General features: G+C 37.6%; 4 protein-coding genes across 4 annotated transcripts; 2 read left to right on the forward strand and 2 right to left on the reverse strand.

The window, feature by feature from the left end:
- Positions 1–245: 245 nt before the first annotated feature.
- LOC140230852 (uncharacterized) lies at positions 246–7,172 on the reverse strand. Its single transcript, XM_072310999.1, has 3 exons — positions 6,180–7,172; positions 2,787–2,966; positions 246–1,171 (listed from the first exon to the last, which is right to left on the reverse strand). The coding sequence occupies exons 1-3, from the start codon at positions 7,167–7,169 to the stop codon at positions 959–961; spliced, it is 1,383 nt and encodes a 460-aa protein (XP_072167100.1). The 5' UTR covers positions 7,170–7,172; the 3' UTR covers positions 246–958.
- A 10,673-nt stretch (positions 7,173–17,845) lies between these two features.
- LOC140230867 (alpha-methylacyl-CoA racemase-like) lies at positions 17,846–26,646 on the forward strand. Its single transcript, XM_072311011.1, has 5 exons — positions 17,846–18,099; positions 18,663–18,806; positions 20,692–20,852; positions 25,317–25,503; positions 26,234–26,646. Exons 1-5 carry the CDS (start codon positions 17,853–17,855, stop codon positions 26,644–26,646), a joined length of 1,152 nt encoding a protein of 383 aa, XP_072167112.1. The 5' UTR covers positions 17,846–17,852.
- A 13,137-nt stretch (positions 26,647–39,783) lies between these two features.
- On the reverse strand, positions 39,784–217,547 carry LOC140230830 (heterogeneous nuclear ribonucleoprotein K-like). The gene is made up of 17 exons (XM_072310973.1): positions 217,498–217,547; positions 215,023–215,078; positions 158,146–158,188; positions 141,706–141,773; positions 87,001–87,348; positions 62,794–62,897; positions 54,757–54,813; positions 53,693–53,736; positions 52,163–52,235; positions 48,587–48,691; positions 47,897–48,025; positions 46,914–47,242; positions 46,032–46,050; positions 44,113–44,143; positions 43,555–43,592; positions 43,011–43,180; positions 39,784–41,923 (listed from the first exon to the last, which is right to left on the reverse strand). The coding sequence occupies exons 5-17, from the start codon at positions 87,056–87,058 to the stop codon at positions 41,893–41,895; spliced, it is 1,188 nt and encodes a 395-aa protein (XP_072167074.1). The 5' UTR covers positions 87,059–87,348; positions 141,706–141,773; positions 158,146–158,188; positions 215,023–215,078; positions 217,498–217,547; the 3' UTR covers positions 39,784–41,892.
- Positions 217,548–232,759: 15,212 nt separating this feature from the next.
- LOC140231331 (arrestin domain-containing protein 4-like) lies at positions 232,760–258,656 on the forward strand. Its single transcript, XM_072311486.1, has 7 exons — positions 232,760–232,886; positions 244,719–244,835; positions 252,097–252,320; positions 254,482–254,664; positions 255,207–255,401; positions 257,231–257,372; positions 257,974–258,656. The coding sequence occupies exons 1-7, from the start codon at positions 232,760–232,762 to the stop codon at positions 258,654–258,656; spliced, it is 1,671 nt and encodes a 556-aa protein (XP_072167587.1).
- The last annotated feature ends 29,702 nt before the right edge of the window (positions 258,657–288,358 follow it).

Here is a 288,358-nt window from a genome sequence, read left to right on the forward strand (position 1 = left end):
TCTGATTACATAAAACACGGCCAGTGAGAGATGTATTCACAGATTTCTGGGATTTGAATATGCATATTTTGCAAAACTTAAAAGAAAATATAACACTATGTCAGTTAATAATGACAGCGTCATCTTGCGCCCCCACTAGACACACAGACAAAACACTTAGACAAGCCAGTATCATTATCATCATTCATATGCTATTCAGTCACATGAAACAATAACAGAAACAGACAATACAAAATATGGCACTTTATCCTATGGTATGGCACTAGTTTGAAGCAACTACTGTAAAAGTGGTTTCTTTCGCGTACAGATACTTTCGCGGTTTCCATCGGTGCCGACTTTTTCGCGTGTGTTTAAATTCGCAGTCGGCAAAATCTGTGAATTCACAATCGGCAGAAAGTTTTATTTTGCACATGAAAACCCAAACTATAATCCAATTATTCTTTTATTTATTAAACAGAAATTAAAATTAAATGCAGGCTTACCTGAAATCCTGTCTCTCGAGTACTTTATAACATGCTTGTACCTACATTGCGCGGTATCGCTGTGTGTGTGTTGACCATCAATACACTCACTGCGCGGAATCTTTGTGTGTGCATGTGCGCAATAGCGTTGTAACAAGTGGCGTGGTTAATTTTGCGTGATGTTAAATTCGCGGTTCAACCTCAAAGTGCGAAAATACGACCATCGCGAAAGAAACCACTTTTACAGTACCAAGTGTTACTTTCTCATTATTTTGTAGCCATATAAACTGTCAGCTGTTCCTGTGGTTTGTCTGAATGTCTCACCTTTATTCACTTTTCTTTCTTTCTCTTTAAAATCCTGTGGTAATAATTACATTACTTTTATCTTTGCTCCCCTCTTTATTCACAGACTTCTCATTTCATGATCTCATAACAAATAGAACACTTCTTACGCTAATATGTTCCACTAGCTGTGTCAATCATTCAGATGGTTGTTGTCAGGTATATCCACTTGTGATGCCCCTTGGAGTGTGCTTCTCCCTGGCAACAGTAGACACTTTGGCTTTGCCCCCTTCTGAGTTGTGACCATACTTAGTCCTTGTTGAGTCTCTCTGCCTACCATCCATGCCTAGTGTAGGGAGTCTGTTCGGGGGAGACATCGCTCTGCTTCGCACATCGTCTGAACGAGATGTCAGTGCTCCAGCCGGCAGCTAGTAAGTAAAATCATGTGAATATCAATGTGGCTGAATTTATTGTATTATGACTTTCCCTTCTCACAATACAGTGTATTTAAAGTTAATATCAAAATGAGAAAAAGCCTAGTGCACAAGTCTTCTTCAGATTTTCAGTCACTGCACAACTGTACTACAGAAGCATTCCTCATTTTGATGCATCTACTTTGACAAAACTGTTTTGCAAATTTCAAACACTATGCAATTAACTATGGTGTACGTTGTCAACAACTGAATGACAGTTATTTATATGAATACCTGTTTGGGAATCCAAGTATTGAATTCACATTTTGTGGCATTACATCTGTGAAGGGGGATGGGGGAATAATGCATATTAAATTGAGTAAGAACAGTAGTAATTAGTGTCAATATGTGATGAGCCACCTCCTGTCAGTTAGATGCTCAAGACATGGGTATAATCAACAATGCCATTTTACAGAGTAGTAGAAGTATCATAATATTATCATGTAGTAGTGATGACATCAGAATGGACACTACATATTCTTGGTTGCAGAAGAATGTCTTTGAAATCTCCAAAACTTTAGTTATGTTCAGATGGTGATCCCTAACCTCAAGGATAGCTATCTTCGAGGATAGACTTGTAGTTAGGCATCGTGTAGACATACTCATAGATAGCTATCTTGAAGTTAACTCGAAGATAGCTATCCACAAGATATATCAGGCTTAGCACTCTATCAACAAGCCGCAGGGGGTCCCCACTGGTAGGTAGTTAAGCATCATGTGGACAGAACCTGTACAATTGTACATGTAGATAAGGGTGGTTATGGGGAGCAGTGAGCCTATCCTCAAGGACAGCTACCTTCAAGGATACACTTCGTCATGTGAACATGGGTCGTAGTTAGGGGGCCAGAGCTTATCCTCGAAGATACTGTAAAACATGATATATTAGCAGCACAAAATGTTCGCGAATTGGAGCCGACGGCCTTTTTCGTGGCATGAAATTTTCGCGAACTGGCGCTCAATGCATACAGTGTAGATAAAAAATTTTGAGAATCTTGGCGCTCGCGAAATTCGCAAAATCAAAATGCATGCAAACATTCCTCATTTTACAGTAGCTAACCTTGAGGTTAAGGATCACCATCTGAACGTAACTATAGCAAAAGTTCATTCAATAGTTCACAATCATAGCCATGATTCACATTCTTCTCACGGACAAATGCATGAAGGACACAATTTGCAAGTAATGCATGCCATGGATCAAGTGGCACTAATATTTAGTTCTGGACTTTCTGGATTAACAAAGTGCAAGTGAATAAAACCTATTCTGCCTCTAATTTGAATGAATCTCACTGGGGGTAAAGCACCACTGAGATCAAATGAAATGAAAAAAAAAAATGTGAATATCATGTACACCAAAATGCAGCAACATAAATGTAAACTTAAAAACTAATACAGTATTGTCAGTCTTCCCCTGCCTTTTCATATTAAAAAATGCCTGTGTTACAGTAATTTGATTTAATATTAAATTTGCTTTTGAAGTAGTTTTCTTACACTAACTAGTGATTAAGTTTTTCTCTCTCTCTATCTAGATAGTTTCCCTGTTTTGGGTCTCATGACTTCAGTTTCTTCTTACCTTCATAGGGATGTCTGTTCTTTGCCTTGTTGGGGCAAGGTTTGGTCCTGTTGCCATGCCACCCAGCCTGATGGGATTGGACTCTGCAAACATTCGGTTGAAATTCCCTTCTCGGTTACTTAGCTCCATTCGGTACCATCGAATCTCTCTCTTCAACCTCTCTACTTCTTCATAGGCATCCTAGCATTGTTAACACAAGAACAAACCAGAAAGTGTTAAATGCTGATAGTGAGTCATGCAAGAGCCAAATCACAAACAACATGAATTCTGAAATAAAAACACGAACATGTTTGCAGAAATTTTTTATTTTCGTATATGCTAATCTGTGAGCAGTGCAATTAATGAAAAACAGGTACATTGCACATTGTATTATTAATGACCCGATCTGAAAGAAAGCTTACACTAGCAATTGCAAACATCTACTTAAAACATTCTTCAGTTGAATAAGCTGATACACTACAAAGGAAGCTTGTTCATTTTTTTCTTTTCAATATGATATTTTATCATGATGGATTGACTGAATAAGTCAAAAGAAAAAATAGACTACAGTTTATACTAGTCTTTTTGAATGAACATAGCTTGCATGCATCAAGGCTTATCGGAGATACCATACCGGTACCTTAAAATTGTATGTCTAAGTTCCATGTTGACAATGATTAAGAAAGATATGCGCATGTACATTGGACACAAGCACATGTACACAATGTGTAATGTGTATGCACAGATTAATCTGTTATCTTGTTGCCAGCAAACAACACCATGTTGACACTGTTTGCTACTAGGTACAAACCCTGTACACTGGTTCTAGAATGGATCTACGTACTACTTTGATAATTAGTTTGCTGATGTTGTTCATGTGTCAACTCTTGCACTGACAAGGTATGCTCATTGGTAGCCTTGTTGTCTATGTTGTTTGGTCATTTGATACCAACCAGATATGCAGGTGTTTCTTTTTATCCTGAAAAGATCTTCGAACGTGCAGCTCTTTCGTAGATTAGGACTAGTAAACCCTTACGATTCAAACAATTTGGTATGCTAAATTGAGAGAGTAACAATGGATGATTGAAGAATATGACGAGAATATTGATGGGATTAATTGAATATTGTCTTTCAGCATTTTTAACTGGTTAACTTGGGTTTGACAGTAACTCCATAAATTTGTCTCGGTAATCAGCTTCAAATGGTTCTCATTAATAGTTCAACTCCAGCTTAACTTTTCTGAAAGAGAATATGATCATGATTTGCTTTGATGGCTTATAACATGTGTACACTGTACATTTTACTATTGTACACTAGCACTTGAAATAAATGGGTATGATTGCCAATAACTATCAAATATCTAGTAAGTGGTATGGGAACTAATTATGTAAACTTACATTTTCAAAGAAGATATCTGTCACTGTTACTATTCATAACATTAGATATATATATATATATATATATATATATATATATATATATATATATATACATATATATATATATATATTATACATATATATATATATATTTTTTTTTTGTTTTTTTTTTGAGCAAGTTAAAACTAAACATCTCACATTTCTCACATATAATGTTTGATAAAATAAAAATACTAAAAAGTTAAAGAAGAGAGAAAAATGAATAAGGTATTTTCCTTGAAATAGTAATGTTTTTCTGAAATTAAAAAAAAGTTTTTAGTTTGTATATATACTTTTTTTTTTGTGGTGGAAAAGTTCTCCGAGACAAAGTTTAAGTGGCAATCAAAGGATTCAATTTGTAGATATCCATACTCAAGTCATGTTGTTGTGGTTGCACTGGAATTGCACTAGATGTTTATCTACACAACTGTTTTGTAGTAGCATACCGGTAGGCCTACTAGTAACAGCCTGAAGATACACTGTACATACACCGTAGTTCAGTTTCTATAGTTCAATTTTGGGAAGAAATGCTGTTGCCTGCTTCTCCAAAAAGTAACCCCTCTTTAGCCTAATCTCACAAGTCTCCTCTTATCTCTGAGGTTAGCCATTTTCTCCTCACTGTGGTCCTGTTACTGACAACCAAACCAGTGTTTAGCTTTTTGTAGCATTGTTCCCATGGCAACCGTGATTGACAGGCAGTTTGGGCCAATCACAACCCTTATTACCCATGTGCTTCATCCTTAAGATGGCCCAGTTTTGGGGTCACTTTCCAAAGTGAGGAGGAGTTCAAGTCTGCCATTCGCTTGTAACCCGTTCCGTTAACCCGTTCTGGAATACCAGGTTCCCATGGGAGCAACTAATATATGGGAACCTAGTATCCACCAGGTTCCAAAGAAGAAGATAAGAGTGCCTACTTTCGTGGCCTAAATTCATGTTTCTTTGTGTTGTAGTGCCCAGAAAAATGGGTTTGATAAGATAAGAGTTCATTCTATCACATATGTTCCCATTCTGCTGGAAAAATGTGTAAATCACAGCATTATTACCTTTTTTTCTGATTTAGTTTGCGCCTGCTTTGCTATAAAACTCGCATGAACATGTTCATAGCGACTGAAGCCGAGCTCGAGTAGATTTATGTGTTCGCTGACACCAGTCATCCCATCCAAGTGCCCGGTTTTGTGTAGAACAAAAGAGTCTGTGTGCCCATCAGCACACGCTCTATTCATACCTTGCACTCGATCCATATTTTCATTGATCGATGGCACATGTAGTTGACCGTGGAAAGGGGATACATGTCCTACTCGACTGCTTTTGCACAGGTGGATTACCAACCCGTCCGTTCTCTATGTTGATGGGCAAAGAAGAATCTCGTTTGGGGGCATTTAAGACACTCAAAGAATTGCAGAAGGAACGGGTTAACTCTGTCATATTCAAGCGCATACAGTTATCACTATTGGCATTACGCTATTAATCATCTGTATGCTGGAATTGAAGACCGAGTTTGGAACTCAATTATAATAAATATGCTGTATAAAATCCTGGATTCCTATTTTGACTTCTTCATTCATCCACTTATCATTTACCCCGTGTAGCAGCAAAGTTACAGAACACTACCTATGAGTCATATACTAAACAGATTGTAATACATTAAAAAAAAAGTAGTAAAAGTTTATGTAAAAGTGGAAATTTTTACAGTGTTGGAATTTTTGTGCATTTCGAGCAGCCAGAAACTATAGCGCGAAAATAAAAGCACGTGAATACTTTTTGCTTGCCATTATATGCTTGCGATATGTTCCAGTAGTTGATATCTTGATTCCGTGGAATTTAAAACGCACTCCTCTTACAAAACTCCTCTTACCCATCTGAGCACAAAAAATTAGTTGTGCGAAAATATCCACTTTTACAGTATGTGCCCACAATAAATTTCCTTTCTATCTTAAATAACTGGTGCATGGGGGCGTGTACCCAATGAAGATTCCATCTGTTCAAACAGACTTACGCTGCCAACTTCAGATGGAGCTTTTGATGACCTTGGCGTCTTGACATCATTACTTCTTCGCTTAGTCTCATTTCCTGCATCTCTCTTGCGTTCTAGAGATTTTTTCAAGCTTTTCAGGTCTGTTTCCAATGTCTTGTTTTTCTGCTGTGCTTTTTCCTTGGCTTTATTTGCTAGGGTCACATCTTCTATAAGTTGGCTAATTCTGACCTTCAGTTCACTCTCTGACTTCTCAAGATCCTTCTTTAATTGTACAAGTGCTGCATCATTATCCCTCTGAGTTTGGACATGCATAGCCACCATATGCTTCAGGTTTTCTGTTTCAATCTCTTTAACTTTAAGGTCTTCCTTTAGTTGATTTATGTGAGCAATGTCTGCAGTTCCATCAAGTCTAGGAGAAACACTCCCTTTATTCGCCATGACAGAGGGACTGGAGTCCAGCAATTGAGATCTGCTATCTTGTTTGTCGTCTTCGTAAGACGAATGGTCTGCAGTTTGTCTTTTTGAGGAGAAATGCGTCTTCAAAGCTTGGTCTTTAGTCCTTTTCACCTCCTCTTCCAGCTTGACAATGGTGCCTTTCAACTCACCGATTTCAGCCACTAACTTGCCGTTCTTATCCCTGACCTCCAACAAAAGCTTGTCAGATTCTTTCTTTTGTTCTTGGAGCTTCTTGTCGTAGTCACTCATTGCTCTTGCGTGGTCCGCCTCTGCCTGCTTCTTCTCGTTGGCCAAGCACTGCTCGAGACCTTCAATCCGTTTCTTGGCGTCCGCTACCACGTTCGAAACCTCTTGCTCGTAAGCTTCTTTAGTGGCTTCAAGCTCAACTTCTCTCTCATGGTTACGTGAAAACAGCATGTGCACAACCTGTGTAAGCTCCGCAACTTTCTTTGACATCTTATATTCGAAAGATTTCTTGTTACAAAGTCGGGAGGACGACGTACCCAGCCCTCCGTCCGCCATGGCTGGGCTGGGTTGTTTGGCAACCATAAACATCTGATTGGCGCACCGCAGCGGCCTGTATGTACCTGTACCTAGTAATACACCTGTCCTGTCGATGATGCGCTGCTACGAATACATAGCTCGTGTATGGTGTCCTTAGAGAGAAAATGCTAATCGATTATAATTGATTGCGCAGGTTACTCATGGTTTACTTATGTACATGTATTTTATCGGTATTATACGAGATATATATATTATACGTCCACCACTTTCAAAATGTGTACAATCATAGTGTTTTATGGTGTGTTGCAAGAAATTCGAGTTGCAGTCAATTTCAAATATCTATTTAATAGCAAACTTTCTTCCTCTTCCTCTTTTGTTTATTCTGCCTTCTTCAACAGACCTACCAAGTCTCAGTCTACGCCGCCCGCGTCCCGCCCAGTAATGCATTTTATTAATTACGGCTCTCAGAGAGAAAGAAAGAAAAAAGAATCATTATTAATTTTATCACTGACCAGATCAGTAATAATAGTAATAATAATAATAATGATGATGATGATGATGATAATAATAATAATAATAATAATAATAATAATAATAATAATAATAATAATAATGATAATAATGGATGAGAAGACCGCTTATATACTGAACTGAGTAAGGTAAACTTTTTCCTTATTCATTTTCTTATAGCTAGAGGATACGTATACATGACTCTAACTCATATTTTTCTTTATATTTTTATAAATAAATAATCCAAAGCGGTCCCTAAAAATTCGGCCATCTACTAAGTTATGTCAGTCATACATTCTGTAGACTCATTTACCCTTGAACTAAATTTGGGCAAAAAAAAAAATAATGCTCAAAATGACATCTTGCAGGACCATCTTCCACAACGAATAGATGGGAATTATGCAAGTACAATTTATTGCATTAAGTGTGCGCCAAAGTGCACAATTTCTAATTCCAAAATGAAAAAGCTGAATGCCGGGGGCTGGGGGTGGGAATCTACTTTATCCCGACCCCTCCTCCGACTGTTTCACCAAATCGCATTCTCATTCCCAGACACTTAAGAATCTTGACATCTCTGCTTCAATCCTGAAGATTCTTGCAGATTTACATGTGTGTATGCATATCACAAGGACACCCGAGTGTGCAAGTGCCGGATGCTGGCGGGTGCATAATATGAAGAGTTTATTGTAAAAACGCTAAGTGCCATTTCTGAATATTACTAAAGGATAAGTCCATCATCAGATAGAGCAAAATTAAACCTTCCAGTAATACCTCACTTGTGACAAAATAAGGAATATTCTATAGAAGTTATGATTAAAAATATCCTCTATTTTCTTATCATTTTCTTAGTTTTTCAGCAGCTTTAATCACAAATATCTCAAATCAGCAAGAATTGATTTAGCTCGTTTTGCGATAAAATCGTTCATGGACCCTCCATGTATATGGTGCAAGTCAAATCCTGTTGCTCGATCTACTCCACATCTTTCGTCAGGCGATGACGGAAGACCTCTGCAGTCCGAGTGTCAGGAAGAGGTCTTGGGGCAGGCTAGTCCACTGTCATACTGTGCGAGGAAAGAAGGACTGTGTATGTTGTCCTGTCCTAGAGATGGAGACCAGATAGCCAATTTGCAATAGATAGATCAGTAGCAACTTGCAGTCAATCGCAAATTTTCGTTGCAAGAAGGGAGCTTGTTAATGGCAAGTTCTTTTTTTTTTTTTTTAGGTTCAAACACAAATGCATTCAGATCATATCAATCGCAAGGATAACAACCGGCAGTCAGGAAAACTCTCGATTTCACTGATTGACCGGTATAATCAATACGATAGATATACAGAGTTGCAATTCATAGCAAATTTACAATCAATTGCAGGATTTTATTAATTTTGGAGAGTTGCAATACATTGATTGGAACTTTCTTGCAACACCCCCTTAGGCCTATAGATACAAAGTCTACTCATGTATCCGCACAAAAAATCTCGATGGTAAGAAAGAAACATAAACCAGTCCGGAAACCAGTCATATACCATTCAGCGTATTAAGTTCAGGCATATAAGGCATCATTAGATACTGACATGGAATGCAACACATTATGATGCGACGGAAAAGTGGAAATCAATGATTTGAATGTAGATAGTACTATGATGTAGGCCCTATATTTGCATACTATATCATAAAAACATTAGTCGGAGTCCAAGAGTCCTCACAGCAGGGACGCGGCCCGCCCGGGGATGTCATCTTTGGTCTCGATCCTTGAACTTCCACCTGTGATGTTGAAGGTATAAGACCAGTATGCCTCTCTATCACTTTTTGCAAATTCAAAAGTGGTTGGGTTTTTTTTTTTTTTCTTTTCAGTGATGACGACGTCTTTGGTATACCTTTTACATTAGTGTATAGGCATGGGTAGATGGGATGGTTGAAAGTAAAGATGACAGAGACCTATGCTATGATGTCATATATTTCAAGTAAAAGATCTGGATGTGTTCCCTCGATAATCAAGATAATGATAAATCGATAATGACAGTTTGACAAAGAAGCAGGAGTCTATATTTTTTTTTTTTTTACATGAGTGCACTAGAGTAAACTACAATGTACATTGGTATCGAATACTGAGCATGTCCGCCCTGTTTTGTCTATGGTGAGAGCTATAAAAATGAATTCAAAACAAAACGTGGATGAGGCAGAACAATTCAAACTTCATGCTTTCTTTGAAGAATGATGACAGTCCATCTCTCTTCCTTGTTTAACCCAGTGAGGTGTCTCCCTGTTAAATCAGATAAGTTGCTATTATTTCGTCTGTGCGAACGCGGCTATAAAATAATAGTGAAATGTCGCAAAGTACAGACATCAAGCGCTGCTTCGTATGATCATTTTGTTGTTGTTGTTGAGTTTTGGGGGCTTCGGTCAAACATGAGCCACTTTGTACTGCTTGTTTGTTCTGTTTGGCCTGGGTTTTCGTTGTTGTTGTTTGTTTTCTTTTCTTTATTTAGCTTTTGTACACTGACTGGGCTGAGCGGGTAAAGGTTGGCTTGTCGAGTCCGGTTCATGTGTGTCATTTTGTCACCATGCTGGTTGGTGTCGTTTGATGGCGCTCTTTCGGATTCCTCGCGTAGTCTCTATGTCGGTGTCCATGTCCCCGCTCTCCCCGTCTAGTGATTTTCTGCGCTGTAGATGACTTTTAGTGGTTGGTTGGAGCGATTTGGCGTCAACCCATCACAGATTTTGGTTTGGAAGCTTACAAACCGGGCACAACTCTAATCTAGATTAAAGTACTATCTTAATTACACTGTATAACTCTAATTTAAATTGCATATTGAACAAATGAGGAAACCTGCCAACACAAAATATATATTATCATGCACCTTATATACACGTACGATAAACAATAATAATACATACCAAATTTACATTTTATCATTATACATACTATTTAATAAACAATTGAAACTAAAATATCAATATGAAAACTGTAATGTCCAATACTTACCAGTGCATTTAACGAAACAAATGGTCTACTTATGTTGATAATGATTTATTATTATTTTACACTAAGGTTATTACTCCAAGATAATTGTGTAACTGATTTTTGTATTCTTTGTAACTCGGACATTCTAAAAGAAAATGTTGCACTCTTCCTGATGTACCGCACTGAGAGTATTTACCATCAACATGTTTGCATAATTCGAACAGTTTCATTCAGTAAATAACTTCCTACTCTTAATCTGTGAAGTATATTCTCATCATGCCTGCAATACAGATTACTTTTACATGTAGGCTTTATGTTTGGCTTATTTTAAATAAAAATCGACCTCTGTGAGAGTTTTCCTATTGTGTTTGTCACTCTTTCATATAGACCTATAGTGGTTGAATATGAACATTATTTTTTTCTTCAGAATCTTCAGAATGTTGACCAGACATCGCTGTCATCAGCATCACGTCCAGACATAACTAAGTGTCAGTGTGGTGTGGACACAGATTAATTTGCTTCCGAGGAGGATTGATTTTTTTTTGTTGGGAAGATGACATATTTTTGGTTTCAATATAGGCAAGGTGTTCCAGTCTTTGATGGTTCGGGCCAGAAACTATGAAGGTATGCTTGGGTTCTTCACTGTAAAGGTGTAAATCTGATGTTGTCGTCTCCTCTTGAGCGGTTTGCTTTTATGATGTAGGGATAGCATATCTACCACACTTTCCCCATGCAATGTTTATAGAGAGTAGGGTAGGGTAGGGTAAGTCGAAAATGACGTCTTCTCAGCTCAAACGGAGTCAACTGTAGATCTTGGAGCATGGTTGTGATACTGTCCGGTGGTAATCATTCCTAATAAATCTAACACATCTTCGTTTGACCATTTCTGAAGATGCATATTCCAACTTTAGTCTACTTGTAACTAGGGCGAGATATGCTATTTTCTTTACAGATTGATCAAACCTGGCGAGATTACGTCTGATAACTCCGAGTGTCCGGTTGGTATCATTGGACATTTTATCAATATGATTATTCCACTGAGGGTGTTGGTGATGTGAATGCCGAGGTAACGCCAAGGACATTGTTTAACCGTTTTCAGATCTGTTCCCATAAGGTTGTAAGTAAAGGTCTTTGGTGTCCTGCTTTGGTTATAATTATGTAAACATTCACATTTAGCAGGGTTGAAATTGTGGGACTCCGGAAGTAACTGGAATAGATGAGGATGATTCCCCATAAGATTACTTTTTCAGTTCGGTTTGAGATCCAGCTATTATTATATGACCTGTCAAGTGTCATTCCTTTTATCCCAAAATGATCCAGCTTCATCAGGAGTTTCCTGTCAGTGTGGGCTACAAGGTCGATGGCCTTACAAAAATCTAAAACAAGGATATCAATTTGCCCCCCCCCCCATAACTTGGTCAAGATGGTGCATCATTTCACTGAGGTGTTGATTAGTTGAGATTCACAAGAGTGATGCTTAAAAAAAAAACCGCGTTGATAAGGATTCAGAATCTTGTGTGCATCTAAAGCTCCCTATTGGTCTGTAGTTGATGGGGAGTGATCTACTAGTATTTCGTTTTTTGAAAACTTGACAGACATTTTCATTTTGTGAAAAAAAAGTAATTATGACATCACTAAAGCCGCCGTCACACTTACAAGCAAACGATTGCGAAGTTTGTTCGTCCGGCATGTTGGTGAACAGCAGCCTCCATGCAATCCCCGCTGTTGAAGCCCGCGCGGGTATATTCCCCACCTGCACCGCACCGCACCGCACCACTCGCGTGTACAGTAGTCAAAATACTGTATACACAGTATACTGCAGTAGTACACGTGTAAAATATGTATGCGTATGTACTATATGTATGTATAAGAACACTCAGACCGACAGGATTTGACTCCGCCTTCTCATTGCCGTCTGCTACAAACTACTAGTAGGACCTACTACTGTTTGCAGCCGTCCAAATGAGGTTCTTTGCAGCACAACAGAGCACATAATGGTTGAGAATTCCCAGGCTGACACTACGTAGTAATTTGGCTTCTACTGTTCTAGTTTTCACAGCGTTAACCCAGCAAGCTGAAACAGGTCGCTCGCCGCTGGCTAGACAAGATCCCCCTCTTTCATTCAGGCATCAACTCACTGGTTTCCCCGCTCAACACACGTACACGCTGGTAGCAGGTTAACCCCGTCGCGGGGCGCTGTACCCTTTACGGTACGTATTTGTCCGTATGGGGTCGCTGCTGCGGTTAGTAGCAGGTAGGCCTAAATGACAGTCTCTACTACATCATCATCGCCGTGTAATTCGCACACAGTTTCCCATAGAGTGGGGACTATATCACGACCATAATAGACGGAGATACACGGAGATAATAGAGAGTGTGAAGACCAAAGACTGCGTGAGCTTCTCGACAGAACTCCCGTGCGCGTTGAGGTGTCCAATCAAGACGAGAGCAGACAAGCGCAACATACTAACACAGGGAGATTTTATACATGTAACATGTACAGCTAGTTGTGTGCAAGGGGAATTCTATTAGTCCCCACCGGTGACGTTACACCCGAGGTGGGGACTATATCACGATTATGCCAGTAAATTTATGTCTTTACTGTTCCATAGCTTCATTGTTAACAAAACTTGACTAATCCTGTCCAATGTACATCAATGAGCTACAAAAGCCAGTACATGCATTGACCGAAAGATCGGTCTGTATCTGTCCCTCGGGGAATGTTCCGCCCCCTCCGTATACAGACCGAAGTCAATGATCCCAGCTCCTGTGTGGAGCAGTCGCGCACAGATCAAACGTTACGATAAACCAAATTTCAGACAGCTTTTTTACATTCAAACAAGTTTGACATGACATGACACATTATGCAGCAATATTTGGGATAAATTTCTCACATTGTGCAATCGAAATACTCACATAAACTCGGTTATAGCGCAGAAATTTTATCGATATCGCAACATCGCCGTTCGCAAGCTGTAAGTCGCCATTTTGAATCTGTAAGCCAATCACATGCGAGGTACATGTTTTAGTAAAACAAACACGTAGAAACTACCTCGCATGTGATTGGCTAATAGATTCATGGTGTATGTTTCTGCAGTTTGAACGTGACGACGCGACAGGCTGTGTTTTACGTTGAAAATTCTATTAAAATGTTGGATTACTCATTAATCTGGTGAGTGTAATGTATTCTTAAAAAGCTAATTTCACTATACAAGCTTAAATTTGCCGACCTAGGGCCGTGAATAAGACGCAATCGAGAATGGTGAGGTACCTCACCCAATTTTCCATAGAGACAGTGGTTAAGAACATCCACACAGCAATGGGTACTGCAACCTTCCGTCTGTCTACGGAGGACAGCGTAAATGACAAAATATAAAAAGAGTCCTCCGGACAGACGGATCTTTCTGTCTAGTACATGCATAGACTCCACCATATGCCGGAATTGCCCTAAAGTAAGAGTGTGAAATGTCAAGACAATAGTACATATCTAGGATCTGTACCTCTGTAAGTAATAACCAGGCAATTTAAGTGTGATTCATTGACATTGTAGAGAGTAGTAGTACAGTGCTCACCTGATTTAGGAACCGCTTTGACCAGTGGGAACTTGGCGTAAGTGCAACAAAATTCATATTATATGTCGTTTTTATTTTCACCATTAATATTGGGAACATTTAAAACCACTTCATTAGGACACATTTTGGCTGAAACACTTCCATTGTCCATCACATACTTTCTCCTGTTGGACTGTTAGTGTCCATGTCTCTGCTTCATACAGCCGCACCGACTCAACTTTTGCTTACAACAAAAAGCCACCGCTTTAAAAATGTATGTCATCCTGGGACTTCTCCACTTTCTTCTTACTATGCAAGGGAAAGGTGTTCCACATCTGATCCCGATCCAATTCTGTCGAGGCAGTCCACGAGCCCAGATACTTGAAGTTGTTCTTCATCTCGAGTGCAGCACCATCTGAGGTTGTGGAAGTGGCGTCTTTTGCCATCACTTGTGTCTTCTTGGCATTGAGGTGTAGACCAGTCTTCTTGTCTTTTTTTCTACTTTTTTAATGTCTTTTTCTACTACCAGGAGCAGCTCCCATGCCTCCTCAATTGTTTGCAAAGCTAAGGCTAGTCATCATTGCAACTTGGATTGGATTGTTGGACTTTTAGCAAGATGAATTTCCCCTCAATAAATGATATAAAAATCACACTTCGCTAAAATGGTTTTCCTCAATAAACATAAATCAGACCAACCACCAACATTCCAGCAGCCAATGTTTAACTGACAATAGCCATCACTATCCTTCACTATCTCCTTGGTGGCTCCTTCCTCTTCCGCTTGGGGGCCAGCATTTGGATTCTTGTATTTCACTCCATCGATGAAAAGCTTGCAGTGCTGGAAGAACGTTTTCTTTCCTGCTTTGAAGGCCTCTGATGCTACAGACTTCAGTTGCTGCTTTGCTTTACGATCAGACAAAGTCTCGTGCATCATTGCATGTATGATATAGAACATGGTGGCTTTGATGGGGCACCAGTGTAAACTCAATTTTCTCCTCCTTGCCATTGATGGCAAACCTCAAAGCATGGTGAAGGGCTTCAATGAACAGAAAAGGGTTTAAATGTGTCTCCTCATTTAGTGTTTTAAAGTGGACCATAGCATGCATCTTGATGTAAGTGGCACCGATAGTGTGAATTAGTCCGTCAGAAATACCATAAGCATGAAGAAACTCAAGAAACTGTCCTGGGTGGATGCTATCATCACCCTGCTTGAAATCCATGAATGTGATCAACTCTCCTATCTCACACTTCTTCAAGTATTCTGCTTTAAGAGCCAGGATTTGTCCTGCTGTTGATTGTTCCTGTTAGAAGCCATTCTGAGAGTCCCTTGCCTTCTACATTTATGTAGGGCCAGATACGGTTCAAGATTATTTGTGACCGTGCATCACAAAACGAACAAAAATCGCACTCCTTGATTTTATGCAAGGACTCAAAAAAAGATGAAACGGGTCAACCAAGTCAATATTGGGTTTTTCATATTTTCTGAAAGAGCTACCCTTCTACATTTCTCTGAAGTTTGGGATCATAAAGTGAATGGGAATGTGCATTTTCCGCAGTTTTTCTACAACCATTAAAAAAAAAAGATAGAATAGTGATATTAGGTATGTCCTAGAAGCCACTTTTCATTTCTTTATAACCCTTTGCACACTCTTCACTTTCAAGTCTAGTAACTTTTGGAGAGATAATGCTACTGCTTTGAAAGTTGGCATTAATCATAGACAAAATGTGTTAATAGAGCATCTTTAATTCAAGCCTAATCTGGTAATCTCTTCTTTGTTGTTGCTCCAGTGATTTACATCCTGTTTTTTGTTCCATTCATTCACAGCTAGCACGGTTTGGTAAAGATTATATTAAAGTGCTTGAATAGGCCTGTACTTCAGAGCCTCTTTTCTTGGTTCACGCTTTTCCAGAGTGTGTGCTTTGTTTCCAACATTTAGATAGGTTAGGAGAGTCCATTTCAGTTGAGCTATACATCATTTTAAAGCTTAGAGTCTGCTCTTTCCGAATCTACCCTTAACTAAAAATCCATGACTGGCTACTTTTTGTTGGTTTTGTGCTGCTAGGTCACATTTCATTTAGTATCATGTCTTACTGAGGTTAGACAAATTTCACTGGAAATATTGAGTATGATATGGTAAATCCAGTCACATATTTCCACTGTTTAAGCACTTTTTGTGTATGTTATATTTTCAACAATATTAAAGTATTTACAGTCTCTTATTCACACATTATCAGAGATTCTTGCAGTGGTTATATATTGTAGAGCAGTATACAAACTGAAAATATTGTTATAGTGCCTGAAAGGGTTCTGATCTCTGTTACAATCTGACTGCTTATCACAAATATATTGTCAATTTTTAAGTACAATGTATTTCTGTGTGAGATTAGTTCAATAAAATCTGAACGTAAACTCCATGGAGCACACAGTTTATGATAGAATAGTCAGCAATCTGGGACAAAGGCTAATGTATATTGTATGTATTGTAACTCGTCCATGTAAGGTGGGGGTGTTATGAATTGTATCGTTTGTATCAATTCTCTACTGATTGTTTTTATCATTGTAACATGAACAACCAAGTAACAATGACTTTGTAATATGCCAGGACTAATGTCTTGCAAGTTTCTCACTGTCTTTTAGCCTCCTATTTCTCTGGTATATTCACATGGATAATAATGATTTACCCATGGATGTTACTTTGTATTGTATTTTTATATTAGTTTATGATTTATTGTATAAACTAAACTGAATGTAACTTGTCCCTATTTATCATACTTGCTCTCTATGAGTGTAGTTGACCTTGAGGAGTGACAATTGTTCAATGAAGCTCACATGTTTTATGACTTCCCATTGTTTTAATGAATGTTGCGCACTATATAGTGCTCTTTTGGAACAAAAAGAAATATTGATGTTTATTCAATGTACATTCTTATTCAAAGTGAGCATATTAAAGATATTGATTGGTAAAAAACTCATAAAATTCAAGGATCAAAGCCTGAATAAATTATCCCATCTATATTACTGTTTCATGTACAACAATACAGTGTGTTAGATATGGCAGTATATCAAAGTGCATATGTAGCAAATAGAAAAGCTGATAAGGAAAGATAATATCTCAATTCAAACAACAGATATGTACATCTATCTGGATACCTTTTTCAATGATAAAGGTCAATTGTTGGTTTGTGGTCAAGATCACTGAGCTGCATATAATTGTAAATGAAGGGCCATACATGTGTATGTCTGGCAGTTATACACTGTTGATTGCATGAGCAGCAGAGGCATCATAGTTGATTGTTTGTAGCACTTGAATTTCAGCAGTGTCTATGTCCGCCCCCCCCCCCCCCCGATTTTTGTAGGGAAACAACAACATCAGGTAGTTTAATCTGCTACAATTAACTTGTGCTTTTCTAACGTTTGATTTAACAATATGAACACTGCGTCTTCTTAATCTTGATTTCTCATAATTCTGTTTAGTACCGCAGTGCATGTTTTGCTTCTTTATCCTAGTATAACGACTAAAGTAGGTGAAATGAAATTGGAGCCATACTGTAAGTGCTGGTCTTTCCCCATCTCTCGTGTCATCTTTATAAATTCTTTCACTATATAAGATTTAGATTGAATTCATAAAAAAAAAGGAAAAAAGATGTCATACTGATACAGGTATGTTTGTCATTTTATTCTTAGAACTGCTTTGTACAGACAGACAGACATGGCCCTGAAAGGAGTCAAGGTGATAGAGATCGCTGGTCTGGCCCCAGCCCCTCATGCTGGAATGATCCTAGCAGACTTTGGGGCAAAGGTCATCCGTGTTGACCGTGTCCAGCAGATGTTGGCCAGTGACCGTCTTGCCCGTGGCAAATTGTCGGTGGCCCTAGACCTCAAGATGCCGGAAGGATTGGAGGCTTTCAAGAGAGTCAGCAAAGATGCAGATGTCCTCATTGAACCTTTCAGACCAGGTACCAATGCCTTCAGGTGGCACCTTTTTCCCTGCTGTACACTACAGACTATACGTAGACCATCTCTCTATTCCGTAGCGATCCATTGAAAGATTTGATACTAGAGTGTACGATGCAATATCCTTGTATTGAATATGTTTTTAGTAATACCTCACAACACACTGTTTACATCTGACATCAAGTGTTCCTTTTCTGATTCTGTTTTTCTTCTCCCTGTGACTGTAACAATTTTTCGTAGTAAAATAACAAGATAAAGAGACTTACATGCTAACTTCTCTAAAATGTTTTTCGCTTGATAATCAGGAATTATCCTGTGTATAGCATAATTTTTTTGAAAGATTTGGCCAATTGAAGAAACCGAAAATGTGAATGATGAAATTGATAACAGTGTGAAGAAGCCTGTAGCATTGTTGATTAAAGCCTCACTAAGGTAAAAATCTGCTGATTGTGAATGATAAGATTGTTGACATTGGTACTGTCCTGTGATCTTGATCTGTCTCAGTAATGATCTGAATCCACAATGGACCAGATTTGAATTTGCTCATTTCTTGCTCTGCTCTCAGGTGTAATGGAAAGGATGGGTCTGGGGCCAGCTATCATGATGAAGGAAAACCCAAGGCTGATCTATGCCAGGCTGAGCGGCTTTGGGCAAGATGGTCCCTGGAATAAAATGGCAGGACATGACATCAACTATGTGTCCATGTCAGGTACTTATTGTATTGATACTTAATCCTACACTGTTTGTGACAAGAGGATTATTACAGGAGAAGCTTACATGCACTCTGGGAATTCAGGAGGGTTACTGGTAGGTGACATGGATCAACCTTGTCAATCTTTCATTTTCATATGGGAGTAGTATTTCTTGTGTATAATTTTCAAGTTTAGGATCATAAGACAAACTAGAAATTGTCTGATTTGCACTTTTTCTGAAATGCTCTTTTTTCCAGTTTGGGTGATTATGTATTATATTTTTGACCCTTTTCATTTTCAACTTTAATAACTTTTGAAAGGATGATATTATTGCCATGTATCTAATGGACGTGCAAAAGTTCAGCTTAATTGAATATTACTATTTGAAGTAAATGTTATGGAGATTTGTTTTCTCTGTTCATCCCATTCATTGCACAAATCACCACTGGGTGAGGTTAAGCACTTGAATAGACCCTAAACTTCAAAGCCTCTTTTCTCAGTTAACACCTTTCAAAAGGATGTACCATTACTTTCTTTCCATTCTTTGGATGAGATACGGAAGTCCATTGATGTGGACTTACATGTATGAGTCATATTAAAGCTAAAAGAGTCTGCTCTTTCAGAAACTTTCAATAACTAAATATCTTTGTCTAAAGACTTTTTGGAGGATTTGTGATGTAGGGTCACATATTGAAAATATGATGGGAATTAAGCAAAAATATATTCCTTATGAAAAATTGACATTTCTTCATTTTGCAATATTCTTCAACAAATTCCTCAACATTATAAATAATGATATACTCCTCATGTATACTAGTGATCATAATGGAATTCCAATCTTGCAAAGATTATGTGGCATCACAGCTAGATATTATGTGACATCACTCTTAGTTAATGTCATAGATTAACTTTATTTGTTACCTCCGCCAAGGGAGGAGGTTATATTTTCATTGGCGTTTGTTTGTTTGTTTGTTTATCCGTGCGCCAAATAACTCAAAAAGTTGTAAAGGGATTTGGATGAAACTTACAGGAAAAGTTAAGAATGACACAAGGAACATATGATTTAATTTTGGTAGTGATCTGAGAATTTTTATGGATTTTATGAAGGATTTTCAATATTTAGGCAGGTAGGGTTAATGAACTTGGGAGTTCAAGCTGCACATATTTTGAGGTTTGCATACACACACTAAAGTGCATGCTCTAGTTTCTGCTAGGGCAAGGCACGCCGCGCAGCTGGAAGTTGATGATGTAACTACTATTGGAAAATTGGGTGACTTTCAGCATGCATGGGATGGGTGGAAATCAATGATCTCTATGGAAGAACAAGATAGATCAGTGGTGGAAATGAGCTGCTTGGTGGAGATCTGTACTCTCAGAGTGCTTCTCTAGTTTTGATTTGGTTTTCTTAAATAGTGCCCCCCCAAAAAAAATTTTACAAAAAAAAAAAAAAAAGAGATCAAAATTTCTGTACTATCAAATATACCCTATCACCGACAACCAGTAGTGTCTGAGGACTAGGTTACGTAGCAGAGGATACTTGGGTTTCATCCTTACGAACAGCTTCTCGCATGATAATGAACTGGGGTTGTCAAGTTGACTTGTGTGCTTTCCTGCATATTTAGGTAGTTCAAATCATAGCAGGGGTGATTTGTCTAAAGTGAATATACACACTATGTACATGTAGATAATGTATGTATTAATTAATATTCAAATGATATTTTGTGTATAATTATAGTATAGCTATACAGTTTGCACAGGAGAGACTTTGTAGAAATTGAATGTATGATAGGAGGCCAGCATTTAAAAGAACTCCACCAGTTCAGCGCATATACATGCTGTGTATGTATCTTTTTGTTTCCAGGATTTTAAATCACATTGTTTTGTCTTGTGTTTTCTCTTCAGGAGTTCTGTCACTGTTGGGAAGAAAGGGGGAAAACCCAGCCCCACCACTGAACCTCATTGCAGACTTTGCTGGAGGTGGTCTCATGTGTGCCATGGGTATCCTTATGGCTCTCTTTGAGAGGACAAAGTCAGGACTAGGACAGGTCATTGATGCTAATTTGGTATGTCATACACCAATATGTACAAAAAGTGTCTGGCCTTGACCAATCACAAGGTCTTAGTTTGTTCAGTGATACACCTGTAATCGTTGGTTGTCTTAGCTCTGCTCATTCATTGTTGCATGATAGATAATATTAACACTTATAGATGATTTAGATGTACAGTCAAACTCGGATACCTCGACGTCGGATAAGCCGAATATCACTTACCTCGGGGGCAAAATGAAAGTCCCGATTGTTCCTATGGAGTTTCCGTGTATTAAAATTCGCGTAGCTCGAAAAAGATAACTCGAAGTTCGGTTACCTCGAAGGGAAATCCAATGTCCCGATCTTAATTAACTTATTGTTTTTCCCAGCATGTTGCTCGAATCGAAATTGCAAACATCACTCGGCATCTCCGATTAAGCGCGCGTGGACAGCGAAGACATGGTCACAAATGTTTTCACACTCGATTGTAAATATTCTGAGACCAGAACAATCGCGCGCCCAAGAAGAAATACCCGATACACAGCTGACAAGGAAAATCCCCAACACCTACCAACACACGTACATGGTATGCACATAGCACCCGTGCCAATGGAGTGCTTTACGATAGCACTACGCGCTGCCCCATCATTTGCTTTTCTTTAACCACTGTGTTTTGATTTTTGATCGAGACAGTCATACCGTGCGCGTAGATTTCTCAACCGTCGGGGCGCACCTGCTTACGTTGACAGTTATATCTTTGCCATTAATCACGCTCCACTGTCTAAACATCAATCTCCCTCGTAGTGCCTTTTTTTAAACTATTTTTTTTTTGCCTTTCACGAAGTTTACTTCCCCGAGAACGCAAGCACTGAAACCTTTTTTTTTTTTTCCCCAGCAATGCGATTATGAAAATCTGGAAGTAAAGGCCGATCACAATGAAGAATAGAATACACAGGGCTCCGCACTTATAAGTTTTATCGGGCCACCAATATCATTGATTTTTATTTTCTGGTGGTCGAAAGTAAAATCTGGTAACAAAAAAAAAAAAAAAAAAAATCAGGAAAAACATTATAAAAATTAAATCGGTCCTACTAAACAGAGACAAATTAATATTAAGCATTATTGAAGTGATACAGATGCCCATGTCTAAAACAAATGAATAGAAAATTCAATCATCTTACTCTGTGTGTAAAGATTTGACAAATAGGCGTAGAGATTATTTAAAAAGTTGATGCCCATTATATTGAGGTCAAAACTTACGTTTGAAATGAGAAAATGGGAGCATTTGCTGACATTTGTTAGCATCCGACATTTGTTTTAGCATTGTAAAAAGCCGAAAGTTACCGTTATTCATTTTTAAATGTAAAAGCAAACAACCGACATTCATTTTAAAATCTTACGGAGCTGAATACTATCCTAATCCATTTCCAAACGTGAAAGCAAACATCCGCTATTTGTTTTAGCATCTAACTGAGCGGATTAATACCATTAATCATTTCCAAATGTTAAATTTATTCTTGCATCGTACGGAGCAGAATATTATCGTTATTCATTTCAAACATCCGACATATATTTCATTATCGAACGGAGCCGAATGTTACTGCTGTCCACTTCCGAAAGTGAAATGAATCATCTGACAATTATTTTATCATCGCATGGAGCCGAATGTTACTGTTTTTCATTTTTGAACGTAAAGGCAGACATCAGACATTTTGGACCATGAAACGTACAGCTGAATGTTACTGATATTTATTTCGAAATGTACCGTAGCAAATATCCAATATTTTTTTATCATCGTATGGGGCAGAATGTTACTGCTGTTCACTTCCAAACATGCCAAACGTAAAAGCAATCATTCGACATGATTAGCATCTTCCGGAGCTGAATGCTATTGACATTTACTTTTGAACGTAAAAGCACACATCCGGCATTTATTTTATCAGCGTACGGAGTTGAATATTATTGTTATTCACTTCAGAACATCAACGCAAACATTCGACATTTATTTTAGCATCTTCCGGAGCTAAATGTTATTGCAATTTACTTTCGAACGTAAAAGCAAACATCCAGCATTTATTTCATCATTGTCAGGAGTTGAATATTATTGTTACTCTTTTCCGAACGTCAAAGCAAACATCAAACATTAATTTTACCATTAAACGCAGCTGAATGTTACTGTTATTCATTTCGAAATTTAAAAGCAAACATCAGACAGTTATTTTAGCATCATATGGACATGATGGAGCAGAATATTACTGCTATTTTCTTCCGAACATAAAAACGATCATCTGACATCTATCTTAGCATCTTCCGGAGCCGAATGCTATTGCTATTTACTTTCGAAAGTATAAGGAAACATCCGACATTTATTTAACCATCGTACGGAGTTGAATGTTATTGTTTTTCATTTCCGAACGTCATAGCAAAAATTCGACATTTATTTCAGCGTCTTCCGGAGCCGAATGTTATCCTTATTCATTTCCGAACGCAAAATCAAATAATTATCTAACATTAGTTTTAGCACCATACGGGGCTGAGTCTTATCGTTATTCATTTCCAAAAGTATGAGCAAACATCCGACATTTATTTTAGTATCATACCGAGTCGAATATTGCCGTCATTCATTTCCACAATTAAACGCAAACCCCTGACATTTATTTTAGCATCTTACGTAGCGGATTGTTACCGCTGTTCATTTTCAAAAGTAAAGGCGAACATCCGATTTTTTTTTTTTTTTTTTTGCTGGCGCGATCGGGCCACCAAAATCTTTATTTCTGAAATTTTGATTTCATTTCCGATTTTCACTCAATTCATTCATATAAAAGTTGATTCAATTCAAATTGACAAGCATGCAAACAATCAGTAGGCACTATAACAGACACCATGTGGAACATCGATAAACGTCGAACATCGATAAACATCGGATAAGTCGAAGAAAATTCGACGTACGCGTACCTCGAAATTCGCGTACGTCGAACCATTTTCTTCAGTCCCGACGAATTCGAGGTATCCGAGTTTGACTGTAGTATGTATTTCTTGATCACTGTCACTGGGGCGACAAGACGTCGTATCTGCAAAATGTCTAATTTTCAGGAGGGCAAAAACACATGGCAGCCAAAGCACTGTATCAAATGGAAGAGCCTTTCCTTTAACATGCCTTGGTGGCTTCACTTTGGAGGTTAGACAGCTAGGATTTGGACAAGACATCACTTACCTGATTATCTGACCATTAATCCAAAAATGTCATTTTCACCAAAATTTCAGATGTGTTGTCGCCCCAACGACGTTGTACTATTGGAAGTGACTGTAATATTTATAATTTCGGGTGATTGCATATATCTGATCATAGTTCTTAGAGTGATCCTAACAATATCTTGTTAGGATGAATGGTTGAGATGATGGAAGGAGATGATAGAAGGAGCTGAATGACAATGTTCACATGGCATGTTTTTGTTTTTTGTTTTTGTTTTTTGAATAGGCAAATACACATATGCTTTGACATTAAACCTACTTGATGTCTGTTGATTTATTTTCTTTATAACTAATCTCTGAAAACAAGGCTATCCTTGCAATCCATTTGAGTTCAGGATCAAAGGTTGATACTGTGTGTTCATGACTCCCAGTTCATTGTGCTGCATAGTGTATGACTGAGAAGATGAGTACTCTAGAGGGATAGGCTGCCCTATTAGCATGTACTGAGATGATCTACTGTAAATGAATGGTATACTGAGTTGAAGCACCCTAAGCCCAAACATGAATATTGACATTTGTGTTGTTACTAAGGAGAATTATGTAATTCCAACAAGCTGATTTACTAGTGATTCAAATTCACAGATATTATATATATATATATATTTTTTTTTTTTTAAATCTTGTAACAAACTCTTTCACCCATTCAAACTTATTTAAATTTTATGTACTACGTGGAATCCAGTTTTTAAGCATTAGATCAACTATACAATAATTTTGGCAACTGCAGGCAAGCCTTGGGTTGTTTGTTGTTATGAGCAACATATGTTAAGATGGTATCAGTGAATTGAAATATGTCAGTAAAATATCATCTTTGCATTAAATGTTTTCAAAGCAGAAGTACAGATACCTTGTATGTTTATTCTTGGGAAGAAATGACAAGGATTACAGTGGATGAGTGGATATATACTTACAAACAGTAATTTTTTAATATACTGTAAAAGTGGATATTTTCGCGCGACTAATTTTTCGAGCTTGGCCGTGTCAGAAGACCTTCGCGTGTTTTTAATTCCGCTGAATCAAGACATCAAATACTGGAACATATGGCACGCAAAAATATTCGCGTGCTTTTATTTTTGCGCTAGCTTCTCGTTGTGCGAAATGTGCGAAAATTTCAACACCGCGAAAATTTCCACTTTTACAGTACTGCATTTTCTGAGAAGTACCAATTTGTACACAAATTCATAGATGGCTGTACTGCTGAACATGTATTTACAAACTGTACCTGTTGACTCCATCCTTTGTGTACAGGTGAGTGGTACAGCATATGTCAGCTCCTGGTTGTGGATGGGGCGTGACCTTGGTGTGTGTGGAGAGGACAGAGGTTCAAATCTCCTTGATACAGGGGCCCCATTCTATGAAACCTACCGTACTCTGGATGGCAAATTCATGGCAGTTGGTGCCCTAGAGCCACAGTTTTATATGCAGTTCTTACAAGGTACATTTTCCTGAGTTTGACAGAAGAAGCAATAAAGTTTGGAAATATTTCAGTAGTAACTGATTCAAGGATTTCTATTCTTGCAGTTTTATGTATTATAGCTAGAGTGAATCATTCACTACACTTTGACTCCTGTGGATTTTTGCAATGGCATGGAAGCATACTGAAATTGCTAAATCCTAGGTATAGTTTTGGAAAATCACTTTATGTCATGGGAAAAATTTAAGACTTTAAATTTTGTGCAATTTCAGAGCAGACAATATTATCACTTCATAATGACAGATTTTACAAAACAACTTTAGCAGTCATGCCATACATCCAAAACCAGTCGGTAATTCGATTCTTGTACATGTATGTATACATGGTCTGTGATAAGCTGGTGTCATATTACAATTTCACTAGAGCAAGAAAACATGAATTTACACTGTCAACTATGTGGCATAGGTTATTTCTTTTTATATCTTCAGCACCGAATATATGATTAAACCTTCATGGCTTTATATTATGGTGTTGAATTTACTTTCTGCTTGTATGACTCTGTTGTCATGAAATATAATATATCTTCATTAAGATAATGGTTTACTTGTTTACATTGTATATTCAAAAGTGGAAAGTGACATTTTCCAAAGCGAGCCATTGTACGTTGTAACCAGTTTTGACAGTTTACTGTTGACTACAAGGATTTCCTTTTTGTTTCTCCTGTTGTCTTTTCCCATTTGAATGCCCTTAGGTCTTGGACTGTCAGAGGATAATGACCTGCCATTCCAGATGAGTAAGGAGGATTGGCCTCACATGAAACAGACCTTTGCTCGTATTTTTGTCACCAAGACCCAGGCAGAGTGGACTCGCATCTTTAGCAACACGGATGCCTGTGTTACTCCGGTCCTGACACGGGATGAGGCAGCTGAGCACCCACAGAATAAGGTCATGGGAAACTTCCTCAAGAACACTAAAGGGGCACATGAGCCGACCCCTGCTCCCATACTCAGCCGCACCCCTGCTATGCCCACTTCCATGGCACAGCCAGAGATCGGCCAAGACACCCAGACTGTGCTGGCTGAGGTGGGTTATAGCCAGGAGGACATCGAGAAGTTGATTGCTAGTGGGGCAGCAGAGATAGGTCAGGTCTCCTCCAAATTATGATGACAAAATCAGGACGCAGCTTTTGATGTCTTTCTATGATTCTATGCAAACATAGTTACTCTGTATGACTTGTACCAAGTAATGAGGTAGATCACCATGGCAATGCAGATGATGATGGATCTGATGGTGTCTGATGCCACATTACTGATGACGGGATGATGCTGTTTGCAGTAAGGACAGGGTAGATTTGGATGATGAGGATATTAGAGTGATGATAGATGACTGATTAAATCAGACATTCTATGAATGGCAGTAATTATCATCCTCTGAGGATGATAATAGTGCTTTTAGTGCATAAACATGTAACTTATGTGATTCACTTAGTGTTTGACTTTACAGACAAGATAAGTTAATTCACCTTAGATTTGTGATGATTATAATTAAGTCGTATGCGAACTAGTGTTAAATTAACAACTCACAAAGATTCCTTTACAGATAAAAATCAGTATCATGACAAGTCTCATAGATGTATTAATGACATTACATGCAAATCACATTTGGACTCATTACAGTAAAGGCAGTTATTTTGTAATGAATATTTCTTTGATTTTTAGTACTTTTTATTGAATGAATTCAGGTTGTACACTTGTACCTGGAATATCTCGATAAGTTAAGCATGCAGAGGTCTCCTAAATGTTGTGTTTCTCACTTACCTATATTGTAGCTTACAATTATGGAAAAATGAAGTCCAAAAAACATAAAATTTTGTCAGGTCTATGAGTATGACCTGGTCAAAATGGCAGGCTGACAGGAAGTTCAGTCAACTTTGCCAGATCTCAAACATCTTGAGGTCATCATTCAGATCAACTCCATTAACTGAATAGATTATAAATTGTATCATGTTTCATTGCGTCTAGGAAATTGTTAATAGACAACCTCATCTAATTTTCTGGGTAACTAGATAAAATCCAGTATGTCATCAGACAGTTTGTTATGTTGGTGATGGGTTCACTACTTTATGTTAGTCGACAGCACATTTTAGGGCGAGGCAAGAAATGATACACTCATACAGACTTCTCCATTTTGCTCAAGACACATATATTATCGCAAGTGGGTAGGCGCAGCTTACACAGTTAGCATTGTGTGTACTGAGTACATCACACAGTCATATTGAGTAAAGTACTTATACATTGCAGATGCAATCTATGATATCATCTCATAGTCTTGACATGGTCTCACACACAATCACACAATTTCACTGCAGTTCTCCAGGAACTTTAGTATGTGAATTAACTCATGGGTGGAACCAACAAAGCACCACATAACACAAGAGAGCGACATTACCAATGGCATGATTTCTCTTGTTTTTTTCCCTTTTTTTCTTGTTTCTCCCACACTGAATTATAAATCACATACAACTTAACTGAATTGCTTTAGTGCAAGTCATCATACAACAGTTATCCTAGAGGATAAGCAACCTTACTAAAACTCTCTTATTTAACTGATATGTTGAGAATTGTGCCAAATGTGTGACACAGGAGATGTATATAAGTAGATTAATAATACCGTGGTTACGACTTTGTTATACTAGTTAAATGACACCTCTAAGCTATCACAGGGCAATGATTAGCTACCTGACCTAGCATGAGCTCGAGCATTATGACTTTCTGTTGGGCAGTTTGTCTATGTGGCGCAGGGGATGTCTGAGCCTTCATCATGTAACCAACTGAGTGGGTTCTATGTCTTTTTCTCCCATTTAATACTATCACCAAGGAAGGGAGAGAAGTTCAGGTATACAACAAATTTTGACACCAGCTTTCGAAAGAGGTTATTGTTTTTACTTTAGTGAGACACCGCTGTCTAGGTGCCTTTGGAGGCGACACCATAGTGTATGCATGGGACCGCTAGAGTAGAAACTGCAGTAAAACTCCGTACAAAAAAAAAAACCATGCCTAACGAAACAATCACACAATTTCACTGTAGTTCTCCAGGAACTTTAGTACCGGGTACATGAAGTAACTCTCGGGCGGAACCAACATACTGCCTCATTAAGAGGGCGACATAACCAATGGCATTAGACATTGAATTTAACAGCTTGTATCCAAAAATTAAACATATCAGAGTGTTTTAACACTGTATTAAAGCAATGTCTTCTTACTGAGAGCGCCATGATTGTCTATTGTTACTGCACACTTGTTTTGTGTAGGTCAGCCTACAATGAATTAACTTGATTAGACTTGCCACGATGTATTGTAAGCAACGCTGCACCAGTCCACCTTTTAGCTTGCCTGACTCTGCTTTCTGGTAAGAAAAGAGAAGTTTGAAGAATGATTGTAGTTCTTGTATCTTGACTGAATTTGTGATTTAGAAAGCACCATACCTGTCTACTGCCTTCAACAAATACTGCTTAACAAGCATTTCTTCATTAGATGAACTTTCAAATAGGAACTGCTCAAGGGAACTGCTATGGGAAAACATGGCATGCACTCTTTGTAGGTGGTCTAAATAGGCAAGTTTGATGCAGGAGCCATTCTGACAGACATTGTCAAGGTTCTGGATACATGTGAAACCTATGCATTGACGATCATAGCCTCATTTACCTCATGTAAAGATATGTATAAGTATGTTCAAAGTATTTTTCTACCACATAACCTCCATGCTTCGTTCAACATAGATATCAGTGTTGAATAGTTATGCACAAACTAACTGTTTATATCATTTGCTATTATATTTTCAACCTTGTTTTTGCCTTCTAATGGAAACAAAAGTAGTGGTAACTGGTTGAGTTAGGTAGATGGTTCTTTACTTCATGATTTCTGTGCAGGGGATGGAAACGTTTTTGCTAGGGACATGTGGTTGTGTTAGCTGACCAGTACTAAAGCCCTGTTTTAAAGGACCTTACCATAGCAATGTCATAACATCTAAAGAACAACATTTCTCTAAAATTCCAATAAAACCCCAGGAGAGAGTGAGGGGAACTGTTTTAACAGACACACATCGAAAATCTTACCTGGGTAGGTTTCTACAAAGGGGTGTTGCCACTGATGCCACTACCATGCTTATTGGCCAACACCGCCTATTCTAGACTGTGCACATACAAAACACTGATCTCAACTACATAGAGATCAGTGGTTACAATCCATGCATGTGATTGGCTTACATTGTATGGCATGTCAATCATTCTTTGTCTGCAATGTTGTGCATGTGGGTTGAGTGTATTAAAGGAATGTTACCTCAGCTGTATTGTAATAGGAGAGTTGCCAGGGTAGTGTCGTAGTAACGTCGGGGTAATGTTGTGGCAGATATCCTAGCTAGCTAGGGTAGAATTTGGCAGAAGTTACCATGGCAACCTCTGAGCAACATTTTGCAGGAACTGTTTTAACAGGCAGAGTGCAAAAAGATTACCCTGATGTTACCCATATGCTGCGGCGGTAACTCTAGTTTGAAAGGCTCTGTTTAAACAGGGCTCTACGCAGGTTTTACTGTACATACTGTTTCTTCAACTGTGCTCACTTTTGCCTGACCGTAGTGTTGGATTTAAGGTGAAGGGAAAAAGTGGGATTTAACTGGATGGTTGGATATACAAGTGTAATTGTTGTATAGCTGGTGATGTGGTAAAACCTAAAGTGGAGTGGACACATGCTTCCATAAAGTCATGTCCACATGAAAAAAATGTTTTCTCATTCTGGGGTATCTACAGTTAAAGTTTGTAAAGCAGTCAGTCATCTGATGTACTGTAAAAGTGGTTTCTGTCGCGTACAGATACTTTCGCGGTTTCCATCGGTGCCGACTTTTTCGCGTGTCTTTAAATTTGCGGTTGGCAAAATCTGTGAATTCACAGTCGGCAAATACTGTTTTATTTTGCATATGAAAACCCAAACTATAATCCAATTATTCTTTTATTTATCAAATAGAAATTGAAATTAAGTGCAGGCTTACCTGAAATCCCGTCTCTCGAGTACTTTATAACATGCTTGTAAAGTTGTAACATCCATGATAAATTTTCTTTGATATTATCCAATCTTGTGTAAAATACGGCAAGAAGTACTCCTGAGTAAAGTCCGATGTGGAATGTACATTAACTGTTCTCACTGTTAATATTTTGCTCAACAATTCCAAGTCAAAACAAACAAATTTAACATATTTACAGGAAATGTTCAGCTATGAGAGCTGTGTTTTTCTACTCCCACTCCCCTTCCGCGTCGCTGTCCTCGTTGTCAGGCACCGGCGCCATCCTCGCCTCAGCAACGGCCTTTGAAATCCCTGTCATCTCGAATCCCTTCCTGATGATTTCCTTGTTTGATGACACGATGCTGTGCGTGCGTACGAGCCACCTCGCGTGGTGTGGTTTGATTGCTGTTGTCCGCAAGTCAATTGACTTCGCAATGGCACTCATGTCTTTCCCATCTTCGATACCCTGGGCCACGAGGCTCGAATACCAGGTGTTGAATTGTGCATTGATTTCCTTTTTGTACGCACTGTTTACCGTGGCATCTAGTGGCTGCAATGCATCGGTACACGTGGCAGGGACATACACAAACGCTGCTCCCAAGTCTTCCGCAATCTTCGCTCTGACGTCATCCATACGATGCGCGCGAAAACGTCAAAAATCAAGATGGGCTTTACACTCGCATCAAGCCCCAGAGGAGCACGTGTTTTGTCAACGTATGGCTTGATCACGTTGTTTAGGTAACAAAGCATGGTATCGCTGGTCGACCAGTGACTTTCAGAGTGCCATATGTCCCAATCATCTGGAAATGGTGCATTGCGGGAATGGCACTGCTCAGTTTTCCCTTAATATAATATCTGGGGTGGTAGTAAATCTCCTGACAGGGTGCATGCCAACAAAACCGTATATTGGCGCTTGTCGTCAATCCCTTTGATCGGAATTTGCTTCTCTCTGCGCACATGCATAGTCCAATTGTTCGCTGGCACTACATCGACTCCTGTTTGGGGCCAATTTATGATAAGTTCATTGGGCGTATTATACTTGTGAACTCAGACGTCCAATACGGCGGAAAAACTTCCCACTCACTTCGGCAAGATCATCGGGATGCTTCTTGACTCCCTTTGTCCCTTTCCTCTTTGTGAAGCCCATGTGATCCATGATCGAGTGATCCCATGCCTTGTCAAGTTGCACATCCGCTCCGTGCTCTACTAGAACAGGCGGTTTTTTTGTTTTTAGTAGATCGCGTGTTCAGGCAAGAACATATTTGTGTTGATAAAACCACCACTTGCACGGATAGCTTTGATGTAGGCCTTAACATCATCGTTGTATTTCCCAAGTATCAAAGGGCATCCTTGTTTAGCTTTGGGCAGCTCTTTAATTTGCACACTAGGATCAGCACTTTTGCATTTCAAATAGGCAGACTTCATTCCCCGAACTGTGCTTTCGTTTAATGTCTTTCCAAACTCCTTGGAGTACTTGCGTCCGGCTTAAGCCACTCCATACTCGGCAGCATAGCGTCCAATCTTGGCCCTGAGCTCCGGAGGGTAGACCCCATAGGAGCCCCGCTTACGAGTTGTTGATGTTGTAGTACTCGTAGCTGGGATGTCCAATTGAGAGTCCCCGGCCCCTCCGAGCTCATCACCAAGAGCACTAACTTCTTCGTTTGCAGCACGAACCGACTGAGCATCTAATCCATTCTTATCATCCCCAGGATTCAGCAATCCCAAACTCTTTTTAGCGTTACAGTTGAACCTCTCGTATCCGGACAAGTCGGGACCGGGGCTCATCCGGATAAGGGATTTGGCCGGATACGGGAGACTCAATGCTTTATACATGTACAAATACATACACATGTACTGATGTAGCCCATTGTAGTACCACATGTAGTAATGTGTATACCGCAACCTTTTCATTGTTACATTTGGGGATGTTTGGGGATGTTGAAATGTCTGAAGGTAAGCAATTTGGAAGGAAATTTGATGCAATTTATGTTAATCATATTGGAAATAATATGTAATTCATGTGTGTTTGGGTAGGAGTTCTCAAGGAGTTGGGAATCCCCTTTCTTCCCGTAATTATAAAAAAAAAAAAATCACGGCGAGATTGCGTCCGGATAATAGAGAGATCCGGATAAAGGGAGGCCGGATAATAGAGGTTCAACTGTAATTAGTTTGAAAAACCAATGCATAATGAAGGAATTGAAACACTAGTACTAGTAGACAACGCGCGAGAGAACGTGACGTGAATGAGATTAACAGTGTTTGTATGCATTCTTATAATGCGCACTGCTGTACATGAATGAATTCTTCTGTTTTAACACACTCCCAATTACTAGTAATTAACCGTACAATGACTGCACGCGTGGGGCACGCGCACAGGAGTTGACCTACATTGCGTGGTATCGCTGTGTGTGTGTTGACCATCAATCTTTGCGGAATCTTTGTGTGTGCATGTGCGCAATAGCGTTGTAACAAGCGGCGAGTTCAAAACATTTCCTTGCATGGTTAATTTCGTGCGACTTTTCAAAACATTTTTGCGTGATGTAAATTTCGCGGTTCAACCTCAAAGCGCAAATATAAAACCACCGCGAAAGAAACCACTTTTACAGTAGATAGTACTAGGAATATGACAGTTTTGTTGGTTTTTGTATTCTCAGTTCAATATTTATACAAGATATGTGCAATTCATCTGGGTTTGTTAAGAAGCCTGTGTGTGCATGTTTGTAGCACATAAGCCAAATTTCTTATCAGTTTTAGAGAGACATTTCATCTGTTTCAGTTCCTTTGTTACAAGCCCACTTTATGTATGTTTATAGCACATAAGACGAAATTCATGTCAATTTTTAAGGACATTTCATCTGTTGCAGTTCCTTTGTAACAGGCCCACTCTGTGTAACTTAGCAAAGTCTGTATTTGATGACAGCTGTTGTGAGTTCAATATTGACTAGAGGTACACAGTCATTGGCTGGGGGCCATGATAGAGAGGTGACCACTATACACAGGGTCTGTTACACACTCTATCTGAAGACAGCCAACAACTAAGACAGATGAGATTGTATTGTAATCAATGAGCTTGTCTGTGTTTATAATCCTTGAACATATTTGCCTGACAAAGTGTTTCTGTTGTACACTATTGCTTAAAGAGACATAATTTATATATGTCATCTTCGAAACGATTAATTTCATCAATAGTTCCTAGTCAACTTTCTTTTCCTCTGTATAATACCAAAACTTTCCTTTGAATTAACTTCATTTTTAATTTGGCAGGAATCATTAATGGGGGAGGGGATCATAGTTTGTACAAATGGTGATGGTGCCCCAAGGGAAGCCATAGGACTGCCTACAAGCTTTCAGGTTTCCTGTAATAATAATTTAAAGGTCCAGTTTACCTTTGGGAGCAGTGATTTCAAAAATGTTCAAGATATCACATTTGATGCATATGTGTAGGTCTGTTGTATCACAAAACATCCTACCATATAAAATTTTCGCAATAAAGCCTAAAATATGAGGAGATATCAGCATTTTTCTCAATAAACCATAACTGTATACGGTTTAGTCTGAAAGCATTCTTATTATAACTATTGTTCACATTTTGTGTATTTAACAATACTTAACATCGATTATACGGATTCAAATTTTTACAGTGGTTGTTTCTATCCCTAACTCTCATTTTAGAACTATTTTAAAGCACTAATGTTGGGTTTTTGTTTCATCTGCAAATGGTAAATTATGCCTTTAAAATGTAAAACCATGTCTATAGATTTTGGGATTTTATGAAGGATGCATTCTTTCCATAAACTATTTTAAAAATCTTATATCACTCACTTGTTTCATGTCACATTAAAGGGACATTCCAGACAATTATGTAATTTCACATCATGGAGTACATAAATCGACAGTGAAATGTATAGATTTGTGGAATTTATTGTGATCTGTAAGCAAATAAACCAATATACTGTATGTACTCTGAAAAACCCAAACCATAATACACTGAACAATGATGATGGCATAGGCTCACTATATTCCAGTGACACAGCAGTGCAATTCCATTACAATACTACTTGCTAAACAACTTTCACATGTGCAGAATTTATGTCTGCTTTCTTCTTTTGATCTTCTTCCAAGAGCATCCAATCATCCATTCCTATGGTAAAGCTGCCATGTCATCATCCTTTTTCATTGTGAGTTGTTATGAATTTTGACAATGTTCTTATTCCTTTTCCAAATCACTGTAAATTCTGAAACTCTGTACCCAGTTGACCAATTTAAAGATGTTCAAATGAAGAAGTGTGAAAATCATCTCAAAGTCTCCTTTAATTATGACTGTGTTGTTGGGAGTTTTATGTCAAAGAAAAATGTAGAGTGTGTTAACATATTACAACAATGGGCTATTCTCTTAACTCTGTGTGCTGTGGTGTAAACCTCCTTTGTGCCACACTATTCAGAGATCTTAAGAGTGCTTTTGGAAAACATTCTATTTTTCAAAGCCATATAACTTTTAATGTAAGACATCCAGTGAGTAAAGTTGTAAAGAAAATTCCAAGCTTTGCTGTGATGTAAGGCTTATGACAAAGCTATGGTTATTTTTCTTGTGATTGGCCAGTAGCTAAACATTACTGTCCAGGTCTGGAAGGAATGACTTGCAGACACAATCACAACAGAAAATGAGAATTTACTTGAAAAAACCAAACAAAAACATTTGAACACCCCTATTCAATCACCACGTAACACAAGCTACGTGTATCTGAGTGAGGAATAGAATCATGTGTGAAGCTTTGATTGTACCATGGCATTTGGCAATTTATTGATTGGTTTGGGAGAGTTTGTCAGTTTGAGCAAAATATTTGAAGTTGGCAAACCACAATCTGAGTTTGGCATGCGAGTGTGGCACATAAAGAGTAAATAACCCACTCTTTATACTTGTCTAACAGTGCAACTATATTCATAGAAGCGCTGTTTATTAATGACTTGATATCCATGGGTGTCTAGATTACATAACCTCTTGCCTGATGTCTATAGGTTTTTTGGCTTTCTTTTGTTTTGTTAATGATATTTAATGACAATTCTGAAAATGCCCAGAATAGCCATCCTCCATCCATTCATATTTTACAGTCCCAAAGGTACATATTCTTTAGTAATGGTTTAATCCTTTGGAATAATCTGACAAATTTAATTGATGGCAGTAAAACTTTAAATAAATTCAAGACTTTATCAAAAAGAATCACTCGATAAACTTGAAGGCTCATTGTAATTCATGAGATTCATAGGCCAAATTTCCTCCTCCTTTTTATCCTGTGTCCTTCATGTTTTGTATCTTGTAGACTAGTCTCAAGTATACTCGGGCAGGTGTCTGTTGAAGACATGTGTTATAGGTAAGTCTACCCTATCTCAAGGGGTTAAACATATTTTGGATTGATGATGCTTCTTCTTTAAATCAAACTTTTGTTACTTAATCCTTGGGATTACTATCAACAAGCCTCTATGATGTACTTTTTGTGATTCCACTGATTAGGTTTGTATATTTGTGATTTGTATGACCAATATTGTCTTTATGCCTTATGAAAAATAAATGACATAATTACACGAGTTTCGGATTTGTCCAAAGTTGTTTACTTTTGTATTGACACTGGTAGGAAAAAGGGCAGGCAATGTTTTTTTCTTCTTTTAAGTCAAAGATTCAGTCTGTTTGCTGTTGTGTTTTTTGTTTTTGTTTTTGTCTGTTTGTTGAGGCTTTTTAAAGATTTTACTTGGGAGGAAGGAAGACAAAAAAGCCAGAAAAGAAATATACACACTGTATGTAGGTTTGATTTGAAAATTTAATGAATATGGGTTTAGTGAATCTCTGTGCATTACAGTATACATGCATTTGGATTTTAGAAAGGTTTGGAGCCGATGGCAAATGAAAAATGAACTGACTTTAGAATTCAGACAACGTTGATATCAGTGAAAATTGGGACAGTGTAAGTTAGTATTGCATTAGCAAAATTGGGACCTCATGAAATATCATTAGGCCAGCAGCTTTCTCATTTTTGTACCTGTTGGTTCCCACAGTGCTAGCCAACTTCACTTCCATTGGAGCTGACATTATGTATTCAGTATTTTTTTCTTTTCACTGACATGCCAAGAGCCTTGTTACTATTTTCTCTTCATGCAATTTTGTTACATGTATTTGTACAATTATGTTCTCATGATCCAGAATGTGTGTTTTTAGGTGTGAGAGTGATGGGGCTTAGAGTGCCAAATTGTGCATCTGAAATTAATCATTTTGGTACACAAAATGTGTCAATTTAAGATTGAAATTGTCCAGGGTAGTGATTTAATACAGTGATGGAATACACAAAGTGCTTCAATTTATGATGGCTATTGCCCTGCAGAGTGTCACATACAAATGATAACATGGCACTAACAACATAATTACTGGAGTGTGCTTTAAAAATGCATATTAATGGGATTCTCAATTTCACTTAATGAGTTGACAGGGATTCTTTTTCTACTATTCCATGTGTTAAAATGTAAGTGACTGCTACAAGTAGTAATAATTCTGTATGGCTAATGTTTTGAGTTAAAAGGCTACGCTGACTGAGGCAAAATGAGATTATCGGCCACCGTTGACCACTGAGAAGCTCTCATAAAGGCAGTGGTGTGATACTGTGAGCTGCTGCTGTGTCCATGTACTGTGTGCTTCTCTCACCATCTCTACATCAAGTTGTCTTCTGCATTTTCCACATGTATCGATCTCTTTCTTTCCATCTTTCTCCTTGTAATTGAGTCCCAAGGGTGTCCCGTTCCTCTGCCTCCGTCCCATAATGGTGTGGCCAAGACGTGTCACACATTAAATTAGGAGCACAAACACGTCTATCCCGCGCCCAGCAATCAAATTAGAGAGATACTAATTCTGGTAATGCGAGCACTATTTACCCTGTCTTGTCACGGTTTATTGCAAGAAATTCAAACTCGGCATATTTGAAGGCACGCGTGTGCTGCGGTGAGGCCGTCGTATAGGAGTCGTCTTGTCATTCAATTGTTATACACAAGGGATTGACAGAAGAGGAAGAACCGTTGAGGGACTCGGGGAATGTCATGTTTGGATGAACGTGTGATTGAATGCTGAGGGACATTGGGAGATGAATACATGTATCTCTAGTGCAGAAATATCACCAAGGTACTCTGTGTATGTGTGTATCAACTGCTCCAGAACATGTGTTTACTTCCGTAAATTTGGCGGATCTCGCGAGATTTAGTACACGATGGAAGGATCTGACGCCATCTTTGAGGCAAATAAAGATTTTCTTGTGATGCAGTGACCTGATTCTTGGGAAAAATGCATTTTTCAAGAGTTGTTTTTAGCACAATTTCATGAAACCATCCAGCTTGCATGCTGTGAGAGCTTGTTGTATGGCTACACTGTGCAGTGATGTCAGAAACATACACTACACACTGTGATGACAATTGACACCAACAATATTATTTCAGATGTGTTTCTACATTTTTATATATTTGTCTGTCAAATATAATAGTGTGTGTGTGTGTGTGTTTAATTTTCAGTACTCTATAAAATATGCCTGTCCTAACTCCCCCTAGACACATGAACCAAGATTCTCCCTGGATATAGCTATTGTTTGATATGAAGAGACACTTCTGTCTGTCTTCCTATTCCTAAAAGTATCTTGCTGCTGGACACAAAGCTAATCCGCCATTTTACCTGATTGGTAACAGTGTGTACATAGATGCTGAGGGATGAATGGTACATACGTAAGTTGTTAATTTTTATCTAGCTTCTCTGAGGTGTGAGACTCTCCTAGTTTTTCATGGCATATATCCTGAACAGAGAGGTCAAGTTTGTGTAGTTTACTTTCTTGTTTCATATCAAGTTTAATTACTACAATGTGAAGTGTGTTTGTTTGTGATCATTAAAGGGCAAGTTCACCTTCATAGACATGTGGATTGAGTGAATGCAGCAATATTAGTAGAACATATCAGTGAGAGTTTGGGGGAAATCAGACAAACCGTTCACAAGTTATGAATTTTTAAAGTGTCTGCACAGTCACGGCTGGATGAGAAGACTAACAGCTGATGATGTCACATGCGTACAACAGTATAAGGAAAATATAAAGAGAATTTCACAAAATGTTACTTTTTGAAAAAAGTGCACATTTCCTTGACTTGTCACTGATGTATGTCAAGGGTAATATTATTCCCCCTGCCTTCTGAAAGAGGGAAGTCAAGCATTCTCGTATTATGCGAGAAAAGTGAAAATATGTTGAATTTTTTTTTAATTTTCTTTATATCGTTGTACGCATGTGACATCATCAGCTGTAGTAGTCTTCTCATCCAGCAGTGACTGTGCAGAAACTTCAAAATCTCATAACTTTTCAACGGATTGTCCAATATTGCTGCATTTACTCAATCCACGTCTATGAAGGTGAACTTGTCCTTTAATATGCCACAAACAGAAAGCAAGCCTATGTAAAAAAAAAAATAAATAAATAAAAAATCTAGTGTTTTATGGCCATCATCTCGTAGAATGACCCACCTCTTCGTAGTGTTTTTACATGTTTTCAAGTCACTATTATCTAGATCAAATATAACCTCGTACCTATCTTCATGTAGTGTTTGTCTACCTATATCTTGGTGTATGTTTTGGCTATAACTACAGTGTATTTGGCAAATCCTTCTTCAACCAAGTGCCATCTTGCTATCAAGCAGACTGATACATGGGTAATACATCATGTACATTTAAACATTGAACATTGTTATCTAGACCTTAGCCAACACTTGATATAACCACGCAGATGGCACCATGCCATAATTGTTAATGTCAATGTCTGCTGTTCTCTGCAACTACCACTATTCACAGTCATAAACACTATCATTCATCATCATCATCATCATAATCATCATCACCATTATCATTATCATCATCATTTCTTTCATCAGCATCATCATCATAATCATCATCACCACCATCAAGATTATCATCATCACCATCATTATCTCCTCATTTCGTACAACACCTCATTTTTATTAGATCCACCTTTCTCCTCTGTTACCTTCAGAGTGCTCATTAGTTCTATGTTATTCAGCATCAGTCACTTCATTGGAACTTTTGAAGTCAATTTTTGATATCTTGTAGAGGGCATGAAACCCCAAATTATCCAGCTTTTCATATATCTTCCTCTAGAATCTAGGCAACTAATGTAATTGTATATGACTATCACAAAGAAAAACACAAAACTCAATATTTGCTGTTCAATAATACAAAGATAGTAAAAACTTTATTACGAAGGTAGGCTGACATACAAAATGCTTCAACTGCCATCTACTGATAAGAAATCAAAATTGATAGTTTTGACCTAAAATCGTACATAAACCTTTGCTTTTCAAATTCTTTCGAACATTTCATTCCTAGTACTCAGAATTATTACTTTTTTTTTTTACATGTCTTAAAATCTGGAAGACATTATATCTATACATTACAAATTGCTCTCATTCTTTATTACTAATTGCAAATTTTTCTCAACTGTCATTCATTTTGGTGTACATAATTTGAAAGTGCTTTTGAACAGGTTTTTCTTGTTGTTTTTCATGACTTTATTCTGACAACACATTGATCATAGTTAAGAGGCAATATTAATTTTCACTGACCACTAATACAGCTGTATCTGAAGCATTGTTTACAGCTGAAATACACTTTGCACACAAGGCAATATGGAATGACAACAGCTGTACCATTACTTTTCACGATTGACTTGTTTTTTCTTCAGGTCATCAATGTATGTAACTTGTAGCAAGCTCTATGTACAGCAGTAAAGTAAGTACAAATGGCATTAACAGCCATGACCTATGACCTATGAATCATTTGTTTGAGTAATCAACATCCTCTGTTACACTTCTGTTCAGCAAACATCATATCATGAGCCAAGAAATCAATCTTCCCTTACACTCAGACAAAAAATAGGTCATGAATCAAATAAAAATGAATAAACAAAGATGACATTTGTTGCCTCTTTGGGCTGAAAAATGGGAAACATTTCAATTCACAATCTTGTCACTACCAATAGAAGTTAATCTTCAGACCTTTGAGGCTAGAGATGGCAAATATCTTATGTGATTCAAACACATAATACATTTCATTTACAATGCAATATGATTTGTAGATATTCTCAACTTGAATTTCATTATTTTAAATGGAAATTTCATTCAGTGAATCACATTAATCATAAGCAAGGAATTCTCTCACACAAATTTTATATGCTGTGTCAGGCAAGCCAAAGGCAAGTTAAGTTCATCAAAGACCCTTCCTTTCACATGTATGTCTAAAATGATTAGGATAAAGTGCCTTGCCTGGGGGTACACCTGTTGCAGACAGAGGAAATGAACCAGTAATCTCAGGATTTATCCACTGAGCTAAAACTGCTCCTTCTGCAATACAATGATTTAAAACAGTGCTTCTCAACCGGTGGACTGCGATTTCAGCCAAATATGAAAGAAAAAAGATTCATATTTCAGCTAACTATAGGCTTTAAAAAAAAAAAAAATGTAGGAGCCAAAGTGGGCCTCAGGTTGAAAAAAGTTGAGAAGCACAGGTTAAAAAGGACTGCATTAAAATTTGTGTGGTTAATTTCACTCTTTATTAATGGATATTACAGTAGTAAAATAAAATCCTTAACACCTCTACACAATACTAATTCTAGCAGTAAATCATTTTGCAAAGATCTGAACATTTCAGACAATTTCACATCATACATCGTGTATCATTTCACACACATATTTTGTGTGAAATGTAATGTTGTTACAAAAATAATGCAGTCTGGGAAAATTGTTACTTTTTGGCAAAATGATCTAAAAATCTTAAATGATGCACTTCAACTAAAATGACAAAAATGCTAGTCCTCTTTCAGGTACATGAAATACTTCCATTAATCTTTTTTTCCCCCCATCTGTACAAAAGACAAAAAAGATTTCAGCAAACAAATGACAAGATTGATCCTAGATTGCAGTCAAGCGTCATGATGATGACAGGAAATTACTAGACTTCCTTGAAATTCTTCAAATACAGCCAATACCTTGAATGAATCATTGAACTCACCATGATCATATGACCTACAAGCTTTGGGGGATTTTGAAAAGTACATGAGATAGCTAGAACAGCTTGCATCACACATGAAGGCATTTCTTTGTCTACTACAGCTGCTTTGACATTTGTTCTGTGTGCCTTGTACATCTAGCAATGAGAATGGAGAGACTGTGAGTACACTTTATACATCCTGCCTTAGTCTCAAACATAATGAGATGAAATATGTTGACCGAGACGAGTCTTTTTGACACATGTTTCACTGATCCAGCTGCTTTCAGTCCCTAGTACTTCAGCCCAGAGAACTGCCTCACACTGTATGGGTGAGAGTCAGAAAAGAAAGAACAAATATTTTGAGTCAGCAGACATTCTGTTTAAACCATGTTTTTTTTTTCTGACAGTCACTTAAATTGCTTCCTTATCTTACTTTATCTTCCCTGTAGGACAGATTATTTGTCACATTAGAGCACATGAAACTTATATTAAGTATTCTTAAAAGGTTGCAACTAGAATGCGTCTTGTGTTGACACAAGACAAAACCACTAAGATGAACATATACATCAAATGGGTCAAAATGATGAAATTCCAGCCTCATATTAAATTGACTTTGGTAATGCTCTCAATGATAATCACATCTTTTACAGTTGACAGTAATGATGAACTGAATTACTTCATTAAAGAAAACAAGGTATAAATGTTCAGTTGCACTTTTTGAATAATTCACAACCTTGCTTCAAGAAATCTTAATCAAGTTTTCACTGTGAATCACACCATCAGTTTTGTAAGAAATGAATTTGTGTTTTTAAAATGACACTCTTAATACCAATGTAAAATGTATCATTTAGATGTGAAATGTCTCTGTCAGTACAATCATGTATGTCAGAAGAGATATTACTAATGATGGTGCTACTGAAGCAGCCACTCATGTCATGGTCACTGTCATTGATCACATCAGTAGGAAATCCTTTAAGTACCCTCCTAGGATGCCTTTGAGACCAGTTCGTTGAGGGATGACTGGATGAGTGTGCCCTCCTCCCCAGTGGCCGACAGTGATTTTTTGTTTGCTCACAGAGATTCACAACAACAAAATCACTAGTCTTCCATGGGGCGAAAGGCAGGACTGATTCCATCTCTAGTCTGTCTGTCTCTCTCTTCTAGACAGACAGCTATTAGAGAGTAGATGTAGGGTGAAACTAGATGGTGGCAAGGACCAGTAGCAGTAGGAGTACCATGCACATTCAGTGGAATTAGAAAGTCACCTAGCAACACCTAGCAGAAGCTGGCGTAAGCTGGACTGGGAGAAGTAGTCTCAAAATGTTTGCTGATAGATGTCAAATTTCTACATTTAAGTTGTCAATGTTATATTTTGAAAACATTCAATGTGTGAGATGATCAAATGTACCTTTCTTGAAGCAAGTATTGGGCATAGTTGATCTGGTCGTCTGTGCCAGTAATGGTGATGATGCGATCGATGGAGTCAGGCTTGGCGTCCTCTATCTTGATGGTTGCACAGCTGCGTGTTCGAATGGCCCGGATCCTGGACCCTTGAGACCCAATGATGGCACCAGCTAACTACAAGTACAAAGAAAGACATCACAGCACTGACTGATTGCAAACATCAAACCTGACATCACTTGAACTCTACACAGAATACAAGATTCTAGTGGTGATCAAAACTGGAAAATATTCTTGGGAGACTTTTGAGTCTCCTTTGCACAATGCTTCAAAAGTAAGAGAGTGATCATTTTGAAGTACTTTGAAGAACAAGAAAATCCTTGTTTATTTAGTGACCTATCCTTTGTTTTTAAGATCATTGCATTTACTCTATTTACTCCCCAGCCTATTTGCCTGATTGTAGTTCACAACAGTGGCGAAAGGCACTTTGACAACCATTATCTCTTTCATCTGTGTAAAACATTTATGTTGAAGGAATAAAAATTACTCACATCTTTGGGGATTGTGACCTGTATTGTCCTCTCTGTGTCTGAAAGGAGAGAAATGAAATAGAAAGATGTCAAACTAAAAAGGAGCATAGAAGTCATTGAGCATGAAGCTAAACATCCAGGTTTGCTTCACTCATGGAATATAAAAAGGTTCTCATCTGGCATTCATCATTCTACAAGTACATTTTTTATTCTAGATATCATCTGCATTTTGCATATATTATGTCACCTGTTCACTGAGCTAGAGAGTAGAACAGTTAACAAGTGAAATGAGAGGAAGAACCAAGTCAAGATAGGTAAGCTTCCAATGTCAGTCTCAATAAGATGTTGCCTCAGAAATCTAATTTTCAACATTTATTTATGCTACCTTAGTTAGATATTAGACACAATACCCTCATTTTTTTTTTGTCCAGTATCTAACTGTGATGTAAGGATTGCCATTGAAATTGAATGAAATGAACAGTAAACACTAACAATTCTTTCACAGCCTACTTCTGCTTTCGTATAAAGGGAAATCCCTTTGTCTAATGGTTGATAGAAGAAAGGAGACATCATACTCACTCTCTAAGCTTTCAAATCCATCACGTCCACTCTGTAGAGAGAGAAAAGAAAAACAGAAGATATGAGGAAAATTGTCCTAGTATCAGGTAGCACACCATGCCATTGAATGCCACAACCAATTAAACATCATATGAAGAAATAGGATACTCCTTGAGAACAAGGTAGAAGTGAATAGATATGAGGATAGAACAATGAGAGAAAAAAACTATGAAGTACAAGCTGTTCGGAGGAAAAAAAAACCTTCATTGTGGAAGAAGAAAAGAAAATGACATGCTCTTCAATGGAAAATTTAAAAATTTGCATAAATTCACTAATTCCCAATATTCTTGATTTTCATAAAATTAGAATTTAAAATGAAAATCAAAGTCAGCCCACTGCATCAGATATGAATATCCAGAATAACTTGGAGCCTTGATACAATTGGACACTGCAAAGCAGAATGAAGAATAGGAAGGAACAGAGACGGAGTGAGAGAGATATACAGGGATTCAATTGTCTGTCTAGATGAGAAGCAGCCCGTTTGCAGGATGAACACAGCTGTGATAACAACTCACATTGACCACAAACCTTCAAACACACCACTTGGAAGAAGACAGTACTCCTACACCAGGAGTAGAAGTACAAACACCCTAGGGCTTCCTGTCAATCTAGCTTTATTTGAAGACTCAATTCATCCCTCTCTCTCTTTCTCTCTCTCTCTCTACTCTTCCTCACACTTACTTTCACTCAATATCCTAAAGCATTCCTGGATAACTATACTCAGAGGCTTCATCTGCCTGATATGGGGCTATGGCACTACATTACATATGCTCTTTAAAGGAACAAAGAAAGGGACAGACAAAAACTGTGAAAAGAGTAAACAACCCATGAATATGCTTCGATGATTATTAAAGCAATATAATTTCATTCTATTTGTAAATACAATATTCTATTCATGGATACAATAACTTTGTAGATATGAAGTGTGACAACCAATGGTGCACTTGTAATTGTTCCAATTTGTCAGGTATGGAAAACAGGTTGAAGTTCATTTTTTGTCTACCTTCTTCCCACTGGATAGTTCTATCTATTGATTTCCAAGGGGCTTTACCACCAGGTTTCTCATCTCTCCCCTACCTTTCCTATTTCACACAAGACTCAACACACATCAGTATTACAAGAGGTAAAAGAGAGAGATGTAGAAGGATGGAAGGAATGAGGGAAAGAGAAGATTGAGAAAGTAAGAAAGATAAAATTGGAGATGAAGACTTGGTTAATCAGCATACTAATGAGGTTGCAAAATCCCCTGAGATTCTGACAAAATCTCTCCAGCGCTCGGAGGGGATTATTCAATGTCTCTAAGTCATCTCTTGCTGTGGACTTGAGCTCATTTCATAATACCTCATGGAATTGATGAATATTTTGATATTTCTATCAACTTCTTTGGTCTCTTTCCACTTGCCTGGTATGAGTGTGAGGAGAGCTCTGATAGCAAGCAGGCCAAGACACGTTCATTCCTCGTTAGCAAGCTGATCCCCTTCTCTACATTGCCCATAATCAGCATAACCAGGGCACTCCGGCATTTCTCTATAAGCCTCCTCCATCGTACCTTGTATATCTGAATAGCTGATTTTTTTTTGATTTTTTTTTTTGTGGGTGCAAGGACTGCATGCATGCATTACTAGGCAGATATTTCTGCCATTACTTTGACAACAAATTATAAAGGCAGAAAATCACAACCGTCGCACAGATCACACTTGAGGTTTTTTAATCACACAGATCTTACATGATGTACTTTAAATAAGATAAAGTATGATATCTTCTGCTCTTTGCTTAATATCTAATGCCTGAAAAAATGGTGAAGATATGACATCTATTCGATAGCTATAAGAAGTCAAACCAATCCACTAGAAATATAGCATTACAAGCTATATACTTACATTGTAGAATGCAGGATCCCTGTAGTTAAAAAAAAAGAAAGAAAGAAAGGGGAAAATTCTCAATTTAATGTTAAGGATCACAAGATGATTTAAATTATGAGAACAATAACATAAAAACAAGCAAGATACACGCTTGAAAATAAGCTTACATGTACGCAATACAAGAGGAAGCCATTAATTTTGTTTTCACTTGCCACAACATCAACATGTATTCTTGATACACAGCTCTACTCTAATTGATACACTGGTATATCAATGAGATACTAGTAATATCCATGGACACCTGACTGACATGGCAGAATCTCCTGAGTAACTCCACCATTTCACTGTCAAATACTCTGAATTAGGATTTATGCAGTTTACACTCATGTCTGATTTCAAAAATAAGATATAAAAAGACAACACTCTGTCTTTTTGTATCAATATGGTGTGTTGTTTTAGGTACCCAAAATAGCACCATTTTGATCAGTTTTTAAAATGTATAAGACCTCACACTATAATATGCAATTTGATAATATTTGACATTTCCTTCATACACAGTAGACATATTTGGACCAAGTGGAAAGTACAGAGGATAGAATGGCCATATGGAAAGGTAATAACAAAGAGACAACAATGTGGAAAAACAGATGGTCTGGTGAAACTAGAACAAATAAAAAAGTAGATCTGGGGAAAGACAACAGGTACATGTCTGGAATGAGATGAAGCCAACAAGAAAAACGAGACAGGAATTGCTTTAATCTAAAAAAAAAAAAAAAATGGTTATCAGTATTCTATAGAAGACAAAACACTCCAGACAGAATAGAAGGGACAAGATAAACTATACAGACACATAGAAAGAGAAAAGACTAGACAATGCTAAGACAAGATTTGATGACTCACAATGGTTCTGGGAGCCGACTTCCTCCTCCTCCTCCTCTTCCTCCTCTGTTTCCACTCATTCCTCCCACAGGATTCATAAACAGCCCTCGTCCACCATACCCTCTCCCTCGCCCTCCTCTACCCCCACCTCCCATGTAGTCAAATCCTCCCATGGGGCGACCTCCGCCCCCATACTGGCCTCCTCCACGACCCATACTATGTCCCCCCATCCTTCCCCCACCACCTCCTTTTTTGCTGTCTGTGGAGCCCGTGTAGCCTCCGTAAGTGAGAGCATAGAAAGGATCGAAGCAGTAGGGGTCGTAGGGCTGGGAAGGGCCTTTTATTGGAGTCTGTAAGGAAGGAGAAATCACAAATCAAATTAAACACACACCTGACCCTCGATGATCGATACAGGCATTGTGGTGCATGGAGCTATGACTGATTTGTTTATAGGCACGGACAGATTGAAATACAAACATTAGCAGGAAATTTCTGACTCACGAAGTAAAGTGCAACATTAGGAAATATGTCTGTATACGAATGAAACAGCATAAATCTCATTATATTTGTATATACACTGCTTTGTATGTATGATATTCATTCATCTACAATTAACATCTGAGAAAAAAAAACACATATTCTCAATCGGTTTCCATTCTAATTTGTCAAAATATCATGCATTATTTGAATGCCTTTAAATCTGTGATGATAAACTAATTGGTTTACTAGCTAAACACATCTCGTTAAGACCTGTTGGCTACAGAGCAGCTTGGTTCTCAATTTCTCAGTTTTCTTGTTTTACAAAACATATATTCAGTGTCATTAAAATTTCTATTAGCCTTTTATTAATTGTCCTGCTTGGCAAGGGGTGTTTAGATTGAGACTACTACAAAGGGCTGGAATAAGACTAACTCTATACTCACACCTATGCTATTATTTGTAAACAGTATGAATATAACCACAGCCTATGACAGTATTCAGAGTACATACACTGAGATACTTACAGCACTGATCAGATTCTGTAGCTCTCGCAAAGCATCAATGATCTTGTCAGTGACCCCGCCCACTTGGATGATGCGATCCGTGGAGTTGGGGCAGACATCAGAGAACACCTTGATGTTGGCTCCACTTTGCTGTGGAAGGACCAGGAGCAAGAGGGACAATCTTCAATCAATCTTACATCACACTCATACCAGTAGGATAAAAAGGCTCAGTATCTGGGACATGTTACATCATCATTTCACTGATGATGGAACCCATTCTAAACTCACTGGGTTATCAGTAACAGGGAGGATCTATAATATCTTCTCACATAAACCTAACAAACAAACAGGAATATTATTTTCATAAAGAGAAAATAAAACCTTTGGCAAACTTCAAGACAGCACAAGAATAGAGCAGAAGAATGAGAGACACATTATAAAACATTAACAGAGAAGCAAGAAATGAAATAACATGCAAACCACATCACACAAGTATGAATGGAACACACAGAGTGAAAACCAAACATCAAAATGGCAAGACCAGGAATAAGAGTGATGGAAAAGACAAGAGAAAAGAGATACAAGTACAGTTTGACAATCTAATGCCTACGCATACATTATATATACATTGTGTTAGACAATGTTTGAACATGAAGAGGTGTGGAGTCACAAACAAGGGATATATTGAACTGAGACATGAGATATACTAACCTCACGGATTTCTTTGATTTTGCATCCTTCCTTTCCAATGATGGCTCCAGCTAAACTTTGATGGACCAACAATCTGACCATGAAACTCTCAGGTTTCTGCTCACTCTGTAGGAATAGAAAAAAAAAGTGAAAAAAAAAAAGAAAAACCAGCACAAATGTAAGTAAGCTCATGGGAAATATTCCAATCGATCTGTACAAATAAGTGGAAAATTACATTGGTACTGATAAAACATAGTTAGGACTTTTCCTTTTCTTTTTATATTACATGAATGACTATAAAAGTATTGGTCAACGTCAACATGACAATCCCACCTCACTGTAAAGCATGTTTAGAAAAAAGATTTTCATTCAAAGAAAAAGACAAAACAAGAACAATGATATCCAAAGTCATATCTTCATAAACTATGGAAGTTATTGCATTGTGTAAGAACTATAGAAAAATATTTTACTCTGTTATTAATATATGTTTCATGACGTACAGCTACCAAGCTTTGTTTGGAATAATGATAGCTGACGTCTGGCTGCTATCCTGATTCCAGGTCTGTAAATTTGTAGAATTCACAGCCACTGTTCAATCTCAAGCAATAATCAAAATGGGCAAGTTAATACTCAACAATTTGAACGTTATTTGTATAACTTACTGCCACAGTTCAATCTCATACAAAAAATGAAATGTGCAAGTTAATACTCAATAATTTGAAAGAAAACTGCCTCTTCGAATGATTAGCTTTTGTAAGAATTCTTGTATTCATTTTTTTTTAGTGGTAGGAATAACTTTCAGAATCATATTGATTTCAGATGAAAACTACAGCTTGCTTAAAAGTAACTCATACATTACATCCAATGTGCACTGTATATTGTATGCATTGTACAACACATCTTAAACAGCCATGCAACTTAAATATCAAAGGTTAGTAGAGAATGATGAGCAATTGGATTGAATGCAGGCTTTTAAAATCTCTCTGCAGCTGCCAATGCGCTGTATAATGGATTGTAATTTATCACCTTCCTGCTTAGAAATTGATAGCAGGTGGATGAAAGAGAGAAGAGGAAAGAAAAGGAGAAGGAGAGTGTAGAGGAAGGAGAAGAGACAAGAAGAGAAGAGGAGAGTAAAGAGAAGGAAAGAAAAGAGAAGAAAAAGTAAAGAAAGGAGAAGAAAAAAGAAGAATAAAGAAGAAAAGAGAAGAGAAGAGATGACTATAGAAGGGAAAAGAAGAGAGGAAAAAAAAAACACAAGTAGAAAAATGGGATGAGAAGAGAGGAGATGAGAGTAAGACGAGATTTCACATGAAATGAATTCAGGTGTAGAAATCAGAGGCTTTTCATATGAAATAATTTTCCCTTCTCAATTCAATAAAGACGAGAAGAGAGATTTCTGACCTGAACAAGAATGACATGAAATTGTGTAATAAATGCAAGCATTTCACAGATGAGTGCTAGAAGCAAGCAAGGCTGTATACTCTGCCCACATCACAGAGAAGCAGTGATGCAGATAATCACTGAAATGACATCGTCATGCTACAACACACTCCCCCTGTCAGCAGGGGTCTACAACTATCATCGACAGATAGGGTCACATCAGAAACAGGTAGCTCTGAGCAGGAAGGGGGAGGGGCTCCGAGCGAAAAGGGGAGGGGCTCTGAGCAGAATGAGAGAGGGGGCCCTGAACAGAAAGGGGAGGGGCTCTCAGCAGAGTGAGGGAGGGGCTCTAAGCAGAAAGGGGTTGGGGCTCTGATCAAATGGACAACAGAGCAGAAAGAAAGCAAGGATTCAAACATCTGAAATGATAAGTTATAGCAAAGTAGAATGTTACACAGCCATTGTGCGGTAACAAGAATTGTAACTCTAGCCTAATACTTCTGCACTTTGCTCTCAAAACAACTGCAACCAATGTTGCATTGGCATCCATTATTGTAAGAATTCTTTGCATTTATCTGACACAAATATCTTTGATGCTTCTCATGATGTCACATTCTGCCCATTTTTTTAAGACTCTGCTCTGGTGGGTGTTTTTGCAGTACCTTAAAAAAAATCTGTTGAATTCTAATACTTCTCTCATACATCATTATCTCCAAGATTCCACATCTAGAATGAAATGCTTGCTAAGCATCTAGCCTACTCCATTTCTTTGCAGTGTGCCATCTATCCACCTAGATTAAGGCAGCTTTTCACCTCCAGCACAGTGCTGAGAGGAGCTTGAAACTCTAACAGGGAGGAGAGTCAGAGGATGGCGAGATACGGGCCAACACTGCTGCATCATCTAACATGTTATGGTGTGAAGAAAGGTGGGGTGGGGTCAGGTGGGGTGCTGGTGATGGATGACAGTTCAGCTTACAGGTGGGTGAGAAGCCATCTTTCAGCTGGTCTATCTTGACACTTTACTGGGAGATGAACTGTTAATGTTACCAGTTGATCTCATGTCAGACCTTGTGCAAGGCTTGCCCAATCAAACACACTTGTATTAGTCACCTCAACAAACATTCACATTGTTTGTATGGGGCTACTGACAAACAGGACATTACAATGAGATTTTTCTTGTTTTCCTCTGATGTGGAATGTCAGAGCCAAACTGAGTAAACACACCATTTCTCCTCTCTTTGGATCATGGGGATTCTAGTTTTAGCTATTCTAGCTATTTACATAATTTTTGCCCACTCAGTTTTAGAATCTGGATTTATTTTGATAGTTTGGGATTGCTACACATTCTCTCCCAACCTGTGTACTTATCATTCCTGAGGATGAGGAAAAGTAGTAAACAGGTGTTACGCATAACATGTTGTAGGATTTGTATTAGTTGTTACGGTATTGTCCAAACACTGTCAAGATGAGAATGGAACAAACATGTCTCCTTGCCTTGCCATCTGAATTATTCTCAGAACCTCTCTCTGATTGCTAGTCACACTAAGGAGGTACATCTTGCATTTTGGAGCAGGGCTGTAATTCCATCCCACCTCGCTTTCGCACAAGCCGGTCTCACGAGGGCGGTGTGTAGGCACCATCCCGTCACACACTTCTACCGCAGCTCAACTCCTGAACCTACAGGATTCCTTTCCCTCATTAGCATATCTGGAATCATACTAGCCGACCCTCGTCCTATCTCGCTTTCTATCTTAGCATCTCCGGCTTGTTGCTGACACTAAGTCTCCACCAGCCATCCAGTGTACAAATCAGTCTTATAACCCCCTAGGGCTTCTTTGTTCTTGGAGTTTGATTTTAATTCAAATCAGCATTAATATTTTCAGCATTCTTATCCAAATTCATGAAATGTAACAGACATACACTCACATAGTCTACCACATATTCCTAAAATGTCATACTTATGAATAGAAAAATAACTACACGTTGAAGGACTTATCTATGCTTTGTCAAGTAAAAAGTTAACAGGTCTTATGCATTATACACTGTATGTTCAGCTAGATGATTTATAACACAGTACAGTTTTTAACTATCCCCAAATAACGTGAGCAGGCAAAGTAACATGTTACTCTGGCTGTTCAGGGATGACAAGAATGAAACTGTTTCAAATTGAGCGACTGGCTGAAGATTTCTGAATTGAGAGAATGAACTATCTCTTACCGCGTCCAATATGGGTATGATCTCTTGGATGCACTCCAGGGCAGCCTCCAGGTCTGTCACGATGGTGAGGATACTGTGAAAGAGGCCAGAGGGGCAGAAGAAGAAGAACACCAGCAGTAAATCTTCTTGCCAGTTTTGAAACCTAGTGTTAGATACACATCCTCTAACAGCCTACATGGGGGCTTCATGGCAGTAGCTTCACTGCTGCTACTCAGATCTTTAGACGAATTTCAATCAAGCCAATGCATCAGTAATTTACTTTGAGCAAAAAGCTTGCAAAATCTTAAAGAAATACTGTTTTTGTTCCATGATCCTTTTCTTGAAAATAGGAAAAAACAAATCAAAACAGGTTTCCCTTTCTGAATACTAGTACTTGTTTTCGTTTGTTGTTGTTGTTGTTGTTGTTGTTGTTGTTGTTGTTTTTTGGGGAGGAGTGTGGTAGGGGTGAGGTACTTCAGAACATACTTGGGACTGGATGAGACGGAGTAAGGAAAATTCTCAATGGGTCTCACATTTGGATGAAAACAAGCCTGAAGTGCAATTGACATATTTGCATGAAATAAAAGGTTAAGACAAAATGTACATGATAACAACACATTTTGTCATGGAGTATGGTTGAAACCATGCTTGCATACTGGGCATGCAGATTGGGGGAGAAAAATAAAAATGGATTTTTCATCACAAACATGTTCCCATATCCCACTTTTGCCTTTGAAAGTGATGCCAGATTATCAAAACAGAAATAGCTTTAACATGATCAATAAATGTTTTGACATGTTATACATCATTTGCTTTGAGCGAATCAAAAACCAAAACAGCCCTGGGTTGCCATTTCTTGTTCATAAACAATGTGAATGTTAGCTTATTCTAATGACTAAAAAAAAAAGAAAAAAATGTGTAAGAATAAAGACACCTAATGATGCATCATAATGGATGCCTGTAGTTGGCTTTAAATGTCCTCTCTCAAAAAAAGGTCAACTTCTGTGCATATTATTATTACTCAACTGAAATATTTGATGCACTATTAAAGCCAGAGGTGTGATTATCACTACTGTAGGTTTGAAACTAGCTCTCAGAGGGTAGAATGAAAATCTAAGTAGCGAAAAACTTCTTGCATTAATCAAAGTTTTCTTGTGCCTCAGGAAGATTGCTAAAAAAAGACATGGATAGATGCAGTCAACTTTAACAGTAAGAGAACTTGACAGAAAAATAATACAAATACACAAACATACACATAACGTACATAAATACCAACATTCACAAACACACATACAATCATACACACATACAAATATACTGTACATGTTTGAAATGAAATGCAATGCAACTAACAAACCATACAGCTGGCATGCTAGATTACTGTCAAACCACTCTACTTGGATTTTACCCACAACTTGATAGATAAGAAACAATAGGTAAGCTCTTGTGGTTAAGATTGTAATGAAGCTTAAAATCTTGATAAATCAAACAAAATCATGACAATAGGCGGGAGATGTGTACTGGTGAAGCTAGCAAGCAGTGGGGACGTACCGCTCCGGCCCACTGCAATCAGGCACTGTAACGGTGGCATTGAACTGATGGGATGGACGGGCCGACCACGGATCGGTGGTGGTTGGATTGGAGTGATATCACACCGTGCGGACCAGGTCAGGAGGATGGGCCGGGTCAGGAGGTTGGGCCGGGGTCAGGTCAAATGATGGAAGGGAGAGATGGGCCAAGTGCAGATCCGAAGAGTGGAGAGGGTGGTTTTCAAGTTTGAGGCCAGAGGCAGAGAATCGCCATGATGGGAGGCAATGGGAAGCCACATTTGATCCACGTTCAGATCATATTTTGAATTGGTATTGGTCAATTTGGTGGCCGGGAGTACCATGGGGCAATCCAGTCAGTTTGGAGGTCAAGGGATCACATTTGTAGGCACCCATGGATCGATACAGGTGTGAGGAGGAGCCGGGGTAGGGCCAGAGCCAGGGCGGGGCCAGAGTCAGGGCAGGGCCAGAGCCAGGGCAGGGCCAGAGCCAGGGTGGGGCCGGACCCAGAGTTCGGTGGCACATTGCGGTTCGGATCAGAGGTGGGGCGGATGGAGAAGACATCAGAGGGCCGGGGCCAGCGTGGAGGGGGGATAGAAGAGAGAATGGCTGTAAGCCTCTAGGACTGGGACATTTCAATCACTAGTCTGCTTCAATGGCTGAACCAATGGGTCTCTTTTGGTATGGGCCTAAGAACTTAAAGTTCCTTAGATGAATTTATATGACATGATTCCATGCTATGAAAACACAACTTGCGTGTCAGTCTCCCTATCCACCCATGTTCATGTTTTCATGAGACAAGTGATGGTTCATCAATACCAGTGAATAAAAAAAGTGAAAACTTACTAAAACAACATTTAATCAATACAAGCTATTTCATTGGTAAAAACTTTTGTCCCCCTACTTTGTTTGATTGTTTTTTTTATCACAGTAACTTGCCAACACAGTGTAATTGCCTATGAATCAACTGATATTGAATCCCCAAAGACTGTTATTTTCTGGTAAATTAGACACCATTTCTGCATCAGTCTACCTCCTCATCCTCCAGACAGGAAGCCAGATACCTACCTTGCCTCTCAACTGTTTGATGTTTGCACCAGCTTTGCCAATGATTCCACCAGCACTCTGTATGAAGAGAGAAGTGGAAAAATCACACCTTACTCACAGCATTGGATGAATGCAAACTTTCATTCTTTTTGCAATGCTGCATGAGAAGGACTGCTATACAAGATTTCACATTAATAAATCGATGCTTCTAGTAATATTGAGATGAGGCTCTATGTACTACAATACAAGACAGGATTCACTGAAATTTGGGTATAGACTACTAATACCATGGCACAAAGAAGGCAAATATTATACGGTACTTGAGGCTTTTCAAAATGATGACTTGAGCAAGAACATCTCAACATTATATTCAGATATTCAAAGTCTTTCAGTGAGAAAAGAGAGAAAGACAGAGAGAGAGAAAAAAACAAACAAACATGTTGGTATGTTTCAATATTCTACTTTGTGCATCCCATGTTGCAATAACCAGAAAATAGAGAAAAGAAAATTAAGATATGCTGTTTGTGAAGTCAGAATCTAGTTTGAAACATGCTCTGTATCATAAAAAGCAGAGAAAAGAAGATCACAGATGATGCATGTTTCACTCTGAGGAGTTGAGGAGCTCACATCACACACATATTCTGAAAAGATGGAGACAAACAGAAACACATACAATCCTTATGAATGATCTTTCACTAACTACATTGTTTCTGGTCATCAACAAATATTCAAGACTCAGGTCAGCTGCTCTACAGCAAGTATGGACAAGTCAAGAGGATTTGTTCAGCTATCTTCTTCATACAAACTCTTCTTCATTCCAATTCCTGGCTAATTTGTAAAAGGAGGATTATCTTGACAAAGGAAGCTGAGAGCTGATTGGTAGAACTATCTCTTCAGTGTCATCCACCTGTCTTCCAATCCACAAATCTCCAGAGGATTGATTTTTTCCCCTCAAAGATTATCTTCTCTTTGTCTTCATTGACAGAGTGTCTGATAACAATGACCAAGCATCTCCAAACCCACACGACTGGGTCTTTTGTTTACCAAGGACGAAAAGCTCTGTGGCACGCGCCATCAGAAGGGTCGTGTTGGTCGCAATCATTCTTATGAAACAAAGACATAGTTTTAAAACTAATAAAGGAGTTGAAGATGGAGAGACAAGAAAAGTGGAAGAGAGCAGAAAATGAGAGAGAGAGATAGAAGAAAGAGAAAGAGAAAGATATGTAGGAGAGACTGAGAGAGAGATGTGAGAGAAAGAGAAAGATATGTAGGAGAGACTGAGAGAGAGAGATGTGAGAGAAAGAGAAAGATATGTAGGAGAGACTGAGAGAGAGAGATGTGAGAGAAAGAGAAAGATATGTAGGAGGGACTGAGAGAGAGAGATGTGAGAGAAAGAGAAAGATATGTAGGAGAGACTGAGAGAGAGAGATGTGAGAGAAAGAGAAAGATATGTAGGAGGGACTGAGAGAGAGATGTGAGAGAAAGAGAAAGATATGTAGGAGAGACTGAGAGAGAGAGATGTGAGAGAAAGAATGAAATGAGGGAAAGAAGAATGAAGAAGAAAAAGAAATGAAGAAAAAGAAGAAATTGGAGGAAGAAAAAGGTGTAAAATAGTGATGATAAAAGAACTTGAGAATGAGTCAAGATGACGTAAGGTGTTGCAAAAGTGAGTGAGAAGTAGAAAACTTCTTGTTCCTTGTTCTAGTCTAGTCTACATGTAATGGTGTGAAAAACAGGAGCAGCGCCACTGACTGCATGCAGAATCTGCCTTTCACACTTTTAGGATCCGCCACCTCTCACCTCTCGAACTCACACCAAGCCTTGCAATGGGGTCGTGGGGGGATACGTGCCGCCCTCCTTTGTTGACGAGAGGCACGTGGCGGTTCCAATGGCTAAACAAATACTTGACGACAAAGGGATACCCTGAATGGGTTGTGAGAATAGGGGGGCATAACGACAGATTGTGTGCGCAGAGGGGTACCCCAGCCGCCAACAAAGCAGAGCGTAGTGAGAGGGAGTCGGGAAAGGGTCGTGGCAGCCGCGTGCTACTGTAGCCAGATGCCTGGCTTTGATGGATGTGGGGAGACCAGAACCTAGCATGGCAGCTGGACTTATTATTGATGAGTGTACAGGCCTTTTTGTGTGTGTGTGTGTGTGTGTGTGTGTGCGTGCGTGCGTGAGGGTGAAGAATGCAATGTGCTTGTACAGACAGAATACAGAACACTAATTAACACTCTCTACATAGACTATCGATGCAGAATGCTCAAACCATGTAAAAAAATCTTGGCCGAGAGATGAAACTGCATCACAAACCGAATGAACAGATACATTTGCCTATCTTCAGCAATGTAGCATCCAGTCATATTACTCTATACACAGCTGCACTTTAAAAATACAAGAAGACAGTGAAAACATCACGTTGGTTTATTGGTCTTCTTAAATAATCTTCACTTTAGAGGAACTACAGCATACACAAAAGATTACAGACAACATCCATTTACAGATCTCTGCAGGTTATGCAACTCTTGCAAACTATATGAAACATGACTTGGTGTCAATGAAGCAACCAGACTAGTGAAGCTATGAAAGCAGAATTCTTTGAGATGTAGAATTCACAGGCCATTGTGTGACTTCAAACACTCACTCCACCTGTGAGATACAGGAAGCCACCAGAAAAGACATCAGAAATCTTATTTTAATTCAGATGAAACAGACTAAAGCAACTTACCAGCATATGGCACTGTATAGTTCACAGTACATCCAGTAAAATCTTCAACCAATGGAAGAGTGAGTCACAGGCAGCGAGGCTCCTAACTAGCTCTATGTATCAGGATGGATGAGTGATACTATGCCGCTCCATACAACCATTCCTGGCTGGTCTTATCTCCCACAATGTCATCTCTTCCTCTTCCATTCTTACTCCTTGTTTCTTCCCTCTCTGGTCCTCCCAAAACTAAGACTTCTCCAAGAGACCTGAATCACCGGTGATGACCCCTCCATGGTATCCTCTCTGGTTCCTTGACAACCTCTCATCTCATCTCTTCTCTGAGAGAGACTCAACTCTTCTCCCTCTCACAGCCTGTGTGATTCTGATTGACCCATTGTAAGTCAGCCTGCTTTTATTCTCCCTCTTCCCCTCTCTCCTTCTTTGTCTCTCTCCCTCTCCCTTAAGTCATTCTCTCTCTCTTTCTCATTTTCTCGTTCCCTGTGAGGCTGCACTCAATTCATTAGCAAGTAAGACTGGACTGTGAGTGGCCAGTAAGTCTAGGAGTCAACAATGGCCAGTGAGCGGTGTGCGTGTGCCACTAGGACAAGCTTCATTGAACACTGCGACCATCATCTGTGGAAATAATTTTTTCCCCCCTCTCTCTCAAACATCGGCTTGGGCATTATGCAAATGAGCATAATAATGAACTGACTATTCTTTCATTTACTAGGCTCTCTTTCAATAATTACTGTAGTTATTGTCCTTTTTTTAATTAGTTCAGTTCTTTTTTTCTTCTCCCCTGTTACTATGTGAGAAAGGTAAAATGACCTCACTGAAAAAGACTAATTAAAAGCCCTACAGAGCTGTCTACCTCTCAACGCAGGGCTGAAAAAGAATTTTGTGTTTGACTTGACTCATATATCTCTGTGGAGCATGGCTTGAAACGTTGCCAAGATAATCAAAATGTAAACATGTCTAATTCAGTCTAAAATAAATCCACATTTTCTAATGGTGCATCTTCCTGTGTGATAATTGTATTTGTGATCCATTAACCCCTAAGCTACTCCTCTTGCTAAGCTAATACCACTACTACTATGTTCTGCCCCATCCTTGTGTTAATTAGCAGCTATGGGATCACTTAAACAATCACCAGACATGGTACGTATGGATGACTGCTTTAAATGAATTAAATGTCGGTATGAGTCTCACTGTATCTTCTTCCGCTTAGGTATCCTCTGCAGCACGCAAAATCCACAATGAAGCAACCTGCCAGGTAAGACTCAGTTATAGTTCATGTTCCTAGAAGTACTCATGGAATCAAAGTCCTAAACTGTCAGTAGGAACAGCAACTAGCTGATAGAATATGACTATTTTCTTATTTCCCTAAATGCAATGGTATCTCCCATAGAGACATTTTAGAATTAGCACTCAATATGATTGACTTTTCTATAGCACAAGACTGGCCCTGTCCTGGTTAACTAGTGAAACTGAAATATTCAGTAGTTATAATAAATGACTAGCTGAAAACACAAAACAATGTCTTTGATTTCTGATGCACATTTGCTAATACATCAGATTATCTGTACACATCCTTGTCTACAACTATCAAATTGGTCTTTTAATTTTATATTGTTTTAGTTTCTATTTGTTTCTTTGTTTGCTTGGTCTCACTGCTGCCCACATACCTGTAAATTGTATCTGAGGAAACAAGGAGTCTCAGAATCTCAGATTTTTCCATTACTTGTTCACATACCTGAATACAAGTCGGATGATTAGACCATATTGGTAATTATTTCATTGCTCCTCCTTCTCTATTCACTCTCCTTATTCAAGAAAGGATCCCTCTTTATGTACAGAACATACATGACCATAAAACATCATTATATCACATATCGTCTGTTGAGAATGAGAAGGGCGTTAAGTGGTCGTGAACACTACGGGTTTTGTGGCAACTTAATGCCCTTATCATTCTCAACCGACGATATATGCAGCTTATCACCACGCTATAGTGACTTGATTATCCATTCATTTTGTCATATCATACAATGTGTATTTCTGAGGCCATTATCCTCATCAAGCATCTGCTTATAATGGTTTCCTGCATTTCTATTACACATGTTTCATATAAAAAGATTTGCATAATCTGTCTCTTGAACTACAGGTTCATAAAATATTACGATTTGAAAATGCATACAGCAACACATGCTTGTTTCATTTTGTGTTGTGATGTATTGTATTACATTGCTGCAAATTCAAGTCAATCATTTACCTGTTTCTGATTATTTCCACTGTTAATTCAAAATATCCCTCAATAAGTTTATTTAACTGGCTTTGTATTATAATCATTTATGAAAAGGAATGCAAGGTCAAATACAAAGGTACAATTTAGCGTCAGGTCCAGAAATATAACAAATTTCAATACTTGAGTGTCATGTGAAAATGAAAATGAACACTTATAGGAGTAGGATCAAATGTATAGCAATATACAAATTTTAATAAAACAAAAATCAGATTTTCATAAAGAAATTTTTTTGTAGATGTTTTACAAGACAGGAATTGGCTTCTGTGCCATTTCAGGTTGCATAAATGTGCATGTTTTTCTCTGCTATCCGATGAAAAGGGGAAAATGAAAAAGAATAAAACAGAGGCTGAATTTGAAAGCAACAGTTGCATGGTGGAAGAAGAAAGAATCGTGCGTAGTGTGTAATCCCATGACTGAGTGAGCAAGGAGAAAGGCTTCCAAATGTTGCTGCCTTTACTTTGTTCCCTTCTCTCAGCCTGCCTCCAGGATGGGAGCTGGTTGCTGATGTTACACTAATTCCCTCCTTTCCTCAGCAAGCCACCTGCCTTCAAGGCTTGCTTCAGCCATTGTTTGAAATCACACCACAGAATTCCCCACCCTACAAACTTTCCTATCAACCAGAAATGAGAAAATATCAAAGACCCTAGCCATTCCCACTTCTCTTCCCTCTCTCCCCCTCTCTCTCTCATTGGCCTTGTTTCACAGTGAGACAAAGAAACCAATAACCTGACATCAATGACATGTCATCTATTCTCATATTCCTCACTAGCCCAACAGAATAGAGCTCATTAATACTTCCCTACATTCATTTTGTTTAATTGTCTGCAATTCTCCAAGGCTTGGGGATGATTATCAAAAAGTAATCTCCCTCTTGCATCAAACCACTAGGGGTAATTGGTAACTTTCTTCCCTCAGGAATCATTGGCTTGACCCTGGGTACTGGAGAGGTTGGCGGCACCCCTTTCTAAGTGACGATTCCCCTGGAGTGCAAATTGTCTCTGTGCTTGATACCTCTAATTCTCTCCATTTCTTCATCTAGTAAAGACAAGATCCTTCTAAAAAGCCTGTTGTGATGAGAGAACAAACACTTTCCACAGCAGGCATAGTTTCTGCACCATGTAATGAGTCACAAATTGCATCAATTTTCCATCTAATTAGCCCCTGATAGCTTTTATGCCTGCAATAGCTTTAATGAGATCATTGTAGGCAACATTATCCGAGTCACTACTATGCTTGTCATCAAAATTTGAAGCATTGCTACAGGAGGCAATATTTCATCGCACTAATGGGAAGAAAATTTCCCATAATGCATCTAACCCACTTTAGAGCAAAGTGTGTGCATATTTTGTTGAAAAATAATTTTTGTGCCATAGACTTTAAACTACTTGAGGAAGCTTCTCTACAAGTGTGAATGGTCCTACCAGGCAGCATGAAATGAGCTGAAACAATCACCTTTGTTACAAATCTGCCTAGTGGCATGGAAGACTGCATCCATGGCTAACTCTATGAGCACAAATTAGGCCTGTATTGAAGCTTGCCCCTGGTGTGGCGCAACCCAGTGTCATTGTCTTCAGGGTGCTAGCACTCTGGGCTAATTAGAGCAAATCTCCAGTGCATGGCCAAACCCACATCAACCAATGTGTCATTGTTTGCTGCTGTATGCTTGGCCATGGCTAGCCATAAATCTCATTTGGCCAGCTGCAAGCAACCACTGGCTACTTCTCTTTCCCATGAAACCCTGGACCTGCTAATTCTGTGTCACACAAAATAATGATGAAAACCAAACAAATGCCATTCTACAACACAAGAAGTCACTATATATTATATCCCTTTAAACTAATCCTGCAGCCATGTTTAGATTCCATATTATCAGTGCATCCTGCTAGAAAAGTTACCACTTGTTTTTCACGGGTGAATCCAATAGTGTGTATCCAATGGTTACGGCAGAGGAGAACACACACAAGAAATGCATCATTTCTTCCACCAAATTATACCAAAGGAGTGGCTTGACCACACATACACATACACACAAACACACACACACACACACACACACACACACACACACACACACACATCATTCTGATCACTACATCATGAGAAAAACTCATATCCACTGTGCTAAGAGGTGAGATGTAAAGGTAGGAACACATGCATGAATTGCAGCAGTAGGATATATTTGTACTGCATAAGCTATGTGGAACCAGTGAAGACTCAGTGTACATGCAAAATAGCATAGCTAGAAGCTTGCTGCTGTACACCCTTACATGTTTAAAAATGCATCAGGCCAAGGAGGGGGAGAAAGTGAGGGAGAGGGATAGGAATATAGAAAGGGGATCCGAGAGAGAGGGAGAAACCATCTAGAAACCAGGCACAATGTGCCCCCCTCCCTACAGAATTGTGGGCCATTATCATTCGGCCATCACACTGACGAAGATGTAACTGACATTTGATACTGCTGCCGAACTATTCTGTGTAGGCTATGGGGAAAAATGTCTCATCTGTCATGGCCGTCTCTTGAAGAGAGCTAGCAGAACAGGAAACATCACGACTGTGCCACACACTGCAAAGGCCATTGTGACATGCATCAACGAATATAATGGAACATTTCTGCTAGAAGCTTTCTCCAAGCTGGTGTTATGATACCACATGTGCTATCTACATTCTTCAGAGATATAAAAAACACAAATTTTGTCTTCCACTCAAACAGTGCTAGGGAAGGTGTATCATTCTAGAACAATTTTCACAGATTGTACCGCAGACATGTAATTCTATGAAAGTCATACTTTTCTTATTGACTGATCTCATTGAAACCCACTCAAAAGAATAGCAAAGTCACATGGACCAATAAAGCTCAGTGGAGGATGGTTTAGAATGTTATGCTGTGATGTTGGTTGTCTCGATCTGGTTAACTTGAAGAAAATGTCTGCATCCTATACCCAGAACACAAGTGCATCAAAGAGGAGAAACAAAGCATAGATGAGAAAAAAAGTAGAGAAAGAAGACAAACAAAACAGAGGTTGGGGAAAGGAATTGAACTAGTACTTACGATACTGGGAATGAGAAACCTGAAGGTCACTTTCTGGCCATCACCACGAGGGCGCTTGTTATTCTCGCTGGCCGTCACATTTTCTTCTGCCGATCGCTTCCCACCTGATAATATCAAAACAGATGAGAAAAAAACAAAAGATATGACAATTCTACCATCATAAAGATGACTTTATGAAAGAATCAGGAAGGATCGAATCGACACACTACCGTCTGTTTGAATTGGATGAGACATTCATATTGGTGAGTTTAGTGAGGTGTGGGGAGGAGAGGAGGATTGAACATTCATTTGTTTGCATGCTACCATGACAAACACCATACACCTCCCCATTGCTTCATGTTTGCCCACAAGGTAAAGAAAGAGGAGGCTTCTGCCATTATTCACACACACACACCAAAATCATAAAAGTCAACAGAGCATTGATGGTAGGAGGCAAATGAAAAGTCACACGTCCAATTAGAGATGATAGTAATAGATCCTAGTTTAGGGGATAAAAAAGAGAGAAAGGGATATTGGGTAGAGAAGGAGGGTGAGGGAGAGAAAGCTTGAGCATTTATTAAAGAGTCATGCTTTATGAAGTCATGCTTTGAGCTCTGATGGGCAAACATTGGTTCAAGCACAGAGTCAACAAACTCTTCATCATCCAGCCACACTTCTACCATCTTTCAGCAAACGTTCATAACTTGCCATCTTCCCTCCTCCAAATCTAATCATTCATGGCAGCCAGGGCTATGATTTGACAGCAATTACCGAGTCAGTCTTTCATACTAGGTAAACATTGTTTTGCCTAAACCTGATTTTACCTCAGTGTCTTCTGCTGTTTGCATGGAATGAAGCAGGACTGGCAGCTCGGCATGGAGGTATTTATTTGTCTCATGATTGATACATGGCAGTGACTGAATGCTTGTAATTGTGAATTGTTCAATGTACACAGAAATGGTTTGATGTGATAGAGTAAAGTGAAGACAAATGAAAGAATGGTGTGTTAAGGGCTATTAAAAGAGAAGCAAGGGGTTAAGGAGAGATTTAGGCAGGCTGAGATGAGAGGTAACCATGGAAACCAAGACCCAGGAGACTAGCAAGGACCAGGGACAAATGATGAGGTCAAACCGCCCTGAAATCATACATGATCTGGTATTGCAATGCCAATGAAGATATCCACACTCAGCCACTGGACTTAGTTACTGATGGAATTGACTCTTTTTCAAATATTCTCCATATTTTTTTTTTCATGAAAACTTGAAATGATCCACATACACTTTTGGAAAGTATGCTCTTTTTGTTCATCCCTCCTACATCACCAAGCCACAGTGCCTTGAAGATAGTATTACGGATCTCCCTTAGAGTGTTTCAACCTAGCTGAATGAGCCGTTGTTAGCCAATATCATGGCAGGTGGTTTGATAATTTTAAGCTGCAGAGAGAAAGGTGATTCATTTTCCCCATAAATCAAGACTGATGAAAATAATGAGGAAGAGGAGTGAGGAAACAGCTGTATTCTGGGTTCTTAATGCTGCTGGTCATCACATCAATGGCTGTCTCATTTGTCTTGGTTTGTAATAAGCACAGAGTAAAAATTCAGTTACAATCATCTTCTCTTCTCCTGTATCATGGTAGCTTGTGGTTTACCTTATACAATGTATGTATCAAGCTTTTGTTTTTGGATAAATCAATGGCTGCTTCACAATGAAGCAAATTCTGCATATTTTGTGATGTCTTCCCCTCATCTAGGAATGAATCACTGGAGGGTTTTCAGAATGCTTTTTTACAGCTTCATCATAAATATGCAGCAAGGTAAGGCATGTGGAAAACAAGATAAAAGTATGGTTGAAAAGCTCTGATGCTCCATGGCATTCATTAGGGGTAACCATGACAACAAAGAAGCCAGGCAAGAGAGATGACATCAGGGAAAATATTTTTGAGATACATGTACAGCAGCCATATCATTATATGACCAGTGTCATGTTTTTTTCTCTTTTGCTCTTTTTTTTTTTTTTAACAAAAGACAGATTATCAGTCACTTCAGCCCCTAGCCATATTTTGATGAAGTCTTTTTGTCTTGGACTTAGATCACTATTGCTGATAAAGCTTGTGAAAGTTCAATGTTCAATTTCCTTGTGATGTTTTCTGACTTACAGCCAAGTCTCGAAAACATTTCTTCCCTTTTAAATATGTTGCAGATGAAGAGGAAATGCAAACTGTATTGTGTTGGTGTTCTGCTTTTTCTCACAATGTCCTCATAATGCGCAATGAGTTTTACTCCTTTTCTGCTGCATTCTCTTGGACTATTACGCTACAAATGCTAAAAATCTGATGTCTTTGGCATTAAATCTGTGTAAAGACTGTATGTTCTATCAAATAAACCTTGTGCCACAACTGAAGGCTAATGTACTTTACTACAGAACCACTCAAATCAAAGTTAAATGCATCCCTCTCAAAAGATGACCATTACAAAGTAAACCAAGAATATCTCTTGTTGGTGTACTTTCCTTCAGTCGCCATCTTCAGCCTAGTGCCAACTGCAAAGATCCAAATCTTTCCAACATATTCTCCCAAAGGTGTGAGGAACACAAACACACCCTGTCTTGCCATTGGCTGCTCCCTCCTACCCACCTGTCTGCATCAATGTCCACTTCCTCCCCCCATTATGGTCCTCTCCCTCACCCCTGCCTGTTTCAACAGCCGCCAGATGCTGGGCTTCCTGCTTGCCTCAGCCTCACAAAATTCCAATATGGTTTGGGTGCCAGAAAATCAATTGCAATTTGGAATCGAAAGGAGGAAACACTTCGAAGCATACACATTTCGTCCTCTTTCTCTTGAAATCTGGCAAGGCGCGCACTGTAGAGAGATGACAGAAATGCATCCAAGGTTGCCTGCCACACCAGATGTGTCAAACCCATTTTCAAACAGTGTCACAGTCTCAGGTTTGCATCCCAATAGAATCTTCACATGGCTGAGAAACTGAGCGAGTGGTAAAATTGGTGTTTGGGGGAATTCTTCTTCATCTCTGTTATTTCCTTTTTCCAGCACAGCCTGGAGAATTAGGTCATGCTAGAATGGCTCTACCACCAGCTTTCAGGCAAGGAAAGCATTTGGAAAGAGGAGCAAAGTAAGAGGAGGTAAACTTAGGGCGGGGAGGAGGTTGTATGGAGGCCATCTAAACCTCTGACTCATCACCACACTGGTGTGTGTGTATATGTGTGTGTGTTCACAGGAGACATGCTAAATAAATAACGAAGCCTCATTTTGTCCTCTGGCAATAGCCATAATGATGCCGTAAGTCAGAGAATCCACACAGTAGAAAAGCAGCCTCCAATAGACAGCTTCACACTCCCTTGAGCATTAAAACTCTGACGTAGCAGTGAGTAATTAGTAGAAGGATAGCTGGCTTGCATGCAGGAATAGGTGGCCCACACAGCATGCTGTTTACTGGGTGATGTACTTGCAGAAGAGCATAATAAAATGAATGCATATTGTGCAGAGTAGAGGAGCAGTCTTGCAGTATCTTGCCTCCAAATTAGTTTGCATCAACATTCTGAATGAATAATGAGCTTGTTTTCTGCCAGGCAGTAGAAATGCTTGCTAAGAAGACATTTTGAGACAATTTGATTATATGGCTAGCAAAAAAAGAAAAAAAAAAAATCCCAGTAGGTTGACCGCTGACAGAATATTAGGAATCTCTCAATATTCTCTTCCAACAAAAAGTCTGAATTTCACACTTGATAGCATATACTGAATTGTGGCAAATGTGGACATATTTCAGATGAGAAAATGAATTATCAAGGAATGGAAATGCATTTTTTTTTCTGTTCAGAATCACAGTACTTTGTTGAATTTTAGGAAGAGTATGTATACCGAGTAGCATGCAATCGATCACACAATCCCTATAAAAACAAAATGCTAATCACTTCCCGTTCCTCCATTACTACCAGACAGCCCACATCAATTTTGTATTCCATGCAAACAAGGAGCTGTCACTATTGGGTGTATTATTCTCAGAGAAATGATAATGGAAAACATCTTGAGTCTGTGCCTAATCTATTTCTTAGTTCTGAGAATGAAACTGGACACCTATTTTGACACAAGATTTGCTTTATTTCATACCAAATGTAACCCTCAGTCTGTTACCATGGTATACAAAACTGTTCATGTTTTGCAGTGAAATACCTGTAAAAATGCATCTCTGGAAATATGAAGAGAAAGAGGAAGGCCTATCTTTCCTCTCATTTGATAGTTCTCCTGACAAGCTTAAGACACTCTAGAAAAAGTGCATTTTCTTTACCCTTTTTGTAGTTAACAGGTCTCACACAGCTAATGAGAAATTAGTCTAGTGTAATTAATTCTTGTTAAATTTCAGTACCTCCAGACAAATGCCATGAGGTACAAACACCATCACAACTGTAACAACCACAAGCATGATCTTGAAAGAACACAGATCTCAAACCGACTGCTGGTGAAGAGAAAGCAAAATGTGCTTGCTTTATAACCACCTGCTGAATCTCTTTGTCACTTAACAAATTTCCCAAGCAAGAACAATCTGTAAATATCTGTGAATCTACTCTCTCTTCACCAAGAATTCAGTCTCCTGAGCAGGGTTTGGTTTGCAATGAGTAAGTTGGTTGCGTGCCATCCGAGAGAGGAGTGTTTCACACAGTACTGCACACAGAGTCAGGGTTGAGGCATTCAAGAGATGGAAGACTGCTGCTGTCTACTGAAGATTATTTCCATGTGAGAAGCCAAGTGTGTAGTCTGCCTGACAACACCCATTATCCACTGCCAACTCCAACAAACATTCAGCCATCACTGACAAGAGATGGGGAATTCACATTAGCCTTGCCAAGGGAAGATGCCTACACATTTTCACACAAGTTTGCCTCTAGAACGTCTTGGTAGACTGAATCAAGCATACCATTCACTTATACAATGAGGTGACAATCTTGTGGGCATTCAGTACCCGTGACCAGATGGAGTCAAAATTCACTTGTATTCCTCTTCTACCTGACAGGTGCTTATTACCTGATGGTCCTGCCATTTTTCATGCCTGAAAATAAGTTCGTTGAGCAGCCCCTCTCGTCACAGTATGTAAGGTATGTAAGATAAGCTGAACATCAGACTTGATTATCATGTGTAACCTCGTATGAAGGGAGATACAGGGTCAAGCAAACCACTGCTTTCATGTCTTCTTTACCCACTTTAAACAAGGTACTGCCAAAATACAGGTTGATGCAACATCCTATATCCATTCAAGGTACTGCCACAAGAAGTGAAACAAGACATCAATGTTAATAATTTGATCACAATGTCAGACTATACTAACATGTGCTTTGAGAGTGTGTATTGGCCATGACGAATCATTGCAAAAGAAAGGTAAGTTCAGACAAAGCAGTCAGCCATTCACATTGCTGAGTTACTCTGTAACTGGGATAGAATTTCACAGTGCTGCATTATAGAAGACATTTGCATTCAAATCACAGCAAAGGGAAACAAATCCCAAACTAATGCTTGAGAGAAAGAGAGTCTGAAATAAACTATTTTCTCAGTAACTGTCCAGGGATATGGAGCTCTAATAGCCAAGCCATATTCAGCCCCATGGTGTGGGCTAGACTGTGTGGTGCCCACAGAGTCATAAACAAATTTGACACAGGTCCATTAGAAAACATGATCCCAGTTACTGCTGAGACAGTCAGAGTGTTGAATTCAATTTCATGTAATTGCCTCCAATCCCAACCTGAATCTCTAATGAAAACCACAGAGATGAGAGGAGAAAGACACGACATCTGATCAGGTTTTTTGGCGTCAGGATTTCATACCATCTATGAATCTCATCCCACCTTCTGTCTACAGTGTATGCCTAATGCTATGAAGTGTCTGCACTTTGAGCAAGCCTAGAGCTGGGCAGACATACATCTCCTACATCGTCCATCTCAAGAGTCTGTTTGATGCCATACTATCCCAAGCTGTCTGCTACCGTGCTCTCTATATTCCTCTTATCACGTCTCCTTACACCCTTCTTCTCCCGATCTAAACTCATTACCGGTGGAGCACAGCCATAACGCACGCTGAAAGCAGTGCGTGTGGCGAATTTCAATCGACACATTTGCGGAGCCCCCTTGTCTGCTTGAACAAATATGAAGGAGCTTGTTGTCATTCAAGATGGTAGATCACAATCAATAACTTACGCCTGCTTTGCTTCCTCGCCTTCCCTCAACCACGTTTAAATTGCTGTGATTGGACTACATTCTCTCTGATACCCCTTTGCCTACACGTCAATCAAATGCTACATTTTTTTTTTTTCTGTCGCGCCAAACTTAATTCATTTTGAACTTTTTATGCATGGGGCAGAGTGAGAGAGAGTGAGAATGGCTCAGGAAACAATGTTGAGATGGAAGAACACACTGGGGGTTGTGGCTAGGACTGAGACAAGAAAGACAATAGGAGAAGATACTGGCAAAAGTTAAAAAAACCTGTAATCAAATTTGTGGTTGCAGTTCCTTTGAACATTTCTGATAACATGAAAGCCTCAGGACCTGAAAAGAAGATTTCTTGAGTGGCAAATTACTTTCCTTTCATCACTGAGATTATTGAGCTTAAAGCTGCAAAATATGAAAATGAGGAGTGAATTCTCCTCCACTGGTTCAGCTGCTTTTACTTCTTCACTGTCAGATTTCTTCCTCCATGATAGCTGACAAGCGCTCCTATCCTCACATCCTTGGATGTTGGCATGACGATGAGATGGAGGAGACATTAACATGCAAGGCGACCTGCTTGTTGGAAATGATTGCAGCTTTCAGGGAAACCATCTCAGGCATGATGAAGAAGACAACAGAAATAGCAGTGACTATCATGCAAGGATGACAAATATACTTGAATAAGGGAAAAAAAAATCTCACTTTGGCCAAAAAGGAGATACCTCTTTCAGACATCTGCAAGAAATCCTTGAGTAATTCTGCTCCCCTACATATTTCTCAGATATGTTAAAAATATCATTTGATCTTTTGGAGTAGTTTTTCTCGTCTCTACAAAAAGATGAGCCAATTTGATAGAGACCACTCCATAGATAAGCAGAGAAATAACAAAAAGGACACACAATTGCTTGTGATGAAAGTATTACAATATCAGAATCATATATCCTGGCAAAAAAAAGTAATTGTCTCTACACATAAAGTGTAGTACTAATAATTCATCAATTAGGCGTCTCTCTGGTAGAAGGGGTTAAGCAGTAGAAATGACAGCATTTTGTTGATCAGCCAAGCATAACTTGTTAGGAGTCAAACTGACCGGCCAGGCAGGTGGAAAACCACTTGCCTGCTTCAAGGGGCGGTGAGTCACACCCTGGTCTGGAATGGACATCACAGTATAGAAAGGGATGGTGAGGGACTGCCAGCCATCACTACAGGGAACTGGGTCTATCTTCATCCTCCTGGAAGAAGATGATGAGGATTGGACGAGGGTGACCCATTACAGCCAACTTCATCAAATATTTAGACTTCCTTCAATCTTACTCTATTCACACTCATGCATTTTACATGCAGGTCAAACTCTAATCCACAGCAATCAAATTCAATCTGTCCTGGTGCCAATTCAGACAATTATTGAAGAATCAACATACATGAACTGATAACTGATAAGATGTCAATATCAGGCTTATAATCATCTTTGCTGACTGCTATGTCATTGTGAATTCGTCAGCATAGAAATACTTCACTGCATGTCATTTTACAGACCTGCACATCCAAGCTATATGTCTTATGAGATGAGGAGCTCCATCCCAAGATTGGAAAGAGGGAGAATCCATTTCCTGTACCATCCCTCCATCCTCGATCTGAGGAGAGCGAGAGACGGAGCGAGAGATTGCAGGCTAAGCATAAATCATCTCTCATCACTCACTACTCTGGACTCGCGCTGAACCCTTCCCCTTTCCTAAAGTCCCGCATGCTGAATCATCGTAAATAAAGCACAAAATCAATCCTACAGAAGGCTTAATCAATTTGATCATGCTCCAATAAACTGCTCTGTTCAACTCCTAAATCACACCCGTCTCTGCAATTTTCTGCATACAACATATGCCCATGCATGCTCTCTTTTATTATATTTCAGCTCTGAATTCCAAGGATATCAATTTTGTTTTTTCCATCATGGCAAATTCTTCTCTTCCAAACCTTTTTCCTCCTTAAGAAAGGCAGAATACTTCATATGAGCATTCCTGCCCCAATATTGGCTACGGTTATCATATCTTGTATCTAGGACTGGTGCATTGTGGGTAACATCAGAGTAGGCAGAGTAGGCAGCCAAAGTACTCCTTCAGCCGTGTGGCTTTAGGATTTATGTAATATGTTGCCTTCCTGGATGGAAGATGGTGTGTGCTAATGTAGAGTGGCTGATGACCTGAAAAGTGCAGTGTAGAAAGGTCATGCTAATCATGTATTCCCTGCTGCTACTAGTTTGCATTTTATGAGCTGTGGGGAGGAATTCACATTGACTCTAGCAGGGTACACCCAGCTCCACTCTGTGAGCTGGCTGGGAAGAAAACCTCAGTAATGGCTGCCCTGTTCAATACAACTAGGTTTATTTTCCGCATGGGTTGGCCAAAAAATGAAGCTAATTCCTTGTAGCCCACATCCCTAGCCTCACCCATCTTAGTCTCCACCTCATGATACTTGACTTGATTGCTTGTGGGACTAAGATAACCAATACTACTGAGTGCCTTCAATGTGTCAGAAATCATGGCAGGAGAACAATCTGAAAAACATTTTTTATTTATTACATGAGACAGAAATATGTGGTGATTTCATAAACCAGTCACTGGGTTTTATCCTGAAAAATGCACAGCTCATTCCAGAGCATGTCATGTCTCTTCAAGGACATGTCATCATGCTGATGTGACAATCAAATACTCCTGATAATATAATGCACACTCCCTAATGCAAGACAAGGTACATGCAGTCAACACTTGCTTGGCCGATTCATTTTTGATGTCAACTCTACTTCACTCAAGGGAAATTATGGTGAAATACCTGCATTAAATTATAATACCATGTACTTTTTATGATAAGGAAAATGAGATATTATAGTGTGCAGTCATGAATACTGATAAGCTTCAATAACTGGTCTCTAGGGTGGGCTAAAAATTGCTTTGTGTGATTCAGGCTGCATCACTTTCTCCTTTATGACATCAGAGGCCCTCATCACACAAAATTGTTCACATTACTTTGTGACATCAAAGACAATCCAATTTACTTATAAATATTCTTTAAAAAAAAATTATTTGCATCATCTCTTTTCATGAATGATTCTTCTTTGGTATTTCTATAGTATTCACACAATTAGTACCCTCCAAAAATTATGGTAGGTGTTGATAAATTAATCTTTTTTATGAGTTCATTCATCACTTAAAGGGAAACAGAAAGACATCTTCACCACTATATTAGTTGGTATGAAAACCAGCAATAATGAAAGGAAAAATATGAATTTCAGCTTGCTATACGCTGTATCAAGTAATTTGCCCGTGGCAGGCTAAAAGACTTTGTCCTTCTTCTTTGGCAAGATGTAATAATTGTGGGAGAAAAAAAATCTCAAGCATGCTGCTCGACTCCCATTCTAAATAGTTTCTATGCTTGGCAGGTTTGATATACGAGCCGTAGGGGAAGACTTATCAAGTCCCCAGAAGGTGTCTATGCTGTCAGTATTCTTTGTTTGTCTGTGTATCCACACTTCCCATGATCCTAATTAATGAAGACACTTTGTCTGTACAGTGATGACATTATCTGAGAAGAGAGAGAGAGAGAGAGAGAGAAGGGAAGGGGAGTGTATCCAGCTCCTAGCAACCTGCCTTCTTTAAACTCTGCATTCCACCATCGCCTAGGCTGGTAGGTAGGAACAGATGTGTCTCTGTACTTTGGTCAGGATAAAATGACATACATAAACATAGATGGGACTAAAGAGAGAGATGGATGATAAAGAAAGAAAAAATGAGCAGAGAGAGAGAGACAGATGCTTACCAAGTAAGCACTTTTAAAGTTTTACATGACCATGTACATTCAACTCAATATGTTGAACTTTGAAATAGAAAAGAAGAGAAGAACATGAAATATGAGGCAGAGGAAAATATCTGGAGAGAGAGAGAGAGAGAGAGGGGGGGGGGATGAAAGGGAGAGATGGAGAGAGAGAGAGAAAGACAGTGAAAGATGGACAGGAAATGAAAGATAGGTGTGTGAAGAGGGTTCTCCCTTTCGCCTCTGTTTGCCTTCCCCCTTGACACAAATCTACAAGCCCAAAGCATCCCAATCTAGATACCACCAGGAGGATCTAGTAAGATGCTTTCCACTCAACCTCCATCTTAGCTCTCTGATTCTAAACACAACAAGGACTCTTGTTCAGCCAAACAAGCCTCTCTATTTATCCATTCAAAGTATTGAGAAAATTTGTCTCTTTTTGTGAGAATGGAAAAATTATTCAACTAATGCATTATACTATACTACAAATGAATCCTTAAGCTTAAAGGTAATTCTCAGTGTGATCTTTAGTGATTGGTGACTGAACCACAAACAACAAACATGTCCTAGCTCACCCTTCTCTTTCTCCTACTACATCAAACTCTACTGCTGAGTGGATAGGACACAGGATATGTCTGCTAAAAACCAAATTACTCACTGGCCCATATACCCAGAGAATGACTCATACAAGCATGTCACTTTGTATGAAACCCTACATTCTAAACAATACTTTACTTAAAAGGACAGTTACATGACAAAGGAAATAAAGAAAGCTCTGATTTTTTTTTCTTTTCATTTTGACACTCAGTGTAATAGCAAACACTTTCCCTGAGCAACACTCCTCATAAAAGGTTTAAAGAGACTTGTACTGAGTTTGGTAGAAAAGACTGCTTTAAGCAAAGACTAATTTAACATGACATGCTAAATGTGTTAAATGTATGGCACAAAATGTCTCTTCTTGCAATCTTAATTTGAATCTTAGTACACAGTGACTCAAAGTGACAGTGAGCTCTGGAGAGTTAGCTGTATTTAGCTAAGTTATGGCAGACATAGTGAATATGAATTACCTGCCTTATACAATGAAAGTGACTATTATACTGGACATACAATGTGGATGATTGGCAACATAACTTGTAAAAACTACACAACTATGAGGACGTCTTACTTATAATGACCAGTGTTCATTCATGTTACCATGGGAATCTGACAAGGAATAGCTAAATGTTTGTGGATGAAAAAAGAGGATTGATACTGCCCAAAATACAAGATGAATTAAGAAATATAATACTATATTATTTAAACATTACGAGATTGGTTTGGAATGGATATTTTGTATGGAAAAGAAAATGAAATACAATTAAATTGAAATTCTACTTTCATCTATCTATATTTGCACTGAGCATAAAAAGTCATGATGCTTATTCTGTAAGATAACTGGCCATGAATCCCCCCCCCCCCTTTCCGACAAGCTGGTACATCGGCCCCTTTTCCAATCACTTTTTTACCTCCATCTCCACCCACTCTTGTTCCGGCTATGATAGGAGGTGGAATATTCAATAAGACAGCAGGACAGGAAACAAGATGTCACAGAAAAGCTTTTATTAAATTCTCTCTATATCTGTGTGTGTCTGTGCTGTGTGTACTCCAGTGTTCAAATGGCCGACTACAGTCCCACAAGTAATAACTGTGGAAGGATGCATGGACAGAGAGAATGAGACAGAGAGTCAGACTGAGAGAAAGATACAGAGGGAGAAAAAAAAAAGAAGAAGAAAAAGCCGTGCCTGTGTAAGCACACGGAAAAGCACCCTTTGGGGTGTAGCAGAGTGTATCATGATATGACGATGAATGCAATAAAACCTTCCTTGGAGCCAAACAGACCAGATTTAATCAGCTAACTTGAAACACTTTTTTTTCTTCTTAAACAAGTTCATAATGAAAACCAGGACAAATCCATCTACCTTTGTGATGGAGAATAGTCAGTAATAGGTATACTACTGGCCAGTATTTTTTTTTTTTTAAACTTGTACTTGAGATAAATACAATAAAATATGCTTTGTAGCACTGTTACAATATCTGAAAGCACAAAAATATGTAGTAATGATGCTGTCTGTATGGGTAACAATCACTGTCTATTGGAGCACACATCACACAAACCTGATAGAATGACATCATTGGTATATCCCAAGCCTTATGTGGAAGAATGAATAAAAGAATAGGATGTCACATTAGCTATCAGGCGGGTAGAAAACACCATGCATACAGTGACTCCTCTCACTGCTATCCACTTGCACTTAATTGGTCATTAGGGCACATAGGAAAAGATGGAGAGTTCTAAGCTTTCAGTGTGGGAGAATAAAACACCGCCCCCCTCAACCATACTCCATATGATGAATGCATTTCAGCAGGGAAACATTTGCAAAATTCAATGCATGAGAAAACACTTAACAGTGGGGCAAGAAAATTGATCAGCCCAGTGAGAAAGCTGCCTTTTACATACGCTTTGATTAGCATGTGATTAGCGGGAACCTCTGCAACACGAGTGATGGGACGGATAGATGAGAGAGAGAGACACGGCAGATCGGGGGGGGGGGGGGGGGAGTGAGAGAGCAACTTAGAATTAAGGGGGGGGGGAGTGAGAGAGCAACTTAGAATTAAGGGGGGGGGGTACAGAGGGGAGAGGAGGGGAGGGGATGGGAGGAAGATAGATGCATAGCTCATGAGTGAGTAGAACTACGGGAAAAGACAGCGATAGGAAGACAAGCCGGCAAAGAAACTAGAGAATCGCCCTCGAGTCTGGCTGGCAAATTTAAAGACATTATCAAACTGATTCAGCATGACATCTTTGATCAAAGACTAATCACAAATGCATAATTTGGCTGAGCAGCACAGACATAATTTCACCTCAGTTGCTTGCATTTTGGGGCGCCAATTTTTTTTGGCTCATTTTCATGGCAAAGTATAGCTGAGGGCTTGTAGTTGACAGAGTGATCCTAGAAATGTAGACCAGGGTAGTGTCGGAGCAATTATGCAAGAGAAAGAGAGAGACAGGGAAAAAAATGCTTGGTGTCTGTCCCCCCTCTCCAGTTGATGAAGAGGAAATGCTGCATAGTTAGCTTTAAAAAGAGACATACCATCTTCAGGAGAGAAGGAACATATGGACTCTACTCTAGTCCAAGTTAATGATTGATGATCTCACATGACAAAGGAGCTTTCAAAAATGATCACCTCAATTGAGAGTTTGATTAATTGATTGTGATATTCGTCAAAATATCTCTTTGGCAGCTGTAATTTTAGACTCTTATAGTCAGTTCATGAAGACAATTAACAACCTTTACTTTCTCACAAACGATGGATCAAGAAAATAATGCACATCTCAATCCACCCTAACAAATCTCTGCATAGACACCTTATTTGCATTTTTCATGTAATAATGTTGAGCAACAACCATGTACACTCTTAGCAGAAGTTCAGGTAACCATCTTGAGTGGTGTGTAAGAGAATAGAAATCAGTTAACAACTGGTCACAGTCTGCTGATCTGTGGACAGATTTCCATAGATGGAGAGTATTTACCAGAGAAAGTGACAGGAAAGATGACCAGGAGAGGGGTGGAGAGGTGAGGGTAGTTTGCTGTTCTGGTGCTTAGTATGACCAGTGGATGGAAGACAAGGACTTCTGTGTAGAGAATGAGTCTCTGTGGACCCTTAACACTACTCTTCAATTTGTCTTCTGATGGTTCTCCCCTCTCCCCTCCCCTTCTCCCCTCTCCCCTCCCCTTCTCCCCTCTCCCCTCCCCTTCTCCCCTCTCCCCTCCCCTTCTCTTATTCTCTAACATGTCGCAGTGCATGTGGCATGAAATGAGATGCCAACAGCCTAATGGGCTAGAAATCTGGCTCCTGAATGGCGGTTCCCTCTAACGGCATCAAGGCTCATGTGACAGCGCCCTCTTCCATCGTAGCCTTTGCCTTGCTGATCAGCAAGCCAGAAGGCATAGAGCGAGTTCTGCCTTAAACCCAGCTATCTCTTTCTCTTCTACTTCAATATATGACTCTAGCCACCTGTATCAGAAACCTTGCAGCCTGCATCTCTTCTACTACCATACACGACACTAGTCAGCCCAAACTGACTTGCATATTATGGAGATACTGAACCCTGTTGAAAAGGTCAGTTCGATTTGAAAAAGGTTATTCTTTATTCTTGGGGAGTACTCTCCTGGAATTGGTAAGATTCTATCCTTGCAAAAATCTCGTGTCCCGTGTTAAGAGCAAGATGGTTGTATGACCTATATCAAGTCTGTGAAAACAACAGCCTTTTGTTTCTCCATCAAATTTACATATCCACAGCTTCATTTCATTCCTGTCCAAAAAAGAAAGAAAAAAGAAAAAAAAAAGGACAGTCACTATTCAATGTGATAGTAACTAAAGATGCATCCATTTCCTATGATGAATCTGTAGTGGCCAGTGGCCAATTTACTCCAGCCTTGTGATTAGATATGAGAAAAAGAGTCATGTATTTACTCTCACTGGTACATGTTTGTGAATGTAGAATGTCATTACAGGTATGTAGCAAGCTGGCAAGCAATGCAAGTCCATGCTATCACTGAGACCAGATCTCAACATCAACTGTTATTGGTATCAGACCCAGAGAGTCTCTTTTCACATCTACATTAGATGAGTAGAATAGAAAAATCAACCGTAAAATGAAATGTAAAGATGAAGAGTATAATAATCTTAGCAAAACCTCAAGAACATTTGTTATGCTATTTCTGTTCATTCAATACATATATGAAACAAAAACACTGGCAATGACAAAATTCTTTCATCCTCAGACTTGATGCTGTGCCGAATAATCCCAAATTGAAGACAGTCTAGACTGTGGGGATTTATGTCATAAACACAAAATCTTTTCTAAACCCTTCTCAGAAAAATATTACTTGTATTGAGTGTGCAGGAGAAATGGATTTCAAAAGATATCTGCCTGTCTGTTTTCTTATAACCACTATAGCTATGTTCATATCTGGGTTAGATCACATGAAATAAAATCTCACACACTCCACATCATTCTGAGCAGGGAAACAGCTAGACAGACAGACAGACAGACAGACAGACAGAAAGACAAACAGATAAAGACGGACATGAGAAGACAGTAAAGAAAGATACATTCACACACACATAGACACACACACACCATTACATAAACAAAACTATGGAGGCACACGAACCCTCTACACAAGCCAGCACTGAATACACATGCACAAACATCGGACACGCCACGCCATCTTTCATCAACGATGAAGTGCGCTGTAAATTTATGGCCAGAATAAACATTGTGAGGATTGCTTTGGGCGGAGGAGAAAGTGTCAGCGAATAAATCTAGACTTTCTCCAATTGAATGCATGCACCGCCAGCTCGTCTTTCCCTTACTGCATGACTACACATACAGGTAGGAGATGTAATAAGTGACCATGTTACTGTCTGCTGGCAGTGATTTAGGCAGCAATCTTTTCTCTCTGTTGGTTAGAGTGAGAGCTCAGAGTCTTTCAAATTCATCTCTTCTTTTTCTCTTGACATCAATCTTGTCTGTAAACCATGCACTAGGATTCCACCTACTTTTGTAATAACAGAAGCTATGTTATTGAGAAATATTTTGTCAAAATTTAAGTTAGTGTAGGATGATTAAAAGAAAGGAATAAATTCATGTGATACTATTTATTGACCTTTCATGAAACAATTAGTCCTATTGAGATAATAAACTTTATTCAACTCCTGTGTATACAATTCAGTTACACAGCAATCTACGTTCCCATCAATAAGCATTTTCTGTTAATGTACCAACAGGCATGATGAGTGAAAGCAAAATTATGTCTCCCAGAAAATATCTTAACATCAATTAGTCACACAATTTGCCTTCCTTCATGTCATTTCATTGAATCATGTTGGAAATTTATTTTGAGCTAAAGTGCAATTTAGTGGGACCATCTGATTTATTTCTAAAAAATCTCAATGTATATACACAGATAATTTCACAAAATTAGAAGATCCAACATTATTCTGAGATTTTTGGCATCAATGACCCTTTCCAACTGACCAGAAATAGAATTTTTCCTTCCGATAAAATCTCCTGAATACAGGCATTAAGAGTGGAACACTTGGTTCTGCTTCTGATCTTGTGCAGTCAGACATTAGCTGCTTCATTAGGTAGCCATAAACCCTGGCTGCTTGTCCCCTGTCATTATCCCCCTCACTAGAGTCTAATAAGACTGTCAGTGGTAGTGTGCAAGAATCAGTCTGCTTTGTGCATGCAAGCGTGCTGCCTCTTCCATGGCCTCATCATCATAAGGAGAAAGCCAAAGCAAGACGCTGCGCGCTGTACCCAGTGGGAAGCCATCTTCCAGCTTCATCACGCCATGCCATCCACCCCCCCTCCTTTCTGTTTGCTATGTACTAAGTCTCTGCTCTATATCATGTATCTGCTCCATGGTAGGTGGTGGTGATTGGGGGGGGGGGGGGGTACCGGAGTGCTAGTAAGAGGTAGCTTCCACCAAACATTACAGCTAAGTGATGGAGAGTGGAAGATCGTGGAAGCCATTTTCCAGAAAGGTCAAATGATGTTATGTGAACTCTTGCAGTACCGACTCTGATAACGTCGCCTGCTCTTTTAAGTCTGGGATGGGAAACGACGACACAAGCTTCAAGAGCCAATGAGGGCGCACATAAATTGGTGACTGAATATTGCAAATGTATCTTTAAATGGCTTCGTAATTGCACCAGAAAACCAATTTCACATGCACAGATATAGATGTAACATTTCCCATTCCTGACATGAGACTTTGCAATTGAGATACCGGTACGCCATACCATGGGTGTGTATCTCTGCATCCACAGGGGGAAAAAAATTCTGTTTCAACTGTCTTTCTCTTTCTTTTTCTACCAAACATCTTATGATGAATCATGAGACAGAATTGACTCAGATCTAAGCACATTCTTACCTTCTGAATCTGTATGTCTGTAAGTGTGTACTTCATGGGTGCATACGTGTAGGTATGTGCGAGAGAGAAAGAGGGGGTATACATGCAAGTACAACTATATGTCATGAAAAACAATTCTCAGAGTGTATCTGCATTCATGGCTCTCTCTGTCAATATGTATGTTCTGTGGGTATGTACATAAGTGTTGATGCTCATGTTTTGTATGTTAGTAACCTAATGAGTACTATGTTTGTCTCTGTACACTGTATGGGCTGGTTTATTCATTTGTGTGTATGTGCCTGTATGTGTGTTTGTGTGTGTGTTTGTACCTAAGAGCGTGTGTTTTGAATTGTTCTATACCATCAAACCCTGAGTGTTGAGATCCTGCCTTTAATGGATTCACACAGCCACCTGCCAAGTCAAAACCCACATGGAGAGATGATACCATAGAACTCATGTGTTATGGAGTAACAAGCATTACACATGTTGGACTAGCGAGGGCGCCAGAACAGGCCAGGCACATATCACCTTTCACAGCACGAGGGAATAGGATGGAAATTCAATTTGAAAGAATGAAGGATGAAAATTGAATTAGAGGTAACAAGATTTAGCCATTTTTTACTATGATCATGACCCCCTTTGCATCAAGGGTCTATCCCTTACCTTTTTGGAATCAAAACTCTCGACTTTGAGCTTAGAAGAGTTAATGCTGGATGGATCGTTATGTGACACAGGGTGTCTCAACACGAATTAAGTACAAAAGTTGACCAGATTGACAAGATTAGCACTTTGGTAAAACCAGCAAGGAGGGATAGACTCATCTAATCTATAGAGAGTTAATATCATGCCATGACCTGGCCCAGAAAGAAGTGGCTACAGTTTAATGAGAACCAAAGTGAGGAAGGGGAGGAATGTACAATAAAAAGGAGGAGGAAGGAAAGGAAGAAGAGAAGAAGAAGGTAGGAAAGGGACTGCACTACAGATCATAATCAACCAAACACAAAGCAATATGAAGAAAAGTATGTTTGAAAATTAGTGGCAATTTTCAATGGGGGAAATATTTCTTGATATCAGGTTAGCTTACAAGCAGGAATATATGTATTTGTATACTAAAATGCATGGCTTAAAAATGATTACTAGTCAAGCAAGTCACTGAACAATGTCAGGAGGATTAATAGGACAAAATAAGTGCTGATGACATATTGTGCCAGGAAAAGAGATCCCTAAATTACATGTGGATATGATAAATGTATGGAACACAAAGGAGAATGAGAGGGAGAGAGAAGGAATGGCAGTAAGATGAGTGAGCAGAAAGAGGAAAAGGAGAGAAAGAAGGAAAACAAAGGACAGAGAGGAGAACAGGGGAAAGAGATGAGGAGAGAGAAAGAAGGAGAGAGAGAAGGAGAGAGAGAAGGAGGGACAGGGAAAGGGAGAGGCAGAGACTGAGTCAGGCAAAGTGCTGTCATGCCAAGCAGAACTAAATTTGACATTTGTTTCAGAAAATATTTGCGCCGTTTGTGTGAACGTTTCTTTTGTGTCCTGAAAGGCTGCACAAATTGGTATCATGCTCATCGATGCACGAGCTTTACAAGGGGCACTCACCAAGGGGGACAAGAAAAAGAAGCCAAAATGTTTTCAGTGTCTTCCCTTCTCTCTTTCCTATTCTTCCTTTGTTTGTCCCTCCTTCTATCTCTCTCATATCTGTATTCCTCAAAGCTATCCCTGTCACCACTGATCTCCTTCTCTCTACTGCAAAGCACTTTGACAGATGCATTAGGATTGAGAACGATAGGCTTTCACCACCATCATCGCCTCTAATGGATCTCGACATGTATTTTGCATAAATTTCAAAATTTGACCTTTCTGGTAGCTAGGACAGCCCCAAATGACGTGATATTTCTGTGTGTGTTTATGGTGGGCGGGAGGCAGAATGATGGTAGAGCAGTACTATGATGGAAACTGGTTTGGTTGTGAGCTCATTTCCATCCAAAGCATGGCTGGAGGGAACTTACAAGTCTTGTGGCTATGAGAGAGGATATCCTACCACAAAGACTTGCGTGGAACAAAAGGACCCTCCCCACACTCTGATCCTATCCTGAAAAGAAGGACCTGAAAAAAGTGTGAAAGTAACATTTACAAAGAAGAGTGAAAAAAAAAAAATCAGATATCATACATTCACTTCTGACAACACAAAAGATGGGATGTACACATTTAACTCGTTGATGACGAGTCCCAAGTATACTCGGGCAGGTATCTATGTGAAATGCGTGTTGTAGTAAAATCAGCTTGTCCTCAGCAGGTTAAAAAGACAGAAATACCCTCAAAGAGAATGAATATTGCCCACCACATAGCAGTGTGTAATCTTCACACATACGGCATCAAAGTTTTGTACAGAGTATCTCATGTTATAAACACCTATGAGGCCTCTTCAAATAAGCCTCTCAGCTTTTTATGGCTGAACCATTATGTTTTAATATTATGTATGAATGTGTTTTTATGGCTTTCAATTCAAATTTATATGAAAAAGGAACAAGATAAAGAGGCAGAGAAATCCATTCTTTTTGCCATGAATAATTCAAGGGTTTCCACAATGAATGCACTACGGAGATAACAACTGATTGTATCACCATGACACTAAGTTTTCTTACTACATCTCCAGAATCAACTTCAAGAATGATTTTATTTCTTTTGAAAAGTAAAGAAAATTGCAATAAAGATGTTAATGTTACTCAGACACAGAAACAAAAACACACTTATATACTCTTGTGGGTGTTGCTGATCACATGACACACCACCAAAAGCACACATTTATACATGGGAGCTGATTTTCTTTTGTTCTTCATTTTGATGTATTTTCTTCACCTCCCATTACACCAGCAATCAAGCCATAATGCTGTTTGATGAAAGGCATCCGGCCCTGTGTAGACCTCTTAATTAGCAACTTGCTGCTTTTTCTCAGTTGTCCATTTGTGTCTAACCCTAACCCTTTTCCATCACCCTGATGAGGGAGAAGCCCAAAGTGTTAACAGCCCCAACACTTGGCCTACAGTAGAAGGCAGCATGTCTCACCGCTATCCACACAGGGCCTGCCTAATGAAGGAATGGAGGCCTATATATCAATACATTATCTTGATGGATAGCATGCCAACAACCCATCCTCAATCCATCTAAATGCACTTGATCAGAGCAAAGAGTCCATTACTTGATTTGGCCTCTGCCAACTCAACTCAAATTTGCCCTACAAGGAAAACCTAAACAATTCAAAAAACAAACAAATACACACATGCACACATATGTACAAAACTTGGAATGAAGTATAAAACAAATGTAGACTCACAGCTCAATCAATTAGCCAAAATTATGAAAAATGTCTTACATGAGAGTGACTATCATTGGCAAAGTCTTCATCACATAATATCAAACTTCCTACTGACTGTGTGAAGTCAAATTAAGTCAACAAAAAATTTGATACCCACCCATTGGTGAGCTTTCAAACACCTGTACTTTATAAGTCTGCTATGACCTATGTAAGTGATCAATACAAAAAAAGCTATGTTATATTGGCTTCCGGGTTTCATACGACCAACAGTTATATGTTTTATAGGGTTTATCATACATGATGTATCCATTTTGAGAATTTCACTTGTACAATTTTGTCATCAATGACTAATGCTAAAAAGCCTTAAAAAAGACAAAAATGGTCACAGAGAAGTTGCAAGATTCATCTACTTAGCAGACTTAATTTGAGTTCATTTACTTGTCTCTGGTGTTTAATCTCAGAGTTCTCCTCCTTTTCCCTGGGTGCACACAAGCTTTGCCATAGGGGTAATTTGATGGAAATTAACCAATCTGCAGGGTAACTGCGAACCATATCAGCTGCTATGCGCCCCGGTATTTAAAAACTAGGGCTAGCAAAGATTTTGATGGATTTGTAATTAAAGTAGATGTACTGCAAGGCGTCCCGCCAACCACCATGAGGCCAGCAACCATGAGGCCAGCCGTTCCCATCAATGCTTACCTCCCTCCCTTGGATTAGAGGGGTAAATTAACCAAATTGGCTTGGGACATGTTAATCAACATATTATTGCTTTCTGGACTAAGAGAGAGAAGAAAAGAAGAGAGAATGAAAGAGAGAGAGAGAGAGGATAGAAGATAGTAAAACAACATACTTCATGACACAAATTAAAGTTTGATATATTTCAGACAGCTAAGAAGAGGAATGAAAAATCAGAATGGTAAAGACAAATCTGAATTAAGTACAGAACAAGCAATACAGAAAAACATATATAATGGGATTCTGTTAGTAGGTAGGAAACTATGTGATGAATGGGCATCTATTGGAAGATTCAATAAAGCTACTTAACTATTAATACAAAATGCATGGTAGTCCCTGATATGTAAACAGAACAACTTCAACAAGGAATGAACTAAAAAGGAAAGGAAAGATGGGGAGAACAGACAAAAGCATGAAGGATATCTTTAGTATCTTAATCAAGACAATGGACATGGCAAAAACACTTTTAATGGAAATATCATTTATATTTAAAGATATTACAAATCAATTCCATTCATTAATGTTAACACATTTTATAACGGAGAACAATAATGATGATGAGTATCATAATAATCAATAATCAACCACTTATTTTCCATCCATGCAGAGGTAAAAATGCAATTATGAAAAATGTTGTAATGCAATCATTAGGGATAGCTATAAAAGTTTATGTGAATATTTTTCTTAATAGCAGAAAGAAAAATCCCCATTATCATTATTCTTGTTTGTAAATTTGTACACACACTGAACATGTCTTATCACTAAAACCCAGTAAAAGCTTAAGACACTGTGACCTCAAACCAGCAACATGCACACATACACACATCAAAGTCCCAAGAAGGATGAAGCAAATAACAAGTTTTAGCAGCATATTGTTTGTATCCATGGAAACATGGAAACCCTTCAAACAAGGTCAGTCAGGATCCTGTGTCTAGGCATTCATCAGGATTGTATCTTGGCAACACGATGATCAATTCATTTTCCTCCCCTTCATCTTCCCTCTGTTCATACTCTCAGCAGCAGGGGATAAACAATTCGGCAATGAGCAGCGGCAAGCTGTGTATCAGAATATATCAACCAATGAAATTGCCTGGCAAGGTCACATGGTTTTCCATTTCATTACTCATCAGTCACTGTCGCAGGTGGTGAAACAAGTCTCCCTTCGTTTAATCTAGCAATGCACTCTTGAGCATCCAAACTTAGTGCTTTGTGAGGTCATTGAACAGTCTATTCTTTGAATTGATCCTCTCTCAGCTTGTTGATTTGAAATGGGACATAGACTTAACTTGATGAGAGTCAGGTAGAATACAAGTATTGACGACAGGTTCTGACTTGTGATATATAGTAAGTGACATACTCGGTTGGAATCAAAGTGTCTACTATCACTCACTTATTTAACTCCTTCTACTTTACAGCTTACACAAATAACTGTCCATTTCTAAAACATCTGTCTTAACAGTTTACCAGTCTTGTGTGACAAGACACAGTCAGCAGTAAACACTTGATTCAATTTATAGGCTGATTCATCAGGCTGTTCTATGTCACTTTCACATTTGAGCAAAATGTCAATATTTTGATTTAAAGACAGTTCTGATACTGCTTTAGTACAATCTACCATGATTCTGTAGCAGTGACCTCATTACTCTTACAGCAGCACAGTGGCTACATCAGAACACATCAATTCAGGACAAACAGGTTATTGCAGCAAAACACTGGAATATTGTCAACCTTTACCACGTTTAGTCCATATAGCATTATTATGCTCACAGGAAGTGCAATATTCTAAAACTATTTCATATGGCTATCAAGCATGGGGAGTGACTCCTCGACATACACAAGCATGTGGCAAAACATGAGGATATTTTTTGAACATGTGTAATTCAGAAACACCAAATTTCTACTATCATGTGGCTAGAAAAACAGCAGAAAATGTTGGTACCTTCACTGTATGACTGATTGCCTTCATAACTTTCACACTGAGATACATTCTCATGTTAAATGTTGCAGCTTGCAGCTTATCTCATGCAATATGCTGTGTTACAGGTTGTGCAAATAGGACTGCCACTACACAGAATTCTCCATCACGACTTGAATAAAAAAAGGAAAAAGAATATCAACTCCCTCCAAGGAATCAACAGTGCAGTTCTCCATGAAATAGGAGAAGAAATCTACCCTCTCAATTCTAAATTCAATGGTCACCTTCTAGAGACACACAGCACATACATCACAATGTTTTCTGCTCTTGTTTGCACACACACACACATACACACACACACACACTCAATGAAAAAAAAACACCAATGTGCATGGTGTCACATTACTATGTGTGGTTCCTGCCTCACGGGTAATTTTCAGTGCAAAAAAACATAACAAAGAGGTGGCCCCACTCCGGAAAGAAATTAGATTGGCAGAGAGACAGAGCGGGAGAAAAGGGAAGAGAGAGAGCAGGGATGGATGTGGCAGTGTTTGGTTTGAAAAGGTCCTCTGAAAGGGAAACAAACAGAATTGACACAAGTTACGAAGTTTCTCCTTCTTCTCTATTCAGCAAAGTGATCATAACATGAAATGTGGCAAAAGTGAAGAAAAAGGGAGAAGGGTTTTTTTTTTTCCTACTTCTCCTGGTAAGGATGATATTCAGAAAGGAGTTTATCTTCAGATTGTGGTTGCTATAGTGAGCCCAACTCAGTGTCTCACAATTACCTGTATCAGAAAACCTGTCTACGAGCAAAAACTGGTATTTTTCCTGATGCTTTGAATTTCATTTCATACAGTACATTATTCACCAGTTATACTTTGAGAAGATTTATTTTTACTTCAGAACCACACACTTTTACTTTAAGAAACAAACATTCATGAAGATAGTATGATGAAAATGAAATCATGCTTGATCAAGTTTCTACAATGAAAGGATTAAACAGACTGAGTATGAAGAGAATACAGGAGGAGGGGTCGATTTATCAATACTAGATTGCTTTCTCCTTGTGTATGATTCCTTGTAGTGTGTGCAGGCAAAGATCAGTGCAGAATCTTATGAAGATAGCGACATAGCGTGCTAGAAGAACATTTGACTCCTGACCACTCTCACAAAAATCAAACAGGTTGTTTGTCCGAGAAAGTTCTTTTTCCCATGATATCAGCCATAGAAGGTACAGCTGCAAGCATCCAAGTGGCCAACTTCTATATTTGAAGCTACCTTACCTTCGTTGTCACTCATTTGCTGCATCTTGCTGTCTCCCATGCTCATCGCTTCAGCCATCTTGCTTTTCCTCCTCAATTCGTCGCAGTGGTCGTGTGGATGTGATGCCGCGTACGGGCAGCGAGGGTTAGCGTTCTTCCACCAAGCTCTACGTGCTTGCTCTTCCTCTCACGGATCTGGTTTCCTCCCGTTTCCCCTCGCAATTTTTTTTTTCCTCCTCCTCCTCCGCTCTTCAGATGAGGCTGTAAATCCAGCCGAAGATCAGTGGCAGACTGACGAGTGATGGGTGAGAGGCGGTTATTTATGCACAGCGCCCTCGACCAATCAGATGCGGCAAAGCAGGTGGGCACCTGGAATAACAAATGAGGCCATTAAGTGATGGTACTTGTTAGGGTGGAGGGCAGCACCTGATTAGCAATTCAAATAAGCCTCCTCAGTATGGATGCTAAAAAATGCTGCCTTTTTCACTCATTCAAACACACACACAGGCACAGACACAGACACACACACTAATGGATACACATCTCTTTGTACACACTGCGCGTTACTGAAGGTACACCCGGCTTCACACATTGTACTCTGTATGCCTGCAAGAGCGTGTGTGTGTGAGCATAATAAATGCAGAGAGGGGTGGGGGCTATGGCGTTCCTGCATTGATCACCAGATACACACAGTTGAAAGGAGATGCAGAAAATGAAAAAAAAAATTGTCCATGCAGTGTAGATGTAAAACCTGGGCCATGGGACTGCAATATTGGGCTTGTCATTACAATAATGGCCCAGCAAGGATGCAATGAGAAGACCAAACATTGTAATAAGGGGCTCCAAACAATACGCATGGCTGTGTGCGACCAGCCATGGCTTTATTTGCTCTTAATAACTGGTCTGCAGCTTGCCTTGCATATGAACTGTTTTCTGAGCTGACTCCCTTCCCTATAGACTCCCACTACAATAGGGCCTGGGTGTGTGATCGTAGGCACGCGACACACTGGCCAGCCAACCACTGCCCATTCATATGGAAATTTGCGAGGCTCGTGGGTATATGCCCACTTGTTTGTGTGTTGACTGGCAAAAGAGGTGGAGTACTGGGTGGCTAGCGATCTGAGACTGAAAGCCAGGCTCATAGGAGCTGCCTTTAGTGGGGAAAAGGACAAGGAAAGAACTATTACACAAACATATGGATAGAGAGAGAGAGAGAGAGAAAGAGATATAGCAACATAACAGTAGATAAGAGAGATAGGGATATACTGCACAAGCAAACATCAGGGAGGGAGAGAGAGGGAGAGAGAGAGGGAGAGATGGGATAGTGAGAGAGGACTTGAGACATTTTGCATCGAATCACACAGTTAGCTGGCACGCCACTGCTGAAGGATGGCTTAATCTGACAATTTGACTTTCATTCCTGCTCAATATTTTACGCTTTTTGACACTTTCGCACGGGACTGCCCTTCTACAGAACGGAGAAATTGCATGTGACGTCAAGCTACAAGCAATATGGAAGCACAGAGATGCCAGTTTAAAGGTCCATAGTACCATACAAAAGAAGTCATAATGTGAAGCTATGAATAGTTTTAGACACTGTTTGGAAGTCAACAATACTGACATCAGCAATGCAATATTTGTACACCAAATGCACTCTCTATTCAAAGGGGGATTTCAATGGTTAGTTTTATTCATGTTTGACCTTTGAAGTCATACTAAAATATCTTTACTTTGCACTGCACTACAGCTTTCTTAAAATATTTTTCCTCCTCAATTTGCTGCTATTTTCTTACCTATCTGTCCTTTCATACTAAAGACACTAGACAGGTAGGTAGTGCTTTTGGCAGTACTTTCCTCTACTATAAAAAAAAACAAACAAAACTACCCAAACAAACAAACACATATATACAAAAGTATTGATGGACTTCACAACCAGTGAGGAATGTTTGTTAATAGAATAGATGGTGGGAATTTCAAAAATATTCCCGCTATGATGACATCTGTATCTACTTGATCAATAGTGGTAAAACGCATCTCCCACCATTGCAAGGAAGTTAATCATAAACTGGAAACAGGAACCACAGTTAACATGTGAGAGAGGTTCATGGACTTTTCTCTCTTTTTTTTATTTATTTATTTTTTTTGATGGACAGTATAAGCATGTTAATTCCTTAGACTGTAACAACTAGATAGCAGTCAAACACTTTGCAATCCTGGGGAATACATTATAAATGATGATTTAATTCAATCTTGACTTGTGCAGTCACAAATCACTCGGATTTATTTACTTCATAAAATATTTGATAGAGAGATAAGAAGAGAATATACAAATCTAGCCACATTTACGTTACCATGGGGACTGTACAGCCAAATAAAGCAAGGCAAAGAATACATACACCAATAAGTTGGGATGAAAATACTGAAAATTAATGAACTTGATTAGCAATATATAATGTAATCCCTGGTTTAAGTGACTAAATCAATTGACTAGTTTAGTCATCCCTTCTAACATGTAATTGATCAGTGTGCAACTCACTGAGGTAATCGTATATAGTAATCACTATGGATATATAGAAGTATTTTTTCCCTGACATATGACCACAGAGTAAAATCATGACACACACACAAAACAATCACATCACTAACGGAAAAGCTGATGTGTGTGCTGCCCCCCCCCCCCCCCCCAAAAAAAAAGAAAAGAAAAGAAGAATGAATTGGAGGGGGAATTCCATTCAAAGTCATGCCTGGAAAGAGAAAGAGAGAGAGAGATAACAAGTGTCAAGATATGGTGGAGGGAAGGAGATGAAATGAAAAAGGGAGGAGAGTGGGGAAAAAAAAACTTACAAAGATTGGTTAAAGATTTTAATATGCACTGAGCAGCAAGGCCTTGGTTTGCAATATTGGTCTGTGGCCTTGCTATTTCAGTTTGCTCTCTCTCGTTTCTTTGCTCCCTGACTGCCCTCTCAACCCCAATCTCCACAGATATCTGATGATGAGTTTGCAGAAAAGACATGACTGGCACAGTCAATTCCAAAACTTGGTTTCTTGTTGCAATGATAGCCATTTGCTAGGATACATGGGCTGTATACACTGTGAAACCAAAGTTATGAATATTTGATATCGATGGCTCAGAAATGGAATATGTTTGCATTGTGATGGTGTTTTAATAGAGGTTACAGAGATTTGAAAGATATGTACAATGATGAATCACTGGGTGTCAACTATCCCTTCTCATGTTCAATCAGGATGACGAATAACATAACTGCTTTATCATCTCCAAGAAGAGACATTTCATTCAACTGCCTCGAACTTCTTATTGCAGGCCTTAGATAAAGTAAACTATATAAAGATTTGAAGAGATATACTTAAGTGATGACTGATAGTTTTCAAGCTGTTAGTAATGATCTCATTAGCTAGTGTGGTGAAATGTAAGATGTAGAACAGTGTCTACATCATTCTATTGTGTATTTGACATGTCCCCTGTCTTGAAATGCAAAAGAGTGCATGTATATCCATACAAACATATATCTCTAAAGCATCTTGACAACTTATCATTTGTTATCACAAATCTGAAGGTTAAAAGATTTAAAAGCAAATCTATATGAAAAAAAAAACATTAGAAAAATAGTAGAGATCATGTATGTTTGATATGAGAAGACCTCTAAGTTACATTGACTGCATTGCAAAGGATATTGGACATAATGTCACACACATTCAAGCACCAATGTCGGACAGAGATACGCGACATAACATTACGGACTCCATCTGCATCATCCAACTAGTGGTGTGTACATGACTTCGAGTAAAATGCCTTCCTGTGACATCAGGGTCCGTCTCAAGAAACCACAATCTGAAGAAAGTTAAACAGCTAACAGGTGAGTACTTCCTGACCTCAAATCCAACACCACATTTACCCCTATTCAATGTCTTGACAATCTTTTCCCACCAGCCTGATTCTTCTTTCCCTCTACAAATAGGACGGCTAACCTGGAAACAAGTTTGATTGATTATCTGTGCTATCCCCATAGTCTGTACTCTCCAGAACTCTCACTAACCTGTGTATCACAACCCCAGCATCACTGACACTCTGATACTCCTCACAGGGAATCAAGATGTCTGAACATATTTCAAATTTGTTACAAGAAACTGCAAATCAAAAGAGGCCAGCCACAAAAAAAAGGGAGGAAAAGAAATAAAAAGAGATAGACAGAAAGGGAGAGTTGTGTAATTGTCATCTTTCATGCCTTTGCCTTTTCCCCACCTCCCCAATCTTTACATCTCTCCTTTTCCTCATCAGTCTGTCTGTCTGTCAGTTTGTCTGTCTGTTTTTTCTCCCTTTCTCTGTTTCCTCAATGTCTCTCTACTTCTCCCATCTCCTTGTTTCCTTGGATATGATATAAAATAACATTAGAGTGAGTTGGTGAATGGGCTTAGAGTGGACCCTTGACTACCTTTCAAACTGAAGGACATTTCAGCATTATTTACTGCTAGATGTGCTTTTCTCCATTTGCTGCAAACATAGCAGAAATGCATGATGAAAGGTTATCATATCGTCTGCTGAGAATGAGAAGGGCGTTAAGTTGTCTCGAACACTATGGGTTTTGAGACAACTTAACGCCCTTATCATTCTCAACCGACGATATTGAGACCCTACTTAAGTGAAATCTCGGTATGAACCATGGTATACATTATGGCAAATGAAGACACATCGAAAGCTGAGCAATTCACAATAAAGCACAAATACTTGAGTCAGCCTATTAAAGCCAACTTGAAAATTATATGTCTGTTTTTAACCATATATCCTCATATATACAGGATGAGCACTTTACAAGACATTTTACTATACACTTTATGCTTCCAAGTGCTCCTAATCTTTCATAATAGAAAGCCTGCTTTCATACAAATATGGACACATTTCAGATGCATTGTTTAATGTAATTTTTAACTGTTGCATGCATAAAGTGGACTACAATATCCAAGGCTATAATGGGTTCACAGTAATCAGTTTCATTTTCACAAGAGTACATTAATGTGCAAGCATATAAAAAGGCATGCATATATTCAAGGAGATACCAGATTCCAAATAATGAACCTTGATATTTCACATGTTAACTTCTGTTGCGCACAATATTGCATTTTTTTCACAGTCAAGATTGAATTAGAGAATGCAAAACATAATTCTCAAATTTTGCTGGAATTTGGTAGGTTTAATGCCAAGGTGAAAGAGAGAAAAGACTATTTTGATATATTATTATTTTTCAATTATCCACAAATGCCTAATACATATAAATAAAGCTATGTACATACCTGTCACTCTGGTCTTAAACAGCCAAACCTTATGTGAATTCAGCCATTTTGGGTTTATTCTTAAATTCTTCCTCAGAAATCTTAAGGGTACAGTGAAACCCCGATATAATGAGATTCGGTTATAACGAAGAACCGCTTATAACGAGGCGATCGCGTCGGTCCCATTATCCTTTGCATGTAAACCTATGGCAGAACGAATTGGTTATAACGAGTTCGGTTATAACGAGATTCCGGTTATAACAAGGACATTTTCAGTGCATCATGATGAAGCAAAACATAACCAATTTGATCGGATACAACAAGGTTCCATTTCTTGACCTGCTGTTTTCAAACACGTGATGAACGAAACATTGAAAAACGAATTCACGCTATCCCCGTTTTACAGAGTCTGTGCGGAATGTAGTAACACACTGCACAGGTGCCCGTCCCGTCTCGATCTCTGCATGTACTATGTGAAGCGGGAAGACTCTAAAACAAACATTCCCGCCGTTATCCTTCTTTACCGCCCATTATCAGTGATGAATAACCGAGTACCGTTCCTTCCATGTTTCTTCTAAACCACATAACATAATCATAATCATTCCATTTTCTTTTTTGCGAGGTTCCATTTCTTGACTTGCTGCTTTCAAACATGCAACAAACGAAACATTGAAAACCAAATTCACGCTATCCGTGTCTCTTTCCCATTTTGCAGAGCAGTTTGTGTTTTCTTTTAAACCATGCGATAAGACACAGAAATACCTTCCGATGTTCCGACTAAGTTATTGAATAAAATCATTCGATTTTCTTTTTGGCGAGATACGCGTGCATGATATTAGGTCAGACCACACCTCAACGAGAGAAAAAAAAATACAACGCATTCAAAATCTTTTCATGTAGCGACAATCGTGGCCAAAATGGACAATAGTATCGGAATGTGCGTGCAACTCATCATTATATCCTTTCCATTTTTAGCTCCGACTTCCAGTCGTTTTGCTGGCTAGTTAATAATTATGAGTGTATATGATTAAAGCTGAAATAATTAATGAAATCACAGCAATCCCGGCGGATGACAGTAGCGTAAAAATAGTTGAATAATGCATGTTAATCTACTTGAGTCCGTGTTTAGAAAAAGAAACAAATGCATTTAACAGTTTGAATAGATCTGGGATTGTTCACTGTCATGTAACAAATGGTAATATGAATATGAGTGTGTATGACTAAAGCCGAAATAATTAATGAAATCATAGTGATCCCGCCGGATGACAGTAGCGTAAAAATAGTTGAATAACGCATGTTAATCTACTGAAGTCGGTGTTTAGAAAAAGAAACAAACGCATTTAACAGTTTGAATAGATCTGGGATTGTTCACTGTCATGTAACAAATGATAATATAAATATGAGTGTGTATGATTAAAGCCGAAATAATTAATGAAATCATCGCGATCCCGCCGGGTGACGACAGCGTAAAAATAGTTGAATAGTGCATGTTAATCTGCCTAATTGAGTTGGTGTTCAGAAAAAGAAACAAACGCATTTAACAGTTTGAATAGATCTGGGTTTGTTCATTATCATTTAACACTGCATTTCACAATGAAGATTTTTCTTTTTTTCAGAATGGTCTATGAAGTACAGATTTGCGTAAAAAGGATCACAACCTTCCAAATTCAATCCTGTCGCATATTTTTCAAGAACGGGTGTACAAAACGTAAAGAGATTTTCGGAAGAAAATAGAGAACGCATTTTTTTTAAATCCCTTCGGGCGCAACAATGATACATTGCATAGGATTACAGCTGAAATGATTCATGAAATTATCGCATTCCCGCAGGGCACCAACAGTGTAACATATACCTCACAAGTTACGATAAACAATGCATGTATGTTACTTTATTTGCGCTGGTGTTTTAATAGAAAAACTTCCCAAATGCATTTTATACAATATGATTTTGGTCATTGTCATTTTACAATGTACACTGTATTTCACAAATGAAAAAATATTCTTTCAGAATGGTTCGATATAAGAGGAAGAGATAAGTGTAGAAAGAATCACGAATATGATCCTGCCGAGTAGATCTACTTCTTAAGAACATAATGTGCAACTATTATGTGAAGAGATCTTTGGAAGAAAAATAAAGAATTAACGCATTTCAACCCCTACTTTTTTTTGTCTTTTTTATGTATCAATTCACAAATAATTTCCCTTTATTGTCTCAATAATAACGATCCATAATTGTGTAAAAACAATTCAAAGGATGTTCTTAAGTTTGATTGACAGGTATATGATGTCATGCTTATGTTTTTCTTTGATTTTAATGCGTACGGTTATAACGAGGTAATATCGCCGGTCCCACGGACCTCGTTATAACGGGGTTTCACTGTATAAACAGTGCTCTTTGAATCATTGGCCAAATTTCTCTCACACAATATGCTACTTGATTGTACAGAACTCTAGTTTTTATGACATTTTAAACAAGAAGACCTATTCACAGAGGAATGATTCAAAAGACTAAGAAAAATGCGTCTGTAAGCAGTGTGCTGTGATTTACAACGATTCCATCAGTATCATCTGTCTTTAATGTCACATGTAGAGAACATGAAGATTGACTGCTATCAGTTCACTGGATGCAAGTAGGGATGGAGAATACAGCTTGAGGTCTGGAAATGTCACATATGTCTTTCAAGAATACTGGAAATAGCTACATTCAGCATTTTGCCACTTACTTCTTGATAGTGAATTGTTAGTAGAGATCTGTGAAGTTCTAAATAATCAGGCTCCATCTTCAACATGAAATCACATTTCAATTTTTAAAGGCACAGTAGCTGTTTTCTTTGCTTTTTTAATTGACCCCTATGTCTATACTAAAAGGCCATTCAAAGGCATTCTTCCACCGATGTCTCCTAGCACGGGTCCTTTGCTCTTATTACCAATGTACAAAAAGAGAGAAAAGGTCGTTTGCTACCCTTTGGCTTTTCCTCCATCGAGCACACCATCAAATGATGTAGGCACTCCTTTGTTTAGCACATTGATTCTCTCTGTGTTTCAGAAAAAAGTCAAATGGTTCTATTCACTTGCAGAGTCACTGCATTTGTACCACATGCATTATTAAAGACATCTGTGAGAATCAATTCTTTGTGTAGAGGCCAAAGGCAGAGCAGTGGATGAATTGGCAAAATGCAGTCCCATCTAGTGCCACATCACTTGCTGGGATTGGGGGCATTGTTACCATGTGCAACCTCCTCAGTGTTTTCGTTTTAAAGGTTTAAAGTGGGCATGAATTCAAGAGAACAGTAAAATAATCAATATTTCATAAAGTACTGGACAATGCTCTCACTGCATATAGAAACAAATATATTATGTTAGAAATCTAAAAAAAAAACAACTTAATGGCAACTTGATTGTATTAAACAAGCACACAAACAAAATCTTAAAAGGCCTCTTTGTTTCAGACATATTTCTCTAGGCCGTGACCAGGGTGACTAGGGAGAAAGAGATTTGTCCAGGTAAAGCTGCAATCCTGATTTAAAGAGGTCACAAAATGAATAATCCAAACATCATAAAGAATTTAATACCCTAAAAAAATATAATTTGTAGCAGAGTTAATATTGGATGTCAGGCAAAGGTCCTTATTACCTATGATGTTTTCTCATTCTAAACCCATAGGCTTCTGCAATATGCCTTCTAAATTTCTGTAAAATCTCTGTGAAAACAAAAGGAACACTCTACATGTTTATTAATGGCTGATGTGCTAGCATCAATCAATACTTTGCTTATCTATACTACTCCCATACCTGATTTTGGATAATACTTCATACAGCATTTTACTTTACCTTTTGTGCTCTGTGTGGAATATTGATTGTTAGTGACTTTATGAGTGATATCTTGATTCATATGCTAAAAAGAAACCAAATTAAAGGGACCATATAGTTTTGGTTGAGACCTAACATCAGGTTTCTATTTTTTTTTTGTGAGATATTGAGAAATCTCTTATGAAATATGAAAGAGCATGCAATTCCAAGAGGGATTCAACAATTATATTGACCAAAATTGGTTTTGAAATGGCTGAGATATCCAAAGCAGAGCAATCCAAATAAAAGGTGGGACCCACCTTTACCAGGATTGCTTTGTTTTACTTTGTGTTTTAATGTCTTAGCCATTCCAAAACCGATTTTCATCTAATAAACTTCGAATTCCTCTTAGAATGGTATGCCCTGTATCATTTCATAAGTGGTTTCTTGGTGTCTCACAAAAAGTTATAAGGCCAATCCCCATAAAGTTATAAGCCCAATCCCCATCTCCACCAATACTATACCATCCCTTTAAATCCTGCCATTGCATGTGCAAAACAATAGGAGTATTTGTCTGAATGGCTGATACAGAATGCATAAAGTACACCCACACAATCACCTACACAGCCATTAAACAAACTGTTAACTTTCGCCTAAAATCTCAAGCTAAGGATATGCCCTGGCCAACAAAACAGTCAACAAGTGCTACATCATTGAAAACACTTGATCATCCTATCATGAAAAAATTAGAGTGAGTCCTTTCTTTCAGGGAAATGCACACGACAATCAAACATTTTTCATCCTAAACTGCCCACTAATTTCAGTCGATTTGTGACAGTGAGTCATCCATATCTGTATTGTCTTCGCATCTACATCTCATTATGTCAGGAAAATTGTGTCCCAATACTAACTATCTGGGGTACATAAACAATAACTTGTAAAGTCCTGTGGTTTGTGACACACTGATGCAATCAAACTGGAGTATGAAATGAGGTTAGGACATTCATAGGAATGAAGATGGAGCAATGATTAAGTGGGGCATACACATTGAGGGAAAAAGGACTACAGGAAGGTGCTGTAGAGTGCAGCTACTAAACATGTTGCTCTTGAAGTGCTCCTGTTTGTAAGTAGTTTAGCAATGGTGCAGAAATAACTCAATTTGGGGAAACTAGTTGTTTACCACACAAACAAACTAAACTGGCATGTGCCATGGAAAAGAAATAGAGACAGATGCACAGACAGAAACAGAGATCGGGATATAGAAGCAAGAATGTGGGATGGAAAATGATTGAAAAATGCAATATTTTGCTCCTGTTGCTGTTGAAGAAATGTTGAATGTCAAGAAAGAGAAATGACCACTAAAGAGAAGAGCACACCCTGGTGAAGGTTTGAATATTTCCTGTATGTTTGCTTTCTCCTCAATGATGGAGTGACTATCAATTTAAGCTCATCTTATTACGTGGAATTACGCAGACGTTATTTAAGTTGATGGTATTTGTTGAATTTTATGGCGGTACATCTTACTTGGTATTTGCATGCAACCCTTGAAAGTTTCTACCAACCTATATAGAGTGGGCGGCAGAATGAATAGACAGAGTGTCTCAATGCTGTTGATATTTTGACATTCATCCAGTGTAAAGGCATCTCTTCCTATCCATGTCATCATGATCATATTCTTCCATCTTTAGAAGGAAAACAGCTTTTGAATAGACTTCCTTACTCCTGATGCAAGCAATTCCACTTGTGGATTTAATCTTATACCATATTTTCAACTAAACAGCAAGATATTTCATGATCCTTGATGTTTACAAGTTGATGATATTTTGCTCACTTCAACACAAAGCAGCTAAATTCCTAAATGGGAACTGGTCTAAAAGATGAACGTCACTATTTCTGGAATGGTCATACAATAGCCTTTCATACCTTATAATCTTTTACTCCGCTAATGGCAGTCGAAGGTGGGTTTATAAATCGTCACAAAATGAAAAAAAAAAAAATCTAAGAATGCATCTGGCATTGGCAGCCTACAAATGGATTACAGTATATCTCATACTGTGTAAACAACCGACAAAAAGGATTCATGAGAGAACTTCAAAATGTAAATTGTCCAGCTTTAGGCATATGTGGTTTCCTGTTCATATCCAACTTATCTCATACCATGACATCGTGTTTGTTTGTTTGCCATTTTTTAGGGGGGGGGGGGGTTGCCAGAAGAAACAAAGTTCATAAGAAGAAACACACTCTTGTGGCACTAAAATAGCTCACCTTCAATTTGTCTACGTGGAAGAAATAGTATAATCCGCTACATTCACTTGAGTGTCAATAACAAGGAATATAATAAAACTTGCAGACAATATAATCAAATCTAAAATAAGACAAAAACATGAGAGGCTTCAGAAAGACAGGCAGATTCCTCTACCACGTCCAAGACTGCTCTTTACAATTCTCTATTCTGTACATCCTTTAGTCAGACTGCCGATGAGGAGTCTGGAGTTAAAACAGCTGACAAGTTAGATTTTCAGCCACTACTCATGAGAGCGCAGTGGGTCCAGTATGTCTGTGATATTTGAGAATCTCAAAGGGAGTAGGGTATTATAACACTCAAGAGGCTATGTTGTTAGTTTTGTCTACATCCAGGAAGACTCCCCCAAGGGGAATGAGTGATAAGTGCTATAAGCATGGCCTTGAGAAACATTAAGACAGGTGAGTGGAGAGAAAACAATGAATGGGGGATACATAGCTCAGGTAGTGAGTGTGGGCATTCTCTCCATCCAACACATTTCTATGGTCTGAGAGACATGTCACAGCTCTCATCCTTGTACAGTAGGTTACATTGATGATAAAAACACTGTGATATCTTAAAATCTTATAAGTGTTCTTGTTACGGTTCTCAGTCATTAAGTTAGTGTTTGACATTATAAATATTCACCAAAGTCTTGAGATACATAATAAAAATGATATCAAACATGACATACCATTCATTATGGTGCAACACTGATCATACTTTCATCTCACTCAGCGTTACCATTACATAAAACTATGGTTGATGAGTTAACCTTGACTGAATGAATTACTGTCAATCTTTCCAGCATACTGGTAATACCACAAGCTGTCATCAGTATAATCTCTCCCATAAGTCAGCTCTTCTGGTCATCTGTGGAATTTTTCAAGCCTTACTTTATTTATTTAATACTATTACGTGATATCATCAGGGAGGTGAGAGTCACCTCCCTGATATCATAAGCATCAAACTGTTACTGTTGCAAAGTTATGGTAATTCAAATACCATCCTTTGAACTTTTCAAAGCCGTATCTAACACACCACCACCACCACCACCACCACCACCACCACCACCACCACTACTACTACTACTACTACTTCTACTTCCCCTACCACTTCTACCACCAACAACACAACAATATGGTCTTAAACCCAAGGCACCTTCTTTAGCGTTGCCACTGTTCTTCCAGAGGGCCCTGCGATCATCATTACATGTACCAGCATTGCCAGGTACACATATACACACTTGGGTCGAGAGGGACGTGGTGGGTAAAAGCACCTCGTCCAAGGAAAAAGGAATTTGGCAGGATCCGAACTTGGGATCTCAGTTACAAAGTCAAGGGTCTTATCCACTATACCACTGTGCCCCCACACTGAAGGTTTGCACAACATACTTTTGATTATATGCTACCATTTCTTACCTCTTAATTTTGAGTTATCACTACACTGAATGTAGGAGATTTCAAATTAGTGAAGAAGTATCAAATCTAAGGCAAGAATTGAAACTGACTTCTTGGATAATATTCATAAAAAATAATTTCTGTGATATTTTCTATTTATCTTTATGTAACAATACATTACTGTAAAAGTGGATAATTTCGCGTAACTAATTTTTTGCGCTCGGCCGGTTAAGAAGAGTTTTGCATGTTTTCAATTCCCTGTAATCAAGACATCAAATCCTGGAACACATGGCAAGCAGAAATATTTGCATGCTTTATTTTCGCCCTAGTTTCTTGTTGCGCAAAATGTGCAAAAATGTCCACTTTTACAGTATGTTAGAGTTTATTTGGTACTTGTTTCATCTGCACAAACCAGGAGAACAAGAATTTCTTAAGCTAGTTCAAAGAAAAGCAAAATATCTTCAGACTCTGAATGGGTTTTATGCTGGTATGTGATGTTTAAAATGTGTATTTTTGTAGGGCTTGTATAAAGTGAGATGCACAAAGATTGAGATCATATGCTGTGAAAAAAAATCTGAAAAAAAAGTACTCTTCATGAATGACTTATGTTTAAAGGGACTGTACAGTACTGGTAGAGGTGAGGATTCAGGTTTATAACACTCCTTAGTGAGATAATGAGAAACCTCTTATGAAATATGAGAGAGAATGTAACTTTAAGAAGGATTCAAAGTTTATTTGATGAAAATTGGTTTTCAAGTGGCTGAGATATCCAAAAAAGTGGTAACAATAAAAGGCGACAGGCCACACCTTTTATTAGGATCTCTTTGTTTCACCTTGTTTTTGGATATCTCAGCCATTCCAAAACCGATTTTCATCAAATAAACTTTTGATACCTCTTAGAATTGCATGTTCTTTGACATCTCATAGAGTGGTTTCTGAATATCTCACAAAATGTTAAAAGCTAAATCCTCACCTCAACCAGAACTGTATACCCCCTTTAATATAATTAGAACAATACCCCAAATTTGAAGGTTTTGATCTATATAGGATTCACATTTTGTTTTATCATCAACAGTAATTTTGTATCAATCTATATTATATTATACATAATTTATATAAATATCAAGTCTAACTGACATATATGTAAATATAGTGTATATATATATATATATATATATATACACACATATATATATGGACATATGAGAGTGAAGTTACTAAAGAAGAAAGCATTTTTTTTTGTATTCATTTAAGCATGAAATTCTATGAACAAAAATAAGCTGAGAATTGAATTCAATGTATCAAATATAGGTGAAAATTTCTTTTTCTATTCAAACTGTCACATTAGACTTGCTAAGAAGGGGTCAATAACTTGTTCTATAACATATAATAGGGAAAGAATACTGATGATGATGTAGTTGTTTAGTTTCTATTCATGGTGGTAATGAATTTTCTTTTAAGGCACAGACCTCAACAATAAAATTTAACTATACTATCTACTTCTTGTATGACAAGTAGTATTCAGGTTCACTTGCACTGCCTGGGTATTTAGTTAAAATTACTAGACAATAACCAAGAAACATCTACCATCATTGTTATTTAGGAATTTCTCAGTCAACTAAGAAATTGAATCAAGAATACACAATCAAAAAGATTGAGCACTCCCAAATATGATGTATGCCTACAATACGGCATATGGTAGAGTGTGATGAAATTGTTACATTATTTGCAATGGGTTGTCTCCAGAAGACAGTGGAATGACTTTCATCCCGTGGTGTGATGTGAAGGCACCTGTGGGATACTACACAAGGTGCATTACCCCAGCCAGCGATATATTGACTCTCTACTCCTTGCAGCGCTGTGTAATGGACCCACATTAATTATGCCTATATTGATTATCAGTACTGTGGCACAATGGCGCTGAAAGCCCCATGCGCTTAATGTAATAACTCCACGTACGACGTGACTAATGAAAATGTAATAAGTACTGCCACGCCATCACGTGGCTGGATGGCTTTTATTGCAGCCCTGTTTTTCTGCCATTCCCCGAGTGTGGGAGAAGCGTGCTCCGTTGCTATGGAGTGCTGGCATGGGTAACAAACCCACGCTCTGTCACTGACAAATAACATACAATATTTTCTCCTAACTTTGATGGGTGAAAAGCTGACTCAAGGTCCTTTATGGCTCAACTAAATCATACAGCAAGAGAGAAGACATAGATAGTAACAGTGAGGGGTGGAGGGATTTCATTGCATGTTAAGGGAGGTATTAAAGAGAGCAAAATTTAAAGTGAGACACAATATCAAAAGCAAAGTGGTAAATATACTGTAAAACCAGAATTTTTTGCATGCATGAAACTTGCAGGAATTCAGCAAAGGAACTAAGATTTGCAAAAGTAAAATGCACATGATAATTTTCATCTGCAGAGGGCAATGCATGCCAGTGCAATGTGGTACAGCAACATGGTTGTCATTCGTGACAGTTTCATGCTGCAAAAAAAAAAAAAAAAAAAAGGCTGTCGGCTCCAATTCTCAAGTTTTATGCCATGAATGTTAGTGGTATCACAGTAAAGAAGGGAAGATATAATACTTATTTGTATTACTTATTATACTACTTATCTGTCACCATGCCTCTTGATCATATATTCATCCACTCACAAAATATTATACTTGTGAAATGTAGCATAAGGTACATGACCAGCAATATAGTACCAGAGAAGTGGAGAAATATCCCATATAACTTGAGTGCAAAAAAGACACTGAGGACGATAGATATTGAATACATTCATACCACAGCTGAAATAACTTTACCTGTTTTTGTACTGGGGAATATAAAGACTAAACACTCAAAATACAGAAGTATGCGACAGAAAGACTGGAAAAGGGAAGCAAATACGGCACTTAGAGAGAAAAAGAAAAGAGATATCACCTTCTGCTTCTCAGTTTACCACAGAATGGAAGAGGAAATTCTTAAGAGTTATGAAGGGTAAAGAGAAAGAGAGAGAGAGCGAGAAAGAAAGATGAGAGGAGGGGGAGAAGAGAGAGGGAGAAGGAGAGAGATGGCCACAGCTTGTCAGGAAGACTGAAAGCAGTCCATATTTCACTGACGGCTCAGGAAATTCACAATTCTGGGTACAATGGACCGAAAATTTCAACTCGATATGACTTCACAACAAATTACACATAAAAGCTGCTGGAGTGTAAGAAATTGACGGTACAATTTTGAAGTAAATTAGTTCTTCAATGACATCCATGCTTCGTGCCTATTCCTATTACAACACAAAAGGACTTGAAGGTTAATATGACAGATGACTAGACATGATTTATTAAACATTTATTTCCTAGCAGAGATTTTATAATATGCTTGCCAACTATTTCTTGTTTCAGCTACCAAAAACATTTCTTGTAGTTGGTGCCTTGAACCTTATGACAGATTGATATAAAGTCAATGATAGCATAAGAAAAACCTTGCATGCAAAATTGCTAAATTCAGACTTGTATCAGGACACCATAAGACAATGAAGCTGACATTGAATGACAAGGCATGGCTTGGTGGATAAGGTTATTTTGGTGGATTGTGCTGATGAGTGCTTCAAACCTTTCAAGCTTCCTGTGTCATTGCCTTGTCTTCTCCCTCTCTCAATGCACATTTATCTTCAAAATCTGAACTAATCTAAGATTTCCATACGATAAATTGTAAAAAATGATCAAACTTGACAGATGTGGCAATCACCGTTCTCTCCAATAAAGATTGTAATTTGAAAGTTTCTAACAGTCTTCACCTACCATAACAAATATTGTAATTTTCTAAAGCATGATCTTGTTACTTTTTATTTCTGTATTTCTTCTTGTCACTCTGATTCTCAGCATTGTGGGCTGTGAATAACATAGGAATAAAAAGCAATCAATTAATTTTACACCTTAATTGTTAGATATCAGAACATCATTCATAATTGTTATAAATGTAAAAAATCAGAAAGATTCCCTCCTGTTATGTGATACCAATCCGCTTAATACTACAGGTGTATCCATCTTGGGTATTCCTAACCAGGAAGCCAGGTATATTTTTTAAGGTTCAAACCTACCATATTCAATGGCATTGCTGCCATGTTTCTTGATTTTGGTATATTTACTACAATCAATTTGAACATAGCATGCAGTTTCACTTCTACTAATATGTCAATTACAGTCTCCGACTGGCCTGATTGGCTGAACATAAGTCACTGCGACACTCCCACTGGCCTGATTGGCTGAACATAAGTCACTGCGACACTCCCACTGGCCTGATTGACTGAACATAAGTCACGGTGTCACTCCCACTGGCCTGATTGGCTGAACATAAGTCACTGCGACACTCCCACTGGCCTGATTGGCTGAACATAAGTCACTGCAACACTCCCACTGGCCTGATTGGCTGAACATAAGTCATGGTGTCACTCCCACCGGCCTGATTGGCTGAACATAAGTTACTGTGACACTCCCACTGGCCTGATTGGCTGAACATAAGTCACTGTGACACTCCCACTGGCCTGATTGGCTGCATGTTAGTCTCTAAAAACAGGAGTTATTCATCTGGTTTACAAGACCAAGTGTACCTCACTTGACGGAATCCTACTCATGCATGCACAGAAGTAATGTACTTTGATAAACATTGATAGTTAACAAGCCAGCCTATTATAAAAAGGAAGGTTTTAGATGCAGTAATACAGACATCAATAATTCATTCTTTAAAAAATACACAGCGATGTTTTGAATGGAAACCAGTTGTGAACACTGCAATGGAATTCTTTTCACTTGTAAAAATCTAGTCAATCACATGGATTCATTCTTGATGAGAAAAACACAGTAAAATCATACTTTATTCATAAAAAAAAAACCCATTCAGTCACATGACACATAGAGTTGTAAATGATCCCTCACAAGCTTTTAATGGCCTGGCAAGGTTACAGGTGATCAGGTCTGCCTTAAATTGGACACTCTAGAGACAGGTACACTATGAGTCAGTCAACACCTCATACAGCTTTGCCTATTTAGAGGGATAAGTACAGAGCAAGCACAAGTCCAACTGAGAGGCCATTTAAACTAAAGAATCATTTTATTAACGGTATCAACCAGGCACACTGTGCCATACGCTTGAATGAAAAAAGTCTTATCTACTGAGCTGGTGTGGCTCAGTGGATATACATTGGTCTCTTAATATTGACATCGCTGGTTCAAGCCCACTGTCAGCAGTGGTTGTCCTTTGGAGGGGACGTTTGCCCATGAGCATCCCAGCGCTTCATAATTGGCCATGTAAAATAACTCCAAACACAAATAACAGACTGTATTCAGATTTTTACTCTGGTCTACATTACACTTGATTCTCATGTCTTTTAGCATGACCCCCATGGGCAAATCACGTGAAAATTTAGACCTGCGATATTGATCATGCAAACAGCAACTTTCTTTAGGTAGAATATGGAATGATAAGTGTTGCAATAACATGAATATGACATTTTAACCCAATATCTTATGACAATAATTGTTCGACTCCCCCTCCATCCCTTCATGACTCAGTATGAGGTGTCTCTTGTAAGAACACCAATTACACAAATCAAAATGTATTTTTTGTTAGAAAGAACTAAATAGTTTATATCTCTACAACCATCTCTTTAATAAGTGTGAAGCTAGCTGCTAATAGCATCAATGACAAAAATGTTCAACACTATTAATTTTGAGAAGCCAAATCAGAGCTGAGAATGATTACTTAATTTAAGTAAGATATGAAATACCTGGCTCATATATCTTTCAGTGAACAGCTGAACTGTGAGATAACACACCTTCTCTTTCACTGGTGGGTGGAAGGCAATAAATATGTGATATGTGGTCTCCAAATCAACATTACCTATTACAACAATCACAAAATTACCAAAGATTGTTGTTTTTGCCGAGTTTTCATTTTCCATTCCAAGTTTACTATATATTTCATTTCTTGAACCACTGGTATTCCATTATCAAAGACTAACAGCCTCTAACCTTTGTGAGTGTGTGTGCATGTTGCCAACAAATATCAATATCAGATATACAAAACAGCACTTTGAGAAAGCTTATAACATGAGGTATGCCTCAGGATGTACAAAAGTCCCTTCGACTGCGAAGACTACCCAAAATTCATAATAGTTGGCCCATTTTGTTGAGGCAAAAGAGGTGTAGTGTACTGATACAAGTGCATTAAGTCTAAAGTCCACTGAAAATTATTCACCTTTGGCCAGGCCTATCACAAGATGGTAGGAGACATATACCACATTCATACTACATGGGATAATATGAAATTCCAGAAATACAATATGGAATGACAATTACAGATGCACAGGGTACAGTATTCTTGATATTGCTTAACTGATTTTTAAAATGGTCAGTGTTTTGGTAGAGCATAAAGCTAGGATATAACACATCTCTTGTAATATTCCAAAAAGACAGCAGGTAGAACTTTGTTAGCTTTATGACATGTAGCCTGGGTCCATTAAGAATAAAGTCTGTACATGGATCATTGCAAACATACAATCCACAATCTTAAAAAATGTAAAGCCTCATTTCCTTTTAAGTCTAAAGATACAAATATCCACAGGTGCCTCAGTGTGCAGAATATGGCAAATTTTGATGACATGGACCAAACGGAAGATTGGACCATGCAATTTGTAATCAGTATGCAAATCTTGGATCAACCACAATGAACAATGAATGAGAATTTAATTAGTAAATTGTTTGCTGACGGGCTTAGGCAATTAGCTTAAGTGACCTATTAATAAAAGAACATTGAGGCTATTCAGAGAGAGAGAGAAAAGTGAATATTGTGTCTTCAGAAATCAGCATCTCACTGAATGACACTACCGATTTGCTTTTACAAATTAGTTATTCATTGCCAGTCAGTAGAAGAGAATATAAAGGACAAAAGGTGACCTTAGGTCAGCTTAATGTAGAAAGAGGAATCCATTCAATATCAACCATTAGAGATCACAAAGAACAAATACCAACAAATATTTTAAACAGCGAAATGTACTGCTTTACTCTTTTGCAGTGCTTGATTGTTTGAACTTTCTCCACATTTGAGCATTCAAAGTGGACTTTCTCCACACTTACACATCCAAAATGAGAAATTGTTCAATAACAAGATGTACAAAACACAAACTTCATCTTTATCAGAGAGAATGAAATTAAGTATTAAAGAAATTAAGTTTATGTAATTCATAAACATGAAAATAAAAGTGTAATTGATAAGATTGTCTTTGAAGGCAATAATATAACAGATGATGGAGAAATTGCGGAAGCATTTAATTCTTTTTTTGTCAACATTGGTCCAAATTTGGCACGCAACATTTCGTCTGCACACAGACCTTTCCACTCATACCTACTAAATTCCAATCCTCAGTCTTTATTTTTTCTCCCTGTATTTGAAGCAGAGGTCTTAGAAATTATCAATTCTCTTTCCCCCAAGAAGAGTGCAGGTCACGATGGATTTTTTAATCACCTCATAAAATGTATTATAAATGAAATTCTTTCACCATTAGTCCACATTTTGAATTTGTCTTTACTTACTGGCATTGTGCCCGCTCAAATGAAAATTGCCAAAGTTTTACCAATCTATAAGAAGGGTAGAGAGGATGAGTTGGGAAATTATCGACCAATATCATTACTGTCTTCTTTTTCTGAAATACTTGAGAAGGTGGTTTATAATCGTTTACTTAAATTCTTAAATGAATGTGATATTTTAGCTGATAATCAATTCGGATTCCGGAAAAAACATGCGACCACTCATGCTATATTATTATTTGTAGAGAAAGTTGCGAAAGCTATAGACTCAAAGTCGCATACAGTCGGCTTGTTTCTGGACTACTCCAAGGCCTTTGACACAATAGACCACGAAATACATTTGTACAAATTAAATCATTACGGCAATCGTGGAAAGGCCTTGGAGTGGTTCAGAAGTTATCTTACCGAAAGAACTCAGTTTGTTACTGTGAATAACCACGACTCAGAAATAGGTTCGATTTGCTGTGGCGTTCCACAGGGCTCCCTCTTAGGTCCTCTTTTATTTATTCTTTATATTAGTGACTTCCGCAACTCATCCTCTCTGCTGTCTTTTCTTCTGTTTGCGGATGACACAAGTCTTTTTTATTCTCACTCAGATCCTTATGTGTTGCTTGATTCTGTGAATAACGAACTGCAACTGGTATTTGAATGGATACAGGCGAATAAATTATCACTCAATATAAACAAGACTAATTATATGGTTTTTAGTAATACAATAAAGTTTCTTCCAGGTTCAGTATTAGCGAATGGTTTGCAGTTAGATCAAATAGATTCAACAAAATTTTTAGGTATTTATATTGATAGTAATCTTTCTTGGAAGGTTCATGTAGATTATTTATGTAAGTTGTTGTGTAAAAACGTTGGAGTTATTCACAAATTGAAGTACCTCTTCCCCAAGCCAATATTGCATTCCCTCTATTCAACTCTATTATTACCTTACTTAAATTACGGAATATTGGCCTGGGGTAATTGCTCTAAGACTTTTTATTCAGAAAAAGGCCTTGCGGATTATAAATCGTGCACATTTTTTTTGATCATACAGATGAATTGTTTGTTTCCAGTAAATTACTAAAAGTTTCCGATTTGTATTTGTATCACGTTGGAATTTTTATGTATAAGTTGAGCATTGGCGATCTTCCTAGTTTATTTTCCTCAATGTTTGTTAAAAACAGTGAAATTCATAATTACCCTACAAGACAAAGTGGATCATATCACTTTTCTCCCGTTCGTACAGTTCTAGCCCTTAAGACAATTACTTCTACCGGTCCTTCTTTCTGGAATGAGTTAGATTCTGTTCGGCTGCAATCAAGTTCTCTAAGTTCCTTTAAGCAAAATCTAAAAGCCAATTTTTAAAAATCTTATGTATAGTTACTTGCTGTGACCATTTTGATATATCTGTTCTTATTCTCAATGATGCCTCGCTCGGGTGTCTTCATTTGACTTCATTTGACCACATTTCTTTGACCAATAGTGCAATTTTATGGAGCATTGAATCCCTGAGTTTTACCTTGACCATCATAAACTATTTTGTACATTCTGTAGAGTTTATTATTATCTCGACATACCGATTTTCGCTTTGTTTCATCATCTTTTGTAATTTAGCATGTTGTACTAAATGCTTATATTGTTTCTTTGGAACCTACATCCTACGAGCATTGCTTTTTAGTAGGTTCCTCATATTTACACATCATTTTATAACATGTCCTTATACATTTGTGAAATTATGTCTAAAATTGAATGTTGTGTTATACATATTTTACTCTGAAATCAAATGGAATATGAAGCCTGAATATGGAATGTGGAATATGGAACTTGAATAAAAAAAAAAAAAAAAAAAGTATGGTGATGATTTTTTTTTTTTTTTTTTTTTAGGTGACAATAGTCTGCATTGGCATTATGTTTTCTATATGAAGCTTTGTATATTTGATTTGGAAAGGAAACTACTCTGAGATCATGAAATATTTTATACCTGATATTCTAGTGACATGCTGAAATGATTTCAGTCATCAAATCACCAGAATGTCTATTAATGTCCTCATGGAAAATGTGATGTGCACATTGAAAAAAAGCTTTAGATGCAGGTTGAAATGATGAAAATAAGATAAAGAACTTTCATTTCAAATTAGAATTTAACTGAAATCCTGCATTTGACAAGCAATTAACTTTCTAGCAGGCACTGAATATACTTGGCTTGGATGACAATGGAAGCAGAAGAAATGCTTGCACTTGATAAGTGAAGCTGTAAATCAGTGGAGGACTATGTCTGAGAAAGAGGAAGGAAACATAAAAGGTAGAGACATTCACTCTCATGGAAAATTGAACAATGACATATGCCTGGGATTTTCAAATCATATTTCAAATACTGCCCAGGCACCACTCATAGATGCCACACAACACTTGGAAAATCAGTGGAGCACAGGCTAACTTGGCTTGCAGGAAATGGTTGCTTGGTAGGAAGCATACACAAAAACACAGATGTGGGGCTAAATACATCTCTGACAAAGAGGCAACTCTGCAGCATTTTGAAATCTTCCACACATGATATGTGACCATGAATAGGACTTCAGATAAGGTCTAAAGAATAGAGTGTTTGTGATAGGTGCAACTCTTCTGTGGAAGCACATAAGAAAGGAAAATTAACTCTTATCGATACTTGGTTTTTTTTTTATTACACCCTATGGTTCAGAAATACCAACCTGTAGCAAAGGCTAGTTTCTTAGAAAAATAACAAAAAGCCCCTTCACTATAATCACAGTGATGATGTATAGATTTGTGTACATTGCAAAATTTCAGATGTGTGAAGTATTCCATGTAGGATGGTCCAGTACTCAAGAACTTCATACATCAATACTGGATGACTAAGCATTAAGCATCAAAACATTTAGTATGCCCACACATTTATACTTGCACAGCCACACACACACTTGCTCACTGACATATCACTGTATATGCAAACATTTTACATCATTTCATTTTCTCAAGTTTTTCAACTTATATTTATGAAATTAACTTATTGCAAAAATGGTTGCAACCCGTAGCATGAATGTGTTGCTGAAAAACAACAGATCTGAGGTGGAAAATGGCTGAAATTTTCTCTTGAAAGAGAAGTAAAGGGTGACACGGTGGGGTAGCATCCAGTTTGTTTGTTTGTTTGTTTGTTTTTTACAATTTTATATTCAAACTTCAACTACAAAGCTGAAGCTTTGGAGTCGGTCAAAGTTATACTCTCTCTCCCTCTCTTCTTCCTTTATCTATCTATCCATCTATCTATCTATCTATCTATCCATCCATCCATCCATCCATCCATCCATCCATCCATCCATCCATCCATCCATCCATCCATCCATCTATCTATCTATCTATCTATCTATCTTTATTGTGTGTATGTTTGTGTGTGTGTGTGCATATGTGTGTGTGTGTGTCCGTCCTTGGGAGAAGCAGGTTTTAGATGCTTTTCTGTCAAAGAATGGCAAACGGGGAATTCTGACTGACACACGAAGGAATTATGAGGCCGAGTGCTTGGAGACAATGGAGCCCCAGTGGAGCAAGATGAAAACTCGCAGTGAGCCGCAGTTTGACTGGAAGTACGCCTCTTGGAGGACTGCATGTATTGTAATCATAACCGCAAGAGAAATGCTAAAGTCTTCTATCAGATAGTCACTCAGCTTCAAATAATTGGCTTCCTCTATCTCCTTTTCCCCATTTCAACCTCTTCTCCCTCTCTCTCTCTCTGGTTTGCTTCTCTAGTTTGCCATTTTCAATACTTCCCTTTCCTCACTCGTCGTTTCAGCGCTGCTTTTCTCCCTCTTCAGTTATATTTGGTTATAGCACAATCTCTCATGCTGTATTTCTTCTAACATTTCTCCAGTTTTCAAGCTTTTTTTTCTCTCTCTCCCTATCCCAGGGTTCTTAATTTCTGCTGTGACTTTTTCTCAATATCTGACACCTGATGTAAGGTCAGCTTTCCTTTGCTCTGTCCCTTTCAAGTCTACCCTTGGAGGTCTATAGGTCTGTTCATCTTAGTACAGCCAGCCTCACACAAGCTCACGTCTGTGCGTGGGTGAAAAACTCATCACTCATTTGGTCTGCTCCCACCTCCATTTCATACTTCATCACATAGTATTTTCATGCATATTTCAGTGTTGTTGTACAAGCGGTAGCTATAAGCATGTCATTCCCAAATGAAAGAATTTGGTCAGCGAGGAGGCTCAAAGCCCTTCCATATCTTACTCTATCCAGGCCAGTTTGCTATAACTGATGCATTAATTCCCAGCATTTAATTTGTATAACATTTACTTTCAAAAGGCTTTAAAGGGATCATACAGTTTTGCTTGAGACCTAATTTCAGGTTTCTAACATTTTTTGGTGAGATAATGAGAAACCTCTTATGAAATATGAAAGAGCATGTATTTCTATGAGGAATTCAACGTTTATTTGATGAAAATTGGTTTTGAAGTGGCTGAGATATTAAAAAAAGAGCGATTCTAATGAAGTGTGGGACCCACACTTTATTACGATCGCTTTGTTTTACTTTGTTTTTGGATGTTTCAGTTATTCCAAACCTGATTTTCATCAAATAAACTTTGAATTCCTCTTAAAATGGTATGCTCTGTACTATATCATAAGTGTTTTCTTGGTATCTCGCAAAAAGTTAAAAGGTCAATTCTCATCTCCACCAATACTGTATCATCCCTTCAACTTTTGTCAGATAAAGACTTTAAGGAAAGTGGAATTAATATGATACAACCTGCAACAGGGTACATTATCAAACAATTGTTATGTGAAGAAGTAAAGAAATCAGTGCATGGGAATATGACTACATCAATAGCTAAATAGGCATGTCTTCATCAGCCCGAAGTTCAAACTAGCGGGACATTTTGCGGTCTTAGAAAATAGCCCGATAGAGCGAATGTGCCTCTTCATCAGCTCAAACAGCCTACTTCGGGAAATTAGTCCGAAAATTGACGCATGCCCACTTTGCATCATTACTCTGCCTAGCTTGCTGTTCGAAAGTGGATTTCCCGCTCAAAATCTCCTACAACACCGTATGTATGATACTACAACCAGGGAGGTGAGCAGTACAGCAAATTCTCTCCAAAGGGATATTAATAACGCTACTCTTCTGTCCAGTGACACATCTTATATGAAATGAACGAATTGCAATGTTTAAGCAAATCCAAAATACACACAATCTGCAAGAATCTTTAGCTAAAGTAGAGTGGACCAGAAGAAGAAGTTTACAAAAAAACAGCTAGCATGCACGGAATCACCTCCCTGGTTTTAAAGATGTCAACAACAGTAGGCCTAGTACACACATGTGATCCTTGAATACGCCGTGAGTGTATGCACTATACACAATCACTAGCTTGTACATGCGCTTTCAATAGCCAGCTGGCTAACCAGAAGCGTGGAGGGATCAAGAAAATTTCGGGCTGATGGAGACGCACCCGAAATAGCGCGCTATTTCACGAATTAGCGCTCTAGTTCACGAACTAGACTAGACCAAGATTTCGGGGAAAATTTTCCCGATCAAATAGCGCGCTATTTGCATCTTCACTACACAGAAAGCGCGCTATCTTGACATCGGACTAGTTTGGTAACCGCAAGATAGCGCGCTATTTTGAAACCTCGGGCTGATGAAGACACGCCTAATGAAAGACTGAATGAATAGGTCTTAAAATACACACATACATACATCAATAAGAGGGTAAAAAAACAAACACACACACACACACACACACACACACACACATACTTATTAGTAGCACTGTTAGTCTTAAAGTTGTCCCATCTTCAACTCATCCCTCCTTCCATATGGGAGAAAAAGCTTGGTTCTGTACAAATCTTTCTGTCGGCTCAAGTCCCTGGAGGTTTGGAGGAAGTACCCATCAGATTGCCTTAGTCTGACACTCCAAGAAGGAGGGGTCATTGCACCCAATCAAGAATTGATATTTCCCCCTGGTTACTGATCTCATCATCTTCTCATCTCATAGGCTTTGGAGGACTCTTCTCTCTTGGGCTACTCCTTCCTTGGGCTGAGTTCCCACAAACCCTTCCTTGTGCATGCTTCATGCTTTGCCATTGTGTTTGGAATGCCCTCTATGAGATTACTGTACACCTGTACTCGGAGTGATTTAGGGGAAGGAAGATGAGATATCTTGGTCTGGGACATTAACAGCTACCACTGAGGCCTTGAGGTATCTAATTATGCAAATGCATTTTCTCTAGTGGCAGTAACATGGTTAAGAGAAAACTGTTGATCTCATATTGTATGCCATATGGTCTGCAACTATAGTATGCTGTGAATCGAGACTCTGTAAGGCAATTTCATGAGTTGTTGAATATGTGATAGAGAACCACAGTCATGTAATGAGAAATAAGAACAAGAGAAAGCTACTGATTTACCACATTTTAGATGATATACATCACATTTCTTGTACATAAGGCAATATCTTAACATGTTGTTAACTTTGCAAATATCAGTCAACTTGCACAAATGAGGAAACTTCAAACCCTGTGAAATATAACTGGTGCACACATTACTTTGAACTTCACAACAACTGATCCCCCAAAGTGATTCTAGTGACTTTCGAATCATCACAACATTTTAGGGAATGTTCCTCACTAGACTTATCCCCAAAGTTACTAATATAATAACAAGGTATTACTCATGAGATCCATCTGGAATTCCTTTAGTCCAAACCTCAAGTCTGCAGCATCCACCATGACTAACATTCAAATCTACTCAGGTCTGTGTGACAACATGGGAGTTTGGATTTATTCCCTAACAAACACAACTACAGAGCAAAACACCAGCACTAGCAGAGAGTAACTGACTTTATGTGTCATGAAACCTGTACTTTTTCCAAAGTTCACATGATTATCTTGTGGGTCTCTGAGCGTTGCCCCGCCCCCCTCTGTCATTCCATCTCTCTCCCTTTCCCAGTCTGTTGCTGATCGAGTCAGACTAGCCCCTTTGCTGCTGCCTGCATCATTTACCCACAACCTGTGCTTTAATGTGTTTATTCTCCTTCCCTTCCCCTCTTTTCATATCCCTCTGCAAATTTTAGTCTCAGTTTTTATTCATACATTCTCACCAGCACAGGATTTATAGAGTCAGACAGTTGGGGATGTGTGTATGAATTCCTACCATTTGACATGTATACTACACATTTATTATGTGCTATGATACATCACATCCACTGCACAGTATATGTACCCCAGTCAACTTAGCATTGCCATGTTGCGAGCTCAAGTTGTCTAGATTCAAATGATCATACAACATATTACCTAAACTGATAGTGACAACTACAGTGGACTCACCAGGTTACCATGTCACACTTAATCTACAACCAAATGGTATCATATAGACTAACAGTATTAGATTTTGTTCCAATATATTTCTGTCCTCTTTTAAAGCTCTTAGGCATTTGTTGGGGGTGTCAGGAAATGCTTTCATATTTATGATGAATGTAACCTGTATTAATTTCAATATTCATGACAGCATAGAATGCACATTGGAAGTTGCTACCATTTGAACGCAAATTTATACAAATGTATGCGCTCACATTCCAACACAAATACATTTGTACACATTTAGATTAGAAAAACAACACAAAACAGGCACATGTATGCATATGCACCTGCCCACAACATGAAAGTGCCTGCTTATTCAATAGATCATTGTATTACAAATCTACTTTACTGTAAGCATCTAATGTCAGTTTCTGCAACCAAAGTATAATATAAACCAACAACTTGTAACACTAAAATACAGATAGCAGTATACACGAAATACTGTCTTATCCTACACTCTTTTAACCCTGTAGTTGTTTGATATCCCTGTGAAATCTTCTCTCCTTCTCTCTCTCTCCCGGTTCATAACTCCTTGTCGACTTCAATGCATTCCTATTACATTGCTCTATTTTCGGGACCAAAAAGCTTTTATTCCTCTCATACTGGCCATGTTTGCATCTAGTCTGGATGTTACTCTAACCAACCTTTCATGAGTGTCAGCCTCTCTTACTTCAAACCAATTAGGTTAACTTTTGAACATATCTTGTCTGGTAAATTACCCAAGGCTTTATACAGGCTACCAAAGAATCTACATCCATAGAAGTTACAATGCAATAAGAAAAACAAAACAAAAAACTTTGCTTCATTCAAGAGCATTTTCATCAAATTAGAGTGTGAAATATTAATCAGTCTTTCTTTCCCTCCCTATCAGACTCTTTGTTTTTAGCAATCCAATCTGCCTGGCCCTTCACCTCATTTTTCCAGTCACGTCTCTCTCTTCCTCTCCTTCATGAAGGCTAAAATGTATTCTCTCTAGTTGCAATTACTTTCCATGTTTGGTGGTATTAATCAACCTAATAGAGGCATAGCAATCAATTAGACGCTACTAGGTCATGCAGAGCAGGGCGGCTACACACCACTTGTAGTAATCCTCCTCTTTCCTCTCTTATCCAAATGACTGATACTTTCTCCCCTCAAGGACATTGAGTCAAAAATATGAACTTAATTTACCAATTATTTTTCTTTTCTTTTGCCCCATGCCTGGTGGAGCTATAGTCACTGGCATGGCACTAGACAACAGGTGGTGGATGAGTCATAACATACCCAGGATTCAATTCTTTTCTTTTCTGTTTAATGACTGAGTAGAAAATAACTTACAAACGTGTACTCTTCCATCCATCCAGCCATTATAACTAGCATTGTCTATTTCATTGTTTCATGAAATGCTTTTAACAAATTTACATGAATAGATGTTGGCAAAATACATCATAAACTCAATTGTTTACTTTGTCATGTTTCTTGTTGTTACCCGTCCTATTTCAGTATATTATATTTGCTAAATAGCTGTCTATGGGACCAGAGTTGCAAATTTATGACAGAATCACAGAATCACACTGGAATGCATGAAATCATTTAAATTTGGTATAAGAATAAAATGATATCACCACAGTCGACTAGTGTCATTAGCTGCACCATTCATTGTCTTTATTTCTTTTATTTGGTCGCAAAAGGTCTATCTTTATCTATCGTTTTCATGTCATTTTTTATCATATAGCATCCCCAATCCCAAACCACAAGTCTTTTTCTTTTCACTTCAGAACACTCATTATCATAAAACATATCTGTTGGGAATATATAATATTTTTGTGTAATATGTGTGATATCTGTAGGGAATTATCTACCATTCAAATATTACACCACAAAATTGTGTTTACCATGGTGACATACATCCAATACCTACCATTATAGGATACTTTTTAAGATTACTTCTTTTTTTGGTCCTGCCCACCCAAATGATTTAATGTAACTGATGATATCTGGGTGGGTATTTTTTTGGATCTATATGATTTCTTTTTAACCTTAATTAGGCTTTGTTACTGTAATTTTGTTTTGTCACTATGTTTCTTGTCATGTTGTGAATGCTATCTTTTGTTTTTTTATTATATTTTGTTGTTTTATACCATGTAAACTGATATGAACGGACTCACTGAAAACAGCCCTGAGGCTGATAGTGGGTTTTTAAAAACCATATTGAAATAAATAAAACAAACAAACAAACCTCTCATGTTTTATGCCCATGTCAATCATACACTGTGCCAGAATATTTCAAAATGTACCAGATTTTCTGCAAATCATCTCCCTTGCAAGGGTGTTCTTTTCACTTGAACATTATAACAGTGAAATCCCCAAATGCTTAAAGGCATAATTTACCATTTGCAGATGAAACAAAAACCCAGCATTAGTGCTTCAATATAGTTCTAAAATGTGAGTTAGGGATAGAAACGACCAATGTAAAAGTTTGAACCAGCATAATTGATGTATACAAAATGCGAACAATAGTTATAATAAAAATGTTTTCAGACTAAACCGTCTACAGTTATGGTTTAATGACAAAAATAGTGATATCTCCTTATATTTTAGGCATTATTGTAAAAATTTTATACGGTAGGATGTTTTGTGATACAACTGACCTATACATATGCCTCAAATGTGATTTCTTGAACACTTTTTAAATCCCTGCTCCCAAAGGTATACAGGACCTTTAAAATGCTGAAAGTGAACTAACAACAATTTGCATTTATAGCACATCATATGCAAGCTAAACTCTAGAAAATGTGGGTGCCATCATAATACTATCTTTACAATTGCAACAAAAACAGTCAAGTTCGAGTACAGCAAGGTAATCCTTTGCTTGGCAAGCTATTCACACTCGTGTGTTGAACTCTTGGCAATATGGACACTGTAGGGCAACCCTACCTTAAGATATGATTAGTGCTTCACATCAAATGTTTATCTTTGTCAGCCCCATTCAATCCTCCTATCCATCATGAAGGCTTTTTATGTACATTTCCAGATGGAAATATGTCTACAATTAGCACTGGTGATGTCAGATACAATGAATTAATGGTCACATACAGACAGCACACAGAATGTAAAAACTTCTGTTATCACAAATTATTGTGTTCAGTTTGTAATTGACTATAAAATAGTTTGAATTGTGTGTATGTATATAGTTTGAATTGTGTGTATGTATATGTATTGTGTATGTTTTTTTTTTTGTGTGTGACACAGTTATCAAAGATTACAACAGTTATAAGACTTATGCAATAGTGTATCATTTTGCAGTATTGAAATTAGATGCCAGCATATATCTCTTATTTGATATATTCCTAGAAATTTAACACATTCCTAGAAATGTGTCCATAGTAGAAGTTAGAAGCATAATAATTTACCCTTCTTTTTTTAAAATGAAATTACTTTCAAATTTAATTATAAAAACATTTCTACATTTCACAGCGTCTGATATTATCCTATATTCACTGCAAGGTGAGTAAATGAAAAGAAAATATAATTGAAAGTATCAATTCATTCACCTTGACTAATATTTTCTTATGTTGCTTGACAGCCCTGAATTTGGGTGTTTGTGAAGAGGATCAGTCTTCAAATCACTTTATACTTTAAAATCACACTTCCTTGTACTCAAACACATTGCATTATTTTCTTAAAATAATCTCTGGTATTTCCAGCCACAGAGGGATAAAGTAAACATAAGAAAATATCACAATGATATTGAGTAATAAATAAAGATGATGGTATATTCAGCCTTGTAGAGAGGATGTGCCTCTTGTGCCATGGAAACCAAACTTTGAAAAGTGATAAATTGATTGAGTTTGCCTGTGTAAATTGGCATGTATATAATAATGTAACATTGCAATTCTTAAAGTTGCACCTCAAGGCTATTCATTTTACTGTGTATACTATACCACACACCAAACGTTGTCAAGACTAATGTTGATAGAATTTCTAGATATATTTGTGAAGCAAGCCCCTTTATCCCAGGATCTATCACATCAAAAGTAACCCTTTAATATTGTGATTAATTTTTAGCATTTTGAGTGGATTTATTCGGTGCAAGCATTATTCCTCTAGTAAAATACAGCAAGTTGTTTTAATTCAAAGCTTCATGTAATATTTGCTTTTCTACTATTAAATCACAATAATCTTCGCGGACAACTGTGAGCACACAGCCTTCTAACAGGAGACACTTTGTGGATCAGATATAAATCACCATGAATGAATGAACAGACCTACATGGCTATGCGCTTTTCATATGCACAAACAGCAAGTCAGCAATTTCACCAAAATATAGTGACAATAACTTTCAACACATTTTTTTTTCCAGTGTAGTAAAGACTAAAAGATATCTTTTGTCACAGATATTAAGATTTTTATTCACTACTACTAGGGGTTTCCTACTTAAACTGGCAAAAAAAAAAAAAACCACACCAAAAACCAAACAAACAAACTCTTATATGGGACTAAGTAGAAGCTTACATTTTGAAAAGGTTATATCTTTCCTGTTTTTTTTTTGTTGTTGTTGCTATGTTATAAGAATGTAATAATATTTCATTAAGCATTTGGTATTGTAAAGACAGAGCCTAAAAGTAGTTGATTAAACTATCACATATACCATAGATTGAGTGGCAATTCCTCTGATTTTTCTGTTCTCTTTCATTTGCTTAATCCAGAGAATACATTGCCACATAAACTCACTGATCAATCTTTAGATTCAATTACAGATTCATGCATATTTCATGCAGGTCATTTTGTCTCTATTCAGTAGGCATGCCACATATCACCATGGTAGCAGAAATAGAAAACTGTACTGGTGCCTAAGGATCTCTGTCTATCCATCCATTTCTCTGTCTTTCTTTCTCTAGAGCAGGACGGAAAGACAAGAAAATAGCAAGACAGTGCCTGCCTGGATGGCTACCCATTTTGCTCAGTCCTATCAAATTCTACACTTTGCTACAGTCACCAGTACCCGCAGGCATGAAACAGATTCCTGCACAATTCAATGCAAGAAGAGAGAGGTGAGAAAACATTAGCACTGGGAATACGTGCTGGTTTCAGCCTAGTCTTCAGTCAAGCAGTACCTCCCTTGTCCCGACCATCCAGGCTCAGATCAGTCTCATCACCATCATTCACACTCTGTCACCAAACATGGGATTTTTCTTGTATTGCCATCTAAACCAGGGATAGTATAGAATTGATGGAGACGAAGATTGGGCTTTTAACTGTTTGCAAGATACATGTACCAAGAAACCACATATAAAATAATACAGATCATACCATTCTAAGAGGACTTCAAAGTTGATTAGATGAAAATCAGTCATGAAATAGCTGAGACATCTAAAAACAAAGTAAGCCTATTAAAAGGTGGGTTCCACCTTTTATTATGATTGATGTATTTTGGATATCTCAGCCATTTCAAAACCAATTTTCATGAAATAAACATTGAATCCCTCTTGGAATTGCATGCTCTTTCATATTTCATACGAGGTTTCTTATTATCTCACCAAAAAACGTTAGAAACCTGAAGTTAGATCTCAACTAAAACTATACGATCACTCTATTTATCATTATCTCAGTATGCAACTCTATACATATTATGTAAATTCCAGTACAATTCGCGTGCATGGATTTAGCATGACAGATCAAAAAGCACAAAATGTATACTTCACCCTATCAGTCTCATTGGCGAGTTGTTTGTTTAGAGTGCCTATGGCATTTTGACATGGGGGTGCCGACATGGTTATTTTCTTTTCAAATGATACATGATTTATTATGTCTAACTGGGCAATTTGCATACATGGGAAACCAGCTGTCTTTATACACATTAACAAAAATTTAAGGTGAATTTTTCTGTTCATTAGTTTAGTTGTATTTCTTAAGTTTTTATCTTGACTTGTGACATTGCAAGGACATATGTGAAGATAAATATTGAAGTGTAAGTAGAACATCAACAAAAATTCAACTTGTATTTTTCAGTTCATTAATTTGGTTGTATTTCCTGGGTTTTTATCTTGACTTGTGACAACACGAACAAAATGCAGCCAAAAATAAACAAAAAATAAACAAATGATGTTGAAGAAGGTTTAAATGCCACCAATTTCTTAACATCTCCAAAATACAAAAATCTTATTTTTGTTCCCAAGAACAAGAACAGATTTATGTGGCCATGTCTTGAGTGTCTGCATACTTTCCAAGAGGGGCTGTTGTGTTAGAATAGGCTAGAATATGCTTGAATATGCTTGGATGTGATGTAAGTAGGGATAATGTGCATGCATTGATGTGAATGTGGGTCTCACATAAAGCATACAAGTGCAGCAATGCTAACGACAAACTGAACTTGAAATGACCCACAAGAAAAAAATGTATGTAAATTGCCAACAAGAAAAGTGGAGTTTAGTTCAGCAGATGACACACATCACCAAGCCCAATACTAGCTACCAAAACGGTGTCAATTTTAAGGACAATCTGCTGACACCGACTGATTTCAAGTTCGGATTATTTCTGGTGATAGCGTTGATATAGCACTGACACCAGCACTAGCACCACACTACACTTTAAAGTCACCCAATGCATAGATCACATGGGGAAAATATCAACACTGGCCAATAACACACATAGAAGGGGTTTATTCAGCACTATAAGATAATGTGTACTGTTCAAGTACCATAGTTTTCAAACTGCAGCAACTGCACAGCCAGCACAAGCAATACACAGGATGGTTTCCATCTTCTTTTTCCATTGTATCCATCTCTATGAATGTTTTCATGACTAAGTTGGCGCCTAAACCACAAACAGATTTCTCACAATTATCCAGACATTTACCTGACATAAAGAGCAGTAGAATAAATTTTAAAGAAGGTGATATTAGCAGGGCACAAAAGCCTTAGAAATATCCAAGATTACTGCAATTTGAATTCATGTTTTGATTTGTAATGGTGACATCACATCTGACTAAAATCAACAAAAAGCCCTGATTTTTTTTTTTTTTTTGTACCTTATCCTTCCACTTCTTTCTCACTTTTCACCAAGACTGATTCATTGGCTCTATGCTACACTCAACACAGGGTCTGTACTCAAAGACTAGTCATCTCTCTGACTGCAATTACTTGCACCTTGCTATAGTTTGAGTTCATCACCACGGTAACAGGTTACAGCCTAGTTCTGGGAAGGCAAAAATGAATTGCTGCAGGTACAGGGAGACACCTCTCTGCTCTGATGCAATTTTCTCTCTCTCCCTCTCTCTCTCAGCATCTCTCTCCATCTTCCTTTAACTCACTCTATCTCATTCTTTCTTTGTGACATTTTAACCTGTATGGTGATGGTAAGAGATATAATGGTGTTCTATCTCTCTCTGAATCCCTCTTGTTTTGAAGAGAGATACATGGCTAGATATCTCTGCCTTGCCAAAAGTGGCTATAAAAAGCACTACATGCTAGAAAACAAAGAAAAAAAATGTGGATGAAACATTTAAATAGAAAGAGAAAGACAGCTATGCGTTGTGTAGAAGTCATCTAAGGAAATACAGTGAGTGCTACATAAGCTTGCCATAGAGAGAAAACTGTTTCCGTGCAAAAATAGAACAATCAATACAGACTTAGCCAAATCATGATCATACCCATTACAATTCTAGTAAATGAATCTATTGCATCAGTGTAAGTACAGGAAGTCTTCATAAAGTACTACAGTCACACGACCGTTTAGCACTAAGGAATGAAAATTAGCATCTCAGAAAAAACCCCAGCTTCGGTCTATTTGAAGATATAACGTGTACTAGGTTTGACATGTTTGTGGTAATGTCATGAGGTACAACTGACATGGAAAAACTTGGTTTACTTCCACTCCATCCTACGATTAGCAGTTGCATGAAATGACAGTAAAGCTAACTGACATGAAATATGAAATTGTAATGATATGAGTATGGTGGCATGAAGGTTATTATGATGTTGAAGTTGAAAGATGCATTTTGATAAAGATCTTGTCTGCTGTAGAGGTCATTCGCAGGCTGCTTCCAGCAATCTGGATGAGATCCAAATTATCATCATGTTTCTAATGGTGATGGAAGTGATGAAAATCTCTGTAAGTGTATCAGGCGACCTCGCTCACTGCTGACATGGACGTCTGCTAGCGAAGAATTGAAGTGGACAAACACCCTCCAATAGACGTAATCATTCCATGCCATCTAGGATGGCCTCTCCTTCGCTCTCATTTCTTGGGACAATCAACTTTTTCTCAATGCTGCAGTAAAGATCATCTCATTCATTACTCATTCACATTTTTTTTCTTCTTGGTGGAAGCACAGATGATAACTGCCTTGTAATGGCAGCTAGAAACAGTGAAGATGAAATGAGTTGATGAAATAAAAAGATGAAATGAGTTGAAGATCCCCATTCTGGACTTCTTCTTCCCATCATCAAAGTCTCTATCTCTTCCTAATCTCTGCTCTCAAACAACTGTTTTGCCACATCAGAAATATTTCCCAAGTATTGCCATGACAATATTCATGTAAACTGGCAACCATATTTTCTTTTCTCTTTCATTTGTTCTAATCAGTTTGCTAAGAAAGACATTGTGTAGATGAAACCTCTCAAAGTATTGAAAAAAACAAACAGATTGTTTAACTGGTTATTACAGAAAGCAAGAAAGCCATATTTGAAAGTCGATAAATTGACACCAAGCTTTTACCAGTAACTTCAAGTTGACAGTTAAAAAGCGAGTCCCAGTGCACACAAGTGTGTATACCCAATGGTCACATTGTGATATAATTCCTGTCACAAAATACTGTATACGCCATACATTTCGCAAGTCTAAATTTTGCGAATCGGGAATTCCCGACGATTTTCTTGAGTGGTTAAATTCGCGATCGTGGAGTCCTGTACTGAACAGAGAAGAGTACACATGTACGTCACATTCACATCAGGATCAGAGTCAATATTTTTGCCTGTCTTTAATTTTGCAAATAGCACCCAACTCGCGAAATTCGCGAAAATAAAAACCTTGTGAAATATTCGGCGTATACAGTAGTAGCCAGAAATATGTAACAGGTCGGTAAGAAAATGTTCAGATTAATACAGCTGTACTATGTGTACAATATGTCATTTCTTTTCCTCCTAGGGTAGGAGATATCTTGAGAAATATACCATGAGCATTTTAAATCATCAGCAGATAACTATGTCCCTTGTGGGTTGAAATGTAATTTTTGTGAGGTATGTCATTTCATTCAGATTCAAATCATGGGAAACATACAAACAGATAGAAATGAGGTAGATGATGAATGCATGTGATGTGTCTTAATTGTGGACAAATTTGGAGATACAGTCAGAATTAGATTATAGTATGTATTACATCAAAACCCTTATACCAAGGAGTGTGATTCAGTCTATCCGAAAAAACATGAGATGCTGAAAACAGCTCTTTCCAAATGTGAACATTATCAATTTGAGCAATACAGACTGAAGTGTCTTTTCATAGCCTATCACCGTCACTTCTAGTTTTACCTGCTGATGAATATATTGATAGATGAGGATAGAGAAGAAAAGAAGGAAGACTAGAGAGAAGGGCAGAATGAAAGAGAGTGTGAAAAGAGGGGCATTCTCTGTTCTGCCTAATTAGGCTCACCTTACGGAGGCTGACTTGCCTTCTCTGTCAGCCTGAAGGAAGACTGCTCAGCACTCCTCAAAACAAGACCTCATGTTGGATGTCAGGCAGGAGTACCAAGACACTGTATTATCGTAATGGCACTTTTTGCTTCTGGCCCCGGCAGCCAAATAGATAGCACTCTTTCCCCTTTTCCACAGAAATTAGCATTCTTGTCTTGCTAAAGAAAAAAAAAATATATATATATATTTTTTTTTTTCAGCAGAGAAAATCTGAAGACACTGAGAAGAGGCTGAACAGGATGACTTTTGATTCATCTCAGTTTACTCAGCTCCACTAGTTAATGATAGCAAAATCTGTGGGTTGTAGACTCTGCACACTTATTCGAAATGAAATATGTATGGAACCATTTAATTACTTTATTTCACCTACTATAGATTAAATCAAACAGCAGTCTGTAGTCAGTCAACCTTAATATGAATGCATTTCAGTGGCTGGATTAATCAAAGACTGCTAATTGAAATACAATCAACATGTACACTTTCCTTTGTCTTTTGTTGCCTGTCTATAAAACAAATAATGCATTCTGCATCATTCAGGTATGAGTGCTTATCATTTACCACCAAAGACTTTCATTCTGAACGTAATAGCTGATGATAGTTGAAAGTTGATTGCCCTGCAGTATGGCTGCCAACACCTTTGGTAGTTTTAGTAAATTCATCATGGACATGTGACATAAAAGAAGGATCAGTAGTCTCTATCACCACACACTGATGATTCTTCACTAATTTGAGACTACCATAACTCAGTCACTACAATTCTGCTCATTCAGAAATATGACTAATCCTTTCACTGGCTGCCCATTCACTGGCCAGCAGCCAGCCCTGCCATTTTGAATTATACTGTCAACATGGTTACTAAGCAACTGATGCATTGATAAACTAAGATGAAGGTTGAATTATGAATGGAGAGGAGATAAAAGGCCTAATGCAAATGAAAGAAATGGTTTTGTCATGATGAGAGTGAGGAGATTGAGGAAAAAAAGCGTTGCAACCTGTGTGTATAACCGTGTCCAAACTTCCCATCTCGCTGGCTCCTATATCTAATGAAAGTGGCATGGGGTTGGGGCAGGTCTGTACAGTAAACTTCTCCTCGTAACTCCATTTTTAAAGGGGGGGGGGGGGGCTTTTTGTTTTTTCCATGTCAATTTTCATGTCACTGGATATGGGGCTCCCCTTATCTGACCAACAAAATGTGTGTACATTGCACCTCTGTCCTTTTGATAAGATACGCAGGGCAAATGAATGCACACGCCCTGCCTGTTTGCACGGTGCGACCCATTGATTGAGCACGGCAGATTTACACCATAGACCTTGTCATATCACTTTCTCTCTTCTCTATCATGCAGATCTTAAAGGAAAACTACCATCTTTTGGTGGGTTTAGGTTATCTGAGACTGTTACAACCTAATATCAAAATCCCACAGACTGACAAAATTTCCCTCCAGTAAGACTTCAGGAGATATTTCTCTTCTCTCCTCCAATCTAGTACCCATACAAAAATTCCACTTGCTCATTTTTAGAATAGCACGTTTCTCACACAGTTGTCAGTAACAATGTATGAAAAGTAAAAATGAACATATTTCTATAAGTTGCAGATCATAAGATAACTAACTTCATATTGTAATTACATTTGGCATCTCTTTGATTTTCAGTGTCTTCTATATAGCACTGGAAAGTATAAGATGAAGCCATGAAAGATAACATAATAATGGCAACATATTATACGTAATGTATACGCCTGTATATATATCCCCCCCCCCCCTCAATACAGGGAAAAAAAAATCCTACTAAAGGTATTGTACACAAAATAATACAGGAGCACATCCTGGTAGGATGTAAGAACTGAAAAATAGCTGACGGAAAGACTACAGATGGATTGAAAGGAGTTCAAGAAAGGGGGACATTTTATATATTTGAAAGATAGAGAGAGTAAGGGAGAGAGAGAAAAAAAAGCAACGAAAACCTGCATAAAGAGTACCAGGAGATAAGAGTAAGAAGGAGAGATTCATATGTGAGTGAGCTGCATCATAGCCTAAAGTAAATATTATTGCTCCTCTTTGATACAATTTCAAGAGGTTTTTCAGTGTCTTGCTTCATCTATTTCCAATATTGGAGTCACCAATCCTTCTATATTGAAAGAATCTATTGGCAGTAAAAACCCAAATCCCTACCCTCTCTGTGAGGCTTCTGGTACATTCACCTGCTTTGTAGCTATGGTAGTATAAGAGAGGCTTAATAAGACATATCATCTAAATGACCTGAACACGGTTAAGAAACATAGATGGACAATAACTCTCTCATTTCTTTATCATTGTTTTCTTTGGTATCTTTATTTCTCTTTGTGATATTCTGCTACCTAATATTTGGCAGTCACAGGAGTTGTAATGCAGTAAAATGTAGTGCAAGATCAAAAGTGACAAACTACAAAATGCACAGCTATTTCCATGTAGAATTAAAGTGTGACAGTAATGAATGGTTGTAAGATTAGCCTGCTTTAATGGGGTCATCAATGAACTAAAAAAAAAAGCCTAGAAATGTTGCTATGGTAACTGGTATGCCTCAACTTTTTCACATTATTCTCCCTATAGGTCTACGAATATCTTGCCAATGTGAGACAATGATTTCATATGACTGGCAAATAATCACCACTTGTTTACACAAATTTTCTTGATATTACTTTGAGGAATCGTTGAAATGTTGACAAAAACAGTGAAATCTCAGCATTTTCTCTTGACCTTTGACTCCATGGCCTAAATCTTTCCCTACATAATCATTGTCCTGTATATACAATTTTAAGTGTATACATTAACTCATTTCTAAGATACAGCTCAGTATGGAGAAAATGGTGTAATTTCACCATAAAGTAGTATATTTTTTGCATTTTAACCTGACCTATTACCCTTAATCTTTGACCTCATGACCCTGAACCTCCCAAGAGAATAATTGTAAGGCAGTACATATGTACTGACTTTTATGATACCTAGAGCATTTTCCAAGATATGGAGAAAAATGTAAAATTGTAGCAATTTCACTTGACCTTTGACCCTGTGACCAAAAACATCATCTAGAAAATCTTTACCTGTAATTATGCACACTAAGTTCCATGAAAAGACCTTCTGGCATTGTGCATAGGTAATATGGGGAAATGGTGAAATTTTAGTATTTGATATTGGCCTATGACCTATGACCCATGACATTTGACCTTGAGAGTGTGCGCTCAACAGTTGACAGGCACAGCTCCGCCTACTCATACATACTATAAATTATGCTAAATTTCATTTAGATACCTCAAATGGTGTTTAAGTTAATATCAATCACGGACAGATGGAAAGAAGGACAGATAGACAAGTGGAAAACATTTTGCTTCCACGAACACTTCCTGGTGGAGCATAAAAAAGAGAAAGACATAATACTGCTTTCTATGGCAAGTCCACATTATTAAGAATGAGAATCAACCATGACACAAAGAGCCTATTTTCGTAGTTGTTAAAACTGCATATCAAGTATTATGTACCATAAATGGATAAACTTTATTGAGACTACAAATGATGTGTTCAGTAGCAGAGGATGCTGTCTGATCTGCTGCCAGAGAGCTCTGTCTCAGGCTGTAGTTGAAATCCTTGTTACATGCTGGAATGGGATAGCATCACATCTATCACTAAGCAGGTCAGGTCTAACAGTGTGGAGGCATTGGCCACTCCAGGCCTTTTCATATCAGTCCAACGTTTTGAAATAGCATGCTATTTTTTATTCCAAAAACTGCCACGATAACAAAATAGTGCACTATTTGATAATTTATGAATTCATTCAAATTAATGGATTAATTTGAAAGAATTGATCAAGAAAACTTCTTGGGTTAAACTTATGAAATTTTGTTTGAAATAGAGTATGTTATTAATTCTCTTCAGGCTGATGTGAATAAGAAAAGAATTGGTGTGCTAATTTGTGATTGCAAAAAAGAGAAATTCTCAGGCTTGGCTTTTCATTGGACTGCTGTGAAAAGGCCCTTACTGGATCATCACATGGTCAAGCTAATCCAACAGGTGTCCAGGTGGGCTCAAGTCTGGGTTGCTGGCTGGCCATTTTGAAAGCTCCATTACCTTTTTGTGCAGGGAATGTTGTCTCAGCTCTTAAAGGGCATACTGTTACTGTTGCCATATGGGATTACATCTGGCCTATGGTCCACACCTTTGGCAAGGTTATTGGGTGAAGAATTTCCTGAGAATATATTCTCCTAGCTGTCAGCTGGTAATGATGATGACTTGTTGAATGTTGCCTCCAGCTAAGATGCCATCCTACATCATCATACGTCTCCCCCTAGCAATGTCACATCATTCATCCAGCAGTCAACACATCATTCTTATCATCCTTACATCTCCCCATTGCTCTTCTCTAGACAGAATGAATTTTGTCTCATATCATCATCCCTGTGACTTTACAATTCTCATTTCTGCTGGACATATTGCTTAAAGCATAGCAAGCTGCCAGACAAGGGATCAGTCAAGGGGTCAGTTAAGGGGTGGTCAGTTGTAGGCTTCCTGGAAGAAATTTGGTAAAAAGTGAGAATTTGACATTTGAGTCAATGACCTCTACAACGAAAGAGACCCTCCCTAAAGAAGGATCACGTAAGACCAGTCAATATCTACACTATTAATACCCCATATCATGCATATATCATGATTACTAATTATTAATACTCTTTATCATGCATATATCATTAATACCCCTTATCATGCATATATCATTAATACACCTTATCATGTATAAACAACCTATATAAAACCTGCTTGAATTGCCAGTACTAATAAAAAAAAAAAAAGATAATGCCTCAGATAATATGTTGAATGCATGATTATATTTCTCTGGAGTACACCATACTGACTTAAATCTTGATATACTGACATTTTGATGAAATGTATGACAAATACAAGTATTCCCTGTGTTCTAACTATTCAGTAACATTTCCGAATATGACCTTTGTCTTTTTGATAAGCTGATTTCAATCAGCTTTTGCCAAAGTTCTGGAATTTCTTTGCCCTCTCTTATTGTAATAACATGAGGATTGGTGAACATACAGTACAAACATTTCACAATCTTACCCTGACATAAAGCATTACATATTTTTCTGTTAATTTCCCTAAATGCATGCAAAAAATTTGACAAAAAAGAATATTTTCACTCCTTCTTTGGTGTTACTGTATAAACACCTTGCTTTTGTATGTCACCAAAGCTTTCTACAGTACTTTGCCATATCAGTTAAGAGGTAATTCTTTCTGAACAAGTGGAAACCAACATATGTCAAACATCACCTCTAATATAATATCTTTAACCCATATACAGCGGTGGCGTAATGTAGTTTATAAGCCGCTGGTGCCAGAGGCTTTTTCATGCATGTTCACTAAACTGCGCTGTCTCAAATTCAAGGTGATGTCACCAACACTTAAATGAGAAGAAAACTATGGAAAACTAGAAAAATCAATTGAAAGAGAAGGTAATGGTCTTTAGTAAAATAATATGATATACATAATACCCATTTATGTTTTAATTATAAATTTATGAATAATCATATTGCATATAAATTCAGAGGAAACTACCAATGAAAAATATCTTCAGTCTTTATAAAGAAAAAATATCATAAATTGTGATGTCTTCATAACACAAGCTATCCACTGGTATAGCTCATAGGGTATAATGCTTACAAATATGAAGAAATATTGAACGAAAATTGGTAAATGGCTGTGGACTAGTGAGATCTAACTCAGGAACTCTATGGATGGGATGACAGTAAAGCATGTGTGCGGCAGTGTTCGATCTTACATAGATGTAGACTTATTCTGTTAGCTGTAAACCTCAAAAGTGAATACCAATCTAAACAACAGAGACTGGAAGTAAGGCAAATGAATGTGGGATGTCAGGTCAGAGTTTACAGGTTATAATAAGCTCTATAAATGACATCATCATCAAAGCTATTTCTGCTACAGATTATTCCATAGATTGGTGTTTGCAGCAATTGTGTGAACTAAGGGATAACCTGTAGATTGACTGATATGAGCTAATCAGTGAATTAACAGGTTTCTGTCTTTTAGATTGTCCTCCATGTCCAATGACATCCACTATTATAAAGTTTGATCAAATAGCTGTCTCCAAATATTTGTGACCTGAATGCCAAATTACAGGATGAAGTAATTGACCTTAAAGGGAAAGTTCATCCTGATGTATGTTGCTTTGTATGAATGCAGAAAAATCAGAGAAGTAGATTAGTGAAAATTTGGGGAAAAAGTCAGAAAAACTGATTAAATTCATACAGTAAGACAAACTGGCAACTCTGTACAATTTATTTGTTGAACAACTCTCAATTTATATTGTACATTGTACACACAATTTGATTAGTATTCATTTTTCTAAAATATTTTGGCACAGAGAGAACTTATCCACTGAAAAGGACATGCAAATATGTAGTACTCATGTTATGTGCCAAGAACAGATCTAAGGATTTTTTTTTTTTCTGAGAGAAAAATGAATAATTGGCCTTTTGTGTACAAAAGAAATAGAGAGCTGCTCAACATTTTTTTAACATAGAGTGGCTAGTTTATCTTGCTCTTTAAACTTCCGTAGTGTAACATTTCATAACTTCTTGTATGTGTCTATTTTCCCCCATATTTTCACTCATCTACTCCATGTTTTTTCTGCTTTCATACTAAGCAACATGTTGGATGTGCTTTCCATTTTACCTTTGGCAACAATTTTGCTCTTTATCTCATAAGTTGACCAGAAACTCATGTATCTTTTGACATAGTGTTATAAACAACATAAAATATTTGATAGGTTGGATATTCAGTAATATCTTAGACCATTTCAAACTCTGTAGCTGATACTTTTTTAATGTTTCCACTGCTAATCCCTTAATTTCTTTTCAAATGTCAAACTAGAGACAAGTCTGATTAATATCTGAATCATACATATAAGACACACTCACAACAGAGTGGAAATGACAGATGGATGTAAGGATCAACTTCCAAAAAAATGAAAATAAAATGATTACATGAGATAACAAGTGAACACAATGATCTTCTAATATACACCTTCAAATAAGCCAAGTGTTGGCATATAAATCGGTCAATTTTAAAACTATTACCAAACTACTTTCCCCATACAAGTCATATGAAAGGCTCTTTGGAAGTTGTGCTTCATAGTTTATGGAACAGTTCCACACTAAAGTCTTTGTCTAAACTCGTTTGAGTGCTATTACCCACACACAAATGGGGTCATAAAAGCCTTTGAAAAAGTATGGAGCTATGTATGTCAGGCACAACCAATGTCATTACCATGGCACTTCTTTCCCAACAAGAACACAACAACCTCCAAATTGCCTCCCCATCAACAGCCTTACTGAGGCTGTTACTCTTCTACCACCCCTCAGCCTGTCATGAATTATGAATTTCTAATCTACTAATGGGTTGTCATCAGCTCTGACAAGGCCTTTATAGTTGATGTTTTAATATGAAGGCTCACTTTGTAGTATTGAGTGCAAGACTGCCTTTTCCACCTCCATTCTATGGCTTCAGCATGCAAACATTTAACGACATGAATACATGTATGACACTGCCAGCACTCCATTTTCTCTACAGAAATCAGCCATCCCTCCATGATGGAAGTGCCTGAATGATTTTAATAAAATCTTTGAAAGATGAGAGAGAGAAAGGTGAAATGGAAATAAATGCCCAATTCTCATTGCACTCATTAATTTTGAAGCTTCCATCTCCACTTTGCGCTCCCTTACAGAAATGCAATTAAAGTCATGTTAATAAGCTGAATGAATTCATGAATATCTCATTTGATATAATCCTAAACTATTTGGGTATGAGTCACAGTACTGGAGCAACTGTATTCATCTCCTAATATTCGTGGAAATGCAAATTCATGGAACATTAATCCATTTGAACTGGAAGCAACTTTCTTTCATCATTCCACATGAGATAAAGCTAGTGTAACTTCAATCATCCCCAAAGTTGGAGATTAGCTGACACAGTATGTTGCAGTCCAAAGGAGACTATCTTAGAACTTGCTTTGAGGTATCTCTCTACCTTGCTGAATATTTCACATATCTTTACATTTCCAAATAAAATTCACTCATGCAGGTATACCGTTAAATATCCCTCCCTCCCGAAATTCCAGAATTCAATATTAAGAGATGAATTATTTTACATAACACAAAGAGAATAACAAAATGGCAATTATGAAGGGACTCTTTCATACACCCTGGAAACACTATTAAGCAGTCCTAGTATTTCTCATCTCTTACACAGAGACTGAGAAATTCATCTCGTTTTCTTTGAAAGCCTAGCCTTCTAAAAGCCAAGGGGAGTAGGCAGCCATCCAAAGCCTGTAGCAGCTGCAGTACTCTTCGCCAAATCCCCACAACTCTGCTCTCCCTCAAGACATGGTACGCTTGCTCCAAAAAATCTCAAATACCATCTCAAAATCCCCATCTCTCAGAGTTGCTAGGTGACGGATCAGGAAATTCCAAGGTTCAAGCAGCATCAGGAAGGTGGGCGGTTTACAGATTGAATATGAAAATGAGCTTGACTTATTTCTGACAAACATATCAGGGCTCATATTACATACTACTCATTACATGCTTTTGGCTGTGAGAAATGCTATTTTTTGTCTTTTAAGAGAAAAAGAACACCTTATAGTACTCCAGGGAGTGAGCCAATTGCCACATATCACAGCACGTTTCATGTGTTCATGTTTAACATTGGCAAAGCATAACTAACACTGGTAATCTATTAAGACTTGTAACAATTGTGATTCAGGGGCTAAGAAAGTATTAAACACATTCCCAAACTTAATCTGTAATTCAACATAATGGAGGCCAGGATGTGACAAATTGCTGCAAGAAATAACTATTTGTGATTTTCACTTGCTTCCTGCAAAGTGAAAGAGAAAAAGAAAGATGTACTGACAATTTGTTGAAAAGATGCTATAGTTCTGGCTAAGTTTTCAAATGTTCTCAGTCACTTAATAAGGTTTGGTGTGGCATTTAAAAACAGCTCAAAGTTCATTGCCATGTGAAAAGATTGCTGACAACTCAAATAGCTATCAAGTCATTAGCAATATGAAGTAATATATCCAGTTTGCCAGTTTACTAATGATTGATTAGAAATCATCAGTTAAGTATGCAGATATAAAAATCCAACATACTTTCACATTGCACTTGATTGACAAATTGCCTTACATCGGCGTAAATAAGCACTGAATTGATCAGTGTTTTAGTAGTAGCCATGATAAAAAATCATGGGCATACATACTCAAGCAGGATTCAAACCTACGACCTCCTGATCACCGGACAGATCATTTACGTCAATGTAACAATAATAATAATAATACATACAATTTCTATAGCGCCGTTCTCCACTTTGATTAAATGCTCAAGGCGCTTTACAATTGTACATCAAAGCAAACAGACTGAAGATACAAGTACATCACCGTAATAGAAGAAGATGAAGAAGCAGAAGAAAAAAATGTAGGGCAATTTGTCAATCAGTTGCAATGAAAAACATCTCAACGGAAAAAAAAAAACTTTCATGAATTTGAGTATTTTTACATTGTTGTAAATTTTCATATAAACCAAATACATATTTTCTTTACTAAACTAGAACTACTGTATCACTGAATACCCCCACTACAGCAGCTCAGATTCCTTTGAAAAAGAATCGAACCAGGGTTAATCGAGTACAAACACACAGGGCATTTTGCACTAATACACCTATAGATTTTGATACAGACCAAATTTGACCTTACTAACTCAAATGCTTCAGTTTGCTATAAAAATGTGTGGTAACCATGACAATGCTTTTTTATACTAACACAATCTGGTCTTGCATATCTACACCTATAGATCATACATACTAAATTTGACCTTAATTGTTTGAATGCTGTGGAAGTAATACAATTCACAAGGTTTTGGTTAAATTGTAGTTACCATGGCAATGCTTTGTCTGGTAAACACAAAAATCAGGTCTTCCACATCTATACCTCAATGCTGCAACATCCACCACATTTGATTTCAATTGCTTCAAAATTGTAGAAGTAATTCACTCCACAAGATTTTCAAGAAAATAAGCAGTTACCATGGCAACGCCTTGTTGGGTACAAACGCAAAGAGTGTCTTGCATAACTACACCTATAGATGATTATACATACCAAATTTGAAATAAATTGCTCAAAATACTGTGGAAGTAATTCACTTTACAAGGTTTTGGTAAAATTGTGGTTACCATGGCAATGCTTTCTCAGACAAACACACACAAAAAAAACATGTCTTGCACATCACACCTCAATGTCATCATGTACCCTAAGTCTCATCAGAACTGCTTCAAAACCGTTGGAGTTTGCGACGCAAGATTTTAAATGGACCGCCTGACCACATGTTGATTCCTATACCCCCTTATACACTTCGTGTATGCAGGGGTATAAGTGTAATTCTCTACCATTTAAAGCAATGTATGAATTTTCAGTTTTTGCAAATATATGTGACCGTGCATCACAAAACGAACAAAAATTCGCACACGCTGATTTTGTATGACTGAAAGTAGGTGAAATGGGTCAAGCTAACCGATCTTGACTTTTTCATATTTTCTGAAAGAGCAAGTCTTCTTCTACATTATGCTAAAATTTGGGATCATAAAATGGACAGGAAAGTGTGTTTCTTAGTGGTTTATCTCGAACATTTTTTGGTAGAATAGAGTGATTAGGTGTGTCTTTAGAGTCCCCTTTTCATTTCTTAAAAACCTTGTACACACTCTTCACTTTCAACTCTAATAACTTTTGAAAGGATTGTGCTACTGCTTTGAAAGTTGGCATTAATTATGGACAGAATGTGTTAATAAGGCACTCTCAATTTCAGTTGAATCTGATAATCCCTTCATTGTTGTTACTCTGGTGGTTTACATCTTGTTTTTTGTCCCATTCATCGCACAGCCAGCACGGCTTGGTAAAGATTTAGCGCTTGAATAGACACTGTGCTTCAGAGCCTCTTTTCTCAGTTCACACTTTTCCTGAGTGTGTGCTTTCTTTCCAATATTTAGATAGGTTAGGAGAGTCCATTTGATTTGAGTTATACATCATTTAAAAGCTTAAAGTCTGCTCTTTCAGAACATGTTCTTAACTAAAAGTTCATGTCTGGCGACTTTCTGTTTGTTTTGTGATGCAGGGTCACATATCTGTATCAAGTGTTTCAGTATCACTTGCATTGCATGATAGCATTGCATAACAAGGTTTAAGCTACCAATCTTTACCAGAGGTATATTTAAATTACAGTCAGTTTTGTTTACATTCTAAGTAGTAATTCAAAACCTACACAGACTGAAGAAAGTGTAATAAACATTATACCATTACAAATAATCATGAAAAAGATATGACGAATGTGCAACTCTTCAGATTATATGGATGAGGCTTTCTTCTGAAGCGCTAGCACTGTGGGACATAGCTTTCACATCAATACAATATCAAACATAGATACTTTGTCTTATCATCCAGGATTTTAAGTTTTGTTTACATTCTATATTTACCACTTTAATTTTGGAATGTTTGAACAGCCTAAATCCAGACCTACAGAGTGCTACATGGACCGTGGAGCTACTACACTTTGTAAGACTCAGAGCACATTGGTTTGAACAGTTTGTGCATTGTCTGCATCCTAAACAATTACAATTGTAGTTAACCTAAATTTTGTCAGGCACACAATGCATAATACATTTAGGTTGCATTAGTAAAAATCAATTCTTTGATGAGCGAAGACCACACACGAAATGCTCATGCTATATTACTATGAGAGTTACATGCTGCCATGCCAATAGCATACACATATGAATGTTGATTCCTTTAGAATTTGACAGTGTCTGCCAAAAATGTCATTGCAATGCCAAAAGTACTATCCCATGGGCTAATCTAAAATTTTAAAAGGGAGTTTGGGCAATCAGAGTTTGGCTGACTAGCCTTTGCCATGTGATTGCCTGTTAACAAATAATACTACAAGAGTGGTATTATGTGTGATATGTTTAGTATCAGATGATTCCTGGTGAAGAGTCTATAAGAGTCTACTATCCTTCAAACATGGCAGAAACACTTGCTAATCCCCACAAGAAACACACACAGACACATCCGACAACCTATAACTGAAGGCGACAAACAGGTTGATCTAAGATAAAGATGCAGAGAGAGATCTGCCCACTGACGATAAACTACTAAATGCTGACTTAAACTCTCTATCTAAAGCTATAGGGGGTGTAATAAATCTTAGTTAACAGTGAGATGATTTCTATTGCTGTCATGGAGACACAAAAGAAATGGAGTATTCTGATAAAAACATCTGAACAAAATGCCACAAGACTTAAATGTCTTGAACTTTGCCAACTGATGTCACATTCAGTGGTAATTCTAAGAAACATATTTCTTTTACCCCCTCTAACCATCAGAGTTTTCACCCACCTGTTGAGATTAGGTGCCCGATAGATATCAAATCTGCTACTCCAAACCCCCAGTTTACCCCATTCTACCCCTAAAAATGGGACACTAATTTCTTACAGACTTGGGCGCCTTAAGCAGTTCAGCCAATTTTATCTGGTAAGATGAATGAATAATGCTGCGAGGGACTTAATTTGCTAGTGGACAATGGACTTTTTTAAAAAAGGGAAAAAAACAAACCTGAGTGGTATGTACCACACAGAATGCATATATTCAATTGTAAAAACTTGACAAATGATGACAATGAGACAAATAAGAAAGTACTATTGTAACAAAATCATGTCTACAGAAAAATGTGGTTACCACTGAAGGGTCATGGTAAAATCTCTCTCTCTTTCTCAACTTCAGAAACCAATAATAGAATAAATGTTTATGAAAAAAGCATGAAAATATAAGAGAAAAATGTAATTGTACAGATAAGACTGAAAAATAGTTGGTGGATGAGAACAATGTTGCTGGATTTTTAAGAGTAAAACAACTGAGGCAGGCATTAGCATACATTCATGAATTTTTCAGCACAGCAGCTACATCAAAGTGATTGAAATTCTCTCTGACATAGATGGATAATACAGTGTAGATGATTTTGTAACTGTCAGCAACAACACCACCAACAACAACAACAAAATCTTGATCAAATGTAATATGTTGACAAACATCTCTTCAGGAATTTTGATCAACTTCCAATCAAAGGTCTGGCCACGCTGAGTGGTAAATCATCCCACAATCAGAATGGCTACACATGACAGCTATCATTTACTGACAGCCCAGTTTCTACGAGTCTGGATCATCAGAGACTAATGCAAGCACTGGACAGCTGCTTTAGTTATGTTGTCTTCACCTCAAAATACTTTTTTTTTTTCAGGTTTATATATTTACTTCAAGGAGACATGGAATGATTAACAAATGTTGCAGAATATCTTCAAGAGTCTGAATACTATTTTCATCTCAAGTCTGCAAGCTGTTATGGATCAAAACACTGTGATTGACATACAATATCAGATGTGCCCAAATTTCATTGTTGTAAATCATATTCATCACTATCAGGCAAGAAAGTATCTTACAGTATGATGTCTTTTTTCCATGTAACTTGACAATGGCTCAAACATGTCATAGACACTGATATGAAGTTTGGTAAACGTTGGGCTCTTCATGATTGCTTTATTAAATATCCGTCACATAATTACAAGCCATATAACGGTCATGTGATTAAAACACTTTCTTCAGGTGGCTGTACGTCAAATGATGGTGCACTGGTAAATTCTCAATATTCTTCAAACTGCATAATTTGCTAAAATACCTACATACACTGTACATTTCTTTCAACAACCAACAAAGGTAAGTTCAATTTGAACCTCACAATAAAGAAAAGATGGTACAATGTATAAGCTTTTATGTCTTTAACATAAGAGTGATATGTTCAGCTTCAGATACCACGGAAAAAATCCAGCCATGCCAGTGGAAATTACTCGGCAAATACTGACACTTTGTTGTTACTAATTGTCTCTCATAAACAGCAAAAGAAATGGTCAAACCACTAAATGATACATGTGAAAAAGATAAAAGAAAGGAACTTCTACAGAAGTCTCTTAAAGGTGTGGAGAGCAGTCTGTGCTGACACTGCAGCTTGGTTTGCAATCATAACATAGAAAAGAAAACAGTTAATCTGTACTAGCTCACAATATTGTGAAAGAAAAAATCTTCTAAAAAAATGTTGTAAAAGCAGACTGCATAGAGGTAGCCAGGAATCATAGAAATGCAGAATCAAAGCGTACTGAGGTGAGAATAAATTCCTTCCTAGATATTTACTACATTTTTATTTCATTCTTTTTTCCCCTCTCACCTTGGTATCATGCGGTACCCGGCTACACGATACAATCGCAGTCAAGATTCCCTTTTGTAAGCTATTTCACAGCATCTATGCAAATGAGTTGGGACTACCCGAGGAGTAACCCTACAGATGGCATGTCCTGATTGGCTAATGGCACTGCCAATGACAGGGAGCCATGTCACAGCCCCTCTCATTGGCTGACTTCTGACATTACAGTTCAGTATAGCTGGGATGATGGGGACAGAGAGAGTATGACAGAGCGAGAGAGAAAGGAGGTAGAGAGGGAGGGAGGGAGGGAAAAAGTGGGGGTGGGGTAATGACTCGATTGGCGAAGCGTGTGGGGCATTAGAGCTCAGCTCCACTGCTGGTGATCTGGCCTGGACAAAATTCTCTCTTTTAAAATTTGATATCAAAATGCAACAGTTAAGTAATATGTGGTAGGCAGCGGTGAAGACACGGAGGGAGAGAGGAAACAATACATATTGATTGGGGGATGGCCTTGCTCTTTGATGCTTGCTCTCTGCATCAAAGCCTAAAGTCACCTACAAACACGAAAGAAAACCTCCAAGGAAGGGGAGGCAATGAAATATCAAAGAGCACGCAATTTCAATAGAGTCATAGAAACCAACGTTGGAAGCAGAGCAATTGAATTCACTGCTGTAGTAAAGAACATGCTAAATAAAATCACAATAAGTACTTTTCCCTGCTATTTTCCTTTCTTGGATGACTGCAGAATATTTTTCCTGCCCGGGGGAAAAGTCGATTTCTGAGCACTGCTTCCAAATTGCAGCCTTGTAGATTTTTTTTCTCCCCACTTCTGAGAGAGGGAAGGCTCAGTAATATAGGGTAATGTGGTTTCAAGGGAACACACGATGACATAGTCTCATGAATTTTGCATGGTGATGAAAATTTAACAAAACAACATTCGCATACATTCTCTCCTGATGGTGATATGTATTAAACACACAGACATGCAGACATGCATACACACGGACAATGTATTTCATGACTTGATAAGTAAAAGGACTGAAGCATAGACTGAATATAGTTTTTCCTCTTCTATTTCTCTACAGGTGGCACTAGTGCTCCTCAGGAGAAATAGAGGAAAAAGAGTGGGTGAAGGAAGACGGGTTGGGCCTACTCCTCAGGTTTTTCACTGCAGATCAGATGACATGAAGTTCATAGGTTTTTTACCTTTCAATTATTGATTCACTTTCATTTCACCTACTTCAAACATGGATAGACCGAGCCAGCTCTGAGACATGGTACCATCTCCCTCGTGTGTCTCATCATTTTAAGGAGTATTTCTTCCTCTTCAGCCGAGACCGCTTCAGATTTCACACATTTAACTCAGTGAGATAACATATACCGTTACTGGTGATAAGACACAGTTTATTAACTAATAATTAACATTACATTCAGCAATGTACAAGTGTATTCATTTCTTTCTTCAGAAATAAGGTGAGAAGTCATATGGTAAAACTATGTTCAAACAGCTAAGTTCTTGATTATAGTAAGTCTCTCTTTTTTTCTCTTGTATATCTACTGCCATAGTTGACAATGGGCCATCTAACACTATGTCTGAGAGGGCTTGCATTGGTTTACTGCCACTCTGCTAACAATAAACATCTCTTCCACATTTAGAAAAACACACTAAAGCCAATGTTACTTTAAAAAATATATAATTGCCACAACTTGCTCTTGTACTGCACATCATATCCTTTGCAAGGATTCCACACAATTCAGAGAAAAATAAGCGAGGAGAGAAGAGCGACCAAAGAACTAACATGGCTCAAGAACATGTTCCTGGGATCAGGAAATGTGGAAATATTCTCCAATTTATGATGAAAGGGTCAAGGTGTTTGCTATGGCATGAACAGTAAAAAACAAAATCAAAATCAAATAAAAAACATTTACAGTAGACCAATGGAGACATATGAAAATTAGTTTCATTTTGATTATCATCACTCCCGACTATCTGTATCACTGTATACTTAGTAGGTAGTCGGTCTTCAAGACATCAAAATCACTACACTGCTGTTTCACCACTTACTTCTGATACTATCATCTGTGCTCTTTACTTGAAAGAAAAGAGAGACAACCAATGATGGCTACTAATACTAAACTACTAATATCAGGTATAACTCTACTAATAATGGGAGCGGTGTAAATAGAGGAAAATGGTACCGTAGCTTATAAACATATCAGCACTGTGAGCATTGTATCATTTTTTACTATCATCTACACTCTACTTCTAGACGTCATAAATTTGAGATGATCACATTTACGATTATACCACCCATCACCTCAAACGCCATGAGTGTTATTGCATTACATCGTTCATCGTCATAATCTTTACTGGTATTGCAGGCTAATTGATGAAAATTATTCAATCATTCTAAGGACACATATTGCAAGAATTAGCCATGTAATGATCACCATCTGTAATGTGTGAGTTGAATCATTATCATCACTGTAATTGTTATAGCTATTATCATTATTAATGTTGATTCCTCGTGCTTGCTATAGCGGCACATTGATGCCTGTTGCCATGGTGAAATACACAGGAAATATTGGGTGTGGTTGGCATGCTGTTGGTTGTGACAATGATGGCAAACAGTGATGGAATGATTAAAGGAAATCCATGGTCGAGAGAAAAAGTGCAAACACTGTCCACATTTGATAACCAGTGAAAATATGAGTGCATAAATTCTTATTCTTTTTTTCTTTGACAACCACAATGTAAGTCAGCTGTAAAAAAAGAAAATTGAGTTCAATTGAATTGTTGTAAAGTACAAGTCCTATATAAGAAAGGGGGAAGCATGACAGATTGTAAAAAATGAGAGAGAGAGAGAGAGAAAGAGAGGAAAGTGTGCAAAATTAGAAATAAAATAAAGAAGAGAGAGGGAGATATGAAGACACAAGAGGAGAGTGTGTGTGAAGCTTAGAAAAGAGAAAATTTGAAGAAAGAGCTACCAAGAATTTGATTCAATATATTCCAAATTTGTGACTGCAACTCACCAAGTGAGAAAACAAAGAGACCGTTTAGATTTCTTGGCTCCTCGCTAATATCAAATCAGGTCAGAGATCTGAGGAAGAGAAGTGGGGAGAGGTAAAGAACACAAAGGAGAGATATGTGAACAAATTGTGATGGCATATAATTATATTTTCCAAGTGACTGGTCACAGCCATTGGTATACTGTGCTTTTACTTGAAATGTACAGTTACAAGATGATAATTACAGAAAAGGACAAGGAAACACCTGGAACAAATAAATAGAAAAACATGCAAATGTGAAAGGAATAAGAAAGGAAGAAAACATATAAATACAAAGAACACATGCATATTCATCACATCAACTATACTGGCCAAATGGAGAGATACACGAAAAAATAGATTGACTTACATGACAGCAAGTCAAGTGAAAGACACAATGAATGGGATGGCCTCCACCAATTAATTTCTTCCAGATCAAATGAACAACAACTACTCTTCAAAATTAAAAAGAAAAATAGCCAAAGAACCAGTACTCTAATCAAAATGACAGGAGAAGAAGAAGTAAAACACAAAGGCCCGAATTCACAAAGGTGGTACAAATGAAACCATGGTTTAAACCATGGACAAAAACCATGGAGCGCCAAGTGTCGCATGGAATATTTTGTTATGAAATTAGTTATTTTGTCGATGAAATGATTGTTTTGTAACGAAATGACAACATTTTGTAACTAAATGAACATTTCGTCCACAAAATGATAATTTTGTTAACGAAACTTTGTTAACGAACTTGGCGCTCCATGGTTTTTGTCCATGGTTTAAACCATGGTTTCATTTGTACCAACTTCGTGAATTCGGGCCAAAATGTTTCCTCTCAGTAACACACGTATGCCAATAATTTGTAAGCTGTTTTTATTGCATAACCCACAATGACAAGCAAGGCATTTATTCAAATAAAAAACTCTTTTTGACCAGCTGTAGAGAAATCTTTTATATTGTAAATTCGGAAATTTTCATATTTGTATAAATTTTGCAAATTGTGCCAAAGTCTCATAATTGTTAAAAAAACAACAACAAATATTTGCTCTGCATCTGCTGTCACACTAGCCTTACAATATCAAGTGACTACTAAATTTCTAGGTTCTTTGAATAATCATATACTATAGATCCTTACACAGTGTATCAGGTTGTGCCCTATAACTAACCATTAAGTATCCTATAATATAAAGAATGACGATCGTCCTCCCCCCCCCCAAAAAAAAAAAAAAATACGCCACTGAAAGTTAAGATTTGATTGTCATGTAGGAAGCTGCTTTGCTTAGAGTTGGCAGAGATAGTGGCACGATTTAAGGTAGCGTATCAATAATGAATCAATACCATCACGTTGTCAGCTCCTGATTGGTTATATCTGCTCATCTAATATCAATCGATATATCAATCTCCTATCTAGATCATGAGAAGCTGACTTGGCAATAAAAGTGCAGTGTATTCAAACAGGAGTCAAGCTTCAGCATGTAAACTCAGTACTGCATTCATATCTACTCAAGATGGTGGACAACCTTTCATTTCCTTTACATGGTACACGGTGACTTAGTTTGACAGAAATTACTGCAAGATACCACAATAGAAAGAGTAGAAAGGAAGTACATCTGCCATGAACGATGACATGACTCAATTTAAACTTGCTTCAAAGACATCAATATTTCTTTTGTTCTTTTCATTGGCACAATAGCATCATGGCTATTAATCACTCAAGGAACATTAATTACATGTTTTTAATGGTGAGTAGGTGTTATGGTTGTCTTCACATATATTATACTGGATTAGGCATGACAACCAATATGGCTATTTTGTTGGACACAATCTGCTCAGTGCAGCTTAAAAAATAAAGAAAACTGGAAATTTAAGGGAAAACAGAAAACAGGTAAAATTTGACAATGTGTGGGCTAAGTAGCATTGAATGTCTGTGGTGGGTTCATTGTGCTTTTCTGGTTTTAGTGGATGTTACATTCGAGTCATGTTTAAATGAAGGAGTGAATGTGGCGTAGGAAGGGGTTGAAGATAATCACTCACCAGAGCATTATTCTTTCTTATAATAATAACAATAAAGATGATGATGATGATGATAATAATAATAATCATGATACTACTACTACTACTACTACTACTACTACTAGTACTACTAGTACTACTACTACTACTACTACTACTACTACTACTACTACTATTACTAATGAAAATAATGATGCAAATATGCGCTGTGATAACGACCAACTCAAAATCAACCTGTGAAATAATACATTTTTTACGACAATGCTATGTTCCGCAATCAAGTGACATTTTTTTTTTTTGATCATTACCTACTTACAGCTGTTGCTTCCATGACAATTCTGAGGACATTTATAAAATCTCAAAAACAAAGCACAGGGCGTGGAGTTACTGTTAGTTTGCATAGCCGAAGCCATAACGGCAATTATAATTCTATGGAACTCGCCCTGCACACTCGCTTCACGCAATAGCACTACCTCATGCAATGTTGTACTGCGCCATTGAATTTCAATGTGTGCAAGGAAGTATTTTACCCCCTTGGTGTGTGAAGGAAGACACAAACATGCACCTTTTTTTTTTTTTTTTTCGGGCAGAAGGTTCATTTCTCACACATGTTTTCAGTCATTCTTCATATTTGATACATACTAGAAATCTGGACACACAGCTTGCTTAATTCGATTTAAACTTACCATAAAACAAACAAATCGCTATGAATCATACAAAAACATGCAGAAAAGTTGAAGTTTCTTGTGATAAAAATGTAGAAAAGTGATGAGTTTTGATCAGAACAAAATCCATCAGTGTCTGTTTGGTTGTTGTTGGTTTTTTTTTTCATTGTCAAAGTTGGGATGAGGCTTTACATAGCAGTGTGGTTTTACTGCTGGCGAATACAGTAAGTAAAGAGATGTGTTTTAAGTCTTTACTTGAATAAACATTGATTTAGATGCAATACTTCACATAAAAGCACCTCCAGACAAGTTAGTCAACTTACTCTAGTCTCTGTCTAACAGTAATACCTTAGCGGCAAATATCTTACATGATTCATGGTTTACAGGAATGGTTTCCAGCCCTAAAGCAGGGCTCGACACTAACGGTGGCGCGGTGGCCTGGGGCCACCAGAAACGCAAGTCTGGCCACCAAAATTTCAGAAATGAAGAATTTGGTGGCCTGATCGGGCCACCAAAAAAGGTCGGATGTTTGCCTTTGGGCCACCAAAAATAAAAATTAATGTGGAGCCCTGCCTAAAGACTCAGTATTGAGTATCAATTGTTGTATGCTAAGGAAACAAATTAATAGTACTCCTTCATACTTCAAATCTGTGAAAATGTGCTCATGAGGGCATCAACATGGTAACTGTGTTATTCTGCGTTCGTGTTATAATTTCTTGAAGTAAAGTCTTCCCAAAAACTATGGTGTGAGGATGTTAAAAGTTACAGGTGGACTCTCAAATGTAACAATACAAACAATGGTTACAGGTTTACAAAGTGTACATAGTTTTTATTCTGGCATATTTGTCTTTTGGAAAAGACAACCTCTCTGAAATGGAAATTTTCTTAATTTCAACCATCCCATCACTAAACAGTTTAACCATCATCCCTCTCCATCACATGGCTAACTTCACTCACTTTGGAGTTGCCATGGCAAGAGACAATTGGCATTGACTGCAGGTGGTGTTGCTTTTATTGGCAATCACCAGTCTTGTCACTTGTGTGTATGCATGTGTGTGTGTGTGGGGTGGGGGGGTGGGGACAAAGGACTAGAGATCCATGTGAGGTGGAGAAATGCTCACAAGAAAACACCACATCATAGAAAGTCAACCATGTGACAATTTGAGAAAGCGGCAGTCACCACGGAGACAGACTCCAATCAATAAGATGTTAATGAGATGCTTTTTTCCCTTCCTCACACTGGCAATCCCTCAGGCCAACTATGATATTTCACGATTCATGATAGCTTTTAACTCCACTAGTTTGTTTACCTGTGACATTCCCCCCCCCCCCCCCAAGAAAAAGAAAAACAAAGGGCCTACTCCTGCTTTAAAGTCTCACGAGAGTCAATGCATCACAAAGTATCGAACCCATTTTATGAGTGATAATCAGTGAGCATCAATGAGACAGTCAAATCAATTTTCTTGGATTTGCGGACTGCTGAGGAATTCAAAACAGAGGATTTTCTCTGCATGAGGATCCTCCAGTCTGTACACATGGTGACACCTGATCGAAGGAAGCCCTGTAGGCTATGGAGCCACTCATCAGGAAAGTGCAACATCAGTAGCTAGCATTTTTCTTCTCCCAGAATGTTACCTCGTCCCCCTCCCCCTCTTGTATATAAGATATACACTATAACTAGGACTGAGTGAGATATTAAACTGTATGATATCAACTTCATTTTCATGGTAACTCACAACATTACAATTTCTTGTAAAATCTGGCATTCTACACAGACAGTGGCCATAAAAGAGTAAGCTTTTGGTCCAGATACAAAGCTCCCTATCTTTCCAGCTCCCATAGAGTCTAAGATCTGATGCTATGCCACTCCAAAGTTACACACATACAAATTTCTATCATATTTTGACAAAGGGCATACCATCTAAGAAACTTTCAAGCAGACTGCAGACAGCAAGAATGTTGAAAAATCCCAACTGAAGTGGCCATCACCTTTTATTCCTTCCATAAAGGAGTCAGTGTTACAAAACATTCTGTCATATCTTTGCTCTTTAATTTTGTACTCTTTATACTTCATGCATAGAATACTGCAGAAAATGTTTCCTGTACTGTTGCAATAATCTGTATGATCTTATGCTAAACATGAGAAGCTCTTTCAGCATAACACCAAAAGTGTGCAGTGTCCAGAAATAAAGGGTTATGGTCTCGATGTAATTTCTAGCTTGTCAGAGATAACTGACCACAGAAGCCCCATGTGACCGTTGAAGTGTCACTAACGCCTGACGGTGGAAGGTGTCAAGTCGAGGAGACGAAGGATACATCGCGTAAGAATCACCATTTCAGTACAGCTTATGATACAAGTATGCATGTACTACAGTGCAAATAATTTGTTGTGGTGAGAACCAGCAGAATGGGAGACTACCAAGCCCATGGCAATGTTGGTACAGCCACCTAAATCAATACAGGCAGGATGCATGACTAGCAGTCAATAGCTTTCAGTTGACAGATCAAATCACAATACTACAATTTAAAAGATATAAAACATTCTCTTGTGCATCTGTAAAATTTGAACAAACAAGACGTTCCTCAGGCCCAATGGCAAAGGTGACATTTGGCAGAATTCTTTATAGAAATGACACCCTGAACAAAAAACTGACAGAAATGAGAGCACAATGTCCCTTTTATAAACTTCCATATATGAGACATGTGATTAATATCATAAAATACCCTATACCAGTGTATTCCTGAGGATAGATTATCACTTAACCACTTACATGGAGCATCTGATGGAGTTTTCCTAGAGGTGAAGGATACATCAAACATTAAATTTTTAACAGCAATTGACATGCTTGTATAACAAATGTTGACAAGATCAATGACGACGGAAAGAAGTTCACTATGTGCCAATGGGTTTCTAACCAAAAACTCTGTCATTTTGTTCTTGTCTACAATGTAAGACATACTTCTCATGTTCATTTCATATATCAGAAACTTAGCTCAAATCAAGAAAAACAAAAACAGTCTGGCCCCAGCTGTTCCACTTCCATCTAATCTTAAACCTTAATCCTACCTAATCCTGGACCATGAGGTCCTTGCCATGAAATTAAATCAGGTGGGAATCAGACTTCATGAAGTAGCTTTCAGGAAAGTTAACACAATTGGAAAAAAAAACACACACTCTAGCAGGCATTAAATGTAGGGCTTACATGGTTTCAGTCTTTTTAACTTGCTACTATAAAACCCCAAAATTTTGCATGCATTTTAATTTCATAAATTTTGGGACAGCCAAGATTCGCATAGTTAAAATGCACACAAAAGTTCTTGTCTATGCTATAACATGCACTGGAAGCCACTGGCAATTCAGGAAAACTTCATGCCGCGAAAAAGGCTGTTGGCTCCAATTCTTGACAATTTCATGCCACAAATATTTCTTGCTTTGAATACAGTGATTCCTTCAATAACATTTGGTAGTTAGTGCATGGTGCAGACATAACAAAAATAAACTAAAATGTAGAAACACATGGAATGTGTGTTTCCTATCCTGTATCCATACATTATGGAGCACAAAACAGAGCTAATACATTTAAAGGGTGTGTATAGTTCTGGTTGAGGTGAAGATTTAGTTTTTAACGTTTTGTGAGATATTCAGAAACCACTCTATGAGATGTCAAAGAGCATGCAGTTCTAAGGGGTATCAAAAGTTTATTCGATGAAAATCGGTTTTGAAATGGCTGAGATATCCAAAATCAAGGTGAAACAAAGAGATACTAATAAAGTTGGGGCCTGTCGCCTTTTATTATTAGCACTTTTTTGGATATCTCAGCCATTTGAAAACCAATTTTCATCAAATAAACGTTGAATCCTTCTTAAAATTACATGCTCTTTCATATTTCATAAGAGGCTTTTCATTATCTCACTTAGGAATGTTCAAAACATGAATCCCTACTTCAACCAGTACTGTACAGTCCCTTTAAGGTTAATCATCCACATATCACAGAAGATACATGAGTCAAGTCATTAGCAGGCTAGGCATTAATTGCTGATTTATGCATGTCTCTGAGTAAACACTGCCACTTCTGTACCTTCTGACTACGACCCCGTTTATAATGCGGGGCTGGGCCGAGCCGTGGCCGAGCCGCAGCCGAGCCCAGCCTGAATTGCGGGGTCGAGCCCCGCAATTTTGTCCGTTTACACTGCCGGGCTCGGCCGCGCTTTTAATTCAAGCCTTTCAATATTTTGTTGTAGTGGCGCTCTGCTTGTAAACAAACGCAATTTGGTATAATCTGGTTTTCAGACCCTTTGCCAACTGGATTCCGTGGTGACGAAGTCACCGTTCGGGCAAAGGCCTTTGCCGAAGGAAAAATCCTTTGCAGGACAAAACCACCTTAAACTATACTAGTTTTCGACATTGTGGGGGTTAATATCCTGAATAGCAAAATAGTACGGGCAGAGGGTTTGGAAGCCAGACTGAAATTGGCCGCACATTTGGCCCAGTTTGCGTTTACACTGAGAAAAGGCCGGGCTCGGCCGTGGCCGAGACCACCTCCAGAGCGTGGCCAAATGCGCGGCCAATTTTGACCTTTTGCGCGTTTACACTGAAATGAAGGCGGACTTGGCTGCGGCCGAGCCCCGCACTGTAAACGGGGTCTAATAGGCAAACTTTTATCTCTTTTATAAATGCATAAATCTAATGACCAATCTATATTCCACAGGCAGCAAAGTTATGACAAAGTCTCATAATGTTCATTTCACAGGGCAGGGACTGCAAGACCACTTTACATGACATCAAAAGCTGCCACCTGTGGTAGCCATGGAGATTCCCAAGACAAAAATGCCATGGATTGGTCGTGGTTGGTTGGTTGCTACTATTCTGTTGTTGTTTTTGTTTTGTGTTTAGTGGCGTTTTCCATTATTCAATGGGGATTAGCCTTGTTACAAGGTGCTCTACAAGCCACATCTGTGGATACTTTATGACTCAAGCACCATTGCATGAATACTGTATTTCTACTGCCCCTAAAAGACATGGTAAGTTAAAGTGATCTTTTAAGATGTCTCACCTGGTGACCATCATCTCCTTCTTTCTGGAAGGTTTTAAGCGTTTGTTGAAAACATTTTTTTTTTTAACATGTCCGTGGACTAGGTTTAACACTATACAATGTTTGTCACGGCTCTGTTACTTTTCATCTTGTTTTGCCTCCTCTCTCTCTTGTCTAGTTTCCTAATTTCTGTTAGTTCCTTCCTTCAATGTGCATAGAGACATTAATCTACACTGTATGTTTTGATATGTGCTATACAAATACGGTTTATTATTTATTATTTATCTCTTTCTCTCCATTCCCTTATCTCTTTCTCTCCGTCTTTTATCTCTTTCTCTCTGTCTCCATACAATGAAAACTTGAATCTTAATCAACAGAAGCAAGGATATGTACAAAGATTTATACCCTTTCAGTTTTCTGCTATTTTCCTGACATACAATTTTACAGGTAAGATAATCCATAAATTCATAACATTAATGTACTAAAAAGGTATTTTGCTACTGCATAAAAAAAAACACACACACACACTACACAAAATACATTGTAAATACCGAAAGTGAAATAGAATAGTTCTGCTGCAGTACTTCATCCACCTTTTCAACTGTGCACTGTTCAATGTGATGAAACCTCATTCAAATACCTTTCTAAATTTCTTTCTTACTTTATTTCTGAAACAGTATAGTACTTACGGCACTGATAAAGTATGTTTCTACTTTTAGATGACATATTCTCATAATTCACGAGAAACTATTTTAGAGATGTGCATCCACCTGTCGTCAAGCTTTAGACACCTTTGTTGTCATCTGATTACCTTGAATCTCTGAACTATGTATTCTCCCAAGCATATTGTATAGACTCTATTTCACTTCTATTAACTCCTACTTGACAGTAAGCTTAAATGAGACTAACACATACTGAAAACTACACAAGTGTCTATTTCTATATTTGATAGCTCTTGTGATTGTGATAACTCTCTTGTTTCTGTAGAGTGGTTACAAAGTCTCTCATTACTATATACATATGAAAGAAAGTGATACAAGGAGCAATAGAAGCAAACAGCATAGAAATTACCATGAAAATGCAAAACAACTAAAATTCACATCCTATAGTTAAACATTGAGCAAAATTCAAGATGAAACTCATGCTGAATTTATTGAGAGAGGAGAGTTGTTTCAAATTCTCATATCGAAGCACTGTCAAGGTGTTCCATACATGCTTACCCAATTGCCCAAGGTGAGTGAAAATCAAAGTCGGGCAAGGGTTTTGGAACAATGGGGGAAATGTTTGCCTGAACTGGGCAAGCACAAAGTTTTGAAGACACTTTCTTTTTCACTTGTTTCCCCCTTCAAACCCATGAAGTCAACCATACAGAAGCCCAAAAATAATGATTGTTTAGTGATGATACGCACTGTAATTTCATTTAAGCAGCTTTTCAACACTTGCATGAAATAATCCTAATGCAAGCATTCAATCCAATATGTGCTGTTTATTCAAATGATTGTGTTCTATCAAGCCCTTGACTTACAAGTGATTTCTATACCATTCTCTTATACTTGGACCTCTTTTTTTTTTTTTTGGGGGGGGGGGGGGTCAGGAAGGAAAATTCATGTTTCTGCAACAACTTGAAAATCTCTTTGCCTGACTGGGCAAGTGGTTAAAAAAAAGAAGTTATGTAGCATCCTAATCCACTGTAGGAAAGATCCATACTTATCTCAAACTTGCAGCTGAAAATGTACTTAGAAGTGTACTCTTATCTAAATTACGCCTTCTTTGAGCAAACACACACTTGTTTTTACAAAATAATTATTTTTGTTACAAAGCAGTAACTTCACTTACTTAGGATAAAACCTTTTAGGAATATAGATGTACTTCTGCATGAACATGCCTACATGTATGCATGTATTCACTCTCATACACAGAGCAGACATACCAGATTTATCCTTAAGCCATTGAGGACGGACTGATTTTGCTACCAAACTCCCATAGACACCTGTACTTGGGCAGTCTTCAACAGGCTGATCCGCAAGGTGATTTGTAGCTACTGTATGTGTTAATGTATAAAGTTGTACTTAGATCCTAGGTAATATGTGACAGTGATCAAACCGAATTTCAAACTTGAAATTGAGTAATTTGAGTCATAACCTAGTTATTCTAGCAAAAGGAAAGATAGTGAATATATAAAGTCTGCACTACATAACTGTAACAAGGATAAGATAAATAATACCTCGAGCCAGACAAGACTTTGCATACTTTCATATGATCTCTATTAAGCTGAAATCTATTTCTCCTAAAGCACCTTGAAATCTACAAAAAGTATGGGTGAAAACCTAACTCCATACTTGTGAAATCATCAGTCAAGAGAAAATTTGATTGACAGCCATAATGCCAGGAATAAATCAGTGGGCAAACACCCCCTCAATGTTCAATCACAGCACGGGTACATCACATGTCTCACCTTCAAACAAGTTTTCGTGTCACTGAATACCCACTTCTTTACCAACATCCAAACAGAGGGTAATATAATGATGAGCTGCTGTGACAGCTTGATGCAAGCTTTGATTGATGTCACATCTTGGTATCAGCCCCTTGACTTCCTCTTTGAAAGGCCAGTCAGAAGGATAATGGATACAGCGATGAAGCCATACACTCACCATTTGTAATGCAGGAACAGTTTACCTGGAGTGTCATACTTGGTTGATAAAAGAGGCGGACACTGAGTGTACATGAATTGGGTATGGGTGTAACTCTGGCTGGTAGATCAAACAAGTGGTGGTGAAAATGACTCAATGTAAGGACATTTTCCCCCCTTTTTCGAAAGCAGTATACATCAAAGACATTTTTTTTTCTATAAAATGAATAATAGTACTCCTCCAGTGACAGATATTACGTGTCTCACAGAGGAATGATATGAAGAAGATTGGAAATGACAAGAAATAAAATAATTCTTGTAAATTTTAATGCTAAGATAATGCAACATATCAAAAAAAAAATCTTTTGTTTTTCATAATACAATTAATGGACATGTGAGATTGAAGTCAAACACATTCTAGATGGACAGAAGCATCTGATAGATACAGTAATTTGTTTAAAGGAGTTGCATTAGAGTACAGAATGTCTTCAAAGCGATAATCAAGTCTAACGGGATTGCTAGTGAGGTCATTCTAGTTCTGTATCCTTTGACTGGTTTAACCTGTGCATATACCTAACTGTTGAGCAACCATGAGTTCCACATATAGACAGGTAAACAATACCAAATGACTGCCCATAATGATTTTACATGAAAAACAATCAAACAAAAAGTCACGATATACGCAGAATCTGCCATCACACTCATTGCCATGATGCATTATATGATTCGGCACGCCGTACACCGGGGTACCGTTGTAACCCGGGGTACCGCGTTGTATAGCGCCATCTCATGCCCATTATTTATAATGCGTATCCGAATTCAGATACGCCGATTCCGAATTCGGATACGGCAAAGTCGTCGCAATGAACTAGCACCATAGGTGTTTTTCGAAGTAATTTCTAACACCACACCGTTTTGTTAACATCATCTACTGTAACTTTTATTTTTCAGACAAAAAAAAGATAATCACCGAAAGCCCAGAAAATTCACCCCAAAATCAACTGTATTTCTTCAAAATTTGATCATGTGGGCTGCCATCTTTATAATCTTCTACGCGTGCGTGAATGGTCGATAATAAGAGATGAAATGCGAAAGAAAAAGGTTCAGAGCAGAAAATAATTAATAGTTGCATACATTAATTGTTGCATAATCACAAATAAGAAAACATTTTTGTGCATAATAATACTAAAATAATACTAAAAGATATTTTGACACATTTTTTGGTAAGCCAGGGTACAGCGCTGAAAAAAAAAATTAATTCAACAAAATGGCGAATTTTCATTTGGTACCCCAGGGTACCAAATATTGCATCATATATTGTACGTAAGGGAAATCTGATATCAGTAATTTGGGATGACTTCTATAGAAAGAGTTGACCTAGGATATTGTCAGGTTCAAATGATGACACACATATTCAGTTTTCACAGATTGTTCACATCCTAAAATAACTGCCATGTTTTCAACAACTTAAAACTGTACATGGCAAGATAAACATGCAAATTATATACACTTTTGGAACAACTACAATTGTATGATTTAGATGAAAACTCCTAATTTGAGACTGTAGAAAAGAGGTTTTAATGAACTCTTGCATTATTTGTATTATTTGTGTGTAAAATTGTGTCAAAAGGGGTCTGATGAATGTCTCATAAAGGTACTTTGAAGAGTTTGATTAGAAAAACAAAGACAATGTAAATATCATATCACTACCTTCACATCTTACCCTGATAGTCTCATGCATGGACTACAATGCTAGAAAATATGTTAAAGACAATGAAGACTGTACTGGCAGCAATGAATCAAAGTGGCAGAGAACAACTTCAAACATCCTCTGGACTGAGAGATAAGTGAGAGATTTCTACAAAACAGCTGGCAAGAGACAGAGAGGATAGAGTGTAGAGTGGCCATGGTAGAGACAGCTCACAGCTCACACATGAATAGAGTCAGACATCTGTACAGGTGTTCACTGTTTTATGTCTCATACACTCTCTAGCTTACCATGTGTCTCACTGAACTGCAGTAGGCTACTGGCTGATGGACAAGATTTAACACTCATTGCACAATAACCCAGTTTTGAAAGATAAGATGATATCATTCTAAGAGCGAGCTGCACATTTGTGGCACTATATTTGCCATAGCAGGAGTGTACTAATGGTCACATCAGCTCTGATAACTCAGAAATTAAATGCCTATATCTGCAAACAAAGCTGCAACTTACACAATAATACTATCACAATTGTGAGGAGCATGCCTCAGAGAAGACAGGAATAGGAGGAGGTTGGGAAAAACATGGAACATGCTTCAATTCTTTAATATGCACACACATACATGCATACATATACATAGGAACTGAAACATGTCTACAAATCGCAATCCCTAAAAATGAGATTGCCAGTGGAATGACCCATCCAGGTTGTTTATGTACAGTAATCTACTCTGTCAATTCTAAGACTATTTTACATGAAGACACAATGTTACTTCAAAGGATTTGATTGGGATAGTATATTATCCTTATATTGCGAAGGTAAATTGTATGCCAGTTAACATGGACATGATTATAAAACTAATAAAAAAAATACCTCTGCTGATGCTTTAATTGCTAGAGGCAAAAGAAAAAAACCCAAGCTTAGGCAAATTGTAAAACCATTTGAGAACAAAAGAAGCACAAAAAAGGAAAGAAAAATACTTATCTACTTTCAATGTGAATCTTGCTTGTTTAGTAAAGATGTAATAATGAAACAAATCTAATCTTAACTGACACTAACAATTCGGCCCACCTTATGGTTATGTCCAAGCCACTTGCAGCCAGTTTTTTTTTTTTTTTTTTTTTTTTTTTGGGGGGGGGGGGGTATAATGAAGGCATAGCTACGAGAAGGCAGGACACAATATTGCTGCATGTATTATTCATCTCTCCATCCCCCAAATCCCTCCTAGGCCTTTCCATTTCCTCATCAAATTCTGGTAGCCCCCTGCTTCCACATACACATACATCTTGCTATGCATTCAGGAATAAGATAACTGTCAAAAAACTGGAATATTAAATGAATTCCTAGTAAAGAGCTGTGCGATGTAGAAACTCTTTCTCCACAGGCATAATCTCCTTGCTGGAATTCTTTACTTGCTTTTCAGACTTTGAACATCTACGCCTGCAAGAAATGGTCATAAATTTGAACCTTTTACCAATATCACAAAACACAAAGGAATTAAAGGAAACTGAAATGGATGCATTATATCAAAACCCATCTTAAAGACTGAAGTCAACAACACTTCCACAAGTGACTGCATCATGATGGGATCTTAAGAAAGAGAAAGCCAATAGTTTTGTCTTTTGTGCACTGTCCAAAAGTATCTTGATTCCTTCCAATGGTTGCTTTATTCTAGACAGTGTGCATAAAAAGCAGTTTTGGATAAAATTACTGTGAGAGCTTTATTACAATAACAATCTACTTTCATGTGCATGTAAACATCTAATGAAATGCGTGACATGGACAATATGCAGTTGGAATATCACCTAGACCTAAAATGCGGTGGCTTACCCCTCATGACACAGGTCATACGACACACTAACTTATGAAATGGTAAACATGAAACATGACATGCTTTAGAAAGGAGTCAGAGAGTAAGATGCATGCAATGTTTGTTTGGCATGCCTCTTGCATGCACTCCTGTAATCATTACGAGCATTTTATATCAGCTTCGTGTCCTGCCTCAAGAATGAGACAGTCTTTATGATGCAGCCATATGAAGTCAATGCTACTACAACATCTACAGAGCGTGGCTTATACAGAGAAACTATTTCTCACGAACAAGCCATCAAATGGTGGGGAGAACCCTCATAAAAGAGGAGAAATACTACAAAGTCTGATGTGACATGAACTAGGCGACCGAAGCTAGGTGGGAGAAGTCTGGAAGTCCTCTCCCTATGATGGGATTTCTTACACGCCCCCCTCTCATAATCATTAGCATGATCATAAATCCTGATGAAGGGTTGTAGAATTGCTTCTCTTGTCACACAGGTGGGGAGGGGTGAGATAGGTCGGTACGAAGGGAAGAAGGGAAGGGCTCATGATGACAACAAGCCACCCAGAAGTGAGGGCCTGGGGTATACAGTTACTCTACTGACAAGAGGGTGTAGGTGATGTAGCCACCATGCCTTGATCACACAGAACCCATCAAAATGTAAAGAAATCACCCAATTAGGGTGAAGTGGACATCAAAGATGTGAAGAACCCTGTAAGCTTGACTTTATGGATACTTGACTTGGCCACTAGGAGCTATTTGCAGCTCTCTCACAGGTTGCAGGCGGATGAACTTTCACACCAATCTGTAAACATGGGGCCCTGGGTCATCCTAAATAGGAGGAGCACTGCTTACAGTACACTGCAGCATTTCACGAATCAAATCACCCTTTGTCCATCAACATGAAATTGTACATATCCATATTTAGAGTTCTTCTACTTCTTCTTTTTTTTTTTTTTTTGTAAAGCAAAGAAACCAAAATATTGTAAGGCTTCAATTCCTTATCTCTTTTTCTGTTCTCTAACTCTACCTGAGAGTAACCATGAAGAATCCTCTCTATTGATGTCAACTCTAGACACCTTGCAGCTACACTTTACCAAGCATTATGGGCATGGTAGCCCCTTTGGTCTCATACATACACTGCAGCATTCACTGATTAGAAACTCAAAGCTTTTGTTACAGTCACAGAAAGATGTCTTAATTATTCAAGGACAAGGGATCTAGAAACCATTCATAGTGTATCTCATCATAGCAAAAATGGAGGGCTATTACATTCTCTATTTAAATCATACTAAATCTATGCTAGCTACCATTATTTCATGACTTGAGAAGGCCAGACAACAGGAATTAAGAGACAATTGAGAATGATGCACAATGCAGAGAACAGCACATGAGCAAGTTCTTGTATCCACTTTATTCCAAGAAGACAAGGTTGTCTGCTATAGGATTAGATGCATTAGCATTTGTCTCAGAGAAATAATCCTCCATGGACAAAGTGTACAACTTACATAATTTTCACAATGCTGATAAATATGTAAAAAGGTAAATTCAGCTCATAAAAAAGGGAGAGTATTGTTTGCCTGCAGTGAAGTAACCTTGAGGGAAGAGTGTACTGTAGAACAGTGATTCCAAGCTATGCATTTTTAAATCATGGCCATTTACTTCACACAAGCAAACACAAAATCACTGAGGGAACTCTGGGATAAGCATGTACCTTGAAGGTACTTTCAGATCTTGTGTGAAGCAATATAAATCAAGGTATACACAGGCCTGTTTTTACATGTCTGATATCGTCATAACTCTCTATGTTTAGCTAACATCCCAGTAATACTGTGAGTTACTAACTACAGTACAAGACAGTGCAGGCTAGGAACAGATTTTTATAAAATCTTCAAAAACAACTTTTGTTTCAATTCCCCGTCAAGCAACAACTGATATCTATAGTGTATTTGTTACAAAGATCATCATCTTCTACTGATGTAGAACTGGGAACTATATCATGATGAAATCCAAAGTACACCACTCTAGCAACTTCTATCTAGTCTGTTGGCACGACATCAAAGTGAAGGAAAAGTCGGTATCTTAATTTGTAAACATCTCCTTAATGTCTTAGTTTTTCTCCAGTGATATTCCAGTCAACGCCTGACACATTTTGGCCGAATAAAGCGATTACATTTTCACCATGAGAGATTCAAAGAAAATTCCAAACAACTTCATATTAGAAAGTGATAGCCCTTCTACACAAGTTTCTTTAACTCAACTCTGCATACACTTTAAAGTACTTGTTTCATGCGAAATGCATACCTTATCTATTTATATTTCCGGGTATTTTACTTACAAAAATGATATTCACAAGAAAACTAGCAAAGAGGATTAAGCAACTTCCCCACTGCTCGTAGTTTCTTTGCCATCTGTCAAATGCGCTTATAAGTCAAACTGTGTACACTAGCTGCATCCTGCCCTATCTCACGCCACACACATTAGTCAGTGTCTATTCAAATTAAACAATGGCCTAGAGTGGTCTATAGAGGGCCACCTATTGTACCAGTGGCGGTGAGTCAGCACTTACCTTGCATTACCCAAAGTCTCTGGAGACGTTTTCTCTCTCGTGTCTGTAGGGACAAAATATGGGAAAGAGAGGGAGAGGGAAAGAAAAGAGAGAGAGAGATGTATAAAAATTGTCTTGTTTCATTTTCTTAGACTGCATGGATACAGACGTTTGAGAATTTTGCTGGATTTATCATGAACAAAACATAAATGCAAACAGTAAAGTGCACACTCCAAGTTCATTTCTCTTTGTGTCATTTCTAAATAAAATACAATCAACAACAAAAAATAGGACAGTCGTAAACCTGATGGACAGCTATGCTTTCTGCAAAATTCATTTTTTAGGAATTATAATCTTGGTGATGATTTTATGTTAAAATGAATTACACTAAGAAAACATTGTTTGATGAGAGACTCATGTGGTGCGGCAAAGATTGATGATAGGTGTAGTAAAGCAAATGACTTTGAGCATTTTGAAACTGCAATACTATACGGCATCATACACATTGTATCTACATGTCTGTCCCAACAATAGGATGAAAATTTACCGAGACATACAGGTTGCCTGACATACAACAGGGAAATGTTTTATCATTTGCTGTGATACAGAAATTTGATACTGTGTACTAAAAATCACTTGCCAAGTAATCATCTTGATGCTAGTACTTTAATAGTCAGTGATATGTAATGTATTGGTCAAAGGTGGTATCAATGGCATGTTTTACTGTTGAATGGTAATTACAAACTTCTGAGGCACTCTACACACGTCACAGACTTGCATAAGAGATATGCCTGGGGAGTTCCTTGGTTTCCAGGTCATCAGTGGGCAGGTCAATTTTTTTTCTCTACTTCATGGCTCATATTCTAACATTTCACACATTAATGTTCAGGCTTTTTGGTATCATGGAATACATAATACCTTTTTGACCAACATCAACATTACTATCTATGATTACGCACTTCTGCATCATTGAGAGATACCAAAATGAAGCAGGTTTGGGGACAGTTCAAGGAGTAAAAGAGTAACTTTGAACAAAACTACATCTTTTTCTTTCTTTTATAACAGCTTGAGAACACTCTGTCTGCATTCTTTCATTACATCATCTCTGTGTAAAACCAAGAATTCATGAGATGGATTTAGATATATCTCCATATTCTTTTGAAGCCTATCTGTCACCCTATGCAAAGACATGTGTCATTCAGAGTCTCTTCACACTAAGTTTGATTGGAAGACAAGCACCAGAGTCTGGCTTACACTCATCCATAGACCGTACCTACTTTGCATGACATGGTTATTAGCATAAAAAGGTAATCATCTTAATGGCAGTTTCATCCCTAGAACAAGCTGCATCCACCATCCTTTGAAGGCCATAACTGCTACAATAAATCTATGTTGCAAATCACACTTCCAGGACTGTGAATCTCACAGTATTCCTGATCTCATAGTACTCCTGGAGGAAAATAGGGTCAGGTGTGGATTCAACATGGATAAAAAGTATGTTGCCCAGGCAGAAAAATGACAGAAGAAAGAGAAGAAAGAGAAAAAAAGCAGAAACATGGCTACGATGACTACACTGGAAGGACTGCATTTTGTGCTGATATACTATTGTATGCACATACATGTAATACAATAATTTTCAAATCATGAAAAGACAAAATGATAATTTTCTACAGAATGAAAACTACAATATATCCCATGCTTCTTAACATACAGGGTGTACCCCTGCAATAAACTTTCATGTAATACTCAAAATTTGTATGCTGACTTTATGTTGTATGCATGCAACAAAGATTCTGTGTCTAGATTATTAATTTTCCATCAGCTACAATTTGAAAAGAGGGTGCATTAAGGAAATGGCCACATTACACGATTACAAAAGACTCACACCTGAAACAAATTTGGAAAAAAAAAATCACACAAATGTATACACTTATTGAATACATCTGTTGGATTTCAGATAAATCACTCTCGCTTTCTCTGCCAATATATTCATATAATATAGATTAAATTTCAAATTTTGACACAATGTGCTCAGCAATGGAATATCTCTCACTTCTATGTGTATGTCACAAATATTAGGTAGAGTAAGGATTGTAATAAACTCATGGTGAAGGTGTGAACATGATGCATTTCCTCCTAGCAAACAGAAATTAAAGCAATTCTTTTGCAATAGTGATGCTGAAATGAAACAGTAAACGATTTTGTGAATCATTTGTCAGTATCATCCTCAAAGTGGTTTCAGTTTGTTAGGATTTAATAATCAACAAGTTTTGACATTGGCTACTATTTAGAATGTAAAAGACCCTTCTTTTCTCACATTACATACAAGTATACCAGTGACTCCCTTCTGAAAATAATGTGAACAAGAGACATATAATTATATCATGGATACAGTATGTGTGTTGAATATGAAAAATGTAAGTGATAAATTACACATAGCAAGTAATCTCTAGGGAGCCTTGTATGACACCCAGCCATTAGGTGCCATGCCAGTCAGACAGACAACATTCACACTCATTCTGGGAATAAGCTGCCTCAGAGGATGGGACACTAGGTTATCCAAACAAACATTGAGAGTATGAAGCAGGAGCTGACACACACTGAAAATGACTCGTCATAGATCAAAGCAAAGAAGAAGAGCTCCTGGGCACACTGCACCTAATAGTCCAGGCTAGAAGGCACCCAACCTTGTTTTTTGATATATACAATGTTTTTTGATGGGTTCTTGTCAATTCGAGGGTGCTGATTCCAAATCCGATTGATGCCACTCGCGTAACCTTGAGCATTTTCGGCAAAATGCAAAAATCCAAAATGGCCGCCGGATATGCTAATTCGGCCGTGATAAACACAATAATGTGCATTATATGACCAATTATTCCACCAAACTTTGTACATTTCTGTTCCTAGAGTTACTCCATCTGCATTTGCAAGCGAATTTTCATTTCATATAGGTTCATTTAGCATTTAAAGCTCATTTTTTAATTCAAAATGGCCGCCATTCCTATGCTTATGTATTATATGAATGGCAAAACATATGCATGGAAATATACAACAAATTTACTGTATTTCCAGTCCCGTACCTACGATATCATGAAGTGTTGCATGTGCAATATGTTGGGTGTCAATTACAATATACAGGGGGCCTACATATATGAGCATTTAATATTCATAAACCTTACGATGTTGAACACAATTTCTTATATATTTCATTTTATCTCAACAAAAGTCTCAACAATATAAGTTCACTAAACGTCTCGCAAGGAATCAATATACCATCATATTCTACATGCCGGTTGAATATAAAAATGTAATACTAACACAATATATTAAGGAGCCTAGATACATGGTATTTATCAAATAATGTTGAAAATGGAGGGGAAGCTATAAAGCAACTTATAAAACAAGCTTGTAATATGCATTCCCCTAAAATCATATTAACAAAGTACAGAAAAATCCTATACAGTAAGTGCAGAGATACATGGTTGCAGACAAAAACGCGTCGGACATTAATGACACAACTAAAAACCCTTTACATTGTAGATTTTTTTTTTTTCCAGCAAGGAGTTGGGGGGGGGGGGGGGAGCAGTCCTGAGGCGAGTTCGAAATGTATTATAACCTCCATCACTTTGATATGATTTAATTTAGAAATGCCGCCTTGATATTATCGAGCAAACCTGATTTTCTTCTTGAATTAAAACAACAATAAAAACTGTTGAAGGCATAAACGGAACTGTCCTAATGCAATACCGTACAAACTGTTCATTAAACATCAACCAAGGAGCAATGTGAGATACCTCTTTTAGCTCTCTCACAGTAACATGTTCCCAAGTGTTGATGATATACACTTTGAAATCATGATCTCATTCAGTCTTGTCTTAAAACTAAAACTGTCATTTTTATTGTCTTTAAAGAACCATTTAATTGTATGTTTAGCAGCAGGCGACATCAGCCCCAAATTTGCAGAATTCTCAGGCTTAAGATGCGTATTAGTCCTGCAATTGTTTTAATTGCAACCACATCGTGGTGTTCAGCACTTCCTCAGGGGTCAGAGGCCGATTACTTGTCATAGAAACAGGATGAAAACATGAAGACTTGCTTGATCACCACCCGTTGAAGCCCTGTGGCCTTGTTGCCAGGCCAGAGACAGTGTTGTAGGTAACTTGGGTGGTATCAGAGATGACATCAGACCAGCATCTGCCCCAACCCGTTTTGGGGTCAAAGCTTTCAAGTTACATCAGGGAAATCTAGGCTTGTGGGATTTCAGGCGCATTGATGGCAGGTTGTTCAAGGGGGCATTTCATGAAGTGTTTTGTCAGATCTTTTCTTTTTGACAAACTGTTATAAGCTATTAAATCCTTGCATCTGATTGGCTGAGAGCAAATTTGTCAGACAAATTTGTCAGACAAAATGCTTCATGAAATGCCCCCCCCCCCCCATGCTATCGTGTTTGGAAGGTCAGGGTATGCGTTGACGGCACTGGTGACAATGGCCATCCTTTCCTTCCAGTGTGAGGGAGAGTGATCGAGTGCCAGTGAAGGAGGGTGGCCTTCCTCAGCCTATGCTTGGAAGGCTTGCCAGAGAGGGCTACCTTGAACATAGCGTTGGAAAGATGGTTACTAAGATGGAAGGCATGGGTCTGATGATAATCTAATAATAAAAGTTTGGGACAAAGTCTCCAGAAGATGAAGTACTCCACTATTGTCTTGAGATGGGTCAGTACTCGGCTCATGTCATCCAAGGACTTTCTATGAGACGTAAAGGCAAGATCATCTGCAAACTTCCTACGTGAAGTGAATGTAATGTCACCACATATGTTAAAAAGACCTCTAGTGGAGTTAGTTTGCAGCCACCATTAAGGAGGCCATCATTCAGAGTCCCAACACAGCTGGTCTGGTTACCGAGAGCAATCCTGAATCTGCAAATGCTGAAGATTAAAGACAAGCAGTGTGAAGTTGTTAGAACACTGCTTTCAGAATGAGGAAGCACTGTACAGATCTCAGAGTCTCCCTCGACATCATAGGCCTATACTCAATCACATTCACTCCGAAAAAAAAAACGGTGGTAAAATTCATCTACCATATATAATTCATCTGGGTTAACATTAAAAATTTGGGGGCATTGTTTTCATTTCAGAGATTTGACAACAGGAAGTGAGGTGGTCCCTTTTTCCACTTTCCCCTGCCGCATGTTCTTTCTCGGATGAGGGGACTGAAAAATTTGTATAATATCGCTTTTAGATAATGTAGAACAGGACAGTTAATTGGAAATTTCATTTTTGTCATCATCTAGGATTCAGCCTTTTAATTCAGTAAATCAGAATGAATATTTTGATGTTAAACATCTCAAGGCAAGTAAGTATCAAATGTTCATGTCTAATAATTCCTGATAAACGATCTTGATCTTGGCGTCAATTCAAGTTTTGGTGGATTTTTCCAAATACCTAAGGAAAAATTCAGATTGAGGTAGCAAATTTGGATGTTTGCATCAAAAAATGAAACAGCCTTTGTTAGTAACATCCTTCTGATTTATAATCAGCACACAAATTGGTAAACAGAGGACCTGAGTGACAGAATTTTTTTTTTTTTTTATTTCACACGCTCTGCCGTTCATATTGTGCAGGGGTATATGAGTGGCATCCATTTTGAAGTTTTGTATTAAGAAGAATATAATAAGCCTAAAGACAATAAACTTTCTGTTTGTTTGCTTGTTTGTTTGCTTGTTTTGCTAGTGGCACTCATCAGATTTGCATTGCACATGCAAAACTTGATAAAAGCGTAGGTATGTGACTGAAAATTCGTCTTCTATTTCTATGCATATTTTTTGCCATTCATATAGTACATGAGTATAGGAGTGGCGGCCATTTTGAATTGAAAATAAGCTTAAAATACTAAATGTACCTCTTCAAATGAAAAATTTCTTGCATGTGCAAGTAGAAGTACTCAAGGAACAAGAATTTAAAAAACTTTGATGGAATAATTTGTCATAAAATTGACATAACTGGGATTATCATGGCCAAATTAGCATATCTGGCGGCCATTTTGAATTTTTGCGTTTTGCCGAAAATGCTCAAGGTTACGCGAGTGGCATCAATCGGATTTGGAATCAGCACCCTCGAATTGACAAGAAACCATCAAAAAACATTGTATATATCAAAAAACAAGGTTAGGTGCACTTTCTATGGAGCCTAGCCTGGACTATAACTTCTCAACTCATCAACCATCTCCTGACACCACGGTAGGCAGAGATGATCCACATGTAATGAAAACATGTTCCCACAAACACACTTTACAGATTGGTATTTTGAGGAAATGGCAAAATGAGGAGTGACATGTATCTGGTCGACAAATCTCGATCTTGTTCCCAATATTTGGACGTCATCCATGTACTTAACGTAATGGTCATTACGATGAAACTAATAAATGGAGCATTTGTTTGCCTTGTTGCTGTCAGCCATCACAAAACTGACTTGCAATATCTTGCTCTCTTTTTTTTTTTCACTATCGAAAATAAGCCATCTGTTTTAAGATTTTGCATAAATGGACTATTTCTGGGTCAGGAATACCTAGTTTAACCCCACTTCGGAAAAATCCATACATGATCATCACAGGGAAAAAAGTTATGTGGTAATCCTAACCGTAGCATTATATGAAGATAATGCACCGAAGTATTTGCAGTATTTCTTTCCACAAAATTTCACAGATTCAAAATGCGGCTGAGTATCAAGGTCTCTTCATAAAGTAAGATGAAAGGTCAAGGATGATGACGTGACATTTGCAGTGATACTCTATGCTTACTCTATCACAAGAGAAGAAGAAAGCAAGTAGCAGCCAGACCAGAAATAGTCCCTACTGCAAACGACAGAAATCACCAGATCATCTGAACTTTGACATGCTCCCTCCTCCCCCAAATACAAAATACATTGATTAGATAATTGCCCCCTCTCCCTCAGAAAATGGCATACGTGTACAAAATAAAGTACTCTGAAATATGCAACAAAATAAAATGTACTCTCTCGAAAAGGAGGGTGTTATCTCTTTGAACACCAACCTAATGTAATATGGTGAATGTCCCCTTGATGTAACATGGTTAAACTGAATTGCTTCTAATTTTATGTTTATATTCACATGGTGTATCATAAGCCTTCTTATCTTGATTTTAAAGGGTGTGTACAGTTCTGGTCGAGGTGAGGATTTAACTTTTAACGTTTTGCGAGATATTCAGAAAGCGCTCTATGAGATGTCAAAGAGCATGCAATTCTAAAGGGTATCAAAAGTTTATTTGATGAAAATCGGTTTTGAAATGGCTGAGATATCCAAATACAAGGTAAAACAAAGAGATCCTAATAAAGTTGTGGCCTGTCGCCTTTTATTATTATCACTTTTTTGGATATCTCAGCCATTTCAAAACCAATTTTCATCAAATCAACATTGAATCCTTCTTAAAATTACATGCTCTTTCAAATTTCATACGAGGTCTCTCATTATCTCACTTAGAAATGTTCAAAACATGAATCCCCTTACCTCAACCAGTACTGTACAGTCCCTTTAACAGTGGGGAAAATTGTGCTTGACATGAAATCAGCACAAAAATAAAAGCCTGCACACTTGTTGTTGTTACATAAAATGTATGTAATAAAATTTCATATTTTGATTCCATTGAGTCAGAAACATGCAGAATTCATCTTATCTGGTCAAACCTGAAAGAAATACTCACATGAAAATTTCCACTTTACAGTAGTATGGAGTAATGTACGGTTTAATTTGATGCAGATACATAAACCAGCCTTGCACATGCAATATGTGTGTCTGCTATGATTTAGCTTAACATGTTATGTTTAGCTGAATTAGACTTAAGTCTACTTGCTACTAGTACTTTGATTTTATGATCAACACTTGCCATTTTATCAGTTAATGACAGACTGTACAAGATCTGACCTCAACAAAAGAAGAAGAAAAAAAAAAAGTAAGTCAGTATCAAAAGTTGGAAACATTATAGTGGGGTATAAGTTGTCACAAATCATCCTATCATTGTGACCATTACATGGTTTCATGATCAATTTGTTAACCAGTCACACTAACTGATACACTTAGTTTCCTACATCACAATCAGATTCTTACAAGTACATTGTACCAAGTTTAACCAAGTTGTACCAAGCTTAAGCTATGCATGTACACACAGTAATATGCAGAGAAATATCAAGTATCTAAACACACTCTGCTGCTGGTTGTTCTCCATCTAGCTGAACACACCTCCTGACCCTAGCCTGTAAAATAAAGCAGAAGTGGAGATGTAGCTGGACATAGAAATGCAGTATTTATATGTGCCACCTGAATTTTGGCATGGTTTGAATAATTCATGAAGCCCCCCATCCCCCCCCCCCTCCTTTCCGGCGTCTTGTTTCTTAAGCAGACCATGTAAGTCTGTGAGCCATTGTATTAATCTGGGGACTCTGATGATGGATCACTCCTTCTAACGGATGCAGATGCATCCAAAATCTGAACAAGAACTATGGGGATTTCCATGGGAAGAAATACAACTTAAGAACACAAAATCATAATGACATGTACACTGAACAAGTCTGCTTTCTGGTTTGAGTAAACTTACTCCTTAGAAAGACATGAGTCTGCCTTGAAAGAAACTGAAATTATATGTAAATAGCTGTATGTTCGGATAAGGCAAATGTTTATTGAAGACTCAAGACATTTGGTATTCGTAGTTTGTTTCTGCATCAAAAAGCATGTTTGGAATTCATTTAAACGCAGACACCTTTGGAATAAATTTCAACCATGGTAGAAGTGCACAAGTATCTTTATGACTTTACTTTGAAGTATCCTGCTGAAACCTTTTCTATCAGATAACATTTTGTGTGAGTAACAATTCAGCTATTACAATATCTTGGGATGCACAATGAAACATTTAAAATTAATGGAAACAAATAATAAATCAATTTTTTGCTTATATTACATCACTGGCATACATTATTATATCTCAAAAACAACAACAACAACCTATCATCTCATTGTACAGTGTGATGTATAAGAAACTATGTTATCAGGAATACAATTTAATTGCATACACGTGTTAAAAGATCATGTTTAACAAAGGTTAACCATTGTGACAGAAAACATTTATGTCTGAAACAGGGCCAACAAAATCCTGTAGAAAGGTACACCTTTCTGTTTCAAAAACTTGTGACAAATTTTATCAATGCACATTTTGGAGAATATCTGTATTACCGAATATCTGTATTAAAGTGATTGGACAGACCTGGTCACATGAAGGTGGAATAATTGTTGTTACAATGTTCTCCAAAAGGCAGAAAATTTAATGCTTGTTATGTTGTGACACATATTGATATAATAAGTTTTGTAAATTCCCAGTTTGTATTCCAAGAATACTTTGACTACTCCTCACGATGTAATAATGAGTAGATAATGACTTTAGTTGTTGAAACACACACAATGAGTCTGTAATGTCTCAGGGTTTGAAAAGCTACAGTCAGACCATTAAGTTATGTTACTCCCGCACGCACTGCGCACGGGGCTGCTTCGTGCGGCTGCGTGCGGTTTCGCACGGGTGCGTGCGGCTCCGTGCCATTTCATACGGCCTCGTGCGGGTGCGTGCGCTTCTGTACGCCCCCGTGCGACCCCGTGCGACCTCGTGCGCCTCCGTGCGGCTGCGTGCCAGTCAGTGCGCCTCCGTGCGGCTGCGTGCCACCGTCGAGTGCGGACCATCTGGCACGCTACCGTGCGAGGTGTTGGCACGGTACCGTGCGTGGTGCTGGCACGCTACCGTGCGAGTCCGTGCGAATCTAGCATCCTGCTAGTCCCGACACGGGACTCTTATCTTTTTTTCACTCTCTCATACGCCCTCATTGGCGGTATACGAAGGCAGTCTAGGCAGTGGACTAGCATCCTGCGTGCGAATCCATTGGAGGCCGTGCGTGCATGCATTGTGTGTGCTCATGACTATGTGTGCGCCTGCGTGTCCATGTCTGTGGATCCGTGCCCATGCGCCCTGTGTGCCTGCAAGCGATCGCGAGAAGACGATACGATGTACACACTGTACAATGTTCAATGAAAGCCCTTACAAGTCTGTGCAACTGCGTATTACATCACTCATGCCTGTCCAAAAATGGACGATTTTCTACATTGCAGAGATCACTTGCAATCTTTCTAAGAATATGGAGTGCCATCACCGTGTGTACATGTATCTCTCCTTGCAAAGAAATTAGAAAAATTGTGTGGTTGTGTGTGTGTCTTTATCACTCGATAACTTGAACAGTGTAGAAATAATCATGGTAATAATGACAATTAACAACAACAGAGAAAAGCTATTGTATAATTACATCAAGGGAACCATTTGTTGATGATGATGATGATGATGATGATGATCACTCAAAAGGTAATAATAAATGTACATTGTAGATGTTCCATATTGTTACATTATCAGTATGGTGTATTAGTATTTTTACTATTTTTGCCTCTCTTAAAAAAAAACCCACACACACACACACATTCTTTGTCCTTTCTGATATTCCCCAAAAGCTTTGAAATATATGTAGAGCTTACACATTGTCGTAAGCAGGAGATAAAAAAAAACATCGTCGCTGCAGGATAGGTCGGTATATTAACAATTTCCGTCTCGATAGGTTTGTAATCTTGGCAAAATATATAAATACATATACATAGATTAAGAAATATAAATATACATTTATATATATATATATATATATATATATATATATATATATATATATATATATATATTATATACATATACACAAATATATATATAGATATTGATTGAATCGTTTCTTTATTCAAGAAAATGTGTTACATTACACCACCGGTCTAGTTATCCCAAGGTTTCTTTGAAAATGCTGCAAGCATCAAAATATCAAGCATCGTAATTTTTATATACAATTTCCCGTGAATGCTAAGCGTATGAGAGAAAGAGATAGAAAAGAACAAAAAACTTCTGCCATGTCTTGTTTCTCGCTTTATTGCAGCGTATGTCATTGTCGAAGTATAAATGCTATGATAAATGTTGGTAACAACCACATGAGAACTTGCACATTCGATTCCCAACAACCATTAAATCATTGGGGTCCGTAAAAAAGGTTACATAATACATACGAAGCACCTCATTATAATGTATTCGATGGACCGGTGCAGAAAAACTGGCTGTCTGTAATCGGCCTTTGAACATCTCTATTATGCTTATAATCCCCGACTTTTCAGATGGCGGCTACGAGCGCGTCCAGGGATGTTTTTGTATCAACATTCTGACTATTCATGGAGGTACAATGTAACCTGATACTCTGGCCACCTGGTCTATTCAAAGTATTCTTGCGTAATACACGCGCGTAATTATGTTAGGCTGTGTTTCACCATGATGAATATATAAGACCCCGTAGTAGCAATATCGGCTCTTGCGTTGTATGAATGCTATACAGGGATCCTCCATTTGGTTCGTTGGTCAAGTATATAGATTCTTTTAACGATCTTATAAGCAGGCTGTCATTCATAAGTATGACAGAAAAACAAACAACAACTTCAAGCAACATCGAAGTTGAGTTTCGCGAACTAATCTTCCATTTGAGTTGGTTTCTCGGTTTTGTTTCAACAATTTTTATAATGTTGACAAAAGCCTGATGGGATGTTCAATATTCAATTAAATCATTGCACCTTTCTCGCAATCTTTGACAACTAATGATGACTAAACCTGTGAAATCCACGATTTATTTATTTATTTATCATTTTTTTTTTTTTGTATAGAGACGTTTTCTTTTTGAATTTATCTATCATGACTGCCTCCAGATTTCGACCATGATTATATGTCTTAGGTTTCCATGGGATCAATAAAGGAGATCAACGAGCGCATTTGTAGGTTTCCTGTCGGGTTTAATGTTGGAAAGTTTATGTGCAATCACGATTCACTTACAACCCTATATACACCGTAATGTCGGGATGAGATATTGTTCACTATATACACATCAAGTGAGATTAAATCTTACACAGTGTACTGTGATATGCTATATATGATAAAAGTCATCAGCAAACGGGATAGATTATTGTTTTGTCTATGTGTGTGTGTGTGTGTGTGTGTGCGTGTGTGTGTGTGAGAGAGAGAGAGAGAGACATGAGAAAGGGTGGAGAATTATATATATAATTATATATTCACTTACAACTATATGATCTTATAAAACACATGTTCAAGTCAGTTGACGGAACATTTATAAGCTCTTCCGGTCTGCCTATGAAACATCGGAGTCTATGCGATAAGAAGAAAGATTGAGAGATAGAGAGAGAAAAATAAAATAGGCTGGTCTTCTAAATTTTGTTCGATGAATGGTAATCTTAACACACTTTTGCAAACGAAATGAAATATTATACACGGCTAGGTTTGCCTATAATCTGTGTTATGGTGATATCTTATTAGATTATACATAATAATACGGGCAAAGTATCTTGGATAAGTGATCGCCACCATCGATGAAGATATTCAATCTAGACGACTAATTGAAGATGATGAGAATAAAGAAGACATAGTGGATAGCTGGAAAGGAAAGTAATGTGATGCAATGAGATAAAAATGAAGGAGCACGAATCGAGGCAAATGTATTACAAAGGAAGAGAAAATGGCATATTCGAGTGTTCAAAATGGTTTAACATTATGCGAAGATTTCATAGTCATTTTTTTCTGTGTGTGTGTGTGTGTGTGTGTACGTTTGTTTTCTAATTTTACAGTTATGTAATTCAAACTCGTCGACAAAATAAAAGAAAAAAAAGATAGCGCCATGAATATGTTCATAATTCAATCTCAGTTTCCTCTCACTATATCCTATCACTTCAAAAAAACGTATTCAAATTAGAATGCCCGTAGACAATTCAAATTCGTCTCCATGTGAGAGAGCGTCTTTTCAAACAGGGTCGCAGGTGACCATTCCCGAATTCGACGCAGAAGTTAATTCAATTTAGCAACAACAAAAAAGGCTGGCCATCGCGTATACTCCAGCAGCTGTAGAAGAAGCCGACATGATCATAGAAGTATGACAAGCACAAGCCACACAGGCTTGAAGGCCTAAATTATTACATCACTTGAGAAAATAAGGAAAAGGCAATATCTTTGTTGAAATAAACAACATTTCTCCTGGCATTCTTCAATCTCTCATAACAGACGGCTAATTTTGCTGAATTGTTCTTCTCTTATGTCATGAGTGTAAATCAATATTTGTTTAATTGTTTATACAGTACCAGTCATCCCCCAATAAAAGACAAGAAAGAAATGAAGAACTAATCTCATTCAATAAGCATAATGTATAAAGGAAATGAGCATTTGCTGCAATCGTTTATGAATATGAAAATGCTGCAATGTGCATGAGTGCGCGAAGTCTAATGGAATGAAAAAATGTATCCTACCTAAATGCATATATATCCATATATATATATATATATGTTACGCTGGCACGATAAGTGAATAAACCACTTCAATAGCAGCATGAAAACATTTGATTTCATCGATACACATGAGATAAGACAAGAACATTTCATGCTTTTATTGCCCAAAATACCTTGCTCCTAAACAAAGTGTTCAATTGAAGCGATGGGTTATCACAGGTCCATCTCTCACAAAATTGAATCACTCTTCACAAATTTGGAGCGCTTTCTACGAAGGCAAATGCATTCTATGGACCGGTGCAGAAAAAAAGAGACCGTCTGTAATCGGCCTTTGAACTTCTCTATTATGCTCATAATCCCCGACTTTTCTACGAGCGCGTCCAGGAATGTCTTTATATCAACATCCTGTCTATTCAATAAGGTACAATGTAACCTGATACTCTGGCCACCTGGTCTATTCGAAGTATTCTTGCGTAAAACATTCGCATATGTTAGGCTGTGTTTCACCATGATGAATATATAGGACCCCATAAAGGCAATAACCATCGGCTCTTGCGTTGCATGAATGTTATACAGAATATCCTCTATTTGGTTTGTTGGTCAAGTAGATTATTTGAACGACCTGTAAATGACATAATCAGACTGTCATTCATAGGTATGAGAGAAAGAAAAAAAAAACACCTTCAAGCAACATCGAAGTTGAGTTTCGCAGACCAATCTTTCATTTGAGTTAGTTTCTCAATTTTGTTTCAGCAATTATCCCTTTCATAATGTTGACAAGAGCCTGATGGGATTTTCAATATTCAAATAAATCATTGCATCTTTCTTGCTTTCTTTGACAACTTATGATAACTAAATCTGAAAAAATCCATGCTATTGCGGTACCTGCCATCCACACAGAAGTTTCTTCTTTTTTTTTTTGTATAAGAAGTTTGCTTTCTGGAATTATCCATTATGTCTGCCTACAGATATGACTTAAGGTTTCCATGGGATTTAATAAAAGAGATCAACGAGCACATTTGTGATTCAACAGTAGGGGTTAAATGCTGCCAACTGTATGTACAATGTTATAATTGACTTAAAACTCTACTGCCAAGAAGTATTGCTCATTTCGAATCACATGAAATAAGATTTCACATAGTGATAAGACAGAAGTTATTTGTTATAATATTATTATGATGAAAACTCATCACTAACCGGAAAGACTATTGTTTTGTGGAATTTGTATATTTGATAGAACATTTATGAGGTCTTCCGGTCTTCAGGCGAAACACTGGAATCTATAGCGATGAGAAGAAAGATTGAAAGGGAGAGAAAGAGAGAGGGAGAAAAATAGGCTGGTCTTCTAAATGTTGTTTGATGAATGTACATATATTAGATATTGTTGTATATATATATATATATATATCTGTATATATATATATCTGTATATGTATATATATATATATATATATATCAGTATTCATCGCATAATCGGGACAGGTTGGGAGTAGCAAACACGGCCCCTTTAAGCGAGGTGCCCGATTTCGCGATGAGCACTCACCATACACTAATGGCATACGACATGTACATGTAGTGCACACACACACACACACACACACACAGACACATACGCACGCATACTGACGTACTGTACATGTACATGAATACACAACCACGCTACCCCTCGGCGCGCGCGACCCTCTAGCTCTCCCTGCATTCTCGCAGTGTTGTAGAGTAATCGCAACTGGTTCTTCTTCTGTCACCTCTCTTCGAACACAAAATATGTGGATGAAAAGCTAGCACTTTCTTAAACATTCGTAAAATTCTTGGACACGTAGGCGTTCTGTATAAATACATATCCACGACCATGGGAAATGATTACCCAGAACTGATGTGGGAACGTCAATGAAAAGTCCTTCAATCATTCAATCATCACGGCTTGATTGTTTTACTTGCCGCGATCACTGCACTGTACATTGTACATGTGTTGTCAATATGTAGCGATCTAGCTCGCCATAATACACATGTACAGAAAAGCGAAGGCGGGCAGCGAGCTGAAATGTACGTGTACTGGATGGACGGAAGTCAAAACACACCAGTCCGAAGCTTGCTTTGTAAGTTTGATGTAAACAACAACTGATAGGGAATCTTTGAAATATTGTTGTGGTATTTTGGTAGATTTTTTGTGTAAAATATAACAAAATCAAAGATCGCTTGAAGAAAAATTGTCCCGTTTATCAGAGGTCCCCGCCCGATTATCCAGTGAAAATAACGTGCATTGGAAATGTTTCTGGGAAGCGTATGTCGTTTAAGCGAGGTTCCCGATTATCAGATGCCCGATTATGCGATGAATACTGTATATATATATATATATATATATATATATATATATATATATATATATATATATATATATAATACAGGCAAAGCATCATCGAGAAGTGATCTTCACTAATGATATTATTCAATCAAAGAATTGGATAACTGGAAAGAGAGGGAGAGAGATCAAAGAGGGTGGGGGGGGGGGAGAAATATGATGGTCTTCTTAATTTTTTTTGATGGATGGTAATTCGATCACACTTTAGCAATCGAAATGTAATGTTACATCCGGTCAGGTTTGCCTATCTATGTTATGGCAATATCTTTTGAGATTGTATATACGGGCAAAATATCTGTATACGTTTGTAGGCGGGAATGAAGTGGATAGCCGGAAAGGAAAGTGATGAAATGTAATGGGAAAGAATAAAGGAGCACTAATCGAAGGAAATGTATCATAAAAGAAAAGTAATGGAAACTTGATTATAAATAATGGCACATTATGCAAAGATTTTGCAGTCGTTTTTCTGTATGTTTTTATTTCAATTTCATAGTTAAGTAATTCATAATCGCCAACAAAAAATAGCTTCCTGAAGATGGACATTCAGGTTTGTTTTCCCTTCGCTATATGCTATCCCTTCAAATGTAGCATGAACACACTTCAATTTATAGTCCATGGGCCAAGACCCGAAAAATGGGTTGTTGGTACCACCTGAGGTGGCAAAACCTTTTTGGTGTCAGTTTGTTTGTCGGGCAGAGATATGCTTAAATCAAGCTATGATAGCATTTCCAAATGAGTAGCTTAGTCATAATTTTTTTTTTTTTTAAACCAATTTGGTCTCGTTTTTATATCCCTATACTTCTGAATCGAAACTAACCGCTATAAAAAGAAGAGCACTGTCTTCCGTACGTCCACAGGTGTTCTGTTGTAAACGCGATGCGCTTAGTCTTTATTCAAGGCAGCGAAGGGAATATCCAAAGGGTTATTATGTCCACAGCTGTCACGCGGTGCGCTTATATAGTCTTCATCTGGACCAATGTACCGTTATCATATCTAAAGTTCCTCATATAAGGGATTATCTATACTATTTTTATACTACCCTCTAAACAAATAAATCAATTTTAAACAAAAATCACTCTGTTTATTTACAATATTATTCATTATAATGTATTGTAGTGTACCGGTCCATTGTTTTTGCATTATCCTTTTTTGTTGGATGAAAATAAAGCGACATCGGCGTGGTGTTAGCGTTTTCACACTAGCGTTTTTGCCGGAAAATGATAGATAATTGCAAAATACGGTAAAATTCAAGAGGAATCTTTTTTTTTTTTTTTTGGTTGTTGTTGTTGTTTTAAGATAAAAGGATATACACTGTATCATAAGCTTTGGATATTCCCTTCGCCGTCTAGAATAAAGACTAAGCGCACCGCGTTTACAACAGAATACCTGTGAACATACCATAGAGCTGCATTTTACAGCTCTACGGAACATACAGAAAACAGTACTCCTGTGCTTATTTTTAAGGATGTGCCTCTCTTAATGATTGCGATTGATGTTCAACTATTTCTTTCACGCAAGCTTGAACAGGAAGAAGCTAAAATTCAGGCAAGGAGACGAGTTTTCTTCCATGAGATACAATCATTAAGACATACATCTATTCCCGAAAGTTGTGTGATTGCTTATGTGCTAAAGAATTGTGTCCATTACATGAATCAGGCACTATACAAAACGGTTGAAATCTACTGAAAGTCGAACTTGTTTTTTTTTTTCATTTCCATTTAAAGCGGGGATATAGACTAGAAATTTGTTTGTCTATACTGACAGGAGACATTACATTTTTCCAGTACATGCTCCGCATTTAAACAGTCACCATATTTTCGTGGTCAGAATCAGATAATGGACAAATGATATATTATGAAAATGAAAATACGAAACTACGAACACGTCATATGTACAAATATTATGAACTTCAATGAATTAAACTTACTTGTGATATTCTGCATAAAAAACAAGCACGCCGATTAGATAATTTAATAGAATTAATAGAACACACAGCAATATCATGCATGGCGGATCAAATCAAGTTCAATTGGTGAGAAAGCTACATGAAGTTAAAAAGTTGACTTCTTTTCGTTTCTCTTTCAATTCATGAAGACAGAATTACATTGTATATCTAATGAAGAGGATTGTCTCTGTTGCGAACGATCACTATATATAGCACTGTTAGTCGTCTGCGCAAATCCTAATCCCTAAATACTTAAATTTTTGCTTGATAATGTAATAACCCTGCTTATAACTTTATAAAGGACTCGCAAATTCAAAGTTTCAAAACGTATACTAAAATATTATATTGCACACGGTGTATTTCAAAAAACATTTTGAATGCGTTGTGTGTAAGCATGTTAATAGCATCAATCTGCCTTTTATTTTCCGTACGTAAAGCGCACAGAAACGTAACCAAACGTTACCAAATACAGTGAAATGCATTGTACGGCGTGGTACTATCATTAGAAGTATATCCCATTCCTTTTTACTTTTATTTGTTAGAAGCAGTCGTCAAACCATGCGTCATTTTCGTAGCGACATCATTTAGGAATTAGAATGTATGAAGATAATCGGTACTCATTTATTTTGCGCTGCTGACATAGCATTTACATTTTACAACTTTTATTGACATGCAGTATTATGTTACTGTATGGTTACGATTACGAATGTTGGTTATGAATTCAAAAGACTGGTTTATTAATCGAAATATAAAGGTAATAGCTGTTTTGAAAGTAGTTCGATGCAAATTCAAAACGCAATCGAAATCATCGTCATAGGGGGAACTGATAGCTCTAGAAAACTTGTTGAGGCTAGTAAAGATTGCCGTATGCAATCTTTGTAGAAAGTTTTGACTTAGGCCATCTTTCGAGTATTTTGAGAAATTATATAAAGAAAATTATTTGTTTTGATTATGTCAAGAATTAGTTTGAACTATGAGAACAAAAAGGCGCGGTTACCCAAACAATGTCGTAGTTCGAAAAGACATGATGGGTAAAGTGAATTCATGACTTGACTAATCCTTACTGAATTGATGATCACTACTGTAAACTATCAGTTATGTCTTGTAGATGATACCTCTGTAATCGTAGTCAAAATTCTTTTGAGCGATGAGACGAAAACCAACAAACAAAATGCCGTGTATCATCGCTCGAGATTCCAACATTTGGCGTCACCCGACCAACAATAAGTGACGAATCAAATGGAATATCATGTTGTGGGTTAGCAGACTGTGTTACGATTTTTAAATGTTTCGAGCAGTTGTTTAAAAAAAAAAGAGAAAATGAGGCAAAGTTCAAAAAATTAGAAAAAAGCACGTAAATGCCGGCGATCATGTTTGATAATCAAAGTAAGAGATTATAATCGGCCGTGCGGATGTATATGATTGCCTTATTTACATGTCTGATTTCTGTAAACTATGTTATATTTAAATGTAAGTTCCCTTTCCTCCTTGATAAAAGTTGTGTTGGGTTTTCGCTATAGGCATTTATTAGGAAACACTGTAAAAACGACAACAAATGCGTACTATACATCAAGAGATGACCTATACATACATGAAACACAAAAATTTGTGTACGTTCTGATATAATGCAACTGCTTGTTAGTTAGTTAGTTAGTTAGTTTGTTTGTTTGTTTTGAATTACCATGGTCTCTGTTGAGGGAAAGATGAAGAAAAGTAGTAGAGTGTATTACTCTCAAATCCGGATAATTGCGATAAGTGTGTATCCCCGCCCTTTCTATACAGGTAAACGATTTAAGCTTGGTATGCTATTATAAAAGCCTGCATGTGTCACGCAGAAGAACTGATTCCGCGATCACTTTTAACCTTTCATAAAATTCACGTTTTAAGATAGTAACGACAGCTTGTAGGAGATAGAGTAACTTAGCGTCCCTGACTGTGGTTCTGAAGACAAAAGGGGACTGAAAAATTCTTTTACAAATTAGCAGACATAATGCCGATCCTCCAACACTGTTGCTCCATTCAGTCACTGATTCTGCTATCAATGGCGAAGAAAGAATACTGGTTGCGTCTTTATCCACCCCTTGATAGCAGGAAGTTTACCTTTCATTGTTTAAGGCTTCGTTGATGCGGGGTTTACTCGGATACAAGGCGTGAACAGTGTCGTCCGAGTTCTTTCATTTGAAATTCCTCAGAATACGCAATTCAATGGGCAATTAGCGCTGCTACTTCGCAAAGCTGTTAGCCAAATTCTTTGCAGACTTGACCTCTCACATGTCAGCTACACGCAATACACGACAAACAGCTATCATTACAAACATTCTGATTAAAAAACAAAACAAAATGAAGAAGCACACTTTTGAGTAGCGACACAGCTTTCTGTCCCTTTCTCAGATAGGTCCTACCTCTAAAAAAGTACACAGATGACAAGAGTCAGAATATCCTCAAAAGGGAACACGACCTACATTGTATTTGGGCATTAATAATGTTTATCTTCCGATTTCTCTCCATGCCGTCGCGGCCCAAACCATCATAAGAAATAGGGCAATAAGTTTTATTAACCAGGGAAACAATAGTATGCATTACATAAATTTGGCGAATTATCACACGAATTGTCGACTTAATTAAAACGATAATACATGTAATTGACAACTTATAGGCCCTACTATATCTCCAGAGATGAACTTTAAACAGCAAGGTACATACCAGGGAAAGAAAGTTATGATTATTTGAATGAATTCATTAATGAGGCCAATTAATAACCGTTGTAAAAGTACACACTCGCATACAGAGGTTTCAAGTTCGATTATTATGATCATTGTATTAGCTCATAGATAAAGTATTATAAATTCTGCGTGATCGTTCGTTGGAATTATTTTTTCAGCGCGATTTGTGCGTCACATCAATCACCACTTCATGAAATGGAGGGCATGTATCAAACGAAACTCGCTGGTCATGCAATCGATAGCCTTGGTCAGCTCACTATTATTGCGTAATTCTAAAGCCCTCACCGCTTGACCGCCGCGCGCACCATGCTTTGTTTTGTCTTCAATGGGGTCAAGAGCAATGCCTCATTAGCATACACCCTAGAAACGGAGGTGGAGTCTCAATCGGGCAAGAACAATAGGTGCGAAACGCAACGCAAAGGCGAGCGTTCGAAAAAAATGTAACCGAAAAAATTGTCTCAGAAAAACTGTGATTTGGGACACTTGTACTCATTTTTACACGCTGAAATTTTCTGTACAAACAGATAAAACATCAAGGAATCAAAATCCGTATAAAAAAATTTCGACCCGAGCACTGCTTCCCCTTCATTTGCGGCTCATTACGGGAAAACTCGCCGTGCGACTTATGACTCATTTTGTCGGAGCGCCACACACGTGATGCGCTCCGTCGGAATGAGTCAAAAGTCGCAAAAAATGAGATCGTAGTTATGCCTATATGTGAATTCTACAGACACTAAGCTTTACACTGATATGTAATACAACTCATTTGGACATCCCTATGGATCATAGAAACGAATATTATCTACGCTTATGATGTCAGTCCATTTTCTAAATAACGGAGAAAATCGCTCTTAAAGTTCGGGCTATGTTCAAGCTAACAACCTGTTTCTTTCACTATAGACGAAACAATACAACAGTCCTGCTTAGCGACGGCGTTTACGCTCAATCGCACGCACTACCGTATACGGCATAGCTTGGATGTGTAAGATGGCAAATGACCCAATCGCAGGACAGGTCTATCATTAACTATTCTGACCAATACGGCAGCCCGAATGTAAACTGAAGTGCGTTTGTGTCCGTGCCGCTGCCGCCGCATGAATGAGTCGGTAAGCGTTGTGTGTCGGCTGCGGTGACTTAGTTGCCGCAAGTTTTTAACTCACAAACAATAGGAAACAGTAGAAAGAAAGAAAGACAGGCACGCAATGCGTATTACAACAAGCGTCTTTTAGCGAGGGCCTTGATCGCTTCCATTCTCCTCCCATATTGTTGTCAGTGGAAACTAAAGGAGATGCGTTTAGCAAGTACCAATACCTATAGTCCATGGGCCAAGACCCGAAAAATGGGTTGTTGGTACCACTCGAGGTGGCAAAACCTTTTTGGTGTCATTTTGTTTGTCGGACATAGATACGCTTATCAAGCTATGATACCATTTCCAAATGAGTAGCTTAGTCATAATAAATGAATTTTTAACCAATTTGGTTTCGTTTTTATATCCCTATACTTCTGAATCGAAACTAACCGCTATACAAAGAAGAGCACTGCCTTCTGTATGTCCACAGGTGTTCTGTTGTAAACGCGATGCGCTTAGTCTTTATTCAAGGCAGCGAAGGGAATATCCAAAGGGTTATGATGTCCACAGCTGTCACGCGGTGCAATGCGCTTAGTCTTTATCTAGAACAATGTACCGTTATCATATCTAAAGTTCCTAATAAAAGGGATTATCTATACTGTTTTTATACCACCCTCTCAACAAATACATCAATTATAAACAAAAATCACTCTGTTCATTTACAACATTATCAATTATAATGTATTGTAGTGTACCGGTACATTGTTTTTGCATAATATTTCATTGTTTGAATGGAAATAAAGCGACATTGGCATGGTATTAGCGTTTTCACCGTAGCGTTTTCAGCGGAAAATGATTAATAATTGCTTTGTTGTTGTTGTTTTTAGATAAAGGGATTGTACACTGTTTTATAAGCTTTGGATATTCCCTTCGCCGTCTTGAATATTAGACTAAGCGCCGTGGATATCATAACCCTTGGATATTCCCTTCGCTGCCTTGAATAAAGACTAAGCGCACCGCGTTTACAACAGAACACCTGTGAACATACAGAAGACAGTACTCTTCTTTGTATAGCGGTTGGTCTCGATTTAGAAGTAGAGGGATATAACAACGAGACCAAATTGGTTTAAAATTAATTTACTATGACTAAGCTACTCATTTGGAAATGCTATCATAGCTTGATAGGCATATCTATGCCCGACAAACAAAATGACACCAAAAAGGTATTGCCACCTCAGATGGTACCAATATCTGGCCTGGCCCATGGACTACTAGAGTGAATAGAACCTGAGAACCCATTGTAGGCGGGGATACAAAAGACAGCATCAATAGAGGAAGTTAATGAAGTTAATTAACGATAGTCGTCTTTTCAGATCGTGTTCTTTGCGTGTACTAAAAACCCTCTAATAATGCACATGGTCGTAATGTTGCAGAGCATCAACGACTGCTTTCGTGCCTGCTCTGCTGCAGCTGTATACAGCCGTAACATTCTGAATTCCCGCCATATTAGGCACATTTCCCTTATAGGCGTTGCGTCCACATTATCTATCGCTTTTATCGCGCTTGCCAAAGCTGCACATAATTTATACTATACGTATCAGAAGCAAATGTTGATGTATAGGCCTAACAGCTTCATGTTGTTGTTTTTTTTAATTATGATTGTATCATATTAATTTGAAATTATAGTGCTTCTTATTCTCGGTCACTTTTATGATACCATAGCATATAAAGAACCATTAACTTGTAGCTTAAACCTATTTTTATTTTTGTTTATTATTTTTTTTTACAGAACACCACATTTACAGTTGCAATCTTTCTGCATTTGAGAAGTTGAGTATAGACCGATAGTCATATTTACAATTATATTCGGAATTAATGCTTTAAAGGCCGTCGTCGTATCGTTTTGTATTCACAAATGTTATACTGAAATAAGTGATTGCTTGATTACTTTCGGGTAAAGGAACCACCTTAAAAGGAACGCATTTATCTGTTTATTTTTTTTCTTAACGAACCTAAGCTAATAGCGAACCATAATAGAATTGTGTGATCTATGAACCTTCAGAATAATCAATAACCCCCCCCCCCAACAAAAGGAAGCATTTCGTAGTGCGTCTCAGTACTCCTGTGTTTGTTTTTAAGGATGTGGCTTCTCTTTATGATTGCGATTGATGTTCAACTATTTCTTTCCCGCAAGCTTGAAAAAGAAGAAGCTAAAATTCAGGCAAGGAGACGAGTTTTCTTCCATAAGATACAATCATTAAGACATACATTTATTCCCAAAAGTTGTGTGATTGCTTATGCGCTAAAGAATTTTGCCCATTATATGTATCAGGCACTAAACAAAACAGTTGAAATCTACTGAAAATTGAACTTCGTTTCCTTTCTTCTTCTTCTTTTTTTTTTTTTTTTTTTTTTTGGTGTGTAATTTCATTTCCATTTCAAGCGGGGATAGACGACTAGAAATTAGTTTGTCTATACTGGTGGGAGACATTAGTGTTCCAGTACATACTCCGCATTTAAACAGTTGTCATATTTTCGTAGTCATAATCAGATGATGGACACGTGATATATTATAAAAATGAAAATACAAAACAACGAACACGTCATATGTACAAACATTATTAGCTTCAATGAATTATACTTACCTGAAATATTCTGCAAAAAAAAACACGTGTGCCAATTAAACAATATCAAATTAAACAATATCATAGAATTAATAGAACACACAGCGATATCATGCACGGCAGATCAAATCAAGTTCAGTTGGTGAGAAAGCTCATTGAAGTTATAAAGTTGACTTATTTACGTTTTCCTTTCTATTTATGAAAACAGAATTACATTGTATATCTATTGAAGCGGATTGTCTCTGTTGCAAACTATTGCCAAAGATAGCATTGTTAATCTTCTGAGCAAATCCGAATCCTTAAAGTACTGTAATTTTTGCTTGAATTGATAATGTAATAACCCATATGACTTTATAAAGGACTCGCAAATTTAAAGTTTCATTACATTACATTGTACACGGTCTATTTCAAAAAATCATTTGAATGCGTTGTGTTAGCATTTAATAGCATCAATCTGCCTTTTATTTTCCGTACGTAAAGCGCACAAAAACGTAACCGACATTACCAAATACAGTGGAATGCCTTGTACGGCGTGATATTATCATTAGAAGTATATCCCATTCCTTTTACTTTTCTTTGCTTGAAGCAGTAGTCAAACCATGTGTCATTTTCGAAGCGACATCACTTGGGAATTAGAATGTATGAAGATGATCGTTACTCGTGTATTTCGCGCTATTATTATAGCATTTGCATTTTCCAACTGTTATTGACAGTATTTTGTTACTGTATGCTTACGATTACGAATGTCGGTTATCAATTCAAAAGACTAGTTCATCAATCGAACTATAAAGGTAATAGTTGTGTTGAAAGTAGTTCGGTACAAGTTCAAAACGCAATCGAAGTCATCGTCACAGGGTGAACTAATAGCTCTCTAAAAAAAACTTGTTTAGGCCGTAAAGATTGGCGTATGCAATCTTTGTAGAAAGTTTTGACTGAGGCCATCTTTTGAGTATTTTGAGAAATTATATGAAGTTTTTTTTTTAAATTATGTAAAGAATTAGTTTGATTTTGACTATGAGAATAAAAAGGCGCGGTTACCTCAATCATGTCGTAGTTCGATTAGGCATGATGGGTAAAGTGAATTCATGACTTGTTGAGAGAGAGAGAGAGAAGAGAGAGAGAGAGAGAGAGGCCAAGCAAGAGGCAATAGGCTACTTGTTCATAATGCCCACCGACAGACACAAACAAGGTATATCACAGCTAGTAGACGCTTATAATTGACCATGTCAGTTACGCTGGGGTCGCTCATAACACACAAAGGGCCTCCATGGAACACGTCAATTTCTATATGTGGGACAGTACAATATTTTCGCGATTTCGTGCCGAGTAAAGGAATGATATCCTTATGATTTCTGCTGGCGCGCGCTGCTGACCCATCAAATCATCACGTTACACCTTAGGTATCATCTTATAGCTGGATAATAATTTTCCTTTTACATGGTATGCGTTCGTTAGTGCCCTACAATGAAAAAGAAGACTCTTTGGGGAATTTTAGACGAGTATGTGAACCCATTATTTCCGGGACATCGGTAATGAATTAGCCATGCACGAAGTCGATGACCTTTCATGTCGCTCTTGGAAAATTTAAACAATATTGCATTCAGGTTTTAACCTTAACCTGTCAAATAAAAAAAAAAAAATCATGTGAAAACGTAATTCAGTGATCATGATCTGCGGGGTCAACTCGAGGTCACCCGTGCGAGAACTTGGATATTCTAGACGGGGTTTTTCGGCTTGCCGACTGACTGGCAATAAGCAAGCAAGGGTTTGAAGCTCCTTGGCGCAAGTAACAAGCCTTTCGTATTGTCGGGAATCGTCTCATTTCACGCTTGCGCTGAAACTGTCGGCCGGGGAATGGCGCATGGACTCGCACGCGGTATACACCTGATACACACGTACCGTGTAAGCACTGCGGGAACCAGGGAGGTGAGATGGGATCATGCGGGAACCAAGCACTGGCGGCACGGGGCCGTGCGAAATCGCACCCAAAAGCCGCACGGGTCCGTGCGCCCGACCCGCATGGGACCGTGCGCCATACTCGCACGGGTCCGTGCGACAGCGTGCGAGGGAGTATGGATCCGCACGCAGGCGTGCGGATCTGCACGGGGGCGTGCAGATCCGCACGGAGGTGCACGACTACGCACGGGTGCGTACAGGGGCGCACGGAGCCATACGCTCCCGTGCGAGATCGCACGAACCTGCACGCAGCCGCACGAAGCGACCCCGTGCGCAGTGCGTGCGGGAGTAACATAACATAATGGTCTGACTGTACTGTACTTGAATATATTTTCATATCATTATCACAACCTTTCACAACCTTTTGCTGGAATAATCTCTGTTTCCTGCCCTGCTAGTCATCATCCATACAATACTAGCTCTTTGAACCACATTTAATCTGTTTGTGGGAAGCCTCAGGATTCACCAGATTATTGCTATTCAAATAGGCAAACCCCAGACACTATGATACTCAAGACAATTCAACAAATTGATAAATTTGTCATGTTTAGACACAGACATAATTTCATCACTGACTTTGGTGATGGCAAATGGTGACATCATGCTCAGTTCCAATTTTGGTAGCTCATTCTGTTCTCTCTACCTTGTCTACCCATAAATGTCCTGGAATTCCACATATGATTTAGTCAGTGGTCATTTGACTGATCTAATGTCTTTCTCAACCTAAATCTACCGGCATTGTTTGTTTTTTCTTAACTTATCCATTTTATGGAAATTCCTTGCAGAAATATTAGATTGTGAAAACTATATGCAAATATTGCATTTGTTCGCATTTTCAGAAGGAAAACCTTGTTTTGTAACAAATCTAATGGAAATGATAATGGATTTTTTTTTGTTGTTGAAATTCCTTAACTAATGCATTCTAATTTAATGTTTCTCATTTATCAGCTTGAGTAACCTACTCGCATGTTTCATTCTTTACTACAAGACTTGAAATCAGAAAATACTAAACAGGTTTCAACCCACTACACCAAAAGTACTGTAGGCCTACCTCATATCAAAGATGCTAAATAAGCAAGTGACATGTTGCAAGTCATCATTTAAACTTGTAGGAAGAAAAAAAAAAGAGGAATGATATGGCTCAGCAATGGCTTCTGTCAGATACTAAACTTCTATTTCTGGTTAATACTCAATGTTTAGAATTTGGTATTGATAACAAAAGGTATCTGCAATGCCCCTTTATACCACTCTAAGGTGGTTCACTGGCAGATTGGGAGAGTGATTTGGTTTGTGATCCAAATCTCGTGTGAATGCCTGGAATGATGAAACATCGAGACTTGGATCCTGATCATAATCTTACTATTTGTGTGATTTTTCTCAACTAATCACAGTATTTCTCCAATAATCATGATGACTGCACTGTGGTGTGTCTTGTCAGTATGGTGGTTAGAACATCAATGTCTCCAATCCCACAATGCATCAGGTATCTTTGCTGGGGGCTGGGGTGGCCATAGTACGGTCCATTTCTCACTGCAGCGAGCAAATCGAGCCACAGTGCAGACATAAGAATACTACAATGCACAACGATGATGATGATGATGATGATGATGATGTGTATGTGTGTGTGGCTCCCGGCCTGGGACTACATTGAGTGTGCTGAGATATGAGAACGCAGGTGACGCAAACACAATCGTGCTACAACATGCTGAGTAGCTCCAGCGGCTGGGAGTCAGGCTGAGGTCACAGGCGTTCCATTTGAGAGGGTTAGTGATATTTTTGGTTTGGCACTGCATGAATGCCTGCCAAAAAAAATACATTGATTTTACAATCACGATCATTCCATATAATTTTTGTCACTCTGAAAAATAAGATTTGGATCGCGATTCAGATCGCCATCCAAATCAAACTCCTTCTGTCGTCCAAATGCCTCCTTTGTCTGATTGCGCAAAGGGCACAGAAGATTTGTTAAAACAGTCTTGTCTCTCAAGAGAAATTGCTTATCCTATTCTGGTAAAACATGTTGACCAGGATTTGAAAAAAAAAAAATAAAATGCTCAAATTATTACAGTAACTCAAAGCATGGTGGAGTCGGACTTTGACCAAATATGCAGGAAATGCTGAAATACCTCAAACAATCCTTGTGATATTTAATGCATGGTCATTACGTCATCTTTCCTCACAGAATTCCTGCATGGACTTATTAGACTTTTTACTTGATGATTCTCATGGCATTCTAATGGTGTGTGAAATCTGTATCAATGATGTAAGCGGCACATTCAGGAAAAAGAAAAAAAAAAACCCTACCCTCTCGGCTGTTCCATTTCCTGTGTCCACAGGCCTTGTCTATTTTGGCTTCTTGAAGTCAATGTTGTGTTTGATATCATTTCTACACTTTGTGCTGAGTGTATGTAACATGGACTGACAAAGAGTAAAACTGTCGCATCTTTGTCTGTCCATGTTACACAGGTTCACCACGAAGTCTGGAAATGGCATAAATCCATGTTCAACAGAATTTGACTGCTGTTATTACCTTTTCTAAATGAATACTAGGCCATCCAGTTGAAAAACAACAAATTTTCAATGAGCACTAATTATTTGACCTTCACGTGTTGGTACAACTATACTATTACTAATGGTTTGCCTGTTGAAGTGAGATCCTATAAATTCTTTGAATTTGAATTCATTGAATAACAATTCATTCAAATTTACCTTGGATTGACTACATTTGTAATTTTCAGTCTCGTTTTAGAGCACTGGGAAATTTACACTAACTGAAAAACTTTCTCAGAGTTCCTTTTATATTCTGATTCTACCATCTACACTGCAGTATACACAGTAGGACCTCAATTATCTGGTCATTGATTATTTGGATTCTCTGTTATCCAGACGTTGACTGGCTGATATTTTTTTAAATGTTTTCAATGCATTTTCAAAGCCAAATCTCACTCAAAACAAACACATGTTCAACCATTATCCTGCAAAATGGAACATATCCCAATCATCGCAGCGGACTGTAACTTTCAAGTCATGTCAATGACTGGTGCCAAGCTTGTTACTGGCACTGAGTGCACGTACAGCAGTAGTTACAGTACAATGCAGCAACAGTATTTGACAAGTTGCAATATTGATCTCATTGTGGGTCAATATCAATGAAACAATACATGAAGGGATATTTTACTTGTATTTTGTTTAATTCTGTAATTTCTGCAATTTCTGAAGTATGAAACATGACAATGCCATGCAGATAACCATTTAATTGGTATAATGGTAATGACATGTGTATACCTCTAGCATAATGTACTAGAAAGTGCTGTATTTGAGCATATCTCTCTTACCTGACCAAATCCGTTATCTGGACGCCCGCTGGTCCCAACTTGGCCAGATAATCAAGATCCTACTTTATTACGTACTGATATATTTTTAAAGGAAATTTGGGCTCAAAAACTACATCAAATTTGTATTCTCCAAAAATTTAGTGCAATTAGTCACTAACTCCCCTTATTCAACCCTTTCCAATCCGTATTTCATAAACTAAAAACATTAAACAAAAATATTTTTCAGCCTGCTGCTTTCATGGAAAATAAAGATTTGAGTCTTCCTTAAATTTACTTTTTCTTTTCTTCACAACAAACTCCACAGTTCACTCATACCCAATGCATCATTTGTCTTAATACTATCTTGGAAACTCTGCAATCCTTCACAGCCCCAAAATCATGAAAGCATCATGGGCCAAATGTCTTGAATTCTTTGCTCCACGTCTGGAACAGTGCATTTCATTGATTTTTATTTTAAGAGAATAAAAAAACAAATCCTTACATCTCCATATTTTCCTGATTGAAATTAAAGCATAGGTTTCCATTAAAGGATTTTCCTTAAACTTTCACTTTGTTCTACTGATATTGTTGAATTCTCTCAATCAGAATTATATGAAGGTGGACTTCTCCTTTAAATACTCTAAAATGAGTTCAGCAACATCACATTACAATTATACATTTTCCACATTACACTGACATACATAGTATACTATAATGTATTTCTAGAGATAAACTTCATCACAGTGCAATGCACATCACATCTCACTACATACCCTCTGCACTGCTGCTCACTCTGTGAGTGGCCAGATCTACAATGTATGTTATCATAGTCTATTTTACATCATAATATTATCTGAGGCCATCTTCCCAGTCAAGCTCAGCCAATAAAGATGGTCCCCTGAATTTCTCTTTTTTTTTTCTCCAAAATTGTATTTGAAATGTTTGCTCCATGAGTGTACCTTCATTATGGCAATGTTATATATTTCTACTTTATACATTGTATGTTTTCCTGCAATTACATTACATATAATCTACATGACACAAATACATTTCAAATAATTATGCCAACACTTTGTTAAAATTTTGTTATTCTGTACTGAAAATGCAGAATACAATCTGAACTGAACAGAACTAAAGTATGAAAGATTTCATACGCATTATCAGACTGCATTATTAAAGCAAAGTGGTCAGGGTTTTTTTTTTCACAGGAAAACACACATTCTGTAGGTTCATATGTATTCATCATATGAGAAAGTCCCAAAGGACACTCTATTTGGATGCACAAATTGTGAATATATTGATACCAGTCTAATTGGAAATGTCCAATGCATAATGGCTTGCACAAGCTAGCTAGCTCATGGATTCAGTTTGTGCTTTGCATGCATAATCCCCTGTCACACAGGTTTATCACACAATGGCATCACCTAATCTGCAGCACTGTATGCATGCATAGCCACACAATCTACACTGCCTGTTTAGAAACACTACATTGTATTTCATTCAGCTGAATCTTTGGAGTGGTAAAAGTACCACATGATGAAAATAAAACATGGAAATAGAAAGTGGATATTTCACAAAATAATCGCCGAGTAGATTTGCAGTATCAAATCAGCCTGTGCTTTATACCCTTGAGTCAGTGTGCAAGGCTGCATGTGTTTGCATTGTTAGGGCAAAGGTGGGTGACGGCCACTGAGGCCATGGTTACCACAGCAACAGTGTGTTGTCATGGAAATGCAGCTATGCCATTTGGAGGAGAACGCTTTCTCCTGGCTGTAGGTGTTGTAAAGGGAGCCTGAGTGAGCGGTGGCTTGGGAGGAATTAATGGCATAGCTCCAGCTGTCTTGGTATCATATTTACTGCCAGTTTATTCTCTTTTTAACGACTCAGTTTTAGCAAGCAGAAAGGTTTTTATGTGCCATTATAGTCTTTTTCAACCAGTATTCTGCAGAAAAAAACTCACCTTAGAGAGAAAGATATTTAGCAGCCATATTTCTGGCCAGTGGTATTTAATGGCTCCTTGATCTAGTATCTTTGGTTTAATATCATATCACCTCTGAAGGTGGCTTTAAACAGACTCCAAATATTGCATCAAAAGATATCTTAAGCAATGTCTGATGAATAAGATTCATAAAGAGTGTCATTTATATGGCTTGCTCATTCACAGAAATGGTTCCGTCTGCTTTTAAATGAAAAAAAAAAAACACAACTTACTGCATGGACTTTGCTTCAAATGGATATTTCCTTATAGAAGGGTATTGCATGTTGCACATACATGTAGCTAGTACCCCTACATGAAGTATATCAAGATGCATTGCACTATCTTTTGCTAAAGATATGAGCATATTAGGAAGTTTCAGAATCTTAAAATTGTAGGTATTGCAAAGGTGAAGCTTACAAGATGTACCCATGATGGGATCATGACACAATTTTTATTGGGTCTCCTATAATCCTAATAAATGATAGACTTTATGTTCATTATCAAAACTGAATGTCAATATTAAAGGTCCAGTTTACCTTTGGGAGCAGTGTTTTCAAAAGTGTTCTAAATATCACATTTGATGCATATGTGTAGGTCAGTTGTATCACAAAACATCCTACCATATAAAATTTTCGCCATTAATCCTAAAATATAAGGAGATATCAGTGTTTTTCTCAATAAACCGTAACTGTAGACGGTTTAGTCTGGAAACATTTTTTATTATAACTATTATTCACATTTTGTGTATTTAACAACACTTAACATAGATTATACAGATTCATATTTTTGCAGTGGTTGTTTTTATCCCTAACTCACATTTTAGAACTATTTTAAAGCACTAATGCTGGGTTTTTGTTTCATCTGCAAATGGTAAATTATGCCTTTAAGATTTCATCCAACATTTGTATTAAAGAGAAAGCATTTCTTAATAAAAGGCAAAAACATTAGCTTCTTTCAAGGAAAACCAAAGAACCTGTGATGTAATGAGCATCATATCAAATGTGCAAAATTGTTTATCTTTTTCTTGTTGTTAATTGCTTGAACCCCTCAGTCACCTCTGAATTTCCAAATTAAATCTTTGATATTTTTGTTGAACTGCAAACACATACTGATATAGAAACTTTTCAGGATGAAAATGCTGTTGATGATGACGATACCGGTGTTGGTACAAACAAACCTGTATCATGCTCATACACCCACATTCATAACAATGATGCAGCTATATCACAAATGAATAACAATTCACTACTGATAATGGCTCTATGAAAACACTACAATTTAATAACACTTGTAATGATCTTGCAGTAATTCAAATTGTGTCACAAGCACCTACAAGTACACTGAACAAATAGTGTATTACAGTACAGTAAGAGTTAAGTTCGCAGTGGTGAGAACTTTCAGGAATAAAACTTATATTGTAGAGAAAGTAATAGGCATGCTACCCTAGCTGTATGTAAGATGTGAATATTCTCCACAGGAAGTTTGTAATTGGCTGTCGATCAGCTATATTAAATACATTTCTGTCCCTGTGGAAAAAAAAAAATCACAAGTAAAGTGTAAGTACTACAGGAAGCCACAAACTTCTCTTTCTCTATAATGCATCTCTCTTCCTTTTAATTCTTCTTTCTCTCTACTTTCTTCCAATTCATCTTCCTTTCCCTCTCTAAATGCATCTCCTTATATACTTTCAATTCTTCTTTCTCTCTACTTTCCTCCCATTCATCTTCCTTTTTCTTTCCATAATGCGTCTTCTTACTTTTAATTCTTCTTTTTCTTTCCTTTCTTGTCATTCATCTTCCTATCTTTCTCTCTATAATGCATCTCTCTTGGGATACTTATCAATTCTTCTTTCTCTCTCAAATTTTTATCCTCTCATTCACCTCCTCTCTTTCTCTCTTCAATTCATTTCAGCCTTTAACTCCTTTCAATCACATTCTTTCTTTCATGCAGCCACCTTTCATGCTGATTATCTTTCTTACTCAATCTTCTCTTGATGCATTTCCAGATTTTCTTATTTTTGTTTTTCCAAATTTGATTAGGACTACATGTGTTTTATAGATCAGTGTGTATTAACTTAACTTCATAGGAATAAACTGTATGTTATTCTCTCTGAGCTCTAGTGCAAATCAGCTTGAAGGAGGTTTTAAATTCTCTTTTACAAAATGTTAATTGATACAACATAAATCAGTTATGGACTGCTGTACAAAACACACTTTTATTCTTGTTTTTTACTTTTCTTTGAGGCAAGTGTCAACATTGTATTAATACTATATTACATGTACTATCTCTAGTAGCTGATACCACATCACTTTATTTGTGACTAGGCTTTCATCTTTACATTTTTTTAATTGTCCGTACTGTTACACATTACTCCAAACCTCAAAATGGAGGGAATATCTCAATTCAAAGTTTCCTGAACTATGCTTCAACTTCAAGCCTTGAACATCTAGTGTATTACACGGTTGTATCTGTGTACATAGCCTTTCCTAAATCTGATTACATCTTACATTTGATGTAGTGACGGAATGGGGGAAAATGAATTAACTGCCAACAAATCAAATTACTGTTGATTATCCATTTAAGAGCAGGTAGGTATGACGGTAGAGGCATCACCACTTTCAACAGCAAGCCTCTCCATCTGACACTGTGTTCATATCTATTGTAATGTAGTGAAACCCTCAAAATGGTTGTTGCACATGGAAAACAACTACCTTGACTTACAAGTGGAAAAGGAATCATTCTATGTTAGTGGCATGGTAAGATATTAGACTATCAGTGTGGAGAATTGTTTCACATACAATGGCATCACAGGTTTCAGTCTCTTTGTCTTATGTTGCCATAGTGATAAGCATGAAAAATGGAAGCTCTGCATACACTGGTTTTGCACAGCTCTCACTCCCATAAAATGCAGCTATGCCTTAGACTGCTATCACTATAATCTACAATCTGTATAACTCTGGATACTACAGTTCAAAGTCTCGAGTTTCAAATGACCATGAATGTAGGAGCTAGCTAACTTGCATTGTACCAAAACAAGCAGTTTAAATCACAGACAACAGACAATCTATTGTTAGAGAAAGCATTCAGCAAAATTGATGTCCTCAGTCCAAACATTCTACATGACATCCATCATATTTACACTGCTGAATCTGTAGGAACAAGAGAATGGAAAGTAGATGGCATGTGATGTAAATATTTCTCTAATAATGACAATACTACAACCCTGCATGTTTGTGTCATGAAGATAACATAAATACTGTTACAATTTCCTAAAAAATATCCACAGACATTTAATTTTTGTCAGTGGATACTAAGTTCAAATAAATGATTCTTGCATCAAGTTGTTTTTATTGCAACCACCTGCAAATTGCCCTTGAATGTTAACCAAACACCAAGTATTAAGCGTTTTAGTAGTAGACATGATAAAATCATGGGCCAAACATCCAACCCAAGTATGTATGGCCCATGATTTTTATCATCGCTACTACTCAAACACTGAATAATCGGTGTTTACTTCTGTCGATGAAGGGCAATTGGTCAATCAGTTGGTAATCAAGCTGTTGTCAACATACCACTCCTGATACTCATCTCCATCCATTCTCCACGTACCTCATTAAATGTGCCATCAAGTTCTTCTTCTAAAGCTGTATTCCATAAATAGCTATATTGATGGCTTTTAAATAATCTGCTGCATACAATATGAAAAAGTGATTACATTCATATCTTTGTGCTATCCATTCCACTGACAGTTTTACAAGTCCTCTCATGTACAAGGAAATTATGACCCCTACAGAAAAGCAAGATACTCAGTAACTCCTTCAAAAAGACTCAACTTAGACAAACCTGCAGTTAACTTTAGGAGCATGTGTGCTTATGCACTCCTGTTGCCCTATAATGGTTATAGACACAGATGACGGTATACCTGAACTCACACCACACTACACTCTAAGAAAAAAAGGTTCTCAAATGGTTCTCGTCGGCTCCAAAATGGTTCTCATCAGATGGTTCTCGCAAAATGGTTCCGATGAGCACCTATAAATGGTTCCCAATTGAAATGGTTCCGTTCGTCACCATTTGCTAGTATGCGACCCAGTCCCCGAGTGTTATTTGTGGTACTCCTGCAGGTCAAACAATATCTTTAGGTCCACTTTCATTTTTCCCCTTGCTGTATATTCGAATGTCAGATGTAAGAATCACCAAAAAATGTGGTATTGGTACAAAAATATTGCATTTGCTTCTACTGCTGTGATAATAAAAAGTACATATTGTTTCTATCGTAGACTAATGACTTCTCTTGGCTGCGTGCCAACTGACAGCTGCCACCATCCAATTTAGCGCTCGATCAGATCTGCGTACGCGTAAACGCACACATACTAGTACTGCACTGTTGCACCACCGCATGGGAATCTTGTGTATGTAGCCATCGCGCGCGCCGCGGCTATGTAGCCCTGTGCTGCCTGCCTAGCGCCTGCCACCCGCCTAGCTAGCTATGCAAACCTACCACCACACTGTGGCTAGAGTGGACACACATAATACGTACAGTAGGTAGGTCTATGCATCACAGGCACCCGGTACCATAACGAACGGCACCCGGTAACGTTAGACATTAATTTTGTCAAAGTGGACTGGAAACGTGTCACTGTCAATTCCATTTTCGCCATGGCAGTCATCACAATTTAGGAGAATAGGTAAGATTTTTAGTTTTAATGTGGTTTCATCTCATTTTTAGATGACATTCGTTGGTACAAAATCAAGTTAGATTCATCACTCAGTTTTCAGTCAGGCTCAGTGATTAACCTGTGGCGATAACGGTTAGATCCTAATGTTAGATCTAATTTGATCGAAGCTGTTATCTTGTGTAATGTTTACCAGGTACAGTACGATCAAGATCTAACAATAACATGTTAGGCCTAACGTTAACGTTAATACTTTACAATTAGAAATTTGGCATAGCAATAATGGGCTAGCCCGAACAGACGCCGTGTTTATACGGAGCATATGGCTGTCACGTTTTTATAGCGACTGGGCCGGGCTAAGTTGCTTAGTTAGGCCTGCATGTAACGTTTATGCCTATTAAAAGTAGAGTCTACTAACTCCGAAACACAGCCCGAACGCCGAACGCAAAGATATAACTGTGTATAAGGAGCGCCCCGGGGTAATGCACCGGTACATGCAATAAGGAAATTTGTTCTATAGGGTCCTATAAGTTATAATTGTTGTTATAGTGTTAACGTTCGGAGCCAATTACTAGAGGTCGTACAGCCCAGTAGGCCTAGGTCAAAATCTCTTCAGTATGTTTTAATTTCAGGCTTGTTCTTAAGGAGTCACGTCATGTATGATGTAATGCTGTGTTATGTTTATCGAATTATAGCAATGACTTTGTTTTATTAACGCGGTGTAGGTCTATTGTATCTTTCAATTCATATGTCAGGGAAGTGGACACACCGACATGCACAGAAACCAGGGAACAAGTAACTCCGGCCGGGACGATAACCAGTACGGACGTGTTTGGGTCGCTGGTGCGGTTAGGGAACAAGGTAGACTCTACATTGATCAGAGAGACAGCCCGTGACAGACCGTTGACAACATCGGCCAGAACCGTAGGCTTAACACTAGCCAAGAATGAGCTGGGCGGCCACAAGAATTCATCGATCAGAATAAGAGCCCGGGATAGCCCATCCACAGAACCGGCGGGCTAGTCGAGAATGAGCTGTGTGGCTAAGACAATACATCGATCAGAATGACAGCCCTTGATAGCCCGTTGACAGCATCAGACAGAACCCTGGGCTATAGTCAAGAATGAGCTAGGTGCCCAAAAGAATACATCGATCAGAATGACAATTTTAGCCCGGATAGCCCGTTGACAGCATCGACCAGAAACCTAGGCTAGCCAAGAAGGAGCTGAGTTAAAGAGAAAACACTGATGCTGCCAGGGAAAACCTTTTAGAAATATGTAGATAGGGTAGGTAAGTCCGTTTGCATTGACTTCTATAGTGTGTTTTATAGCTGCTCTTTCAGAATCTGCCGTCAACCAAAAATTCATGTCTGGCGACTTTTTGTTGGTTTGTGTGATGGAGGGTCACATATGTTTTGTTATGATCCCAATACAGTATTTGCAATTTACAATGTATCAGTGATAATGTTTCACTATAATTCGCATTTAACAGCTTTGAATCAACTGTATTGGGGGGGGGGGGGGGAGGGGGGTAGACGTAATGAGATCAGACCGGATGCCAATCTGAGAAGTGGAGTCATTTATAGTTTTAAACTTTAAAAGCACAAACGGAAAATGCTCTTTATACTTCTCCAGTCACTGTGTGGTCGATTTCTGCACACTTTTAAAGTTTGCACCTAGACTGGTAAAACTTATTGCATTTATACCCATGCAGGAATAACGTATTGTGTAGAGAATTGAATATTATGTAATTTATTTCAAAGCACTGATGCACCTCTTGTCACCAGTTTATGCTGTTTTTGCAGAAATACAAAATGTACATGTACATGTACGTGGTGGTGGTGTTTAAAAGACTGCTGCCAAATTGCTAACAACATATCATTGTCATAGGCAGGTTATAGGACAGCAAATTCTAACCTCAGCTTTAGGTCTGCATTGTAGTTTACTCTAATGAATTTATGGCTCTGCTTTTAAAAAAGTGTAAATATTTATTGATTCCCAATGTTATACATTTTAGATAATGGTTGAGGAATTTTGTTCATTCATGCTTGTGAAACTATGTGGGTGTGGTATCCTAGCTCTTTTCCCCTTATTATCCTTCACATTATAAAACAATGTGTTCTTTTGTGTGTGTGTGTGTGTTTCCTAGGACATGCTGTAAATTGTCAGAGGTCATGATTAACCCGAATTGATACTCTTCTTGTATTTGCAGTTGTATAGATGTGTCTATGGTGCTTTCAAATTGCAGAACAAAAAAAAGGCACTCGTATGCAAACAAAGATAAGTTAATTCAAGTACTCGACGTTATAAATGTGAAGTGAAGTGAAGTGGAGAAGTGTAAAGCTTATCCTCTCCCAAGTATCATACCAGCAATATAATGTATGTTTTCTGTGACAATACCAAAGGTCCTGTTTAATGGAATTGTTTTCCTGCCCTTTGTAGTTGCTTTTAGGACAAATATGCTTTAAAAGAAACCAAAAAAAGACACCAAACAAACTAGCAAATATGTGGAAAAAGTTCCTCATACTACTTATAAGTAATGTACTTGACTACTGCCTATCTTAAGACTGACACAATTACTGTATCTCATCCATGCAGGAATTATTTCACAGAGAATTAGAAATTTTGTTATGTATTTCAAAAGCCTGATGCACCTCTTGCTGTTTCATATCATCTGTACAGAGATGTGTGATGGTGTTTCAAGAAGTGCTTGGTACACAAATGACACATATTGTGGAAAAAAAAAAATTAGTGAACAAATGAAAATATTTTGTTAAGAATATTTGACAGATTATAACATGACAAATACAAACCTCACCTTTAGATTGTAAAAGTTAAGGTGAATAAATACATTTCTGCGAATTTGTGAAAGAGCAAATTTCTATGGTTTTCAGTTATTGAGTGATGTTTCATGAAAAAATATTGGTGAATTTCATGTACATGTGAAAGTTTGTTTGCCAAGTCCGATAAGTCCATTTTTGAAGATTTTGAAGAACGGTCTCTGTCATAAAGTACAAAAATAATACATGTACCTTTTAAATGATATATTGGTTTTGATGGTCAAAAGAAGCAAACATTTTCTTATTATTCTCTTTATTTTTCTTGACCTTTAATTGCAAATATCTCCATTTGGCAAATATGGACTTATCGGTTTTTGCGAACAAACTCATCATGTACACGTTTGTATTCATGCTTGTGAAACTGTGTGTGCATGGGTGTGTTATCCTTGCTTTTTTTTTTTCCAGTGTCAACGATAATGTATGACATGCTTATGTATTGCTAATATGTAGGTTTTGTACGAATGTTTGACTGATGAGATGAAATTCAGTTCAATTCATTTCATTTCAAATGAGTTTGTGATGCACATTTTCAATGCAGATATGTACAAATGTACTCAGTACCTTTAAGAATGGTGCCAGTGAAGCAACTTACCAGCACTGCGTGTGAAACACACAGAAAATACACAGACATCAATTCACATACTACATTCTAAGAAAAAAAAAAAAGGTTCTTTTGAGCACCATTAAATGGTTCTCAGCACTGTCACAATAGCGACACCTTTTTTGGAGCCTGTGAGAACCTTTTTAAATGGTGCCTGTCAGCACCTTTTAACATTGGTGCCCATTAGAACCTTTTCCAATGAAATGGTTCTCATGAGCACCTTTTGAAAAGAGTCAAAAAGGTGCCCATCTTTAGTCAAAAAGGTGCCCATGGGCACCTTTCAAATGGTACTCACGAGCACCATTTCATCGGGAAAAAGGTTCTGATGGGCACCTTTTGCAAAAGGTGCCGACAAGCACCATTTAAACTAGACTCGGAATTTGTCAAGACTGACAAATTAGGTGATCCGATTTTTTTTTTTAATCAATGATTCGAGTCCTGATCGCAATAGGCATGACCATATAGGTTTCATCTGTGTTTAGAGACATTGGCCGTGTGATATTTGGATTCTCATTTACAAAAGAGAGTCAGGTCTACCATCTTTGGTACCAAATTCGGTATAAACCAGGGAGGTACCTCCCTGGTATAAACTATAACGAAGATACAGAATGAAGTACATTTGACCATTGACCCAACTTTGCACAGCCAAGATGGCATCTGAGCAAAAAGTGGTTATTTTGTGAAATGATTCTTGTAACATGGTCTTTGCGTGTGCAAAATATTGGAAAGATAGGACATGTATTCACCAAGATACAGGTTGAAACATTTATGACCTTTGACCCTAATTTACATACCCAAGATGGTGTCTGATCAAGTAGTTGTTATTTTATGAAATAATGTACGTGACATAAACTAAACATGTGCAAAATATGGGGGTGATAGGGGCTGTTTTTCTAGAGTTATTGCAAAGAAAGTTGCAGAAAGAAAGAAATATCTCAATACATCGAAGATAAGTTTGATTTCAACTAAGTTTTTTGACGTGATCTCGGCATCGTATGAAAAGATGGAGCGAATATCGACGATAGCCCAAAGTCACAGCTACAACATATTAAAATCTGGGAGAAATTCACCGAGGAGTAAGTGAGCTAGTGCTCGATAAAGACCGTCATGTCAATTTTCATTTCCAGAAAAATTCCCTCCCATAGAGATAACACGTAAACTGGTTAAATTTGACAAGGTTACATTATATCCATTTTCACGAGGTGAAGACATCATCCGATTAAAATTTTGATGAACAAAACTTAAAGAGTATTAAATTGGCTACAACATACTAAAATCTGGAAGAAATTCACCGAAGGGTAAGTGAGCTAGTCGTCGATAAAGATAATCATGTCAATTTTCACATCTAGAAAAATTCCCTCCCATACAGATAACACGTCATAACGAAGATACAGGAAGAAGTACATATGACCTTTGACCCCACTTTGCACAGCCAAGATGGCATCTGAGCAAAAAGTGGTTATTTTGTGAAATGATCCTTGTAACATGGTCTTTACGTGTGCAAAATATGGTAAAGATAGGACATGTATTCACCAAGATACAGGATGAAACATTTATGACCTTTGACCCTAATTTACATACCCAAGATGGTGTCCGATCAAGAAGTTGTTATTTTATGAAATAATGTACGTGACATGAACTAAACATGTGCAAAATATGGGATTGATAACCATTGTTGTTCTTCATCTATTGCACAGAATGTAGTAGAAAGAAAGAAAAATAAAGAAAAAATTATGTTATTTTATAGAAATTTGAAGGAGAAGCATTAAAAAATCAGAAAAAGATAAAGTTAGGAAGGGAGATTAAGACTAAATAAAGAAAAAGAAGAAAAAAGAGTTTTGAAAAAAAAAAAAAAAATATTGGCAAGGGTGAGGCTCGAACCAGGGACCTTAGGATTACGAGTCGGATGCGCTATGCAATGACCTATTTCATGCTCCATAGGCCCTGTGTATTAAGCAAAATGACGCTGCATCGAAGCCACGTGCCATTTTCAACCAAGTTTTTCGACGTGATGCCGGCCTCGTATGAAAAAATGGAGGGCACACTTACGATAGCCCAAAGTCTCAGCTACAACATACTAAAATCTGGGAAAAATTCACTGAAGCATAAGTGAGCTAATGCTCGAAAAAAATAGTCATGTCAATTTTCACTGCCAGAAAAACTGCTCTCCCATAGAGATAACACGTAAACTGGTCAAATTTGACAAGATTACTTTTAATCCATTTTTACGAGGTGATGCCGCCATCCAATCAAAATGTTGTAATTACATTAATGAAAGAACATTTAATAAGCTACAACATACTGAAATCTGAGTGAAAATTGGCAGAGGATAAGTGAGATACGCCCAAGTAAACTTGAAAATTGATGACGTCATTTTGAAAATTTACTTTTTTTTACTTTATTAAGAAATTTGATATCTTTTAATCACTTTTTCAGTATCGCCAACCCATAAACTGACATGTACAACTCATCAGCTTTCAGAATATGTAAAGAAAATGGGGGGTCACCGTCCATCCTGACGAGTAAAATCGGATTTAAAATTGGCGGTTTTTGGGCATTGTTGTACTGTATATCGCCATTGACGCGCGCTCGGAATTTCAACTTTGACAGTCCCGTATGACGTCATATTGAGTCGGATTGACTTGAAACTTGCTAGAAATGTTCCTTGACTTTTCAGACATCCGATAAATGTAAAAAATCGGGAAATTTCCGTTGCATATGAGCTGTACGTGCGTATATGTGCGCGCGCGTACGCGTCCGTCCAATTTTTTCAATTTTTCAAAAAATGCTCCAAATTGTCTGAAACGTGTGCAAAAAAATTTTGAGCTCGATTGGAGCATACAAATATTTCAACGCGCGCGTACGCGCACGTTCTAACAATGCGATGAATTTTGAAAACATGAGTAGAATTCCCTTGAATTGAAATTCACGTGACGTAAATTTCATTGAAAAATTCCATTCCATTAATGAGATATGATTGAAAATGTGTTTTCATATAATGACGTCATAGTGACGTCACGGTCGACTGATCACTACGATTTTACTTGACCCGTCGTCTTTGGGACATGATACATATATGGTATAATTTTGACATTGATAGGAAGTGGACTTTCTGAGCTAACCTCTGCACAACTTTTGTCCAGAAATAAAGAAGAATAAAGAATCCGTACAGATACAGAAGGTGATCCGAGAGGATTCTCGGATCACCTAAAAAGGTTCTCACGAGCACCAAAAAGGGTGTCGCTATTGTGACAGTGCTGAGAACCATTTAATGGTGCTCAAAAGAACCTTTTTTTCTAAGAGTGTAGAAGCTACAATGTCTCTGGTATGATCCAGACATACAAGGATATCTGTCTGCAGAAAGAAGACTGAGAGGCTTTTTCATGAACTGCTTTCAGCTTTGGCAAATTGAGCAGAACCATCAGCTTGACTTTTATCTGGTGTAAACATCCACTAATAATTCTACAATTTTACTCTGAAAGAGTGTACATGACAGGTAAATGATTTTTTCCTTTTTTTTTCTAAAGTTGAATGAATGATTTGAAAATACTCATAGTTCACATCACCATCCCAACTGGACATTGTGCAAGAAATGCTCTTTTGCACCAGTTCTAGTCAGAAAAAGAGGTTATTTCTTGATTGTATACAAGTTGTTTAAGGAAGGGGAAAGGGGAAGTAAAGAACTAGAAATAGATGTCTTTATCCTGTTGATATGAGAAGGTAGGGAAATTAAAGCTGGCAGCACCATGTTTTGAGGGAAGATACAAATTTTACTGAAGAGTACTGGTATTAATGTTCACAAAAGTATTTACCATATCATCATGACACTCATCCATGTGCATGCAGATTCACCTCTTGATTATTCAAAGCAAAATTGTCAAAATAAGAAAAAAGATAATTTATTCTTTTAACCATCCAACTCATCATAATGTTACATATGACGGACAAGCATACAAGCAAACATAATTTCAGTTTAAAGTGTGCATTAAAATCATTACTGCATGCAGTGTTCTTCTTCTTCTTTTTTGCGATATCAATTTCCACTCACATTAGAAAACTGGGAAGATGAATTTCACTCTGTTGATTTGTTTTAAAATATGCTGAGGGAAGGAAGGCGATCTTTTCATCATCAAGCAAAGAGAGGAAAGTTTGACAATGCTGTCAGCAAACATATTTATACCGTCCAGCATAATGGTTTTCTGGCATTTTCACAAAGACCAATCACTGTCAGAAGAGCTCTTGCAGTGTGTGCAGTGCCTGTTGGTATTGAGAGATAATGTACCATGAACAGGTCAAGAGGCAGAGTGAAGAAAGAGAGGAAACGTAAGGTCCTTAGGCTTCAAATCTCCTTAAAACCTGGTCATTGTGAGTGAAAGTGCACAGACGTGTTTTCTACCAAGGAAGGATGTATGACTTCTTGAAAGACTTTAGAGCAGGAAATTTGAGGCTGGGATGAGAGTAACAAACAGAGGGAATAAGAAAGAGAAGGAGAGAGAAAGAGGCAGACATTAAAGAAAGTGAGCACAGAGACTACATACACATACATGCACTTTGAGGCTGGCTACACAACTGCAATATGGAAAAGGATACAACTATACTATAATGTGAAAGAGAAGCACAGAGTGGGATCGAGAGAGAGAGAGTAGGGTTAGAGGAAAGTGAAGAGCAAGGAATAGAAGGAGAGAGATAAGAGAGATAAAAGAAGGATGGAATAGACACAGCCGACTGCAATGTGGACTGAAGTCTGTCACAGGGAGAAGGTTTGCCCAGCATTTACTCAGGGAATTCTGTCAATTACGATCAGGTTTCGTCCTGCACTAAGAGACGGTTCGGGTTTCCAGCCACTTCACAATGGCAGTGTTGCCTTAGTACACAAATGTTCACAAATGTTTGGCTATCTGATGATGCACGCTACTTAAAGGTATGATGCTGCCTTTGGGAAGCAATATTCTTGTCTCTCACAACTAGCCAGCCATCAATGAAATGACATCTTTAGATTCCTGAGAGGTAGATATCAGGACTTCAATCCTACTTCGTAAACTTTGACAAGTATTCCTTTAATGTAACAATCATCATCATGAGAGCTGTGGGAAAGAAGTCACAGATCACTAAATATGACCCCCAAAAGTAGTAACATAGAAAGTACCTCACAAAGTTGTACATCTTTAAATGAAATACTGTACATGCAAGGACAGCTTAAATCTTTTGCTTTAAATTCATACCCACTGTCATGAAATGCATTAGCAAACAAATGCACACACATATACAGTGTACATGTCAACATACATGTACTGAGCACTGATCTTTGGTGTTCAAAGCACACTTTGGTGTATCAAAGGTCGCTTTGTTTGAATCATCTATTGAATGTGAAAATCACATGCATTTTGACATTGACTACAATTCATACATAAATTTCCCTTTTCTATTATACATTATTACAAACAATATTACTTTCAGGCAGTATACACATACAGCCTTTACAAAAATCAACCAAATTTCAGAAACATGCTATATAAAGTTTACTCTTGGAAATATGACAGTAAAAACACACGGCCTGATATGCTTCATTGACACAATGGTCTACACAAAGTGTAAGGGGGCAATGCTAATTCCTCTTTAATACCAAGTCCAGCAGGGTACTAGTATATGGATGACTAGTGTCTGTTATGTGATAGAAATGCAATTACTTATCAAATCTGAGTTGTTGCTATCCACTTTGCTTGTTTGATATTACAACAATCACAAATTAATATACTTCATGAAACCTAATTCTTTCACATCTTAGTTAGATGTATACTGTGTATGTTTGTATGTGTGTGTGTGTGTGTGTGTGTGTAATTACTAAGTTCAAGGTTGTCTATTTGGATATCCTCTCCCATTGTATTCAGATATCAGATATTCCTCATCTATCAAGTCCACTGAATTCTGAAGAAAAAAAAAACAAAAACAAAACTTGACTTGAGAACAAAATTCTTGTAACTCCAAGGAGCATTTCAGCACTCTCCTAGAGGGTATTGTACAGTACCAATGCTAGAGAGTGCTTGAACACAAAGTGGTCTAAAAGCATATCCTATCATCTGCTGACATATAAAGAAGAATGCACATAACATCCACTACACTGTAATTTTACAAAGACTTGATTCTCTTTGTTAGGGACACCTGTATGTAGCGCAAACACATGTGGTGAATGTGTTGGTTGAGCGACTACAAAACGTGTGACCCTTCAGACTTGAGTCCAAAAATGGCTCATGAGGTACACCACAGGTGTATATCCACAAAGCGTTTGAGTGCTCCCAACATGGAGTGGTACGATATGGTAAGTTTCAGTTCAGTTACATCAGTTTACTTTTGAGTGCTTGAACAATCAATGAGTCAGATATCAGATACTATACCATATCCCTTGAAACACAGGCCAGTACTGTGAGAACAGACATTTTCGTGAAAGTTTTCTGGCATGATGATAGTCCATGCCTGTAAATATCTTAAAATCTCCCTTATTTTTTCATTATATTAACCCTATCTCTGTCACATAGACGAAGCCAGAATGTTCAGACATTTTGCAGTGCGGAGACATGGGATTGTTGTTGGCCAGTTCTGATTGTTATTATTGACATTAATGTGTCATGTTATACATCATTTGAAAGCTTATGGTCTATATATCTCATAATAATCTGAGTAAGGCGTCCTCAAATTTTAAGTAGGACGCCCTCTTATGTCACATAATTATCTTTTCAGACTTACTTGTACATGTTACCACCTCATTTTCTCACACAATATGCTCTGAATATACCCCAAAAAAGTCTTACAAATGTTATAGAGAATTTATTCAGCTTTCAGATGATGTGATTTTTTCATCAGTAGCATTAGTACTTTTCATTTTATGAACAAAAGTGTGTGGCAAGTACAAACTACATTTTACACACTTCGCACAATTTCTGATTTTATGGATGAAATGTTGGCATGAAAGTAGATAAAGCATGCTAACATCTAGTCAGGATGAAAATATTAATTGATTATACGATTTTTACTTGTAGTTTAGATTATTCTTGTCCTATAATATTGCCATGTATGGTAAGATAATCTAAGGGTAAAAATTGTCACTGAAAATATTCAGTCTTCAGAGTGTCCATTCCTGTCGAGCATGCTAGACTCCTTTGCACTCTCCTCATTGAACAGAATTGAACCATCACTGTAGTCATTTGCTTTATGATAAACCTACATTGAACATAAGTTTCACAAAGTAACGGTTTATTAGATAATAATGATCAACAGTCAAACATACCTCAGCTTCTAAGCTTCGAGACCGAGACTGTCCAGCTTCGGGTAGGAGGCTACTGTACCCTTATTGCTCCTAGCACCCTGCCCCGCTAGCCCCGGCTAACTAGAGACCCATTGCACCGCTGTTAGTGCTGAGTAAACAGCTACAACTGCTGCACTGAATGTGCAGTGTTCATTTATTCTACAGATCATTTATGAGGCCGATATCACTAAAACCATACCCCTTCACAGAATTCAAAGATGAATCCTGAATGTTTTCACTTCATATTTTACTATAACCCATTGACTTAGATAAAATGGATGAAAATTGACCCATGTGTACAATCTTTTCATCGCACACGGCGATCTTATAACAGTCCCACATATACAGATTCGTGTAAGTTCTCCACACAAGAAACCTATAGCAAAACTGTACACAATACATTGCAGTCTGAATGCAAATAAACATGGGCGGGGCCACCACAATTTTTTTGACTTTGAGAAGGCTTTCCTGATTGATTGAAGGTGGGGAAGCTTTTTTGCACACTGGATGTCGTTTCCTTACACTGTCAGCCAATCACAAATGTGTTTGTAGAGTGGTAGTGTCATAACCTTTGAAGTAATCTGTCAATCAAAATAGGGCCGATTTAATCGGCCCAAGCATTTACATGGCAGGTTTTGGGCCGATTTAATCGGCCCGTGACACAGATAGGGTTAAGGTAATCAGAATTTATCCTTTGCAGTTTATGTGCTTAAATTGTAAAACTAGGAATGTCGCTACGGTGACTGGTATGCCTGCATTGTCTCGCATTATTCTCCCAATTTGCCAATTCTCATGTCAAGACTTTCTGCCATTCTCAAAATATGGGAAAAATAGTAAAATGTTAGCATTTTGAATTGAACTTTGACCCCATGGCTCAACTCTTTTCCTACAGATTCATTGTGCAGTTATGCATAAAAAATGACAAATTTTAATTGAGTGCATACTTTGAGTCATTTCCAAGGTATTGAGAAAATAGAGTAATTTCACCATAAAGTAGTATAATTTTAGCATTTCAGCCATACCTTGACCCTTGATCTAGGCCTTACAACCAAACACTTCCCAAGAGAATCATTACCAGGCAATACATGTACATGATACCAAGTTTCATGAAGATATCTTGAGCCATTGCAATCTTTATCTGGCAATACATGTATACACTAAGTTTGATGAAAATACCTTCTGGCATTGCAGAGATATGAAAGAAATATAAGAAATATATTGACCTTGACCTATGACCGCTGACCTTGAGCATGTATGCCAAGTTGATAAGCGCAGCTTCTCTACATATATGTCCAGTTTCATTTGCATACCTACAATTGTTCTGGAGTTATATGTCCTCCATTTATTACAAATGGACGGACAGACAGTTCCAAAATATAATGCTTCTAGTGACATTTTGTGTTGGAGGGATAAAGAAACAGTGCAACATCCCCATAAATGAATGTAAGAGTGAAAAGAAGAAAACCCAGTGTCGACAGGTCCAATAGCTGCTTCTCTTTAAAAAAGCCAAATGATACTGCAGTTCTAAAGTCAGTTGTCTTAATTTTTTTGTTTGAATCATGAGCAGGGAAATACTGATGAATTCACATGCAAAGTGCTTCTCATATGATTGATCCATTATGGGGAGTATTTTGATGAAACGTGACTTTATCAATTAAGGCACTTGCATTTGTCGAGTGTCATGTATCACCACCACTCGCAAGGGACAATCAATTATAAAATCAAGGGCGCATCAAAGCCAGATCTCCAGGAAATGTTAATTTTTTAATAAGATAGTCATCCACCTGTACTTGTACAATGTCACTTTTTTGTGCTGAACCCTGCCTACCTCACAGCTGCCTCTTGTAACCTTTTGCATCAAACCCTAGCTACTAATGGCTACCTCATGTAACCTCTGTCAAACCTTGACAACCTTAAGGTTACTTCATGTCAATTTCTGCTCTAAACCCTGACTACCTCATGGCCACCTTACATAGTCTCTTCACCAAACCCTGGTCATTTGAATGCTACCTCATGTCACCCTCAGTATCATAAGAAAAGCCTGGCTCCTACATGGCTACATCATGTAATATACAGGTACATTGTTTATATTTGGCAACAATATTTAGTCTTGGAATCCTTCTTCTAATGCTTAACTTCATCTACACTGAAAGAGCTTTTCTTAAAACAGTTATTCCAGAGGACGGTAAGCATTTTTGTTGACATTCCAAAGCTGACAGTCTGGAAAATCTACATACATGTAAGCCTGAATCAATCAGACAGAGATATTCATTGACTTAAATCAGGCTTTTATGATGGGTTGCATAAATCTAAACAAATCTTAACAGAATCTACAATATTTTCATCCTTCCTTTGTCAGATGCATAATAATATTAGAAGAAAACAAGCCTTCATTTGCAAAGGTATCACAATGCACATCACTAGTTTCAATTCTGTGTAACTGCATGTCATAAAAGAACTTACATGCCTTCACTTTGGGTTTCTTTCTAATCTGTGTTCATTTTCTTCCCATTACTACATGGTTTTCCACTTTGTATTTCATAGGTTAGTATCAAGTTGCTATATCTCTCATGTTTAACAAACATCTCAGTTAATGAATTCGGGTAAGTTCTACAATCAATGTGATCCTCCCATCCATGTCTCCTTACCCTCCATGTGAGTGAAATACACCCCAGTCATCTCTGGGCCTCACTCACTGCTGTTCCCATCTACTCATAGCCTCTCTCATGGAGTAGAGATTGCCATCACTCTATCTCTTACCTCATCTGCCTTTCAATATTTGATCATCATTCTCTAGCGAATGAAACTCTGACAGAAGACAAGGATTAAGGGGTGTGCACACATTGCATTTCAGTGTGATTGGATACTTTCAATCTTCAAACCAACAATTCCAAAATTAGGAAGTCTAATCTGTTTAGGTAGCGCAGAGCATATCTGCTGGAGAGCCTTGTTGTGCTTTATCAAAGGAAAGCCGCCAAACTGAAACAGGGAGATAAACAGGTCAGCTGCATCTAAAGTCTATGAATAATTCATGTGTGCTATCACAGAGCACAGACCAGGCCATCTCTAGGCGATCAAGGGAGAGGGGAAAAAAAAGGGGGAGACTGATAATCACAAATAAGAGAGCATACAGAATACATGCTAGACAGGAAAATGGCCAGTTCACACAAATAACGGAATCCAGGGCATACCTCTATGCTTTGAAGCCTATAAGCACAAATGAAACAAAATTGTTTGACGGTTTTCATTATTCATTCAAATTTCAACTTGAACACTATTGGATGTAACCATACCACACTCACGGTACATGTATGTTAGGTGTGTTTGCATGTGCTAAAAGTATTTGAAAGAACAGAAATGTTTGGGTGTTTTTGGTAATTACACATCAAATAGTTGAAAACTTGAGTTCTATGATAATAACATTTGTTGGACGGAAAAGGCCATTTGCCGTTGCATGTCATCTTCTTTCATCCTACCCATTCAAAGTATGACATCACTAGATAACATTTTTCATTTCTTCATGAAATGCACACAATATGCAGTGCTTGTGTGGGTTCTACAAAGAAAGTTCCCCATCAGGCTGAACAGTGAAATGAGGTCCTACAGAGAGAGTTTCAAGATCTGAAAGCAGTAATACTTCTCATAGAATACAAAGTAAAATCACTTCAAGCTCTGCATTTGTTATACTTTACGAAGCTTATAGAAATCAGAATTCTAATAATTTCTGAGAACTCACTGTGATTTTTCATTTTACTCCAACAGAGAAAACCAAGTTTCTTTTACTAATTTGCTCATACAGAGTACAATATTTCCTTTGACAGGTAAGAATGTTTATACCAATGTAGGAGCAGATCATCAATTGTAAGAATATTTTTTTTCTTGAGAGAGAGCATTCTTATTTAGAGAAAGCATGGAAATAATCACTGACACGATAAAAAAATAAGGAACTATAAAAAGGCTGATATGACTATATGACTGAAAACATTTGATATGAAATGCAAATGAGTGAGCTCAGGGTGGAATCATCTCACAATTTTTCATTAATCATGTAATAAGAACTGACAAAATTCACTTTTTGTGAGAATTTGAAAAAAAAAAAAGTTCTTCCTAACTGAATAACTTCAAAATAATGATCAGCCAGACATCGTATGATTTGAGACTGGGGCACATTTGCATTTGAGCCAACAAACTGGACATTTCACGATTGTATACATGTACAATATGACAAGTTGTGAGGCAATGACAATTATTTGCAAAATTCTCAAAACTCTCAGTATTTGGACAGTAAGTGAATATTGACGGGGAGTTTTTTTTTCTCTCTCTCTCTTTTCAAGGATGACTGGAACTACCATTTCTCCTTCTCTCTCTCTTTCTCCCTCTCTTTCTCTATATCCATACAGCACACAGCTCTCTAGATAAACCAGAACATTTAAAAAGTTCACTAAAATGTAGAAATGGACTTTTATGTCTCATTTGGCAATACAACTTAGATTCCTTTCCCCTATATTCAAAATGACATAGATCTTTTTTTTTTTTTCATTTTGTAACATGCAGACAATGGTTGGAATGCATCAAAGCGTGGTAAAACTGATTGAATTTTGGAAGAGATATTGTGTACATGGTTCTCAAAGAATGGTCAGTCACATAGCAAACTCTGTAGATCTTCTGTACTTCAAAAAATGAAGACAACCAAAAAACTTGTTGACACAGACTCTTCGCAGAATACTGAGTAATCTGATAGGATTTGTTTACGAGGCATACTGCAAAACACGATATATTCGCGGCATGTCAATGTTCACGAATTGGAGCCGGCATTCAATGCATGTGACCCACCACAACAAAAGGATCCGAAAGTCGCTGACGGCCGAGCCAAGAAAATCGAGTTTGAAGTCAGATCATCAAGATTGGTCAAAACCATCAAATTTCTGTTTTTGACATAATTTTGTAGTCTGATATTTCGTCTATCTTCTGATGAAATTTCAAAGCTAAATGATCAAAGGAAAGGCAAAAAATTAGCGTTTTTCTGAGCCATGATTTTCCGACTTTCAACGGAACAGAAATGTATTTGAAGATTTGGATTTAGTGCTGCAAATAGACTCCACCCCTAGCAACGATGGAGTGATCTTATTGGTCAATGCGTGGCATCCTGGTTACTGATTGGTCATGCATAGATCGCTAGCCTAAGCTTGAATGAACATCGCGGAGGTTGCTAGGAGCATACCTTCTATTGCTAAGAGGTGAAAACTGTCTTATACCTCCCCTTGATCATGATTGCATTGGAAGGAAAACTTTGAAGGTGATTTCTCGAAATGCTGATTTCCTAGACCACTCAGCATGCTCTCATCAAATCAATGATATCCCCGCAACCGAGTACTTTTATGAGTTGCATTATACATGAATTAAAATGTACACAAACATTCGTCGTTTTGCAGTATTAACAACAGGTCACTCTTTAATATCACATGCTGTGTCATAGAATAATATACAGTGAGTGTGTGTATTTCTTTTTATATTTAGACCATATCAACTGAATGACACTGGTATGAAGCTTGTCAAGATACAGTAGTACTATTGTCATATAAAACAAATGTAAACAATAACAGAAATGAGTAAGCTGCTACAGTTTGTACATGCATCTCAAATCAAAGTAGAAGACATGATTATGATGCAATACAATTGTTATACTAGGGTGATCATGATTCTTCTGGGAGGAATGTAGAAGGGAAGCTGCAGAAATAAGTGAAGGAAGCTTCTTTCCACAAGACATTTTCTCTGCCTGACCTGCCAAAGACCTTTCTAAAAGTCAAAAACTTGAACTCAATAGCCAGAGAAAGCTTGTAGCACTAGACTACACACTCATTTCCTTTCATCTCCACATGCCATGAATCAGCCATCTCCATATGACACAGCTATGCTCTAAAAAAGACAGTGTGGAGTGTCAGAGTAATCCCAATACATTACAGCTTAAAATATTAATGGAATATCCGGGCACATTTCAGGAAAATCAACCTCAAGTTCTAGCTGGAAGGAGAAGGTGCAAGAGTCGCTAGTTGATTGGATATTTGATTCACTAAATAAGACAACTTCACATTAGAATCCCCTGATTAATCTTTCAGAATCACAAAAGGCAGCTCTCTGGCAACATTTAAAACCCTGCATTGTGCATTTCTAGTTTCATGTTACTTATCTAATCACCCCCGACATTGATGCATTTAAAAGTGTCTATCTGTACATCATGTTTTTATACCTTACAATTATGCAATGGATCTATAAATGTGAAGAAAGTGAAATGCAACAAACGAATAGAACAGAGAATGCTCAATACTAGTCATATCTTGCTATCACTATCTCTTTACCACTAAAGTATATTGTAATCTGTATACCTAATCACTACTTACTAGGTGGGTAGATTTGAATACATTAGAATTGATAACCATTACTGTGGGTCTTTATTGCAAGTATTAAATGTTCCACAAAGACAAAATTGACACCTCATAAAGCTGGCAAACATAAGACTAGCTGTTTAACATCTTTCGAATCAATGTATTAGTTTTTGATTGGATAAATTCATTCAGTGACTTGTGTATTTTGGCAACCTACATGTACATGTAGCGAGTGGATACTGACCACAAACTCTGGTACATGCTTCAGCTCGTTAACATTTGACAGAAGACCTTTGGGTTTGAATTGAATCAGTTATTCCCTTTTTTCACCAAATTCAACCAAGACATGTAAGATGAACTTTGATGTGTTTTATCACCATCAGTCTTGCCCCACTGATGCAACCTGGCATAGTGACAAACTACTGCAGTGTATGTCATAGAAATGGATGCGGTAATTCTTGTCTGTGCTGTGGGGGAGACCTAAATGATGCCAATCCCTAGGGAGTGTGTATGCCATTACTCTTGCCCTGCTACAATGATTCATTAAAATTCAATCAAGCTAATTAGGTAAGGGTAATACATTATCACTGCATCTCCCTATTCATGAAAACTAATAGTGACTTTTCACCGCTCTCTCGTTGAAACAAAGTAAACACGCAAGGAATGACATTACCAATAGGCAGCCTCTGCCAATTACCTTTACTATGAGGAAGACTGCTCAATGGAAATTCACCACACACCAAACATAATACCCTGTAATACCTTAATACCTGTAAAACAAACCTTGCTCACTCACATACATGTATATTGGTAGAGTTACTCAGTTTACTTCAGTCTCATCTGTCTGAAATTATGGAGTTTTTGTGTCCAACTACAAAAGAAAACTATGCAATATTCAATAAACATTGAATTAAATATATAAATTTCTTTACATACATTCTACGCACTGATGGTATATTTGTACCTATACTTCACTGTATCTTCACATTCATAAATACTATGTTGTATTTTATATATATATACATGCATATATATATATATATATATATATATATATATTTTTTTTTTTTTTTTTTTTTTTTTTGTCATATCAATATGTCAGCTGAAGAACACTCCTGGAGCTTGTGCATCAAAGAAAAATAAAAATGTGAGTAGTGGTAGTTAAAATTATTAAAACTTTAAGGCCAATAATTGCACTCTTGACTGAGGTGGGTGCTGTAATTAAGGATACAATGCATGGCAGGAACTCTTAAAACAAAACAACAAAAGACTTATCAAGATCAAATGTAAAATCTGTAAATAATCATAATAAAGTGTTACCTCATGTACCTAATGACACTTAGCCCATCATTCTTTTCAGACAGAAGAGGTGGAAAAAATCTTTATCAATTGAGAATCCATAAAAAAATTTAAAATTCTAAATTTAAAAAATATGACAAAGCCATATTTCTGAAGAACCTATTTTCTGTGAATTTTTTCTTCACTTCTTATTCTCTTTATTGCATACACTATGTACAAGAAACTGTAACACTACAATCATTAAGAATGACAGATGGGAAATGGTCACCAGTATGTTCTAAAATACCACTGACACTACGGATGTCACTAGGATTTTTTTTTTTTTTAAGGTCATTTGTGAAAGTTCACGCATCACCTTCCCTTTCCGTATGAATTCTTCTTTTTTTCTTTCTGTACATTTATCTTGTGTATTGATTGTCTCAAAAAGTTTAAGTTCTCATGACTTGAAACTTACATCATTTATTTCTCATGAGCTAAGAATGGTATGGTATAACATTTTTTCCATGTGATCACTCAACCTCACATAACTCTCATCACTCACATCATTGTCTGTATGTCCAGTACTAAACTTCATATTTCAGTGAAACTTGGTAGGAACATAATTCATGTAATTTTCTATGCATCTATAACAAAGTTTACGCATGTACATGTACATGATAGTAGCCACGCATCAAAATTTCAAAATGCATCATTTTGCCTGGCATGGGTTTAAGACCATTTTGAGCACTAAACATTTTTCACACTTTATTTGCACCCATAGACACACATGTAAAGCAAAAGTGAAAAATTTTGCATGGATTTGGTTTAGAATATCATACAAAAAAAGATGTTCTCAAAATTTCAAGACTATCTGACTTGATATGACATCATACAGGCCTGTCAAAGTTGAAATACTCTGTGTGCATCAATGGCGATGTATGGTGCAAATATACAGAAAAAAAAAATGCATACATATGTATTTCTAATCTGTAACTGCTTGTTAGAATGGCCAATAATTCCCATTTTTTTTTATTTTTTATTATAATTCACATTCTGGAAGCTAATGCATTGTAGACGTTTCATATTTGATGGGTCATTGAGGCTTAAAAAACAAAATATATGAAATTCCTGTATGAAATTAAGAATATGAAATTTCTAAATTATGTTAACAAATGTCAAATTCATTGGAACGTATCTCATTTTTCCCTAACCAATTTATATCCAACGATTAGTATAGCTTATTACATTCTTTACTGAATCAGTGTAACACTTTCTCAATTTGATGACATCATTACTGTGAAAAATATTGATTGAAGTTAACCTTGCAAAATTTGACCATTTTATTTGTTATCTCTACGGCAGTCCATTTAAAAAAAAAAATCCAAACAACAATCCTACATGACTTTATGCATTGAGCAGTAGCTCACTTATCCTTCAACAATGCTTTCAATATGGTGAAATTGACACTTTGGGCTGTTGTGGTGTGCCCTTTGTTTTTTGATTGGATGTTAGGATTACATCAAAATTTGGTTGAAATTGAAACTTTGGCTTTGAATTAGCAAGATTTTGTGCAATAAATATCATGTAAAGGCAGAACCTGTAGCTTATCACCCACAAGATACCAGGTTTGCATCCCTGTTCTTTGATGAACATCTAAAAAACTGCATGGCCAATTGCCTCATATCAGGAATGGAACAGACTGCCTAATCTGTCAGTCTTGACAGATTTGTAAGTCTACTTTGCTAAATTTTTTATTCAAAGAGTAATTTGCTGCTCCATGCCACCCATACCACATTATGCATTCTTTGGTAACAGTCTCATGGACGACATTTAGCTGCTTAGAAATGGCACATAATAGAATTTGGTGACTTCACAACTCTAGTAGACTAGAGTAGACTTTCTGCTTCATTTGTGTGGGCTGTGTAATCATGATGTATGTATAATGTAGTTCTGACAGTTTGCTTGCACTGTTTATATATTCTAGGACAATTTGACGGAATCCAACCATTTGATTTGAAAGATGCATTGCTACAATTATGGACTAATGGTTTTGCTGCTAAATTTTTGACTAAGGCATATGGTTATTCCAAATGGGATTTAAGCTTTAACCTTTCCATACTCATTTTAAAAATTTTGCATTTTGTCCTGTCCTCACCTTAAGTCAGTGTTCCAAGGTATGAAAGCAACTTTGTCTTACACTCATACTGAACCCGACATATTTCCTTTCATTAATTTCATAAAACTCTTCCTCAATTATTTTGTAACCTTCTAGCTGAACCTAAGAAATATGTGAAAATGCTTTATTGCGTGCATGCACACACACACACACACACACACACTGATAAGCATCACAGATAAGCATCACTGCTTTTGCGTAGGCTGCAATCTTGCCAAGTCATGAATATCTTTAGTCCACCACTAGAGGGAGTAGAACACTTCCCTGTACGTACCTGAGCTCGATATCGACTGATCCACCAGAAACCTCACAAGACAGCGACAAGTTGACCTAAAAGGTTAACAAACAAAACTGTCACTGTTGGAATAATTTCCCCTATATTTCCTGATTGCTTTTACAATGAACTACACATTGAGTATTAACTAAATTGCAAACCCATGTGGCGGTTGTATTTCACCTTCACATTACTCCTTGAAGCTTGATGAAAGCCCTCTAGTAAACATAAGTCAGACTTTTATTTTGCTGCCCTGCAGAAAATATTCATGAACTGTCTTCTGACAGTGTCTAAAGCCAAGCTAGATTTACCAGTATAAAGCAGGCAGCATGGCCATAGTAGTGCTAATATTATACCAAGACAGAACCACTGCTCCTGACATTAACTTTTGTTTTGCATTTTTAGATCTACAAACCTTTCAGGTAATTTTTTGCATAAACTGCAAGAACTACCATGGTAATATATTGTTCCCTCGTGTTCCTTCTTACCTGAAAAAAAAAAACACAACAAAAACAATGACTGGCTAAAACACAAGCATGTCTCCTCTTCTTAGTGAAAGAGTGATGTACTACTTTCTTGGCAGTATTTTGTCAATTCTATTCTCATACAACCTTACAATGTATATCAAGAACTTACAACTTCTTTCCCCTGTGGTATTTCTTTGCAATAAACAACTTCATGAGTCTTATTTAAAGACAATTCTTAAGGGTTCCTAAATGAGTAGAAATTACAAAAATAAACAAACAAACAAAAAACAAACAAACAAAATCTTCAAATGCTATACAGCATTGAGGGTCAGTTCATATACCCCCCAAAGAAAAATATGCACACACAAATACACACACACACACACACACACACATAAAACAACAACAACAAAGCAATCTCTAATTGTGGAGTTCTAAAAAAAATGACAACTACAAAAGACAAAAAAAAAAACCAATTCCCCAGACACAGCAGCTTCTATAAATATGTGACAAAATTTTTAATCAACACAAAGACTATGTAAACATCTTTAAACACATTCTAAGCCAACAGGTTTATGAACCTACATTCAGGTTTCAATCTTGAGATATAGGACACTAGTGGAGCACAAGATCGCTAACAGTATGCAATCTCCTGCCATACCCGGGAGAGATTAATTCAGCAGGAAATATGATCTGCTCATTTCCATACTTATAAAACCTCTCCCTCTCGTCTCTAACCTCAAGGCGCTCTACTCGACACCAACATCAGTCTCATGATAACGGTTCTGCAATGACCACAAGAGGGCAGTATCTCACTTTTATCTTAGTAGTAATTGACTTCTTGATGCCACCTCCTACTATCCCACTGCCTTCACTGGGAATGTAAGGCTACTATTTGTAGTATTCTCACTGCATGCTCTGATGGCTATGTTTATCAGACCTACAACTGGCACTAAATACCATTTCTAATCCAACCAGGAAAAAACAAATAGAAATCTTATATCCCATACCACTAAGTATAAGTACATTATTGCATCTACATGTATGCATCAATTCTGCCAGTGGAATTTGCTGTGAATGTAATGTACTATTCAAGTTTCTTACACAAAGACACACATGCATACACACTCTCACGAGTCACAAACACACGCTCTCTTCATGATTCTACCATACATCATTACAGTGTGTTTCACAATAAATGTGTGAGGCTGTTCCATCAACAGTACATGTGGCTGCCTAAGATATAAAAAAAAAACAAACTACAACATCCTCATCAATTTACACCAGATTAGCTAAATGTCAAAGATTTGGATATTATAAACGTACATGATGTATTTACCATGTCTGTACAGTGTGTATATCTACATGTATACGATCTACAGTTTCATTGCTCTTAGCTGAGAAATTCAGGAAATTGTGCTAGTAAGAGCAGATGGCATAGTACAATATTCTAGCCTCGATGTTATCTGCTGTGGTCAGATGCCCACAACCCGTTTACCTAGAAATCCTCATTTTTCATCATGAAACCCATAATCATTTTTTAAAAATTGCATAATAAAAATCAGCATTGCATTAAGCTGATTCCTTAAAGAGGTATATTGCATAATTGTGAAGCATTTCATTTTAAAACAGTGGTCAAGAGTAGTGTATCACTCATCATTTTTTTTTTTTTTTAATTATAAGATCTTTCTACTCTTAAGAAAAATAAGAAGTCTCAAACCTATAGGACTTTCCCGGCACCCACTAATATAAAGATCAGATAAATTATGCATAATTTGAGTGGACTTGGGACTTTCTGTATTCGATAGCACAATGCAAAAAAAAAAAAAAAAAAAAAAATACACTCAGAAATGTACAATGTAACTGCATTGACACATGCATGTACACTGTAATGACAACATTAAATAACATTCTACAGGTTTTCCTTAGCATGGATATGTTGTAATCTGTACAGTGTGTAACTCATACAATATCATTAGTAATGATATTGTATATCATTTACAGATACTGTACAATGTGTATGTTTATTTTCTCAGAGGTAACGTCTGGGAGAGTACAACGTACAACTGTATGTCAAAGAGGAAGGAGACAGAGAGAGCAAAATAAACAAAGCAAATGTGGAAAAGGTAATTCATCAACATAAGACTCTCAAGCATATCACACAGCTAAGTGTTCTCCAAATCACACTGTACACGTACATGTGATCACATTGCCACAGCTCAGCTTTTTCCTACTTCATCTAAGTTATGTTACCATAGTCTTGAAATGGAATGCCAACATCTAGCAGTAAATTTATCAAGCCAAATTGTGGAGTTTCCACCATTTCTGTTGCCTACATGAGGAGAAATTCAATGAAACAGTCTATATTTGGTGTAGGTACAAAGGCCAGCTGCACTCAAAGCCCTAGAGAGGAACCACAGGCGGTGCACACTCAACACAAACCACAAACATTTGTCATGCAAATGAGCAAATAAAAATTCCTCAATGCAGTATTCAGACTTATGACTTCATGTGCCTGCAGTTGAAATTGCGCAGATGTACGTGTACAGCACAGTTCAGCTTTTTGCTATTTCCTCGTGAAACCATAAACTGCAATAAAGATTTTTGACGCAGATAAGCACATACGACACAATGCTGTTTTACAATATGAAAATTAATTATGAAGAAAGAAATGCATTTTAATTTCCGTACGTACAGAAAGGGTAAAATCTGTGAACCTTTAGTGAAGAATCAATGATGACAATCATGCCATGGCAAGACTTGGTGCACAATACAATACATGTCAGTGTGTTTCAATGATAGGTGATAGCAAGGTGGGTGATTCACAGCACTTGGCTGATGACCTTGTTGTACAGGATGTAAATAACTTTATTTTCTGACTTCTGAATAGACCACAAAAACACAATTTCTGTTTTGTCCAGGATCTTGTATTTCTTCACAAAAAATAGGGGAAAAGAGAGGATAAAGTGACTTCCTTGTTTCCCTTCCCTCTGTAATTTACAGAATGTTTACTATGAACAAACTTTGCCCCGAATATTTCACAGTAATCCATAATAAATTCACACTTTTGTCTTGCTGGGTCTACAGGAAATTTCGAGACCATGTGGCAGTGTGTTTCACTAGTGTGTGGAATCTCATGCAGTGGTTGTGAGAAATGACGTTCTAAACAGAGTCACTCAATTCCAGACAATCAAACCTACCACAATCCATATCGATTCTAACCTTCTGTTCATACAATGTTATCAATTATTGCAATAAGTGTTTTCTGGAAAAACAATGGAACCTATATACATTACAGGGTTCCTGTATATTTTACAAAAATAGATTCCATGAGTTTTCCACATGACTTTTCCCATGTAAAATTTTAGGAAATACAGGACTTTTTCCACACAGTAGGAGGTTAGTGGTAAATAAATAAATTTACTACAGTATTCATCGCATAATCGGGACAGGTTGGGAGTAGCAAACACGGCCCCTTTAAGCGGGGTGCCCGATTTCGCGATGAGCACTCACCATACACTAACGGCATACGACATGTACTCCACTGTAGTGCACACACACACACATGCATACTGACATACTGTACATGTACATGAATACACAACCACGCTACCCCTCGGCGCGACCCTCTAGCTCTCCCTGCACATGGCTTTGCTTATATGTAGGGGAGGAGAATGTTCGCGGAAGCATGTGTTTCGCAATGGCATGGATACTTATACACGGCGCTTTCGTGGCTATGCATGTACGTGTACTGGATAGACGGAGGTCAAAACACACCAGTCTGAAGCTTGCTTTGTAAGTTCGATGTAAACGACAACTGATAGGGAATCTTTGAAATATTGTTGTGGTATTTTGGTAGATTTTTTGTGTAAAATATCAACAAAATCAAAGATCGCTTGAAGAAAAATTGTCCCGTTTATCAGAGGTCCCCGCCCGATTATCCAGTGAAAATAACATGCATTGGAAATGTTTCTGGGAAGCGTATGTCATTTAAGCGAGGTTCCCGATTATCAGATGCCCGATTATGCGATGAATACTGTATTAGAAAGTTGTGTCCATGTATTAAAAGCCACAGTACACATGTACATGTACGTATCAAATCATCTCAATACTGTCTGTAGCGAACAAGTTTAGTCCGATTTCATTTGATTCAATGTTTTCCTCAAAAACAAACTTACACTGCAAAAAAGAATCAATAAAAGGTGAAAAATATGGAAATTTCTAAACTTCCATGACTTTTCTATGATATAGTATATGTCTTTAATTCTCATTTTCCATGACTTTTCCAGGCCTGGAAAAGTATTTTTAAAATTCCATGACTTATCCAGGTTTTCTATGACTGCAGGAACCCTGTCACTATTTGTCATTTATAAGCACACAATGTACTCAATACAACTTGTAAATCCTTTCTTTCACAAGTTGTTCCAAAAATGTTAAAAACAAGCAACAAGCTACCAGAGAAGTGTGAGATAGGACCTCATACATGTACCTCCCTGAAGCTACAAACAGCTTCCCTACACACTCTGATCAATGAGAATTAATAGATGTCTAAGCCAGAGCTCATTGTAGGGGGAAACTACAAATATCAAGTATTGTTCAGGCTTTGCTTTTACTTTACTGGCATATTTGGGAAGGTGCCAAAAATGTGAGTGTAGAAACTGTCAGAACTGCATAGAAGCCAAACTAGCAACCAAATCACTCTGTCACATACCAAATGCCAAGTTCTCCAGTGCTACAGTATGTAATTTACCCACATATCTCTTGAGATACTAATGCACAAGACCAATAGAGAGGTTATCAAACTTCCTTCCTGTCTCACAACTCTCCCATGGTTGGTAATAAGGATTAGAAAAAAAAAAACCTGTAACTATTCACATCTTCAACCATTTTACAAGAAAGAATAGAGAACTAATTGTTGGTACAATCACAACTATGAAATACTTCTGATTTAAATGATAAAAGTTTAGCCTCATTGAATTCATTCACTGGACAGGAAAAGATATTTTTATCATATGTGAACAGGAGAACTAAGCTTCATTGAAAACAACTCATTTCCATCATTACCCTCCAGAAACTATTGTCAAGGTTTACAATAACTACCAGCTCAAATGGAATAATGACGACAGTGACAATGATAATTGTAGCAGTAGTAAATATCTTATAAACAATAAATGCAAACCAGCAGCCAAAAAACCCTAACAGCATTGAGTATCATTCAGTTTTATGAATTCTTGCATCAAGTTTTTTTTTTCTTTCTTATTGCAACTGAGATTGACAATCTGCCCTTCATTAACATTTTGTATTTGAAGCATCAATTATTCAGTTTTTAAGTAGTGGCAATGATAAATAATCATGGGTGTATATACTCGGGATGGATTTGAACCATGATATCCTGATTACTACACAGTCTTTGTATTGCCAAGCTCCCACCCTGCAGCCAGTGCTGGTTCTATTCTTACGGCATGCTTGCAGCGAGTACTGAGTATTCATTAAAATTAATGAATTCTTGTGTCAAGCTGTTTTTATTGAAATAAATTGGCATCAGTATTCATTTACGTACTGTACAGGAAGGATAATTTGTCAATTAGTTGCAATAGCAACAACTTGACACAAGAATTTCATAAACATTAATACAGTAGGTGGTGTCCATTCATATGTTCTATCAAATTAACAATACAATACCTGCCAAGTTCATTGAAAACTTGATCATGCATTTTCATAAAGGAGATCAAATGGTGAAAATTGGCCCCATATTTTGTCCCAGCCAGAAGGGGGCCACCTACATGTATGGATCTGCTACAACTTTAACTCAGAGTATTTCTGGTTTTATAGAAGAAACATTTTAACTTTTCTTATTGCGATTATCTAATTTAAGGGTCCTGGGCCTCCTGGTGGCCCCAAAGTGGGGCACGGTGGCCATTTAGACAAATATGTATTCTACTGTTCTTGCAAAAATTCCCTCTAAGTTTGGTGAAAATTTACCAAGCACTTTCAAGAAGAGGATGAAAATGTGTTGTGAAGGGGAGGGGGTCATGGATGATGTCCACCTTATACAAACACTGCTTAATCCACTGACGGGCTGATTCTGCTACAACATGCAATTCCCATATACACTTGCCCGAGTATACTCGGAACTCGTCCTCAACAGGTTAAGATCTTATCACCCTCAATAGGGATTCTACTTGCCAAGTTTGGTAAAATTCATCATTTACAGTTTAAAAGAAGTTAAGCTACTTGAGCCCCAATTCAGCCCCCACTCTTGGAACAAACTTGAAATTAAATTGTATGGAAGAATCAAGAAGAAGCTTAAAAAAAAAAAAAAAAATGGGTTGTAGTTTGGTCCCCCCACGGCCTTTTAAGGAGGCATCCCAAGATCCATCATAAACAGACTTGAAATTTCAGTCACCAATGTACAATGTACCTTACTACTAATTAAAGGCATAATTTACCATTTGCAGATGAAACAAAATTCCAGCATTAGTGCTTTAAAATAGTTCTAAAATGTGAGTTAGGGATAGAAACAACCACTGTAAAAATTTGAATCCGTATAATCGATGTTAAGCATTGTCAAATACACAAAATGTGAACAATAGTTATAATAAGAATGCTTCCAGACTAAACCGTCTACAGTTATGGTTTATTGAGAAAAATGCTAATATCTCCTCATATTTTAGTCTTTATTACGAAAATTTTATATGGTAGGATGTTTTGTGATACAACAGATCTACACATATGTATCAAAGGTGGTATCTTGAAAATTTTTGAAATCACTGCTCCCAAAGGTAAACTGGACCTTTAAGCTCAATCACTTCTGGTTCTAGAGAGCGATACAATTATAGATCATGAGAGAATCCTCAATTTGAGGACTTTGCCTCTAATCCCCCTAGGGACTAGAGGATGCCCATAATACAAACCGAGATCCTATCCCCCTAGCGATGCTACCTGCCAAGTCTGGTAAAATGTTTCATTGGGTTTTCAAGAAGAAACTGAAAATCTAAAAAGTGTACACACACCAGACAAAAGATGACAGACAACTGACAGAAGAAAATGAACGGCAGATAACGAATGAAAGCAATAGCTTACCTGAGCCTTCAGCTCAGGTGAGCAAAACAGGAACAAAGAAGCAAAGAAAGCAGACACATATTATGATATTATACAAAGGGCTTGAATGTAAAATTAAGAGTAATTACGCTCTCAATGCCTGATGTATTAAACTGCTGAGGAGGATTTGATTTTGCTACAACACGCATTTCCCATAGACGCTTGCCCAAGTATACCAGGGACTCATCCTCAACGGGTTAAATTACTGGTCAGTATAATTATGTTGTTTGTCAAGTAACAAGAATGTGCGACATGTTTTTCTGCCCACTTCCATTACATTGTCACCTCTATTCTCATATCATCTGCCTCAACTTCAAGCTATACACACTGCAGACCTGGAAAAGACACATGACTATCATGCGCTTATTATTACACTAGGTATTTTCTTTGTTTTGGCTGAAGTGCACCTTTTAAAATCTAGAGTAGTTTAGAAACATGCCAGTCCCAGTGATAAGTAGTGTTGAGAGGTGTGCAATCTAGCCACTGTTTCACATTTTTCTTTCAGCTCTGATGGATTTCACAAAGAAGGCACAAATACTCTCTGTGGTAGAGATCCAGAACTGACTCATAATAACATGTTGCAAAACCAGAAACTTTCACATGCATTCTAATATTGCAAATTTTGCACTCTGAGCCGAGATTTACAAAATTAAAGGTGCATGGTCCCGGTGTTTTAGTCAAATGCGTACGCGGGCGCACGGCGCAAGTTTCCTATAGAGACCTACATGTAAGCTATCGACTCCTCTTTAGCGCTTACGCTTTGGCCCACTTCCCCCGAGTCCGAAGAAGTCTGATCCACTGTAGTCAGTGGTCCGATCACAGTTCGGCTCATGATTCGGCTGAGGGGGATGACAGCTTTAGCAAATTTCTTTTGTGATGTCATAATAACAAGCACATATGCACGCACCCTGGCATTACTACAGACTGCGCGATGCGCAGAGAAGACAACGAAGGCAACGTTACTTAGCAACACCTACGCACTTTACTCTTGATGACAGCTCAACTTCGGTAATCTTTGTATCAATGCTAACGGTGATCGGCAGTATCATCAACAGCGCCCTCTGCACTCCCGGGACTATGCCCCTTTAAAATGCACGCAAAGTTCTTGTCCACAGTTGTATACTATGTATTGAATGCCAGTGGCAGATAATGAAAATTTTATGCCGCGAAAAAGGCTGTTGGCTCCAATACGCAAAAACTTCTTGCATAACAGTATCTATAGTAATATTTGTGTAATGTACCAAAAAAAGATACTAGGACTACAGTAGAACTCCAGTTTTCTTAAATACATTAAAGGGATGGTATAGTATAGGTCGAGGTGAGAATTCAGTTTTAAATTTTTGCGAGATATGTAGAAACCACTTTATGAAATGTTAAAAGCCTACAATTCTAAGAGGAATTCAAAGCTTATTTGATGAAAATCTGTTTTGAAATGGCTAAGATATAAAAAAAAAAAAACACACACACACACAGAAGCTTTTATTAGGATTGCTTTGTTTTGGATGTCTCAGCCATTTCAAAGCCTACTTTCATCAAATAAACTTTGAAGTCTTCTTAAAATTTTGTGCTCTTTCATATTTCATAAAGAGGTTTGTCATTATCTAAAAAAAAAAATCATCATAAAAACACATCAGAAACCTCAAACTCCATCGCAGCTGAAACTGTACCATTTTTTTAAACTTTCTGTAGACTTAATGGAAAGACTAAATATACATGTATATTTCCCTTCCCACTGATTCTGCCATACCACTTCATTATCTTCCTATCCTCATTAGCTTATATGCATGCACACACATTATTTGACAAATGGTGGGGTACAATTCCATGGGGGGGGGGGGGGAGGACATATGGAAATTTGATGATTGAAACCCTAGGCTATACATGGCCTCTATGGTCTATATAGCCTATCCCTACCCTGCATTGTATCTTGGCAAATTCAGACCCAAGTCTCACACCTGTACCTGCGGCGCGAGTCTCACTCCCCAGCAAAACATCTCATGCTCACCCGCCCAGCAATCATATTCTCACACCTCTCAGAAAAACAAAAATAAAACATGACAGGTACTACATTGTGGATCAAAACTAAGTAATAGGAAATGTTGGATGACAAACCCTCTTCTACTGAACTGATGAAATGAGCAAGGCAAACTTTATCCTAATTCTTTTTGTTGGCTAGAGGATTCCCACAATATGCCTGTATCTTACAGCTATTTTTCTTTCCAAATAAATAATTCAAATGCTTAGAGGTCTCTAAAAATTCTGCCATCTACTAAGTTACGTCAGCCGTACATTCTGTGGTATTAAACCATTCACCCTTAACCAAAATCTGGGCAAAAAATGCTCAAACTGATGTCTTGCAGTCCACTGACCATCTTCCATAACAAATGAATAGACATATAAAAAATTATGCAAGTAAAACTATTGTAAATGTGGACCAAAATGAACAATTTCTAATTCCAAAATGAAAAAAAAAAGAGGTCATGTCTCTCTCCCCCCCCCCCTTCAGATGTTTCACTAAATAGGAGTTTCTCTCTCCCAGCCAGTTGAGAAGCTTGGCATCTCTGCAAATTGCACCATCAGATGATCTGCATTCTTGCACGTCTACTGTAAATTTGCAGATCACTTGATTCCGTTGATATTATCATCAATAATCTTATGTTAATGTAGTGTACCTATGTCTAGTCTACAGTTTTACAAACAGTACAACATTGCAATAAATGAAAACACAATGAACTGTATTGAAACAAAATCGTTGGAAATGGAATCTGTGCTGACTGAGCTCACAGCTGAGCTGAGCTGAGCTGAGCTGAGCTGAGCTGAGCTGACCTGGGGGGGGGGGGGGGGCTGCCGAAAAGCAGGGCTTGTAAAGCAAAGGAAAGAATAATTTGGCAACAAGTACGTGGTTGCGCCACATGAAGCAGCTATCCGTTTGGCACATAGGCGTGTGGCAGGGTCTATACAAACTCTAACTAAACTTATATTTGGGTCTTACATGTTAGAGACAGACCTCTGGTTCTGATCTTTGCCCCAATCAGAAAGTCGCGGTATCACGCACAATGTCTTTGTTGGAGAACAATGCCACGGTCCCACACGTCTATTTTCGTGTGATGGACGGCAAAGACAAAGACATCATTTTATAGTGGAATAGACTGTTACTGATCCTAAATTTTATCAAACTAGCCAAAATTTGATGATGCATGATACTGCACTTACTACGGTTCAGTCATAAACATAAAAGCGTGACTTAGACAAGTACTGAAATATAAACATGCTTACGGTTTCACGGAAGTTATGCGGCTTTTCAAACTCGCGCGTGTTTCCCACGTTTCAATACAGATAATTCACCTCACAATCAATACGAGTTACACGTTGTCTTGATGCGTGTCTCGAGCTACACAGTGGTCCTTGCACACTTTCGGTGCGACCTCGTACGTGTACGTAAGTTCATGTTGTTTCGTGTACCCTTCAGGAAACGAAATCTTCGTCAAGCAAAATTAAAAGCACTTTCATAATATTCGTGGTAAAGCGATATATATAGCATTTAATATGGTCGTACGCATGGGGGGGGGGGGTAGGATTACCCCTCCCAAGAAATTTTCACCCCCTTTTTCCTTGGATTCGAGCCGTAGGATTTTCTCCAAAAGAAGAAGAAAAGATCAGTAGAATTGTTTTAGAAACCTATGTTTTTATTGAGAAAACCACGAAACACTCTAAAAGCATTTCTGTCTTTCCATTACTAATATAAGTGCATGTGTTTGTTTAAAATTACATTTCTCACATATCTCATCTGTCACCACCACATTCACTGCCGTTTATTTTGTCATTGGATGTGCTGTGCACCTCCTTAAAAAGGCCTATACAAAGTATAGACGCACTAACGAGGTACAAGAGACCTGTGAGAGATACGATTTAGCCAAATTGCCCCTCAATATTTTATTATTCTCCTTTTTTTTTTAAATACAAAAATTAGAAATTTACATTGCCTTGAATATCCATTTTTGTTACTTCTTGCTTGACAATGTTCCAGATATTCCACTATAAAGTGTGCATCAGATCGTTGTATGTCAGTTATAAAAAAAAAAAAAAAAAAAAAAGGAAAAGCTCACTGCCACTCCCTTGCTTGGTCGTTGCATGCGCTTCGCAGCCTCGCTCGTGTGTTCACTTCAAATATTGAACATTAATCTTGCCCCCCCCCCCCCCGAGAAATAATCATGCGTATCTATATGGTCATAACTAAATCGTATATGTGCTGACCGCTAGAAGTATAGTCAGACGGCTTTGATGCTCGTAAAGGGGAAGGGATAATTCCGGGGTATCAGTATAAGTGAGGATCATATATTATGATTATAATAATAATGTTCATTTCACTGGTATTGTTCTGTGATAAAATCATCACATTATTCGCCAACAAGCTCTCTTTGTCAGATACTATGACCCTATTAATAATCGACACTATGTGCTGTTGAATGTCATTACTGTTTCTGTTGAATAGTCCCGAAAAAAAAACTAGAAATAATTAAGCCATAATTAAGATAGTATTCATAAAGTAAAGAAAGATGATAGTGGACGTAATGATGATCATGATAACCAAACTGAAAGTGATACACTCAGCAAAGGCTCGCCTGCATACATGCAAAATAATGAAGCTAAGCAGCTATAAGGCAGCTCCTTCCGCTTCAAGCTATAATTTTATGGAAAACACTCAAAATACCGCAGCGATTGACGAGGTAAAAATCTTGTGCATGGAGCACAAATAAACCATGATGAATAGAATAGAAAGTAAAACATTTAAGAAGGAAGCACACGAGAAAAAAATATGGAAATGAATAGACAAATGTAAATGATAGAAAACAAAACATAAACATTTGAAAGGAAAATCAGAAAAAGAGCAAAATCTGAGCAGAAACCCATTGAACAAACATTAGAAAAGATTTGCTATATATCCACATCATCGTATATCTTCTGTGCGAGACCCCACCACTCGAGGTGTTTCTATAGTCTGACTGTCACTGTTCGATTCCGTGAATAATGTTCTCCCTATAAGGAATTAAGCTTTGCAGAAAAAAAGCAAAACACACACACGACACGTGTACAACTTACTCCTTGAAATGTAGAATTGAATAATTATATTCATAGCATAATCGGTCAAATCTGAATGGCAGTAGCAGCAGCAACAACAACAACAATAACAACAATACTTGGAATGAAAGTTATAAAGAACCAGCACTGAAAAAAGAAACCTGGTTGCAAGAATCAAAGCAGGACCACAGCAGCAGCAGCAGCAACAACAATAGCAACAATACTTGACATGAAAGTAATAAACAGACAAAAAATGAGGATCGACAGCCGTCACGTTTTATCATAAGAATTTCAACAATTTCCCTTTCAGGTATAGTAAATAATGTGCGTCAATCATGTCAATGAGGAATTACACGGCGGTTTCTCGTAATCCAGTTGGAATTTTCAGAAAGGATCCCCCTTTAGACCCCCCCCCCCCCCCTCTGCGTCCTTCTGTAGGATGATGCTGTATTGGTCCAGTTGCAAGAATTAAAGTAGGGTCACATTCATTCTCATTATGATGAACTTATAATGAATTAATTAGTCATTAGAGAGATTTCATCGTAAACAGAACATTGATTGTGTTTCATCTTTTATTTAGACGCTTTAATAAACACGTAAACCATTTCAAATTTATATCCAAATAATGTTTTAATTATAAATTTCAGTTTCTGTATGAAACTATTCATATAGTATTTCACATTCCCATTGAGTAGGAACATTTTTTTTTTTTTTTACATATACATTGCTCTTAAGCTGAGGTGCGACTCTTCTCTGTTCACAAATTTACACAATATAATTGGTCTTCAAAAATGCCACGAGGGATCGCAACATAATCAAACTATTCTACTACTACCTCTCCTCTCCTACGGCACCATATCATACACGTTCGCTTGATTATAACTTTTTTTTCAGCACTGCATAGATTCCCCTTAACTGAGACTTCAAATAACAAAGTAGATTATATTTCTAGTAACGTCGTTTAGAAATTCTATGCATCAGGCAAGAACAAAATCCCACTTTTAAATCTTTCATTTCTAATTAGTAAATCAAATTATCACAATATCATTCGTGATTCATTGGGAGCAAAAATTTCCCCACGACAATCTATTCTACTGTTCCCTACCCCACATTATTATGAAAAAGACCTTTAAAGGTATTAGCCCACATTTGTAAACCTGCAGCAATTGGTCTCATAGTTAGCATGGAGTTTGGGTATGATTGCAGTAACACCTGTGCAAAATTTCGTTCCAATTAGTCCATTACTTTCATAAAAATAGATGAAAATGCACCGTAATCCGTATGCATGCGTATAACGCTCGCTAGCTCCGGTCCACGTACGTGTTACATGTACTATGTACGTAGCTATAGCCCGCGCTCGTAATTCGATTTTGGGTCGGGTTGACCCGGTTTGAAAATTGATTTTAAAACGATGATTTTTCTCTCTTTTATCGAATGGTATAGACAAAGAGCGACAGGTGAGGTATGTTACTGTTATAACTTGTACTTGAAGTCATATTGGACCTGTTTTATGCAGTTTTGATTTTCGTGGGTTTGCAAATGTGGGCATATACCTTTAAGGCAATGCTACTCTTGCCACGTTTTCAGTATGCTGCCCTCTCTCGTCAATCAATGATGATGCCGACTACGAATGTACCCTATCAAAATGCCTTTAGTCATATAGTATTATATTCTAGGGAATGTATTCGTTGAATGATAAACTAACTTCACATCGGTACTTTAAGGGCGTAGAAGGCCAAGCAAGCACATAGCGGATATGAGATGGGACCAACGGAGAATAAACAGCTGAACAGCTGAATGGGATTTGACATCGCCACTCCCAGGTTGGGGAACAAACGCATCTCTCTCTCTCTGCTCACTAATGATAATTAATGAAAGCAAGGTGTTTTGTGTGTGTGTGTGTGTGTGTGTGTGTGTGTGTCTCAGAACACTCTCGATGGTTTGCTGTGTGTCCGATGTGTATGGCCTGTGAGAGGGAGAACCCAAATCATTTTGCAGTAAAATATCAGATATCAGGATTCTTCTGTATATGAATGTTGCACAGCTTATAGCCAATATGATAAAATAACACCTCAGGACGTGTGGTGGAGTGGGGACTCTCGTTTTCTGTCATCCATGTCTTACTTGGCAGCGTTGAATCAGCATTCTACTGATGGTATATTATCGTGCTGTTGAGCTAATCAAAACCGATCGAAACATTAATTACATTTTGCCTATACATTGACGGCCAGAATTGAAAAAAAGTAATTTGAATATGAGTGCATTTAGAGAGTAGACTTCTCTTTGGTCTAAAAAAGAAATCGGTAATGAAGCAAGAATTATAATCTAATGGGGAATGAAAGTCAAATGTGCATGTGGATTGATTAATCGCAGCACATATCAGAGAAGATTGAGGAAAATTGTACGATCCGTTAATGCATAGCAACGATATAGACAATTAAAGACAATTCCACAAAATTTCATTTTTAATGAAAAAAGCCCCTTCCTTTCCATTTACATTCCCATTCCTTGTTACTGACATGTTAAAGGTAATAATTATTATCGACCCTACTTTCTGAAAGACGTAAGTCAAGTGCTCTTTCATGAAGATAGAAAAGTGAAAAATGTTGAACTTTCTTTATATTTTCTTTATATAGTTTTCTATGTGTGACGTCATGATCTGTAGTAGTCTTCTAATCCAGCGTTGGCGGACCAAAAACTTCAAAAATTCATTACTTTCAGCGGATTGCCCTAATTTCCTCAATCTTCACTGATGTGCTCTGCTAACATTGCTGCATTCCCTCAATCCACATAATGTGGTTTTCATTCTCCTTCAAGAATTATGACAGGACACAATAATTGAGAATCACGAATAATATGGTGATAGATATCCGTCCCAAAACGTGGCAGTGACAGTTTACTTGTCACTTAACTCAATACCTAATCTTTTTTTTTCACCACTAGAATGCCAATTCATTGAGAAAAAAATATGTAAGAGAATGGAAGACAAATTAGCACAATGCGATGTCGACAAGTAATATATGACAACAACAGAACTTCAAATGCTCTTTTTTTCTTCTTTTCTGTCGCAAATTACCTTATAAAATGAAACACACAAACACTTTAATCTAAATGATATGCACCAGTGTGCAATACAGGTTTTGTCGTCATTATCTATACAAGATAAGAGTAAATTGGAAGGGCGTGACACTGGCTTAACATCCTATAAATCAAACATTATCACAGAGCCTTTCACGATCAGCTCAGCTTCTTTCAATACCCATTCCGGGTGTGTGTCTGTGTTAGTGTTAGTGTGTGTGTGTGTGTGTGTGTGTGTGTGTGTGTGTGTGTAATTGAATGCACCTAGCTGGATGATTTTACGTTATCAGTGTGTCATTATAAGCCAAATTATTTTTTTTTTTGGTCGAGTAATGCAAGTGAATTTCTCATTTCCAACATTTTTAAAGTCTATTTTACTTACATACATCGTATTTCATAATGAACACTTACTAACTTGCTTTATAAATATGCTGATTGGTGTTAATGATGATAATGTGAATGTCATTTATATTGATCTGTAGCTCACTTATCAGTTATATACACGTAAGTCCTGTGTATACCCTGGTGTTGCATTGAAGTGATATTGAATAAAAGGACGTTTGGAAATGACAAACAACAACAGCATTTATTTCTTTCGTGGACCACACAATTTCCACCTCTCATTCCACACAGAGGAAGCGTCTCCCCTTACTAGTACATGGTATGCCACTGGTTCCTGTCTCCTAGTGCCATCGACACCATGGGGAGAGAAAGCTATCAACGAGCAGTATCTCGCTTGGTTGGTTCGCTAGCTGCTTTCATTGAGTGTTAAATACAGCGTGCTATTTCGGGGCTATTTCCTCAGCGACCGTATAATCATAAGTCACGTGAACAGAAAACACCGATGAGAATTATCATTCGGTGGGTCAAGCAGTCATCAAGTTGAAGCTGTTTTATTCACGTATAACAAGAACGTATGATTACTGACATGTTATACTTATATATTCGTACATGACTGCGTATAATGACAGATACTTATCATTTATTATAGTTCAAATGTCATCGTACTATAATAATTCTTTAAGGGTATCGAACGTACATGCGACAAGGTTGAGCCGTGTAGCTTGTGTGGTTGTCAGAATCAAAGACGGAGAATGGAGAGCGAGAGAGTGTTGTTCAGGATGGGAAATAACAGTGACCTTTCAACTGAGAACGAATTAGATAATAAGTCAAGATAGATAGATAGATAGATAGATAGATAGATAGATAGATAGATAGATAGATAGGTAGATAGATAGATAGATAGATAGATAGATAGATAGATAGGTAGATAGATAGATAGATAGATAGATAGATAGATAGGTAGATAGATAGATAGATAGATAGGTAGATAGATAGATAGATAGATAGATAGATAGATAGATGGATAGATAGGTAGATAGATAGATAGATAGATAGGTAGATAGATAGATAGATAGGTAGATAGATAGACAGATAGGTAGATAGATAAAGAGAGAGATGTATATAGGGGATGATAGTCATGTTGATGAACTTCCAAATATAAAGCTGTAGGGAAGAAGCGAGAGAAAAGGAGAGAGGGAGAGAGAGGATTGAGAAAAAGAGATGCTAACCCCAAAAGACGCTAAGGTGTGATGGCGTCAAACCTCCTACTCCTCCACCTGCCCTGGATGCCTAAAGTGACCAAAGCACCGTCTACAACTCCAGCTATGCGACAGTAACAAGAGCTCATTGAATTGCATTAAATAATTTCATGAATATACGCAGGTTTCATTTTCTCGTATTAATTCGCCTTGAAATAGTAATACCTCCAGTCTCTTGGAAACCATGACTAATGAAGCCTCGTTGGCAACACTGGTACCTGCATGTCGACTCTGTAATTTGGCGTTATGTTTGATTAGCATAAGCACTGTTTGAGCACAGATTGTTTGACAAGGTAAGCGCGCATGCACGCTGTGGCGTCACCGTCCCGTCACACTTTGCCCCGCGGTGCTTCCAGACAACGACGTTACTCCTAGAATGACCTCGACCGATGACTACCACTCACTCTAAACATGAGCAGCAAACTCCAAGTTTTCGACATCGTCTTCGAAGGGAACGACGCCAACGTATTCAAGCCTGGTGACCTGATCCAAGGATACGTGCTCATAGTGCTTTCATCAGAGAAAAGACATATCCGGGGTGAGTCTTTAAAGCGATGGTTATGAACTACAGGTAATGACTGTACGCTCTACGTCGCTCGAGTAAACAAAGAGGCTATGTACTCGAGCCTACTCCGGGAGGACAGCGGCGCAATTTTCACTTTCATCATGTAGACAGAAGGGTAGAGCTTGTCTCTGAGAAAATCGATTTGATTGCCTTTACAGCCATCTATTCAAGGCGTCGTTTCTTTTTCATAGTGTTCACACATAAAAGTATCAATACGATTTCTTTCAAATCATTTTGAAATGAATACAGATGGCTTGATTGGGATAATTTGTTCGTTTCATTCACCTTAGTTATGAAAATTGATACTACCATTGGTTTGATGATTTTAAAGTAACCTGGTCATAAAACAAACAGGAAATTATGTGCGTAATTAGACCGTTGTCCTTACTTGATTTAAAATCCTATATAAGGCAATTCCAAAAGAATTTGTTGTCAGATCTTATTGTTAAGTTTTAGATACTAACGATGAAAAAGTAAGATGTATCGAGTTTTGATTTGTGAATGATTTGTGGGGTTATTACGTAAGGTATAATCTATCATGAATAATTTAGCAATCTATTTTCGATTAACACACATGTTATTCAAAATTCAACATAGTGCTTGATGAGATAGATAATAATAGTTATTTTGATAAAACACTAACTGAAGTTAGAGAACGCTTTAAGTACATAGCCAAACATGATGATACCAGAATAGGAGATGTATATAGACGATATCGAAAATGTTTCATCAGGGCCTTAAACAACGTAGACTGATTTTAGTTACAAAATACTGTATCAGCATAATCAAAATATATTTTGCACTGTGTTTGTATTAGGGTGCCCTTATAACGTATAGGTATTTTGCTCCAATTGAAACTTTGCGAATAATCAATTTGCGATAATGAGAGAAAATATTGTTTAACTGAAATCTAAATTTCATATTACATGTCGCGGAGATGGGGGTTAATCTCATGTCGATGCTGTAAACGTAATAAAGCTATTACATTTTTGTAATCTTATGTCAAAACTTTGTGAAAGTACATGCGTTCTTCTGGCGTATGAACATTCAATCAATGCAAAGAAACCCCCTCAATAAACAACACATTTTCATTACTCGGTGTTTTGGGCTTCTTTTTTTTGCAAGCCTAAAACTCCCTGGGACATTTATTACGTGGTCTAGTCCTGATGTAAACGTGAAGGGGGATACGAGGCCTCTAAATGTCAACAAACGCCTGAAAATTGGCAACTTCGGTCAGTTTTACTACTCTGCTCTTTTGTGGGATGGTCAGTCTTGTGATGCCAGATGAAATGAAGAGCCATTAGGTGCAAAATGCGATCATTTTGACAATTAAGTAACAGAAGGTGTTATCAATATACACCCGGATCTAAAAAACGGTGCTTTGCTGTGGTCTGTAGTTTTAGAAGAATAGTGAGAGGACGAAGAAGACAAGACAAACGCATGATTTTCCAATGCCACGCCACACATGGTTTAGTGTTCGCCAAAAAGAGAAAGTCGTTATTCGTTCATTGTTGTTTTATCTTCTCTCTTACACGACTTGTCTTACTCTTCAGCGTCACACTGTCGTCGTAACGACATTGAAATATTGAAAACAGGTCACTATCTTGGTTTACCACGTTAGGCACTCATGCTACGAAAATCAAACATGGAATCATGTCTTTAAATGTGCATGTGCCATCTTGACTACATTATGTATTTCTTCTGGTAGATGATGTAACGTGCCAAATTATTGTTCAGGCATCTACATCATTGTCATATTTTAGTTCTAGAAATGATACTTTGGGGATGAGATGGACAGCGCTAAGGCCAATTGAGTGACTTTCTTTCATTTGTTTACACTTTGACAATAAACTATGTGGACTGCATTCAGACTCTTATGATATACTCTTCCACCGATTTAAGTGTATTTTCTCATTAGTAACAATATCGAATTCGACATGCTATTCTCTTTCTTTTTCTTTTTTTGAGTAAAGGCTATCTGTACATTTACTTCACCAAGGTATATGCTGACATGCACCGAATTGTCTCTTTCAATACATTCTCTAAACTTGACGTGCCTTCTTCACTAATACCTGCCAGATACATAAAGTGAAATGAAATCCTTGTGTATTGACCCAGGGACACAGAGGTATGCGGTAATAGTATTCTACTGGTCTAGCGCATAGCTGCTATTGTGGAAATATCTCAGGCATAGGCGCGCGCACACCATTAACGCATACATACTTATCTCGCTCTATTCTCACTCTAAACTCACACACATGTATAAATATACATATTGCTATGCATATGTTTGCGTATGTGAGCCGTCAAAGAACAGCGATATTATTTTGCTCTTTGAAAAGTGAAAGGCATGAAGCACTGATTACTACTTTTATTTGTGAGTGTACCAAGCAGAATGGATGATTTAAGAATAACTTCTGCGCTTAGAAACACCAGTATAAAGCGCCATATAAGAGCAATTATTATTATTATTATTATTATTATTATTATTATTATTATTATTATTATTATTATTATCATTATTATTATTATAAACGGCAAGAGCCAAAAACAGTTCAGAAAAAAGAAATGTTATGCTTTGACAGTGCAGCGCAATGGTGGCTGTGAGCACGAATCAAACTTCTAGCAAAATAATGAAAGGGTAATAACGACAGTGAAGCATCGGTACTTGGTATAGTCAGCGGAATAAACAAAGTTGAGCTGTCCTTTCTTTCGTCGCAAATACCACCGGTGCTGACCTAGGCTGCCAACGTTAACTCTGGACTCTCACTTAGCCACCTACTCTTCCTCAGCGATGCCTCGTAGCTGCAGGCTTCGTTCGACCCTGCTTATTTATTTTTTCTCTCCCTTTCTTCTGCAAATATAGGACATAATTTCCGTTTGGATGGAAACCGTTAGTTGATTAAATTTCGCTCTTCGGTAGTCGCAGTCCCACGCGCTGTCAGAGTTGGCGCAGGAATTACTGCCATTGAAAGATGAATCTAATTTTGTGCGAGGAGCTCAGCGAGTGACGCCGTAGCTGCTCCGTTGTGTAATTACACAACGTGCCGAAAATGCCATCCTTGAAAATAAGATAATTTCTTCCGCTTGGTACGAATCATCTAAGTCATCATGTAGGGGACCTAACGTCATTTCATTTGCAACTCGTTTACCTTATTATGTATGGTTTGCGAAAATAAGAACAAAGATTACCCGAAAGATTTCAGGATGCGCGCATACGTATCACGACTACGTATCCAGGTAATACGGGCAGTAACGTGTAACCGTACAGAGGTTTGTCATGCCAGGTGGCAAAAAGCACAATCGTGGCTCAGAAATGCACTTATCAATTAGCCGTGTCATTCGGCCTGGGAGCTGCACTGAAGAGTGATAAACTCTCTACTGCCTTGTAGCACACTTGTGACGACAAAACTCACATAAGTAATGTATATAAGTCCCATCCAGACGAGGTAAACAGACATGCATTAAAGCTTAGACCAACTTTAACGTATACACTAACTTGTAGTTGGAAGTTTTCACAGCATCTGACGAGGTACTTTTACGACTGTCAACACATTAAAGTGTCGAACTGCATTGCACCAACGATAAATCTGTAAACTATTTGGCACTGAAGGATTATGAGTATGAATTTCATCGAGAGGAAACTGAACTGTTGATGGTGGCTCAAACCACGAATGATAGAGGCTACAGTCTAACTCCAACAGCCCCCTATCTAGACTCGAAAGTCTTAAGGTTTCTTTTATAATCATGGCTTGTATTCGCACTCCTTGATTAATTTAGTCACTGCAAAGACGTGATGTTATGCAAATCACGTTGCAGCAGACGCTGCTTTTTCAATGATGCAACTCTTGCTGAAAAAAAAATGATCTCGCCACAATCAGGTGAAGATATGAATATACAAACTGGATGAAGAATGAAGGAATTGGAAAAAAAGAAAAATGAACAAATGCAATAAAAATGTGAATAAGAATGATTGACTAAATCAAAGGCATAGATTGTTACAATACATACTGCTAGATACCTCGGGGGAGGATCTTTTTGCATAAAAGACTGAAAGATAAACACTGTCAACTACCCAACAAACGTTTTTACCTTTCCACTTCATGGATTGATGGTCCACCCAGTATAAACTGTGAGAATCGCACATCTGTCGATCAGGGTAATCTACTCTGTATGCGAACATTTTGAAGGCACGTTACTCGTAGCCAAGAAGAGAAAAGAGAATAGAGAAAGACAGGAAAGTGATGGGACGTGAGGGGCTGGCGCTGTGAAAAGTAGCCAGCTATAACAAAGGTTCAAAGAACACTGAGATATAAGACGTAACGAGGAGACAATATAGAAAATGTGAGGGAATAAATGCAAGGAATTAAACAAAGACATGTCATCGAAGACACGGAATACATTGCATATCTGAAATTTGTATAGGGATGATGATTTGCATCGAATTAACGATTTTTACCACACATTTCGTCCTTAAAAATGATACCGGTGACATGCATGATGTATACCGAGTATTCTGAATTGTTATTATGTACTCTCGAAATTCACTCTATCGTCAATACTGGCAACGATAGTGCGTAAAATGTTCATTGTATGTCAGCAGTGTTCCATGCAGCAAGGTAGAAAAGAGTGAATTTACAGTATATATGACACGGTTTATGACGGGTCTGCTGGGATCATCATCACATGGATTCAACAATCTTGAAGCAGGGCTAACTGAAGCACAGTCAGCATGTCAAGTCTTAATGAGGATCTTCCTTCTTCCCAAACCATCTGGTTGAAAATAAGGATGGGTTATGTATATTCATTTTTTTTTTTAGATGATGGTATCACTGATATGGAAAACTGGATTGCTATTGTAATTATATAAAATAAAATTTGAACTTGAGTAAAAATAAATCATATTTCTCACTGAACATCAGTTCACTTGGAACTGAGCAACTAATTTTGTAAGGGAATCAATGGAATACACACATTTCGTTTCATCCTGAATGTCAATGCCATGTCATCATTCGTTCGGGAAATCCTGCTTGACACGCACCATTTGTGAGAGCGAGTGAGTGAGAGATGTGGGGGGGGGGGGGGGGAGAGGGGGAAGGTAACCGCTGTATAGAGGCAGAGACTAATGTATTTCAGCAACAATGCATAATACATATGAATAATACATGTCACAATTTGTAAATACCTGTGTCTAGATAGGAAAGACCCTGTAGAGCCATGGCTCAATGTAACATCATTCAGTAAGGAGGTCAAACTGGTTGCAAACCTTTGTTCTTTAATGCTTTTGCTCCTTATTTAACTACATCTTATAGTATCTAAGCTAAAAACTCATTTTATGAAGATTATTTCGTGCCATATTTCCAAACAGTTTGAATAATCCTATGTTGCTATGTCGCATATGTTGTTTTCCGTGCACAAATTTTCTCATTCCCAATCCTGTTTACCTGTGATTTCATAAATATAATCGTTACGCTCAGTTTGTTGCGTGTGTGTGTGTGCGTATGTGTGTCTTCAGAGTAATTTTGTTCATAAAATACTGAAGTATCAAACAGCATCATCATTATATCATCATAACTTTGCCTGGCAATAATACATACTCAAAATAAACGCTAATGATACAAAAATCAGATCACGGAGGTGGGCAGATTTCAAGGAATATTTCATTTACCCCGTTGTGGGTCCACCATGTTATTGGGTTAAATTTAGAATTACATTAGCCAAAGAGTAAATCAAAAGAGCACCGACCCTCTCGATTCTCTCTCTTCCATGTCACGTTTTATTATCATTTTTTTTTTCTAACATCATCAGTTTTCCATGTCGTCAGCTACAAAATCTTCACGCATGCTCAAGGCGGCGTTCGGCTCACGCCCATGGTTTCAGCGGACCCGTGGCATCGATCTAGTGCCCGTTCACACTTTACAATAATATAAAACACAGGTGATGTCTCCAAGTGCCCTTTGTTTGATATTTATTGACACTTTTATTACTTTTACTTCACCTAACCACTGATGGTGATTTTGAATGATTTTCCTCTATGTTACAATAACATATTCAAGATAACTACATTCAGTCCATTGTGTATAACGTGGCAACATGAGAATTACCCCTTTCCTTAATTTCATTTCTTCATCTAAAACTGCAAATGTACAGTCGATTCACAAATTGGATCTGAGTGCCATCCAGCGATTGGGCCATTTCATTCTGGAAATTTGAAAGCTAGCTCACACTGAATTATATAAATCAATCTCTATAAATTTCTCTCTCGAAGAACGGCGATAAATGTACCACAAATTTACCAAAGTAGCAATACGGGTCGGCTGCTCTCTGCTCTGCTTTTTATCAGCAAAACCCTCGACGTAACCAAATTGCAAGGATTGTAATAAGATGATCCAACAGGCAGACAGGATGCTTGGTCGCTTCTCTGAAATCGGTGCATCGCGTTTCTCGAATAAGATTGGGACTACATAAAAAGAGACACGCAGAAGCAGACACACCCACGTGCACATATCATACACATACACATCCATGTATAGGGCCTACTTAAATCAGTGCCTGCAAATACTAGTAAATTCTTGCACAATGCCAGTACTTAAACCTTACTGACAGTGCTCTTTTCCCTTCTTATTGCTGCCAATTCCTCCGGTCATCAAATCGATTTGCGTCGTGACCGTGATTTTGTCGTTTTGTATGCTGCATACTATATGTTTTATCTTTTAGAATAATGCATTTACTCGTGTATTATACGTTAAACATGATGAACACGATTTCACGGAAGACCAGTGGCCCGTTGCATGGAACTTACCGTTGAATTTCAATGGTAACTACCGTCAAAATTAGGCGTCACAGCCAATCAGCATCAAGGATTATAAGCTTTACCACTAATTTGAAGACTTACCGCTAGAAAGGAGTGGTAAGTCCAGCGGTAAGGGTTTTATGCAACAGGGCACAGGCTGAAAGACCAAAGTAAAGCGTCAAGGACATTGTAATAGATTAGAGTAAAAAATAGAAGCAAAATGACAAGATTGCATTGATGGCAGAACATGCCATTTGTCACGATTAAATTTTCGTTGCTCTGTGAAATACATGCAGCATTGATGACGCGCTTAAAATAAATAATGTACGCTGACCTTGCGACGAAGGGTATTAAAGGGACAGACGAAATACATACACGTTCAATGTTAACTAAACGTATAGATCAACACGTTAGCATGAAGGGGCCCAGACCAGTGTGTGGCAGGGCTACACCAATCCAATAATCTTACGTCAAATTTGCACGTCGCCATATAACCCGATAAGCGACGGAGACTTGCGATGTATTTAAGGGGTAAAAAGTTGCCCTCGTCTTTTAGCTACCTGCTGGAGGGAAAAAGGATGAGAAGAAGAGAAGGAAGACATACGTACAGTTGTTGAGATGGAGGGGCGTTTACTTTTTGTGCTTATCATATTATCGCTATTTCTTCAGCTAAGGTACCCTCCGAAAGGAGAAAGTTAATTTTCCCGCCTCCTGAACAGGACAAATACTGGAGGGGCACACCTTTCACAAGTGACGTGCAAACACGTAATCAGCTTGCCATGTTTGCCACGAGATTTAAGTACGTCCATTATTATGTGATTGCCTCATTTTCATGCAATGACTTCCACCGATTTGTCAGATAGGTACCGACTTCAAAAACCTTCATTCTCTGATGTTTGCTTGTAATCTACAGTTACGTTAACTTAGTATGATTACATATACTTGCTTTAGCAAAGACGCATTTCCCACGGACGAAAATACTTGCGGACGTGAAAAAGATATATATTAGCTACCATAACATGCCTTTCGCATAGAAAACGCTAATGCACTGTCGTGGCAATAAAATTATGCATGGAGAAGACGCGTGCAAGTTGTGTCTCACCGCGCAGAACAAGTGACTTCTATAATTCCAAAATTTAATGGTTACCTATTGAAGCAAGCCTTAACACTTATATGCGTTATACTGCTAATCGCTATGCAAATGTCGACAGATTATCCTTGTTTGTTTGTTTGTTTTTTGTTTTTGTTTTGTTTGTGTGTTTGTTGGTTTTTTTTTTTTTTGCTCTGTAATCTGTAGAAGCATTGACTGCACACACTGCGCTAATCTTTTGATGCGGTATCGTAGGGAAGACATGCTATAATGTATTTAAAGATATACAAACCTCGTACAATAATGAACTATATCCAGACATAGCTTTGCTTTTCATCGATGTATTTTTAATGTCATAAAACGGTATAGTCAGATTGGAAAGATGGTGTGACGTTGATTAAAATAGGGAAGATTTTGGACATTACGTTCTACGAGAGAATATTATAGTTTAGCCATCTATAGGGAATATTATGGAAACATATAATGACCCTTGGGTTAGTAAAAATTATATGTTTGATCTTGAGAATTATTTACGTCTTTGTATTTTAAGCATGTCGGGTAGTGAATTTTTAAATTGGCTAACTCGCCAGCCATCATTGCATTGCATGGGGGGGGGGGGGGTACCGAAAAAATGGGCCGAAAAGAGTCTGTTTTTAGATATGCTGCGTTGTCGATGAATTTCCTGAGAAAGGGGGGGGGGGGGGGTATCGCCATTTAGTGGTCCTATTTCACAAAATATGCTTTTGATGTTAATCTTAACTGACAATGACTGAAGAACTTGTTATCTTTCAGAAAAGTGTTATTTTTTGTTACTTTCCAACTAGTGTTAGATGCATTTATTTAAAACGCCAATTAGGGTATTGCACTTGGTACCATGACGAAATACGCCATTTAGGATATGTGCCGACCCGAGTCCAAAAATCTTAGAAATGGACCTAGATGGAATGCTATATTACAGCACATCAAATTTGCACCGGTAAATGGCGTCACACCTGTAAAGCATACCCTAAATGGCGTCTGTGACGCCAGTTATATCACGCCATTTAGGAAAAAATTCTGAAGTGTTTGGAGGCACGTGCACATGGGTAGCACATTAAATTGTCTGAGAGTAACCACCCTCCCGGCATCTGTACCATTTCGATATCATTGGCTTCCAGATGGTATGCACTAACCAAACCACACCGATGTTTAACCATATCACATTGGGCGACGGCATTCTTGTAAGGTTGAGGGAATGTTTAGATATGTATTGTCGTATGGTCGGAGCTCACAATTTTTTCAATGTGAGTCCCGACGTGAATTTCAATTTACACACAGTCATGGAGGTGATAAAAGCGATCCTTCGAGCTTTAAACAACACTTGACAAAGAAAGAACCTCGATGTAGTAGATGTCAGAAGTGCTGAATGTCTCCCAGTGACGACACATCGGTACTGACCAACAACCCATGGTGTAGGGAAGAAGTCGAACAGCAGTTAAATATTTAAAGAAGGAGAAGTCAGCGGGAGTGAATAACATTTCGACCGTGCTGGTCTAATCTACAGGAGAGGAGAAGACGTGATAAGACAAGGTCGAGCAGATATGAGAGTGGCTCAAACTTTGGACACAGTCATTGCTTATCACACTGCCGAAGAAAGGCAACCTGCAACACTCCAAGAATTACGTCACAATTAGCTTGATTTGCCGCTTAAGCAAAGAAACGTTGACAATTTTGCTTAACCGCCTGAAGCCGAAAGCAAAGTAATAGTGGGTGCTAGATTCAGAGCTGGCGTGTGCAGCACCACAGAACAAAATTTTAACCTCGGGATAGTGTGCCAGCAATACATCCAACACTAAAAAGACGTCTACCATGTCTTTGTGGACTGTAACAAAGCCTTTGACAGGGTCTGACATGCAGCCCTATGGGCCCCTCTTTGGTTCTGCTCAACAAAAACGCCGACCTTAGTAGAATCATTGAGCAACGGTATGACAAGGCTACCAGTGCAGTCTTCTACAACGGCAGCATGGGAGGTTGGTTTAGGACGACAGAGGGTGTCAGACAAGGCTACCTGCTTTCATCCACCTTCTTTAACATCTTCCTTGAGAAGCTCATGATGGATACAATTCAGAATCATGAAAGAACTGTCAATATTGAAGGCAGAAAAGTAACAAATCTACTCTGTGCTGACGACTTTGACTGTCTCGCTGGGGAAGAGGAGGAGTTGAGAAGTCTGGTAGAAGGCCCGAATAAGACTTCGACTGCCCATTACGTTGTGGGGATCACCACCCAAAAACGAAGTTAATGAATAATACCGAAAGAATTAATATGGGCATAAAGGCTGGCAAAGCAGAGCTTGAAAACTTGAAAACCCTCAAATGCATTGGGCTATTGTTTCAGACGATTCATTTGCAAATTTCTCAGCATAGATCGAATTATAAATGAAAAAGTGAAGAACCGAGTCCAACAAGCCATCGGGCCTTTGAAGATCTCACTATTGTGAAAACAACTTAAACATAAATTGTATGGACATGCAGTGAGAACATGGTGACTTGTCAATACAACCTTTGAAGGCACAGTGAGTGGAAAGAAAACGAGAGGAAGATCAAGGAAGAGCTGAGAAGATAATATCCGAGACTGGACAGGCCTGAGGCCCGCTGGGAGAGGGCATTGAGAGAGGCCGAGGATAGACAGGGATGAAAGAACGGTCTTCTGTGGCGCCACAGCCGTCTCCTCGACTTCGGGATATATGTTAGATGTAAGATGTAAGAAGTTAGTTTAGTCAGCATTTCGTGAAATGGGTCCAGGAGTTCATGAGTTCGTTGAGTAGGCCTAGAGCGTGTGTGCTGCTCATTCTCCTTGGACATACCCTGGTACTCATATAAAATGAGTTTAAATGATGTGTTGGTTACCACACACATTTGATGACTCGTGCATGCGTTATAGTACAAGCGACACGCAGTGTCTGCTGGAATAACAGTTCTGTGGAAACAGTTATTGGCGAATGATCAGTTTTGCATATGTAGGGGAAAAGAGTACTCCAGGAGAGTAATGCAGAGTTGAACCTTCTCATCACTGCTACTACTTATCCTTGTCACTTCTTTCTAACTCATCTCTTCCCTAGTCGCTTTTTTCTCATCTCTACCTCTGCCATTCTCTTCATGCACGCCATTCCGAATATCCATGGTAGTAAATTTCGCTCCACTTCTCATTAGCAGTTTACAACAATGCGTTTCCAGCTCTCACCAAGAAATTGGTCTCTCTCCTCATATTTTGCAATCGGATATCATGTTGAATTCCATACACATAGGAATGGGTAGTTCTGTAACACGTGTGATGTAGCTTTCCTCACAAAAATTATAATTATAGCATGCAAACGCGGACTGTATAAAACGTTGATCTGGTGAGGTACACGGAAAGTGATGACAGTTAGGAATGTCTGTCTACACTATGTTCGAGTCAGCAAAGAATAAATGGTATTCCTATACACTGCCCTGACATCAAAAACACACGCAATCTTTTCAAAGAAGCGGTATAGTGCATGCATTTCACTTTGTGCTTGCTAACAATCAGACAGCTTTCAATACCGGTAGAATGATGCCGATTCTTTTTTTTTTTTTTTTTGATCCACGATGAAAGCTGTTTTATGACTGTTATCCTTTAGACTCATCATGAATCAAATGCTTTCAGAGTAACTTTTTGTCAAAGATTATTCTTCTTTCAAATCACCTAAAAGTTGACAGAATTTCAAAAGAAAACAGCCGTACAAACGAACAGCAACAGAATGTGTTTGTTTTTGCTTTTGGACATGATCTGAACCGGGTGAGTCAGGAAGGCAATAGGTGGTGCTTATAGGATAACAAACGTACACTTGTACTCATTGGACAGGGCCTAGGCAAACCATGGTAAGCTTTGAAACATTACAATGGTTTCCTACTCCATGCAGGTATCCGGGTGAGGTTCAAGGGAAGAACGAAGACAGAATGGCGAAAGAACGAGAGTAAGGATGATTACTCTTGGAAGGAAGTCCTCTTCGATTACACACTGCTTGTCTTTGGTGAAGGTATGTTTTAGTCTTGCAACAATGAGTACGTTTACAACTATGGCCTTTGGTATGCAATATGTAAAACAGGTTTATCAAACGCCCATGCATGCTATAAGTATTTGCACTAACGTTATTATGTGTGCTTTTGTGTAAAGTATTTGAGATGCACACACAATCATATTAAAAAGATATCAAGATCGAATGTTACGTACTACCTTTAAGCCTATCCTGCAAAATTTCGTCCACCACCGATTCTTCTATACTGTCAGCATATTAAGACTTCTGGAATAGACTGACCCACGTTGATATTCAAAACTGTTCGTCAGTATTTGTTTTGCTCATTTTTGGTCTGCTTGTTCGTGTGGTATTTTTTTTTTCTGATGCTTTTTATTTGACGTCAGGCACGTCCGTCTGTCCAATCTACTTCTGCTGGCCTTAAATATAATCTGATGTGTCCCTGACAGTCACGCCACATGCCCGACATGCAAGAGGATTTGTTGTCTTGTCACATCACCTAAGGCAGTGTTAAGGCTCTTGACTCCATTTGAGCGTAGAGAACCTACCCCCTTTAAGTCAATCAAGCTAATTCACCGTCCCTGCCACTGATGATATTAGCACGATGCGAACCTGCGCAGTGCAGTGTTGGTAATACAGACACGGGCTCACAGTGTAAATGCCCAGTCAAGATTGGATATACGTAGCAGGTGTAGTGTACATGGGCTTTGCTGGCACAATGTATGAACAGTTGCATTATTACAGTGGAACAATGAACCAATTATCCTACCTGCTGTGGTACAAAACTTACCGCTTCTGGATATTTCCATCTTAGCTGTGTGTGTGTCTGTCATAAAAATGATATGATTTATAATATATATGTATATATATATATATATATATATATAGTTGATGCATACAAATTGAAACTATGTACTGTATATACATATATAATACATACAGTACATGGTTTCAATTTGTATGCATCAACTATGAAGGCTATCTCTCCACCATAATCAAACAAACCACACCCTGAGATAGGCTCCTCTAGAAATTACGGACTGTCTGAGGTGACTTCATAGTAATTTCTGGGTGGTGCAGATCCAAAGACAACACTACTGTCAGTCACAGAATACAATTCATTATTCAACAGAAGCTTAACGCAGGGCATGCTATCTTATTTTATATCCCTTGTCAAACAATGCATCTGGTCTCACACACTTTTGTATTATATATATATATATATATATATATATATATATATATATATATATATATATAAACACAGATAAAAGTTGGTACTTGGCAATAGATTGATTGACAAGTCGTGTCCCATCCTATATCAAAGTGTGATCATGATATGTTGATTTAGTAGTACACTAAATATGATAACAGTGATAATGATGATAATGATGATAATTATAATGATGATAATTATATTGTCAATTGATTATATCTGTCACACCAGTTCCATGAACCTAACACAAAGAGATTGATAAAATTGCAAAAAAAAATGAATTGATTAATAAATTTATACTAAAACATGACTATGTATGAGTAGATACAGAAACAAATATAAGGAGAAAACCAGATCTTGAAGTGGCAAAAGGAGCAGCAATGCGCAAAATGGGACGTGAAATCGTGTGAAAGATGGTGCGAGAAGACGACGACATGTCGTACAGGCGAAGATTATGACGTGCTGGAGTAGCTGTAGGATAAACAATTAGCAGCAGGTACAGAGAGAAGATAAACAGTGTACATCGTATGCATGACGACATTTTTAGAACATTTAGTACAGAGGAAGAGGTGCTTTGGTACTGCTGGATAGACGAGTGACATGAAACCTAACGGTTATTTAAAGCAATCATCACATTGCATTTTGTTTTACTGCTGAACAATTCGAAGGGCGGTGAACTTGATTCATAAAATATATAACCTATATATACACTGCATTGCTTTTAATGGGCACCATATTTAATTCGAGTAAGGGGCTAAATTTTCATATTCTTGCTCCTTACGTACTGAACCAATTAAATTGCAAGTGAAACACTTAGAGATGTAAGAAGGATATTCATATTACATTTTCTTTTGTCATGAGACATGGTGATATATATATATATATATATATATATATATATATATATATATATATATCTATATGTATATATAAAGCCCACTTAATATCAATCGTAAAAAACTGGTCGTCAATTTAGTTACCAACTTCAAAATATGGATATACGTACTGCGAGGACTTGGTAGGAATATTGAAGTCTTTTCAATGTTGTTTCCTCATGTATGTTCAGCAGCACATTCTACAAGAGAGAAATATACCTATTCATGCAACTCACAAAACTGTACCTATGGAGAGTTTTTACATTTGAAATGTCACCACGTCATATCACTCAAAGGGTCCAAGAAATGTTGTGGGTGTAATGGCTCGATCTCAGGATTGTTAAATAAATTGCATTCTAAACTTGGCAGGAAAAAACCTTTCGAACGTGAGCAACAAAAGCAATATTAATAGAAAGGATGTATAGCGATGTTGCCGTGCTTTCATTGTACACAGGGCACGTAGTAGTTAATGGTAGACGGTGGAAGCTAGTCGGAGCCTTGAGAGCAGTCCTTACCCACAGACCTGCTCTAGATGTAGGCGTGTCTGCGCGTCAACGTTTACTCTCTTTGGCCATTAAACCTCAGCGGTAGTTTCAGAACAGTAACATTCTGCAATCAATATTCCTGAGTAACAATGTGATCTTGCTGATTGCGGGGCGATGGAAATGACATGAAAATTATCTTACTGTTGTTGCCCCCCCCCCCCCATTCTTGTTAATGCCAGTGGATCGGAGGGCGAATTTCTGTATTCATTTTAACAGACAATAAAGTACCTTGAATCCTTACTCGTGACAGTAGTGGGACCCAAGTGTGGAACCCACCTGAGTAGGGAATCGTACTCATTTCTGACTATTTTTTTGAATAGAATGGAGGTAAGTTACACGGGATTCCCCATGGATTCATCGCACATGAATCACTTGTCATGTTAATTTGGAAGTCATAAAATAATATCAGAAGGATGAATTACATCACATAGCCAGTCAGAAATATTTCAGAGAAATATTCAATATCTAGCGATGTCAGCGGGGTCACATTTAACACATTTCCTATTCTGCCGACGTGTTAAAAGGTCAATTTTCATCAAAGCACTGTGGCTATATATACAGCTTTAATTCTTTTAAGAAATATCAATAAAATGCACTATAAATCACTAAAGACAAAAAGTTTAATTTGGATCAGCAAAATTATTAGGAAACTTGCATTCGATGACATTATCGTGGAGCTCCACTTTACACGAAGTACGTCATGCAAGTAGCCATCTTGAATAAAGTGACCCCAAATTATTCCTGCTTCCGGGTTGTTTTTTTCTCTCTTGCCTGGTTATATGACGTAGGTGTTTAGAGATATTTAAGTCGGTACATCTCCACATGTTGCACATGCGAAATGACCAGTCAGAACTCGACGAGCAGTTCGTTTTCCCCCTAAAAATCTTGTATTTTGGTGAAGTTTGGATAAAGAGGCATCAATTTTGTGACTTTGGACTCTGTTTTCTATGGCAAAATCGCAAGGGTTTAAAAAAAACCGGTCTTTATTTGATTTTTGTGGATGTTTTTAAACTAGAAACCACTTGCATTTACAGTAAAAACCTGTCGCATTTTGTCGCAACAAGGATAAGCAAGCCGGTGTCGGGAGATCTCTCGGGCATTTTTCGGGACGCAGAATCACGGTTTCGGAGGTAATTACGTAGGTTCGTATTTAAGGCCACCTTACATGTAACCGTTACAAGTGAAGGGCCTGCTACTACGTGTTGTGCTAATTACTTCATTACTCTGCCGTTTTTGCCAATAGAATTTAATTGATTTCCACAATGATCGTTTCCAAAATAAGTTTTCGTTGTCAGCCGGTTGTTCAGTACTTGTAAAGTATGTTTTTTTTTTTCTTTCAAACCACCTTAAAGGCATAGTTTACCATTTGCAAATGAAACAAAAACCCAGCATTAGTGCTTTAAACTAGTTCTAAAATGCGAGTTAGGGATAGAAACAACCACTGTAAAAAACTGAATCCGTTTAATCGATGTTAAGTATTGTTAAATACACAAAATGTGAACAATAGTTATAATAAGAATACTTCCAGATTAAACCGTCTACAGTTACGGTTTATTGAGAAAAATATTGATATCTCCTTATATTTTAGGCTTTATTGCAAAAATTTTATATGGTAGGTCGTTTTGTGATACAACAGACCTACACATATGCATCAAATGTGATATCTTAAACATTTTTAAAATCACTGCTCCCAAAGGTAAACTGGACCTTTAACACTAGTATAACACTAACACTTCCAATAGTTCTAACCAGTTACTAAATAGACTTTTTAACGTCAGGTCTAAAGAAAACTTTATGATAATGTATGTTTCACTTTTCAAATTCAGATCTTTAAATTCTGACATTACATGTAACAGTTAGACAAAGTCCAAGTTTAAATCGGCAAATTACAAGTAATTCAATCTTGTCTTGAGTTTAATTTGATGAAGAAGATGTTGGGTTTTGACTTTGAAGTACAAATGTTTACCAATGCCCCTCTGTATGTATGAATATGATTGTTGTTAGATAGGTTAATCATTAATTATTATCATTGGTCTATTGTTATTATAATTATTATTATTATTCAATATTTAACATTAGTATTATTATTAACAACTGCAGAATATCTCGCCAAGATTTTTGAGGCATGCACGAGATTTTCTTGTGCACTGTGTGCGTAGTATCCCGGACGAAATAAAGCACAGTCAGTATAGTCGAGAAATCTCGTCTGGAGATCTTGGCGGGGTATTCTGCAGTTAAGATAATTGTCCCCGCCGAACGAGTTCGAGCAGGGGACTATGAAACGGGCTCCGTACGTGTGTGTGTCCGTGTGTCCGTCCGTCCGTGTGTCCGTCCGTGTGTCCGTCCGTGTGTCCGTCCGTGTGTCCGTGTGTGCGTCCGTGTGTGATCAAAATCTTCAATTTGCTACTTCTCTGTCATTTATGAGCCAATTTTGATTCTGTTTGCTTTATATGATAGCACTACATGGGAGCTTTGAAACTTGTACACAGAATTTCAGTCGTGACCTTTGACCTTGACCTTTGACCTATATTGTACATTTTGCTACAAAATGCTACTCCTTCGCCATTTCTAACCCGATTTCGATTCCGTTTGCTTTATGTGATGGCACTAGGTGAGGGCTTCAAAACTTCTACACAGAATTTTGACCTTTGACTTCTTTGACCTTTGACCTTGATTTTTTGACCTATATTGTACATTTTGCTACAAAATGCTACTCCTTCGCCATTTCTAACCCGATTTCGATTCCGTTTGCTTTATGTGATAGCACTAGGTGAGGGCTTCAAAACTTCTACACAGAATTTTGACCTTTGACTTCTTTGACCTTTGACCTTGATTTTTGACCTATATTGTACATGTTGCTACGAAATGCTACTCCTTCGCCATTTTTAACCCGATTTCGATTCCGTTTGCTTTATATGATGGCACTAGTTGAGGGCTTCAAAACTTCTACACAGAATTTTGACCTTTGACTTCTTTGACCTTTGACCTTGATTTTTGACCTATATTGTGCATTTTGCTACAGAATGCTACTCCTTCGCCATTTCTAACCCGATTTCGATTCCGTTTGCTTTATGTGATAGCACTAGGTGAGGGCTTCAAAACTTCTACACAGAATTTTGACCTTTGTCTTCTTTGACCTTTGACCTTGATTTTTGACCTATTTTGTACATTGGCTACAAAATGCTACTCCTTCGCCATTTCTAACCCAATTTCGATTCTGTTTGCTTTATGTGATAGCACTAGGTGAGGGCTTCAAAACTTCTACACAGAATTTTGACCTTTGACTTCTTTGACCTTTGACCTTGATTTTTTACCTATATTGCACATTTTGTTACAAAATGCTACTTCCGGCGGGGACATATGTTACGCACCGCGTAATTTCTACTTTTCCTTGTTATTGTTAATATTTATCTTAAGCTTATTAGTAATATTAATGTTTTATTGTCAGGCACTAACTTGGTTAATCATAACATTGGCATAGAGTCTATGCCTAATTGATTAGTATTGATTAGAATATTATGATTTTAATATAAAATGTAATTTTGCAATATTTTCAGGCCATTTGTGATATTATCCAGCAGTGGATCCAGGATTTGAAAATTGGAGAGGAGGGACGAAATTCAACGAACTTCACTTGTAAAACTCACAAAGGAATAGTGGAATACCCACCAACTCCACTTGACTTTTTGGAGTCTTCCTCGATCAGTAACATTAACAATGTGAATGAAAAAAAAATATATATATAACCGTATGAAAAAACAATAGAATAAATTAAGATGAAGTATACAGTTAACTTGCTATTTAACCTTTTTTTTTGTCTCTACATGTCTTTGAAACAGGTTCATTTTGGTGCATAAAACCATCTTTTTTTGTTGTTTCGAAAACCTGCATAGGGGGAGGGGGGTAATAGAGTAAGGAGAAGCAATTCTCCATAAATTGCCGCAGAAGACATACAGTTCAGTGCGACATTCGACAAGCCATAACTCAGTAAATAAATATCCAATTTCAATTATCTCTTCACCATTGGATTTGTCTCGCTGAGACCTTTAATATGATATATGGTTTGGCCATATTTCATGAATATTTTTTTTTTTGTCTAACATAGCTACAATATCTTCGTTTTTATATCCATGAATACAATATCATATCTCATTGGCTCTCCTTTTGAAAAGGTTTCCTCTGATTGTTCAATCGCTTCAAGATCGAATTGCGATGTCCAAAAGATACCTACAGCAGTGTGAATGGATATAGACAACTTTTTCTAGGATCATTCATCCAGAAACTAGGATGACTGAACAATTGAACAACACGTTGTATCCATACTATAGTGGATGAAACCTGTCAATAAATGACAGGCATGGATAGTTACGGGCAGAATTTTCCAAAGCCATGTGGAGAAGGCAGCAGTGTCCCATGAACATTCTAAAGACATTATGTTGGTGCAAAACGAAAAGCATCCAAGACAAAGAAAGTCAAGTTCAAGTTTCTGCGTTGTAAAAAAAATATATAACAACTCTTTACACTGCTGTGAATATTTTTTCCCTGCATTCTTTACATTCATCATGTTCATCATTACCTATATTATTCTGACATAGCAGTAACCAAGTCTTCTCACTGTTATCTTCCAGACCCGGTCAGCGATCGCTCCTACATTCTGCCCGCAGGGAGGCATAAATTTCCCTTCCGATACCGACTGCCTCTAGGTTTGCCTCCAGAGATGTACTGTAAGTTCGCCAAAGTGACGTACGTGGTGAAGGCTATCATTGATCGGCCAATGAAGTACGATCATTCGTCCAAGAGATCCTTCAGGATTCGGCCTGTGGTCGACCTTAACCTCGTATCAGACGTCCTGGTAATTTTTGACACTTGACTCTTGCGTGAATGTTAGATTAAACGTATTCAAGTCTCTTACATAATAAGTTATGTATATTAGGAAACAGTTCTGCAACTTTTTTCATTCTTTTGATTTGCATTTTGTCTTGCATCACAACGTACAGCGAAACGATTTCTTTAATGGTTTACGTTCATTTGGCGTAATAAATCCTGGGAGAATGAAAGCTGAAGTGAGGAAAAGAAGAGACCAAACATACAATGTATCTTTTCCTCTGTCATTCTGTACACTCTTCTTCATTTGTACCTAATTGAAATCGGTAAGTTTATCAGAAGACTTCTCCGACAAGCTTTTATAACCCAAAGAAATTTAACCTTTTCTGATGGACATGCTTTGATAGATAATATCGTACCGAGGATGTCCTTGATGATGAAAAGACTGCAAATGTGATAGCAGTAATTCTACTAAAAATTAAATGAAGATAACAATGATGGAAATAGTAATGATATCAATATTGCATAATGATAATAATAATAAATATATATGAAAATATGTATATATGTATAAAATCACTGAAAACTAAATTAATCTGTGTGCACTTTTATATTTATACTATTTATAACGTGAAATTATTTGTTAATGTTGCATAAATTACAATATAAACTTAGCAAAGTGCAATGACATATTTGAAATGCGTTGTACTTGTACTACTAATTCTTTGTAAAAAGAGTGCATCATAATACAACACAGTAATGGCACGCCGATATCCAAATAAATGCATCATTGCAATGACTCGCCCGTGTGGGTAACCATGTAAATGTAATCAAATTGGCGCATTTTTTTGAACTACGTGATATGAAATTTAGAGGCGAGGCAGATAGACATTTGGACATCCTTCACTCTCAGACGGTTGTCTGTCTGACATTTATTACTTTGCGATGAGATAGGGATGACAGAATATAACCTGTCATATTCACTTTATGCTGTTATTGCATCCATTAAAATCATCCTGACAACGCTATTGTGAGGCACAAGAGACCAATTTGGTTTAGCCTTGATATTCAAGCCGCAATGAATTCAATATCAAGCCTGGTGGTAAGCAAATTCATGTGATGGGCAATATACTCTGTAATGTATATTGCAGGTACTAGACGAAACATTAGGTTCTATTGCATGCTGTAATGCCGTGCATTCACCAAATTGTAATGTCATAAAAAAAGAAAATATCGGATTTTATTGGGAAGAGGCAAATAATAGTATCAAACACATTTTGATGACGTAATACTTAACAACATGATTTACTGTAATCAGCATGACCCCACCTATGCGCTTATGTTGGAAAATGATACGCTTCTGCTTCGTCCCGTGAGTTTAGCAATAATGCGCTTAGAAACACCAGTATAAAGCGCCATACAAATGCAATTATTATTATTGTTATTATTGTCATTATTATTATTATTATTATTATTATTATTATTATTATATTATTATTATTATTATTATTATTATTATTATTATTATTATTATTATTATTATTATTATTATTATCATCATCATCATCATTAGTATTATTATCATCATCATCAACATATTGTAATTATCAACATTTGTGGGGTATATATAACCTTGTACATTCACGTGACAATGGGCCATGTGAATGAATGAATAAAGGGAGGAAGGAAGCAAAACAGGCAAGATGTTTTCAGGCTTTCTTTCTGTTGCACTCTAAATATTTGACGGATTCACCCATCTGTTGATCTTATTTTACCCCCCCCCCACCCCACAAACAAAAGAAAGCAAAAAAAATGATCTAGTGTCGGAATGATATGTAATTGACTTTGCATCATCGTCAGGTAGCAAGGGCTGATCAGAGTTGCATCATTGTAGAGGTGAAATGACTTCACACGCATTGTATCAAACTATAGGCAATACATCATCCTGTATTATGATAATATATTTCTATCATTCGTCGTGTCTATTGTGTGTTGAAGACAGTAACACTTCGAAAATTAGTGATCTAAACACAATTTGATATATCCATTCCATCGGTCATATCTGAACAGCACAAAAATGCTCGTAACGAATAAGGAACTGCAGTGTCATAATTGTTGTTAACAAATTTCTTTAAGCATATTCACATTTTATGAAATAAACCTTCTAATACCTGTTTTAATGACACTAGCATCCAATAGGGGACCAGATGACAGCGAAGGAAGGATGTCTGTGCTGTGAGTCGGGACCTGTCACTCTCGAGATATTGGTCGACAAGCGAGGTTACATCGTCGGGGAATCGATATGGATATCGGGACGTGTTGATAACCAGAGCAATAACGATATATCGCTCATCACCTGCACACTTATTCAGGTTTGACTCTGACAGTTCTCGTGAATTTGAGGATTGATGCAAAAAGCAATCAAAATGAATTTTATATTTAGATTCAGCAGATGCATAATGCTTTCAAGTATTTTGATTGTTCGAAATATAGAGAAGACTTTTTCGAAAAAAAGGTCAGAATGTGTGTCTACGGTCTCTGTTATATAACTTTGCTCATTTCCTAAATTATAGATTGCAAATAATTTCCCTTCCGATCTACTTATCTTCAGCAAGCTGCTGCTAACCGTTGGTCATTAGTCGATACGGATTACTTATTTCTCACTCGTCAGTTTAAATCTCAGGAAATTATTGTTAACTAAATACTATTATGTTTGAGCAAATAGGCAAAATAATTCAGGTTATGGCTCTTTTCCAGATTGTGTCTACCAACACTGGTTTTAGGTTTGCACCTTACCAATTCATAAGTAACAATTTGATTAAGTTAAGTGCTTATAATCATTATGTGTATTCGAACTGCTAGCTGATGGGTAATTAAGAATAGGACACACAATAACTATGCATCCATTTCACAGACGATCACGTTTTTCGCCAAATCTGGCTGGAGCACTGATGACCGTCGAATACGAGACTACGTGGCCGAGATCGAGCTGGAGGGGTGTGCGTCATACCAGAAGAAAGTGATCGAACCCACACCGTTCACGGTTCCGCCCATCGTTCCGTGCGCTTTTGAGTCCTGCCCCAATATTTTCCTCGAGTACTCTCTAAAGGTGATCACTTTACTATGTAGTATTTACGACTCTAAATGTACTAACTTGATCTTGTAATGTGTATCATATTGGGATTAGTTTATGGTTTAATTAGTGTTCTCCTTCATAGCTGATATTGCGATCCCCCTCCCCACCTAAAAAGTTCAACTTTTTTTGATCAAAACAACAACAACAACAACAACAACAACAACAACAACAACAACAACAACAACACGAATTCACACATTCCGTGATCGCACTGACAAAACTTTGTTAAGTTAAAATTCTCGAAGTTTCCCCACAGTGTGACCGCAAACTTTATGAAAATATTTCGCGAGACTTCTCGCCAAACTGAGGGAATTTCCCGAACCCCTGCAAATCCTCTTAAAGTTTGCGCAGTCTGAACGCTCGCAACTGAAATTTCGCAAAGTTTTGTCACGTGACCAGTCAACCACCTGTTTGCATGTGGGCGGTGCCTCCGAAGCGCGCGCTCATCGGGATGCACCTGTGCGCATTGTTACGTCACAGTCAATAGCTGTCAGACGGCGCGCGCTTTCTTTTTTGTTGCACATGCGCACCAGTTATTTTTTTTTTGTATTTATGATTTATTAAAAGAAATATACAAAATCACACTATTTACAATAATTTACATGATTACAGGTCCAGTTTACCATTGGGAGCAGTGATTTTTAAAAAAAATGTTCTAGATATCACATTTGACGCATATGTGTAGGTCAGTTGTGTCACAAAACATCCTACCATATGAGAATTTTGCAATAAGGAGATATCACTATTTTCGTCAATAAATCGTAACTGTAGACGGTTTAGTCTGGAAACATTTTTTAACCATTATCCACATTTTGTATATTCAATAATTCTTAACACTGATTATACTAATTCAAAATTTTACATTGGTCGTTTCTATCCTTAACTCACTTTTTAGAACTATTTTGAAGGATTAATGCTGGATTTTTATTTCATCTGCAAATGGTAATTTATACCTTTAAAATAACACAATCACTGAATATTGCCGAGTAATTTTTCGCACCACTTATTCTAACTTCGAGAACGGAAACTTCAAAGAGTTGGCTGCCAGTGTGAACTGACGAGCAAACTTCGCGAAGAGTTCTCGAAGTTAAACTTCAAGAAGTTTTGCAGTATGCATAAAAAGCAACTATAACTATACATTTTTGCCCCTCCATCTGAACACTCGTTCTGCTGCCTTTGGATTGCTCCTTTAAAGGGGCATTCTAGACGATTTGCATGATTTCACATCATGTAGTACATAAATCGACAGCTCCATGTACAGATTTGCGGAATTTATTGTAGTCCTTGAGCAGAGAAACAATGCTCTGAAAAATCAGAAACAAATTACACTGAACAGTGTTGATGACAAAGGAGCCTCACATATACCAGAAATGTAGCAGTGCAATTCCATTACAATACCACTTGTGTAGAATATATGCATGCCATCTTCCTTTGTTCTGCTTCCTTGAGCCCCAACTCATTCATTCTTATGGTGAGGCTGCCATGTCATCACCTTGTTCATTGCAATTTGTTGTAATTTGTAACTTTGAAAACATTCTTATTCCTCAACCCAATCACTATGAATTCCGAAACTCTGTACTCGGTATAACTAAGTTATAGTTTTTCAAATGTAAAAGTCTGAAAATCTTCCGGAGGTCTCCTCTAATATTTTTTTTTTCTATAGATATGTTTTTTAAATATTATTTTCTGTGACTGGAGGAACCTAGCATCTGCGCAATGCAACATGTAGTATAAATTGTAAAAATTTGTAACAAGTTTAATTATTGACTGTGTTCCCGGGCTTTGTCTTACCTACACTTTAGATCGCTGCCGTGGTGGGCTTTGAAACCCCAGTGTGTGTCCTCAAGCTGCCTATATCTATTGGTACCATAGCTGTGCTGCACTCAAACCCTCCCCCAGCTGTGAACATGGCCGTGACCCATCAATCAGAAGTCAAACGCATGGGTATGTTAACTCGGTTGGCTATCTGTCTGTCCTGACTCTGAGGTCATTTAGTATGAAGACATCAAACGTTGGGTTTAGGCATTGCATACCCACGCCTATGCCAGCACTCTTGACTAGTTACACATCCACGTTTCATTTGAATAAATTGCACTAAGTCTTCCTAAAGTGTTAGTTCTGTAAGTTCAAGATCCTCAAGCATGTTATACTTTCTTCCGACAATAGACTACAAAAAGGAAACAATTGTGATTATTTACTGTTTTAAATCCATTTTGTAACGTGCTTGGTGGCTCTTTTGACACAGTATGTACGAGTAAGTAACATTAACAGAAGGATTTGAAGAATATTGGGTTTTAAATGGGGGTTTCAGCCTTCACAGTTGACGAAAACTTTGCGTGGCTCCATTTCAAAGAGAACAGTAGTTGAACATTGATAATATCCCTGTCACCAAATATGCTTTACAACATGAAGAACCATAATAACGGATATTAGGAATGGGAATGTATTGGGAATGTTTTATACATGTATGATTATAAGATGTTCATTTTTTTGGTCGTCTCTCATTTCCACTTCTTCCACCACGATGGATTACATCGAACTTTAGAACCACCACCTCCGTCCTACGATATAGCCATCTCCACTTTTCGCGAAATGGAAAGTGGTCAAGAGCCCCCCGTTCCTCCGCGGCTATCCCTGCCTCGCTTGCCCTCTCTTCCAATTGTTACCAACTACACACCTGGTCACAGCATCAGCCTCCCAGTCTCAGCCAGCCCCCAGACGCCGTCATCGAGGACGAAATTCGACGTTACACCAGCCTTTGAGCAACAACTTAATCGCGAGAGATATATTCTGCCGCCATCACCCTACGCCACGATATCCAGCGGATCGCTGCCAGCCGTGTCTGCCAGCATAAGCCCTCTGTCGCCTACTTCGCGATTAAAGTATGAGACAACGCCCTCGTCGATGAGGGTCAGTGATCGCTCCCTGCCCGTTGTGGCCAACTCCATGGCCACAAACTATTCGCCGACATCACACTCGCCCATGTCACCACTGAATGTAAAACCAAAACAGAACACTGCAGTGCAACCAGAGCTAAACAGTGAAAGAACATCACTTTTGGCAAATAGAATGACGTCAGGCGATTCGAGCACTTACTACGACACGTCGCTTGGTTACGAGCAGCCTGCCATAGATCCATGGCGGTCGAGCAATAAGTTAATTCGTGAGATTCCTCAGGAACAGCGGATCAGCAGAACTAGCGGACGAATAGCCGAAGCATTCGTCTAGCTACGTCTCATACACGCAAGCATGCACACTTGCATGCACACCTTTACCTGCAGACTTCCATATTTCACAGTAAATAATTTTCTTGGCTCGTACACAGCTGTTTCACTCATATCATGCTACAGACGCCAAGTTTTGCCACTGAAATATGTCCCTACTTACTGTTAAAGGGAAGGTATAAACCCAAAGAGCAATGTGGATTGAGTGAAAGCAGCAACATTAGTAGAACACATCAGTGAAAGTTTGAGAAAAATCGGACAATCGATGCAAAAGTTATGAATTTTTAAAGTTTTGGTGTTGGAACCGCTGTATGAGGAGACTACTAGAGGATATGACGTATGAGTGGACAACAATACAAAGAAAATATAAAGGATATTCAACAAAAATTCACTTTTCTAGAATTATGAAAGAGCAGTGGACCAACCGCTTTCAGAAAGCAGGGGGAATAATTGCTACCCTTAACATATGTCAATATCAAGTTGATGGAATTTGTAATTTTCATGAAAAATGGATTTTAGTAGTATTTTCTTTATATTTTCTTGATATTGTAGTCCACTCATACATCATAACCTCTAGTAGTCTCCTCATCCAGCGGTTCCAACACCAAAACTTTAAAAATTCATAACTTTTGCATCGATTGTCCAATTTTTTTCAAACTTTCACTGATGTGTTCTACTAATGTTGCTGCTTTCACTCAATCCACATTGTTCTTGGGGTTTATCTTCCCTTTAAAAGAAGATTCATGTAACTTTATGTAAACCCAACAAAAAGGAAGTAAAAAACTGTGACTGACGTGTGTTTAAGGCTGTTGTCATGATCATGTAATAATGTCAACAAAAGATGCCTACACCCCTCCTCATGGATAGAAAGGGGGATGACGAATGATACATTAATCACTGCAATATTTGGGAACTTGCTATCACGATTTAGTACCAAGCCTTCAAAACTAAGCTTTAATTGATATACATAATTATCATCTGCCATTAGTCCCTGATAAGTCGATAGCTTTTGTGTTTCATTCATTAACTTATTTCTTCAACCACGCTGACAGTTTGAGCCGAACTTTGACAAACTCTAATCTGGTCCTCAGTCAAATTTGTGCAATACCTTCTTCATAAGAAGCCATTCGCCAATCATTCTTGTGTTCTTGACAAAGGCAGTATTTAAGTTATTACTAGAAGTGAATATGTGAGTGTTGAATGTGATGCAAGATTTGAAAACATTAATTCGTGTTCTTCATGTTGAATGAATACTAGCATTATGAAAAGCGTAATGATACAAACAAAGATCATCATGAGTAAGTTAAAGAACACATTATCAACTCACTTTCGAATTGAGGTATATTGAGCTATGAAACTGACGAAATTCTCTTCTTGTCAACACTTAGCATTTTAAATTTGTGGTGTTTCCCGAATAGGGCTCCTCTCTTTAACATGCGATCTGATCTGACTGAAGTATAAAGCGTTATTTCCTATGTCCATCATGTAAGCTACAGTCCTGCATGTAGGCTTCACAATCAAGACAATGAAAATCACATAAATCACATAATGCAGGTCATATCATACTTGTCTAGCAAATAAACCACCATACAAATAAACCACGAAAGCTTACAAACTGAAATATGTGAACTCAAGAGTGACATTAAGTCACATTTTGTAAGAAATTGAATAGTATGCTGCTATAACTACCGTTACCTTGATCAAGATTATATTTCAGAGTTTCATGAGAAGGCTTTTGTCTGCAATAAACAATATAATCATAATGAAATAATCAATTTGAAGTCTTCAAAAAAAAAGATTAACAGATTACCACTATGTTACTGATAAAGAAGAATTTGATAATCAAACAATGAAACAGTTATATCTATTCCCATGTGGTAATTTGACATGATTATAAACACCAATTACCATCGTGTTTTTGCGTATTCATGTCACATAATTCTAATATATCAATAAGACTGTCTTCTGATGTTATGTAAATAAAGGAAAGTCCGATCGCAATGCAGTTTGTCTATATAATGGTTGAATGTGAACGTAAACACACACGCACACACAGTACACGCAGGCATGCGTATAATTATGTGTATGAGTGTAATGAAAAGAGGATTAATTGGTTGACTGGGAATTACGTTATGAAGCTTTCGTTGAGATAGATGCGACTTCGCTGCAACCGCAGATCTGGGAATCAACGTTATGAGTGTACTGCGTTTTAAATACTGAAACAAATGGTGCATTCTTTGTCAAGCACCTTTCGAGACTGTAAATCACTCACATACATGTTAACCCTTTTTTTTTACTACCTATGCAGGAACCTCATGACAGTATAAAATCTTATAGCCTTGTGTATAGAATAGATTGAACGAGCATGAACTAGTAAAACAAGTTGTCACCGCCTTATGCTGAAAGTTGTTGATTCTTATGTTCATCAACATAGTTTGAAATTATAGGACAAATTAAAAAAACGAAGTTCATCTGGGCATAAAGTGTTTCATTTTATTCCAATTTGCCCGTTCAGCAATACCGAAGTGAGAAGGTTCAGATTTAGAATAAGGTGAAAGTGAGATGAAGTCAATCCCTAAATATTACAGGACTTTCGTAGGGACATTATTGCAATTTTTCAAGAACAATCCCAATTTGCGTATTGATATGATTATAGACCCCTTCACGTTGCTGGGAATATTGTTTAGGGTTTACTACTCTGCATTTTAGTTACTAGTCTGATGTTGCCACAACTCAGAAACAGCCCACAAAGATTTACATCCCCATTAAATGATTCTGACTAGTGCCCATCCCCCCATCCATCTATATAGTCAAAAGTATGCAGTTTGAGTATGATGGCTGAAGATCAAACAGCCTTGTTTCAAGGTATAATGAAATGGTAATAAAAGTTAACCAATGAGAAAGCATCCACGTTTATGTTGAGGAATAAAACGTTCGCTAGTATGTGACACCAATACGATTTGTGGCTGTAAGATAACAAGGGTTAACATCGTGCGAGGTTGGCTCGTAATGGACGTGGGTATGGTCGCCACCGTACGTCCTTCTTCCTGACGTGTTTCATCCCAGCAACTTGCTTATCAAAGAATTTGTGAAAGTCCTCCACTTGCGATAGGAGACCATGGCATACGGATTGCAGCTTCCAGGGATTGCGTGTCATAAAAGACTTACTAGGATCTGTATTGGTGAATGAGTAAGAAGAGAGTGTGTGGGCCGAAGAGCAAGGAGTTTGAAGCAGGGACTCAATTTTTTGCCGTTTAAAAATTATCTGGACCTCATCCATCGTTCCCTCTGCACCGTCATCTACTTTGCGTTTCAGTTCGTTTGTTCTGACTTCAGTTTCACGACTGATATTATCGTGTTCTGTTGAGATTTGCCCATTCAATGTCATAGTGCACTGGAAGCGGATGGCAAGCTCATTTCCTTCACTCTCCTGCTCGCTAGTGTAACAAGGTCCGATATGAGGAGAGTCCGTGAGATCTACGTCCTCTCGAAGACACAGCGGGGTTTGTCCAACATCATGTTTGGTCACATGATCAAGGTTAGTGTCATGACAAAGGTCATTATCTTGTGAGTTATTTACGGTACATCTCCACTTCCAGGCAACTTCCATCTTACTTGGCTTTTTCTTCAATATTGCAAACTCTTCTTTCCACAATTTCTCTTCCTGTGTCTTCGTTGTTTCACGCTCGTTACTTTCTTTTTGGTGGGCGTGCCGCGTTGACGATCGTGGACTGAGTAAGTTTGTCGCTGAGGATGAGGACAAGAACATGCGTTGACGACGTTGTGATGGTCGGTAAACCTCGACCATCATCGTATCAGATCGACTGTGAGTAAGGCATGGAGTCGACATGATGAAGATGGAGCTCTCCCATTGAAATGTTGCTGTTCACGATGTGCTATCTCTTCTCTCAGGCTGGACTTATTGTAAACACCTCACATCGTGTCCATGACGCTTGCAATATTCTTGACTATTGAAAATCCGCACTCCAAGGTACTTGATTTCAGCTCAACCAGAAACATACCTACAGTGGATAAAAAAAAAGCACACACAAACACACACACACACAAATGTGAATGGCACAGTGAATTACAAATAGGAGATCAATAGGAGATCAAGGGCTACACAGGACACAGTAGAGGGCAATAATGAATAACCTCCATCAATAAAAGAAAAGCTAAACAACCTGTTTTTTCTTTTGAATAGAACACGTATTCGTTTCAGTCAGGTTTTACATGAGTATGGATCAGATCAACAACCATGAATACAGAAAATGAATAAGTAAACTTATGACCTTTCTTACTTACTGTAGAATAGCGGTGTCAAAGTTTCATAAATCATGAGAATCTGATCGTAACCCTTCATGCAGACTTATCTTCGAACTTTAGGCAGCACTTGATAGACATGTGAAATGGATTTAGAAAATAATGTATGTTGCATTACAGGCCAACAGTAGGGAGGGAGGGGACGATCCCCCGAACACCCCCTCCTCCCCCCTGGCGAGCAGGGATTGCTTGAACAAAAGTGATAATAATACCCCATGCCATGCACGGAGTATACTCAGTGGAGCAGGGGGTTGGCAGTTGCGCCTGATTTTTTTTTTTTCAAATCCTTTTTTCTTTTTTCTTTATATACTCCATTCTGAGATTATCAAATACAAAGTAATCTCAGCAAATTTATGTGAAAGTCATTGAACAATTGAAAATTAGTTGATTTGTGTATTTTGCAACATAGATAACCAACGTATTGTACGATTGTTTTGTTAGAAAACTTTCCCCCAAAGTCCGCACCAAATCGTTACATTTCTAAAAATGTGAAAGGTCCCTCGTGAGGAGGGAGGGGAGGGGGGGGGGGGGGGCGGGAAACCCCCATCCAAACCCTCCCTAAAATTGTGTTTTAATGTAGATGCTAATTCTAATCTTCTTGTGAAATCTAGCGAAATGAACATACTTCAGAAATTTATAAAATTAGTATAGTCAGAACATAAGCTATTATAAAATGGCACCCCCTCATGACACACAGCTCCACCTAGTATAGCTTCGTATACGAGCTGCTGCAAGGGATTACTGCAGCAAGGTATCAAGGTAAAAGAGAGAAAGAAAAAAGTAGACATTATTTATAATTTTAACAGGTTAACAAATGAGTACTAAAGAGATAAGAATGAACGTATACTTACTTTATGGTCAGTTTTGACATTATTTTTCTGTGGATGATTACATGTTTTCTTGATTAATAGGGATGAAGTAACCTTCCTCTCCGGCCATGTCCCACACCGCCAGCCTGTGTCCTTCTCCTATCTAACTCTCCGTATGTACTGGTATACTCGTAGAATAGAAGCGCCGTAGGCGAGGGGCCGGCCGGCCCGCCCCTGTCAAGTGTCAGTAATGTGAGGTCATGAATCACGCGTAGCAACAAACGCGCAGACGCGCATGACCTTTCACGCATGCGCATTAGCCGATTCTCGTACAAAGCATCCACTGTCGAGCATAGGTCGTAAATTTCTCTTTCTCCATTTTCCCCTCTTTATCTGCTAATTTAACAACATACACATATGATATATACTAAAATAGAGAGAGAGAGAGAGAGAGAGAGAGTGTGTGTGTGTGTGAGGGAGAGAGAGAGAGAGAGTGTGTGTGTGTGTGTGTGTGTGTGTGTGTGAGGGAGAGAGAGAGAGAGAGAGAGAGAGAGAGAGAGAGACGCACATAAAGGAAATAAGAGACAATACAGTGGACTGAAATTTTATTGCCTGGGTTTAAACATGAATACGCAAATAGTACCCTGCCAGTATGTAAAACGTTAAAAACACCACGAGCATAAGGTATTAGCAGATTTCATATTTACCAACAACATACATGAAAGAATATGCACTTTGACAGTGTTGTGCATTTGCTTCCTCTCTCTCTCTGCACTAAGTCCGTCAAAACGTTTTTAAAATCTTCATGTATTCTTGTATAGATATATAAACATTAAGATAGATAGAAAATAAATGAAAATTAGTCTGAAATCAAGGTAAATGGAAATAGGGATCCTGCAAATTTATGTACTACATACAAGTAATTGAGACATTCATAGAGGATTAGAACACACTATTATTATAAGTATGCAAGAAATAGCAACAGATTTTAGAAATCGTGTTCATTTATCTTGGAGAAGTTGACGAATTGCATTTTGATATCAGTCAGCGGCTTCAAATAATTTCAGGACTAATTGAAAAGATTTGGCACAACTTTGTTTGCCGTTAAAATCTCTTCACGCTGATCTACATGTCAAAAAACAAAACAAAAACAAAACGAATCAAGATGCGAGTTTCTTCACTTTGTCTCCCTCTACAAATTAAATTTGTTAGGATCGCAACTGCTGATCTGTAAATTAAGAAACTCGCATCTGAACCTTCACCCCTCTGAATAATATCTTTCTTTCATTTAAAACGAATCAAATTCTGCTATTGGACTCCTCTACAGCTCTCAATATAACACTTCAATGCAAGGCTGAATGATCCACATGTCCATATTAATGAACACAAAATTTATTACGTCTCTTGCCCTCTCAGATTAAAAGTCCCAACTTATGTGATTGCTTGAATACGAATGACGTAGTATGATCATTGTACACTCATTACCCGTTTGATCTACAACATTCAATTATAGAAGATACCATTAAGGCAGTAGAATGTCCGAGTAACAGTTCATGTCAAATTGTGCCCTCCATTGAGATGAATTGCATGAATAAATTGTGTTATTATGTAACCAAGGGGCTGAGAGAGAGAGAGAGAGAGAGAGAGGGGGGGGGGGGAGGGAGAGAAAAAAACCCACCAAAACAAATACCACATGATGCTCGAGGATTTGCAGACCATACCAAGCCGAAGAAGAAAACAAGAAAACGGAAATCCTTGAAAACAAATAACACACATGAAGAAAAAGAAAGAAAGAAATACTGTCTGACCTTTACACCATTGACACAGAAATAGAAATGCGCGTGTGTTTTTCTTGTCAACTGACCATGACTTAATTATTGTCAACTCTTATTCCTAAAAAGCGCCACCTTCCGGCCAAATTCCAGGCACATCGATTACCAGGTGATTACGGTCGGTATACCTTAACATCATTTCCCACGAGACATGTGCTATATCAGAAAAGCTTAAAAAGGTAAAATTAATATAAAACTTATAAGTGATTCTTGTTTGCTATTCATGCCCGTGTTTTTCTTTCACTTCAATCCTGAAATTGTCAGTGTTCTTTTCCCTTTTTATCGGTTGGCGCGTATATTAGAGATTGGTCGTAGGGTACAAATGAATGTCGTCGTGTATCGCTACAATGTTTTAGAAGTTATCTAACTAACAGGAAACAATATTTTTGATAGATGATGAACAGTCTCAAAACAGGCACACTGTTGACATGAATATCACAGACAACCAGATGAACGCGCGCTGCTGAACGTCATACAGGCACCGAGGGCGCCCTTGCTAGTTACAGGTTCTAAGTCCCCTTCATGAAGGGATTCTATTATTGGTACACGTACTCAATCTTCGGCACTGTATGTATAATTATGTATACATGTATAATTTTGTATATGTATCTCTCTCTCCCTTTCTGTCCCCCTCCCTCCCTCCCTCCCCCCCTCTCTCTCTCTCTCTATATATATAGACTGCGAGAAGGGGTCTCGACCATTTACAGCACCAGTGTATCGTTTTGTATCGTTATAGCCCTGATGAAGGTCCTAACGGGACCGAAAGCTCGGGAATAAACAGGCACGTTGACCCTAGCTACGTCCACGATTGCTCTTCTTTTCGCACTGAACATATATATATATATATATATATATATATATATATATATATATATATATATATATATGTATTATATATATATGCATATATTGTATATTATATATATATGCATATAATGTATATTATATATATATATGTATATGTATGTATATATATTATATATATATATATATATATATATATATATATATATATATATATATATATATATATATATACATATACATACAACATACAAAGATCGATGTGTTATTTGTGCATACTAGTGTACTTTCTGAATACCCTTTTTAGATCTGCATGCCCAAGCGGATAAATTGATAGATGGATGAAAACATGTAGAGATATGCAGATAGATGGAATAAGAAACGAAATAAACAAATGAGATGTTTATCAATAGTTTATCAAACAAATGTATATACGTATTATGTATATATATATATATATATATATATATATATATATATATATATATATATATATATACAGAGAGAGAGAGAGAGAGAGAGAGAGAGAGAGAGAGAAATATGAGAAAGAGCAAAACAGTCCTTGTACAGTGGATACGAGTATGCAAATGAGTGAGCTGACTATGTCATAACCCCACAATTTTCCATTGATCGTGTACAGACATTTTTTTTTTCTGTCATTGAAGTCTGAAACATGATGTTATTCCTGGCTGAATAACTTAAGAATAGTGATCAGTTAGATATATCGGGATTTTAGCCTCGGGCATAATTGCGTTTGAATGAAAAACATGAATTTTCAAAATGTAATGTATAAACTATAATGCAAGTTGTGAAGGGATGACATGCTCACTTTGCCATTGACATTCATGTTGATCGTTCAAGAACTGTTTCCTCAAAAATTATCAAAACTTCAAAATGTCATAACTTCCTTATTTTTCATCCGAATTCGATCAAAATTGTACCGTTGAACTCGTAATATATTATTCTTTCTTATCCGACTAACTTATATTTGGACTGGATTTCCCCTTTAACGCTCCGTACAATACAGACGTGCGTGCACCGCGCCCGTACGCACTCGCTCGTGAAACATGTATGCAGCAGTTTCCGTATTACATGTACTACGGCTGTGATGCATAAACATGACATGCAGATAATACTGTGCTTTCAACGAGGAGAACAGGCTTTTCGGAAGCATTTTGGAGTATGATGGCTGTATAATATTGGTGTTTGAGTAAGAGATAAGGTTTACGTTAATCATATTATTCTGAAAAGAGCGCATATAAGTGTATAAAGCAGGGGATGGTTTTATTTCTTGTCTTTTTTCAGTAGGCTACTAACCATGTCTTCAATATATATCCATATACGTAGGTGTATAAAGCACCATGGCTCCAAGCCGAGTGCGGTCCGGAGGTGATGTCATAAACCCACAATTGAACTTTGAATTCTCTCTAAAGGAATAGTCTGATACTTAGGTCATCACCGCTCTTCGACCGTTTTGCCTTTTTTTTTATATTTGCATCATTCCCCCCCCCAAAAAAAAAACAAACAAACAAAAAAACAAACAAACAAACAAACAAACAAACAAAACAAAACAAGGGGGAGAAGGAGGAGAAGAGGAAGACGATGAAGAAGAAGAAGAAGAAGAAGAAGAAGAAGAAGAAGAAGAAGAAGAAGAAGAGAAGACACACATTGCACGCTGCTACGTGCTTGCTTGTGCACTTTATTTTTGTTTTAGTGCTAATATAGAGTGGTCCACAATCTACAAGCAATGCTTTTTAGTGGACCTCTCAGTTCTCAGTTTTTACCCTTCAAACATGACTTTCTAATTCCAGTATGTGTGCATATCTTCATTAGTTTGTTGATTACCATTGATTGTCATACTTTGTAATGTATATATGCTTATGATTGAATTTTTGATTTACTTTGTGTTATGTTTTGTTGGAAGAAAAATGAGAATGAAATAAATGAAATGAAATGAAATGAAATATAAACGGACGTATCTATACTAACGGGTCATATAAGTCATAAACACACGTAGGCCCTACTTGTCACAGTTTAAGTTTAATGTAGAACCCAATTGTTGCACAAATTTCAAGTGAAAAGTGATGATCAATTCTTACTTTTGGATTGGAAATTTGTTACAATTATCACGAGATGAAAATGCAATCCTTTTTATTCATTGTTTTCAAAATTGGCACTGCCTGTTTTTTTTAAGGTCGTGATTACTTGTCTAAAAAGCTTTCATTCTATTTCCAGTATCATTGTACATAATCATCAAATCCCTAGGTCTAAGATTAAATGTTTTCGGAAAAGCAAGAAGCTTGACAAGATTTAATATCTTGCAAAAAATAATGATAAAGCTATCTAATGAAGAACCGCCACGGCACCAAGGCACACTGTTGACATGAATATTACAGATAACCAGCTGAACGTGCGCTGCTGAACGTTATACAGGCACCGAGGGCGCCCTTGATAGTTACAGTCATGAAGGGATTCTATTGATTATTGGTACACGTACTCAATCTTCGGCACTGTATGTATAATTATGTATACATGTATAATTTTGTATCTCTCTCTCTCTCTCTCTCTCTCTCTCTCTCTCTATATATATATATATATATATATATATATATACATATTATATGCATACATACGTACAATGTAACACACGAAGATCGATATGTTATTAGTGCATACTAATACTCTTTCTTTCTTTCTCAAGTATCAACACTTGAGAAAGAGCGAATCGCTCGAAACTTTGTGTGCTGAAATATACTGTTGGTGAATATAGCATGAACTTGGTTTCAGTTTTGTTTTTGATGATATGTATATATATATATATATATATATATATATATATATATATATATATGTATATATATATTTATTCCCAACAGTAGTTCAATGTAGAAACTCCAAGAGAGACGTAGTTTTGAAGAATTTTCGCCCATAGGTCTTTGTCAAGTCAATACGTCTCTCACGGAGTTTCTATATTGAACTACTGTTGTGAATCTATACTTTCTTAGGACCCCGAGCAGAAACAAATTGCTGTTATATATATATATATGTATATATGATATGACGAAATAGGGTAATAATGCCTTTCAGTCCAACAGAGCTATCTATTCAAACCAAATTTTCGACGCATACACACGTCTTCCTCAGGGTCGGTATATATATATATATATATATATATGCATACATTGACACTCAATAATCCTATGTTCTCTTGCTCAATCGAACTTACAAGAGACAAACAAAACCTACTGTGACATAACTGAGATATTGCAGATGAACGGGTCTTGTCTGATGTAGTCAGCAAATATGATGTCAGATTCAATCGAGAGGAAGAAATAATGAAACCACAACAATATTCTGCGTTGTAGAAGTCTCTCTTCAAGTGATATCCAAATGCCCAGCGCTCATTCGAGTCGATGATTGGATTCACACTCGAAATAGGCAGAACGGTATTTTATCGGAGCTGCCATTAACATATCGATGTCAATACAATTTACATAATACTTTAGATGTGATCAAATCGATATAGTTAATGATCTGTTCGATAAAATTAAAAAAAAACCGTATCTGTATTATTGTGAGGTCAGAAGACAGGGTAAAAGGCCTCTGATTATACTTTCCTGTAGCTAGGTCTTTCTAACATTCTACGGGACAAAATGAGAACACCGCCTCTTGTCTGCGAAATAAATAGCTATAAGTGTGCATACAGTGTGTGTACAGAGCGCAAGTCAGCGGTATGGTGCGAGTACGCACATAATAACAGTCACTTCCTTTGTTAACGCTCTGTACAATACAGACGTGCGTGAGCCGCCGCCGCCCGCCCTGTACGCACTTTTGTTAACGCTCTGTACAATACAGACGTGCGTGAGCCGCCGCCGCCCGCCCTGTACGCACTCGCTCGTGAAACATGTATGCAGCAGTTTCCGTATTACATGTACTACTGCTGTGATGCATAAACATGACATGCAAATAATACTGCGCTTTCAACGAGGAGAACAAGCTTTTCGGAAGCATTTTGGAGTATGATGGCTGTATAATACTTATGTGTGAGTTAGACATAAAGTTTATATTAATTATATAAATCTGAAAAGATCACATATAAATGTATAAAGCAGGGGATGGTTTTATTTCTTGTCTTTTTCTTTTCAGTAGGCTACTAACCATGTCTTCAATATATATCCATATTTGTAGGTATATAAGGCACCATGGCCGGAATGCAAGTGCGGTCCGGAGGTGATGTCATAAACCCACAATTGAACTTTGAATTCTCTCTAAAGGAATAGTCTGATACTTAGGTCATCACCGCTCTTTGACCGTTTTGCCTTTTTTTTTTTTTTTTTAATTAGCATCATCCCCCACCCCCCCCCCCCAAAAAAAAAAAGGGGGGGGGGAGAAGGGGGAGAAAGAGGAGAAGAGGAAGACGAGGAAGAAGAAGAAGAAGAAGAAGAAGAAGAAGAAGAAGAAGAAGAAGAAGAAGAAGAAGAAGAATACACTCATCGCAGGCTGCTACGGACTTGCTTGTGCACTTTATTTTTGTTTTTAGTGCTGATATAAACGAATGTATCTATACTAACGGGTTCACCAAGTCATGAACCACACGTAGGCCCTACTTGTCACAGTTTACGGTTAATGTAGAATCAATCATGGCAGGGGTTTTGTTGTCATTCCAACACAATCTCTCGTATGACTGGAAGTAGGATTTACGAGCGACATGCATTAAGAAGAATATATTTAGTAGATAACATGGTGTCAATTAGAAATGTACAACAACACTTAATTATTGTGAAAGTTAGGTAAATGCTAAGGGTGTTAAAGGGTATTCCCTTTTCCTGTAACAGGGACTTAAACAACATTCGTGTATCAAAATCGCACTCTGGGACCTTCATAAGGTGATTTTCACTGTGTAAGGAAACAATTATTGTCCAAGTTACGGGAAAACGCGAGAACCGCAATAATTTTTGTGTTCAAACTTGAACATTACATACTGATATCATGACTGCATAACAACCTGATATTTTTATATAATCCATAAAGATTATGCACCTACCCGGCAGGATGGAGAGTTTTAATGCCATTCTAGGATTTTTTTTTTTTTTTTTTTGCATACAGAGAGAGACAGAAAGAGAATTCTCAAAATCGCTCTTACTTCATATGTCTCTCGATTTAAGAAGGCACAAAAACACTCCAAAACATCCTCAGTAGAACGTTTCTTACCTCTTTAGGGGCACCCTTCACGTATGCCTTCAACAAACTGTGAACTTTTAAGAGTTTAGGGTTTGCCTATACCAAAATGGTCACTCCATGAAATGTATTCATGTATTCTTAGAGCGCGGAGACTGCTCTATTACAAAAAAAAAAAAAAAAAAAAAAAAAAAAAAAGTCCATTGCTCCTCTGTTTGCGGCCTTGGCGTCCAGTGCTGAGAATGTGTTCGGGTATAATAGGTACTGATAAATTTTGTAGATATTTTTATCGCTCTATAGATTCCTTCTTTTCCTGTCACTTTATTGGGTAATCATTGCCTTGTTGAGGGCGCCATCATATTTGTTATGTGAAGCTATTGATTATCATATAATTAATTTGAATTGTTGCATTGAGGACTTTCATTCACAAGGGACTCTTAACTAAAACAAATATGAAGTGAAAGAAGACAAGAAGAGCAGTGATTCTATGATGGAGCTGATCTCTAAGCATGTATGCTGATTTTGATGAAAAGGGGACAAGAATACAAGCCTTATCATGTGCCAACTGCAGAGTGCTTGTGATTATGCCGGACATTATTATGTAAATGACATTACAATGAAAATCCCTCGTCCTACGCTCAGCTTAGAAACACGACTATACCGACAGTATAGTGACGTCTCATTCTCGTTGAGATTTAGAGATGACCGCAAAGAATTGTCTGACGTAATCATCACCAGTCTCACAGTCACCTAGCAGTGTTGACTTGAAGAAAGAGAGAAAAAAATCTTGTTATGCCACCAGTGAACTTTTCTGTTGTGAGTCAACCTTGTTTAGATCGAACTTGTTACCATGACGACGTACCATTTCTTGATCAACCTACACACAGAATTTTGAAGACGAGGGAGAGATATAGGGAGCGATGTACTTATATATGGATAGTAAAGAAACCAAAGCATCATGAAAAAGATCGATGAATTCGCACGTGGCAGATAATGTCACAAGGGAAGATATATTCCGGGTATACCACGAAATCAGGACTCACAGCTAGACAATCTTTCAGTGGGCATGAACACTCATCGAAGGAAAAGACAGTTATGCAATGAACTCTTGATATGGTGATCTTATTTGCAACGAAACTCTATGGTATGTTTTATAGGCATATTATGTTTGTATTACCAATTATGTGAAAAGTATTATTCATTTGTGTTGTTGTTGTTGTTGTTGTTGGTTTTTTTTTTTGGGGGGGGGGGGTCCAGTTGTGATATTTTATTCATTCTAACTTCAAGTGGAAGGAAATTAATGTATTTTATTAGACAATCAAAAAACAAACAATTTTGAATGTCAAATGCAGTCAACATCGAAGGTGGATGACGAGTGTTAGGGAATTTTTGCGTGTTTTTTTTTTCTCGGCATCAACACACGCATTTCTACTTTAAATTTCATTTCATTTTTCATTTCATTTAGTAAGTTTCCACACAAATCATAGAGTGTTGTATTTACAACATCCACCATGACAATGTAAGGTAACACATAAATTATAAGTGCAATATATACAAATAACAATAAATAACAAATAATAGTTGATAGCTGTAAGAATGATAATCTTTGATAATGATAAAGATGATACAATGATTATGATTACATTAATTTAATCATCGTACTGTGGCAGCAAAATAATGATAATATGAATAACAAGATTTGTAATCATGAATATCAAAGAAGGAAAAAATGAAGCTGATTATGTGATAATCGTGAAATTACAATAACTACTAATCTATAGCATCCCTGCCATTATCTATGACATGCGTGATATTTGATGATATTTAATCATTAAATGAAAATATGCAGAGAACATGCAGCGAAATTTTGTCCATCGTGGCATCACAACCCAGAGAAATAACAGCAAACGTCACATTTGAATCACCTGCTGACAGCCAGGGTTTGCAGCTATACACAAGATGACGGCATGTTTTTCATTGAACACGGATAGAAATCTCGGGACGAAAATTGCGATTCTAACCCACGCATGATGAATTCATAAAGTCCAACCCCTTGCAACTTCCCGCGTGCAGTGTACTTCTGGCTGCGAGGAGAGTAAATCAGACTCGTTGATCATTATGTTGATTCCTCTTCTACATGCCAGAACTTAACTTCAGATTGCACTTTGGGCGGTTGCACCAATAATTCAGGCTTACAGACAAGCCTGTTGTAAAGACCCCATTAAAGAAAGAGAGAATAGGTGAGAGGGTGAGAGAAACAGCGAGAGAAAGAGAGGGAGAGGGAGAAATGGAGATAGGAAAACCCACATTGCGAATATACCTTCCCCTGAAGACATATTGACAAACATGCAAATAAGGGAACTAATTTGTCTTCTACGAAAGCATTCTGTTTTGAAAAAGAGAGACAAAAACAGGACAAAGGCAGCAAAGTGCTGAGCCCCCCCCCCCCTCATATACGAGAGACACAAAAACACAATAATAGTGAGAGAACAAATATGCATTTGAACGAGTGAATTCTTTCAGAACCAGATGGACTTTATCGAACCCTCTGGCTTTAAAATACAGGTTATTTACAGGTTGTTATTCATAACCCTTAATTAGCAATACGTATACAGGCAAAGATTGACCTATTTTAAACATCAAACTAGAATCCTTGAAACGGTGGCTTTAAACAGTTCCATTTGTCATTATAATAACCAACAGTCTGTAAAGTCCTCTGCGGTAAGTACTGCTATTACTTTTAGCAACATTATCAGGTGATGCAAGTGTTGAAGAGCAGAGCGTGAAGAATATAAACCTCTATAAGACTTCCAGTGCCAGAAAGGTAACTAGTTTTCACGATTGATTTGGTCATCATGAGAAGACCCACTGGGGGCAATAGAAGAAACGAAACAAAGAAAAAAAAATCATCTCAACTTGTTTCATATTCTCACTAAGGTAATCTACACAAATGTAAACCCCACAAGCATCGTAATTTGTTCTTTAATTATCCTGACAGCAGAAAAATATGAGCATAGTTTTCCTCTACATTTCCAAATATAAGCCTGGAGCTAGCATTGAAGCAGAATGATTTGAAATGGATATTGATTGAGATTGGTTTATTAGATAAAGAATGGCATTGCCCTAAGACACTCAGATATGGTAGACATTTGGACATTAGATTGCAATTTAGTTGGCAATGCAAGCCGCAAACACATGCTGGAGAAGAACATAACCAGGTAAGCGTTGATGTTTATGGAATAGTTTTTATTGCTCTTTGCTCTTAATAGAAAAATTTCGTCTATTACCTGAATTTTCATGTCACGTGATATTACTGCCTGAAGGATATGCCTCAGTTATTAACCTTTATCACTTCACATTTTTATAGAAGTTATAATCACAGTGAAAAGCGTGCAGAATTCTGCCAGAGGGTGAAATAATACTCATGATACCATTTACGTGTGTGGCAAGCCAATGAAATGTTGAACAAATTTAAAGTCAAGGAACTTAGGTTCACAGAGTAAAATATATATTTAAACTGCGGCTCTCTGACTATTACGGCCCTTGAATATTGGTGAGACAGTATTATGTATACTAAAGACGAACTGATGACTCGTATCATATCACATTTTAGAAATATAACCGTCATTTAAGCACTCTCAGCTATTACACCTAGCTCTCCAGACTGGACAACCCCACCAACTAATTGGCTGACAGCTTGAAGGATGGAATGTAGCTTCGAGCGCCTTGAGTAGAGACTAGAAGAAGCAGACGCGTGTGAAACCTGTGCTGTTGGAGATACATGTAGAAGGAGGTAATTTGATAATAGAGTCATCTCAAATTCACGTCCCCATCTGACTATATGACATTTATTGAATGCTGCTGAAAATCAAGCTGAGTTATACGATCAAGAGAACAATCACATAACTTCGGAATCGTAGGAACTTTCATCTCCGGGCTCTCGAACACTTTCAACTGGCCCCGTTTTGAAAATGTCCTTTACAAGTGTTAGTAGCCTGGGAAGATGAAGAATAAAGAAATAAAATGACATAAATGACAAAGTAGACATGCTGTTAAATGCCTACGGATCCAATCAATGCAGTTGTATGCTAGTTATAATTGATGCTATAAAATTAATTAAAAAGAAATTGCAATATCCGGAGGATGGTCGTCACTTTATCGATTCTTGGTGACTTCATTGACGATGCCTGACGCTTTTAATGGAATGACCTAAAAGCAGAACAACAACAGCATAAATATGAGTGAGAGACTGCCAAGTAAGAGTCAAACATGACTTACCAAACTCGTGAACAAAGAGGAAATAGGGCAAGTAACATCATGCTGAGGTCTTGTGACATACAGGACTATAGTTTATTTTAGTATTTACCAAATACAAAGGATTAAACACATCGTAACTCAACAAAGGCACATGTATAGGAAAATACTACTATAAAAGATTGTCGGTCAGCATCACCATCCTATAAACTACAATCCTAAATTATATAAACATGTCGTCAATGAGACAAAACGAGATCAATGTGTCACTATTGCTGACCTCTGATCCGAAACCACACTATGGTAACTGACCTCTGACCTGCAACCACACTATGGTAACTGACCTCTGACCTGAAACCACACTATAGTAAATGACCTCTGACCTGAAACCACACTGTAGTAACTGACCTCTGACCCGAAGCGACACTATAGTGACTGACCACTGACATGAAACCACACTATATAGTAACGGACCTCTGACCCGAAACTACACTATGATAACTGAACTCTGACCCAAACCACACTATGGTGACTGACCTCTGACCCGAAACCACACTATGGTGACTGACCTCTGACCTGAAACCACACTATGGTGACTGACCTCTGATCAGAAACCACACTATGACTGACCTTTTGTTTACTACGATAAATCAACTCGTCATCATCACATACTGTTACGTTTTGATGATGTCTTTGAGTCTATCGTCATTTGACTCAACGACCTGTCCAACACACTGTCCACTAGACTTTACTAAGATATCGTATTAACTGATAAAAGGTAAGAGCAAGTATCTGATGGGGACTATTTACAAGTCTAGCTCCGAAAAGGTAAAACAACAAATACTATGTAACAGGGAAAACAGATTAGTCTGCAAGACCCAAGACACATCTTGGGGAGAAAAAATAACATTTTCATGAATATGGATGTACTATTCGGTTTGCGAGATACTACTTAAAGCGAAAATATTCAGCCAACAGGAAGGAAAACACTGAAAAAAAGATAAGGAAGAACAAATCAGACAAGAACAAAACCTTATATTCGCGGTGATGGTTTTTCCTGGAGATACGACGTAGTTTGGTCACGGAGATAGAGATGGGAGCATTGTGGTACAGTGGATTAGGACCAGAGAAGCTTGATTAAGCGATTCAACAATCAAATCTTGTATGGCGCATACATGGTGACTCAGTTCATAGTTAATTGACAAAGTTAATTTATTAAGAGTAACGACAAATTATGTTTTGTTCACTTTGCACACCAGACAAAGGGAGATAATTGCAGAGTAAAAAATAATGACCGATGATTTTACTAATCTAACATGCTCGGAGATTGCCATCGTTGGATAGAAAACTCCCCGTCCCAGTAATAGTCTCTTTTTCACTCTCCCTATCACATAGAACGTAAAAAACCCCACATATATTTTACCTTGTTTAATTTGTCAAAGTCTTTCTTTGAAAAGAGCCTTGTATGTGTGGTAAAGTTTCTCATGAAGAGGACTATTGCACCACATTACTGACAGAGGATAAACTAAGCAGAGCTGATATTACCTCACTGTATACTACTCAACGTTAATTGGAGGACGATCTCTGTTTCATGGCTTGCATGAGGCTTACCACTGTTTCTTTCCTCTTTGTTTACTTTCAGTTTCAGTAAGTTTTATTACTCCACTTGCGCGAAAGAAATTAGTATGATAAAATCTAATATTTTTGCATGAAATAGGAAACAAGAGTACTCATTACACATATAGAATTATATGAATAAAACGTATATACATTTCTATTTCATGGTATATCTTAATGTATACAGGTGAAGGAGACCGTTATCAATAAGGAAATCATTCGACTTGGATAGCGGGATCTAGACATTATGACTTGTTATAATTCTCTCTCTCCTTCTCTCTCTCCCTCTTTCTCTCTCCTCTCTCTCTCTTTCTTAACTGAAGGAACAGAGCATATGAACATATAAAATAAATAGCGTAAACTTTCGAGTAACTACAATGTCATCTGACCGGGGAGCACAACACCAAGGAGAAATAAGACAAAAACGAAATTAAGGGAAATGTTTTGAGATATCTCGATTCTTTTTTAAAACGAAATAGTCGTTGTGATCGTACAGGAAAGCAAATACATGATTAAGTGAAAGAGAGAGAGAGAAAGGTACATCATGTATATTATATGAGCATGTATATGTATGTGTACGATGTGCCTTACCATTACTGCGTACATAAAATAAGCACGATATATTTCATTCCATATCAGATAACAATATGTATAGGATAATTTGTATTCACACATTATTATTTTCATAGTGCATATTCGGTCATTACTCCGGCAAAGGCAACTGAACGTGTAAACTTTAATATCATTATCATATTGTATTTATCATCATTACTATTATTGTAAAGTAGTTGGAGTGGTACACATACACTCTGTAACTTTCCCTCTTCCCCCTACCCTTCCCTATTTCTCTCTTTCTCTATTCCCTATTCTATCCAGAGTAGGTAAGCATATATAGTCTCCATACCGTCAAGCCTCGGCTTATTTTGGAGACCGTTCTTTTTAAGTTCCATAAGCTGTTTGTATTTGTCTTATATAATTGTACTAAAAACTATGTTTCGATATACTGTTTGTCATAAATGACATGTACATAATCATATCTGATGTAACGGAATTAAGCAGAAATAAATCAAATCAAATCAAATCAAATCAAATCAAAGAGAGAGAGAAAGAGAGAGAAGGAGAGAGAGAGAGGGAAATGGGGAGGGGGGGGGGGGACGGAGAGAGGAGACAGGGCATTGGTCTCTGGAGCGATGTGACAGACAACCTTAGATGAAAATGATCTGATAGGTGTGTAATCAGTCAGCTTAGAGTCCAATAGATGATCACTTTTTCTCTTTTTGCCTGTCAATATGTTCTCACAGGCTGGCTCTCAAGACGTACTATTTGTGTACCTCTTAATGGAAGAAGTCTAGAATTACGCCTATCACCCTTCATCGATCATGATTGTCTTTCATGCGGTATGAAGGTGTTATGTGATCTTCCCCAAGAATTCAATGCCTTGGTCGACAGAATCTCTCAGAACATTCTCATTTAACCCGTAGAGATACGAGTTGATTGCTAATCGTCTAATTTGTGCATAATGGAGGCAGCAAACTATTTTGATTCAAGCCGGGTATACTTTCTTTCCCTGCCATGACTTTCACATGACTTTTTTTTTTGCTCCTCTCTTCCTTTCTTATATAGTCCTCTGCATTACCTGCAAATTTCCCTTTCCTGAAGTTTTCCCATGGTATTTGTGGAATACGAGATATGAGCAAGCGCCTATAATGTACAGGAAAGGTTATTGTTGTCTTATTTTCTCGTTTTCTCGTATATAACAATTTTCTTTTTGAGATGCTACACGAGGTTTTCAATCATAAATGGGTCGTTTGTGTATATCATTACTTGGAAGTTATTCAAACACGTATTGACCCTGTCGGTCGTTGACCAGTTTTTCTCCCTCCTTGTACTTCCAGTGTCGATCTTGATAAACACAATCGGTTGCATTCATTGCCTATTCAAAGAATCCAGGGATCAGTGAAGAATTACATGGGATATAATCTACAACTGAACTGAATACTTCAAGTAAGAGAAGCGATACATCCTCATGGGCGAGGATTTGAAAAAAAAAAATCCTTTCTCAATAACAAATTCCCAGAATTAGATTAAGCGCTTACTCGAATACAAGTTTCTTCTGAATTTGATATCTGTTGTCACGCACATTATACGTGTTCGCATATCAGGCACGTTCTGGATGAAAAAACTCAAGCAAATGAACTGTATGTTGCAGTGAATACATCACGATTTGGTGTGTCATTTCGATTATTGAAGTCATTTAACTCTTTAGCATTTGCAGTTATGTCTCGCTATATATATATATATATATATATATATATATATATATAAACACAACCGTCTACACGCGCTCCTAGGTAAGTTATTTCATTTATCACCACGCATAATTACGATGCATGCGTTACTTTCATAAACATCTCTATTACTTACTTTTTTTTATCTTACTGAGAAGTTGGGAGAGAAAGAGAGAGAGAGAGAGAGAGAGAGATAGAGAGAATTCTGAAACAATAAAAGATATGAGAGCTTCATGATCAATATAATACGTTCTTCAGGTAAGCCTTGACTCTGTGACCCAGATGCAGATAGAATAATTTTCTTTGACGTTAAAGGGGACCTCCGGATGATTTTCCGACTTTTACATTTGAACAACTATAAATTAGTCAAACTGAGTACAGAGTTTCAGAATTTATAGTGATGGGGATAAATAATGAGAATGTTTTCAAAATTTATAATGAATTGCAATGAACAAGGATGATGACATGACAGCCTCACCATAAGAATGCATGAGTTGGGCTCAAGGAAGCAGAACAAAAGAAGAAGGTATGCATGGATTTTTCACAGGTGAACTTGTTGAGCAAGCGGTATTGTAATGGAATTACACTGCTACATTTCTGAAATATATGAGGCTCTGATGTCATCATCACTGTTCAGTGTAATTTGTTTCAGATTTTCGATTTATTGGTTTCTCTGCTCAAGGATCACAATAAATCCCACGGATCTATACATGGAGCTGTTGATTTATGTACTACATGATGTGAAATTATGAAAATCGTCCGGAATGCCCCTTTAAATATTTATCACACAATATTTTTTTTTTTTGTGTGTATAGGTTTGTACCATGTTCTTCATGAGATCTTCATCCCCCCAAAAAAGACTTTATACAAGACTTAGCTAGCAGGGTGTTAAATTCCTGAGATACAAAATAGATTTCATTTTTCCTCCATGAAGTCATTTTTTTCCATGAATACATTATACTAAGTGATACTTTTCTAACATACAATTGTAAACTTTCCTTTATCTCCCTTTTGCATTCTTTTCACTTGTTTTGTCATCTAGGCATCACATAACACTGTTTCTCTTGTCCACATGGACACTGCGTTATCTGCCGACAGGAACAGGCCTCTATGTTGCCAAATGCATTTTCTTCAGACGAAGATAAGAGCGAAACTACGAAGGATCGACATGTTGAGATTTTGTCTTTTCCTTTCCTTTTTCTGGCTTTACGACATTTTGTCTCTTGCGAGGTGTTACTTCTCCCACTACATCGAGATAAATCTACAAATTAATGTCAAACCCTCTCGAGGGAAAGATGTTCACTGCTTCACCCTGTTAGACGCGCGGACCTTACCGGTCTAGAGGGTTTCTTTGGCCGTGACGAAAGTTGGGCTCTTCGCTACTTAGCACAGCTCTCCTTTCAGGGCACATTTCCTTGGGGAAGGAATTCGATTGCTTAGAGTACTCATTATATTCGTCTCATACCAGACCAAGTTTCCTTCGACCTCCTCCTCCCCCCCCCCCCATGTTCTGGAGTGATCAATGTTGTCTGTGGGTATTTCAGCTGCTGTTCTTCCAGTTTTACCTACGCCTCGTCAATGAGGTGGTGGGCAGCCATATTCCTTACACATCACAGAGGCGACGGAAACAAACAACCGATCGCACACTTTCATCTGAAATAATTAACATACCCATTGAGAATATTGAGATTATGTGAGGTGTCTTTGGCATGGGAACAAGGGGGGGGGGGGAGGTTTGTGTGTGTGTGTGTATGTATGTTTGATTGGAAGAATCTTGGACAGACCCTCGAACGTCATGGATTTACTTGTGCGTGTATGTGTGCGTGCGTTTAATTTCATCTTTTTGTTCTTTTATAGCTAAACGTGTGCGTATTTTGTGTTTGCACCAACTGTTCAGGGTAGAGATACTGAAGCCTGCAAAACAAGTCACCTGATGACCGTTTTAAGCCCTGCCTACAATTCATCGCTCAGAAAAAATTCCCGATCGAAATGGATCGATCGCCAGATCAGGAGGTGACTCACACAGATTAACCTGTCAGGACGGACTATCATGTAAATGTGAACCTTGCAGTCAATCACTGTGATACATGGGATAAAAGTTGATCTCCGTAAGCCACTTGTCAAGTGTCATGTCTCTCGAAATTGTCGTGCATTCTTCGATTTCATTGCAGCGGAAGATGATGTGTTGTAGGTTCATGTCTTAGATTCTCGTCTACATGCTTAAAGGGATGGATGAAATGGTTTTGGTTGAGATTGGGCTTCAGGTTTCAACTTTTTTGTGAGGTAACAAGAAACCGCTTGTGATTATCAAAGAGCATGCAATTCCAAGAGGAATTCAAGGTTTATTTGATGAAAATTGGTTTTGAAATGACTGAGATATCCAAAAGCATCCCTTTAAGTATAGTCAAAATTCTCACAGTACCAGTGTGAGTTTGCGTGTATGTGTGTGTGAGTGTGTGTGCCTGTGTGTATGTGTGTGTGTGTGTTACAACTTTACAAGAACTCTATACTCTGGAAATAAGATATGGTGAAGTGAAGTATGATTTCAGTGATAAGGAAATTAGAAATGTATTTATTAGACCTAGAAGTACGACTTTACTTTGTAAACATAGGGAATTTCAGTTTAAGTTGTTACACGGGGTGATATATACAAGGGAACATTAATTTTGTTCAAATTTGGTTTTGTGAATGATAATCTTTGTTCTTATTGTCAATTGGAAAGGGAAACTTATTCATATATATTTTTTGATTGTGTGAAAGTAAGGCCGATATGGGAGTTTCTTATTGATTATTATGATTTAGTTGAGTTAGAGGCATTCGAATGGAAAGATATCTTCTTGGGTTTACGAGGTAGTTCAAATAGAATCAAATGTGTGAATGCTTTGAAAATTTTGATGAAAATTTTAATATTTCGGTCAAGAGAACAAAATAAGTTACCCGAGAGGGAAAAGATAAAGAAATTTGTTTTGGATTTGATAGAGGAGGAAAAGAACAATGCGGTGAAAGCAGGTAAGCTTGGGTTTCATTTGCAAAAATTGGAGCAGTTGAAACTTTCATAGAGAGTGTTTTTTTTTTTTCATTGATTTATCCACATTGTTGGCAGGGAATAGGTGCCCATAGCACATTGATAGTATGAATTACATATGTTATTTTTGTAAATCTTTCTTACCCACGTCAGATGTATGGTCAGTTTAGGTTTGAGCCGTATTAATGTTTAGGAATCGGTATGTATCAGCATTATGGTGGTCACTTTTTTTTTTCTTTCCCACGTCAAACGTTTAGTTAGCTTCGGTTTTTGGTGTGTGTCTAACTGTCAAGGAAACAGGTAACCATGATACCACACGTATGTAGTGTGTTTTGGTGTGCAAATGTTGGTGTTTGTGAGTGCGCACTTGTGGGTATGTTTGTTGTTGTTGTTGTTTTTTGGTTGTTGTTGATGTTTAGTGTATATATGGGTGTGTGTGTTGAGGGAAAGTTACCAGGAAGGGGGGGGGGGGGTATGTTAGTGGGGAAATAAGTGGGATGGTCGGGGTTAGGTAGATGTAGTTAGGTAATGGTTAAGGGGTTAGGCAGGAATATGGTTTGTTTTGATAATATACACACATGGACCCTACCTGATACACATATGGTTATTTTGTTTTGTACGGGGGGGGGGGGGTAGGTTGATAGGTTAAATAAAAATTATGAGTTTTGTTCGGTTAATTTAAGCATGCTTTTTTTATGACATGTTTTGGAAAATTCTGTATTCTCAAGAGAGTGTAAGAGAATTTATGTAATGAAGCGGATATTGAGTAATCTGATCAAGTTGATCAAGACATTCTTTCCCCTTTTAAGAGTTATACTTAATCTGATATATTTATGTATATAGCGCGTGCTCTGCAAAAAAAGAAAAGAAAAGAAGGAAGTTATGTTAAAAAAAGTGATTTTAGTAGCACAATTTCTTTTTGGGTGTGTGTGTAATAAGGCACATTTGGATTGGCTTGATTAGGCTTATCAAAATACCCTTTTTCTGAGAGTTATGCAGAATTTTATGTCATTTTTCTTATAAAAACATGGTATGATTTGGAAAAATAACCCAAATATATTGTACTGTATACTTGAAAAATGATTCAGCAGCACAAGAAAGAAGAATACAGCTACTTTTTTGTTGTTGTTGGTAAGATTAATTTCATTGTTAATATGGATTTGATATTGAATGAAACTCAAATAAAGAATATTATAAAACAAAAAAAGTGTGTGTGTGTGTGTGTGTGTGTGTGTACGTAGAGGGGGCTATAGGTATTATTCAAGAAGGAAGGAGTTACTGCTGACTTCACAGATGCTTCGAGTAGAGTGCAGGGGAATGCTTCACGGCATGTAAAAGAACATGATGTCTAGAAATCTCACATAATATCTTTAAATGTCAGAGGAAATAAATGGAAGGCCAGTTTTAGATGGTGTAAGGATAAAGGGGATAATGTAATTTTCCAATACAAGAAATTTATAGTGCTACCTCCGTAGAAGTAAGGGCGGAAATGAGAATGGGAAAGACCAATTCTTTTAAAAGCAATATTTACCATTTGCAGATAAAACAAAACCCAGCTTTTGTGCTTCAAAATAGCATATAGTTCTAAAATAGGAGTTAGGGATAGAAACAAACGATGTAAAAAATGTTAATCAGTATAATCAATTCTAAGTATTGTTAAGTATACAAAATGTGAAAAATAGAATAAAATTGTTTCTAGAATAAACAGTCTACAGTTATGGTTTACTAGAAAAGTAGTGATATCTCCTTATATTTTAGGCTTTGTTGCAAATTTCTTATAACATATGGTAGGATGTTTTGTGATACACCTGACCCACACATATGCATCAAATGTGATAACTCGAAATTTTTTTAATCACTGCTCCCAGTGGTAAATAGTACCTTTAAGCCGTGTCACACACATCACAGTAGAGAATGTTGGAATGTTGGAATGTTGGAAGTTGGAATTGAAACTTGTCAAGTACACGCAGAAACAGATAAAAAAGGTGTTGTGCTCTGTTCAAGGCTGAATCCAGGGGAAACTGCCATTTTGGAGTGTTATGTTCCTACAAGCGACAAAGATTATTATATAGCCTACAATCTCAAGTTTTGTGGAACATATTGTTAGCCCCTAAGTCAATTTAAAATTTACTAAACCCTAACTGTTCTAATATTTTGGGGGGAGATTTCAATACTATATTGGGTGATAAATTTGACCATTCAGGACCAGGTACAGGTTTTTAGAAACAAGTTTCATGAAACTCAGATATTTTGTAGGTATTTTATTTTTAAAAGATACTTGGACGAAAAGAATTTCAGACATTTAATGCTTTCTTTTCAAACGGATAAACTTTTCATTTTTTAATGATTTTCATATATCTTATTCTTCGTATAGCAGTACGAAGAAATACAGAGCGTTTTATATTCAATTTGTTTAGTGTTACATCACGTTAATCATCAATTCTGTAATTTGTAACTGTGTAATAACAACACCGGATTATTATAATTGTTTATGTATCAATCAAAAGGGAACCTGACAAAGAATATTATGTATGTAGTATGTAACATACTGTAGTATGTATCTGTGTTTGATTTTTTTCTTTTCCTTTTATTATAGTATATTTTGCAAGGTGAAGAAAACTCAAATATATTGCAGTAGCTGTGATTTATAACAATTTATATATGTTCTGTCCTGTACTCTCAATATTAGGTATTGTCATTCTAAGCTGCCCTGAGTGCAGTGATGGAAGTTGTTACTTAAAAAAAAAGGGGGGGGGGGGAGACAACAATTACTTATCGGCATAATTATATGACGACAATTTACGTCAATATGCTTCCTCACCATGTCAGTTGATTCCTTCATTCTTCTTCCTTATTATTATTTTTTTTTTGATACTCGGTATATTACCACGCAGAAAGGCAATATCATCTCTTCGAGATCCGGCCACTTTGTCGATAATTTGGCATGGATGTCTTGGATCATTGAAAAGAAGAGAGCAACTCTCAAAGCTCACCACGAATAACATTTCCAGGATAAAACGGATACCTAAAGACGTTACGTGAAATCCAGACAGGTTCATTTAAGCGAAAGGAGGAAAGTTTAATTTGTTCCATTGTTCTACGGGGGGGGGGGGGGAGGGTATGGGGGATGTCATACTTACATATAAATGTTATGGCTCTCTTTCGATGCGACGCGATGCGATGCGATCAAAAGGAATACTTTGCCAGCTATCAATCCATCCTCACTGCAAACACGTCGGTTTATCACGCCGACATCTTCCTCAGCAAACAGAGAAATCACACAAACATGCATATTCAACAAGCCCGAAGGCATTTTATTCTGTGTATGTGTGTGAGTCGTTAATTTGGAATGCTACAGGGCTTTCTTAAGGATCTTTGGTGAGATGATGAAGGTGGATTACATTCAGACTCGGCAATGCAATGGATCCATCACGCTCACTGATACTATGCATTCATTACCTCCTCTAAATACATGCTTATTTAAAGCTTGATCACGCGTAAGGGTTCACATCCGTCTACATCCTATTTAGTCTCTCCTTTCTTTATTTCCCTCATTTCTACTCATCCCCATTTCCTGTCTTTAATTCCTTCGCTTTCCAAGTAAGATCGGCAAAAAAGTGTATTCCTGTCGTATGTATTCTTTGCAATGTCATCATGGTCCAGCAATCTTATACAAGTAGAATCATCTTCTTGTCGACTTTCATGTTGAATATCGCGCAACATGTCTACGAGGGAAGTCATGATGTGTAAATTAGACGACGAAAGACTACTTGTAGAAATTCAGGTAACGCGCGTCATGTAAAACTAGTGCAATAATTTCTTTCCCATCTATGTTTCTTTGAACAGTAGGCGATTTTTATTTATTTGCGCACAAACAATTCCAAACGTAATTAAAGGAAACCTTTGCATTAGGACATTTAAGATCACCTTATCCATTGGCCGGACTGTTTGGTAATATCAAGTGGCGTTCAAATGAGTTAATGGGTAATATAATTGTTTTGTCCCAGTTTCTAAGCCTAATGGCTGACTCTATGACCTATTGCCTGTATCGCCGCCAGAGTTTAACTCACGTATTATTCTGAATGCCAAAGTCAGTTCTCCCTCTTTTTTGTGCACTTTGGTTTACCTTGTGAATTAAAGGTATAGACAAGGTAAAGGCACAACAATTTTTCCTGAAGGTCATTTAAAATACAAAGTGCTTAACCGTATTTGAAAATGGGGTCTATAGGGTAAACAAGATCAGTTAATAGCTGACTTCTGATCATTTCTGCAGGAGTAACATTAGACGCAGTAGTTCGAAATATAAACATTCCTCACTTTAATGCTGCATGCTGTTGTGGAGGTTATTATAAACATATCCGTTTATTCATGAATTCATTAATCACATTTTCATGTTACGTAGTAATGCGTCTTAATGCCACTAGTGAATTGATGAAAAACAAAACCAACATTTAGTTGTGTTTTCAAAAGCTGAAGTGAAATATCACTCCATATTCAAATTAACGCCATAAAAAGAGGCAAATAAATCAAACAATGGCAAAAGCATTAGATATGAAATAAGAAGGTTATGATATTACCAATCTTCACATGCCTTCATGAAACAGAGATATCGGACATAATATATTGTGTGTATGTTAGATAATGAAACTGCCTATTGGTTTATACAAAATCTATCAAAATCATGATTTGATGAACATAATAATAATAATAATAATAATAATAATAATAATAATAACGACAATAATGATAATAATAATAGATGGCAGTAGATAATACCTATGACTTGGTTCTGCCTCAAACACCACTATTGTCAGGTAACTATACAAACAATAATTAAAAGGAAACGATTACTTCTTTGTGATTTCATTCTTAAAGATTGTAAATAGTACTGATTGTGTAGGTCAGTTGGGCGTTTGTTAGGTAATGATGTTATCAGTCAATTATTTGCATGTTGTGTTCATACAAAATATCATAATTTTGTGTTAAAATGAGAAAATACGATTTTCTGTAACCGCATTATTTCGAGTGCAATGGTTATGTTAGTTGTTGTTGTTGTTGTTGTTGTTGTTGTTTGTTTGTTTCTTTTTATTTTCGTCTTCAGATGAAAATATACACAAGTTGCATATACATTGCACATGCCTACAGCATGAAGAATCGGGGGATTGCCCGTTCAGCCATATCTCCAAAATATGACTGTTCTTCCACAGGGTCACGTATTTACAATACAAGAATAATACACTGTATACACAAAACATTACAAAAAAAAAAAACTTAATGAAAATCATTTACAGAACTGGTAGAGTGAGAGTCAACAATAAACAGAGAAAGTATAGGAAAGCAGGGCAAGTAAAGAAAAGAAACATAACAGAACAAACCTAAAAACCCCCTATGAATCATATACCCCCCCCCCCACACACACACAAAGCGGCTGTTACGTTTGATATTTCATCGTGTCTTTTTTTTCTAAATAATCAGATAATACCGTTTGAAAAGATCTTAAAGTTAATGCATTACGAATTTCATTGGGTAATTGATTATACATTGGTATTCCTATGTAGAAAAAGTCCTTTTGCAGT

The sequence above is a fragment of the Diadema setosum genome, chromosome 7 (assembly GCF_964275005.1).
Source record: "Diadema setosum chromosome 7, eeDiaSeto1, whole genome shotgun sequence".
NCBI lineage: Eukaryota > Metazoa > Echinodermata > Echinoidea > Diadematoida > Diadematidae > Diadema > Diadema setosum.

What these genes read in the sequence shown, in the direction of transcription:
- LOC140231331 (XM_072311486.1), top strand. Translation starts at nt 232,760, where the DNA reads ATGAGCAGCAAACTCCAAGTTTTCGACATCGTCTTCGAAGGGAACGAC. An exon ending in TCACCTGCACACTTATTCAG is followed by an intron (nt 254,665 to 255,206) that starts GTTTGACTCTGA and finishes TCCATTTCACAG; the next exon opens with ACGATCACGTTTTTCGCCAA. An exon ending in ATCAGAAGTCAAACGCATGG is followed by an intron (nt 257,373 to 257,973) that starts GTATGTTAACTC and finishes ATCGAACTTTAG; the next exon opens with AACCACCACCTCCGTCCTAC.
- LOC140230852 (XM_072310999.1), bottom strand. Translation starts at nt 7,169, where the DNA reads ATGTTTATGGTTGCCAAACAACCCAGCCCAGCCATGGCGGACGGAGGG. An exon ending in CTCCATCTGAAGTTGGCAGC is followed by an intron (nt 2,967 to 6,179) that starts GTAAGTCTGTTT and finishes TAACAATGCTAG; the next exon opens with GATGCCTATGAAGAAGTAGA. An exon ending in GAACAGACATCCCTATGAAG is followed by an intron (nt 1,172 to 2,786) that starts GTAAGAAGAAAC and finishes TTTACTTACTAG; the next exon opens with CTGCCGGCTGGAGCACTGAC.
- LOC140230867 (XM_072311011.1), top strand. Translation starts at nt 17,853, where the DNA reads ATGGCCCTGAAAGGAGTCAAGGTGATAGAGATCGCTGGTCTGGCCCCA. An exon ending in CATTGAACCTTTCAGACCAG is followed by an intron (nt 18,100 to 18,662) that starts GTACCAATGCCT and finishes CTCTGCTCTCAG; the next exon opens with GTGTAATGGAAAGGATGGGT. An exon ending in TTATATGCAGTTCTTACAAG is followed by an intron (nt 25,504 to 26,233) that starts GTACATTTTCCT and finishes GAATGCCCTTAG; the next exon opens with GTCTTGGACTGTCAGAGGAT.
- LOC140230830 (XM_072310973.1), bottom strand. Translation starts at nt 87,058, where the DNA reads ATGGCTGAAGCGATGAGCATGGGAGACAGCAAGATGCAGCAAATGAGT. An exon ending in TCAAACAGTTGAGAGGCAAG is followed by an intron (nt 53,737 to 54,756) that starts GTAGGTATCTGG and finishes CCATCCCATCAG; the next exon opens with TTCAATGCCACCGTTACAGT. An exon ending in AGGTCACAATCCCCAAAGAT is followed by an intron (nt 43,181 to 43,554) that starts GTGAGTAATTTT and finishes TTGTACTTGTAG; the next exon opens with TTAGCTGGTGCCATCATTGG.